At 36.6% G+C, this 281,491-nt stretch overlaps 11 protein-coding genes, 1 long non-coding RNA gene and 1 pseudogene across 14 annotated transcripts; 8 read left to right on the top strand and 5 right to left on the bottom strand.

Moving 5' to 3' along the window:
• Positions 1–3,194: 3,194 nt before the first annotated feature.
• Positions 3,195–4,560, top strand: LOC140151824 (histamine H3 receptor-like). Its single transcript, XM_072174149.1, has one exon. The coding sequence runs from the start codon at positions 3,332–3,334 to the stop codon at positions 4,529–4,531; it is 1,200 nt and encodes a 399-aa protein (XP_072030250.1). The 5' UTR covers positions 3,195–3,331; the 3' UTR covers positions 4,532–4,560.
• Positions 4,561–13,510: 8,950 nt separating this feature from the next.
• On the top strand, positions 13,511–14,551 carry LOC140152061 (neuropeptide Y receptor type 1-like). The gene has a single exon (XM_072174360.1). It carries the CDS (start codon positions 13,511–13,513, stop codon positions 14,549–14,551), a length of 1,041 nt encoding a protein of 346 aa, XP_072030461.1.
• Positions 14,552–29,754: 15,203 nt separating this feature from the next.
• On the bottom strand, positions 29,755–30,126 carry LOC140152060 (uncharacterized). Its single transcript, XM_072174359.1, has one exon. The coding sequence runs from the start codon at positions 30,124–30,126 to the stop codon at positions 29,755–29,757; it is 372 nt and encodes a 123-aa protein (XP_072030460.1).
• Positions 30,127–30,457: 331 nt separating this feature from the next.
• On the bottom strand, positions 30,458–31,255 carry LOC140152059 (craniofacial development protein 2 pseudogene; annotated as a pseudogene).
• Positions 31,256–75,764: 44,509 nt separating this feature from the next.
• Positions 75,765–81,360, top strand: LOC140152786 (uncharacterized). Its single transcript, XM_072175278.1, has 3 exons — positions 75,765–75,855; positions 78,554–78,751; positions 79,404–81,360. The coding sequence occupies exons 2-3, from the start codon at positions 78,557–78,559 to the stop codon at positions 79,740–79,742; spliced, it is 534 nt and encodes a 177-aa protein (XP_072031379.1). The 5' UTR covers positions 75,765–75,855; positions 78,554–78,556; the 3' UTR covers positions 79,743–81,360.
• Positions 81,361–90,853: 9,493 nt separating this feature from the next.
• LOC140152058 (cation channel sperm-associated protein subunit gamma 1-like) lies at positions 90,854–98,381 on the top strand. The gene is made up of 10 exons (XM_072174358.1): positions 90,854–91,089; positions 91,777–92,123; positions 93,064–93,307; positions 94,195–94,519; positions 95,296–95,367; positions 95,665–95,796; positions 96,149–96,229; positions 96,844–96,982; positions 97,650–97,764; positions 98,367–98,381. The coding sequence occupies exons 1-10, from the start codon at positions 90,916–90,918 to the stop codon at positions 98,379–98,381; spliced, it is 1,644 nt and encodes a 547-aa protein (XP_072030459.1). The 5' UTR covers positions 90,854–90,915.
• A 1,577-nt stretch (positions 98,382–99,958) lies between these two features.
• Positions 99,959–103,961, top strand: LOC140152057 (cation channel sperm-associated protein subunit gamma 1-like). Its single transcript, XM_072174357.1, has 6 exons — positions 99,959–99,963; positions 100,356–100,560; positions 100,977–101,111; positions 101,776–101,893; positions 102,596–102,702; positions 103,773–103,961. The coding sequence occupies exons 1-6, from the start codon at positions 99,959–99,961 to the stop codon at positions 103,959–103,961; spliced, it is 759 nt and encodes a 252-aa protein (XP_072030458.1).
• A 563-nt stretch (positions 103,962–104,524) lies between these two features.
• LOC140151823 (cation channel sperm-associated auxiliary subunit gamma-like) lies at positions 104,525–112,066 on the top strand. The gene is made up of 7 exons (XM_072174147.1): positions 104,525–104,681; positions 105,081–105,240; positions 105,799–105,990; positions 108,095–108,197; positions 108,614–108,839; positions 110,300–110,374; positions 111,410–112,066. The coding sequence occupies exons 1-7, from the start codon at positions 104,531–104,533 to the stop codon at positions 111,538–111,540; spliced, it is 1,038 nt and encodes a 345-aa protein (XP_072030248.1). The 5' UTR covers positions 104,525–104,530; the 3' UTR covers positions 111,541–112,066.
• A 1,062-nt stretch (positions 112,067–113,128) lies between these two features.
• LOC140152056 (uncharacterized) lies at positions 113,129–118,666 on the bottom strand. The gene is made up of 2 exons (XM_072174355.1): positions 118,650–118,666; positions 113,129–113,879 (listed from the first exon to the last, which is right to left on the bottom strand). The coding sequence occupies exons 1-2, from the start codon at positions 118,664–118,666 to the stop codon at positions 113,129–113,131; spliced, it is 768 nt and encodes a 255-aa protein (XP_072030456.1).
• Positions 118,667–120,817: 2,151 nt separating this feature from the next.
• LOC140152785 (ubiquitin carboxyl-terminal hydrolase 34-like) lies at positions 120,818–222,206 on the bottom strand. The gene is given in 74 exon segments (XM_072175277.1): positions 120,818–122,347; positions 123,672–123,933; positions 124,442–124,576; positions 125,313–125,450; positions 125,976–126,055; positions 127,161–127,284; positions 128,663–128,784; positions 129,628–129,732; positions 130,364–130,471; positions 135,355–135,481; positions 136,044–136,122; positions 136,701–136,858; positions 137,387–137,564; positions 138,111–138,301; positions 139,727–139,812; positions 140,803–140,884; positions 141,030–141,127; positions 141,632–141,779; positions 143,074–143,223; positions 143,669–143,773; positions 144,230–144,427; positions 145,012–145,086; positions 146,417–146,503; positions 147,198–147,279; positions 149,131–149,213; positions 152,094–152,174; positions 152,659–152,772; positions 153,057–153,197; positions 153,932–154,090; positions 155,239–155,462; positions 155,965–156,131; positions 156,566–156,660; positions 157,046–157,123; positions 157,450–157,506; positions 158,032–158,166; positions 158,168–158,245; positions 159,193–159,356; positions 160,010–160,193; positions 160,892–161,012; positions 161,341–161,537; positions 162,008–162,148; positions 162,370–162,600; positions 163,391–163,576; positions 164,016–164,102; positions 164,437–164,514; positions 164,840–164,908; positions 165,398–165,622; positions 166,180–166,308; positions 168,292–168,477; positions 171,311–171,595; positions 172,190–172,316; positions 172,605–172,767; positions 173,349–173,448; positions 173,931–174,044; positions 174,717–174,871; positions 175,406–175,488; positions 175,661–175,759; positions 176,147–176,236; positions 176,697–176,824; positions 177,297–177,415; positions 177,862–178,112; positions 178,765–179,621; positions 180,154–180,275; positions 180,716–180,869; positions 181,558–181,776; positions 182,135–182,213; positions 183,008–183,066; positions 184,146–184,338; positions 184,599–184,666; positions 185,305–185,454; positions 188,446–188,496; positions 189,372–189,981; positions 195,307–195,397; positions 222,016–222,206. Coding segments are annotated over 74 exon segments (11,259 nt in total). The 5' UTR covers positions 222,065–222,206; the 3' UTR covers positions 120,818–121,832.
• A 4,732-nt stretch (positions 222,207–226,938) lies between these two features.
• On the top strand, positions 226,939–227,376 carry LOC140152055 (uncharacterized). The gene has a single exon (XM_072174354.1). It carries the CDS (start codon positions 226,939–226,941, stop codon positions 227,374–227,376), a length of 438 nt encoding a protein of 145 aa, XP_072030455.1.
• Positions 227,377–231,950: 4,574 nt separating this feature from the next.
• On the bottom strand, positions 231,951–267,081 carry LOC140152782 (exportin-5-like). Of its 3 annotated transcripts, none has more exons than XM_072175274.1 (28): positions 266,892–267,081; positions 259,124–259,245; positions 257,909–257,981; positions 257,015–257,152; positions 256,683–256,868; positions 256,387–256,407; positions 255,975–256,160; positions 255,551–255,627; positions 254,810–254,909; positions 253,608–253,820; positions 253,177–253,267; positions 252,253–252,378; positions 251,060–251,226; positions 250,560–250,655; positions 250,047–250,088; positions 248,042–248,131; positions 246,349–246,548; positions 245,147–245,306; positions 244,851–244,966; positions 240,472–240,572; positions 239,684–239,786; positions 236,863–236,998; positions 235,864–236,009; positions 234,888–235,158; positions 234,202–234,306; positions 233,779–233,919; positions 232,865–233,035; positions 231,951–232,691 (listed from the first exon to the last, which is right to left on the bottom strand). In XM_072175274.1, exons 1-28 carry the CDS (start codon positions 266,988–266,990, stop codon positions 232,551–232,553), a joined length of 3,618 nt encoding a protein of 1,205 aa, XP_072031375.1. In that variant the 5' UTR covers positions 266,991–267,081; the 3' UTR covers positions 231,951–232,550. The 3 variants fall into 3 exon arrangements, with proteins under 3 accessions (XP_072031375.1, XP_072031376.1, XP_072031377.1); XM_072175275.1 differs by having other exon boundaries at positions 248,042–248,128; XM_072175276.1 differs by having other exon boundaries at positions 252,253–252,375.
• A 336-nt stretch (positions 267,082–267,417) lies between these two features.
• LOC140152784 (uncharacterized) lies at positions 267,418–270,054 on the top strand. The gene is made up of 3 exons (XR_011859048.1): positions 267,418–267,671; positions 268,559–268,677; positions 269,763–270,054. It is a non-coding gene; the product is annotated as an uncharacterized lncRNA (long non-coding RNA).
• The last annotated feature ends 11,437 nt before the right edge of the window (positions 270,055–281,491 follow it).

The following is a 281,491-nucleotide window of genomic DNA, read 5'->3' as shown; positions in this document are numbered from 1 at the left end:
GTGCGATGGGATCACCCGTGTCCCCAATTGTCGCAAACCTTTACATGGAACGCTTTGAACAGACTGCACTAGACTCTTACAGTGGTATTTCACCGTCGCATTGGTTCCGATATGTCGATGACACTCTCGTTAAGATCAAAAGAGCGAACTAGATCCGTTTTTGACCACATTAACTCTGTTGACAGCAACATCAAGTTCACCCAAGAAGGTGCGGACAATAACCAGTTACCCTTTTTGGATTGTTTGGTCAAAATTCAGTCAGACGGCACTCTCACAACATCAGTATATAGGAAAGCCACACATACGGACCAATACTTACAGTTTGATTCCCATCATCCACTTATCCACAAACTCGGTGTGATCAAAACGCTCTTTCACCGCGCGGAGACCATCCCGTCAACGGACGAAGCTAAAGCTGGTGAACGCGAACATCTGAAGTCGGCCCTAGGTACCTGTGGGTACAAGGACTGGACGTTCCAAAAGCTTTGAAACCGCAAAAGGACCAGACATCGTCCAAACAATCTTCCACCACCGCTTCGAGCACCCGCAAGTTCGGGATTACTATCCCTTATGTCTCAGATGTTTCTGAGAAGTTAAAGAGGATCTTCGGACAGCACCAGATCCCGGTCTCATTAAAACCCTGTAACACTCTGAGACAAAAGTTAGTCCATCCGAAGGATAAGATTCCGCAACGCAAACAGAGCAATATTGTTTATGCGATTAACTGCCAGGATTCGGACTGTGAGAACTACTACATAGGGGAGACAAAACAACCTCTCCACAAGCGTATGTATCAACATCGTCGCCCTAGTTCAACAGGACTTAACGACTCTGCGGTATACACGCACCTCAAAGCAGCCAAACACAACTTTGAGGACAAGGACGTTATTGTGCTTGATAAAGAACACAGGTGGTATGAAAGAGGGGTGAAAGAAGCGATATATGTTCGTAGGGAGGAGCCAACCTTGAATCGCGGAGGGGACTACGCCACAACTTGTCCAAGAGTTACGAACCGACCATCAGGAAGATCCTCGACGACTCTCGTGTGACGTCACTTCTACCATCGTGACGTCACAGGTCAAGAATACAGAGCCAATTCAAGATCACTCGGCCTGATGATGCGTCATGGATATGACGTGATACCGTAGCCATCATAAATAGTAAGTCCAGTTGAATAGAATTATAATTTAATCAACTATAAAACAAAACAAGGCTTCTAGTATTTCAGTTTTAATATTGAATGCATAGATTTTGAGTCATTGCCTTGTAATAAATGGAGGTAATAATTGTTTTGGGATGTACTTAGCTACCGGCCATTAATTTCTAGCGATTTCTTCAACACTTTGAAAGTCACAGGTGTTTAAATTATTTCTCCCGCAAGCATACGGTAAACATGGAGGTTTGTTAACATTAAATGTCAATTAATTCAAGTGCCAAATATTTATACAATACAAGTCAATTTATTGATATCAACACAAAAGTCGTAAACCCTACGTACTGTTATTAATTCATTGAATGTCATTGCAGAATTGTTTCCATGAAAATCAATAACGGTAAACGGAGCCAACATGGGTGATCCAACATGTCGAAATTGTTGCTTTTAAATACAGCTGTTATCTTTCCTCGTTCAGTTTTTTTAGTGTTTGGTTTGTATATTGTTCAGAAACGAACAATGACGATAGTATTGATAACCAATATAAACAAGTAGAATACCGTATGAAGATCTGACTATTTTAGTTGGACATCAGATTTTATTCCACTTCAAGGGCAGCGGTGTTTTATTTGAAACGATTCCGAATGGTTTAAGGCTAACTTCTAGTTCTACGTTTCCTAGATGTTTTCATTTGGTCGCAATATACGCAGCGGTAATATATTTTCTACATTTGTCTAAGGCCTCTGAATTATTTCTATAAATAGTTCTACTTTGAGTTCAGGTATACTGTCTTTTTGTCTTAACATTACTTTCACCTGCACCCTGTGAAATACATTGTTCCCAAATGAAGTTATATACTAATCAATTCGATTTTCCTGGCTTGCCCCCGGCAGTAATTGCTATGACGTATAGAACTCGGTATTGTCTCAAAATGTTTTACATTTACAGTCATTATTCATTGCTATCTTCGTGTTGCATTGAGCTTATATTAACACATTTCTTGCATCTCGAAATGTGTTCCTGTTGGATCCTACACTTGGTTTCGTGCGTGAGGGTCGCTATTATTTTTGTCTTAAGTATTAGTATTAAACTTTATGAAGGAAAAATAACTAGTTACATTTGTAGCAAATGAGACTTTATGTCACCAGATTTCCATTGTAAATAACCAGGTTTTATATCGTCACCCTCAAAATCAAAGTGCCTAAGTCATTATTACATGTTTCTCATTTACAATTTTGATTTTCTGAGTAATAAACCCATAATTAATCAAATTTCCAGCCGCATTCTTCATTAACTTGTGGAATTCATCTCTTTTGATGTATTCCACAAAAAATGAAGAATGCAGCTGGAAATTTTATTAATTATGGGTTTATTACTCAGAAAATCAAAGTTGCAAATGAGAAACATGTAATAATGACTTAGGCACTTTGGTTATGAGGGTGACGATATGCTCTTCATATTGTACGAGCAACCCATGAACAGAATGGGATATAGTGTTGCTATAAATGTCAAATATCTTTCTATTTATGATATGTCTGCCAGACCAGGTTCAACAGGAGATCGACAACAACCGGGATGGATAACAACCCTATATAGTCGGCAATAGTTTGCGGTAAATAACTATTAGTACTATCTCTTTACGAGTGACAATTCGTGTAATCAACAGATGGTGCACTCTGAATGGCAAATACATCTTAATTTAGGATGTTTTACTACGACAAGTTCAACAGGGGATCGACGGTAAATTTAATCAAATTCACGGTTTCAGTATAATTTTTCCAATATTATATTGTTTATGAACATGCTGAAATATGATCGCTAGGTTACATTTTGCCTCATCAACTTACAATGGAAAGGCAATATTCGTAGAGATTGATGTGACCGTTTGTACTGCAGCAAACTGGTGTACTTATTAGAAATAACAGTCTTGTAACCACGGCATACGCATATGTACATGGCCACATCGACCGATGTTGTTGGAATGATATAAATTTACATGTCATGCTACAATATATAAGCTTATATAGTTGATAGAGATTCCGACACAAAACATGATTTTGTCTTATCTTCATGACTATCGTGACTGTGGAATCTTAATGGCACTCTTCCTGTGATACCTCATCGGAATAAAGTGTGCGTACGACATTCAATCACTTTCGACCTTTACGCAACAACCTAATGCACAATGCAATGAATGGTACTACGTCCTTCATTCACAACTTCAATGATGCCTTTGGAGAGAAAACAGCCGAATCTGCAAATATTTACGTGTTATTGTTCATTCTGTGGCCATTGGCAATTTTCACCGTCCTTGGTAATGCTCTTGCTATATGGGCGTTTGTTACTGATAGCAGAATACAAAGCAATGTTACAAATCGGTACATATTTTGCCTCTCAATTTCTGATTTAATCGTTGGATGTGTCTCATTACCACTTAACAATGTATGGCTACACTTTGGACGGTGGCCTATGGGTGAAATAGTATGCAAGACATGGTTGGTGATTGACTATGCTGCTTGTTATCTTTCTGTAATGGTTATTTTGCTACTAAGCTATGATAGATTCTTATGGGTTTCATGGCCTTTGAAATACAGACAATCACAAACGGCGAAAACGGCTACCGTTAAGATTCTAGTAACAACTGCTTTTGTATTTACATTTTTCACCATACCGATTTTATTTTGGGATATTTGGGCAGGAGAAAAGCATATCGATTATCGTATGGATTGCGAACCAGAAAACAGTGGAAACTTTATTTACGGACTTGTGTTTGTTATCTTTGAAACGATATTGCCAGCAATCGGAATAGGCGTTTTAAATACCCTCGTTTATTTGCGGATACGTAAGACATGTAGTTTACGTGAAAGATCGTTTAGAAATATTCAAAATACAAAGGAGACGGGAAAGAAATGTGAAATAGATGCAAAAGAAACGAAATATGAAAATCACGAATTACAGCCTAAAACATGTGGCAGTCCACATCTACATGGTAAACAATATATCCATTCTAATGAACACCTGGAGACGGATGTTAAAGAATGCGTTAGTCTCCGACCACACTACGAGAGTGTGCAACCACCCAAAAGTTATGTCAATGGATATCGCAAAGCCGGTAGAAGACTAGCAACGATGGTTGGTGTGTTCCTATTTTGCTGGATTCCGTTTAACGTTTGTCTCTTACATAATGCTGTATGTAATGATTGTATTAACAATGCAACATGGGAGACTGTGAACTATCTTCTATGGGGAAACTCTGCTCTGAACCCTGTCCTGTATGTTTTGACAAATGAAGGGTATAAAAGGAGAATGATAAGTATAATAACTTGGAAGAAACCGATGTTACACTCTAGAGAATCGGTTGATTTGGATTTGCAGTAAGCATATCTTTATTTGTCCTAAGCAAGCTGACATGAAGATACGGACTTGTGCACTTGAATTTATATAATTAATTCATCTTGACGTTAAAGGAGTATTTCCTGATCCTAGCATCCAATTTTATGACATTTTTCAGTAGATATCCACGAAAAAAACCTTCGAAACCTGATGTTTTGCGTTTGCGAGTTATGCATGATTATGTGTATTACACTGCTCCATAATCAATGTGTTGTAATTTCGTTCTGGTATACCAGAACGAAATTCAAATGTCACGATATCTTTGCTAAACGAATTAATCTGCGAGATTTTTTTTGTACACAAACATTATGTAGCCAGAGGTTTCCAGCGATATAAAATATAAAAATCTCAACTTTTTTTGAGAAAAGTGGGGGATGATGCTGTGGATCATGAAATGCCCTTTTAAAAGGAATCAGGTCAATTATACTCAATGTGTACATTGGAGTAGTGTGAAACAAAACTATTTCATTGGAGGCATGCATTATAAACACGATAAATGAGTATTGATGCACATGTGTTGAGACCATCTTGATTAATTGAATATAAACAAATTGATACAGCACTGCGGTTTAGGTATTTCAGGGATGCCCAATGTGCATGACAACCAAACGGATTTTGTAAAGGTCATATCATAAAATAAATGGATTCTTGCGGATAATTACGTGCTACACTTATCCTCGCACAATTGTGAAATATTATATTTCATATACAAATAGCATAGATAAACTCCAAGTAAGTAAAAATTCATATGAAAATATCCTACCGCTCATCGGATTCACAATTTTAAAACACTAAACTGGGCAAAAAGGAAATTTATAATTTTTTACAAGGTCATATCTTAAAATCCTGTCCATCAATATGAACCAAAATTACACAGGATTACTTCAATACTCTACTATAAACACATGTAATTAACCAAGCAGTTGCCCAACTGACACAACAGCAAAAACCCAGTTCCACTGACATAGAACAGCTTCCTGGACCACATGTCACGGCCCATTTGTTTTGCTGTACATGTAAAGCAATTGTAACAACGGTGTGTCTCAATAACATTCATACCCAAAGAACATAAACAGACCCCGATATGGGCGAACATAGACGCAAACGCCCCCGTGTGCCCCAACACTCTCTCACGAATACCTTCATTTGTTTTGACTCATTCACATGCCTTAAACTCTATGTCGCCGAAATTTCCAGGCTGTGGCATGTGATACAGCAAGCGGTTCCATGCCAGTGCATTTTTCAGTTGTGTCCGGAAGGTAACCGTTTGGATATTGACATATCATTAGAGTAGAATATTGAAGTAATCCTGTGTGCAATCTTGGTTCATTTTGATGGACAGATTTTCAAGATATGACCATGTGAAAAATTACCAAGTTTCTATTTGAGCCCAGTTTATATAATAATTATTCTGTGAAGTCAGCCGGGCCCAATCTCGGGACCCGATGCATCCAGCTGTTAATAATAATAATACTCATAATAATATTGCACCTATGAGAGCGTGTTACAAACGGAAGTGTTTTTCAATGCCCTTTTCAAACCAATATTTAATACACAAAAAATAAACATGTTAAAACCAAACCAAATCAAACAAGTAAAAATTACAAATCAACTTTAAATTTGAATGAATAAAACCCCTGAAATAATGTCTTGATTAAAGAGGTGAGTTTTCAACAGACACTATTAAGTGGTGTTTTGGCATTCCGAAGAGATAGCGGCAAGCTGTTTCAAAGCTTTGGTGCTGCAATGAAAAAAAGCACGATCCTTTAAGGAGTACTTTGGAACTACAAGCAGATGTTGTGAGCTAGGCCGTATGTTGACCCAAGTATACAAGGTACAGGTAGATCACGTAATCTGAGCAGTGTTGAAATTTAGATTCTGTATCGGAAGCCAATGTAATTCTCTCAATTTCGAACAGCCTCAGTCGGCTTGATGTCACTTGATTTTAATACTTCCACGAGGTCGAAGAGGAGTATAAACTACAGTTTTAGTTTGTTCTGTAACGTATATTCCAAGTTCTATTGTCTTCTACATCTACATAAATACTCAACAAAATTGCATGAAAGCAATATCTAGTTGATAAGTTTCCAGACAAGCTTCCAGACAAGTTTCTAACTTTCGAATGGCGTCAAATCGTTCAGCAAGGTGATAATACATTTGCTTATTATCAGCGAGACTTGTACTTTACATTGTTGATGACACGCATGTTGATAACTTCCTTACAATGCTGGCACATGCGATTTCCAGGCCACGTCACTGCATTCTGTGACCTCAGTTAAACTTTCCTTAACCCTAACCCCCTCGGGGCTTTTTCGCGACGGGAAGGGAAAGAAGAAAGGAATAAAGAGAGAAAGAAGTTGTTTGCTCTGGGTGGGATTCGAACCCGAGACCACTGGGTCGGCGACATCTAGCCACGGGTCTTGGGCTTCGCTAGCCAGCGAAACCGTGCCTATATATCACTTAGGGCGATTGCGTCATCACACCACGTGGGATGCGCGCACGAACACCGCATATATCAAGTAGTATTTTGTAGTACTTGGTCCTGTTAGGGTTAAAGTTGTTTCATTAGTGCTTTACTCATATAATAGTCAATATTGTGTGATTTTCTTTACCTACTTATAAAATCAATACTTCATGCCGGGAGCCAAGTACCATTAGTTGACCGCTATCGAAAGTCAATAGGCTTAACTAACCCTAACACTACCAGGTACTAAAAATACTACTTGATATATGCACGGACGAAATCACCCTAAGTGATAGGTACGCTTTCGTTGGTCAGACCAGAGGAAGACCCGTGGCTAAGTGTCGCCGACCTAGCGCTTGGCGTACGAGGGGTCTCGGGTTCGAATCCCACCCAGAGCAAACAGCCGTCGAAAAGGCATTAGGGCGTTTAGGATTGTGTCTGAATTGGTGTAGATTGATAAATTGTTACACGTGGACACGAAACCAAACACACAGACAAATACGGCGCCATGATGGAAGGTCACATCAGGTTTCGAAGGTTTTCGTGACTTCAAATACTTCTTTTATTTCGTATATTTGTTACGCATTTCCTTCGTATTATTGACACATGACAGTAAGTCCTAATTTCGACATTACTATATCAAAAAATCATTCCCGTATCAAATTAGATTTTCTTGGAATAACAAAGTATTGCTGCCTGATGGGATCATAGTAGTTGACCCATTTCCAGAGAGCGTGACCTGGCTAGAGGGTTTATTTTTTTAAGTCTCTTCAACAGGTACGATTCACTTAACTTACGATACCGTTCTGTGGTCTCTTCAATACACAGATACATGCGAGTTATTCATAACCGATCGATACCTTGCCTCACTTTGTTGGAGCAAACAAACAAAATTCGTCATAGAAAAAACATGAATTTAGTGGCAAGCCCCTGATAGATGATCCCATAACTGACCATTGCTTGGGATACGTACCAAGGTCCAAAGGGCGATTGCGAGAGATGTGGAAATCAACAGTAACTGCTTGTTTACGATCATTATATAATAGGATTGAAAACACTGAAGCGCAAATTCTCTAATGCCCAATCTACTTTGAAAACATTGCCAGGGCGGCCAGTGTCCCCCACTTTTTCGACCGGAGACTGGCCCTCCCATGATTCTACAGCGATTGCCGTATGCGGTTTACAACTACACAGTACACATCAACATAGGTTGGAAGTTGGAATACCATGTGCCATGTGCAATTTCTCTAATCCTGTTTGGGCAATGGAAATCGCCATAAGAGCTGCAGAAAAAGCAGGACCAGGTGCAGAATTGGAAGGTGCAGAAGAACTAACCACGCAACACAGTCAATGGAGGTCTTGAAGTCATCTATCAGTGCGCCTTGCCCGGAAAGTTGAAATTGTTGTGCTTGTAATATGGTCTCATGCAATACATAATATGGCCACTCACAGTCTATGAGGTAGCAATAACCCATGCACAGGCAATGGAGCTGAAGATCAACACCTTTGTCAAGAATTGGCTTGAAGCTACACGCAGCTTAGCAAACTAAGTTGACTTTTCCAGTGCGTTCTCTTGTTGAAAAGTTCAAGGTGGCCAGGGCAAGATCATTCATGACCCTTACAGACTCAAAGGACCCAGTAATCAAGAACACTCAGCCAGATGTTAGGTCAATGTGAAAGTGGACAGCCAACTTGGCAGCTGAGGAATCAAAGTCAAGACTGAAGCACGAGGAAATGGTTGGTGCTACCCAGCTATGCCGTCAAGGGCTTGGTTGTATCAAAATGATTGATACTCATCAGTATTGTTGGTTATTGGAAAGCACGCGTCTACCAAATGCAACATAGTGCCTTCTTGAAATGACCATTTTTTATAGTTATGACTGTTTATCACATTAATTAACAAATTATGTGGATCCTATGGTGCATTTTGATGTAACAGTCATGTCCATATCACTGGAAACTAATGGGTACCAATCATTTTTATACAGCCTGTACGCACAAATGGTGGTCGTGGTTAGCAGGCAGCATCAGAGGCTGCAGAATCTGGGTCGTCGTATGTGTGATCCAAGTACATTCAGAAGAGTAGATAATATGATAATGAAGTACATCATCAGTATCCTCAGAAAGGTCAGCTAGCCTTATCTTTTACTTGTTCTCGTTCCTTCATATTAACTCCAGTTAACTAGGGGTAAGTGATTCCAGCTGCATGTTAGGGGCGCCAGATCCCATCTGCTTACTACAGTTTGGTCTTCCGGGGGTACATACACACAGATTCCCCGTTTGACGGTGATGGCGTATCCACATATAGACAAAGCGTCTTACTTTATCAAGCTGACATAGTATGGGTACTAACTGGTACTTGATCTCTTCCTTTGGTTGGCTGGCCTTTGTCTGATACATTTTCTGAGAAGCAAATTATTTACTTAGCAGATGCTACGAGGGGCGGTACTAGCCAAACTCGTTGTATCTCACTCTTGAACATGGTCACTGCTTAGCTTAATGCACCCGTTGCGATTCTTCATGACACCTTGTATGTCAACAAAATGGAAGTCTTCTGATTGCTCCGTGAGCCACTCTTCAGTGAAGGCTCACCAGCATTGATCACCAGTAAATCTGATATTATAAAGGTATTAGACTTAAAATTATTGTCTACCTGTCTTGTTACTTAGTATATTGAGCAGAGGATGATTTAAGCACTTCCCAACATTCCACTATGTTACTTGCGGTTAGCATAGCTGTGTGAGCGAACATGACACCACTACTCGCCCACTGCATGTAGACGTACTGCACGTGCATGGTTTAATTTGAATTTGTACAGTTATATTTACATAAAAAAAACGCTGTGAAGATGCTGGTCGATTTCACATTTTATGTTATCTACAGAAGGTGTGAATTATCCTTTAAACACACATCACTTTTGTTCTGAATCGACCAAGTAATAATGACACACGCACAATTCTAAAACAACATCTTTTGCACAGAGTTCAATGGGATTTGAAAAGTAAAGTGGCAGTTGAAACTCTAGTGATAACACTTTTGCAGTGCATATGGGGCTTCCTCAAATCATCCTCTGTATATTGAGTATGGCATTCTTGTATTTTCTGCGTCGCAGATTGAAGAGAAATAGACACGTTGAACATACATGGCCAAGCACGACAACGACTCAGGCTAATAACCTTGAAGATGAAGGTCAACAGCAAGGTGCTCGAGTTAGCAATGCCATTCCTGCCCATATACGAAGATGCAAAAATCAAACACATTTTTGCAGTATTGTTTTGAAAGACCAAACTTTCAAATGAGACCAAATTCATTACCGTGCGATAAAGTAACATACCTTGTCCTACGAACTTTTTGACCTCCCTTGGTAGAATTACAGTTTTGATTTTATTAGTAGCTCACCAGCGGGAGTGGTGTTTTGCACTGGTGGCCCACACCTTGAGGGGGTCTTAATTATAAGAGGGCGGAAACTCCCCAAGACAGATGATCCAGCTGGTGAAAGCACAAGACAAATTGTATGTAGTCTTTGTGTATATTTAACCTAACTGCTTGTCCTCGTGCGAAAAACAAATATCAATCTGCACTTTTCAGATATAAAGGAACTTGCCTCCAGTATGTATTATTGATTTTGAATATAGGGTACCTGCAGGTAATATGGGACCATTAAGGACGTTTAGCTTATTTGCATAAAAACTAAAGAAGATATGCCCACAAGAGATTGTTATGATGAACAACCTGTCCTTTAAGATTAATAAAACAGGCAATGTTACCTTGTTTTTATGTTTGTTTGACGCTATGACGTCAAAATGACGTCATCGTCAAGTGTCCCATATTACCTGCATGTGCAGGTAATATGGGACACTGTGTTATCTCTATGGTGAAAATCAAAAAGTTCAGAAAATCACTATTTTGTTCTAAAAACATTTTTGTTACATGATTTTGAATGTTAAATGCAAATTTCTACAAGAAAATTCAATTTTCTAAATAGTTTTGCTTTTCGCATTGACAATGCACACAATTTCCTACGTGTCCCATATTACCTGCACCCATTCAGTTGAAAATCAGAGAAAATAATCATTTATAAAAGGAAAGTGCCACTTGTCAGTGGAATTTTACCTGCTGATAAGCTTAACCCATCACCTAAAGATCATAAAAATGACAAATGCCCCTCAGTACCAGAGTTTTTGGATACACAATCATAAAATGTGACGTCATTGATTTTATATCAGGCCAAAAAAACGACATAATTTTTTTGGGCAATTTCACTCTTTTTGGCATAGATTTCCAAGAGTTTGATACACAGACTCCAAAACTGCATTTCTAGAAGCACAATTGATGTCTCTAAACACTTAACAAATCAACTTAAAGTGTTTACCTTCTCTAAGCTACTTTTTGTTAAAATGAAAACAGGTGTCCCATATTACCTGCTGTCCCATATTACCTGCACTATCAACTATGGTGTCACAGTAATGCAACGATGACTCCAAAAATCGGTAATGTCTGACAGGTCACATGCTCGGTAAATCACGTGGGCTAGCATTTTAAGATTGAAGAATGATTTATACAGGATCGTCTCCTTTTTTATACTCGATTATTTATTGCTGCATTACTGTGATACCGTAGTCAATATCCGTAGTCAATATTGTGTGCATTTCTTTACCTACATGTAAAATCAAAGATACTGCCGGGAACCAAGTACCATTATATCTGATTTGTGCAGATAATACTTTCACACGAAGACACGAATACAAACACACAGACGAATTAGGCGCTATGATGGAAGGCCGGGTGACGTGTCAGAGGTTTTGGTGACTTCAAATACTACTTGTATTTCATATCTGATACCAGTCACGCATTTCCTTCGTATTATTAACAGTAAGTCCTGATTCCAATATTCCTATTACAAAAAGTCATTCCCATATCAAATTAGTAGACTTTCTTTAAAAAAATAATTCACTGCTGCCTGATAGGATGATAGTAGTTATCCCGTTTCCAGTATCCCGTGACTTTACTAGAGGGCGTTTTTACTCGCTTCAAAATGTAAGACAAGATTCGCTATAATAACGACACCTTTTAGTCGTGACCTTAATACAAGGGCCGAGTGAAATATTCACAGTTGCGGCGGAAGCATTACATTTTAGGCAGGGAGGGTGAGAGCGCTAAAATTTCAAGTTCAGATTATTTTAGTTCCAAATGAAGGTATGTCTTGCTATTTGATGTGCCAGTGCGCGCAAAACGCGCAAAATTGCACGGTTATTTGGGTCCAAAACACGGTGTTTTTTGTGCTTAAAAAATTATTTTAGGGGAGACGTGTACCCCCTCCCGCTTATGATTATTCATTAATTACCACAAACAAACGTAATTCGTCATAGGTTTCCGTTGCTAAAAGAACAAAAAGTACGTACTCCTTGGTAAATGTTTAATGGAAAAAAAATTCATGACTCGGTTTTTTTATTTATTTGTGACAAAACAGTCACCTAAGTGCAGTTGTACTGTGTTGCATGCAGAATTGTACAGATAAAAATATCTGCCATGCTACACGGGTAATTCAATATTCACTGGATTCGCATTGTCAGCGTAGAAGACTTGATTTATCAAAATTTCAAAAACAACGTTTTTTAATCCATACTAATCATAATGGAAAATATCGTATGCATACTGAAAGGACTTAAAAGAACATACTGAAAAGAACTGACGCTAAATTTACCAATAACGTTCTTTATCTAATCATTTTATTGCGTCAGTGTCAAAATTATGTTTGTTAATATCTTTTGCTTGCTATATCTTGTATGACGCGCGCTCGTTAATTCAGTGAACATATAACTGCGGACAAAAACACGAGGGAGGCGACGTTAGACCACCAAAGCATTTCTTTCTTGCTTTCTTGTTTCTTTGACTTGTTTGTTTGCTTGCTTGTTTTCTAGCTTTATTGTTTGCTTGTTTAGAGTTCAATTATTTAAAAACAACAACCGTGACAACAAAACATGACATGCTTTGCGGTAAATTACTTATATGCTAACGCTAGATGTCATTAGTAATTCATTTTATTATAATAAACGCCCTCCAACACTACACATTATTTCACATTTATACGCCCTCAAATCAAATTGCCCTTAGCATGTCAAGGAAAACGAATGATTATATTCACGACCACTGTTAAGATATTAACAGTTTTGTGTCGCGACACTTCAGATACGGCAAAAAACTAAAGACGATCACTGTAGCATTATTACAACAACCTGTTTTATATTAAATCTAATAACATTACTGCCATAGCATTGAAATTTATCATTTCCGAATTCAAAACATGATATGCATTCCAAGCATCTCCGTCGCCTAGTAACTTTCCGTTTGTAACCCAAATACGGCGTACATATGCATGGTACACAGGTTTTTTCATCAGTTTTTAATCATATTGAGTACTTCGACGTGGATCTTCTTAAAGAAACTTACAGGAGTCACACAGTCCTATTTGGCTAACGGAAGAAAATTTACAATCAGAAATGGAATCGTCTTTAAACATCACCGATGGAGGGGAGATGCCACTGGAAGTGAACATATTCTACGCAGTTTTTATACCCGTCTTGATTCTGCTCACAGTTACAGGAAATATCGCTATTCTTGTTGCTTTCTGGAAAATGCCAAGTTTGCGTGAAAAACCAAGTGAGTTATTAATTTTAAATCTCTCATGCGTTGACTTGAGCACCGGTTTAATAGTTTTACCATACTGGTCACCAGTATATATCACACCTGGAACATGGCCGTTTGGAGAGGTTGGCTGTAGAATTCTAGCGACATTTAACAATACTACTGTTCACGCAAGCCTCTTTGCCATTAGCGCTATCAGCGTTGATAGATTCCTTCTAGTTATGAAAGAGTACCCGCAGTATCTTAGGATCCAATCTCGCAAACGGGTCTACATCACCATCATAGCCTGTTGGATCTTCGCTCTGGCCACTGTCATTCCACAACAAGGAATGTGGCTAAGGGCAAAGGTCATCGACGAAACTGCAAGAGAGATTAACTTTGAAAACCTTTGTCTGTTTCCACCACGAAGAGTGAGACTATATTCTTCTACTATGTTTGTAGCTCTCTATTGTCTACCTGTCTTGTTACTTTGTATATTGAGTATGGCATTCTTGTATTTTCTGCGTCGCAGATTGAAGAGAAATAGACAGGTTGAACATACATGGCCAAGCACGACAACGACTCAAGCTAATCTTGAAGATGAAGGTCAACAGCAAGGTGGTCGAGTTAGCGATGCCATCCCTACAGTTCCTACAGTCCGACAGCCCAACACCAGTCGCTACATCAAACCAGCAGTTAGTTTAATTTCTATTGTTTCAGCTATGGCCATTTGTATGTTACCCTATTGTTTATATGTGATTATAATCGAATTGTTCTGTCAACGATGCAATGAACCAAAAGTGTTATATGATTTACTACTTCTTCAATTCTGCAATGCATGTCTGGATCCCTTCTTTTACGGTGCAACCCAGAAGAAAATCAGACGATTTTATAGATCATGTATGACTATTAAGTAAGCCTGAAAAGTAAGATAGATACGAAAATGTATTGTATTTAGTATTTAAAAGCTGCTTGGTCAATAAACTTTGATATATACAGCGGCAACCAGCTTTTAAATCTGTTGCTTACATTATGTCAGTAACACATCTTCAAGCTACAGGGTGTCCCAGAATGATTTATACCGGGAAAGTTGTATTTTTTTAGGTATGAAGGGCATAACTATTGGTAGTATTGTTTAAAATGCTAAAATCTACATGTATTTAGCTTTCTGAGGAATTTTAGATTCTAGAAATTGGTCGCTTCAAAATAGGTAGTTATTTGGAAAATGTTATGCAGTATGTTTATTGTGTCCTGTTCTTACTTCTGCTAAATAGTCGATATATATCGATTAATAATGATATTACGAAGCAATCCTTGTATGGAATAAAGGATTTCTTACGCACGTTACGCATGACTGACCTTAAACTATTCTTTCTTTGACGGCAGTTTTGAAGACAATAATTGAGGTGTGTGAGTTTCATCATTTGAAATGCCGGCAGAGATGGATCGTAAAGAGAAGGTTCGTCCTTAGCATGCTTAGTGTCACAGCCACAGTATATCGGCAAAACCACAGCTACGTAACGGAGACGATAAAAATTTACTGCGGAGGATCCTTAAGGAAGTAATAATGACATTTGTGGGTAGAAATTGTGGTAAAAATCACATAAAAAGTACGTTTTTCAACCTAAATATCTGAAGTCATATTGAAAATTTTCACTTAATCCCATATCAAGAGTTATTTAGCGTTCTACATCTGTGCCAAATTTGGTGTATTTCCTATAAAAGATGTATGATTTCTTCAATATATTGCACAGTGCGGCTGGACGATGGTGATAAAGGATCCATGTGTTACGAAGCCTTTGCGCTGTAAATTACACACATGCAGTTTTCGTCTATTTTCAGTAATAGCAACGTCACACCCAAACGAATCAAGCTATTTCCATGAAAGTCACAGAATAAGTAGCAGACATATGTGTCATTGTATTGCACTTATTAAGATTAGATACACTGTTGACTATATATTTTTGACATTTTTTTTCAAACACGGTATAAATCATTCTGGGACACCCTGTATCGTTAACAAACGATTAGAGTTCAATGATGAAATAGTTTTCCAAAATATGACTTCAAGCATAAACCCGGCTGTAAGCTAAGTTTGCGCTTTTCTTTATACATACCGTATTCGCACCTGGCCGATAAACATGATAAAACCTCAATAAATACTACATCGTTTAGATATCGTTTGCAGAATATCGGAGCTCATTGATGAACAAGTTTTGAAGATAAGATTTAAAAAATAATATAAATCTTGATGAGGTTTGCGATTTTTCGGTTAATTCAAGACGCGCTGATTGATTGCACTCCCTTACAATGCATTACTCAGCATAGAAAATGCTCTTAACGCACTTACATTCCTGTTAATATTCTATGTATGCATAAAAATAATATATTTTGATTGCTCAAAAATCACATTACTAATAACTGTATCTAATTATTATAGTGACGTTGAATATTGAACATAAAAATTAAGATAATGTTTTCATAGGTTGAGGATTTTAATTACATTTTGTAAAACGTTTTATGTTTCCATTTTTGAGAAAAGATACTTATTTTTGTCTCTAACACGTTTTGTCATAGTTGGGCAGATGCTCCTTCAACGTGTTAACGCCATTGTAGGTAGGAAAGAGCTTTACGTGGACATTAAATTCAGATACATGTCCTATAATACACACTAAAATAAAGACGAATGTTTGCCTTAAGTATTGAGAATGTGCATGAAAGATGACAGGCTTTTGTATTTCGTTAAAGACTTATTTTCCATGGCATCTTTTGAGATTCGAAGGCTGCCACTCATCAAGGTTTATCAACGAAGTCCAACTACATAGACGAAAACGCGCAAAATTGGTATCGCAGCAAAATTTATGTTTGAAATCATATATTGAAAATTATTTCATCAATTGGTATGCCGTTCTTTGTCAACGATTACTACAAGATAAAATGACACGTGTAAACAACAGATCTTTGTATATTTTTAGATATCACGATATTCGTTGAGACCTGCTTCGTTGGTACACTGTGCACATAAAAAGCGCAGGAATTATTTGCCTCATTTTAAGCGTTGAAATATCTCTTTAACAAAGTTAGCATTAACTTACAATATCTCTTTAAAATGAAAGTAACAGACGATTTATTCTACACAAAGAACCGAATGAGATGCAGACGCCAGTTTTGACGTACTACAATGAGGTTAGCCAAAGTTACAGGGAAAAGGATAACAAGCTCTCTATTGACTTGAGTCTACCATAGTATAGTTCCAACATTGACTTGAATTGACCAAGACATTTGTATAAACACTCACTAACCTGGTGCATGCACTTTTTACATTATTGCTGGCTGCAAGAGGATCATGTTAGCACGGATTTGATATGCTTTTATCCCATACAATGGTATGTGATTAGTGGAAGCTGTCGGATCGGAATTTTTGCGCAATGTTTATAACTTCAAAAAAAATGACTCTAATGTCGACTTTCCTGTCTAGGATTTCCATGCAAAAATATTGTCATAAGCGAAATTTAATATAGTTGTCGATTCTACTCGAATTAACACAACAACCCCCTTCCACAAAAACACCTTACACGAATTAATTGTTTTTACCTTGGTGTACACTTTTGCACTACAATTTGAAGTGAAGTCTCAGAACAATCGTAGGGCACTTACGTTCAACATAGGCTTAGATATAAAGCCTAAGGACTTCAACACACACACACCATGCACACAATAACGATGGATTTCAGTGTTTTTGTTTCTTTTTGAACAGTCTCTTTACTCTCTTGTGTATTTGCTATGATGTACACTAAATGACTTGTTACTTAACACACATTAAAGAAAAAATAAAGAAAAGCGACAACTGGTCATGTAAAAGTCTTGTTCATCATTTCTTGAAAACACTCTTCTCGTTTTTTGCCCATTTACGCCCGTGTGAAGCATTGTAACCGCAATCCAAAGTAGTCCACTTGGGACTGAACATATCAGATGTGGAAATCAATAAATTATACATAATTTGGCTTATTCAGGCCTCATTGGCCTTCCGGTCAACTCCTCCATATTGTCTTTTTTGTTTGCTGTTTGTTTTGATGTACAATTTCTATATATGTATATGGAAATAAATAAATTTGAATTGAATTGAATTGAATACAAATCGTTGTTGCATGTAAATGTTATTAGTCAAAGTATGCACAATTACAAATGGGCAAGTTGACTATGAAGAAGACTAGGTGTCCTTGAATGGACTATACGGGGAAGGTTGATTTTTTTTATGTATGAATAGCATTGCTATTAGTCGTAAAGTATATAAAAAAGATTTATATAATGTTGGAACTTTCTTAGAAAATTTAGATTTTGAAATAGACGTTGCATAATATTGTGTAAAAATAGTGAATTTCAAGTCTTGAGAAAACAATCCATTTTGAAAATCTATGAAATTAATCGTTTAGCACAAAGTTATTTGAAAAAAGCTATGCAGATATTTTTGTTGTGTCCTGTTCTTACTGCTGCTAAATAGTGATGTTACGAAGCAATCGTTGAGTCTTTTTATCTTTTCAGTTTGTTTCCGTATTCGTTTCCGTTTTTGTATGTCATTGTTATTAAGTGTTAGCCTCACAGGTGTGACCAATCTTTGATTCTAATCTTTTGTCACTTACTAATAACTTGAAGCAAGTGAATATTCGTATTAGTTTTCGTAAGTTATGTAAATTTCTGACTCCACACTCATAGAAATGACTAGTTCGCCTTGTTGGCGCAATTCAAAAGGAGTAAGTTTGGACAACTCTAAAATAGTGTAAAAGTTGCCAAAACAAAATTCATTTTAGTTATCCGAACTTAAAATATGCTGAAAAAGCTCAAAAAGTTCCGTCAACTAATCAACTTTGTTGGCATTACTTAAAAATTTGATGTAAGTCGTTGCGTCAACTTTTTAAGTAATGCCAACTTCTGAATTCAAGTTCAGGGAACTTAGACAAATAAACAAGGTTCAAAGAACCAATTAGTTGAGTTATTGTAACTCAACATGTAAGTTGATGTAACTCGTTCATATTAAGTTACTGGTACTTATTGTTTTGAGTTATTCCAATTTGGTACTTTGTTACTTAATTCACGTAATTGGATCATTTTCTGCACAATTAGCAGTATTCAAATATTTATTTTTGTAATCAGTGCAAAATTTTGTATACTATAGCACACCTCTAGAAAATTATGCTAACCTAGGCTAGTTTCATTTTCTGAGTTGTAACAACTCAATAAAGTAAGTGCAAATGAGTGCGTCCAACATAATGATATCGAGTCAGCGTTACTCAAAATTGTACGCGTTGGCATTACTCGGAAAGTTGACGCAACGACTTACATCAACTTACTGAGTAATGCCAACGAACAATTTCTATGAGTGCAGGTAAGTGGGTATGTGTTCATTTAGAAGTATCTACTTTTTACGGTCCAAAATTCACGAGAAATTACACGGCTTCATTTACTTGTGTGTATTTACGCTTAGGCGTGACTTGCTTGCAAAAATAGTCTAGCATCGAAATATATGCTAATCAGTGTTGCCATGAAGTATTGGGTAGTTTTAGGCATGTAGGTATACTTGTTCGTGCAATCGCGCAAAAATCGGTCATATTATGTAGAGATGAAACGGGGAATTATTTTTGTCCCAAATACACCTTAAAATTTGCGTGATATGCAACCCTGATAATAGGTTGGGCCTACATGCGAGACCCAAGTTAATTTTAAATGTTTATTTTTGCGGAACTGATTTTTTGATCAAAATGATCAATTTTGCAAAGAGGCCGGGGAGATACTTGAGACTGATAAACTGAACAAGTGGGAGTGGGAGGGGGTGAGGGAGAAAGAAATGAGTGGGAGAGACGGAAAGACTGGAGAGAGAAGAACACGAGAGGAAAGAGAAGGGACAGGAGAGGGAGAGAGGAGACTGATTCGGAGGATAGTGGGGAGGAGGAAACGAAATAGGGAAATAAGCTAATTGGTACTTCAAACTTAACAATTAATTCAAGTTACAGATCAACTCACTTAATCCTTTGCGTTTTCTTTTCTGAACAACAGACTTACGAAAACTGAAAAGATAAAAAGACCCTTTGTATGGAATAACGGATTTGTTACGCTTGATTGAGTTACTTATATTATTCTTTATTTGGCGGCAGTTTTGAAGATAATTATTGCGTTGAGTTTGATTTCATCATCTGAAATGCCGGCAGAGAGTGATTTGTCATGAAAAAAGTGGAAAATCCAGTGCTACGTAAAGATGAAAATTACATGTGCAGTATGGTTTCCTAAAGCAAATTCTCTCCTCTGTAATTATGACATATTGGAGGAGAGGAAATTGTGGTAAAAATTACATAAATGTACGTTTTCAATCGAAATATTCGAACTGAAAATTTCACTCAACCAATATCAAGAATTAATTAGAGTTTTAATCTCAACATCTGGGACAAATTTGGTGCATTTCCTATAAAACAGTTTGTGAGCCCCATCTGAAAGGTGAGACCAAAATTCGTTTTGAATAAAAACTATTTAAATGGAAGTAACAGAATAAGTTGGTGACATTTGTGTCATTGTGTTTCGCGTATTATGTATTATTGTTTTTCTCATATAATTAGAGTAGACACTGTTGATTTTGTAAATTAAAACACGGTATAGATCATTCTGGGACACCCATGTAAGTAAATTAAATAATACAGGGTGTATCAGGGATATGTGACATATCAAAAATATAGAATTGCTAATTAATATACATGTAGTTTTTGTACCATAAATAGAAAGAGGCATATGTTAACTTATTGATCTAATTATCTGAAGATAATAGATCAATTCATCTGAGAGCTTTTTTCATTTAAACGAAGATCGACATAATCATGGTTTTACTTCTACAACACAAGATGAATAGGTTCACTGCTTGAACTATTTATTACATACATGATCTCAATCAATATCTCACATCAGACTACATTACATGAAATTGTTTTACACGTAGTTTTAGAAAGCTAGTTCCTGAAGTCTCTGCATAACGACTCTAGCAGTGTGTGATGAACTTAACACCTGTGATGGATCCATTATGTAACTGCCCATAGCAGTTATATACTGCGCCAAAAAGTATCCTTACACTTGGAATGATCACAATTTCAAAACTGAACCATATTGGAGTAAATTTGTTTTTTAACAGATGCGCTATCTAATCCGGTACATTATGACACCCCAATGAATCCAATGTGCCTTCAAGAAGCAAAGTTACAAGCATTTGACTAAATAAAGTTCCCGTTTTAAAAGTGACAAACTGACCTATTCAAAACTTCACGGACTAGACATCTGGTTTGAGAGTGGTGAGTGGCTAATTTGTGCGTGCCTTTAATTTAAAACAAAAGAAAACTGAAACAAAAGAGCTGGCAAATAAAAAGAATGTTATGAAAAGTACAGAGAAGTAAAAAACTGAAATAAAAACTGCTTAAAATAAAGCTTCATTGACGAAACTGTATTGTCTCTTTGTTGCGCTTGTTGGAATCTTTTTACACCTGTTATATATATGCCTGTTTGTCACTTTTAAAACTGGACCTTCGTCTATTCAATTGTTTGTAACTTTATTTCTTTAGGTGACTTTTGATTCACTGTGGTGTCATAATGTGCAGGATTAGATAGTGCATCTATTAAAAAAACAAATTTACCCCAATATGGTTCAGTTTTGAAATTGTGATTATTTTTTCAACTGTAAGGATACTTTTTGGCGCAGTATAGCATGTTTGCATGGGATACTGTTCTTGCTCTTGGAAACTGTGTTCTTAAACTTCTCTGCCCTTCTCCATAGCTTCGTATGAACAATTAACTCTTCACTATGAAAACACGCTGAAGTGTTGAATACTGTGGAACCATTCCAATAACTCTTGCCAGGTCTAACCTAACAGACACTGTCTAACATTTCAAAGATTTCAACATTCTCAATTAAAAGGTATTTGTAGTAAAATAGAGTTCAGTTTTTGAAAATGGTGAGCTACTGATCATGCGTTACTATGAACGGAATGTGCTATCTTTCTGATCTAAAACTACTATAATTTCATTATATACACAATTAACCCCAAACTGATACAAAAATAGTAAATAAAATTCTGCAAAAATGAGAAGTTGTCGGTACCAATCATTTTGATACACCCTATAAACTTTTAACATTGACAGTGTGAAATATTAATTAGGGTTGTAAATATTTCTGTTTAATTTATAAACCAAGGGCTTTCTATAACATATTTTGGCTTTTAAATATAAAACTGGAAATAATCTCTTCCTAACGAAATGAATAATATTAAAATACCGACACAATAGATATAGAGGCATCAACAACGAGCATAGAAACACGTTTTAAAATTGAACTTTATTGACGTAATGGCTGCAATATTGATGTTATTGTCAGGAAAAGAATGTGGTTTGTGGGTATTTCCGATCAGTGCTTATAAACTTTATTAAATGAATTACTGTAGGTATGCTACAAACAGCTTCAAATTATATTAACTTCGTTCACTATAGACGCGGAATTCCTTTGACAAAGAAATATAAGAAATTTAGCAAAGAAGAGGAGATGCAATCAGATTTTTGATAAATAAAAATATGTTATTAATCATGATGAAACTCGAAATCTCGCACCTGTAAGATAAGTATCTTTGAAAAGAGTGGTATTGTATTCCATCTATGTTTGCTGACATACACAGGTGATTAGTGCAATCTGCTTGTATTGCAGGGCGGTTTATTCAAAATTGTATTCATCTATTGCTATGGTAGTTAATCCGATTATGACGTCACTTCTACGGCGTATACTGCAACTTTCAAATGGGTGTACTGCAACGAACACAGCTAATGTAATAACATGTTGTTAATTGCAGATTTGATTCATTTACTCAAATGGAACCAATGTATACAGAAATAAATTTGTTTCAATCCCAATTGCGGTTCATCGACAACCTCCGAGGTGTTTGAAAGATACACGTCATAAAAATGTTAGACATCTCAATGAAAATTAATTTTTAGTGTCTTTGAATATGACGACAATACACAAGTATTTTGAGGGCTGATTGATTCCTTATACCTTACCTATTTAATGTTGCAAGTAAAGCGATATCAAGTATAAGGATTAATCACCACATACCCAATTTGAATTTTGATAATCTGGGAAATAGTGATTTGTTAAAATTGTTTTGATTTTATGATTGGATCCAATCAATTATGTCAAATCATTAAAATAACTTTTATGTGTGTAATTATACAAAAGATTATACGAAAACAAAAACATATTAAATGAAATAATCATTTCAAAATTAATATACTTTTGCCTTGTGTTCATAATTCTAGTTGTGTGTATAGTACTAGATGTTTAATCATAATCCCACGTACGGGTGTGACACTCTATAGATTTGGAAAAAAAATGTTAAAGGACATAGATAAGACGTTTGTCCAAAGGGTTGAAACTATGGAAGCACGATGTTCTTGAATCAATCTGAATCAATCTGAGTGGATAAATTATACTGTGTTTATTTTCACAGTCATGAATGGAACAGTCAAAAATGGAACAACCAATACCATGGTGATTAGTTGTTTGGGTTTTTTTTTTTAAAAACCTCCTTCACCCAGTGGAATTTGGGGAGCTGCACAGATGATTTGGTAGATGTTATAATCTATAATCTAAGTGCGGATAGGTCTGCGCCAGATTCGGCTGCAACTGGCCTAGTTGATGCGATCTGATTGTGATGATTCACCATGGCAGCGAAATTACAGCGCTTTGAATGCTTCAAAATTGAAATTTATTTTATTGTGAACAATGTTTTGAAATAAAATACGTATTCTCTTTTAAGGAAAATAAGAGATTTTTCAATATTACAAGTCGGCCACTCTCAGGAGGTTTTATGTCCGAAGTCCGAAGGTCAAACACGTATTTAAATTAACAAAATTATATTAAAATGAGAAAATAGAAATATAAACAGAAAATTACAATAAATTTGTTTATCATTGCAGTTCAATGTGTCGACCATGACTTTTAATGAAACAATATGCTTTGGACAACAAACCTTGACAAAAGACAAGAAACCAATAACCGTCTATAGATTGAAAGCGACAAGATAGATATATTAAGGCTTGGCTGAATCAACCCCTCTCCACAAGCTTCCACAAGCACAGCTATGACAGAGAAATATTGGCCTGTTTTGTTATAACAACACGTTTTATTTGTGTTAGGACACTTTCAACGTAATTTCTTTCTCGATTAACTTCTTTTTCTTTGAATAGAAAGAAGAGCAGAACTCCAATTTTATCATTAAAATTGATCGATGTTTTTATCACTTTTTTAGGATGTGTAGGACAAAGTCAAAGCAAAACATTTGAACCCTGTGATCGTGAATGAAGTGTTTTGAGTATTAATTTTTATTATAGCAAATAGAAGAAACCAATTTCATAACATCTATATCTATATGTACTGTACATCTACAAAAATACTTGGTGAACTTGCCATAAAAGCAATATCTGACTAATATCTGACGTCAATAGTCAGGGCTCATAAAAGACAATTAAACAAAAAAAATGCAATACAGAGTCCTGCTTTGTAGATCCGGAAGTTAGTGCAAACAATAATGAAGGTGGCAAAGTATATTGAGGCAGACTGTAACACATGGATGCTGCTGTAAAGAAGAATGTCTTGTCAACGGCTGGTTTGAGAGTTTTGCTACTTATCTTTGGTAGTTCTTGACTTACTTGACTTAAAGCCGTCCTCCTGAGGTAGGTCTCGGAGATGGCTTCCCAACTAGTTTGAGTCTCCACAGCTGTCTGTTTGTGGCCAGATGTCCTGCCGCTGCAATTGATGGTATTCCTGTCTCTGAACAGAAGTGCTTGATATCCTCGAGCCACTTTTTTCCCGGTCTTCCTCTGGGTCTGTTGCCTTCTATGTGACCTTCGAGCAGGATTTTTGGATAACGGGTGTTGTTCATTCTTTTCACATGACCAAAATATTTGAGTTTTTGTTTTTTTTAGTTGTAGTCAGTTCTTTGTAGTAATGTAGCTGCTCCCTAATGCTAGTATTTCTGATACTGTCTCTTCGTGTGACTCCTAATATTTTCCTCAAGCACGCCATTTCAAATACTTGCAGTCTCTGTTCATCTGATTTCTTGAGTGTCCAGGTTTCGGCAATATATGTGATGATGGATAGGACCAGTACTCGGTATAATTCAAGTTTGGTTGAATTTTTGATGTCTCTCGACTTCCAAATGGGGTTCAGCTTCTGCATGGATCCCATAGCAAGACCAATCCTACGTTTGATATCGTTTTCATTGCTGGGGGTTTCTGATATTACAGGTATACGAAATCCTCCACCTGCTTGAGGGGTTCCCCGCCAATCAGAATATCAAGTTGCACTTTTTCTCTGTTGATGACTTGGACTTCAGTTTTGCTGATATTAATAGTAAGTCCAAACTTCTTGCTGAAAGTATCAACTCTTGTAACCAGAAACTGTAGGTCTTCTTTTGTTTCAGCCAGGAGGATAATATCGTCTGCGAAGCAGAGGTTGTTGATGTACTGCCCTTGCACTTTTGCACCTATCTGTTCGTCTTGGATAGCCAACCTTAACACTAGTTCCAGCAGAATGTTGAAAAGTTGTGGAGACAGTATGCATCCTTGACGAACTCCTGTCCTAGTGGTAAACCAAGGTGTAAGCTCTCCATTGACTCTTACAGTGCTTTGAGATGTTCCATAGAGTGCTCTTAGAAGATCGACAGTCTTTGACGGGTAGCCCAGGTAACTACAGTAATGCATCTGATTTGACGTGTTGACATGGTGGTAGGGTGGAAGTGCGGCCAACTCAGACATTGGGCTGTATTGGCTCAATGCGCCACCTTTTAACAACTATAGCCACCGTGTAACATGTTTTTAAGTATTATTTTGATGTATTTTTACCATTCGACATAAGTTAAATTGTCTTCAAATATTGTTCAGCTGATGTGCAAATCAGGTAGGAGAATTCTACAGTATTGACAAGGATTTGTGTAGTACTAGTAGTATTGATAACAACTACTAGGCCCATGCATGGTTGATTTCAATCAATTTTCCAATAATCATCTTCAATAAGAGCTATCAAGGAACTTCTACTTTTAAGCAATTTGAAGTGGTACTTGACTTGGCAACAATGAATTTCTACCAGCTTGCTGTGTTGCTGTTTTTGTGTTTAGGTGCAGATAGCAATCAATTAACCTGTGCCAAACCATGTAAAACTGACTGTATTAAAACAACCAAATGTACTCTTTCTCGTCCAATTTGCTATTATAGTAACTCGGTTTCCACCTTTCGAGTTAACTTATTAGACTGTGGGGACATAGAACCCCACCCTGGTCCAAACGAGCAGCCCTCTAATAATGGTAATAGCAAAACAAAAGTTACAGAATCCTTACGCAAACATAAGGATGGTTAAAGGGCTGAAGATCATCTCGCTCAATATATGTTCTTTATATGCAAAATTAGAGGAACTACGCCTGTTAGTTATTGAGTGTAAGCCTGACCTCATTGCTCTAATGGAGACTAAGCTCAATTATACTATCTGCTCATCAGAGCTGGACATTCCAAATTTCAATCTTCACCGAAGGACAGGACCCGAAATGGAGGGGTGTAGCCATTTATGTCAACAGCCAACTTCCTTATACACTACTTGAGCCTATTCTACCGGAAACATCAGAAATGTTATGGATTCAGCTTTCATTACCAAAAACTCGCCCAATTCTTCTTGGAGCAGTTTATAGATCAGAGATAGAAACAAACTTTTGTGAGACTTTTGAAATTGCTTTACATGATATATTAGAACCAATAAATAAACGTAAAATTTCATGTGAAATAGTGTGTGTGGGAGATTTTAACTTCAACCAATTTGAAACAAATACTTCTCAATGGAGAAATTTTGAAAAAACAATGGGTATTTTTAAACTTCAACAAATCATAACAAAAGCAACTCGTATAACTAAGAACACTAAAAGTTGCATTGACCATATCTGGACTAACAGGCCACACATGTACTCAAGTAGAGATGTAAATACCTGTACACTTAGTGACCATTCACTTATTTATACTGGAAGAAAAAATATCACCATCAAACGTCAGTCCAAAATTATTGAGGCTCGATCTTACCGCCATTTTAATGAGGCCAAATTTGCAGCTGATCTTCAAGATATCAACTGGGATCCTGTTGGCACGGCTGATAGCCCAGACCAAGGTTGGGACAAGTTTGTTGACTTATTTCTTCCAGTATGTAATAAGCATGCTCCTATAAAGAGGATCAAAGTATCTGACCAACAGCCCACATGGATCACTAATGATTATCTAAATTTGAGACGGCAGAGTCAAAAAGCTCGTGAAATTGCTGAGAAATCCAAATCCTCAGCAGATTGGGAGAAGGCAAAATTTCTCAGAAACAAAGTTAATAATTTGCGCAATAAATTGAAATCCAAGGATCTTCAGCAAAAACTTAATGAAACAAAAAGTGATCCACGTGGACTTTGGAAAACACTTAAAACCGTGTTACCTGGTAAAACCAAGAGTGATATCCCTGCTGTTAAAACGCAAGATGGAATTGTTAATGACAAACAACAAGTAGCTGATGCTATGAACAATTTCTTTTCTTCTGTTGGTGAAAAATTGGCAGAAAAGTTTGACAATGTTGATGATAAATATTCTAAGCAAATGTCTACTTTTAAGGGTAATCATTTTAAATTTTCCCCCATAACTGAGAAGCAGGTTTTTAAGTGTCTCAAGTCTCTAGATACAAAGAAAGCAACTGGTTTAGATGGTATTAACAGTCGGCTTCTCAAAGCAGGGGCTGGTCCCCTTACTACTCCTTTGACTAAGTTATTCAACAACAGCTTATCTAGTGGGCAGGTCCCTCAAAATTGGAAATTATGCAGAGTCACTCCCTTATTCAAAGAGGGGTCCAGAGACGATGTCAACAACTACCGTCCAATTTCTGTTATTCCTGTTGTAATGAAAACTTTTGAACGCCTAATTCATAATCAGTTGTATGCCTTTTTAAGTCAACATAATCTGCTCTCTTCACATCGATCCGGATTCAGACCCAAACATTCCACACTTACCACTTTGATCGATGTTTCAGAATACATCCTCCAGAACATTGATGCTGGCCATTTTGTTGGAGGGTCTTTATTGACCTAAAAAGGCATTCGATACGGTCAATCATGCCATTCTTATTCAAAAGCTTACATCTTTTGGAATTTTGGGTCTGGAGCTGGATTGGTTTAAATCTTATCTTAGTGATAGAGAGCAGGCAACTAAGATTGGTAATACTATTTCTGCATTCAAATGTGTCAGCTTTGGTGTGCCTCAAGGTACAATTTTGGGCCCACTTCTATTCACGATGTATATCAATGATCTGCCTCTAACTGTGTCCAGTGATACCAAAATCACGCTTTATGCTGACGACACTGCCGTTTTTCGCTCATCAAAAGACATAAATGAGATCAATGTGCATCTTAATGATGATCTTAAACGAATTACATCGTGGATGGAAGTGAACAAATTGACCTTAAATGCTAAAAAAACAAAAGCCAAGCTTTTTTGTTCAAGTTATTTTAATGCAAGGGTTGATGAGCTAAGTCTTTACATGAATAGGGAACAACTTGAAAATGTCAATCAATGTAAATACCTGGGAGTCATTCTCGACCAAAATCTAAAATGGGAAGCACAAATTAATCAAACTTGTTTGACAGTTTCGAAATACATTGGTATGTTGTACAGAATCAGGGAATGGCTATCTGCTAACCACATGAATACAATTTATAAAGCTCTTATTCTTATAAGATTGACTTACTGTGATACCGTATGGGGAAATTGCAATAACACTCTTCTGAATAGGATTGAGCGTCTCCAGAACAGGGCTGGGAGGGCCATTCTTAAAGTTCCAGTCAGAACACCATCTTCTTTGATCAGGGAAAAACTTAAATGGAAGCCTCTGAGCAACCTTAGACAAGACCATCTGTGTCTTTTAACTTATAAATGTATTGCTGGTTTTGTTCCAAAGTATATGCAAACAATTTTTACCTCTGTGAAAACCAGTCATCGTCACAATACACGTGGTAGCGCTCATGGCAATATTGCACTTAATTTCAAACCCAGAATTGAAGCTGGTAGACGCTCATTCTTATTCAGAGGGGCTAAAGCCTGGAACTCACTTGATCCTAAACTGAAATCACCTCTCCCAATTAGCACAGCAACTTTCAAAACAATACACAACTCTCAATTTTATGATTCTTAAATTGTAGTCTTTAAATTTATTTCATATTTTGGCTTCATTCGTTTATTTTGCAAGATTTGTTTGAGTTGTATTTATACTATCATGCTAGGCCTTACTACTATTTTGTGCAATCAGTTTCCATATTGCATTATTTGTATTTGACATTAAATGAATTATTTAGTTTGTATTTGGTGCAATTGATTGTTTTGAATAACATTATAATTATTATTGTTTTATAGCTATGCTGGTTCATAGGTTGATTTTTGTAGTGTTTTATCTTTTAAGTAGTTTTAATGTTTATATGATCCTTTATTCTATATGCTTTGCCTATGTATGTAATATTAATAGTATTTTAAACATGTTGTAAAGTTACATTGTAATTTGATTTATTTTGTAAGCATTGTATTTATCAAAATTTGCAATATTATCGTGTATTTGAATGTATGTAGTATTTTTAAAACCTTAATAATTATGTTATGTAAATGTTGTATTGATCCCTGGGCCTCAAGGAAGAACAGATGATTAATTGTGTTTTCAACTGATTGAGTGTCCCAGGTTAAAGAAGAAATAAAACAAAACAAAACAAAAGGTGTCGCATGGCTTGCCACAGACCCTCTTGCCATACAGTGTCGAAGGCCTTCTGGTAGTCTATATAGCAGCAGTACAATGGTTTCCGTTTTTCGTTATACTTTTCAGCCAGTTGTCTTAGGGTGAAGAGTTGGTCTATGGTGCTCCTTCCCGGTCGGAAGCCTGCTTGGGATTCAGCAAGTATTTCCTCTGTTCGGGTTTGCATTCTTTTATGGAGTATGCTACAGAATACTTTTCCTGCAAGGCTAAGGAGGCTGATCCCCCTGTAATTGGAGCAGTCTAACTTGTCCTTTTCTTATAAATTGGAACAATAACAGCTCTTCCCCAGTCTTCTGGAATTTCACCTGTGTCCCATATTCTGTTGCACAGTTTGTGTATGATCCTGACACCTGGTTCTCCTGTAGCTTTCAGTTCCTCTGCTGAGATCCCATCAAAAACAGGGGATTTGCCTGTTTTGAGATGGCTGATGGCTGCTCGAACTTCGTCTATCAGGATGTTTGCTTCCTCCCCTTCTTCAGGAATGGTTAGAATTGTTTGGAGGATGGAGGTGTCATCAGGACTGTCTTTATTGAATAATTCTTCAAAACTTTCTTTCCATCTATCCTTGACTTCAGTTAGAACTTTGCCATTTTTGTCTTTGACACTTGACATTGATGTTGAGCGAGTCCCTGTGATTGTTTTTATGGTGGCATAGATCTGCTTGGTTTTCTTTGCTTCATGCGCATCATCCACTTCTTTGCACAGGTCACGCAGCCAGTTGTCTTTACACTCTTTCGACTTCCGTTTTATTTCCCTATTTAGAAAGTTGTACTTGGGTTTCAGAGTAGGGTCCTCCAAGCGCTGCAGTTTCACTTTACTTCTCTGTCTGCTTAACTCTAGGACCTCAGTACTTATTCACGGCTTCTGTTGTTGTGTTTTTTTCTTTCCAAGAAGTTTATCAGAAGTTCTATTGATTGTATTTCTGATGTCATTCCATAGGTCTTCAATCCCGACATGCAGTATCTGGGATGTTTAATAGGGGTTTGAATCTACCACCTATTGTCACTTCATATGACTCTCTAGTCTCTTCTGATTTGAGTTTTGTAACCTCGTAGCGAGGAAGTCTGTTTGCCTTTGGTTTCACTTTCAGCTTGAGTTTTAGATCAGCAAGGACCATCTGATGGTCTGATCCAATATCGGCGCTAGGGTAGGTCCGTGAGTTTGATATGCTGCTATTCCATTTTTGTTGAATAAGAATGAAGTCAATTTTGTTTCTTGTTGTACCATCTGGGGATTCCCAGGTCCACTCACGGCTAAACTTTGATTGTTTGAATTTGATGTTTGATATGCAGAGGTTGTTGGTGGCGCAAAAGTTTAGGAGTTTTTCTCCTCTTTGATTTCTTTCACCACAGCCACATTTTCCAAGTATACCATTCCATGGTTCCCAATCCTTGCCTACTTTGGAATTGAAGTCTCCCATCACTATCAACATGTCTTGGGATGGGGCTTCATTTATAGTTCGTTGTAGATCTTCATAGAACTCATCCATTTCTTCTTCAGTGTTGCTGGTATTTGGAGCATAGACCTGGATAATTGTTGCTGCTCCTACTTGGGTGCGCAGCCTTGCTGAGATTATTCTCTGAGATATTGGATTATATCCTAAAAGTGACTTCTGTGCATTTTTGTTTAGCACCAAAGCCACTCCTTTTCTGTGGAAATCTTCATTGCTTGAGCAAAGAAATTGGAGTCCATCTTGTTTGAATTCTCCTTGTATTGTGAAATGGGTTTCGGCGATACCCATCACTTCCCAGTCATAATTATCAAGTTCACTTATAAGCAATTCTAGATTGCCAGTTTGATGCAGTGTGCGCACATTCCATGTGCCAATCCCAATTGATTGCTTTGCATTTTAAAAAGCCCTCTTTCCTTCAGGGTTATCAGCAGCAGCCCGTCGAATTGGGGATCGGTACGGTGTTCCCCCTGATGAAGGAAGATCATCATCCCTTCCAATACGCTTTGAGGTTGATGCGTCATCATGCTCTTGGCTTTCCAGGCCCTGGGGAAATTGTGACTGGTTAATATCAGGGGCTTTAACCCTGGTGCTGTAAATTCGACTCATCATGTTGTTGGGTTTAGTGGTCTTTTTATACCAAAGCGGGGCGAAGGACCTTGACTTCTCTCCCTGCAGGTCACTACCAGATGGAAATCAGTAGGTTGATGTAAACTCCTCTTTGTTGCTCAATTATACTAGACACTGAGACTCAATATGTCTAGCCACCCTGGTCTGTCCGTCCCCATTGAATTAAATCAAAGGGTTAACAACCCCTGCCACTTGAAGGTAGACCAGGACGCTTACCCGTTATCTCACAAGTCGGTTGTCCACCTAACTCTACGTGCTATACTACGTGCTGATACTACTCTATCTACACTAGCACTCGTTACCGGGGACGTCTCCTCCTTGTATGATCCATCACACAAGTGTATTAGGATAAGTATGGTCCATCCTACACAAGTGAGGTAAGAGACTACAGGTTTAGGGAGGTCAATGCGAGTTAATGAGCAAAAGAGTACAAAGTCAGGAGGGATGACAAATACTGGAGCAATGCCACTGATGACCCTAAACACACACAGCAAGATCTTAAAAGCTGTCCGCTCCTTGACTGGCAGCCGATGAAATTGCTGGAGAAAAAGGGTGCATGTTTATATATGCTGTCGCGAAAGATCAGTTTAGCAGACCAGTTTAGGTCTGGCAATATCGACTTGTCTTGCTTCCAAACAAAGAGCATTGCCAAAATTGAGGCGTGATAGAACTAGAGCGTGAATTTACTATCTCGTATTATAGTGCATTTGACATGTCTGTTTACCCTAACTGCTCAGAGCATCAAACATGTCAAACGCACTATCCGAATGTCTGGGGTTCAAATCTCCGTGCTGGAAGGTATGGCCAGAGGTTTTTTTCTGCCTTATATGCCTATATCTGATATAATCTAGGAGCTAAATCTCATACGGGCCTTATGATTATGTTTTTCGCTAGAGGTCACGAAAGGTCACAAAGGGAGAATCTTTTTGAAAGATAATATCAAATTACTCGCCTGATGACAAGGATTATAAAATGTATAGTTTGTGCTATCTACGGCCTATCGTTATTGAGTTATCCTACAGAAACCTCATTTTGAGACAAAATGATATGTTTTTGTTGTACAGGAGTCAAAATTCCAACGTTCTCCGATTTGAGCCAACATAATTCACGCTCTAGTTCTATCACGCCTCAATTTTGGCAATGCTCTTTGTTTGGGAGCAAGACAAGTCGATATTGCCAGACTTTAACTGGTCTGCTAAACTGATCTTTCGCGCCAGCAAATATACTGAACATGCACCATGATGCAGTCATGTCTACAGTAGAATTCATCTCGACCTTTGCAGGACTTAAACCCCATTAAAAGCTATTAAACCTAGATAACACTCATTGAAGCAGCTCAACTGATTAAATCAGATCTTCTCTGGTTGTGCACAAGTGTCTGTTTTACATGTGCGACATCGCAATAAAGCTGGTATTATAGCTTCAGTTGGGTAACCGATTATAAAGGAAACGAAAGGAAACAATGGTATGTGTACCTTTGTTCACGAAATGAGACAATGACCTGCTTTTTGTTAACCAGCATTCTTCAAAATGAGCAACATAATGATTGTTGACTTAACACGGTTTGAAATAATTTCTTCATATTTTTGGTGTTATCTGTCGTTTACATATCCTTCCTAAAACACAAAAGTGCGACCCTCTCCAAACATCTAAATTAGCTAAAAATTTAGGACATGTTACAAAACAATATTTTCTAGAACCTATTTAGAATAGTTTAAATGTAGCTTGTACCGTTTTTTTTGTGGCATCCTTCAGAACGGAGCGGTCCGTTACCAATATAGCTCAATATTTTCGGTCAAATCTCCATTCAATTAACACGGGGAGTTGGCTAGCTATGAGCTAGCTATGCTTTGCCCTCACTCATATTCTACGAAAGTGCGACCCCTTCTGAACATCTAACCTAGCTGTAATTTTAGGTCATGTTAGAGAAATATATTTGCTAGAAGTTTGGAGAATAGTTAAAATATTGGCCGGTTATTTTTCACACAGTGATGTTAACTAGGCAATGCCCATATACCTATAACATACACTGTTTGTAGAGGTCACGCGTCAATGGTGAGAGCACTGTGTATTGTGTATAGGAAAACGGACAGTAACTACAGTATGCCCCTTTTCTCCAGTAACTTCATCGAAATCGAATGAAATGACAAGATAATGCTACGGCTTGGCTCTACCAACCCTCTCCACACAACATGACAGGTAAATGTCTTTTTTCTAGGAATAGAATGGTTTGCGGTATTCCAATTTTATCAAATTGATCGGCGTTTTTATCACTATTTTTAGAATAATACTGGACAAAGCAGAATATCATGTGAAATGTTTTTAATATTAATTTTATACATGCAGCAAATAGAAGAATCAATTTCATACGATGTCTGTGTACGATGAAATAAAATTTTACGATCATATTGAACGTCTTTAAATGGAGGCAAAATGTTTTTGGTTTTAGTGTATACCTCCCGTTATCAAACATTTTCCATGATTTTATTTAAAAAAAATATTTGTGATTAAAAAGAATGTAATGGGGAGTCATCAATCACTAATAGGGTTTTTAACCCTAACCCTTCGGAAGACGAGTCTGATGCTCGATTACAGCTAACAGTGATTATGGACAAGACTCGCTGTAACATAAGCATAAGGGCTAACTTCGTAGATTACTGTTATAAAAGGGTAAAGTAGGTAGTGTGCTGTATCCAAAGGACAAGGTACAAATCACACCAAGTTTCAAAAGAGGATACAAGAGGATACCTAGAATAATATAAAAACAGATTGATTTGAGCCAGATATACCAACTTTCTATAAGACCAAGCACAACATTCGCGACAATCCCTCGTTTCAAGTTATGCGTTTTCGGTTCTCTTTTGTTCAGAAACCAAAAATCAGGGAATTAAAAAGAGGGGTATAATTTGTCTGCAATCACAACATCGACATCGCTGATCGACAGCTATTGGTTCGTCCCTTTGAGGTAAAGCGATTTTTGTTGCGTTGGGAAAAGCGTCACTTTAGTGTAGAAAGGACACACACTTATGTATAGTATCATAAGTAGCCTATATAATAGTCTATTGTCATGATTGTGTTAAGGCTACATGCTCTTTTTGGTCGAAATTTTTGGCGGGAAATAATCCCGCCAAAACATTGAAGTAATCTTTCCCACAACTAAATATCATAGTCAGGAAATTAATGATGCATCTAGTAGCTTAGATCATAACTTTCACTATACTTAGTTGCAATTATCCCAGAAAATACTTGATTTGTTTTTACAGAGTCTTGAATTGTCGATGTTTTTGATCAGAAAACATCACTCGGTGTATTTTGAAACTCGAGGCATTAACTCTTCTTAAATTAGCCCCAAATCATAATTTATTATATGCACGTGTAGCAAACACCAATGGGAATAATTGGACGTTGTTTGTGGAGCCTAAATTTGGTTTGATTTTATTTCACAATAATTCTAAGGTGAGAATTTTGACCTGACATTTCCTTTTTGGATTTCCAATTTAAATTCATTGATATGTGATATTTTGAATAAATAAAGAGTACGCTTACCTTTCTGCAACACTTCCCGGTATCATTAAGCATCTGCTGATAACCAACATTTTAGCTGAAAACAGTCCCTTCCTATCATTTTTGAACAAAATATGGTTCAAAAGTGCGTACCGTACGCGTATATAATAGCACAGCGAGGTAATGAAGAGAGCTATTTACGGTGGGGTATCTATTGTAAGCTATTAGGGTAGGCCTATAGTATATCTTCCCGCAAGTGACAAGATGTGTCGAGCAGGTGCATACATAAGAGCGCTATATTCAAACGGTATTGTCTGGATCATTGAGTATCGATTGCGCACGTATACAGTAACACGGATGTGTGTGGTCCTCCCCAGGTTTTGACATGAATTACAAATGACGTCGTGAGTGACCCAGCGTTTTCATTTTATTATTACAAAATTAATCGTCGTTTATCGCGAGTCCTAAGAGTCGTACCAGTTCAATTCATCAAAATTAATTTGTATTAAATGAAAAACAAACTGTGATATGCCCTGAGTAATTTAATTTAATTTAATTATTTAACTTTGTTTACAAGCTGAAAGTATGTCATGAGATGGGAAACCCCCTTGTACGTGCAAGATAATGGTGTGGAAAGTCATTTTGGAATTCCCCCAAATTATTGTAAACAAAGTCAGATTTATGTTTGGAGCTTGGAAATCCCCAGTTCATTATTGCACCATCAGGAAAAAAACCCAGGAAGTGATGTAATGTGAAAGGTGAATGTGTATAATTAATCTTGAGAAATCCCAAGATTGCAGTAATGTTGTGAAAATGTGATTGAAGTAATGGTTTATTAATAGATGATGGGTTTTTTGCATGAGTACTGATATGAAAAGCTGGAGGCTTGAGTTTTGACTTTACAGAATGCCATGGGAGATTGAGAAACTCCACATGTGTGTGATGGTCTTCGTGCTTCAAAAAAGAAGTAGTTTATATAGCCAATAATTGAGCTATTTTAATACAGCAACGAAGGAGATAGCGAGCAAACAAATGTGCTCTTCCTCATCAAAGGATTAAAGTTCTTCGGTCGAATTGCTGGAGTTTGCTGGGTTTGTGAAGGCCACGCATCTGTCAAAAACAGCGGAGGTGTGTTAAAGAAACCTGTTCCCTGGGAAAAGAGTGATTGGTGAAGGAAACACCATTATTGGAGAAAGCAGCGCAAGGAGACATATTGTGGAGAAAGCAGCGCAAGCAGAGAAGTAATAGGAGCAAGTAGCATCATTTTCGTGTGAGGATTTCATACGCAAGGATATTCATAAACGCAAGTGTACACTGGACTTCACTGATTTTCGCAGGACAAGTGAACAAGGATATATTACATCAGTCGTCCAGAACATTGCAAGAACTCTAGAATCACCAACAAGAAGACCGCTGGTTAAGTACCGATAGAATAAAACTGATTGTGTGATTTTATTGTAATTGTTGTTATATGTACCAAGCATACTTTGTTTTCAATTAAAGACTTAGATTATGTTAGCTTAATCAAACAGTGTATTTGTGTTGTGCATTCGTGTGAGTTCGGGTAAAAGGTGATTTTGGCCTTGAGTCAGTACGACTCGTAACAAAACAGACAAGTAGAGTCATATGTCTTTCTATGACTGTATTCCTACCAAAATCTGATTTTCAATACACTAGAAACGTGTTGATATGTATATCTTTGAAAATCGCCGAATATTAACCACAGTCACCGTGGCACAGTAGGCATCTTTAGCATTCATAGTGCAATTGGCAGTGGTTCGAACCCTGGTGAAAATTTTAGTATTTTTATTCTTTTTACTAATGCGCTGTGCCGTTTTTCAAACACGCCCCTGAATGAAATTGATGGGCAAGTACCCTTAAGCATATATCGGATACATATCCACCTTTGTGCTTATTGAATGTAGAATTGAATTGTAGATCAATCACGCATCAGGTCTTAAATTCCAGAATTTCGAAAGACGAGTCAGATGCTCAAATTCCAGAGGATCTCTCAGAAATTCAATAATGGACTTTCAAGTCGGTCTTCAGCTGAGCGTACAGCGTGCATCATGCAAAGGATTAATCAGTTCCGACATTTAGTAAAAATAGCAAAATTCGTGTTGTTTCTTCAATCTTCTTGTTCGTTGTCGCTAAATGTTGATACTGATCTACTGCACGTACCCCTGCGGGGCTCATGAAAAATAGACGCATCAACATATAAGCGCCCGTTTATTAATTTGTCACATTTCCCTTTGTAACTTAATAATTAATCTAAATACTTCTTATTTTGGAAACATCTTTCACTTCCTGTCGTTTGAAAAGAAAATAATGTCTGCACATAGTCCGAAATAATCGTTGCTATTGTAGAAATAAAGTATATTAATAAACGTTTAAGAACGATGTGAAACGGCACATCAGAATATGAATGAAAAATGGTTGTTACCTATGTAGTGTTGTAGTGTGTTGCCCGCATTAAATAAGAACGCACAAATAATAATGTTTATAATGATTAGAAAATAACCTTTAAATGTACATCAACTTTGTTTTTGTACCATGTACTCGTATATACTTTTGCAGATATAGTAAAATATCTTCAAAATGGGGATTGTTTAATCAGTGCCTTACTGTTGACTTAAATCGGAATTGTAAGGCATCACAATAGAGGAAAGACATTGCTGAATTGAACCGAATTGGCGCTAAATATTCTTTCACAAATAACACCGTATCTTTTATACCACTTTGTTCTTGCTATATTTGAAAGTAATGTTAATTTCGAGGATATAAGGTTTAGCCAAAGGGTTGAAACTATGAAAGCAATGTGGAAAATAAAGGTTTTCACGTAACTCTGGAAAGACGCGAATCAATCTGAATCTGAACCACTTTATGCACCCTTTAGAATTGGATAAATATTATGCAATTTTTGTCTTCACAGTCATGAATGACCTGCAACAATGAAACAACCATTAGCATGCACTCAAACTTTGAACAATGTTTTGAAGCAAAATACATAACCTCCTCATAATGAAAATAAGAATTCTCAATATTACAGATTCTGTCACTCATACAGGTTTGTGTCCAAATGTTCAAACACAAATGAAGAAAATAGATACACAGAAAATTACAGTAAATACGTTAGGTGTTTATATAGCATTGTTTATGTTCAAAATGCAATAAGGTGTCCGACTGTGCAGTCTAATGAAATTTATGCTTTGGACAACAAACCTTGACAAAAGACAAGAAACCAATAACTGTCTAGAGAATGAAAGGGACAAGATATAAGAAGACCTGGATGTACCAACCCACTCCACACACGCAGGACTGACAGAAAAATATTGGTTATAATAACACTTTTTATTTACGTCAGAACACTTTCAAAGTAATTTCTTTCTCGATGAACTTCTTTTTATTTTCAATAGTTTGCAGTGCTCCAATTTTATCAATAATTAATTGATCGGTGTTTTGGTCACATATCTCAGAATCTGTAGGACAAAGTAAAGCAACACATTTGTGTCCTGTGATCGTCACAGTGATATTAGTAGACAATGCCGACAATAGGTAAAATTAATTTCATGAGATGCCCATTTTTGAGCAAAATGGTTTTATATGGTGTAGTATTAATTGTTTACAGAGATTTAAGTGTCCTGAAGTAACAGTGATTTTGCGGGAAAATGCAGTGAAAAGGCTATAAAGGGCTATAAAGCTTCAAAATGGGCTGAAATTAAATAAAAGTGCAGAAATTTGGAGTAATAAAATGCCTGAAATCAGGCAAATGCCTGATCTGATTGTACGTAAATACCCTACACCATAACCCCGTACCCATCCATGTATCGTAATTCATGTCTTCAAAAAAAAAAAAAAGGCAATTGTTTTTCTTTCTTTCTTTCTTTCTTTTTTGCACGCAGTTACATTCGGTACGCCTTTCAGTTGGTGATCTTTTATTCAACGTTTTTAACCATATTTTCACTGCTTTGAGGCCAATTCTTGAACGTTTTCAACCAAATATAGTGCTTTTCGACATTAACTGATAACAATGTTAATTGAAATAGCAAAAGGCTTGTTGTTTATTCTTGTTCATTATCGATGCTGGTCTAATGCACTGATCCCTTTCATGCATTACATGCATCAACATCTCAGCACGCCTTCCATTTCCCCCTTCCCTTTTTAACAAGAAATACGAAGTTCTTAACTTTGTAATTAATTTTTACTTATCTAAACACATTTTCTTTTCAAAACATATTTCACTTCGTGAAGCATTTTATCCAAATGGAATGTCGTTTGCTAAGGAAAGTAATGTTTATGAAAATAATATTTTCCATGTCTCCACATGATCTGAACTAATAATAGTGAAAATATTATTTGATGTGAAAATTATTTTTGTTCGTAGAAATAATGTTATGTGTATTGAAGCAGTTTTAGTTAACAGAAGAAATCATTTGTTTGCTAATGGAAAATGAAAAATGCATATGTTTTCATAATTAAAACGGTACATTTAGGACATTAATGAAAGTTTGCATTGCATAATTCGTTGCGCAACGGAAGGTCAAACTTGACATTATAATAACTTTCATAAAACACGAAAGTGATCTAGTCTCACGAAACTTTTGTACAGGCCCGATTAAAATATTTTATACTCATTGTCATTATATACCAGAGAGCGTTTCCTAGGTCTGATCTTTGCCTCAGCTTCATAACCAAATCTTAATACGTCGATCAAAATATGAAACAATTAAAGTCAATAATAGACAATCATTTCAAATAAATATCGTTAATTGTTTTTCAAACCCAATTTCTATTTGTATAGGTTTTACATGTCCAACTTACACTTACCGTAATTGTACTAATTGTGTTTGTCTGAAAACAGAGCAATTTTGAATTATTATCGTAATAACGATAATGAAACACGGTTAATGGGTCAACATAATAAGTGGTGATTTTTGTGTGGGGGTGGGGAGTGAATCTGTGTGTTTCATTTCACCTAATTTGGTAATAATCATTATTTTAACTGGAAAACGTTTCTGACCATCATGACACTTATTTATGATGAACGAAAAACAGCGAACGTTTAGTAATTCAGCGCCAACATTTTATGGAGTGAAATTCTGAGCCAAAATTGTTAATAAATGCAATTGCTTTGATTTTATATTAAATTCTTTCACAAATCACTTTCAATATAACTCTTTGTTAGTATTTTGATGACGAAGTAAACATGTTTATCATCTCGTTTTGTTACAAAGACCAAATCGGTAGTCCATGCCCTTCACGCAAGCCATGATATTGTATTTTGTCACATTTATGCCTTTATAAACTTTCATTTACTGAAATAAAACTGATCAAATTACGAGCTTTTATCTGATATGTTCTAAACAAACCGACATACTTAGTCATGAGCATAAACAACCTTGAATTTCGAAAAGATACCTCAACAATGAAAGACGTCGATGTATAAGGTATAGAGTGAAACAAAACCGACTATTTTTACAGATTCCTAAGAGGAGCAAATGGGCTTTCTACTGCTCTACTCAGACCGGTGAAGCGACATTTTATATTTCAATATTTATTTATTACAGTTCAGTATAGATCATAATATAAGAAATTAACACTCAATAAGATGATTGAACATATTTAAGACATATTTCTATGGATAGAAATGCATTCTGCACATTTAAATGATACCTGAACATGGAGGAGCCATGTATCTGACCAGTCCTTGAGTTGGTTGAGATCATCCTGTATAGCATCACTTCCTTCAGAGCTGTCTTTCTTGACCCTGTTGTACAGCTTGGTGTCGTCAGCAAACATTTTAGTTGTTGACGTAACTACCTCTGGCAAATCATTGACGTACAATACAAAGAGTATTGGCCCTAACACTGACCCTTGCGGTACGCCACTCATGACATCGGTCCAGTCTGACAATTCTTTTCTCACTCCAACCTGTTGTTTCCTATCCTGACGGAAATCCTTGATCCAGTCTAAGATCTTGCCAGAAATCCCATAAGCTCTCAGTTTGGAGATAAACCGTTTATGAGGAACTGTGTCGAAGGCCTTTGCGTAGTCAAGATATATGACATCTACTCCAAATCCTTCATCCAAGCTTCCTGTGATGTCTTCTAGAGTGGTGAGTAGGTTGGTCATGCATGATCTTCCACTTCTGAACCCTTGCTGATCTTCTGAGAGCAGATTGTGTTGGTTGACATGGTTGAGAATGGCATCTCTCAGTAGTGACTCCATGATTTTGCAAGGAACGCTGGTAAGGCTGACTGGTCTGTAGTTGCAAGCCTGGTGTTTTGACCCTTTCTTGAATATTGGTGAAACTCTTGCCAGTTTCCAGTCGTCTGGGATACAGCCTTCCTCAAGCGATTTCTTAAAGATTCTGAACAGGGGACAGCCATTTCATTCTTGCATTCTTTGAGAACGTTAGCATGTACTTGATCTATACCTGGTGACTTATCTTGCTTCAACTTATCCAGCTTCTTCACTACATCATCAAGAGTAAACTCTGCTCCACACGCAAAGGATTAATGTCGGAAAGCGCAAACTGGTTAAAACCAGTTTGCGCTTTCCGACATTTAGTGAAAATAGCAAAAATCGTGTTGTTTCTTCAATCTCCTTGTTCGTTGTCGCTAAATGTTGATACTGATCTACTGCACGTACCCCTGCGGGGCTCATGAAAAATAGACGCATCAACATAAGCGCCCGTTTATTAATTTGTCACATTTCCCTTTGTAACTTAATAATTAATCTAAATACTTCTTATTTTGGAAACATCTTTCACATCCTGGCTTATTTTATCCAAATAGAAATGTCGTTTGAAAAGAAAATAATGTCTGCACATAGTCCGAAATAATCGTTGCTATTGTAGAAATAAAGCATAGAGAGTTCCCGTGTTTTCAAGCGGAACGGACTACAATAGTGTGTATAACGTGATTCGCACCGCCGTATTCCTCATTCCTTTGATTTGGTCAATGACCCTATTGGTGCTACATTCTACAAAATAACATTTGCTAATTATTGCGCGAGTGTTGGTATTCTGAAAATTGTAAACGGAGTTTAGGTTTCCCTCCAAGATGGCGGGTAACCCAAAACACGGGAACTCTCTATCTATCTACTATACTAAAATAACCAGCGAAGTGTGTGTGTCTGTCTGTCTGTCTGTCCGGCTATGCGTTTCGCCGCGCTAAGACGCATCGATCCGATATTTCGGATATGGATAGGTATCGGAAAAAGCATGTTGACCGCATGGTTTTCGAGGTCATCGGAGGTCAAGGTCAAAGGTCAAAAATTCAAACTTTGTCCGATCGGGCTCAAACTTGGTGAGTGGAATCCTTGATACGAGGGGAATATATGCGCGAAATAAAATCCGAGGTCACCCGAGGTCAAAGGTCATTACGGAGGTTTCAAATTTCAAACTTTGTCCGATCGGGCTCAAACTTGGTGGGTGGAATCCTTGATACCAGGGAATATATGCGCGAAATAAAATGTGAGGTCAACCGAGGTCAAATGTCATTACGGAGGGTTCAAATTTCAAACTTTGTCCGATCTGGCTCAAACTTGGTGGGTGGAATCCTTGATACCAGGGGAATATATGCGTGAAATAAAATCAGAGGTCAACCGAGGTCAAAGGTCATTACGGGGGGTTCAAATTTCAAACTTTGTCCGATCGGGCTCAAACTTGGTGGGTGGAATCCTTGATATGAGGGGAACACGTAAAAATATAATCGAGGTCATCCGAGGTCACAGGTCATCCAGGGGCTGCATTTTAAACTTCGCCTGATTTCGGGTAAAACTTGGTGAAAGTAATTCTCCATATCACGGGAGCATGAACAAAATCAAACCGAGGTCACTCGAGGGCAAAGGTCATATGGGGTCAGTATGCCCAACTGGGAAGTGGTAGAAAGAATCCTCGATATGAGGAGAATGTGTCAAAAAGTCTTCAGGGGTCAAATAGCATTGCCATCAGTTACTCTCACAGCAACGGGTGAACTAGTACTACTAAAATAATAGCCGTTAGTTGTCTGTCTGTCTGTCTATCTGTCTGTCCGTCTGTCCGGCTATGCGTTCCGCCGCGCTTCGACGCATCGCTCCGATATTTCACACATAGATGGGTATCGGGCGTGCGCTGTTTACCGGGTAGTTTCGAAGGTCATCGGAGGTCAAGGTCAAAGGTCAAAATTTCAAACTTTGTCCGATCGGGCCCAAACTTGGTGGGTGCCATCCTTGATATGAGGGGAATATAATGCGCGAAATAAAATCGAGATCGACCGGGGTCAAAGGTCATTACGGAGGGGTCAAATTTCAAACTTTGTCCGATCGGGCTCAAACTTGGTGGGTCCAAACCTTCGTATGAGGGGAGCATGAAAAACATTATATGGAGGTCATCCGAGGTCAAAGGTCATGGATTTCAAACTTTGTCCTATCGGGCTCAAGCTTCGTGGGTCAAAACCTTCGTATGAGGGGATCATGAAAAACATTATATGGAGGTCATCCGAGGTCAAAGGTCATGGATTTCAAACTTTGTCCTATCGGGCTCAAACTTCATGGGTGGAATCCTTGATACGAGGGGAATATATGCGCAAAACAAAATTAAGGTCAACCGAGGTCAAAGGTCATGTAGGGGCTAAATTTAAACTTTGCCCTATTGGGCTTAAACTTGATAGGTGGAATCCTTGGTATGAGGGGAGCATGAAAAAAGGTCATCTGGGGTCAAACAGTATCGCTATCATGCCAGTGCTCTCACAGCATCAGGGCTCTCACAGCTGCAGGTGCACTAGTATTAATAAACGTTTAAGAACGATGTGAAACGGCACATCATGTCAGAATATTAATGAAAAATGATTGTTACCTATGTAGTGTTGTAGTGTGTTGCCCGCATTAAATAAGAACGCACAAATAATAATGTGAGGGTTTTGTAAAGATTAGAAAATAACCTTTAAATTTACATCAACTTTGTTTTTGTACCATGTACTCGTATATACTTTTGAAGATATGGTGAAATATCTTCAAAAGGAGGATTGTTTAATCAGGGCCTAACTGTTGACTTAAATCCGAATTGTAAGGCAGCACAATAGAGGAAAGACGTTACTGAATTGAACTGAATTGGCGCTAAATATCCAACGAATCCTTCACAAATTACTGCATATCTTTTACACCACTTTGTTCTTGTTATATTTGAAAATGATGTTAATTTCGAGGATATAAACATGATAAAAGAGGTTTTAGCAAAGGGTTGAAACTATGGAAGCAAAGTTTAACCAAAGGGTTGAAACTATGAAAGCAATGTTGAAAATAAAGGTTTTCACGTAACTCTGGTAAGACGTGAATTAATCTGAATCTGAACCAGTTCATGCACCCTTTAGAATTGGATCAATATTATGCAATTTTTGTGTTCACAGTCATGAATGACCTGCAACAATGAAACAACCATTAGCATGCACTCAAACTTTGAACAATGTTTTTAAGCAAAATACATAACCTACTCATAATGAACATAAGAATTCTCAATATTAAAGTTTCTGTCACTCATATATACAGGTTTGTGTCCAAATGTTCAAGGTCAAACACAAATGAAGAAAATAGATACACAAAAAAAACAGTAAATACGTTAGGTGTTTATATAGCATTGTTTATGTTCAAAATGCAATAAGGTGTCCGACTGTGCAGTCTAATGAAATTTATGCTTTGGACAACAAACCTTGACAAAAGACAAGAAACCATTAACTGTCTAGAGAATGAAAGGGACAAGATATAAGAAGACCTGGATGTATCAACCCACTCCACACACGCTGGCCTGACAGAATAATATTGGTTATAATAACACTTTTTATTTACGTTAGAACACTTTCAAAGTAATTCCTTTCTCGATGAACTTCTTTTTATTTCAATAATTTGCAGTGCTCCAATTTTATCATTAATTAATTGATCGGTGTTTTGGTCACATATCTCAGAATCTGTAGGACAAAGTAAAGCAACACATTTGTCATTTGTGTCCTGTGATCGTCAAAGTGATATTAGTAGACAATGCCGACAATGGGTAAAATTAATTTCATGAGATGTCCGTTACGTTGCAATTTGACTGGAAGCAAAATGGTTTTATATAGTATAGTATTAATTGTTTACAGAGATATAAGTGTCCTGAAGTAACGGTGATTTTGCAGCGGAGCGTACTGCGTGCATCATGCAAAGGATTAATCAGTTCCGACATTTAGTAAAAATAGCAAAAATCGTGTTGTTTCTTCAATCTTCTTGTTCGTTGTCGCTAAATGTTGATACTGATCTACTGCACGTACCCCTGCGGGGCTCATGAAAAATAGACGCATCAACATAAGCGCCCGCTTATTAATTTGTCACATTTCCCTTGTAAGTTAATAATTAATCTAAATACTTCTTATTTTGGAAACATCTTTCACTTCCTGACATATTTTATCCTAATAGAAATGTCGTTTGAAAAGAAAATAATGTCTGCACATAGTCCGAAATAATCGTTGCTATTGTAGAAATAAAGTATATTAATAAACGTTTAAGAACGATGTGAAACGGCACATCAGAATATTAATGAAAAATGATTGTTACCTATGTAGTGTTGTAGTGTGTTGCCCGCATTAAATAAGAACGCACAAATAATAATGTGAGGGTTTTGTAAAGATTAGAAAATAACCTTTAAATTTACATCAAGTTTGTTTTTGTACCATGTACTCGTATATACCTTTGAAGATATGGTGAAATATCTTCAAAAGGAGGATTGTTTAATCAGGGCCTAACTGTTGACTTAAATCCGAATTGTAAGGCAGCACAATAGAGGAAAGGCGTTACTGAATTGAACTGAATTGGCGCAAAATAGCTAACGAACCCTTCACAAATTACACCATATCTTTTACACCACTTTGTTCTTGCTATATTTGAAAGTAATGTTAATTTCGAGGATATAAACATGATAAAAGAGGTTTTAGCAAAGGGTTGAAACTATGGAAGCAAAGTTTAACCAAAGGGTTGAAACTATGAAAGCAATGTTGAAAATAAAGGTTTTCACGTAACTCTGGTAAGACGTGAATCAATCTGAATCTGAACCAGTTCATGCACCCTTTAGAATTGGATCAATATTATGCAATTTTTGTGTTCACATTCATGAATGACCTGCAACAATGAAACAACCATTAGCATGCACTCAAACTTTGAACAATGTTTTGAAGCAAAATACATAACCTGCTCATAATGAAAATAAGAATTCTCAATGATACAGTTTCTGTCACTCATACAGGTTTTGTGTCCAAATGTTCAAGGTCAAATACAAATGAAGAAAATAGATACACAGACAATTGCAGTTAGGTGCTTATATAGCATTGTTTATGATCAAAATGCAATAAGGTGTCCGACCACGATGTTTAATGAAATTTGTGCTTTGGACAACAAACCTTGACAAAAGACAAGAAACCAATAACTGTCTAGAGAATGAAAGGGGCAAGATATAAGAAGACCTGGATGTATCAACCCACTCCACACACGCAGGACTGACAGAAAAATATTGGTTATAATAACACTTTTTATTTACGTTAGAACACTTTCAAAGTAATTCCTTTCTCGATGAACTTCTTTTTATTTTCAATAGTTTGCAGTGCTCCAATTTTATCATTAATTAATTCATTGATCGGTGTTTTGGTCACATATCTCAGAATCTGAAGGACCACAGCTAAGTCTAGTTCTTTCTCTTTTTCACTATTTCTTTATTCTTTCTTGTTCCTTTCTTTTTAGTTTTATTTGTAGGCCTGCTAAGTCTGTCTTGTTGATTTTCTTCCCAAATTCGATTTGCAAATAGGCCTAATTGCTTTTTGATATTGTTGTTGATGTTATTGTTGTACCCTATTACATTGTAATCAGGGGAATAGCAGCATTGATTTCATCAAAGATATCACGGCTATAAATTCAAAATCAACACATTTTCCAGGGCGTAGCTTGACAAAGTGCCCCCAATCAATTTTAATTTATAAAATCCTTATGAAAATTGCCGAAAACGGCTTGTGCCACCCCCTGCATCCGACCCGAGCTCCGGGCACGAGCTAAGCCAAGTTTCAAAGCCTTTTCATGTCTTGACCGTGGATCGATATTCTATTGTTAGTAGGCCTACGTCCCGGTACGCTTGTTCATTTTCTGCATGGCTGTTTCTGTTATGAACTTACGCCCCTCTGAAATCAAGCGCATGAAAAACTCTCGGCTAACCTTAAACAAGAAAGTGATCTAGTCTCACGAAACTTTTGAAATACACAGTCCCGGTTAATGTGTTATACTCATTGTCATTATATACCAGATAGCTTTTTATGTCTAATCTTTACCTCAGCTGAATAGCAAAATCACAATATAGAGCAATTAAAGTCAATCATATACAATCATTATAAATAAATGTCGTTAATTGTTTTTCAAATCCAATTTCTAACATATTTGTATAGGTTTTACATGTTCCAACTTACACTTAATTGTACTAATTGTGTTTGTCTGAAAAAGCATGATCGACTCAAGAAACCGTTTTCTCAATTTTGAATAATTATTATCGTAATAACGACAATGAAACACGGTTAATGGGTCAACATAATAAGTGGTGATTTTTGTGTGGGGGTGGGGAGTGTGTATGTGTGTTTCATTTTACCTAATTTGGTAATAATCATTATTTTAACTGGAAAACATTTCTGACAATCAAAACAGAGAACGTTTAGTAATTCAGCGCCAACATTTTATGGAGTTAAATTCTGAGCCAAAATTGTTAATAAATGCAATTGCTTTGATTTTATATTAAATTCTTTCACAAATCACTTTCAAAATAACTCTTTGTTAGTATTTTGCTGACGAAGTAAGCATGTTTATCATCTCGTTTTGTTACAAAGACCAAATCGGTAGTCCATGCCCTTCACGCAAGCCATGATATTATATTTTGTCACATTTATGCCTCTATAAACTTTCATTTACTGAAATAAAACTGATCAAATTACGAGCTTTTATCTGATATGTTCTAAAGAAACCGACATACTTAGTCATGAGCATGAACAACCTTGAATTTTGAAAAGATACCTCAACAATGAAAGACGTCGATGTAGAGTGAAACAAAACCGACTATTTTTACAGATTCCTAAGAGGAGCAAATGGGCTTTCTACTGCTCTACTTAGACCGGTAGAGCGACATTTTATATTTGAATATTTATTCTTAAAATTCTATCACAGTTCAGTATAGATCATATTATAAGAAATTAATACTCAATAAGATGATTGAACATATTTAAGACATCTATGGATAGAAATACATTCTACACATTTTAAATGATACCTTAACTTGTCATGATGTGATTCAATTCTTTCAAATAGTATTTAAAATCTGCTAATTCTGCCAAATCTGATTAGCAACATGTGACCATCTTTAGTGTAATCAGGGGTAGGGGCGATATCCCCCGATTGGAACTCTTTCCACACCTCTCCTACGCTTGGCTCCCCCAGTGATTGTACCGTTTGCAATAGCACAGACCCTGCTTCTAGGGGAATTTCGACAGCCACCTCACCCACAACCCTTGGTGGCATATTTCCCCCTGCCCGTCGATTGCGAAAGCAACACCACTGGGCCCGTCATCCCTAGTTTTTCCGAAAATCAATTCTGAGTAAAATCTGAGATATTATATATGGTCGAATCCAACCAAAAGTGTCCACGGGCCAAAAATAAAAGTCCGAAATAAAAATGTCTCCACAATTTTTTTCCTTTTGCCCATTGATTGATGACATATTGGCCTTATAGGAACCAAAAGTGCCATTACTAATCTTGAAAAATAAATCCAGGACGTGTGATAGTAAATGTGATATCAAAACCCAATGTTACCTACGAATACCACTAGGATGCTTTCACTATCGCAATACTAATCAACCTAAAACAAATGGAATATTCCCATTAACGCTTTTTTCGTGTAATGTAGACCACAGGGTGTCAGGAAAATGCTAGCTCAACCAGAAAATATTTGTTTTATTTTTATAACGCGATCAATATGATCTTAGTCAATTTATGCTAGTTTATTTTTGAAAATGAAGTTTAGGTCAGTTTATGTATTTTATTTATCAAATGAGTATGAATCAATTTACATTGTATAAGAACGAGTAGGATATATGTTTTCAAGAATATTAGGAATTATAAGCATACACCTAACGCTTTATACAATGAAAAGGTGAACACACCCGGGTATTCGTAGGTAACATGAGCGATTTAACAATATCTATATTGAGTTTAGAGGTTTAAAGTTTGCTATTATGGTAATGAATTAATAAAATGGTAGTTTTTAGATCTCTTTCAGATGGTACGTCCAAATGAATAAATGCTATTACCTTAGATCAAATTTTTTTGATGCTTTTAGCAAGATTTTGACCATTTCATTTTGATATACAAGTAGTTAATCAGCAATTTTACATAATAAATAATTGTTGAATGAATCCGTATATGGGTAATAATAGTGTCCTGGGGTACCGCTTAAAGTTTTTGACAATTAATTTCCATTGGTAGCGACACTTCATTACACATGTCATGTATTATGCTGTATTCGTAAGTAACATTTCAGTATTTGTAGGTAAGAATTAGACTTTTGGTGGATATCCCAATCAAAACTTCATTTTATAAAGCACTTTGAATGTATCATTTTCTTTATGTGCGTTTATTGATACTTTAGACCCTATCATGTATTAATAATGTCGGTTCACAGCGGTTGAAAGAGTATTGAAGTAAGAAACAAAGGCACTAAAGTGACTTTAATTTGCTTAATTGCACACAACTCGCTTAAAACCGTTATTGCAGACTTGTGAAGTCCATCTTGGAGTCAGTTACGTCTTGTGGCCTCTCGTTTGAGGGCAACTACAATTATCTTTATACCAGGGTCCATCATTATGTTGTCTAGATCATGAGACAATGAGAACAGTCGTTTTTTCCATGGTATTCGTAGGTAACCTTAGCGAAAACGTCAAAAGTTACCTTCGAATAAATCAATTTGGACACAAATTACTCAGACACCAGAAGGTCGGTAAACATTTAAAATGAAGCACACATGACAGTTGACAAATCCAAGTATTTATCCCCTTCTAATCTTCTTTGAATCTGATTTTTCTTTCAAATGAGCAGACCGTCGTCTATTTCAGTACATATTTTTCCACAATTAAGCCGTATTCAGTTTTGCATGGTGTGCATGTGTGTGAATTCGCAACTTTCATTGACATATGATTTGATAGCAAACATACAGGCCTTCGTTATGTACCAATATGGGCATTGGCATGAATGGCTGTGTTTCACAATACTGTCATGATGTCAAATTGTATTCGTAGGTAACATTCGGTTACCGAAATTTACCTACGAATACTTGCTTTTATTGTTGACATCTCAGAAATATTTAAACGCAGGCTATTGAAACTTGGTAGAAATAAAGAGTGTATTACCCTGCACCTATTGCTTAACTATTGTTTACTATTCTCTCACTTTGTGGAAATGACACAGCTTTTAACATGTATTCGGAGGTAATGCATATTTTTTACCAAACCTACCTTTGTGCCATTTAGAATTTCTGGCAGCTAAACACAATAATAAAGATGCCTGAATGCAATGCATTTCAGTATTGGACATATCAAAGCTTGTATCAATTGCGCATTTATTAGTGATTTCCATTTTTAAAGATATATCTAGTGCTATGAAAAATTGTATTCGTAGGTAATGTAAAAAATACCACTCAAAAATGATCACAAAAAATTCATAATTATGTACAAATATGTGAAAAATTGAACAGGCAATCTTTGAATACACGCCTTTCAGGAAATCAATTTAGATTCAATCCAATGACTTCTTTTCATAACTGATTTAGACGTTTTTAAAAATACTTTAAGAAATATTTTGAAAAAATGGGTAAAAATAGCATGTTTTGGGGTCTCTGTGTCTAAGTTTTTCACAGAAGGGGGTCTTATTATATATGGCGCGAAGCGTATGATCAAGGCGAATAAACACAATACAAAAACGAATGCCAATTGATTAATACTTTTAAGTTATGGCCCTGAACATGCCGTGTACACTTTTCGTTGGATTCGACCATATACTCTCATGGATTTTAGTCATAATACATAGCGTCAGCCTGCTACGGTAATTGCCTAAGTCATTTTTGGTAATTTTGAGAACAAAGAACAAAATGTGGTTGAAGCATGCATCTAATTATTTCGGATTATTCCCTTTCATTTGTATCATTATCATTTGTTCCTGTACAAAGATTGGTGAATAAAATATGTTTGAATGCGTGCTTGAACCATATTTTGGTTGACGATATTAAATCCTTCCTCTTTCTATATTTCCTAATATTCGTCGTAGAGTACAAGTGATGTAATAATCGGATTTACTACCATAGTAATTCGCTGGTGACGTGACGTAATAATCAGATTAACTACCATAGCAATAGGTGAAAACAATTTTTGAATATATCCCGCTGCACTACAAGCAGATTGTACTCATCACCTGTGTATGTCTGCAATCATAGATTGAATACAATACCGCTCTTTTCAAAGATACTAATCGTACAGGTGCAAGTTATCAGCATGATATTGTTCGATGCCGAGGTACCATGTGAACGTACTAGTGTAGCGCGGTATAATCAAAAATTGTTTTCATCTATTGATGTGGTAGTTAATCCGATTATTCCGTCACTTCGCCAGTGAATATAAAAATAGTATCTTTGAAAAGAGCGATATTGTATTCAATCTATGATTGCAAACATACATGTACACAGGCGATGAATACAACCTGCTTGTAGTGCAGCGTGATATATTCATAAATTGTTTTACCCTTTTGCTATGGTAGTTAATCCGAATCACTTCAACATCAAATTATAACAAATGTACAAAAATAAAATAATCAATTCCATTTCTAAGTTAAAATGCATAATATACTTAAGGTCAAGGTTACCAAGTAGGAACGGTTCTTTCTGTTGCGTTCTGTTATACGAAAGCGATGATCCGTTTCAAATAACCTTCCCATGTCATTGGTTGTCTCTTGCTACTGGTATTACTTGTTTGGAATGTTTGATGTTAGAAGGAAATGATATTTTTCGGAAAACAACATTGACTGCTTTACATTTCCACCTGTAGCTTATTCCAACATGAATCGCACACATTACGAATCTTGCGACTTCGTTGAAAATTTGACAGATGAAGCCACGGCAGATAAATGGATCCAGGACGGTTGGAATCCCCACATGTTTTTGATTGGTCTTCCAACGTTATCAGCCATTGGTTTGGTGAACAATTTAGCGTTCCTTTATACTATATTCAAGATACGTCGTTTGAGGACCAGTTTAAATGCCTATCTAGCAAGTCTGTCCGTGGCTGATTGTAGTTTTTTGATCTTTATCACCTGCTTATATGTGCCTCTTTATAGAAGGAGTATTTCGCGAATAGATTTACCTGTGTCTTCCCCAATCGGTTGTGCTCTTTACGATATGATCATTTACGTGTGGTACTTTTCATCTATCGCTCTATTGACTCTTATATCATGGGAACGATATTTAGCTGTTTGTAAACCTATGCGTCATTTAAAGGCGAAATCTAAAGGAAAATCTCGCACAGTTAAACTGATTGTTTGGGCCTGGATTGCTGGACTGATACTCCTTCTCATCAATACGCCATTTTTTATCGTCAAATACAACAACTTTTGCTTAATGTGGCCGACGGGACAGAAATATAAGTCATTACCAAAGTCCTACCATGTATGCAGGTCAAATAGTCCACCGTTTGTCCCCGGAAAAGAAGAGCCTCTTTTGATATACTCAGAGCTAACATTTATGATTATTTTCGTCATAGTTTTTGTCGTGAACATGACGTTGTATTTCTTAATTGTAAGAGCCGTGAGGAAGGGATCGAAGATACTCAGACGCGAGTCTTCTACGACCAGTTCTAATAAAACTAACCGCATTAACAAGCAGTTAACAATTACCTTAGTTGCAAACGGGCTCATATTTTTCATCTGCCAAGGGCCAGCTAGATACAACTCTTTGCACATTTTGGTTCTACACTTCACAAATGGAGCCGTTTCCATTTGGCCAGATATCGGTTACTCTGAATATACATTAGGTGGGATAGCCACTGCTGGATTAGTATTCAATTCAGCAATTAACCCATGGGTTTATGCGATTGGAAGTTCATATTACAGACAAGCTTTTATAGAAGCACTTGGATTTATTTCGTGTTGCACACAAGCAAGATGTAAGTCATATAGAAGAAAGAAATCCACATCAAATGTTAGCCTGGAAGAGTCAACGGAGCGATTTCCAACAAATAGTGTGACTACGCTTACGGCACTTTGAAAGATCCTAACTGCTCTCATCGGATACGGAAATGAAAATGTATAACTATCACTATCGAAAATGAGGCATATCTGATATATGCTATATTTGTTACGGTTCGTATTAACATCGTTAAGTTGAATTGTTAAGTTACTATTGCGCGGTTCAAGTTTTGTGGTAATTTGCCTCATTAAACAACACAACTTAACGTATTTCATTCCGTATTTCAATAAGGGTTAAGAAGCCAATCCCAGTCCAGATATTAAACTTAGGCGTAATTGAGATGTTTCACCCCAGTGTTTAAAAAAATTCATCAGGATTGCATTGTCCATAATACATTATTTACAAAAGTTCTGGTGTACAAATCCAGATGTTAAACATACCTCAATGACGTTTCGTACTACATCGTTTCTCAAATTGACTGATCAACTCTCACACTCCTAGTCTGTTTCCTGTTGGAACTCGACGTTGGTGGCGTTTTGGAGTGGAGTAATTGTTCGTAAATGTGGGGTAGGAAGTGGTTGCCCTCGTCTCGGTTGAATGTGTTGGCCCCCTTTTCCCGGATCAAGATGGCTTCCTTAATGTGTCTTCGTTTTCGGTTTTGCTCGCTGTCTCTGATTTTTGCGTCTCCCTTCCTATGACATGGTTTTCCTCCTCTACGTGGTCCATTACATGGCCGATTTATTTACCTCTCCTGCTTGATCCGGCAAAAGGGGCCAACACATTCAACCGAGACGAGGGCAACCACTTCCTACCCCACATTTACGACCAATTACTCCACTCCAAAATGCCACCAACGTCGAGTTCCAACAGGAAACAGACTAGGAGTGTGAGAGTTGATCAGTCAATTTGAGAAAGTACTACGATGTACGAAACGTCATTGAGGTATGTTTAACATCTTTATACCGAAATACTTTTGGATTTGTAAACCAGAACTTTTGTAAATAATTAACGGGAACTTGTTTAGCAAGTCTGGAACCTGACACTTAGAATGGCAAACTATGTTACTCTTGCAATATAAAAGAATTTAACCGAACCAAGGAAAATGAAGAAAAAGAATGGTCCGATTCAGAAGTTTCGTAATTCCGCTCATTATAGTGACCAAGCATTTTGTAATTTATTCCCTGTTCCCTATAATACTGGAGTGTCCATCACATTTGAGCTCATGATAACATGACCTGCTAGATAGAGCCAATTGAAGTGCTTGCTTGGAGCAGCTTAATGTGAACATTTGGCATTTGGGGATAAGCACAGTAGCAAATTAAGAAAACTAGCGGGAGACCCGCGCTTCGCGCGGGTCCCCGCTAGTTGAGTAAACGGGAGCGGTTAGTAAACGGGATTGGTTAGTAAACGGGACTGGTTAGTAAACATGGTAAACGGTGATTATAATTATGCTCTCTTGGTGTAGATTATTCATCCAGTAATAATCAGATGTTGATAATCATGTTAGCCCACATGTTAGCTCCTGTCATGTAGCCTATAGAAGCTAAACGTTTATTTAAATGAATATCCAGATCTGTGCATGATAATGTTGTTACTCACTCAATCCCCGTCACATTTATTTTGCAAATTCTGTCACCCAATGACCCCTTTTTTTCACCAGCTTACACCTAATTACCCCCTTTTTTAATAGAAATTTACACCAAATCTGCAAAAAGGCAAATTTTCACAAAACGTTGCTCAGAAAGTTATATTTTACGGTTAATGACACTTTTAGCGTTCTCACACATTTTCTTGGAGCCCCACTGAATGACCCCATTTTTGACCATAATCGCCTTCGATAGACCCCTAGGTCCGTATGCACAAAAGAGTTAGACCGGGTCTAAAGGTTGACCTGGTCTAAGTGGAATTTAGTACCATGAGAAAGGACATTTTCCTTTACATTTGCTTAAGTTATTTTGTATTATTTTTGAACGTTGCATTAAAATCTTTAGAATGTGCTAGCTACTCTAGGAAGGAATAAGAGTAAAGGACCATTCCTGGTGGAACTTAATTCCGGTTAGACCTGGTCTAACTTTAGACCCTGTCTCGCTCTTTTGTGCATACGGACCCTAGTGTCATACTCCGGTAGTTACAGGTACGATACTTTCATATTCGAGTGCCCTCCCCCCGGGTGCACCCTCCATCAGACACCCTCCCACGGTTGTTTGATGGGACCATTTATTAGTTTTTCAAACAAAACATCATGTACAACCAAATTTTAGGCTTAAACAGCTAAAAGTGATATCAAGCTAATGTATACAGATGCTTTTGAGTCATTTTCAACTTTAATTTCCCCTTGTTTACAACATTATTCACTTTCACAGCATGTTTTAAAGCTTTTTCAGATATAAAATGTATCTATTTATGACAAGATTGGTGGCGCTATTTAGATACTGGAAATTACTCTTTCAGGCTTTTAATACAAATAATTCATTTTATTTATTGATGAAATATGTTTATAAAATTTATTTGGTGCTTGTTTCACCTATTCCACCTGTTTTAATGGCAGTATTGATTACATACCCTTTGCAAATTAAGAAATATGATTTATGATAAATAGCGCCACCTATAGTTTGTATTTTCTTAATAATGAAGCCAATTCTATATACATCAAACAGCCGTCCCTCCGCGTATAGATAAGAAGTGCCACTTTGGGACATCCGATAACAATAATCAAACTCGCGAAATGGCTTCAATTGGGTCTTTATTTTGAATTCTTTAGAGTGCCTACTAAGGGGGCCACATCCCACTCCCCCCTCAGATACACTTACGTTTTAAACGATGATAACAACATTAGTGTCAAAATGGTACTTCAATTGAGCCTTTATTTTGATTTTCTTTTCAAATACTCAGCCCCCCCAGACAACCACTGCGTATGGATAAAGAGGTGTCCGTTTTGGCTTCTGTTTTGGACACCTGTACACTTTAAAGCAATGATAACAACAAAAACGGCCCCCGAAATGGCTTCAATTAGGCCTATGCCTTTATTTTGATCAAGTGTCCAATTCTGAGTGGACACAACCCCCCCCTCGGACAACCATCTGCAGCGAGCGACCTATCTACGGCGAGCGACCTATAAACCTAGACGCAAAACGTGTCAGGGTGTGTGACACGCCACTAATCACGCGCGTGCATTTGACGCGTTTTTGGTCATGACCTGAGCCGTAAGGTTATTGACCTCAACGGCCTAGCAACCTACCATTTTTTTTGTTATTTCCATAGTGATTGAATAGTTTTGCAAAAATGAACGTCAGATGGTTTAATGGCAATATGTACCCGATCAATGTACGAAAAAATCAGAGCTGAAAGTGAAAGCATCTCGGAGCCTGCTTCTGGACAAGATTTAGCGACTTCCTTTTATTTATATAGATACTGTACTGGGTAGTGGGATATTTTTTGTTTTTGTTTTTTTGTTGTTGTTTTTTTCCATTTTTATTCACCTGTACTTGGGCCTGGTGGAAAGGAAAATAGAACATACAGGGATGCTCCACCAGACCCCATCTTAATTACGGTAACCAAGATAGATACAAAGATACAATCAGAGTATGACAATGAGATTTTTAAAATACTGCCCCACTGGGTAGTGGGATCTGCTATGTTATTGCTTGTGATGTGAAGTTTGATGACATTTTCGATATCATTAAAATGATGAAAGGGGTTTTCTTTGGGAATTAAAATATAAAAAAGAGAATACACAGAAACTTGATTTTGCATTTTTTAGTATCTTTTGCAGTGTAAACTTGTGTGTGTGAATGCGTCCTCATTTTAACAATGAGCTAATTAATTATTCATGAGGTATCTTCAATGGGAACTTTGCATGAGAAATTAAGATGGGTGGATTTATTGTACAAACAAGATGGAAACATGAATTAATTGATAAGAATTTATGAAATAATATTTGTATGTTTGCACATGGTCTGAAATAATTGTTACTAATGGAAATAATATTTAATGTGATAATGATTTTTTGTTCGTAAAAATAATGTTATTTTTAGCTAATAGAATAAATCATTATTGCTAATGGAAAATGAAAGTTAATGTTTTCGGAACGATGTAAAACTTCACATCGCGGACATTAATGAAAGTTTTTCATTTACATATTTTTGAACAACTCAAGTTCAAACTTTACATCATTATAATATACATAAAACACAGATGTGATCCAATCTTAAGAAACTTTTGAAATAGTTATGGTTCATTTTGTTGTACTCTATCAATGGTAATTATGTATAACAGAAAGCATTGGTCGTGGTTCAAAAACAAAAGCTCCTTTATCAATCACAATACAGAACACAGCCGACATAATAAGACGATCTTTTATAATCAATTTCGGTAATTGTTTTTAAACCTGCTTTCTTTCATATTTGTATAGAGTTTATGTTCCAACACACGCCCAATGGGTTCATTGTGTTTGTTTGTAGGGACACAGAGAAATTATGCAATTATAATAAAACTCCCGGTTAAACGGTCAAGATAGGGTAGTAGGCCTAAGTGTGTTTGTCTTCCATTTTACCTCACTGTAATAATCATTATTTCAAAAGGAAAACCTTCCTGACATGTGAAAAATGTTTAAAACAAGTCTTCAGCACTCACTTTTTTGTTCCGTATATTTTGGAGAAACCCGTCTCTGTCATCAGCGGGTGGTACATTTGTAGCTGAACGTTGAATGGTTGATTCTCTGCCCGTTGTCCTAGGTATTTCCAGTAGAGAATCGTAAATTCTTGAGAATCCATAGCCCTCGCCCCTATTTGGAGCTATTTGGTTGGTTGGTCTCCTTCTGTATGTAAATAGCCTCCCTCACTTTGCGCTGAACATACTTGTCTTGCAGATGACAGTGACACCTCCTAGGTCATGTCAGTGTCCTGTATATCTGATGTGTTCTGCAATAGCTGAGGTGCTACTCATTGTTTTGGCGGTATGTTCTTTGAGTCTCTCACCAAAGATCCTTTAGGATCTTTGCTCTCACCCAGGGTCCTTTTGGTTTCACACACGTAAACTTTATTATACTCACCGCAAGGGATGCGATCATTACACCAGACTGATCTTCTATTTGAGTCTTATCTTTTGGTGCAACACGGTGGAGATTCCGTAACTGCCAAAAACTCTAATTCTTTTGGTAATCCTTGGACATCTGGGATACCAACAAAAGATTTACTCGTTGTTGTTTTTTGTTTTGTTTTTGTTTTTGTTTTTGTTTTTGTTTTTGTTTTTGTTTTTGTTTTTGTTTTTGTTTTTGTTGTTTTGAGTTTTGTTGAGTCTCATAATGCAGATCTTGTTGGAATCTTGACGTTTTCTCGTCGCTCAACAAATCATTATCTTCGCTTTCATATGTATCAGTGTCCAAGACAACGGTAATTTTTACTTTGTAGGCAGGAAGGATAATAATTAGTAACCAGAGTTCGTAGTATCTGATTCAAGAAAATGCACTTACTGTGTACGTTTCAACAACCACTGTTGTCTTTGTCAACACTTGATGAGGAGTGACTGCAATCTACTGACAACCAACGCTAGAGGGATTTCCAGCGTGATTTTTTGGGTTGCCAGTTGGTTTTCCTTTTGAGGATTTTTTAGATCCCTGTTGCAGGAACTCATCAAAAATGTGAGTAAGCTGGTACTGCCCCTCGTCTCTGTTCATAGTTGTACGCCCCTCTTTCTAATTTCCACAGCTTCTTTGATCCAGCGCTTATATCTATCTTGCTCTGTGCCAATGACCTCAGCTTCCCCCCACCCAATTACACTCCTCATCAAGTGTTGACAAAGACAACAGTGGTTGTTGAAACGTACACAGTAAGTGCATTTTCTTGGATCAGATACTACGAACTCTGGTCACTAGTTTACTCTACCGATCCTGATGAATTTGTTCAATCAAGGATAATAATGTTTTGATCTTTCTTTAAGGAAAAGCGCTTGTCTTTCTTTGTATGTAACATTGCTATTGGGGGATTGAGTTCCTTAAAATGGAGATCACTTTAGATCTTAATTTCTATTCCTATATGATTCTCTACTCGAAATACCTAGGACTCCAAAAAGTCCAGATTGGGTAGAGGATAAGCCAGTCAACAGTCAGCTACCACCTGATGACGAAGAAGGGTTTCTCCGAAAAATAATACAGAACAAAAAAGTCATACTGCAGTTACTGTCCGTTTTCCTATACACAATACACAGTGCTCTTACCATTGACGCGTGACCTCTACAAATAGCGTACGTTAGAAGTATGGGGATTTGCCTAGTTAACGTCGCTGTGTGAAAAATAACCGGCCAATATTAAAAGTATTCTTCTAAAATTCTAGAAAATATAGTTTTGTAACATGTCCTAAATTTTTAGCTAATTTAGATGTTTGGAAATATTCGTACTTTGGTGTTTTAGTGTATGTTATAGGTAATAGTACATTGCCTAGTTAACGTCGCTGTGTGAAAAATAACCGGCCAATATTAAAAGTACTCTTCTAAAATTCTAGAAAATATAGTTTTGTAACATGTCCTAAATTTTTAGCTAATTTAGATGTTTGGAAATATTCGTACTTTGGTGTTTTAGGAAGGATATGTAAACGACAGATAACATCAAAAAATATGAAGAAATTATTTCCAAACCGTGTTAAGTCAACAATCATTATGTTGCTCATTTTCAAGAATATTGGTTAACAAAAAGCAGACCATTGTCTCATTTCGTGAACAAAGGTCTACATACCATTGTTTCCTTGCGTTTCCTTTATAATCGGTTACCCAACTGAAGCTATAATACCAGCTCATTGCGATACCGCACATATAAAACAGACACATGTGCACAACCAGAGAAGATCTGATTTAATCAGTTGAGCTGTTTTCAATGAGTGTTATCTTGGTTTAATAGCTTTTAATGGGGTTAAGTCCTGCAAAGGTCGTGGTGAATTCTACTGTAGACATGACTGCATCATGTGAGTGTTTTAGACTTATTTTAACCATTTTACATAATGTCTTCTACCAGCACATGTCAAACATTCATTCCAGACTTCCTGCCATATATTATTTATAACGAAAGAATAACCAAATTAATTTATTTTGATGGCAGCGTGAACATGATTATCTCACTTTGTCACGTTTGTTGCACAGACCAAATTGGTAGTCCATATCTAAACCATACACTGTCAGAACAGTCGGGTAAATCTACTTATTCTCGACTTCAGTTTACCCACAGACTGGTTTACCCAAAAATAGCCTAACATTTTTTATATTACCCAACATAAGAGTAATATTTTGTTATTATATTTTGTCACATTTGTGCCTTTAAAAGCTTTCATTTACAGAAATAAAATTGATAAAATTATATGCTTTTATCTGAAATTATTTAATAAAGAAACCTGCATTCACGAACTTAGTCGATCATGAAAACCTTGAATTTAGATTAGATACAACAATATTGAAATAAATCGAAGTATAATTGGTGCGGAGTAAAAAAGAAGCGACTATTTTTTTACAGATTCACGTGTGAAAATAAGGAGCTAATGGATATTCCACCGTTCTATCCAGACGAGCGGCGTGACTTTTTCGTATTTTAACACCTTTTCTTATTATTCCACGTGTATCACATCATAGATCAACGGCGGACAGAGAGTAATAAATAGACCATTTTGAGAAGAATGTAACATTCAATAAGATAATTAAAGAGTTTGTGGGTAGATATTTATTATGCAGATTCTGATTGATACCTGTAGCTTGTCATGAGACAATCCCTTCAATTTGTATCCATTTTTAAAATTAAGAAGGTAGAGTTTCAAAAATGACACTGACATGGCTTTTCTTTCCGTGCAACACAGCAGATATAATGTTTTTCTTTCTTTCTTTCTTTTTCTTTCTTTTCCTCGCACTTCTTTTCTTTGTTTCCTTGCTTGCTTTCTTTCGTTTCCCCTTTTTTTTCGTTCATTCAATCAATTATTTGTTTTATTCTTTCCTTTTTGGTTATTTCCTTTATTTCCTAAAATTCAAGTGAAAATCCCGCCTAATAAGGAAATATAACGAATTAAATAATAAATTCCGTTTACTACAGTTACGCTCGTATATAATTCGTCATGTGCGTACAAGGAAGTCGTAAGTGCAATAGTTGCCTTTTGCCGTTTATAATATGTAGCCTTAAGGGTAGAGACTATAGAAATTTTTACCAAAGGAACATATTCTTGTTTATACCATGATATTGTTGTATCTCAATACTATCACAACTTCAGCTGTGTAACTTACCTAAAAAGTGGTTCTTTTAATTAAAAATGCAATAAATAAAGTCACTCTGCGCTTTTAGTACTGACCAGACTATAATAATATTTTTAAATCACTCTGCGATTTTAGTACTGACCAGACTATAGTAATAATATTATGCAATACTAGCAGCTATTAATCATGCTTCAGTGGGCAAGTACTTCTAACTTTAAATGTTATTGAAATTTGTCTTGTCCGGGGGGACTTCCATATAGCTCAGTGGCGTTATTTTCTATAGGGTCTATGGTGAATATGACTGATGCGTAGTAGGCCTACATGTATGTAGGGTTGTAAAAAGCCTGTTCAGTGATTTCATCCGGAGAATGTAGAAATCCATGAATCAGCAAAATTTAGATTTTAGCACCTTGTCCAGTATCTTTGTTAGTTTCGATGTGCAAACCTTAAGCCCTGTATTAAAGACAAAGTAGGTTATTTTACATGAATCTGTAATTTCTCTACTTAGTAGAGAAATCAGCTATTATTATTATTTAATATCGGTATTTTATTTTACACATATCGTGGCCAAACGGCCAAATTACATGTAAAATTACAATTTGAACATACAGATAAATATTAAACACTTTAAGAAAACTTTTAAAAGACATCAAAAATTGCATCTATAGGGAAAAAAGTATTAGATCAGAAAAGCACTCGGTCATATTATTGCACGCAAAATATTAATTTAACCAAAATACTATTGCACTATGAAAAACATCAAAATATACTCAAATCCAAAAAAATCATGCATATGCGTAGATCCTGGGGGATGGGGGATTTATCCCCCCCTAATATTTTGCCAGGGATGGTCCATACATACATCCCCCCATGTCGATGCCTGATAATGGGTTTCTGATCAAATTAACCTCATATTTGCCCATTTTAGCCCCAAAAGTGCAAATTTTCACGCGCTTCGCGCGCATTTATTCTACTTTTACACCATATTTCATCAGTTTAGCTTCAAAATAACAAACTTTTTCGAGCACTTAGCGCGCAATTGTACCATAATTGCCATATATTGTCGCTCGATTGACTATACTTCAATTTTTTCCAACTCCATTCCCCCATGTCAAAAAGAAATCTACGCCACTGATTAAATATGTCAAACATAATATAACAGTTGTACCAGACTATAAAAAGCAATCATGGCATTGGCAATAATGAAGAACAATCCCAAGAGGAGATTTAAAAGATTAAAAAAATATGGAACGGGGCTATAATTTTATCAATATTATACTGCTTTCCTCGGTTCTTGACAAAACGTTTTAAAATATCTAATGACAATTTTAATGATTTATCCTTCACTTAGGCATTTTATATAGAATTTAAATTTGTTTTACCATTTTATACTTTCTCTGGGATCAATGAATAGCCCTTAAATTAAGACCCCCCTTTCGCTATCACCCAGCACATGGTTTGTCAGTCTCCCCCCCCCTACACACACACACACACACACTTGTTTCCCATTGGATCTATCGTCATCATGATTTAGACGCTTTTATTGTTTCATTGACAACTTTTATTATATTTATCACTGATAATGTTGCCAAAAAGTCTTTTGAAATTAGTACGCGTCATTAGTAGATCTCATATAATATAATGAAGTGCTCCCCCGATAGCAAAATAATGACAGGCGTGTGCTTAGTTTTGACATGTAAGAATACAAAATGATTTCCTGAGTTATTAATGGGGAGTTATAAGCTCCATTGCAAAGTGAAAGCAGAGCGAGGTGTGTGGATGTGGGGGGGCATGTGTTGTGTTTATGGCCCGGGGTTTATATTATTAGGGCAAGCATCGAAATAAGCAGATCTGGACCAGGAACCACACATTTGGAAAAAGCGGTTCCTGGTCCTGTGATTATCTAGTGAACCAGGAGGCATTTTTAAAGAGCTATGAGTCATTTAATTTTTAATTGTACATGTTACATACAAAACCGATTTAACTAACAGGCTCTACTTGAAGAAAAAAAGAGGAGCCTGGTTTTAGTGTGGACCAGGAGCCAAAATGTTATGACCATTGGCTCCTGGGTGCCTGCTTATTTCGAGGCTTGGGGAGGGGTGGGTTAGGCAATTAACAGCTGCCTGATATCATTCAACATTTCTGATACTGTTACGGCTTGAAATTTAAAGGCAGCGGGACTTTCGGATGCTCTCAGGAACAACTTTTACCACCTGATGAACAATCTCAAATGCTCTAATTTGCACCAACATGACAGTATAGATTAGGCCCATGAAAGTCAATTCCGAGTTTATCGTTACTTTTTTCAGGTTGGTGAGGTGACTTTTTTTCTTTTTCATTTTTCATTATTTCATCAGAGTTCATTATTGACCTAAAATGCGTGTTGATTTGAAGCCAAACTCATACATGTGATTTATAAACATGTTTTTTTTTTTTTTATATGGGTAAGGACTAGAAAAATTAGAAAAGAGCCTGGTTTCATGCTTCCAAGTTATGAATATATGTTTTACAAACAAAAATATATGTTTCCAATTGCTAAAACTGGTGAAAACACTGATACTTTGAAAATAATGAATTATTTTGGCATTTTTGAAAATTTGATGCGGGTATTTTTGGTTTCCAAAAAGTGACACGGGCGGGGGACGATAAACTCGGAATCGACTTTCACGCGCCTTATAGGAAATATATTCTATCAGTTAATGGTTTTATATAAAAACAGGGAAAATCTGTTCCAACTGACCAGCGGGGAACCAAAGGATGGATCCAAAAGGATACAGCAGTGTCACACTAGCAATGGATAAAATTAAAACAGGGAAAATATGACACAACATCCAATGGGGGAGTAACATAAGACATATAAACAAAGTTAAAAACCCGACGTTTCGAAAAGACAACACTTTTCTTTCTCAAGGGATATAGTTTATTATTTCGGTTTACCAAAAATAAAGAAATAATATCAGCAATAACTGTAAAAAATGGTTTATGTCCATCTGAAGCCAAAATAATAGGATGAATTAAAAAATAAAACGCACTATACTAATATACTATATCTTGGAGCTGTGCATAGCGATAAACTAAACCAACAAATATAATAGAAAACAACAAGAAATAATACAGTTATATAGAAAACAGTCCCAGTACATAACTCACCGATAAATTACTCTCTTATTCATTTCACATTCATTTATCTAATGTGAATTACAATGTGACGCTTATTATACGCAAGACTGAGTCCAGCTGTTACAAATTTGATAACTCAATTCAAAACTTCTGAACACAGTACATTAGGATCAAGGGCGTTGGTTCGAATCAATTGTTTGAAATCAATCAATGTGAGAAAGAATTGGGATTCCAATGCGCTCAATGCAGAGTGACTTGTATTCTGTCAGAACTGTCAACGCAAGCTATATAGTGCTGTGGTATTTTAAAGTGACTTGGAGGTGTTGTTCTGTAATAGGAATATTTTCGCCATTTTATGGAGGAGAAAAGTGCAAAAGACATTGCAAATAACGACGATCAAGGATTCTAATATATACATAGCCGAACCGGAATAGGTATGTAAACTACATACGACGTTTGAAGTAAATTCTTAATGTTCTTCATAGCAAGAACATATAAAACATTGTAAAAAAATGCAACTTCTTACAAAAACGCTATATTCTCCGATAGTCCATATTTGCATGACTTCGGCGAACACTTTTGGTTCTCGTTTAAATTCTACCAATAGCACAGTCGATCTAATGTTATCTGCGGTTAGAGGACAGTTTAGAGAACTCTTTTTGCTGGTTGTTTGGTTTAAAATCCTGATATTTTTTTAAATATCGGGATTCAAGCAGGCGATCCGTATGGTATGAAAAAGACGTTGCAAATTGAAAATGAAAGAGCTTATAAATTAAAATCACGGACATTTAGCTCAACAATAGGCATCTACATTCCAAGCGGAAACGCTTTTCAGAAACATACCCCACTTTTTTCAGCAATCGCTGAAACCTAAATATGCAATTCCAGGCGATTTGTAAAAAATAGCGTCAGCATATTTTACTATGAATTTGGGACACCGAAACAAATGCTTGCATTGGTGCCAGACCTATTATAATGATACGATAATTAGGCCCCCAATAATGGCTTTCATTTTAACCGTTATTTATTAAACTGAGATTTTTACTTTTTGAGAAATTAATGAATTTATCGAAAAACCTTTCGGAGAACGCTACTTTAATGAACCCATCCCTTAAGGTGTCCTTTCTGGAGGTAGTGGGACATGAGATGCTCGCGAGACCAACTTTGATCATGTGGCGATGTGCTCTGAGTGATTTAATTTTATTATTTATCTTTGTTTACAAATTTAGTGTTATTTCAAGAGTGATGGAATTTTGGGAATTCCCTGTCATTCATCAAGTTGATCATAAACAAATTGAATCACTTCTAATTTTGTATATTTGGGATTTCTATTCTAGCATTGTGTTGCACAATTGGGGAAATCCCAAAGATTGTAAAGTGAATATGACATCATGTTGGGAAAAACCAACAGGAAGTGATGTAATGTGAAAGATTAATGTTTATAAATATTCTTGGGAATTTCCCAGATTACATCATATGTTGTGAAGATGTGAATGAAGTAATTGGCTGTGAATGGAATAGGATTTTAAAATGCTTGGTAGGTAAGAAACATGTTAACACAATTCGACATAGTTCAGTGTTGTTGTGGACTAGCTAGCGTGCGTACAGTCCATTTCCTTCAAAGAAAGAAAATTGCGAATCAGAAATATTTTATGTAGTCAATGTACTACTATTTAGCCAGTGATATCGGAGAAGATCTAGAGCACGTCAAAGTGCGTACCTCTTCCAAGAAAGGAATATGTTCTTCTGTCGACTTGCCGAAGTCTGGTTTATGAAACAACACATCTATCAATGTAAGTGGAAACACGGACAACAGCAATGTAATGTAGGCCTGTTTTCCATTAAAAATTGTTTGAAAGGAGAAAATAGCACCATTTTGGAGATAGCCAACTATGCGGGGATTTTATGCAAAGGATATTAAAAAAAAGTGGACTTCGCTGTCAAGGACAAGTGAATTAGGATATACATCAAGAACATTGAGAAATTGAACTTTACAATCAAACAAGAAGAAGTAACTTTGCTATTTAGATTATATTTATATGTATGATTGATTGTATGTGTTTGTTGGCTCACTAAAGTATTGTTAAACCATACTTTTCTTTTGTTTAAAAGACTCAGATATTGTTAACTTAATTAAACGGTGTGTTTTGGTGCATTCTGAAGTGAATTTGGGAAAAGGGTGTTCTTTGCCTTCAGTCATTAACGACTCGTAACAATGTGGTGAACAATGTCAAACTCAATGCGGTAATGAGATTAATATTTTTGTCAAGTTTTTGGATTCCTCTGCAAATGTAATTTCAAAATTTAACATGATACAACTTTCTTGCATTCCCACGACGACTTATAATGTCAAGGTTACTAAGTAGGAACTGTTATTTTTGTTGCCATTGTCTTATACAAAATCGATGATCCATTTAAAATACACCTTATATATCATTATGTGACCATCCACCATCCATGACGAACCCTGAATGTAAGAAGAAAATGAAAGTCGGAAAAATATTGGCTGCTTTTCAAATTTACCTGAATTCACTATTCCAACATTGATCTCGCATCAAATGAGTCTGTGACGGATGAAGGTACGGCAGACAAATGTATCCAGGATGGTTGGAATCCACACCTCTTCTCTTCTTGATTGGTCTTCCAACAGTATCAGGCTATCAGCCTTTGATTTAATGAATAATCTGGCATTCCTGAATACTATTTTCACAGTGCGTCGTAGGAGGAACGATTTAAAATGTCTATCTAGCAAGTCTGTCCGTGGCTGATAGTGGGTTTCTTCTTATTGTAACCTGCTTATACTTGTCTCTTTGAGAATGGAGTATTGTAACTTGTCCAATCGAATGTGCTCTTAATCGTATGTGTGGTACGCTGCGATTACCTGTCTATTGATTATTACTTCATGGGAACGATATTTAGCTGTTTGTAAACCACTGCGTCATTTAAAGGCGAAAGCAAAAGGAAAAATCTCGTACAGTTAAACTGATTGTTAGTGCCTGGATTACTGGAGTGATGACATGATTCTTCTAATGCCTTTTTGTATCGTCAAATACAACATGCATGTTCTGCTTACTTTGTCCAACGGGACAAAAATATAGGTCATTACCAAAATCCTACCAATTAAGTATCCCGGTCAAATCATAGATTCAGTTCACTATCTATGGTCAAATAGAATAAATATACAGTAACAAATCGTTTAGCTAAATTCCTAATTTCCAATTGAAGCTTGATGGGCCTGTGGTGGAAAACAGAACAAATTTTGAACAAAGCTTTTAATAACTAGGTTCATGGAATAAAACGATGGCTTGACCACTGATCTGGCTACTGTGTGCTGCAGACGTAATGATTTGAGAAGCGTTCTGCAACAATGTAAGGCACTCTTAATAGCCTTGACTTGGTTTTTTGGGCTGATAACTTAATTGCACATTTTTTCGAATCATTGTTACAAACACGAGTTGGTTTGACTTTTGTTGTTTAAATTTCGTGCTCCATTTGGTGGGAATAACCGATTTAGAAAGTCTACATATGAACGTGATGTTGGCATGGTTAATATAAAAATCTACACTGGTTGGAAAACAATCATAATGTAGCCACAAGATACTGGCTGTAATTAAGAGGCTGGATGCTGACATCCAAACTGGTTCATCAGTATGAACTCCTGTAGGCCTACTTGTGTACTTCCCAGGGGCGCGGCAAGCGGGTGGACAGGGTGGACGAAGTACATGGGCCCCGAGGGTTCAGGAGCCCCGAGCAAAAGCACAAATGAAATAAGGGGTTCAGCTTGAGGTTCGAAAGGGTTCGGAAAGCAGAACCTTCATGACTGAAATTGTAACACTTACCATACTTTCACTTTATTATAATTATGTAAGTGCAACACTAAAGCGGTGGGTGGTTTGTCCTATTGTAAGATCTTGATGGGCCTCTGTAAGATTCGCCATACTGAGGCAGTTTAATAAAATTATGTACGCCAAAATGGTACTCTTCAAATTTAACATTTCCACAATATTAGTAGCATTAGTACTATAGTAGCATGAGGCCCCTAGTGTGTCGGGAAATCATGATTGTGTTGCCATGTTCAAAATAATTAAAGAAAAAACGATTTAATAAATTGCCCTATCAGGTGTGGGTTGAGCATAAAAATCTATGAAAGTGTGGGTTGTGCATAAAAATGGTGGAAATGGTCCATTTTTGGCCAAATGACCAAAATCACTAAAAACGTGCATTTTAGGCCTAGGGGCCCTACCTGTGAACAGGGCTGGAAAAAAAAATTTCCCTGGAAGATGATCAAAATTTCCCTTCAAAAAAACAAATTTCCCTCCAAATTCTTATGCAGGGTCTATTTCTTTATTTAAGGACCTTAATCTCCAAACTTCCAAATTTCCCAGGAAGGAGCTTCCCACTTTCCACATTTTTTCCAGGCCTGCCTGTGAATTCCAAAAGTTAATAGGCCTACTCATATAGGTCAAAAACCATAGGTCACAGAAAAATGTTGTGATTGACTTTATGATCCAGACATCCATCTTAAAGGCCCATTCAGTGATTTGCTCATCCGGATGATAGTAAAAATCATCCAAATTCAGATTTTGGTACCTTTGTCATTGTCATGATAGATGTGCTAACTAGCCTGCGAATGGTTCAGCCGAAAGCCGTGTTTTTTTTTAATATTTAAGAAAAAATAAGACATTTTACACGAATCTGTAATTTACATACTGACAGTATCTAAATTAGCTAGGCCTGTATTTGAATGGGGCTTCAACTTCGTCAGTACTGCCGTTTTCTTCGTGTTTTGCCAAATTTGTCATTTCAAAAATAGCCTACCAAATGACAATTTGATTGTCTTATCCTTCACTTTTAAAATATTGTAATGATTTACTCAGGGTGTGGTATATGGATGATGCGTGATTTCCTGATAAATAACTCAGAGAACTGAAAACATGGAGCAAAACGACAATGGAAGTACAATCATAAAATAACACGATTTATTAATAAAACACGAATCCTAACCATACAGAGACTGCCGCTTATATTGAAAGTCATGTCTCTAAACAAATGGTCAAGCCGTCTTTGCACAGAAACAAATGCACGTGTTAACTCAACAAGCTCCAAATCATAAGTGAAGGTGCATCGGATGACTGGCCCATGCGCACGCTCATGGCACGCTCCTCTCACATGCCAGTCGACCCAGCAACAGCACCAACCAATCAGGGAACGGCGACGTAAAAGTGCACGTAAAGAGTGGACGCAAAAGTGCGTCGCAAAAAGGGTGAATGTAAAAGTGCGTCTACTTACATCGCCTCATCTCTACGTCCTCATTGCAGAAATGCGTCTACCTTCCGCTGCATTAAATGCATACCACAAATGCAAACGCATCCACAATGACGAGGAAGAGAAGTGATGGGACAATTAACATGCAATTAGCGTCAATTAATTAATAAAAGGAATAATTTGGGTTTCATTTATGAAAGTCCGAAAATACGCAAACAATCAGGAATGTGCGCCTTGTGCAAATACAGCAAGTAAACAAGTCAACAAACTCACCTGGGTCAATGTCCGTTCGTCAGTCGATGGCGATGCAAAATTGCATCGCCCAAGTCATTACATTTGATGAAAGTTTCATACACAAGAAAAAGGTAAAGCCTGAAAAAGATAGGGAGACACCCGTAGGCTCAGGGCATTTCACTCTCCCCACCTATAAAAAAAGATTTGTACTCAAATCTTGTACAATAAATCGAATTTCAAAGATGCATTTAAAAATTAATTTTTCCACAGAAACAAGTATAAATAAATTTACATTAAAAGCATTAATTTTGGTAGCTCACACAGTGGCCAAATGTAATTTAACATTTTATTTCATTTTAATCAAAAATACAGCGGCGGCAAAGCCCCGCAAATTTTCGTCTACTGATGCTAAATTTGTTACTGTCATTCAATTCAACATGTTCAAAGAAAGTGCATATCAAAACAACATAATGCTGAAAACATTGCAAGGAAACGGGCCTAAATTTGGGGTGCCTACAAATTTGGAATTTTCAATTAAAAATCTTAAAATTACGCCCTAAACTCAACCTAAAGGCCTAACGTTGAGTTGTGTCAAGTCAGCGGTGCCTAAAGATTTGGATAGGTGTAACTCGCTAGCTGTTGTTCACAGAAAAACAGATGAGACTTTGGATACAATTTCACGAACATGACAAAATTTTACGTGGACGCATAAATGCGTCTACTCGGGGAATGAAAACAACAACAGCCGGGCCTAAGGGGGAAAATACAACAATAATTAATTCAAAAGGGGAGCGAGTTACACTTACCCTACATACAACTTACACTACACGTCATAATTAATTTCAATCTAGTAAAATCCAGTCCGAAGAGTTCAAAAACATATAATAATCGGTGATCGTTGTCGTTGAACGTGGCATGCATGGCGATGCTAGCCTAGGGCTTCGACAGTCATGACAGTCAATGTTCGTTGCATGCATCGTGCATGCATGCAAATTCCCAACTTCAAGTTCATCGGTAGAAATACAAATCATTGTCCAAAGACGGTGAAAGATAGTTCAGCTTCAGGAGATTATATACAAATTCCACGGCACTTCGTCGATATATCATAGAGAAACAGCAAGCTACAAACAAGCTCACACCAGTAAGCTTGTAATTTAAAAAAAATCAGTTCCAAGTCATGCAAGTTCAATGGCAATTCTGCGTGTCCATTCATGTCCATGTATAAATAATGAATAGCAAATGTTCAAAATCCAATTCAAGTCGCAGAAACCATCATCACAGCAGCGTCAGCATTTACCACAGTCATTCAGGGTCTTGTAGCCTCGGTGCCCGCACTTTTGCGTCGACATTTGCGTCGACTTCTTCATCAAAAGTTGTTGTTTTCACGGCGACATGCAGCTGTTTCCATCAGATGTTGCAAACTCGCTCTGTGTCGCCAAATTTGGCGGTGCACGAGCTGTTCGCTTCCGGGTTGACATTACTGAAAATGCGTAATTTCGCATGTAGACAGCTTTTGGTGCCATTTTCTATAAACTTCATAGAAAACTTCAAAACTTCTTGTGCGTTTTGTTTATGCATGTAGGTTATTAAAACATCTTGATTTGGCTTCAACTTTTTAATTTCAAATTCACATCTCCTCGCTTGAATATACAACCAAACTTGCATTATCAATCAATTAAGTTCTCTTATAAAACTCGACCAGCAAGTTCAGAACTTTTTTAATCAATTAATTATACTGCATGATGCATGATGAGCATAACTGCATGACATAAAGAACATTTTTGGCCATTCGTCCTAGATGTCAATTTCAGCAAGTACCTGCGCAGGCTTTCTAAGTTCATCATAACAATCATATAGGCCACAACCCATATCAATACAAGTTTGTTGTCATCTTCAATCGTTTTCATTCAATCAAGCAACTTTGTGCGTTAAAGCCATCATCAATTTTCATATACATGCATAGGCACATCCACGCACATGAAGGGTCTTCAAAGACTTCAATTAAAACCCACAAAATGAATGGAGACATTTTATCTCCATTCTTCATGTTCTACAGCTGTCTTTCTTTATTTCTCACGGGAGGCCTATTTTTAGGCCTGTCAAACCCGGTTTCTTGTAATTTTCATGAGATCGACTTTTTTGGAGATCAATTTATTGTTTGTGCCATAACAATCTTTGTATATCATTGTATATAGGCCTACTTTTGTAACTTGCAGGCTACTGTGTAACGACACTATTTTTGCTAATTCAAATGCGACAGCTTCCTCTTCCTGCTCTGGAAGGGAGTGGTCCAGGATGGATCCATTTTGGATACAGTGTCGCAATTAGGCAAAAATGGCATAATGGCATCAATTATAAATTGACGTTCAAGCGGTAGTTCATCATTGTGATATCTACTTTTTGTGGGTTTTCTGGCATTTAACTCGCACTTTTTACTAATGCGTTTCACATCTGCAAGCCATTTCACCCACCAATACCGCTTGCCAATAATTTTCATTATTTTCTGGGTAGGCCTACCTTCAGAGTGTTCTTGGTGTTTATTTGTATCTTCAAACACCTTCATACGCAAATGCTGTGGAACTACAAGTTTCATTGAAACTTTGTCTCCACAGTCTGAGTCGCAGCGTTTGTAAAGAACACCATTGGCAATTTCCAATTGGTCCCAAAATGACCAATATGTTTTCAGAGTCAGGTTTTCTTGTGAAATGTCTTCCCATTTCGGGCGATCACAACCTGATTCTTTCCAAGACATAAATTGTTTCAGGACTTGGTCTTCCATTTGTTCTTTCCTCTGGTCTTTATCAGACCATAGATAGAACTCTTTACTGGTATCTTTGTCCTGGTCTTGACAATTTTGACTGTTGCACATGGATTCATCATGTTTCACATGATTTACATCAATGGATTTATCAGTGTCATCCATTTCTTTTGGTTCCTCTGCACTTGTCAGTTCATCAAGGCCATTGCAACTGAACTGCCAAAAATCTATAAGATTTTCAGGATCATTTTCACTCAGTTCTACTCGTTGCTTAGTCCCGTGAACATCGTGCATCAAGTTGTCATCATGACTGTATTGTAGGCCTACAGTCTTCATTTCTTCCACGTCCGTGTTTTCCTTGACCACGTTATTTTTAGGTATCACCATTTTCACGTTTGACACTCGTTTTGAGTTGTCATCACGATCATGTTCATCGGACGTGTTTGACAAAGTTGGAGATGTCGAGTTTATAGGCCTACTCATTTTGCAGTGTCTTTGGAAATGACCAACTTCTCCACATTTAAAACAGATCAGATCTTTTCTGTGTCTTTTGTTGTCATAGTTACCATGGTTACGGTGTTGGTTTTCGTAACTTTGGTCTTTACTTTGCACAGACTCGATCTTCTGGAGAATTACCCTGAGAATTTCCAGCAGGGATTTTAAGACTATTTGGTCCTTCGACATGAGCGAGTCAACTTGTTCAGATGACTCCAAAATGTCCGACTGTAGGTCTAGGCCTACTTCAAGATTGCTCACAGATCTGACGTATTGACATGACCTCTGATTTTCGGCCAATTTGAAGGCCTCACACTCGATAGCAACATCAAGTGCTTCATCCAGGGTCTTAGGCCTGGTTTGAAATATGCTCCATCTCATATCAGAGTCTAATGCGTCTAAGAATTGATCTTTAGCCAGAATGTCTTGCATACTCCTGGGTGCATTTGGGTATGCATATTTGGTTAATCTACGCAGATTTTGTGCCAGCTCTGGAAGTGACTCGCCCTTTTCACGGGTTCTGTTCTTTAATAGCGTCTTATTCAACTCTGCTTTATTTTCAGAGTTGAAACGCCTGTCCAGTGCGTTTATCAACGCTGGATAGTGATACCTGGAATGTTCTTCCAAATCACTCAGAACCGCAAGAGCAGCCCCTCTAAGGCTGGTAGCCAAAAATGCCGACATCATCAGGCCAAGCATTTAATTCACACACAATTTCAAAGTGTGCCAAATAATCCTGTAGCGGTGTTGAGCCGTCATATTCTGATGGCTTCATCAATGGTTTTGTCATTGATGTGCACCTCGTCTCATCAGGACTTACAGGCAACATCGTACATGTTTTGTACGGGTACGGCCTCCTCGTTTTACACAAGGGACTTTGTTGTGTGCTCCCTTCTGAATCAGAGAGGGGCGGCAGTTTCGCCGGTTCACTTTCAGACTCAAAGTCAAAATCAAAATCAGCTGTCCCTGTAGGTCTAGTAGGCCTACTACCACAAGCGTAGTCGCTCGTATACGAGACACTGTTACGGCTTTTTAATTCTTGCAGCCGGACTTTGGTCTGTTCCAGAAAATCACGCATATTTAATTCATCCTTACCTTGCCCTCTGGTTATACCAGTGGGTTCACTAACGATTTCAGAAGTCATATCGAAATCGCACCGCTGCTCACCAATGTAATGATTTACTCAGGGTGTGGTATATGGATGATGCGTGATTTCCTGATAAATAACTCAGAGAACTGAAAACATGGAGCAAAACGACAATGGAAGTACAATCATAAAATAACACGATTTATTAATAAAACACGAATCCTAACCATACAGAGACTGCCGCTTATATTGAAAGTCATGTCTCTAAACAAATGGTCAAGCCGTCTTTGCACAGAAACAAATGCACGTGTTAACTCAACAAGCTCCAAATCATAAGTGAAGGTGCATCGGATGACTGGCCCATGCGCACGCTCATGGCACGCTCCTCTCACATGCCAGTCGACCCAGCAACAGCACCAACCAATCAGGGAACGGCGACGTAAAAGTGCACGTAAAGAGTGGACGCAAAAGTGCGTCGCAAAAAGGGTGAATGTAAAAGTGCGTCTACTTACATCGCCTCATCTCTACGTCCTCATTGCAGAAATGCGTCTACCTTCCGCTGCATTAAATGCATACCACAAATGCAAACGCATCCACAATGACGAGGAAGAGAAGTGATGGGACAATTAACATGCAATTAGCGTCAATTAATTAATAAAAGGAATAATTTGGGTTTCATTTATGAAAGTCCGAAAATACGCAAACAATCAGGAATGTGCGCCTTGTGCAAATACAGCAAGTAAACAAGTCAACAAACTCTCCTGGGTCAATGTCCGTTCGTCAGTCGATGGCGATGCAAAATTGCATCGCCCAAGTCATTACATTTGATGAAAGTTTCATACACAAGAAAAAGGTAAAGCCTGAAAAAGATAGGGAGACACCCGTAGGCTCAGGGCATTTCAATATAAACAATTTTAATTTTTTTACACTTGCACTGGGATCACTGAATGCATGGGACTTTAATAAATCGATACACTTTCCAAGACCTATATGTAATTTTTCAAAAAAGTTCCCATGTAAAAATAATATTTTTTGGTGAAAACTGAAAAATCACCAAAGAATGGCATTTTTACCCAAAAATTAAATTTGTCCATTTGAAACAATCTGTCCTACGAAATCGCTAAACAGAGCACCAGCCAGGCACCAGCTAACACTGGTCGTGCGTGATCACAGAGAGGCGCTGTTTAATGTTTACGGAAGTAGAAAGCAGGTAGAAAGTGTGTGTGAAAAATCACATGATGAACTGCGAAAGAAAATACGATGTAATTAAAACTGCCGAACACGTTGCATAAAACGTCTAATTAATATTGTGGACTTGGTGGTAAGTATCTAAAATAACTGAGCTTTCGCCAACATGAAAAGGCGACATACGATCAGGGGGCACTTAACACTTTCACTGAGCTGAGCTAATCATGGAAATGTAATGTCACAGCTACTGTAAGCTTTAATAACAGTAAAGTCTTCAGAATTCGACGTACAAAAGACTTCCAGCAAGGGGTAAGGCAGGCACGATCTAAAAAGCCGGTCAGTGTTACCTATATCTAAAGAATAGGTGCATAATACTCTACGAAGGCAATACAGGTGCGCATTCATGCATGCATGAGATGATAATTTCTAAGTCTATTCTGCCCGGTGTTGTCACGTCACTGCCTATTCAAAGGCGTACCACATGATCGTTCCCGAAGTCAAAAATACCCCCCTATTTTGCACGGTTTCAAAAACATTTTCAGCATTTGTTACCCCTATTTTGCACAAAAACAGGTACAAATTCGTCGGCTGTATTCCATAGTGGCGTATGGTGATTTTTGGTCATTTTTTTGAAAATTGGCACATATGTGACATGATCAAGGGGAATGAGTCGCATGTCGGCCCTGGTCGAAAATGAGTTTTACACATGTTTCTTAAGAGGACATTTAGAGCTTTTAGAAACTGAAAACTCCAAGTTGATACGACTTTTCATTGCGAAGTTACGTCAATTTATCAATAGCTGAAAACAATATAAAACAAAAGAATTTTAACACTTTCTTTGCCAATATCTCAAAGTCAATATTAGCGACATCCGACTCATTTCCCTTGATCGTGTCACATATGTTTTTAATGATGTTCTCTTTCATTTTTTTTATTTTTTATTAGTCATAATTAGCTAATTAATTAGTAATTAATTAATTAAATGTATGATATAGTTACAAAGTGACATTTTTGTATTCCATAGTGGCGATCGACCATACCCCACTTTTTATACACATTTTATAATTATGAAATATCGGCAAAAATGAAAAACATCGTATATCATAGTGGCGTACACGTATCGGACCTATACGCCACTATCAGGCCCGTGACGCAGGATTTTTTTGGGGGTGCTGATTTTGAAAAAGTGGACCTTTTTTCCAGGGGGGGCAATTTTGAGAAAAGTCGACTTTCTTCCCCAAATTTGGACCTTTTTTGACCAAAAAAGCGTAAAAAAACTGATTTTTTTTGCTCGCTACCCTCGCAAATTCTGCAATTTTGGGACTTTTTGTATACTTTTGCAAATTTGGGGAGGTGCGGTCTGAGTGAGTTGCTGAATATTAGGAAGGCACAAAAGTTTCACAAAAGTGAAAAAAAATAGGGTATATTTTTGTGAATCCTGAGCTCAGGATTCACAAAAATATACCCTATTTTTTTAATTTTGAGTACACCGTCGTCAAAAACAACCCTATTTTTTTAAATATCACGAACATAAAATGTTTCACAAACACAGTTTAAAAATAACACCTTTTTTCACGGAATTGGGAACGATCATGCGTACACATAGTCGATGTTCAGTGATAACACCTGGCTATTCTGTTAATTTCTACATGCACGCAGCTATTATTTAATTCTCTCTCACTTCAATGGACATGGTGAAAAGAAATGATGGCCATGGAGGTCGCCTCACTGGGTAAATGTTTAAAAAAAAATTAAACACCTTTCTACCAATAGCACCCTAGCTGAAATACAGACTCTTAAGTTAAGATAATAAATGTAAACCTGTACTTAAAGTCCCATTCAGTTATCCCATTGAAAGTGTTAAAATCAGTATATATCTGGGGGGGTGGTCCATACAATCACCCCCCCATGTTAATGCCGGAATATGTGAATATTCTGACCAAATTAGCCTCACATTTGCCCATTTTAGTCCCCAAAGTGCAAATTTTTGATTTTGCATCATACCGTAAAACTTCGTCTACAAGCATATAGTGTGTTTTTGATGATAGCTAAATTAATACGAGACAGCCGGAAATATGCCAATACAATAGCCAAAACAAAGCCCTCCAAACAGCCCAAATCAAAGCCCTCCAATTTCCCGCAATGACCTCAAAATAGATGATGCACAGTTATTATTGTCCTCTACATATGGATGGATCTTGCGATAATACAACTGATCATTTATTTGTCAATAACAAATATGTTGAGTCACCATCTGTCTGAATACTCTCGGAATCACCATGCGCATATTTTGGAGGTGGCTTTGCGTCCCCAGAAAAAAGCATGGGGCGGCGGAAGATGAAGGGGTGGCATGAAAAAGCACAGACAATTTAAAAACTAATATAACTATACCTTTTTAGTCGCCACCAAGGCCACAGCTTGAGACGGTTGGGGTTATGGGGGTATAACAACTTTATTTTTAATTAAAAATGTTTGCTCTAAGGAAAGCTAAAAATCGCTCTCCTATATCTGATTTAAGGAGAGAAGTAGAGAGTGATTGCTTTCACTCTCCTCAAAAGGCATTCCTTGTTTACAAATTTAGCATATTATTCCTTACACACAGAAACTTACTAGTACAGGGTCAGAATTTCGTTTCGCAGTGCGAGAATCAATCTTGATTCTATCAGAATAATTTTGCAGGAATCATTTGATTCTCGCAAATCAACTTAGAACTGTGTAACTACAAAAGTTTGAGGGAATCAACTTTTTTTTTGATTCACGCAAATCTGACCCTGTAGTACCTGTTTCTAAATCTTAATATTAATCCTTGTCTTTATTAATTTACCTCTAAGATTATGGAAGAACAGCTTGCGGCATACAGGGCTCGTAAAGCAAAAGAGCAGGCCCATCAAAACTCAGGCAAATCATCGTGGTTTGGTTCCAAATCGGTACCACAACCAAACATGCAAAATGACGAGATGTTGCGAGGAGAAGATACAGGTGCAGTGATAAGCTCCAGCAGCGAACCAGGCAGTGAGTCTTCAAGACAGGTATGGGATCAGTTTCAAACTGATAGAGGGAAATAGGATTCTTGATCAAAATTTGATCAAAACTAGTTGATGGTAAATGATGGGAGACAGTGTGGGGTAGCTCCTGTGGGGGAGGTTGTTCTTAGTGGAAAGATATGGGCATGTCCAGTATTTTCGGGGTGTATTTTCAGGCTCTTAGTCTTAGATATTAGTAAATTTATAAAACAAATTGGTTCAAAGAAGAGGGTACCTGTCTCAAAGAATGTTTTTCAAAAAGTGTTTATGTTTTTTAACATTTATTCTGATTCATCTGATTTGGGGTGGCACCAAAGCTGGTTGAGAGGGCTCCGACTGAGTTTGATCATGGGTACATAGGGGCATGTGAAAATGTTGATAAACATACAACAGATAGGAAATGTATCTGCTATAATTGTTTCAGTAAGACACAAAGACATTATGTTCTTTCGTTGTATTTATATTAAATATGCAGGTTTTGGGTGGCAACTTTTTCCCATGATGCACTGCATATTTTGGTGTCTCCCAGGTGCATTGTGTGGTAAATCGACCAAATTGAATTTAATGAGTACTTGCAATATCCAACTCATGTTTCATGATCATATGTCATAAAAAATAAAATGTGTTTTCTTTTTCTTCTTTTTCACCCAACTTGCAGGATTGTGGATACTTGAGGATACCAGCTAGCATCACCAATAGTCGCCTCGCTAATTTTATACGAAAGGACACATCATTACTCACCAACACCCTATTTCTCAAGATCATTCTATGGGTTGCACTCCTTGTATTCTTTGTCATAATTGAATTTGCTGCAGTATATATAGTTTTTACACTTTTCTATGTCATGTATGCCAATATGAGGAGTGGGAGGGAGACAAAAAGACCTGGAGAACTTAGTGCCTATTCCGTTTTCAATCCAAACTGTGAACGAATAGATGGAACACTAACTGCTGAACAATTTGAAAAAGAACTCCGACATGGGATTGGATCAACGTGATGCTTGGAAGAATAGAGATTATTGCCTTATTTATTTTTAGATAGACATGGGTATGGTATAAAACTTTTCAAGTTTTCTGAAGTTTGTTATGGATGACCCCGTTTACAATTCCGGGTCATCGACGTTAACGCAAATGCAGCTATTACGTCTGAACACAAATCTACATGAAAGACACGGTCAAGCGTTGGGTATGGCTTGTGCAAGAGATTGATATTTATATTGCGAAGACCACACGAAGACCAATTCAAATGTGCTGCAGATGACAAACATTTGCATTTTTCTTTCTTTTACTGTCATATTGTGAAGTGCCAAATAGTGGAAGCGTTAGTTTAATACCTTTAGAAAATATCTCTCTTCGATGACGATGACTCATGTTGATTTTGGCTAAATACCTTGTATTTTCACTCAAAAGGTATGTGATTCCGCTTGATTCATTGTGCACCAATTTGACCCCCCCCCCAGCTTACTAAATAAATACTGCGGTTTTCTGATCTTTTCCTATATTGATTTGAAAAGGTCTATTGTGGGTGTACTGGTTGAGACAGGGAACAGTCTTGTGAAAGGATGCTGTAATATGTTGACCATACTCACTGCTCACTTCACCCAGTGGCAATGGGGATCTGATAAGAGATCGTTAAAGTTGAGAGATTGCTGTACAAGATTGGAGACCTTGTGAAATCTAAATTATAATTTAACGGCAATATTTTGTTGGATAAAGGAGCTGTATAGTCACTTGAATTTAAAATGAAATAATGTTTAATAATTTTAATTTGTATACCTTGTAGGAGTTGCCACATTAAGAGTTGTTTTCATAATCACATTAATTGTGGTACAATCAGTTTAGTAATAAAGGTAATTTTATAAGCAATGGGCTATTCCAGTTGAAATCCATACACCTGTATGCAAAACATGACCTTAATCTTCCACACAGGGAGTGTTAATTTCAAATATTGTTAACTGAATGGGTGACTCCATTTGAAATCTACACTTTCTGTGTGGGAGAAGGATGTATCTTCCATAGGGGTGAATGGATTTCAGCTGGAAGAGCAAAATTGCATTGCTTATTTTAAAACAAAATTCTAGTCAATTTACAGACTATAATCTTTTCAAAATGCCATTCATTCCAATAAATGCAAGTCATCAAACACATCTTTTGATTAAATCTTTAAATCATGTTTAGTGGCTAACAATTTGCCATAGAAGTGATATAATAATCAGATTAACTACCATAGCAATAGGTTTAAACAATATTTGAATATTTTGTGCTGCACTTCAACCAGGTTGCACTCATCACCTGTGTATGTCTGCAATTATAGATTGAATACAATACTGCTCTATTCAAAGATACTAATCTGACAGGTGCAAGTGACCAGCATGATATGGTGCAATGCAGATGTGAAGTACTAGTGAAGTGAGATATATTCAAAAATTGTTTTAACCTATTGCTATGGTAGTTTATCTGATTAATTACATCACTTCTATGGTGAATGCAAGATTAGATTTAGGAGAGTTGGGACTCCATAATGTTGGATTGATGGTATACACAACCAAGCAAACACAAAAATGTTTTTAAAATGTTATAAACATGTTTGGGTTTTGTTCAAAACATTTTAAATATAAATATTGGGTTATATATTAAGGTGATGAACACATTTTAAAATGTTTTATATGGAAAAAACACTACAACAACATTTTTAAAATGTTGTCAAAATGTTATTGTAAATAATTTTTGCAAACATTTTTGCAATAATTATTTTGGTCAACACATAGATAACATTATGTTAGAATGTTTTGAAACAAGTTACCAAAATGTTTTATAAAATTATTAAAACGTTGTATACCCTGTATATAACGTTTTCTGCAAAATATTTTGCGTTTTCTAGGGAGGACCAAAATGGTGTCCCAGCTAGCAGTGTTTTGGGAAAAGGGGCTAGAGTTTCATACATGTAGGTTTGTCACAACTATGCAAATGAAGTCATATATATATATTGTCATGCATGAAATATGATGCTCTTTATTCCGTCTATAACAACGAATGACCTCTTTTGCAAGGTTGTGACAAACCCATGAAACGATAGCCGGAAAAGGCCTGAAATCAAAGATAATTAGTGTCTTAAAAATGAGCTCAAAAGGTTTGCGCATACAAAAAAGGGGAACCTATAATAGTGTGCATAGTTGATGTCCACATCACAAATATGTACATAATGACAGGTGCATGGGGAAATAATCCAGCAGTACACTATTTTACTCTGTAACACTAAACATGATGGACTATGGACTCTCCTATAGTAGAATGGAATGAACACAGCTGCTAAACAGTGTAAAAAATGTCTGCGTACACTGTAATGTATGCCACGCATGTGCGTAACCCAAAAGAAAGTAAATCCAAGTTATCCAACCATGCCAATCACTCGTGATTGATTAGTATTCTCATTATTGTATCCAAGGTCATGTGTTCATGTTGTATTATATGTGACATACGAGCACGGCCGGAATGCGTACAGCTGTTACAGTGTTGGCAGCCGTGTTCATTCAAATGAAATTTGTACCATAATCTAACCTCTTTGCCAGTGGCATGCCTCCCAACAAAAATGGCCATTTGTGAGCCCACCTGCAGACTGAGCGACTAGTCGTTGGGATTCTGTAAACTTACCGTGAAAATTATACCAAATGGATAAAAAGCAACCAAAAATAAACTTAATTTTATGGACTTTGAAATGAGTTCTGTTGAAAATCTAGCAAAATATGCCACATTTCTGGGGCCAACCTGTTGAGAGATTGGTCCTGAAGAATGTGAGGGAAAATTGTAAAAAGTTACACAATAGAGGCTTTCAATAATTTACTTGATTATTTGGTTTTCAAAAGAAAAAAGGGTCAATTGTCCCTAGGTGAGTGACAAAAGTGTATATTATACTATATCCATTATCATAAAATTTTATCTGCCAGTGTACAGGTAAATAGGAAGATATGTTGACTTTATGATAAGAGCTGTTTAAGTGCCAATTAAATGCTATCATTATAGTGATGTTCATCCTAGTGAACTGATAATGTAATTCCAGCGTTTTCTGTTGAAAATGTATAGGGCCTATTCCCATTTACCATAAATTCAGAGGTTCGATGTGATTCTGATAAATGGGCTAAATTTACCCAGAAAATTACATCATATATTCCATATATATGTGACATGATCTGGTCCATGAGGGCTAAAGGAGGCATTTTTAAAAATTAAGTTACTGTAATTATTACATTATACATACAATAGGCTATCATTTACTGAAAACACCAAAGGTCTAGCATACTTCTAAAGTTATGAAGTTTTTTGATGCCTCTATATAAATTCCCTTTCTTCCAATTTTATAAATTACCAGGAAAACATGGTGATTTATAAAAGTGGAAGAAAGGGAACTTATATATGAGTTATATAAAACAAATATTGAATGTTTTTATTCGTTCAATGGAAAGAATATTTCCATTTGGTGAACTATGAACTGTTCCATTCAACTCTGCAAAGCCTCGATGAATGGAACAGTCCATATTTCACCTCATTGAAATATTCTTACCATTGAACTCATAAACATTCAATATTTGTACATGTATACTAGATGTAAATCAATTGGTCAAGGGATCTATGGAGAGGGAGAGTGCACTCGCCTCAAAGGTAAAGACCAATATTAGTTGAAACTATCTATCTAAACTAACCATCATCCTGTCATCAATATCATCATCATGATTATTGTCATCATCATTTTCTTCCCTTTTTCAATGACACTGGATAATTTTCAGAATTATACCAGTCCAACAACAAAATTAGCGTCACAGACATACTGATCATAAATTATTATCTACCAAATGAATAATACATGACTTTACCCACCCACTACAGGTATATGCCTGTTTTTTGGATACCCTTGCTACTTGTTCTTGGTAGCGTAGATAGGGGTGGTGGCATCCGGGGGGATGAGGATACAGAACAGAATGGTGCCCTCTCCCTAATTGCTGAAACAAATGCACACTGTGCACAAAAGTTTGCACAAATACTAGTAAGATGACACTCAGGGCAAGTGCCCTCCTTGCCCCGTTATAGCTATGCTGCTCTTTAGGATTCTTATCAACTCCAAGCAATCATTCAATAGATAAAAGGGTCAATTAAGAATGCTATTCCTTCAAATTTGCTGAAATTCCATGCAAAACTTTTAAAATACTTTTAGAAGTCATTTTAGAGGGAAATATCATGTAATCAAAGTATTAAAAACTTGTGAATTTCCTACATCGAGCAACATTGGAATAATCTAATAAACCATCAACCAGTGAAACCAAATAGTTCTGTATGTTTGTTTTATTGCATGGTACTAGACTAAAATGCTATAGATTTTCATTTAAAGTGCAAAATTGAGTCATTGTTAACTGCTTGTTACGTATACAATCAGAACCAGAACAATACAGTGCTCCTGGAGCACAGCAAGAGTGCTCCTGGAACAAAAGAACACAGTGCTCCTGGAGCACAAGGGTTAACTTTCCTGGAGAAGTCCTCCAGGAGCTTTATGATCATTGGGGTTTAAAATGGAAAATTAAGATCAACACACACTTCTCCTGGAGCACATCAACGCACCGCGCCGTGCTCCTGTGGAGCACAAGAACACACCCTGCTCCTGGAGCATATAAGGGTTATTGCTCCACCCTCCGGGAGCTTTGTAAATGAATCCCTTGTTTTTTCACCTTCTCCCGTATGAATGTGGCGACATGTGGATCGAAACTGACGGAGCCTTTCTGGACAGTAGGCCTATGGCGCAAAACGGCAATACGAATTGACCGCGCGCTTAGAAAAAAATCGGCAATAGGCTGAATGCACAGATATAAAGAAATGTTAAAATGACCAAAATTTAAAATGGCATTTATAAAGCAGATATTATCAGGAACAAGAAGCTGAAAAAATAAAGAATTGAAAAACAAACAAAACATGGCCTGGCTGGTATAAAAAAATTTAAAAAACCCCCCAAAAAAAAAAAAATTGATGATTCAGTACGGCAAAAATTATCTTTTGTCTTATATAAACCAGCCGTAATTGCTATCTTCAGTAGATAGTCAAAATAATGATTATTGAAAAAATCGTTTAAGATAAAGAAAAATATACCGGTATATATACGAAAAGATGTCTTTAGCAGGTTCCACTGGACATTTTAATTATTTTCTTCGTAGGCACTAAATGCTATCTTCGGAAGATAGCAAGCAAAAAACATGAAAAATAATAATATTCCAAAAAACATTGCCTGACACGCGTTGTAGATGATGATTCAGTACGGCGAAAAACGTCAATACGAATTGACCGCGCGCTTAGAAATTAAATCGGCAATAGGCCGAATGCAAAGCTATAGGCCTAAAGAAATGTTAAAATGACGAACCTGACCAAAATTTTAAACGGCACAGTGATTTTCAGGAATGTGAAGGGGGAAAAATAAGAAACAAAAATGCATGGTTGGTATTTAAAAAACAACCAAAAAAAAAACAATGATGAATCAGTACGCAAGAAATTACCTTACATTGTCTTACATAAACCCGCCGTAATTGCTATCTTCAGTAGATAGTCAAAATAATAATCAAAAAAAAAATCATTAAAGATAAAGAAAAAAATATGTAGCCTATACGAAAAGATGTTTTAACAGATTCCGCTGGAGTTATGAATTATTTTTGTCGTTGGCCCTAAATGCTATCTTCAGAAGATAGCAAGCAATAAATATAAAAAATAATAATGTTCCAAAAAACATTGCCTAACACGCGTTGTAGATGATGATTCATCTGCAGTACGGCGCAAAACGGCAATACGAATTGACCGTGCGCTTAGAAAAAAATCGGCAATAGGCCGAATGCAAAGCTATGAAGAAATAATAAAATGACGAAGCTGACCATAATTTAAAACGGCACTTATTTAGCAGAGGTTTTCAGGAGGCCCATTCAGTGATTTGCTCATCCGGACGATCGTAAAAATCATCAAAATTCAGATTTTGGTACTTTTGTCATTGTCAAAGATGTGCTAACATAGCTGCGAGTGGTTCAGCCGAAAGCTGTGTATTTAAGACAAAATAAGACATTTTACACGAATCTGTCATTTAGCCTAGATAGGCTTACTGGCAGTAGGCCTACCGGTAGCCTATCTAATACCCTGTTTACATTGGGCAAAAGTCGTAATCGACTTAAGCCGTATTTTGAATTACGACCGCAAATTATTTCGTTTAGTGGGTGTTTACACTGCATCGGCTTAATTCGATTTCAAATTCGCATTCACGAATATCGAATTCGTTTGTTACCAATGGTAACGGCAGATAGGGCCTAAATACGAATTCAACAACGTGTTCGTTTACATTAGCAAAAAGTCGTAATTAATGACGACTTATTCGAATTCACTTGAAATGAATGATGATACAAATCATCATTGGAATTACGACTTTTGAATTACGATTAATTACGACTGTACCTGTTTACACGTATGATACGAATTAAGTCGATTACGACTTTAGTGAATTCGATTACGACTTTCGCCCAATGTAAACGGGGTATAGATTAGCTATTAGGCCTAGGCTACATGTAGGCCCTATTTGAATCGGGCTTCAACTTCGTCAGTAGTCTACTGCTGTTTTCTTCGTTTTTTGCCAAATTTGTCATTTCAAAAATACCAAATGACAATTTGAATGACTTTTTTTAGGCCTATCCTTCACTTTTAAGCAATTTATAAACAATTTTAATTTTTTACACTTGCGCTGAGATCACTGAATAGGTCTTTAAGGGGAAAATATAAATTGCTACCTTCAGTAGAATTGCTAGGCCCTATCTTCAGTAGATAGGCCTATTCAAAATAATAATCACAGAATAGGCCTAAGATAAAGAAAAATATATATACGAAAAGATCTTTTTAACAGATTCCGCTGGAGGTAGGCCCCCTAGGCCTATTTAATTATTTTCTTCGTAGGCCCTAAATGCTATCTTCAGAAGATAGCAAGCAAAAAACATTAAAAGTAATAAGGCCGTGTAAAATTAATAATTGGGTTCTCTTCCCTGCACTCCTCAATTTCTGGGATTTGTCAGATTTTTTTTTTTTTTTTTAGATTTTTCAATTTTTTAGACTTTGGAATGATTTATGAAATCTTCATACATAATAAATAAGTTTATTAGAGGACAAGCATCACTTCCAAGTCTTTTTTTTTTTTTTTAGTGGGTTTATCCCTCAGAATCTCACATTTTAAAAAAAAAAAAAATGGCTTACTCATCGTTTTCCTCGAGCACTGTTGGAGAAGACCGAAAACTACTGACAATGCTAATTTTACATTGAAAAAAAAAAAACAAAAAACACCTCCCTCCTCATCAATTCATGAAAATCCTCTGGACGAGAACCAAAACATTAATTTTATACGGCCTAATGTTCCAAAAACATTGCCTAACACGCGTTGTAGACGACACACGATGATTCAGTGCGGCGCAAAACGGCAATAAATGTTAAAATGACGAAGCTGACCAAAAACGGCACTTAGGCCTATAATAGCAGAGATTATCAGGAACATGAAGGAAAAAATGAGAAACAAAAATGCAAAACATGGCTGGTGATGAAGCGTCATCATGCCGCTTGCTTTTTTGCCACTGTAATATTAATCTTGAATCTACAGATTATTCTTGTATAGCAAGCCTTTATGGCCACGAATGAATCGTAGGTATCGTAGGTGCGGCAGATATCAAAATATATTGTTTCGGGATATTATTATCCCGTTTAGATAATAAGCCTTGTTTTGATCATTTACCGCATCAAGTATCAAATATCGCCCAACCCGACTTTGCCAGCATCCAAAAATCGCCGACTTGCTCGATTTTGAACTTGAAGTGAAAACAAGCCAGGCATGCACATGTTGAAAGCTTACTATATTATATAAAAAAGGTAAGCACTGATTTAGAATTGAAACTTATTAATTATTGCTGGCAGTGTTCGAAATAAGCACTTATCCTCTTGTTAACAGAGATGTACGGACCACTGCTATAATAGCACAGAGTACATTGGAGTATATCATGCTATACAATAAGGCCAAGTAAAAAATAAAACATGTTTCACGTCTGGGTTTTCGAAAAAAAGGAGGAAGAGGGGACTTTTTATTTTCTATTTTTATCGCAAAATTGGTGTAAATACCCATACTTAGAGCTGTTTTAGCGTATACAATAATGTCTGGAAAAAGGAGGAGGCCCTTTTTTATTTGTTGTTCTGAGAGTTTACCCCTCTAATGATCACAAAACCTTCTGAAAATGTTTCTTGTATCTTAACAAAGCTATAGAAAGCATTCCAACTTCCTAGACATATTTTTGAAAAGTTATAACTGAATTTCGAAAAATAAAAATAAATTTGAGGAAACCTCAAAAAAGGAAGTGGGAGGGGACGTGAAACATGTTTATTTTTTTATTTGGCCTAATAATAACATGATAATGCTGTGCTCTCCACTTGTTCAGCATGTCAACAAAGTTTCTGAATATTTTCCATCAACCATTTCACTTTGACTTTGTAGTGTCACCAGTTTAATCATCGTCATCTTCCCTGGCTTGATTGACAAAGATTATTTTGATTTACATTTTCAGAAAGGAAATGATGCAAGAAATCCAACTACCAACAGATTTCTGCAAAAAATATTTTAAAGAAAATCTTAAAATTTGATTTGAAGGTATAATACTGTATGCATGTATGTAGCCAGTTACTATCCCGGGTTACTGTAGTGTAGGGGTTCTTATTAAAAGTAAAGTTAATTTTTTTATTACTTCCGTGGTCCGCGCCGAAGACCAATGGGTCAACCGGCTTGTTGTCAAGTGCGTTGATCAGCCAATCAGTGTGATTGTTTATTGCTTCTGTGACTGTGTACGCTTGTCTACGCTTGGCGCACAGCTCGGACCACGGAAGTAATAAAAAATTAACTTCAGGTGCCACTAGGCAGGGGTAGCGCTAGGTTTTCATACAAGGGGTCAAAAATTTGAAATTTTGTGAAACAATGGATCCAAAACAATAGAAATAAAGGGTTCAAATGACCCCTTAGCAACCTCTGAATGATAATTTTGTGCGCCAAAAGCCACAAGAATGCGCCTATGACCCCATGGCGCAAGTTAGCGCTATTCATACATTTTAGGGCCTAATCACCTTTTTTTTCATTCTAAAGTAACAAGCATGACAAGACTGGACTATGTCATAGCTATCGGCCTATTGCACCTTTTGTAAGGCCTATTTTGAAAGCCTTTGTTAAACATACACCTTTTTGCAAAAAATTTTCACACTGCCCAATTTTGTGCAGTTTATGGTGTAAACATGATCCATGAAGTCTGTTTCTGATCATGCTGATTACTAGCTACATCATTGATGTTGCATAGTTGTGTACCTGACAATTGAATTACGTCATCAACACAACAGCACATCCATTGCCAAACAAAGTGCGTATAGCATCGCGTGACGCAGGTTTGAATAGCCTAGGTTCTTTTTACATGATTGGTGATCGGTCGGCTAGTGTGAAAGGTCTAAGTTGCAAAATGAATTATGCTGGTTTCATACTACCATGCAGCGTGCCGCTGAGCTGTGTGGCGCGCACGCATTGTAGGCAAACCTGCGCAATGTTGACAAGCATGATAAGGGCTAAGGTGCTTGTGAAGCATTTTGTGTGTTAGACTTTAGGTGTCATTGCCGGGGGCACTTCAATATGGAATGGATATAGGTGTAGGGCTGGCACTCTCGCACTAAGGGGCATTCGGTGAGAGCAAAATGTAAAAAATATGGGGTCATTGGGTGAGAACATGACTTTTTTTTAATGGAATCTTTGGGTGAGAGCCAAAAAAGCGCCACAAAAACCTCGAAAATCAAATTTCTAGTTCAAAATCGCTTCAAATTTCATTGTTTTTTCAAAATAAGTAACAAAATCAGTGATAAATGAAAGTTGCTGTTCAAATTGAACTTGTAAGGGTCTTTGGGTGACAGATCAAATGGAAAAATAGGGGGTCTTTGGGTGACAGAGCATGTGTTAAGTAAAAAATATGGGGTCTTTGGGTGACAGCGATGCTGAAAAAGGGGTCTTAACAGCCCTACATACGCGTCACCTCCAAAGTTGGAGTGCCCCCGGACGCATTGCCATTGATAATTCCGCCAGTGACCGCCACTATCGTACGCTTCGTGAGTTTCGCCTTGTCAACATTGTGGAGGTATGCTCTCTAGTTTAATTTGAACTTAAAGGTTTATATTTACTGGCAAACTATACTACTTTACTTGGCATTTCAATTGAATGAACAAAGCCTGACACGTAACAGTAATTGTGTACACTGAGCAATGTACGGCAGCGTATGCTACTGCGTACATAATGAGGAAGTGATTCCAACCATACCAACTCACTTGTGAATTGTGATTGGTAAGTATTTTAATTATTGTATTCAATGTTGTGCATTCACATTGTAGTTTGAAATACCCGATGATCACGGTTGGAGCGCATACATCTGTTTGTTTGTTTGTTCAATCGAAATTTCTAGTATACCGGTAGTAGCTTTGATTTTGGGTTTATTGTTTTAATTCCATAAATCGCATACTACCGTATAATAAATCGCAAGAGTGGAGTACCAGTATGTGAAGATCAGTCAAATAATTGACAAAATTGCCTGCTAGACCATCACCCAGATTTGATACTGTGTGGTACTGAATCATGGAATAGGCCTACTCCCGATTCCAGAAAAATACAGCACTAATTTTTTGGATTAAAAAAATATTATTCTGTTTTGTCGAATGAAACCGGTACCGGTAGCTAAATGAATCCTAATCATTTGATTAGTAATAAAGTCAAATTTGAATATTTGGTTAATTTTTGGAATTAATGTCCAAAAACATGCAATTTTAGGGGATTTTTTGTATGCTGTGACGCAAGTGACAATCATGGCAATCAAGCTCAAAGACTAATTCCGTGTGCATGTGTACGCCAGTGCCTTAAAAGCAATACAGGCATGATTGATTGATACCTTACATCTCTTTCCAATTAAAACAATTTCAGCTGAAATGATTCAATTTCAAAATTTTATGAATAATGCCTAATATGAACGCATCCATTTGTCCATGTTTCAGAAAATGAAGCAATCACTGGGTTGTATAGCTACAAAGTTTTATGTACTGGCAACAGTCATAAACAGTATAATGGTGTCATCAGCAGCCAACAATCACTTTGATCCATGTATATGGAAGGTCTCAGTTATATCCAGTAGCAGTATTGATTTGACTGAAGTTCCTTTACAGAATGACAGAAACCTTGTGTCACTTCAGAAAACACTGGAAAGATTGCAATTGAATAATCTGTCACCAGAAAAACAGGTGAGACAGTTTGTTGTTTTGGTAATTGTTAATTCAACTTTTGTTAACTTGGTGATTTTGTTTTGGTAATTGTTAATTCAACTTTTGTTAACTTGGTGATTTTGTTTTCTAAAATTAAAAACTAATTTAAGGCAATAAGAGACCAAAACAAATGTTTGTAATCTGCTGCAACCAACCCCAGTCTCACAAAACAGAAACAGTTGAAAGATTCCCAATCTTAAAAGTTCCCTAAAAGTTGGAAAATATCTCAATTTAGAGAATCTGATACACAAAATAAAGATTGCCTTCAGATCAGTCTAGTCTTCTATCAAGGCAGCACATAAACCACTTCTAGGGTCTGTGGTCAGCAGCATGAAACATTTTTGAAAAGTGTGGGGAGCAGTTAGCCTGAATGGCCAAAAAGAGGGTGAAAAGACAAAAACGTGGTTCATTTTGCTAAAGAGTTGGGGTGCCCCCATTCCCCAGGATTGACACCAATGATCAAAGTGTTGGTTGTTTTCCTGGGCCTCAAAGAAGAACAGATGATTAATTGGGTTTTTTTTTCCAACTGATTGAGTGTCCCAGGTTAAAGAAGAAATAAAACAAAATAATACAGTTTTCTTTCCCTGGATAAAATATGTGCTCTCTCACAGAATCCTTGTTTGTTGATAGTTTATATTGTTACAGTTTGACTTTTTGTATTTCCAGACCACATACTATTCTTACCCTTACTTCATCCACCTGAATATTCTCTGCAAAGACAAAATATCATCTCAGATGGCTCGCACACTGGTTGCCATGGGAGCACATCCACAAGTAACAATCACCCATAGACCTCTACACATTGATGGATGCCACAATGGAGGCAAGACCAAGTATACCATGATAGGAGCATTGGTTGATCTAAACAAAGACCAACACAGTCAGGAGGCATGCGATGGGATCTCATTGTGTCGTCCGTCGTGGGTGATACCATTAGTTATGGATGAGTGTTCAGTAATGATGCAGGTGAATGTGGATAGTGGATCTGTAAATCGACTTGTCTTGCCAACCAGGTATGGTAAAACTAATATCACACATGTATGTACATAATTGAACAAGGGAAAGTGAGAGTTCCTGGACCTGACCATCTCTAAGGGTACTCAATACCGGGACTCAATATGACACAGTATGTATGGGCAGGAACACCATTGAACCAGTCAGAGTGGGAATTCCTGGGCGTGACTCTCTCTTGGGAAGGTACACCATTGAAACAGAGAGAGTGGGACTTCCTGGGCCTGACTCTCTCTTGGGCAGGTACACCATTGAAACAGAGAGAGTGGGAATTACTGGGCCTGACTCTCTCTTGGGAAGGTACACCATTGAAACAGAGAGAGTGGGAATTTCTGGGTCTGACTCTCTCCTGGGCATGCAGAACACCATTGAAACCAGGGAGAGTGGGACTTCCTAGGCCTGACTCTCTTTTGGGAAGGTACACCATTGAAACAGAGAGAGGGTGAATTTCCGGGCCAGACTCTCTCTTTGGCAAGTACACCACTAAACCAGGGAGAGTGGGACTTCCTGGGCCAGAAGCTGTCAGAATATCTCGTGGGCAAGTGCACCATTGAACCAGAGAGATTGCTACTTCCTGGGACTGACTCTCTCTAGGGCAAGTACACCATATAAACAGATTACTCCAAGAGTATTTGATAAGGAGGGTCTGAAGTTATCTAATTTTAACAAATTGCCTTTTAGTTATACTTCTATAATAAATGAAAAGTATAAATTGTGAACTTCAAAAGTATTTATCATATTGATTTATTTTTGCCTTGGATATCTTTAAACATAGAACAAAATGCTGAAAATGTCCATTAATCATATGGTTTCTGAGACACAAAAGAAATTGATAATGTCTTATAATGTACCACATCTCACTGTTTAAAGGAGAAACAGTTAACTTTGCTGAAATTGGCCATTTTCTAGGTATTGTATATTGTATTTTTCCCTCCCATCTAGACATCTCCTAAATGCTGATGGATACAAAACAGCAATACCAAAGGAAAGCGGTACTAAATTTGGCAGCATATTAGGAACCCGTCTAGATGTAGCAGACTTGAATACATCTACCTTGCTGAATGACAAACCACACAGGATTATATGTATTCCTTCTGCTACTCCCACACTTGTTATTGGAGGAATTGGGCAAACTAACAAAGTCATTGTAACTGCTAAAGAATTTGAGGAGTTTGAAATTATCCAGGTATGTACTAGAATAAGAAGTCTATTTCAGACAGAGGCAACAGAACTCTATTCAACCAAACACAACATAGCACTGACTATATTAGCACAAGTAGTCAAATATAACAGAGAGAAAGAGACTGGGGGAGTTTGAGCCCCCCTCCCCCTCAGTCAGGACCCAAGCTCCCTTTGAGCCCCACCTCATCAGTGTTTACCCTCTCTGAAAATTGGGTGTGCCAAATGAAGCATTTCCCCCCAAATTGGCCCATTTATACAACGTTGCAAATTTGTGTTCGCCAAAAACAATTTTTGCTGGGCCAATTGCGACATACATCCGTTAAATAGACACTGCCCTCATGTGACAGTTAATACATGCAAGTGTCTAAGGTGAAGGTCCTGTTCACCCCTACAGAGTTCGGACACTTGTTACCCCTCAATCATGTCATTTAAAGTCATGCCGCTGCCCAGTGCCACCAAATGATTAAAACCCGGGGCTGGAAAAACTATGAACAGATAATGGTGATGGAGCTGGGAAGTGGTATCTGGTAATATAATAATTTGAAAAGGGGAAATTTCCTAGTGACCCTCATCATTTTTAGAATTTTAGATTTTTTTTAGTCCTGGATACGCTCCTATTAAAGTCCTGCACACTTCAAAGATGCACTAGAACAAAGCAAATTTAGGTGCTATAATGCAGCCTCACGTTAACCTCAAACCTGGTCACCAGGTGATGAAACTATAGGTGTTGAGTTGGGGGTTTACTTTCAAACTTCTTTTAGATGATTATTGATTACATGACTATTCAATCTGCAAAACAGCAAAATATTAGTTGTATTGTAAGTACCTACCAGACATTCAGAGTAGCTGATATCATTGCTTATCAAAATGTTTACTTATGTTTCTTTTCAGATGACCATACCTGCTACAACGATTACCTGCCAAAACTCGGACACCACAGTGACCACACAGCACATCAGGCGGGTAATCTCTCTTCCTGATCGCATCATCTTCAGCACATCTGCAGGTCTCTTTGAAATCTTTGGTTTCTATGGCTTTCTCAAAGATACCAGTGGTGCCTCATCACCAATTTATAGCACTCTTACACCAGTCCTTCCAGGTTACTGCATTCAAGAGGTTGTACTTACAACTCACACCTATACTGAGCATGTTGTTATATTAGCAATAGAGAGTCGGGCTGATAAAGAGGTGGTTTTGACAGCCACAATTCAAACAGGTAAGATAGGAGCATATCCAGAACTAAAAAAAATCTAATATTACCTGGGTCTGAGAGGCTGTCATTAGCTGTCAGCACCCAGAAATAAGCTAATTTTACATTATTTTTTATTTTGATGAGGGTCTAGTACCCCTGGATCGGCCTCAGTAAGGGTGTCCTTCCCTAAATCAGGAATATCTGAGTCACAATATATTTGACATGGTGTAGTGAATGAAAGAACCAAATTAAGTCCTGACACAATTGTAATACTAAAGTGGAAACATAAAGGAGGAAGCATCTGCTACTTTTGTTGTTGCACTTAGTATGATGAGCTAATTTGTTTAGGGATACTACACCCCTGTGGTAAATTTGTGACTATTTTGCATTTTCTCATAAAATGATAACACACTGGTAACAAAAGTTATGTATATTATTGGGGCAAGGAAAGCAATTACTACACTGAAATTTCAGTGACTCAAGACAAGCGGTTCAGTATATATGATAGGAAATAAGGTACATTCTAGCGGTACCTCATTTCGTATCATAAATAACGAACGCTTGTCTTGGGTCACTGAAATTCCAGTGTAGTAATTGGATTCCTTGCCCCTATAATATACATAACTTTTGTTACCACTGTGTTATTAGTTTTTGAAAAAATGCAAAATAGACACAAATTTAACGAGGGGTGTAGTACCCCCTTAAAACATGGTAATACTGTTTAAAGATTATTTCAATATTGGGAAAAATCACATTTTATGATGCTGTCACATTTGTTTTCATTCTTTGCCATGTTATAGGAAAACCATTGGTATTGAAAGAAGTATTGGACGGAAACCAAGACACATTGTGTGAAGCCATTACACAACCAGGTGGGTGCAACTAACATCCCTGCAAACATAAAATGTTTTTAAAACTCGATAAACATGTTTTGGTCAAAATGTTTTTATAATATTTAACCTAACATTTAAAAACACGTTTGGTGATATAAAGACCATGAAAATGTTTTTAAAATTTGATAAAGTCGAAGTTGGTAAAAGATCTAAAAAATGGACTTGAACCAGACTGAATCAAACATAAGTTGACTATTTTTACCTTCAAAATTGCCTACTTGTAAAGTTTTGTATAATTTTTAGTTACATTTGAGTTAATTATATTTTAAAAAATAGGATCTTCATGCAGCATATTGACAGGTGGAATATATGGAGTACACAAAAGCACTCAAAAAGGGACATTTGTCTTACTTGTGCTTGTCAAAGACACAGATGAGAAGACCACATATTATCTTGTCTCTATAGAGGGTGAGTAAAATAAAACGACATGCTTCCCACAAATTTGCATCAATAGATATATGTTAGGAGGGTCACACATGTGTGCACTGTAAAACTTGATTGCCCACCCTAGCAGCCTCCATGGATATACGGCTATGTTTCACTGGTCTGTGGCTATAGTGGGGTTAGAAATTGATGTGTCTTTCTTTGTTGTCACTGGACAGTACATAATTTTCTGAAAATGTTGGTACCAATATCTAATTTTTGCCAAAGTTGGAGATGAGGAAGCGTTGCCCTGAGTCTTTGAAATGCTCAAATACATTCTTTATAAAAATATCTCTATTTTAATCTTTATCAATATTTTGTTTTCTTTAATAAATAGACACATCTGATGGTGAAGTGACTAGCTTTGGTGACTGGACTAAGTTAGCATCCTTCCCTGCAACACAAATTCCTACTGGTGGTAAGGAAAATATTAAGCTAATTGCATAGAGTGAAATTTGATTACTTTTGTCTTTAAAAAGTATGATTTAAAGAAATGAATGAGAGACATGTTAGATAGTGAAATTATGTGCTCATGAAGACATAGTTGAAGGTTCCAATCTTAGTGCAGTGTCCATGATATCATGCTTGTGTAAAGGTCCGTTCATACTACCACTGCATTGCAATATCGCAATGAAGTTAAATACATTTTAACTTGGAAATGCGACGAGTTGCGTTGACTTGCGGCAAAAAGTAATCAATATATCGGCATCGCAAATCAACGCATCGCAAATGGGGTGGTAGTATGAACGGACCTTTAGACAGTTCATGCTTTAAGTCACCTTATTCAATTGCTTCATATTAATGTAAGATGTATCACTGTTATGCATTACTTTCTGTTTATTCATTCATTTATTTCATTCAGTCAGGTGTCAATCAAATAATCACTCACTAACCTGTACTTCCACCACCACTCACTCACTCACTCACACCCCCATCCACCCACCCACTCACTCACCACTCACTCCCTAACCCTCCCTAACCCTCCCACTCACTCACTCACTCACTCACTCACTCACTTGTTTATTGTCACAGACTTAGGACATCCCATCCAGCTTGCTCCTCTTGAAGAAACCATGTCACTTACAGATGCCAACTTGAATATAACTGGTCTGACTTTCATAGGTCTTGTATCACAACATTTGTTCATGTGGGGAAATTATTTACTCTACAGGTAATCTTCAAAATACATGTAATAGTGGTCAATTATTTTCAAAGCAATTTTGTAAGAGAATAAATAGATACATTGGCTCAAAATTAGAAAGAATCAAAAGTGCAGTCATGATGCACTAGAAGCATTTTTTTTTTTCAAATTTGATCCTTGAAATGGTGCCTTTGACTCCCTTACTCATTGTTGGAATGCTTCTCGGATGTTCAAAACGTTAATTATTATGCATCACTTGGACTTGCCTCATCTCACATTGTATTATTCTTTTTATTTTGTAGATACCAGAGTATTTTTAAGACTCCAATCGCGCATCAGTGAGAATTCCGCGAAAGCTATCGGATGTAGAATACCAAAGTCTGCTCACAGTGACCAAAACTAGGGTTTTGCACAAATTGATTTTGCTCTACTGTCTTTGTCACACAATTTTGATGGCGGTCCATCCATATGTGTACAACCCGAACCCGTTCGAGCCGCTTCTTTTTGTCGGGCTTTTTGTTACCATTTTCTAATTTGATCCTTGGAAAAAAAAGTAATATCATCTAAATTGGAATGACACCCCTGCCAAGATCATTATGGTGGCAAATCACAGATTAATTTCATACTTATTCCTTGTCTCATTTTCAATAATTATCTATGCATAATTGACTCGTGGTAATCATTTTGTCATTTTCAGTTCAGATGGTGGTGTTTCCATATTTCTACTGACACAATATACATCATCATCTCAGATTCTTAGCCTCTCTGTGTCACACACCAATGCATTTGCTTTCATCAATGACTTTCAAGAGGTAAGCAGCTGGCTAGTCAGATTTACCTCCTCCGTATCCAGGTCTAGTCATTAGCTTCATGCTCCAACGTAGGTCTAATCATGAAGCTAGTATATGGTCTTACATAGAAATTAAAGCCATATTATAACATTTGCTGAGGAGGATGCCCTCAGTATTTTTCAAAATTCTGTTTTTTACATGATTGTTATGTACTTTAGTAAACTGCAATACCCTGCAAAAATCAAGACTTGATGCTGTAGTTTTGTTAAAAGCCAAGATTTTATTATTACGACGGAAATATTAGTCAAACGCATACACAATGTGCATAACACAGTACGTACATGGCGTGCGGGCAGTCGTGACATATCAAAAGAACCGACATGACTCGCGTTGAATGAGTGGCTCGCATTGGCGACATATGCGCTGGTATTAAATAACCATTTTCTTTGTATTGCCTCGTCTGTTTGGGCCCAAATTAAAAGAGGACATATCTGACAGTGAAAACATACATTTTATACCCCCAAAAATACAATTCTATTCCTTATGGAAATGTCATAATATGGCTTTAAGGTTCACCCTATTATTTGAACAATAGTCGTCCAAATTTTACAATCATTATCCAGGCCGCAGCAGAGTAGGTTCCTTCATTTTGTGATTTTTGAATAGGTAAGATGCTGCTTGATACAATTATATCATATGATATCTCTACAACCTGATTATTCTTGAACCCCCCCCTTAACAAATACTGAAGATCACAGCATTGTTTTACTATCTACTGAAGACAGCACATACAAGATTTGACAGTTTCTTTTGGAAAGTAGATGTACTAAGTTGATACTAAATATAATCAGTTAACTGAAAATTTAGATTTATGTCTCTATTTGCATATCTGATGTATTTATTGTAATGCTAATATCATAGATAAGCACCTCATTAAGACTTTCACAAATCCAAATAATTCCTTTCCCATCAGCTATGGTATGGCATCGTAGGTGACACAGTAGAATTGCACAGACTAAGGCCATCAGCAGGATGGACATTACAATTCTCTACCATAGGCTTGAGACCATCAGACAAGGTTGAATATGGACGTGAGGAGCACACACTGACTTTATTCTTTGACCATAGTGACCAGCTTTTTGAAGTAAGTCTGTAAAACACAGCATGTGCAGTTTTATGTTTTTTCTACAAAAATGACTTATAACATGCGCCAAAAAGTGCACTTTTCACCTGTCAATTATACTCTGTGGGTTCATTTTAATCTGATTTCAATTTTTTGATACAAAAATTCTTTCTGAAGTTTTTTTTGGCATTAATGACTTTATTCCAACCAACTGATTAACACAACATCAATAATTGTTTAAGTCAGGGGTTCTTAATAGGCAGCCCGCAGGCCAAATGCAACCCACCGACAGCTCTGAAATATTTACAGCTCTAAAATGTACAGTCAACAGCAAAACAAGGTGCATTTTGGTCCTCTGTGGCCTGTGAGCAAATATCATTTAGAACCCCTGCCTAGTGTAAGTAGTTCCTTCTCACTGCAACAATAGATATAACTTTTTATTAATCAATCTTTTCTCATTTACTTAATTCTAGTTGATAGCAACCAAAAATGAAAGCAGCGGTAGAGTAGATGTGTTCCGGAGAGCAGCACCCATCAGTGATATATTGGCATATGATAATTACATCAATGCACAAGATAGTGATACAAAGGAATTGAACTTCAGCTCAAGGTGAACAGTTTTGTTTCATATTTCAATTTCAGTCAACAGTAACTTCCAAATTAAACATGTTAAATTTGGTCCGCTTCAATTGATGGCCAGAGTAGAAATTTTGAGAAACAATAAAAGGAATATTTTTTCAGTGCATTATAATCCAATGTCAGCATCAATTTGTTTCTTAAGTGGTTGAATGCCCTATAAGTATCTAAAACAGATCAGCAGCTATATTAGAAGTTATAAGATTTTTTTATTGACACCATTTCAAATGTTATCATAATCCAAGTAATTTTTATGTTGTATGGAAATTTTATATAGCAAAACCTAGTGAAGTTCAGAGTATGTATAGCAATTATGTCATTTTACATAGAAAAGACTGAAAAAGTGCATGTAGCATTTTACCTAAAAAGCAGTTTGCTATGCAATACCAGTCATGTTATGCCCTGGTTGAGACACAGTGTATTTTATATTCCCCCCTCACCTTATACAAAGTAGACATGTTGTATGCTGTATAGAGTGGAAGTTTGTTGTACAAATGTCTTGCCCAACATACACTGAAGGAGACAGATAGGGGACAAGTACAAGTACACACACAGTGTTCAACAATGAAACACACTATTTCCCAAATTCCCATCTTATCTATATTGAACATGAATTGGGCCTGAAAAAGTTAGAGTCCCAATGAATTCTAGGCAGGATTTTGTAAGTTAGTCATGCATTGGTCAAGTTGTTAGTAAATTATATCTCAGTTACCTGTGTAGAAGTCACTTGGCTTACAGCAGTGAAAATTATACCCTTATACCTGCATCTATCTTGGAAGTTTCTTAAGATGTAAATTTCACTGTTTTCACCTCATAATGCCAATTATCAATAATATTCTTTCACATGGGTCAGGAGCAGTTCTTCCAGCAGTTCTTGTCCATTTCTCACCATATTCTTTGAGACCAGCATCAACCAGTTCAATGAAAGAATCCAGCAGTTTGTATTCAGCAAACCACGTTTAGCTGATCCTGTGCAGCTTCATACAGTGGACTCCTTGATGGTGTATCAAGGCGTAGTACATCAAGCCATTTTAGAAAGTTTGAATGATAAACCCAAAGTAAGTTAAACCAAGGCAATTTTGCACATTGAGCATGTTGAGTATTGCATTTTTTTGCCATACCAAGGTCTGGACAAATTTGAAAAGTAACACATTATTCTGTTGTACAGGTTAATAGTATTTAATAATACAAGCATGCTTGTATTTGTGTTGGTAAAAAATGACTATAGTAATTTTTTTATTCTTCCGTATTGCGGGTATCAGCGATCACATAGAAGAGGCAAGGTATCATCCTTCTATACGCCAATAATCAATGGGTCAACCGTGTTGTTATGATCGTTGATCAGCCAGTCAGCGTGATTTTTTATCATTGTGTTCATGAGTATGGTTACTCTGAAATGTCTACAACAAAACTTGGCAAGTGCTGAAGACTTAGGAATCTTATCTTGTATTATTTTTTTTTTATTTCTGCACAGGGTATTTCTGGATTGTATGATCCAGTAGCCAGGTGGAAAGCCTCTAAGTCAGTATTAAAAGACTATTATGAGTGGCTGTACAGGACACAACTTGTCAAATCTGGAATGTATGTACCAATTGAAGATTATGGCAAGGTATGTTGGTATGAAGGCAGCGAAAATCTCATGCAAACAAACAGATGAACCACCTGAACATTTTTTAATCTTTTCTAGGTTTTGCAGAATACTTTGTGTAAAAAATTCACATTCTGCATTTACAATCTGCGGACACTTGTTATTTTTTTGTCTTTGGTTTTAATTATAAATTGTTCCTTTCTCTTGTTATATATCGTTATGAATTCGGCAGACGGCCGAATCTGGATTCGGCTTTTGGTAAATTCATTTTACGCATGCATTACTTTTGAATTTGAGAACAAGGGATCAATGCTGTACATAATAGAGGGCAGCATATCAATTTTTTAACGGAGATCAGATGATAACAGCATAGTAAGTACTCAAAAGAGGGCGGCATACAGGGTTAGCTAACGGTGCATCGCAGTACGGTCAACAACGATATCCGTTAAAAATTCGATATGCTGCCCTCTATAGGTAAAGCATTGATCCCTTGTTCTCAAATTCAAAAGTGATGCATGCGTAAAATGAATTTACCAAAAGTCAATCCGGATTCGCCGTCTGCCAATTCATAACGATATGTATTCAGTTTCCTCTTGTATTATAAATTGTTCCTCAATTGTTTGTTCTGGTTCACAGTGCATAACACTATTTCCTACTTTTATAATGACATACTTTATTGTTTTAGTTTTATGAGGATAATGATCATGTAGATAGGGATCTTCCATCTGTGGTGTACCTAGACCGTGGAGGTGTCTTTAATTTCACTGTGTATCTATCACTTGATCTACCAGATGTACACAATGGTGAGTTCAAACTGGATACAATTAGCAATATTAGATTAACCAACAGGTGTGGAATCAGAATCAAATGTTCACTGAGAGGTGGTTGTATGATATAACCCTAAATTCAAATTGTTCAGGACTATTTTACAAAATCCAGCCTATGAATTTCTATACAAAATATTTGTCACAAAATGTGGATCATAATGCCGCAGTCTTACTATAGTCCATTTGGCTTCCTTTAGACAGTGATGTCAGTGGGCACATGTAATCATGTGCATTTTCTCAAAGAGCTAGTGTGTTTACATGGTGCGATCAAAGGTCTTTCATAGCTGTGCATGGACTATAGACTACTTTGCAGTCCCTTTTCTATCGACAATTCTCCATGTTCACCCCAGCTGTGTCCTTAGTTTTACACATATCCAGTGACCGCTCTGCGTAGAGAAATGGGGCATTGCTGATGGCAGCGGTTATCGTTCTGATTTCATTATGAAATGAGTTCATAATAGAATATGAATTCCAAAAGGGGCTACAAGGAGATAACAATCTGTGGATTTGGAGCAATTGTGAGGTATTTCATACCAAAATATCCAAATATCCAGAGTATATCTAGACTATTTCATAGTTGATGTTTAAGAAATAAAATATGTATTATTAATCATGCAGTGAGTGCATTGTAATGCATGTAATGTTAATATTTACATCTTCACCTCAATTGTTCTACAGCACCATTAGATAGCTTGTGGATGACAATAGATGTATCTGATGTGGCACTCATAGAAGTCTTGGTGACTAGAATAGTCAATTATTTGACTAACCATGTTATATATCAGGTACGTCACTTGCTGAAGCCTTGATGACTAGGCTACAGTTGCCGGCAGAGATTGACTTGGAATGTTGCGTCTGATGTCACCTGTCACTCGAATGCTCAAAGTAGAAACATGCTATGATTGGCTGTCTTGCCAACTGACCTAATACATTACTGGATCTGGGTCACCATTATGTATAGCATCCTTTGAGGGCAGAAACTTGCCATTAAATGCATAGTTATACATCATTCACTTATCCGGATTGTTCACTTATCCAGCCTAGCCCCATTGTGGCTGAATAAAGTACCCAGCAAACACAAAAACGTTTTAAAAATGTTTTAAATAAGTTATATTTTGGCTTTTGGTTTAGGTAAAAACGTTTTAATAACATTAAAATGTCGGGTTATATAAAGGTCATGATAACGTTTTAAAACGTTTTGTATGAAAACACACTACAACAATATTTTTAAATGTTTTCAAAAAATGTTATTGTAAACTATTTTTGCAAACATTTTTGCCAAATATTGTGTCAATACTTAAATAACATTATGTTAAAATATTTGAACCCAGCAAGCACAGAAATGTTCTTAAAATGTTTTTTCAAAACCTATTAATAACATTTAAATGTCGGGTTATATAAAGGTCATGAAAACGTTTTTAAAACGTTATTGAAAATATTTTGGGCAAATATATTTCGCAAAATATTTTTTCAACCCCAAAATAACATTCTGTTCAGAATGTTTTGTATCAAGTTTTCAAGAATGTTTTTGGAATGTTATTAAAACGTTTTTATACCCTTTATATAACCCGACATTTAAACGTTTTCTGTAAAACGTTTTTGTTTGCTGAGCATTAGATTATCAAAAAATGTTTCTTAAGGTTATGAAAACGTTTTATACTCTTAATATACCATTTATATAACCCGACATTTAAACGTGTTCTGACAACCTTTTATAACCTTTTGCGAATGATGTCGAAAACGTTTTGTGTTTGCTGGGTATGCTGTAGTATAGTTTATTTTAACATATCAGTATTTTATTTCAATTTGACTTCTGTATTGATGATGTTCATGCCTACTCATTTTAATGTGAAAGGTGCAAATTCAAGATAAGGGCATGTTTCAACAGCAAGTACTACCTGGACTAAGGCTGCACCCAGCATCAGTATTACTTCAAGCTTGGAATTCAGCCTTTAAATGCACTCAATATACCGATATGAATGAAGAGGAATTACAGGTAGGTCATGTCATCATTATTGAAGACAAGAATAACAAGATGAAATAAAGGAGATAAAGTCAAATTATTTTGACTTTTGACTTTGACTTTGACTCTCCAATAGTGAATGGGTGCCCATCTTTTGGCTGCTCTTTTGGGCTCTGTGTATGAGAGAGCATAGAGTCAGTGCTATGTTTTCCTAAACACTCTTTCAAGATAATTATTTTATAATGATACCATTGTGTCTTTCATTGTAACGATATGGAGAAAAACAAGTGAATTTTCTTATTATTATCTTTGCATTTTGTCCATTTTAATTACCTATCTCAGAACTAGTCTGACCGACTAAAGGTACCTTTTGTAGGTTGCATATTCCATACAAAAAATTCCTGATAGTCTCTTTTAATCTGTTTAATAGCTTAATCCTAATACTGTCACACGATTTTGGACCGTTTTGCCACTAAAGGTTCAGACTCAGATCTAGTCTGACCGACTAAAGGTACCCTTTGCAGGTTACATATTCCGTACAACAAATTTTTAATAATGCTTTTTAATAGCTTAATCCTAATACTGTCACACAATTTTGGACCATTTTGTCACTTGCGGATCATTCATTTTCTTAACAGGGTAGTTATAGTATGAATGTGCTTCTAGGCTGTGCTCCAGGAACAAGACTCATATTTGATCTGAATTCAACTTTGGAATACACTACAAAAGAGTTTGGCGTTATCTATGATTGCCCTGCAGTACGAACCAACCCAGATATGCCATGCTTTTATTACAAACAAGGTAAGCAGGTACAATGTCAACCTTGTCCTTAGTTGTCCTTTTTGTTTGTTTGGTTTTTATATCCTTTATTGTGTTGTTTTGGTGAGGATCTCAAGTTAAGTTAAAGATTACTTCAGGCTTAAATTTTTTTAGCATAAGATAAGGACATGTTTGACAATATCTAAAACCAAAGAAGATGCATTTATAATAATATATGTTCAAATGAATACATACATACAAACTTCCCAATACAAACTATAAGATGACTTGATTACATCAAATAATATGGTAGCATTACATCAAAGTGAACAGTGACCGAGTGAAAAATGGAAGATTAATGGAATAGTGAAATAGGTAAAGACTACTAGATCATGTAGGCATGAGAAGTGATGTGATTTATATTGCTTCTCTTTGTTTCAGCCTTTCATCCTTTCTTTCAAGTACTGGATCTTGTGACAGGCAGAGCAGAGTTATTCACTGGCAACTACACATTTCGTGTAATTGGAGGCAGTCAAGAGGAACTCACAGATATCAGATACTATGACCAGAAAGAGCAAGAGTTGTACAATCTACAAGATCAGTATGTATTAATCAAAATATAAAAATGAGAGACATGTTGCAAAATTGCAAATTTGAATTTAGATAACATCTTTTTATTCTTAAGGAAACAAATTAAACTTGAAACAAACAAAAAACAACATGTAGTTCGGTGAATGAAAATTATTTTGTTTCTCGTGCATCCTCCTTCAGATGCCTCTCAAAATAACTAAAACCTGATGAAATATGCAAAATGTTGAGAATTGTTGCTAAAGTCTATAACACAATGAAATGCATTTTTACACTATATTTTTACTTGTAAATAATGGAGTCAATCACAAAATGACACCAATTTGAAGGGAATAAAAAAGGCTTTGTGTCAATAACCTCAATTTATTTAAAAGTGTTTTCAAATCTACAACACAGGCTTTGGTACCCTACATTTTGGAGGGTGACAGCCGGGGGATGATATTACACAGTCCCAACTCAAAATACAATTTCTACAAATTTGCTAATCCATGCGATGTTTTTGTCTGCCTTTTCTTAGAGGTCTTACACAAAATGACACCTTTTGAATATACATCTTCTTGTTTCTTATCAGTGGTAAAGATGAGACCTTAATCTGGATTCCAATTGAAGAAGAGATCCCACATACCAATGATTCTACAGTGATATTCAATCATGAACATAGTGGAGTAATATTGAATTGTCAGCAGTACTCGGCCTGTGCAGATGTACCACTGCAGGTCCCATACGCACCAGAGTATTATTTTCTGATTGAAGTATCTAATAGGTGAGAGTCTTAGAAACAAGTTCAGAAGCCACCATTACTACAATTTAGACAAGTTATTTGTCATATGAACCGAGCATAATGTGTGTGCTCATGATCATATAATTTTGGACTGGTGATACATCATGCTGCGGGCATACATTATTGATCACAGTCCATACCAGAACTCTTTTAAACAATTTTAATAAGCGGTACATGTAAGTGATCTTGAATGTTTATTAGGGTGCATCTATAGCCCCCCTATTTTCAAAATGTTAACCCTGATTTTTGTCCATATCATAAATGTGTTCCACTATCAAAATAAATACCTCACACAAAATTTCATCGAAATCGGACCTCGTCCTATGGGGCCACCGGCCATCAGAACACTTATGATAAGCTATACCACAATTTCATAAGGCAGCTATTTTGATTCATATACTTTGTGTGCTTTATTATAGCTGCTGTTTTCTCAAAAGCCAAGTGCATCAATTTAAAGATATTTTAGACCATTTCCAAAGCATTTTCATATTTTTTTGTAAATGGCAGCTATGTTTGCAGTCTTGATTGCTGTATCAAGTAATAGCTGCCTTACATTTATAAAAGAGTTTCACAATCCTAAAATGCTATTTTCAGCACTCGCTATTACATTCATTAAGAAGTTCAGTGCTTCTTGAGGAGTCTGGTTTTAATCATCAGTGTTAGATTTGCGCTTTCCGAGATTTGGTTCATTCTTGTGGCTTAGTTCAAGAACTTGTAGTGCATTTTGGTAGTGCTTTTCCGTTCTTGCTGCATCCAACCAAGAAGTCCGTGCTAAGCTGTGTACTGCGTTCTGCACAGTGCAGTGCACAGTCGTTGATAACATATTGATGGCTCCAATGTTGGCAAAGGATTCTTGATATGCTGAAGAATTTGACCATGTATCTTCAGTGAGAAAGTCAGTGTTTATTTGAAGGATGTGGATAGTGAATCATGAGTCTTCATTGACCAAGTCTCCAAGAGATGTTGCAGCGGTGATGTTGGTTGGAAACTCAGGCTTTCCAAAGGTTTAAAATCCAATCCGCTTCTTAGGTGCTAAGATATCTACTGCAGGTTTACCTGCAAGGAGTTTATCAGCGAGTGCACATCGCTCATCTGTGGGCTCTATATCACTAAACAGTGCAAGGGGCACCATCTCTCAAGTACCATACCATACTAACATTCTGTCAAGTACCATAGGTGACGCTTCAAAGCTTTAATTGCACTTGAAGAAATGACTGGATTCACAGCCTCATACCCCGGGCCTCATACATGAGCAACTTGTGGAACAGATTGAGGTCATGCCATGGGGCATCAGCAGCTGAAGTGCAGGTCAACCACCACAAACTGTAGATCAGCAGAGTGGTGAAGATAACAAATTCTCTCAATTTGGGCACTTGATGGGTGGCTGTTATGATACCTTGTGGCAGCCGTGAAATATGGGCTTCAAGCAAACAGATCTTTACTGAGTAAAGTAGCTTTGCCATCCACCTGGCTTTGTGGAGAGCTCCAGGTTGCTTGAATTTAGCTGACAATTACTGCATCATTGCTTCCTAAGGTGTGGAACCCTTGATCAAAATCTTATTCAAAGGACTGATAAAAAGAAGACCAATAATTTACACATCATGCAGTATTACTTTGCTCTGATTGTTATTTATGTTTATTGTTGACCTTTGACCTTGTTTGGTTGACATTTGACCTTTGTTGACATTGAACTCTGTTGACCTTTGACCCTCATCTGAATATCCAAGAAACAAATCCCACAGCAGAGTATTAAAGTTAAGTTTGATATGGCCCTCTTCTTTCCATTACATGCATTATATAGGATATTAGTGTGTTTTTAGAGTGCAAAGTTCAATTTACTACATGTTTCAATGGACAAGCCCATTTTCGGATTTCAAGCCTGTGGTGGCCCCATAAGACTAACTCCGAATTCAATAAAATTTGGTAGGGATTAGTTTTGGGACAAGTGGAACATGTTAAGGCTATGGACAAAAATAATGCAAACTATGGGGGCTATAGATGCACCCTAATGTTTATATTTTCACCAGTCTTTGTGACAGCAATATAGGTCCTTTTTGAACAAAAACCTTTTTCTTTGTAATTTCAGATATGTGGATGCCAGTAGAACCTATTGCAACTATACACTACAGTTTATAATCAGGGTGCATGGTTTCCCAATAAGTCCCATGCGTTCTATTAGGATTGTACTGGTAAGAACAGGTTTTAATGTTTCAATCTTGGTCAGGATTCAGGAATACAATAAAAATGACATGGGTAGTGGTGTACTGACCAGGGGTACTTTAGTTTAGAATACAGAAAAATCAACTGAAAATAGTGTTGTCCATCTTCATATGGCATGTTTAGGTCATATACCAATTGATATGACTTTGACATCACCTCACAGTCATCATAGTTTAGCTTCCAGTTGAGCTCTTAGAATTAAGCCACCGAGTACCAAGATATGAGGCCAAAATGTAGAAATTAATTTTTATGATCTTTTTCATACTTGCAAATATGGAAAATGTCATTCTTCAAAAGTGAGGATCTCTTCAAAGGGGAGAAAAATTATGGGGCAAATTCTCATAATACAATACTGTGCAATATTTGCTTTCTCATTATTTTGCAGTGGACATTTTTCATAATATGCTCATCACTGTTAATTTTTGTGGTGTGGAATCACAACAAACAGCATCCATTTGTTAAGCCAGCATTCCTGAAAAGACGCAAACCCAAGATAATCCCAGCGGTGGTCGTACAAGACGGAGATGGTAGCTATAAAAGAAAGAAGAGAGGAAAGAATTATCAGTCATGCAAACAAGAGCAAACTCTTTCAGTTCCTGCAATATCTGTTGGTAAGTTGCTCCAACACTCCTCAACCTAAAGCCCCTATTGTCAGCTGATACTAGTGGAATTTTTCACCCTTCTGCACTGTAGGGCATAACTATAATCAGAGACAGAATTAAACAGACTAGTATGCATCTGATGTCACTGTAAATTAAACTCCCCACAACCCTTTATTGATTAGTATTGCATAAAGGGAAGATTGATTCATCTGGAAAAACTGAATCACAGAAAATGGCGAAAAATTATGGTACTTTCACAAGGCAAAAAGCAACTTTTCTAGGCATTGTTGACATGGTGCCTTCAAGAAAGAAAGTTTCCTATTGCTGAGAACTAACTTTTGAGATGGTTTGTATGTTTGAAGGTGCAAAATTAATCATAAGGCATGCTGTTTTAACCACCGCATTCAGAAACTCAAACATTCGTAAACAAACTGTGACCGAGTTGATTAACAGATGACATCAGATGCAAGCTAGTATTTTTTGTCTTTGATTATAGCAGGTAACAGACAGCAACAGCCTCCATGTAAAAATATTTGTGGGTAACATCGAGACCAAAAGAATGAAAATTACCTTTAAATCAGCCCTTATTGGGTCCTGTTTATGAAAAAAAAAAACCAGAGCAAAGTTCTCAACAACCTGGCTTTTGCTCTATCAAAACATACAGGTTAGTTACGAGCCTGAACCAGGACACATGGTGATGGCAGGTAGATCTTTCCATAGCCAGGTTTATGATCTTTCAATCTGAAGCACGCCTGTGTCATGATCAACTGAATCAGTATTTTTCTATACTTTTGATCTTCAAATCAGTGCAATCAGTTTGTCAGAAGCTATGATGGTTTGATATCTTTCAAAGAACATCATGGATCACTACAAAACATTGTAGGTTGTATTTTAATCGGGATTTTAATGATAAGAGTCACTTGTTGTTTATTGTTTTTGTATTAGTTTTGTTCAGGTTTGACAACCCTGGATAACCAAAGAAAAGGCTCTTATGAAGCTTATTTCTGTTGGGCCCATTTGAACACCAGGACGGGCTGGAACAGTCAAGGGTTAACACCTTACTATCTTCTCAAAACTGACTGTGAGCCAGAGGTACAATGGCTCTTCTGTACACAGGCCGATGGCTTAACATCCCCTCTAAAGGACAGAAATCTCTCAAAGTTCATATACCCAAATCTAAATGTACAATGAGGAGAGAGGAAGACTGAATTGAATCCACAGATATTGCCAATTAAATTCAGACAGTGTATTTTTCCATGTCAATACCCCAGCGAGTTTCTACCACCAAGGATCAAACCCAGGACCTCATGCACCAGAAGCAAGAATTATAACCACAGAGCCATACTCTCCCTACTAAGCTCTACTATGTTCAAAATCTAGCTTCAAGATAGAGAGAAGATGTATCAAGCATGATGTTGATTTATTTATGTACTTCAATATTTCATATAATATTATTGTATAATCCACAGCATCTTCTGAACAAGTTCTTGATGTATATTCAATGGAATCAGCCGTATTCAGAAAACTGAAACGAGAACAAGACTGTGAGTACTGCAGGTTGTTGAAATATTATAATACATATTAAACATCTTTATCAGATACAGATAATGCTGAGGAGATTAAGCACGGTTTGCACCATCTTGCATTTGGGGGTCCAGGTCATCCAATTTTGACTATTTGGATTCCCTCCAAAAAAAAAATTGAATTGGCTATTTAGAGTTTGCGGACCCCCAAGTTTTTAATGCTTATACCTCTGACTAAAAGTCCAAATTGGAGTATCATCAAACTGTTTTATAGTTTTATCAACCCTTTTACTGAGCCACATAAGGTTTTCTCTCTAAAAAGTAGCTGTCCTTGTATGTATCTTCCTTACATGTTATTATTTCTTTGTGTAGGGAGTACTAGGTTCCTTTTATAAAATTCTATCATTATTGTAGTTGTTTGGAGTACATTATTAACAGGATATATGCGTAATGAATTATTTGAGGGCTCAGCGCAAGAATGCCTCATCTCCATTCAGATTCAAAGAATTCTGGCCTCAGTGGCATTGGTATATGATGCAAGTCTGTTTCACTGGTGTGTGGCTTTATTTTGGTGTGGATAGAATGCACATTATAATGAAAGACAGAGATAAAAAAGACTGGTTCGCATCTGACGTCAAGGCAAAGACGCGCCGTGATTGGTTGCCGACCTGGGCAGTACGGCATTTTCTGTCTAGTCGTCAGAATTTCAGACGCGAACTAGTCTTTTTATCTCTGTCTTTGAATCTCATTTTTGCCATGGAAATAAGACTGTGTTGCTCAGAGCCCTTAAATTTGGCATTTTGCCAAACCTCAGATCTAACCTGTAATTTAATATATCCAGATCAGTACCTTGGAAGTAAAGTTTTGAGCATTAGTCGGTCAAAGGAGCTAGAGCCAATTATGTCAAGGTTGACAGAAGAAAGAAAGAAGAAGAAACTGCCCGAATGAAAGAGTCCAGCCGTTGCTCAGCTGGACTAAGAAAAGGGAATAGTGTAAGGACAGCAATAACCTTTCATCCTGATCATATTGTGTTCTATTCTGTTCTCTTCTATGCAGCCATTTACAGCATGACAGAAGCATCTACAAGCGATGCCAGAGTACCTGGTGGTGATGCTGTCCCATTAAGACCATCCACCATGGCAACATCTCCTATACCAGAGGAACCATCTATGGAATCTAATCTATGAGAGATTCTAAAAAGAACCTGCTCAGCTGACTAAATGACGCATAGCCTTAATGGCTATAATCGAAGAACAAATTAAAAAGACTACTTTGCGTCTGACGTCACTGTCAATCACACTTCTCACAACCCTTGATTGGTCAGCAATGTGTAAAAGGAAGATGGTACTTTTACTTTTACAAGGCAAATGCAACTTCCTAGGCATTGTTAACATGATGCCTTTAGGAAAAAAGTTTCCTATTACTAAGACCTAACTTTTGAGACGGTTTGTATATTTGAAAGTGCAAAATTTTAACCATAAGGCACGCTGTTTTACCACTGCCTTCAGAAACTCAATCATCACGACACTCGTAACAAACAGTGCGTGAGTTTGATTGACAGATGACGTCAGACGTAAACTAGTCTTTTTAATTATGTCTCCGATTGTAATTATTATAACATACAACATGTTTCTACTGAATTGATGGGTGATGTCAGGTAATACACTGTAACAGTCACCGTGGAAACAGATCAGGTGCAGAGTTTGAGGTTATTTGGAGGGCATTGTGAAAAATCTAAACATTTTGCTTTGGACCTCGGAATATCCCGAGGGGCGTATTGTTACCGATGCAAAGTTATTAACCTCATTCATAACCGTCACTTTAATCTCTTCACCTTACAAAAAAACACAAAATTTTGCTCAAAAGTTTATAAAAATAGATGATCTTTACATCCTCCCTTTCCAAAAAGCGATCAGGCTAAAACAGGCCGACCAATAACAAAAGTGCGTATCACAATCTGTGCAAATATGCTAGCGCGCAATCCAAATATGGCAGCCAGCGCGCGCGTAGTTTGTTTGACGCACAACACGCAAACGCCTGTCAATTGTGTGCGACATTGGAACAGTTACGCATTTTGCGGGCAATTGTGAGATATTAATGCCCTCGATTTGCGTTTGCGTTTTCACAAATAACTAAATGTGATTGGATCGTACGCATCGCGTTTATTAATGAGGCTTTGAATGATCCATAGTAACCTCACCTCAACTCGTTAAATTGGTCCACATTTGTGTGACGGTGTATAGTGCTCAGTTGAACATGCTCTACATTCCTATGGTAAGGGTTGGTAACTCTGCATTACAAACGGATCCAAAATAGCCAAAAAATCCCAGCAAACACAATTTAAGTGTTTTTAAAATGTTATAAACATGTTTATTTGTCAAAACCTTTTAATAATATTTAAATGTTGGTTTATGTAAAAGTCCTGAAAACATTTTTAAAATGTTTCATGAGGAAAACACAACAACATGTTGTCAAAATATTATTGCAAAATATTTTGGAAAACGTTTTGGCAAAATATTTTGTCAACTCATAAATAACATTATGTTAGAATGTTTTGCATAAAGTTTTCAAAAATGTTTTTTGAATGTTGTTACAATGTTTTATATCCTTTATATAACACGAAAATAAGACGTTTTGTGTAAAATGTTTTATTTACTGGGAAGATAGTACATCTGACTGTAAGAATGAGATTCAAATACCAATGAAAACCAAAAGGTTTTTAAAATAAAATGTAAGTCTTCACTTTGCACATTTATATACTTTACTTTTTGGTGGTTAAGATGACACTACTTTGCTTTTCTCACTTTCAAATTTATACTTCATTTTGTCAATAGCAATTAATACCTTATCAGCAGGAATTTGTGGGAAATATTTGGCATAAAAACTGGCAAGTTCTTCTTTAGATGCAATTTTAGTCTTCTCAATTTTCCCTTCATCATTTTCACACAGTAGAGATGTGGCAAGGATAGCTAACAACTTCTGGTTAGGGTAGATGATGGCACGCATCAATTTTAGCATAGTGGCTCCGGGCATAGGAGGGTTCTGTGTCACATAGTGCTTGATTATATGATCTCTGAAGTACTCAACTACTCTTGGCTCCAATGTGAAAGTCATATACTTCTTCCAACCATCAATTATGATGGGTAATGTTGAATATGAATTATTGACCTTCTGCCACCAACATATCTCATCTCCTTCCTTGGTAAACTTATAGACCTGGAAACCACATTTGTACACTGCAGATTCTTTGACAAAGTCCAGAGGGATGGCTTTGAAGAATGGATCACCTGAGCCGAAATCAATGTGGTACTTGTCTCCAGGTTTGACAAGGTTTTGAACGAGAACAGACATGTGACCATGAATACCATCCATTTGTATGTCGCATGCGATAAGAGAAACCTGAAAACCCAGAGCTTCAAGCAAGTGCTTCATGAAGATATTGTGCTCATAACAAAGACCACCTTGAGTGCTGAGAATTTGAGTTTTGATTTCATCCAATGTAGAAATATGCTGATATTTTCCAGACCTGGATATATATAACAGTAGTAGATTGGTATGGAATCTTCTGTTGGTAGAGATTGACTATTTCATCTAGAAGGGCAGCTTTGTTATTGATCAGCTTTCGTTGATGGATTTTATCTTCAAAATATCTTCAAGAAACTGAATGGCTTCTGTTTGTGATATCATTGTCATCTTCAGCAACTAGATCTGCATGTGGAAAATCACAAGCATTAATGTTATTGAATAGATGTGATTTGTGCATGGAAGGGGCAGTCTACAGTAGGGAGTGTGAGGTAGGGGTTTAGCCTGCATTTAGTTTCAACTCAAGTATATTTATGGATACGTATTTATAAATAATCATGCATAACTTGCCAATGCAAAATCGGAATCAACTGACATTTTTGGAATAAGCTTTTTTCGTTGATATCTACCGAAATATATCATAAAAAGGGGATGCTAGGATCACAAAATGCTCCTTTAAATGGATTCACATTTTGAATGAAAACCTACCCTTCTAAATAAATCCCAAATTATTTCTCTTCTGGTTAACATTTTACAGAGATGGTAGGTACTCATGTGCATGGCATAGTGTGTACATATTGTTGTATTCCGATTAACATTTTATTATTTCGACATTAGTGATCAGGTGTCTGGTACTTTCATCGAGCTGAAACAATACCGTTGTATTTCACATTTAATAATGAACCAGCTGTGTGCACTTTGTTAGGTTAGATATTCGAGGGGAACCCCACCCAAGTGCCCACATGCAGCCTGCTAGGGTATTGAGTGGGACATTAAAGGAAGGTGACCCGATATATTTGGAAAATAGAATTCTTTAAAACTTATGTATAACATTTAGACTTTTGGTATATCAAAATATGGGTCCAATATTTATGGGTCCACTTTTAAATTCTCAGCGGCACACCCCTACCAAAACCACACTTGAGTACCCCCTCCGCGAGGACAGGTTGGGGTTTTTTGTGATGCTGGGACTTTTCAAGCTCAGTCCCCCCAATAATTTCAGATGAAGTAAAAAAAATATAACCAGATACCGGGAAAAATGAAAAATTGATGTCTTTGACCTGTTTTTTGCAAAATTTCCTGACACCCAGGGGGAACCCCCCTCAAATACCCCCCCCCCCAGGATGGATCACCAAAAATCTTTGTTTTGCCAGCCCCACCCCCATGCACCCTAATGTTGAAAATTTTCCTATAGCCAGATTCTTGCTCCACATCGCAGCATGATGCGATGCTATAAAAACTGAAATCTGAGCCAGGTTTTTACGAGCTCGGCGGTGAAAATTCTCATCGCGTGGTGGAAATTTCGGTCCGCAATGGAGTTGGATTTTGTTCCACTTTATAGCATCCCGCTGCGATATCGCAGCTGTGCATGCTTGTGATTGGCTGCTGGAAAATCAAGGTCGGCAGAATGACCAACAACATCGCGCGTTTAAAAGCATCGCATCACGCTGCCATATGAAGTAAGAATCGGACTTAAGCTAATGTGCCGGATATATGACATGTGATTTGGGTTTTTTCACAGGTCTTTCTACTTGGATTTTTTAAGACAATGTCCACGTAATGAAGTTTTTGGCATGCAGCGAAGGGCCACATCAAAATTTTACCTTTAATGAAATAAGAAATATAAACTTACCTCGTAGACTGTAATTGTCTATGGTTGAATCCAGCCGAGTTTGCAGAACTACTATAGCACCCAAGCTCCTATAATTTTATAACAAAATGTACTTTTATTGCACACTCGCTGGTTTTTTTTCATTACAACATGTGATGTTCATAACCATATTAGGGACTGTGTAATAATTATGAGCCCTAGGGGAGGGTAAACTTGGGGGGGGGGACTTTTTTGCAGCTGGGAAGGGGGCAATTAAAGGCAAGTAATTTTTGTCAGGCTGGGGGTAAGTGATTTTAGCACACATTTACGGGACACCTTTTAATTTAATAATACACTCTAAAAAGGCTTATGAATACTACAGAAATGTTCAAATAAAATATTACCTGCTCACTACTTCTCACAATTATCTCCGAATTGGGATTGATTCAGACAAGCTAACTTACATACTTATAAATTGTAACTATGTTTGAAGACAAAATGTGCAGATGTTAAAAATGTGATTTATGGTTGTTATTGTTGGTTTAAGTGAATACAGATATGGTACGTCGGAAACGATCTGAAAAGAAAGGCTAATTTTGATTAAAAAGGTCACCAACAATTTGGAAATCATTACAGATTTATTTCTGAAAATGATTAAATTGCTTTACTTTTGTTAAAATAATTTAATCAATATCCAATGCTTGCAGATAGTACAGTTTTACTGGGTATCGCGAGTTTTGCACAACAAAACCAATACATGTTCAGAATAGCCCATGAATTGAGCCTTTTCCATAGGTTGTTGACTTCAAACAGGTCAGCACTTGTTGGTTCAAGTCATATTACGAGGGGCAGTCAGTATGTAATAAGAGTTGACTTGTGACGTCATATGTAGATTGTTTTCATGGCATTTCTCAATGGTTACATAAACACTGTACCTTTGTCTTTCAAACAACACATGTAAAAATTATATCACACAAATGATTACGTAACAGCATTAGCATAAAATCAATGGTGTAGAGTCCCCTGCTGAAATTGAGTCGTTTTTGTTAAGGGAAATAAAGAGGCTGAAATGAGGTATTGTTGTATTTTTTTATATTTTCTCAGGAATTAAAATATGGAGAATGCTGCCTTTTGGAACAGTAATAGAACACAAACTACCCGTTCATTGAACTATGTTTGTTGGGCTGTAAAGGTTTTAATTTATTTAAAATGCGTGGTCAAATATGTCTTACTTTTAATTTTGATGCGCAAATCCTCCAATATCAGAGGTTTTGCGACCGCCGCAGAACCTCCGATTTTTTAGTTTTTGCGCACGGTGTGGTGGTTTATTAATTATAATATTAGTTATTGTCATCCATGCGCAAATCCTCCAAAAACAGGAGTTTCTGCGCATGTTATACACAGAACCTCCGGTTTTGGAGGTTTTGCGCTCGGGCGCAGAACCTCCGGAAATGGAGTAACTTCATAACTCAGAATTAAGACAGTCAGTAAAAAGCACACAATATGAGCCATTTTAAGACATGGTTTCATTTTATGAACACATTATGGATACAAGCAAATTATAAAATGGTTTTTGTAGGTATCACATTATAAAGTATTCTTTAACATTTATACAAAGGCAACCAGAACGGCAATATCTTGGAACACATAAAATACAAACAAAAGTGAAACACAAACATGGGAAAAATAAACCATACTATTTGATCAAAATAATTGTTTTTCCAGATACTCTTCATAAATGTTTCATTTCATAGAACCGTCTACTATGTAAACACATCATTAAGTACTTTTTTGATACATCATTCACCATACATTTCATTTTCGCATACAATATTCCATATCCAATCATTTAATAATACATTTTCCTTACCAAGTAGGCCTAAATAAAAATACATTTAATAAATCTCTTTATGTATCATAACACAAACTTTACACATTACATCTACACCTGCCACCCACAGCAGAACCATTACCATTTTCCATCATATCTTCTGAAACCGAATTTAAAAAACTGTTTTTGTAACCCCAATGGTTAATCCTTGTTAACGCCTCATGAGTAGGCTCCACATTATGCAGAACTTGCACACAAGCATAGATATGTATGCAAGGAGTATACTAAAGAAACTACTGTAAAAACTTAGATAGTTAGCATATGTGCTTACTATCAAGCGCTTTTGAAAACATGAAATTGTACACAAGTTTACGACACACATTTGCAGGTTTACTTGTTCGTATAACTATGTGTATCGATGATTTGCTCATAACCCTGGCTCTTCATGTTTGCATGTTTTAAAAGCGCTCAATAGTAAGCACATATGCTAACTATTGAGTTTTTTACAGTATGCAATTTCATTGGATCCTGGCTAAGTTATATAATGAGACCATTACATGCATGGCTACAATGTGCATGCTGACACGATGCTCATTATGAACTGCACAAATCAATCGCATACGCACAATGCTTGATTGATTCAAAGTTTGGGTAATTTCCATGAGCTAAATGATTTCCTTTGACCTTTTTATACATATTAACATCCTTATTCAGATAAAGTGTCACAAAATGAAAATAAAGTTAATTTATTTTAGCCTCTGTCATGCCTCCATTATTTCATTTACAATGCAATATTTATATGAGATGATAGATGCACACATTGGACTGTCAAGCAGGAGGATTGAGCAGTGTACCTACAGAATGTCTGCGAAGGCCCGGAATTGAATAATTGGCATCATACAGCATGACTGATACGCTTAACCATGCATGAGCAATGCATTACACACCTATCTCAAAGAGGAACATATTGATATCTTGAGCTCATGATAAAATTATGCAGAAGGTACACTACACAGACCTTTTCAAATCATGGTTTTCTGAAGACAAGAGGTCAGATTATGATGTCATCACACAGTTGTTGGGAGCAGCATTGCACTAGTTGCCATGGTTGCACTTTGCATGTCACAGGCAAGTGCTTACGTGAATTTATGTGAGCGTCTTATGACACATATACACCTGGTGCACATGACCTGGATATTGGATTTGAAGAGGTCTATTCCCCGCTATGAAGAACACACACACATGGCAGTATTAATAGTCTCTTCTAGTGCTGCATCTCAACATGATCATCCTATTCACATTACTATATTGTTTGATAAACTTACTCTCAAAGGCTATCACATATCTTTTACATCACTGGTATCGCCATCTTCGAACACTTGAGAGATGGCGACTTCTTACACCAACACTGAATTCTATGTGTACATCAGTTAATCAATTCAAAATCACTCTATGTCATTTATTTCAAATGATTTTCCTGGTGTACACATAGAAATAAGCACTGGCATAAGAAATGGCCTCTCCAATAACTACTTTACATCTTTGCTGCTTTTAACCACTGGTTAACTTCATTAAATTATTTTATATGGCTATGGACTGTACATAGTATAATAACCTTTCTTGCATAATATCAAATAAATAAGCGAAGTTTTAAAAACAAAATGACAGAATACAAATTGAAACAGGATGGCCATTGTGTGGCAAGATTGCAATTGTTGTAATCTTGGTCAAATATGGAGATAAAGGGTTAAGTTTTAATACACTTTAATATCATTAATTTGTAGGTGGCACAACCAATATGGTCTAGGGAATTTAGCAAGGGATGAGAATATTGGCAAAATAAACAGGTTATTGCACTTGCTTACTTGAGAAGAACCAAATAAGTTAACAAGTAGAATATACACAAGATAGCATTCTATTCAGTGTTGCTTCGTATAAATCCATGCTTAATACTGCTGTTTCTCTGATGCAAAAAATCATATTGTATCACAAAAAAGAATGTATTACTATATTAATTTGCTTTATAAAATCATTTTCATTTTATACACACTTGTGTTAACATGAAGGAAATGTGATTAATTACATATAGGTCTGTCCGGATATGTATCCAGTGTTATAAACAAGGCAGGTACTCAATTTTCTCTGGCTTTTGGCTCCAGACTCCGCCTTCAAATAGCCCTTGAACCATTTGGTTTATTTCCAACACTGGCCGATAATTGACAGTTAAACATGAGTATGTGTCAATTTCAGTTCCGACTTAGATGAAATAGATGAGAGCCTGTTGATTTCCAGACAAAACAGCCCGATTAGCCTTTGGTTTATTTCCTACCTTGTAAAATACATGAATCATAATTTGTTGCCTTTGCTACATGCATGTGAACCAAACTCATTCCAATATGTGCCCGGGTTTGAAGTGCCAAGATATCAAAACCTCTCCAGACGGAAGTACATTGATGCAACTATGTCACCCTCCACCCACAAGTCCAAAAGCAAAGGAGTTGAATGGAAAACTCCCAAATATAAGCACCCACCCAATATGATTAATTTAAGCATCCTGGGCACTTACTGAAACAAATCAGGAATTTGGCAAACAAAACCAATTACAAGATGTAGAAGCAACAAACATATGACAATGTATATGATAATGCATGGGTTTTTAGTGTATCACTGTATATGAAAAGATTTACTACCTGTTTCATGACAATAGATCATTCATGATGCCAATTTTCCATCATTTCCATCTTACACGTTTATGACTGTTTTTCCTCTTTTAACACTTTCCATAACATGATTAGAGATTTACAAATCTCTTTTCTTAATTCAAATTACATAAAGGACATTAACATTACACATTGGCTGGACTGTTATTATAACAACACTAACATTTTAAGAGTTCACAAAAACCATGAATAAATTGCATTGCTTTTTATCATCTAATAAATACCAATTGAATACTGGCAGTATGTTAAGCTGTTGCTTTGTACAAAGCAGTTATGTCACTATATGGGGCAATTTTATGTTACGGACTTACAACATACAAATGTCAAAACATTTTGATTATAGCACCAAACATAGATTATGATGTTTTCACCATGCAGTGAATATTATAATATATAATTTGGACAGATGCTCTCAGTTTGTGAAAAGATGATTCCACATTGATACCATTTTATGTTTAAATATTTCATGTTGGTTCAATGTTGACAGTTTTGCAAGTGCTGCCAAACTTGTTCACCTCCAAATCACAGTAAATTAAATGACACTCCACAGCAAGGACGAGTTGAGTACCAAAACACTTTCTGTTATTGCAACTTTTAGAACCAAGAGGAATGAAAATATCCTATTGGACAAAAACTTACCAAATATTTCATCCTGCAAATTACACTACAGGCATGTTTCAATAAAACAAACAATTTACTAAAAATGTTTGGATCAACCAAACTAGAGCAGTTGTTGCTCAGACTTGGCAGTAACTAAAAGTAGACAAAATTTTGACAGAACCAAGCAGAATTTCTTATTTTGCCAATGCAAAGCAGAACAATTGAGGGATACTGGTATAATTGTTGGCATCCCTGTACAAGACGCTCTCACAACCAGGCAATCTCACCATATACCACCTGAGATGGGTAAGCTTACAGAATACAGTTATGATACAGTGCAGTTTGATGTCCCTGATGGTACAAGATAAGATTGCCCACAACTGTTACATGTGGACTCAGCATTGAATAAAGAGATAACATCGCAACAGCTTTGTACCATATACAGATAGCACCATGAAATATCGCATACACTTATATTATGTTTAGAAAAACAAGCCTTTGTTTTAATAATGATACATTTCTAAAGGATATCCGTAGTATTTTACTTCATAAATGATTTCAATTGATCAATCAACCATGCTGTACTTCGGTGTGGATTTTGTCATGCAACTACAAAAAAGTTGTATCAAATATATCTGCTCCAGGCCTAAACAAATTGATTGTTCAGGGTTTGAAATTGTACAGTGCCTTGATTCTCCCAAATTGTTTACTTTGTTGATTGTATAACCTTTACGCAAATCAAATTGTGATGATTTGAAAGAATCAATATGGGGATTTTCTTCAAACCTCTAACCTACTATGTCAAGAACCACTGCCCCATGATGAATAGATATTTGACACATATATTTCCGGATTTCCATCATATCAACAAATGTCAGCTATTCTTGATATAACTTTGTTGCACTCGTGAGGACCACATTACCCCAGATTTCCCACCCTTCATATCTATGGTGTCACCTGGTGACTAACCACACTATGAATCTTGAGTACAGGCTTTATTTTCATTGTGAATTAAAACTTCAAATTTATTCTAAAAAAATATGGGTTTTCAACTTAAAATAAAACCTCCATTACATATATTTGATAAATAATACATCTCTCATTTAAGGTTTAATAGTTTTTAAGCGTAGTAAAAATGGTAGTAGCATGTCTGCAACATCTGCATCATTTCATTCATAAGCTTTTCTTAGGCTACAGAATTAAAATCTCCCAGGGTTATGTTTCTTCTGTGCCTTTCAACTGCTGTTTAAAAAACACCATCAAAGTGTCTATACTCTTAATGAGAACATCCACACTATCCTGTTGCCTTGCTTGCTGCTTTCCACCAACCTTTTTACCAGGCGGCCCTGCGCTAGTGGATGGTACATCTGGAGTTGAGTCTGTTCCTTTTGTTTCTCCTGCAGAAGCACCACTTGCCTCTGTTTTATCTTTGGTTGATGATGTTGATGGTCCATTTTCTGGTTTTGTTTTTGGTGAATGAGGAACTATGTCCTCATCAGACACTGATTGTTTGTCCTTGTCTTTAGAAGAGTCTTCAGAGGCATCCTTGTCTGATTTTGAGTCTTCATTGGAAGGGCTATTGCCAACCTTCAATGATGGCATATCAGCTGACTTGTTAGATTCTCCTGACTTAGGTGATGAGGAGTTAGATGATGATGCTGAAGATGCAGTAGCATCAGCTTTCTCCTCTGTCATCTTCATCTTCTTTCTTGGTACTTCTGCATCTGCCTCTGTAACAAGATCAAAGATCAACATAAAATAGGGTTAAATAGAAGAGAATTTATACTATTGCTCAAAGCTGTCATTTTGTTCATCTTGAAAGCTTTCACATGGCAAATGTGTCTTTGTTCACTCATATGATGGATTGATATGTACGAGAGTCACAGGACTGCCTCTGGAATAAGAGTCACAGGACTGCCTCTGGAATAAGAGTCACAGGACTGCCTCTGGAATAAGAGTCACAGGACTGCCTCTGGAATAATAGTAAGTTGCATGCTCCACAAAGTTTGTAAATGATTATTGTCTACTGTCTTGTTAACACTGGAGGTGGCCTGTGTGTTTTCTGCTCTCCTGCAGCTGAAGGGGAGACACTCAGCCTGTGGTAATTTGTGGTATTTACTGGTGTTAGGGTTAAATGTCCTTGTTTCGAGTGACTTGCACTGACTTCACTACTCCATTATTGAGAATACATTGTCTAAGATAAGAATGTACTTAAACACAAAATCCACAGTATATTATCACCATACATTTTAATTCCTTGGCTGTCAACTTCACATTTGTTTGTTTTTATTATTCATTAAGAGTGGTCATTAATAAAAATTAAAATTAAGTTATGACAACTAAAGGCCCCATTAATTTGAAAGTTCCTCTGATGTTCAAAATATGATGTGGATTTTTATTTTAGATAACTGATTTACAACTGATGGGAACCCGGTTTCCTTGCAATATTACACATAATGCTACACAAAATTAATCACAGATACAAAATGTTTGATTGTGTCTTGTGTTTTTATCTTATGCTGTTGGGACGTACAAATCACCTATTTGGCAGATTTTAACCTTATAATATTCTGAAATTGTATTTGTCGACTGCAAATCACAACCTTCTTTCAAGTTCTTAGTTTAAGAATAAAAAGTAAAATTAAAATTATTTTTAACAATTGAGTCATGACTAATGTGCAACAATTTTCTAATGCGTGCATGAGCTTTGAGACAAATGTCAAATTAAAGGAACCTAAAGTGATCATTTGATTGATTTTTCTTGTCTTTGAGTCATAAATCTGATCAGAATATCTGCCCTCCCAGGAAAAACTATGTTCTTCGACCTTTCTGCTCAAATCATCAGCTTTAGATTGGGGCTTTCTGTAACTAAAAATACTGGAGCAAAATTAATGCAGAGTTTCTTGCAACAGCAAAACACTGAAAAGACAATATTCATTTTAGGCATAGTCCTCACCTAGTACACTCATGATATCAAGCGTGTGTCATCTGACAGGCTGGAATTTATGCATTTTAGTTACAAACTGGCCCTAAACTTGCATCACCTATCCTTACCTTTCTCTGTAACTTTGACCTTTCCTGTACTTTTACTACCAGCTGCTGTCTTCTCTTCACTTGCTTCTTGTTTGCTTGCTGCTGTTGCTGCTGCTGCTACTGCTGCAGCAGCCGCTGCTGCCAATCGTCTTTCCTGTGCTGCTGCTTTAGCCTGACGATGCCTATGACATGCCTTCTGGATGGCGTGTAAAGCTGGTAATAGGTTGGCGCTCAGCTGTCTGGGAGGCACTACCGAAAACATAAGTAATAGAGCTCGCAGGTCCTGCATGAGGCATAAATGTTGCAAAGAAAGCAGGTTGAGAATCAAGCTGAATCATTTAATACTGGTAGTGCGGAGTCAAATCAAATTTATACCAAGACAAAGCCCACATATGTAAAGAAATGGACACACCCCTACACATACACCCCAGATTGATAAAGGCAGAGATAGATTTCAATTCAGCAAGTCCAATCCTATCTGATGAAGGCCAATGGTTCAGTACATGTAAGTGCACAAGATAAAAAACTGTGATGTGTCCTCCCTCACCCATGAATATGCCAGGAATGTTAAAAAAAACTTATTTAGCACCTAATATCCAAAGACAAAATCAATGTTCAGTGGCGCTTATTAGAGTAAAGACAGAGAATTAGGGAAGACAGCTACATACAAAATATAGGGACTGGGTAATTGCAATCTTGACCTTTATTAATCTGACACACTGTAACACACAAGGGTTCACATTAAAACTTGCTAAACAAACACTAAAGTAACCAAATTACATTACACCTACCCCATTGAGCTTGACGGCAGCCATGTTGAGTTGTTCAGATATGTAAGTATCTATATCAGCACTCTCTGAGATGACTGTATTCACTACTGTGTTCACTACTTGGTCCCAATTTGAATTAAGTACATGCTTGTATACCTATGGGTGACAAGTGATAACAAAACAAAACTAGAGTCAATACATACCATCAGTATATCTGTGAGCACTGTTCTATTTCTTAGTCAAAATTTAGCTATACATTTTTTCACCTCAAGTTTGGAAATTACATCAGTGCTATTACGTGGTTGCACCACAATTGGCCAACAAACCGTCATTGTACCAAGGTGAATATGCTCTGCAGGATTAAATTAGCACCCAATTTGATACTGCAATCAGCAAAACATGCACCTATGTACCCAACTCTAGGTGAAATAAAGTATAGCTATTTATTATTAAAACTTTTTTGAATATAAAGCAACCTCTGTTATCTGGCCATGATGGGGGCGTTAAAAACCCAGATAAGAGAATCATGTGTAATGTTGCATTAATTGTTGAAAATTCAAAATTGTGACAACTAGAGAGTACAGTAAAATGACATAACATGATTATCTTTCAAGCAAAATGTTTTCTTTGCAAAAATCAATTTTACCCCTGCATGCCAAAATGGCCCCATTTTTACTGCACAGAAGAGGTATCTCTAAAATATACTACTTATGCTTTAAATAGTGCTGCAGTCCCACACTGGCACAGGCAAGGCAGTGGAGACGATCATTTCTTGTGATCATGCCTCTGTAAGGGTGAAAGCCAAAAATGTGACAAATTATATAGGTTTGATATTAATCAGGATACTACAAATGCATCTATTTCACATTCCATGTATATTTGAAGTACTAACCTTGGGGAAAAACATACAGAAGAATGAATTGATATTTGGGTTGTTGAAGGCTGTTCTCTCATCTATTAATGTCCCCTCGATGTAGTCATGGAATGACTGCATACTACATAGTAATTGCACACCACTCTTCTCACTTCCCTGGAAAACAACAACAAAATCAACATCAATCAAACATCATTCACACTCTACTAAGTGAAAGACAGTATGCATGGGACCTTTGGGCTGCCAAGGTGGTATATAAGTGGTCAAATGGCCATGCGGTGGCTGAGATATGATGACCAGCCAGTATGTGAGCCAAGTCTCATCCTGCTTCTATGACTAAATCAAGATAAAATTAAGAATGTGGTGATGGGCTGAGCGAGCTCAAATGCATGTACTCTGGTCAAAGAAAGCTCTGCTTGTAACAACAGGCTGTGTTGTCTCAAATGTGCATAGTGTGAAAGGGCGCCATTTTGGGCCAACAAGGTGGTTGTAACAGTCAGGTTTTGTTGGTTGAGAAGGATTATGTTTATCTATGGCATATATTTCTTCTTTTTGTGAAGTGCTTTATTTACTCTTGTAATAACATAATAAATGTGCACCTCATTTGCTTGCAATACAAAAACCAATTAAACAAATTGCATACAGTGTAACCATTCATATGGATGACTTGCACCTACATACCTCAGACTTGTATATTGTTTTCCATAATTTAGCAAACCAGTCAAATTGAAGAGGCACTCCTTCAACGGCTACAAGCACACCTGATATGAAAAACAAGACATTTCTTACAATTAATGTAGTAATTTCAAGTATTTGTTTTACAAAAGGTTACAAAATTAATTATGTAGTTCAATGTGGCAATATACAACATCCAGCCCTGGTTAATAATTAAAACTTTTAATAATTAATAATGGGAGAGCGAGTTGGCGCAGCGGTAGATTCCTCGCCTTGCACTACCAAGGTCCTGGGTTCAAGCCCCGGTCGTGCCCAAGGACTGTATGTGCATTTGGTTTATCCCGATTCCATGCTCGCTCTCGCAGGTTTTCTCCGGGCTCTCCGGTTTCCTCCTGCTTTCGAAAAATCGGTGATTAGTTGTTTGCTCATCAAAACTTCCTTCACCCAATGGAATTTGCACAGAAAATTGGTGGATGTTACTGATTGTCACACTCTAAGTGCGGATAGGCCTGCGTCTGGTTCGGCTGCAACTGGCCTAGTTGATGCGATCTGATTGTGATTATTCACAATGGCAGCAAAATTTCAGCGCTTTGAATCTTTCAAGATCTGGAAAAAGGCACTATATAAATCCAAAATTTATTATTTATTTATTATTACTGTAGGTCTAAAGAATACATGATAAACTAAAATCTTCACCTCTCAGCACAATAGCGTAAAGTTGGAAAACAAAATCTAAAAATGTTTAGGATTTTCTATTTTATTAGGACCCTGATCATGTCAAATAAGGCCCTTCGCACTTGATTATTAGTTTCCTGTTTACCGCTCGCGTCCAAAATTGAAAATCTCAAAATAATTAGTTATTTTATTTTTATTTCCAATTTTCTCCTTTAAAATAACTTTCAACTACTTCTACTTGACATTTTCTGACTTTAATAATATCAACAATAATGATGAATGAACAAAGAGTACAACTCCACCTTCACTTATTTATAAAATCAAATATTGTTGTGAAATAATTAAATGCCCGCCCTTGTCAAAACGAGTCGATAGTTGCTTGTAATAGTTCAAACCAAATAAAGAAAATAAAAGATAATTAATAATTAATAATTAAAAGTCACCTTGTCACTTTTTCAAAATCTTAAACAAGAAACTAATAATCAAGTGCGAAGGGCCTAAAGCAAAGTGACTTACTAAGACTGACGGTCTCCTCTGTAAACATGCCATGTGTTAGAGCTGTATGACACAGTGTCTCTATTAGATGATGATATGGGTGGAAGAACTCTCTCAGAGCTTTGTCATAATCAGAATCAGTACCCTGTAGAATATAACATAATAAGGATCAGCACCCTAAAGATTACAGTATGAAATGAACATTTTATTTTGGAAAAGTAGGAAACATGTAGACTGCTGCCCTCATTCGTCAACCTTCTGGATTTACGACTGAGAAAACTACATGGAAAAAAAGTGGCGGACTTTTGCAACCAGATTCTGGTTGCACATGAATATTAAGTAGGTTGCAAACTTTCATGGAGATTGCGCAGTTGTGTCCAAGACCGAGTTTGTTGTTTTTAGAACTTCAGAGCGTGATCTTGTCACAACGGCGCAGTACACACGGCGCGGTACACGGGCGCCGCTAGTCAGTCGCGCTATGGCGCATTAACCAAAGTCGCAAGCATGGGTCCGCCACAATTTGAACTGGAAGATAATCAGTCGTCACTACGAAGCATAACAGAGTACATGCGCAGTGTAGACGGCTGGTGGAATAAGTCTAGGAAACATGCCCCTGGGGTCCAAGTCACACTGGGCTATTCCAGTTGAAATCCATACACCCAAAGGCATTTTTGACAATTGAGTTATTATAATTGAATACCTGAGCAGAAGAAGGGCCCAACTCCATCAACACTTTTGTTGAGTTATTAACAAAAAACACAATATTTGGCAAAGTTTTAAGAGACAGACTGTTTTCATCTTGACGGGACCTTTAGTACCGGTACATGAACATACATTATAACATACATGTGAAATGATATATGTTGCAATGGCAACGGTACAGGTCTTTTAAGATATGATAAACTCATTTTTGTAAAATTGAGTTGGGCCCTTCTTCCACTCAAGTATTCAATTATTACCATATACAAACATATACTGAAAACACCAAAGGTCTAGCATATTTGATTCTAAAGTTTTGTGATGTCTATTTTCTTATTTTCTCGGGTTTTTTTTTACTCCATATTTTTGCCTCAATTTCAAATTTGTCGCATTTTGCCTCCATGGACCATAACGTGTCACATATATTTGTTTGTTTTCTTCTCACATACAGCATATAATAACATGCACACATATAATTTAAGGGAAATGGCCTTATCCCCCATGTTTCTTCATAAAACTAATATTTTGATATCAGAACAAAGCTTATATTTTTCTCATTACTGCAGTCAAATTTAATGCCAGAGAGATGTTTCGATTAGATGGTGTGAACAAAATGTAGTGAATTGTGGTAACCACAACCAGAAGTATGTACTATCCTATGGGCATTGATATACACGTTCTTGCTTCTCATACCAAAACCACTGTAACAATATAACTCAAAATTTAATGATAGGCCTCAATGTAAGATAAAAACACAGAACATGAACAAATCAGACCACACCCCCTAGCTTATTAGTTACTTTGTTTGTTTACTGTATTCTTACATGTGATGTTTCTAGTTGGTTAGCATGAAGGAACATTTGTAGCTCTGGTCTAGGTGGTCTTATTCCTGACTTGCTGGGAGCAGGTTTTGGCATCCTTCTTGGAAAGAAAGGCCCACAGGTTACTGCAAATACAACATGATATTGTTATTAAAATTATTATTCTATAATAATCTAATAGAGTAGCAAATTTCCTTCTACCAAATATTGAATTTCTGTTGAAAGTAATGTTCTGATATGAACTGAGATTATTGTGGTAACAAGATCTATTACCGTATGCACACACTGATGGCCACTAGTATCTTGTCACAATATTATATTTATAGTTTCATCAGCTCGTAATCGGCAGGCCTTGTACCATCGCGGATTAACATTTATATGTTGTATGTTGTAACACGCACAATATAGACCAGACAGGTAAACTATATCACTCTTAACATGGGTCTACTGTTCGGCGTAGTGGTAAAAGCCTAACAATTCCCGTCGATTACGAGCTGATCAAACTAAAACCAAATATTTGTGACCCAATCAAGCAATGTCACCAATGTTGCTTTTGAGTTATAAGTTGGTTTACCATTCTAATCCTTCTGTAATACCCAATGGTTTCAGGTATAACTTGGCTTTCTTAATTCAAATCTATATGGTATTTTCATCAAATTAAAGCCAATTAATAATTCTCTATAATGATGCAAACAGTCTGAAAATTGGATTGTCACTATAGTCCTCATTAAGTTTGATCACATCATATTTTTACCACAGGTACCTTATCAGCCCCGTAAATCCATGTATTTCTGTACCGATGTGCTCTTACCTCCTTTTCATTAAAGACCAAAATTATTAATTTCAAAAATGTTATGGCTGCTGCATGAATTACGATGTACTAATATTTTTTTTTTAAAGTGAGTCTTTTATCTCCCTCTCTACCAACCTATGGTCTATACAAATACAGGCTACAAATTCTTACATACCTGGAATGTTGGATTGCAGAAATTGGTGGTGAGCATGAGTAATAAGAGGAACTAGTCTTTGCACACACTCTTTTGGATACAGATTCACTAACTCATGTAATAATGCTGTAAGGGGAAAAACACAAAACCCAATTTTATACAGTAATGTTGGCAGTTTTTAAACTGTTTACTTTCCAATTCTAAAAACTTGAAGCAGAGATGTAATGTGGCTTTCAGGTGATATGCTTGAAATTAGTCAAAACCGGTGTGTCATACAATACTTGTGCCAGGAGACACTTACAGAAAATTACCAGAAACATTGTTAGTCTGCCGGAGCTCCTGCTGGTGCAGGAAACTCTATACCCATGTATATAGGGCCTACATAAAAGGTATATCCCTACTAAATACAACCTCATTATTGTCATTGGCCTTTTAGCTTGAAAGAGAAAATGTCTGGTCTATAAACCCCTCCTCAATTGATTTTAATCTCTTCTTCCACCTCAGCCAAAAATTCAATATAGGATTTTTTTTAGTTTTGTTAATACCATTAAGCCAAGTAGCACAACTATACATCCCTTTCCATATACCAAGTAAAATGATTTATGTGAATTTCACAATGTCTCTGAAATCTACTTCTTTTACATTTGAACAATTTAGCACCTACCAATAACTCTGTACTATATACTGCTTAATTGGTTAAGCCTATATATCTACTCATTGCTGACCTCATTCATATCTAACATTCACCAAGACTTACCTAAACTTTCTGTTCTGACTAGGTCTGGTGTAAATGAATTGAGTAATGTGAGTAGTTTGTGAGCAAACTCCATCCTCTCCTGCCACTGAAGGAGTGACTGCTTCACTTCTATACACACAAAAATATAAGAAAGATACATACATAACATGACACCAGTATTATCAATTATGTTTTTCTTTTGTAGATAATACTACAAAAGTTCAGTATATACTAAGTAATTACATCTTATGGTTGTTATTATACAAATATTAACTGTCTATGAGTGTGATGGTCGAAATATAATCACGAGGTGAAAGATGGATTGTTCCATTCCACGAGCCTGAACGGCGTGTGGAATGGAACAATACATCTTTCACCGAGTGATTATATTTCGACCATGAAACAAATTTAAGACAGTTAATATTTGTTTTAGATCACTCATACATAAGTTCTATTACTAAAATACTATTTAAGGTAGGAAATATATTTTTTCATCAACATTTGCCGTAATATACTTCACATTTTGGGGTCCACCCCATAACTAAATCGGCGAGTCTAAGAGTCAGCGCACGGCTTGGCGCAGGCGCACTACAGCGCAGCACTATCACACAGAGAGGCTGATGGTAAAAATGATAAATTTTTTATATTATTATTATTTTTTCTCCGGCAAATCAAATTTTCATTTCTTAAACATATTACATATCTTACTCTACCGGGTTTTTAATACAACACAAAACAACAACAATACAAAACAAATAGACAGAACAATTTATCACAGCACAATTCTCAAATATAATAGTGTAGACAAAAATCATCGCATGCATTAATTAAATAGGCCCCTCCAAACCTGCCATTTACGTTGATAAATTTGGTAATTTAAGTCTTTTAAATAAATAAATCTTTCCATAATGTGATAATTTTCAATTTCTTTTTGAAGAGGTAAAAAGGAGAGCGGCAATTTTGACATCTTCTTCTATAAATATAAAATTTGGTTAAAATAATAATCAAATTTACAGCATGATTACTCTTTTTTATGTCTGTTCCAAAAAAGAATATGGTTTTGATTTAAGGTAACAGGAATACCAACTTTTGTAAAAACCAGGTTTGTAGCTGAACCCAAATTGGTTTCACCTTTTTACATTCTGTGAAGATGTGCTTAATTGTTTCAGATTCCTCATTACAAAATGTGCACAAATTGTTATTTCTTTGGTTGATTTTATACATAAAGGTATTGGTGGTTAAGATTCTATTTAGAATTCTATACTGAAACCACCGCAATTTTACGTCTATTGTGCATTTAAAAGGTATCAAACAGTGCATCTTCCATTCATCATCTTGAAAAGGGAAGCCCAATTTTAGCCCCTAATTTTGTTTTGCTTTTGAAACCTTTATATTCATTAGTTGATTACAAAGTGATTTGCAACCTTTTTATCCTGAAGGATCAGACTCAAATGAAAAGGAATAAAAGGTTTTGGGATTGGGTACATTTGAATATTTGCCTGGAATATATGCTTAAAATTGCTTTTAATTGCACGAAGTACACCATTATATTCTAAAGGATTCATTTTCAAATCATACCTAGCTTCAATTTCATTCAAGAAAAGAAAACGATTACTATCGGCATGAACCAGATCTGAAATGAAACAAATTCCCGATGTGCGCCATTTCTTGTAATTAATTTCTTTTCCACCAATTTTGAATAGCTCGTTGTCCCACAAACACCAAGTTTTTTGAGGAGTATGATTCTTTTTTATATGGGACCACGATAAAAGAACCTCTTTCCAGAAAATATTTTGTATCCTTTTCGCAACTGTTAAAGTATGATTTGCTCCTTTTTCCAGATCATCAATGTTCATGCCGGTAAGCTTATTAAAAACATCAATCCTTTTTCATCAATATTACCATTTGCAATTGCGTCTGATCCAAGTACTTTTAAGTGCTTCAAAAAACAAATCTACTTTTACCAATCTTAAACCACCATCAGAGTAATCATTTGACAATTGATCTCTACTTATTTTATCTCTCTATCCCCTCCAAAGAAAATCATAAAATTGCTTTTGCAGGGCCTTAATAAATTCTTTAGATGGATTTGGAATAGAAAGAACAAGGTGGTTAAACTTTGGCATCAAAATAGATTTAACAACAGTTATTCTTCCCAATACAGTTATATTTCTTTTAGACCAGTGTTTTATTAAACCTGTCACCGACTCCATAATTTTTTCGTAGTTAATCTCTGGCATGTCCATTAAATTTGTTGAAAAATCAACACCTAGAACAGAAAATTTACCATTTTTCACCCAATTCAATTTTTTGTTTGTTAGTTTGGGGTTTGGATTTTTACCTCGAAGTGAACCGATGTACACAACATTGGTTTTGTCTTCATTTATTTTCAAACCAGATAATCTCTCAAACAAATCCAAAGTATTCAATGCTTGTACCAAACTCTCATCGCTTCCATTTAAAATAACTGTGGAATCATCAGCATATTGAGAAATTTTACAATGAATATTTTCGACTTCAATACCAGTAATATAATTATTTTTTCTTATAAGGCAGCCCAAAATCTCCGAACAGATTAAAAAGATGTACGGGGATAAAGGTCACCCTGTCTACAGCCTCGACCCAAATTAAATTGTTTTGAAGCGTTGCCATTTACCAGAACTGAAGATTGACTATTGTTGTAGAAGAGTTTAATCCATTTTTTAAAAGAAGTTCCAAAATTGAGAAAATCTAATGTTTTAAATATAAATTTGTGAGAAAGCGGAATCAAAAGCCTTTTCAAAATCTATTAAGAGTAACATACCTGGCTTGTCGTGTAACTCGGTATACAGAATTAAATCATAAAGTAACCTTATATTTTCCCCAATATACCGCCCTTCATAAAGCCTTTTTGGTCATCATTTATTAAATTGGGTAGGATATGTTTCAATCTTTCAGCAATACGAAGAAGCTAATTTATAAGTTATATTTAAGAGACTAATTGAAGGCGCCAATTTTTTAAAAACTGTTTTGCTTTATTTCCTTTTGGAAGGAGTGTAATAATTCCCAATCTCTGTGTCACTGACAGCTCCCCTGATTCATAAGCGTAATTAAGAGAGCGTAATAGAAACTCACCTAGATCTTGAAAAAGAACTTCCAAAATTCAGAAGTGAATCCATCGGAACCAGGACTTTTGGTATTTGGCATTTTTTTAATAGCAGATAATAGCTCTTGATAAGTCAGGCGCCCCTCAAGTTTTTGGAGCTGATCATCAGTTAACAGCGGAAAATCTGATCTAGATAAATGTTGTTCAAATTCCTCCAAATTTAAATCATTTTCTTTAGATGCATATAATGTTGAATAAAACTTCAGAATTTCTTCCATTATTTGTTCTTGATTATTTATATTATCACCGTGTGGGTTTTGTAAGTGGGCGATTGCCTTATTAACATGATTTCTTTTTTCTAAGTTCAGAAAATACTTTGACGGTTTTTCTCCGTGTTCTACCCATCTTGCTTTTGATCTCATCATAACTCCCTCCATTTTTTCCTTTCTCATTTCTTCTAACTCCAACTTTTTGGTATCAATATTTTCAAGAACAACAGGATCATTTGACCTAGCTTGAGCTCTTCTTCTAACTTGTTTATATCATTTTCTAGTAAATTTTCCTTGCTTTTTTTTTTTTTTTTCCTTTCTGAAGCATATTTAATCGTTTCCCCCCTAATTTCCATAAGTAATACTTCCATAAATAATTGATCACTTATAGTCAGCTCAAGTTCACTTGGGGAATTTGACTTATACTATTTAAGTTATACGGTGAAGCAGCATATTGAATTTTAACTTCCTTAATTTTTTTTTTTACCCTAGCCGTAAACTCGAGATCCCTTAACAGTAAATTGTTAAATTTCCAAAATCCTTTTCCATATTTGATAGGTGACATGTCAAGCGAAAGACTAGTAAGAGAGTGATCTGTTCGATATCCAGGTTCAATCTCTGAATTTAAATAATAAGTTGTAAGCTCTTCTGATATAAGAAAAAAGTCCAGTCTGGATTGTTTTAAAGGGGTTGGCTGGCGCCAGGTGTATCTACGAATATTTTGATTGTGAAGTCTCCATGGATCTATCAGTCCAAAATGATCTTTCAAATCCAAAACTACTTTTCTCGCTTTGGGTTATTTATTCGAATATAATTTGAGGTATCCAGTTTTGGATCCTGAACCAAATTCAATCTCCACACAAAATACAGTGTGCATTATTTATTTCTTCTACATGTCTTTTGATTTCATTATAAAAATCCGGTTTATCTTCATTTGGACCATAAATCGAAAAGAGTGTCACACGAATATCATTAATAGATATATCTACAGCTAACCAATTTCCTTCTTCGTCTGCACGAGTGTTGTGAACTTTATAATCTAATTTATTGCTAAGAAAAATGGCTACTCCTCTTGCATTTGAGGTAAAAGAGCTAAAAAAGCTTCACCACCCCATTCAGCTTTTACCATACATTCAATATTTTTATCAAAGTGAGCGTCTTGCAAACAAACAATTGAAGCGGATTTACTATTATATAATGTAAAACATCCCTCCTTTTTGTTTACCATTTAAACCCCGACAATTCATTGATATAATCTTAACATCATTAACCGTACCCATATTTACTAATTATCAATGGTATTAATATTGTTTGCAGACTACGAATATAATGTAAAACATCCTTCCTCTTTTGTATACCATTTAAACCGCTACAGTTCATTGACAAAATCTTAACATCATTAACCGTATACCCATAATTACAAATTATCATATTCAAACTCATATTTAATACTATTTGTACAGTCTTATCTCTAAGCATGCAAAGATATATCATGAAAATGTGACACCTATCAAAACAGAATATGATAAATGGTAATCAACCAATGAACTGTCTAGAATTTATGTATGAGTGATATAAAACTTGTTATTCTTTTGTTTTGATCAAGTATTTGCATATGGGTTGTAGCCTAAAGTAGTTGGTACATGTGTCTTATTTACCTTTGCAGTCCTTGTGTTTGGATGCACACCGTAGTACTAGCAATGTGATTGACAGTAGTTCTACCAAGTCCCCAGTGACATGACATGCAGTAGCCTCATGGTACATCATGTGTAATGTATTGAAGGCCTGAAAAAAAAAGTACATCAGACACTTATAGTATATTTCTAGTAATCAGACACTTATTGTATATTTCTAGTAATCAGACACTTATAGTATATTTCTAGTAATCAGACACTTATAGTATATTTCTAGTAATCAGACACTTATAGTATATTTCTAGTAATCAGACACTTATAGTATATTTCTAGTAATCAGACACTTATTGTATATTTCTAGTAATCATACACTTATTGTATATTTCTAGTAATCAGACACTTATAGTATATTTCTAGTAATCAGACACTTATTGTATATTTCTAGTAATCATACACTTACTGTATGTTTCTAGTAATCACACACTTACAATGTTTCTAATTATCATCCATTTACAGTATGTTTCTAGTTATCATATACACTTACAATGTTTCTAATTATCATCCATTTAAAGTATGTTTCTAGTAAACAAACACAGCATATTTCTAGTAATCAAGACTCATATGGTATGTTTCTAGTTCAGGTTCATTCAAGTAATCAGACACTTAAGTATGTTTCTAGTGTGCCTTTTATCAAGTCTTTTACAAATACTCACATCAGCTAGTCTGCTCAGGCCATGATTGCACACTACTACCAGTCTATCAGCATCATCTTCTAATAAAATACGAAAGGCACTGCAAAATATAATCATTTCACCCAAATTAACCAATTGTAACATCAAAATGTAATAATTAATGTTTCTTTGCTAATCTAGGCACTAAACGTATGAAGTAAACACTCCCAAAACAGGCCATTCTTAAACATTTCCTATTAAATTTCTGGCTGTTAATCACCTTAACCATTTGATCTGATATCCAATCTTGTCTTTACCAGATTGCTCTCACCTTTGGCCATTTGTTTGTTTCAATAGCACATCTAAGCACATGAATTTTAGAGTGCTCTGGTTCAACAAGTCGCAAAATAGGCCTTCATAAATGGACAGCCAGGATGCACCTGCCAGCTTAAGCACTACACAGCCTGAATTGATGAAATTGAAAGGAATTCCAGATCTGCTCTCAATTCTAACTTTTGATTTTAAATTGTTCTTTTTTCACATGAGCGGTGGAATTTATGTGGAAGGAACAGCCCAATGCTGCCTTGATTTAATACAACTGATGATCTCCTTTACAACACACAAGAATGACAATGTAAGTGCCAAAAAAGCAGAGAGACTGAGGTTGTCAGGGCTGGGTGTGGATGGATGCTTTCCTACCTGATGAGGGTTGTCCAACAAGAGCTTCTCTCTAGACATTCCAAGTAGCAATGTAATGTAATTCTCTTGAATTCCTGTATATGTGTCATCTCATCTGATGAGATATCAGGTACTCTCATTACAAACAGCTTCATCATTCGGAATAACTCGTCTACAACCTGTAATTTCAAGAAATCAAGAAAACAAATAATATGCTACAACTGTGTATACAACAATTCATTTCACACAATGTTTTTTTCCTTCAGATTAATCCTTTTCAGGTCCAGATTCACTATTCTCTCTCTTCCCCCTCACCTCTTTCTCCCTCCCCTCTTTTTTCTCCAGTTCTCCTTTGTGTGCATTCTCACCCTATCATTTCCTCCCTCCATCTCCTCTGTCCCACTCCACTCTCCCACTTCTCTCTAGCACTTTCTCTTTTCTTCTTTCATAAATCATCATAAATCAAAATTCAGTCATTGAATATTATGTTACAACTTATTCCTTGAAGGTTCGAATTCTGCCTCACCCCCTCTCTCTCTTGTTTGAAATGAAATGAAATGAATGTTCTCTCTCTAGATTTACCTTCCCTTCTCTCGCACTCTTTTTTCTCTTTCATATTTTGCTAAAAACTACCCCCCCCCAAAAAAAACAAATCAAAAAAGTCAACCAAAATTGAGACTTAGGCTCTGCATAGAGTTTGTCCTTACCATTGGATACTGGCTAGCATGTGGTGTGAGATACCTGAATGCCCACTGCATATTCTGATGGGTAGCGAGTTGTCTAGCAAATTGAGTAGACTGTTGACAACATAACCTAAGTAAGCCATAGTAGGCTGGCAACATGACACGGTTGAACATCACCACCTCCTGGTCATCATGATCAGCCCTAGTAGAAAGAAAACATTTTATTAGCTATTAGAGTTTGACTCAATACATAGTCTACAATAAAAATGTTACTATTATGTGTTTAATTAATCATTAATCAAGAACATTTTAATTGTTCAATTGAAAACTACCTATATATATACATACAACCATGGCAGTTGGTGCCCAAAATTGTGGAACTTTATTAATAACTTGAATTGACTGGAATTCAAAATCTAGAAATCTTCCCACTTTTTTTTACACAGTATCTTAGTACAAGGCATTTTAATGTGTTACTATGTGGACTACTGGTAAAAATATTCTGACCTTCGCTGGGATTTTCCACACATAGAATTGGCATAGTTAGTGGCATTGATTTTCTTCTCAATCTGGAGGATTTGAACCTATGACCTCAAGCTATCTTGCAATTATGAGTCAAAGTCTTAGACCCCTTCGCCAGCATGCCCTATAGACTGAACCTAACTTTTGTAGCCAATTTTGCTACCTCTATTTCTGTCACAAAGAAACAACAGTTGTATAAATACTAAAACAAAATGCAACAACTTACAATATATAGTTGTATGGTATATGCTTAGCCACCGTAGGATTACTGACAATAAGCTCTATGTTATCCGGATAGTCTACGCATGCGTTGTACCAGAACTGTAGCAATGCTTGCTTGTTGTGATTGCAAGCTATAGGGGGCTCTGACAGCTTGGGTTGATACAGATTCCATAAATCCATGAAGAAATGTGTAAACTGTGGGAAAAATGATAACAGAACAAAATTATTAGGTGAAAGTTATGCTTGTCTGGTTGTTAAATCACGACAGTGCAACTTCTGAATCATGTCAGAATTGGCTGATAAGTCAACAACCATTTAATCAAACTACACAGAATATCACGCTACATGTGCACATATTTATCGAGGAGCCACTACAGTTCATAATGTTCGAAGTTTAGCCAAGAATTACTTAAGAGGTACTACACCCCTCGATAAATTTGTGTCTATTTTTGCATTTTTTCTCAAAAACTAATAACACAGTGGTAACAAAAGTTATGTATATTATAGGGGCAAGGAATCCAATTACTACACTGGAATTTCAGTGACTCAAGACAAGCGGTTTGTTATTTATGATAAGAAAAGAGGTACCGCTAGGATGTACCTCATTTCCTATCATATATACTGAACCGTTTGTCTTGAGCCACTGAAATTTCAGTGTAGTAATTATATTCCTTGCCCCAATAATATACATAAATTTTGTTACCGTGTGTTATTATTTTTGAGAAAAATGCAAAAATAGTCACAATTTACCACAGGGTGTAGTACCCCTTAACTCACCTCTAACATTAAAATCACTAGAAAATGTTTGACTGTTTTAACCATGTTATTTTTATTGTGTTAATCTCATCCAAGTTTTGATTTGCAATTGGTCAAGGTGGGTAACTCCTTAGATTATTAATACACAGATTGGAATTTTCCATGCCTGTGCCCTCTAAGCGTACTCGAATTCAGCTGATGCCGGTACAGCTTACAGGCCTAGCGACATCGCCTATCTTACGCGCAAAGTTTCTTTTGTGGACGCTCGTGCTATTTGCGCTATTTTCGAGTTTGATCACGCGGTACCTGACTTAGCGTCGATCCCCTGAGGCAACATGCCATGTTTTCACGGTAAGGGTAACTCACTGACTCATCTCCCTAAAGGACATGGCTACACAATTGACCTTTTCAGTAAATCCCATAAGCCTTTGAGGGCTCTCTGAGATCTCATCATTTGATGTCATGCCAATGTGCACATCATTTAGCGAACATCATCACTGCGCATTTCTGAAGTGGGCAGTAACAATGTGTGCACACAAGATCACACAGGTCTACCCACAAAGGCTTATTGGATTTAGCAAAAATGTCAATAGAATACTGTAAAAACATTTCCATTAAGGGTGACATGCAGATTTACACAATTAAAATCTCTCCAATATTATGATTAACAATGATCAGCCAACACAATTTACAGTAGTTTTAATGATGCAGTATGTTTGACAATTCTTGACAAATATTGACACAAAAATTTCTTTTACATTATATCTGATCTAAATTGGATACTGACTAAGCTTTTTTTTAAACTTGGGGATTGTAAGCAAGAATTCACGCCCAACTTTGATTACAGTTGAAATAATCTCTTACCATTCTCTTCTCTTGTCTTGATATGAGGCAATGACTTAGCACAGAAAAGAAGGCAACTAACTTGGTTGTACCATGGGCAGAAGCATCTAGTACAAAATAAAAACAGTAGTCAATCAATCAATGCAATAATCAATTGAATACCTGAGTGGAAGAAGGGCCCAACTCCAATTTTTTACAAAAATGAGTTAGACCCAGCATTTTATTGCCAGCAGACTGATCTTCCTTGTGTGTGAAGGATGAGCCAAAATCCACTCTCCAAATAGTCTTCCACGTACACTTAATCATGGTTTTCATGGAAGAAAGGCCCAACTCCATGGAGTTGGGCCCTTCTTCCACAAATATAGTGTTAAAGAGGAATTTTGTTCATCCATGAAATCTGCTTTTCACTACAATAAATTTTCTTGCCAACCTATTACATGAGTTCTACTTGTGCAATTATTGGTGATTATCTAATTTCTGTAGCTATATATAACACAGAACTGGTACTTTTGGTATATTAGTGGAAGAAGGGCCCAACTCCAGCTCGTATTAAGACCTGTACCGTTGCCATGGAAACATCATATATAATTTCGAATGTATGTACTATTGTATGTTCATGTATTAAAGGTCTCCTGAAGATAAAAACGTTCTGCCTATAAAACTTTTCCAATTATTATGTTTTTTCTTAATATCTCAAAAACAGTTTTGATGGAGTTGGGCCCTTCTTCCACTCAGGTATTCAATTTGATGATCAACGGTTGATAGATCAATCAATCAATCACAGGGTAGGTTTCAAATCTGAAGTATATATATGATAAACAATCTCTCTAAAACAAGAAAATGAATATAAGAAAGAACCATGACAAAGGGGCAATAACAAATGGCAATACATCTGAATGTAACATGAACATTCTCACTTCCAACTTGTAATACAGTAATATGTATAGGAAAACAATTTGGAATCATGCACAGGGACAATGCATAGCAGTAACACCATTTTGCTCCTATCGCAACTGGTGCTTCAAGATGGATTTTAAGTCCTGACAATTTTAATACATCTTTTAAATGTTCTTTCACTGTGTAACCATACTACTTACCTACATATGGTTTAGCCCTTGCTAATAATCTCAGTAGGAGTGCATAAATCTGCTGCAGAATCAAGATGGATTCTTGACTTAACTGTCAAAACAAGAGAAAACAAACAACTTTGTCAATTTAAAGATGCTGTAAGTTTTGCTGTAAGACATTTTTGTGATTTGGGTAAAGTAATGTATGGATAACATTAATGTAAGCTTCTACACTTTTAAATCTTACGACTACTCACCCTAAGTTCCTTTTGAGGACTATGTACTGATCGTGCTGATCTGAAAGACTGTCTGAAATGGCCATCTGGTACTAGTGAGATGAGAAGGAATGCAGCAGCTAGGGGATGAAATAAACAAATGTGATAATGTGATAAAAAACAGTACATTTCAAATCATATTTGAAGGGTAGGAACTAGACCAGAGTCATTTTCAATAACAATTTGAGGTTGTAAACTCTTTCAAAAAGGCTTACATTAAATCTAACAAAATTTGATACGCCAGAAACTAGCCCACATTAGAATATGCTGACAGGATGGCCATACTATTCTGGTTAGAGTTCTGCAGGACTAGGAAATACACCCTCAATCATGGATTTCCTCATTCATTATCAGGTGTTTTCAATTATAGAGAATGAACATCACATAGAGGGAGTTAAAGGCATTTATCGGAATTACCAGGCGACATCCCCTTTTTAAACATTGTAATACAAAACAACATACACACAAAATTTTTACAAAGCAGATATATTTTCACCCATTTCCCTGGAACTGGAACACACAATCATGCACATTATCATTCAATTATTCCAATGAATATAAAAGCAAATAAATGTAGAACTTACCATTTCTGACTCTGACATTATGGTGCATTAGTAGGAAGTGTTCCACCCATGTCTCCACACCTTGTAACACCCAGTGATGTACTAGTTTATTCCTAGGGGTCTGTGTGGCTAACCAATCTAATACCTGCTGGGGATTGTACTCTGATACCTGCAAGAAGTAACATCAAGTGGTCATTGTTAATAATCAACATATATTAAAAATGTAATGCAGTGTAGAAGATGTAAGACTTAACTTCACTTCAAACAATAAAGGCCTGTTGGGCAATTTGCTTACTCAGAAAAACTTACGATCATCAAATTTCAGGTTTTTTTTGCACCTTTGTAGCATAGACATACTTGTACTAATATAGCCTGCTAGTAGTTGAGCTGAAAGCCGTATATTAAAGACAAAATAAGACATTTTACATGAAGCTGTAATAATCTCTCTACTTAAAGCCATATTATAACATTTCTTTAAAAATAGATTAGTATTAATTTTCAATAAAATATTAGCATTTACTGTCAGATATGTCCCTTTTAATTTTGAGCGAACAAGTGAGGTAAAGCAAAAGAAAATCGGAATTACGACTAGCGCCAATGCATGTCACGCCGGCAGTTGTAATATGGTACGACCCTCTGGCGTGTGTGTGTGTGTCCCGCACGCCGTGTACGTAGTACTGTGTTGACATTGCATACACGTTCGACTAATATTTCTATCGTAATAATAAAATGCTGATTCAGGCGGTTTATTCACAAAACTACAGCACCTAAAGTCTTGATTTTTGCAGAGAATCTTTGTTTACTAAAGTACATTACAATCGTGTAAAAACCTGAATTTAAAATTTTTTGAGGGCGTCCTCCTCAGCAAATGTTATAATATGGCTTTAAGGAGATATTATGCCTTGAGATTAAAAGCAGCTTTCAATTGATTTCCAATATTTTGAAGAGCACCATCGCACGTCATGACTTGTATCTTTGATATACATTGACCTCTAGTCATTAAAAACTTTTCCTTATTGATTGGTGGCACACTGTGAAGATATCTCTATTTTGGAGACTCAAACCAGAAAACCCATCTAATAAATAAATACTTCATTTTTATACTATTTTGTTGATTTATCCTGTGAAAAAGTTCTTTTAAATGTAATTCTTTAGATATCCTTTAATAACAAGCTACTCTAATAATTTTTTTTATGTTCTTGTAGAATCACTGAAAATCCCTTTATTCCTTAAAAGTTCTACAAACTGACCATACAAATGATCAGAAACAGTTGGTTAAAGGGACATGCAATATGGAAGGTGTGGTAAACCCTCACAGCATATTATATCTGACCCCACACTTCAAAAAAGAGCTTGGCAATGAGCATGAACCTTTCACTCGTATCTAAAATTGTCACATACTTTTACTACTGCGTTCATCTCATTGACCTTCATCCATTGTGCACTATTAGCCAATAACCTACCTCCCATATTCTCTGGAGTATGATTGGAGTGAAGCCAGGTAATCCTGGAGGGCCACCTACTATATCCACTAGCATAGACAGTACCTTGAAGAATGGCTGACCAGCTTCTGGGCTTAGCTTAGCAATGGCATTGAATATCATAGCTATAATCTGAAAAGAAAAACACACCAAGGGTTTTAGTGTAACAGCATGAAAGTATAGTGGTTAAATGATCACCACCAGCAGGTGCATTCCACCGTAGCTTATTGTAACATCTCAAAGATGATATGCATGATAGTCCTAATTCTTAAATGGTGTCTCCTCTTCACCGTGCCATCTGAAGTCTTGAATTCTTTTACTTTACTATAATAGAAACCCTTTCTACTTTCGCAACATAAAAAGAAAAGTTTACTAATGACTGGAAATCTGTAAGAACTTAGTAAAGCCTTGCTTTTTACTCTTTATGCTAAACAACTGATGTATTTCACTTTGATTTGAAATTATATTGACAATCTTGAATAATATTTTTTTTACAGACACAGTAACATAATCACAGATTTAATAGGTATACTACCAAAACAGTTTATTTATGCGAGCAAGAAATAATTTGTGTTACCTGTTCAGCAAGCCTTGAATTGAATCTAGTGAGACTAAAGATGAGATTACGAGTCTGCTGCAGGTTGATGCTGTCTCGGATTTGTTGAAATAAGAAGGGAAAGCCCTGAAATGAAGAAAATCACATCACAACAGCTTTGAAAACATGGAAGAATTTCAATTTATCAAATGACTTTTATTTAACAAAAAAATGAAACCACACAAAAAGAAGACACATTGTGATACGATTCATTGAAAATTAATATTATTCAAATTTTGAATGTGTTACCACTCATACATACCACTACACAATGTATCTACTTGTGCATTTTTAAACAAATTTCTGTACATTTTTATCAAATCTGGGTTTAAACAGGTTAACCAGAGGTAACAGACAAATGTCCTTTTTATTTCACTCGTTAACAGGATTGGCAGTTATATGTCAGTTCTACACAGTCTTTTAGGACTTGAGCAATGAACTATGAGTATTCAACATTTGGAGAATTTAAAATTGTCAGGAAAAAGGAACCTGGAAATCACTGTCATACAGAGTTACCAGGTAACATTTCTCAGATATCAGTACCTTTCCTGCCACTAGCACTGCATAATCATTTTGTGATAACATCAGCTGCCGTTCTGTTCTAGATGACTCAACTAGATACGCTATTAATTGGATCATTTTCTCCAATGATGTAGGACGGTATTTCTCTTCTGTTAATGAGATGATGTCATCTTCATCATCATCATCTTCATTATCATCATCAGACACATCTGCTGTCTGCTGAAAAGGGAAAGTAATATGATAAAATGAGTGAATATGATTCAAACAGAAAGTCCTTTACTTTTGAAAATAATATTTATTCAAATCAAGGATACATTCAAAGTCTGCGATATCTACACCTTTGTTTCACCTTCAGTTTGGTAGCGACTAAAAAACTTAAATGTGGTTGCCCCGCAAACGTGCCAACATGCCACCCTTGTATGCACATGTATGCTCTGTGGGATTAGGTTGGGGTGTGTAATTCAATACTGAAACTATGGAAATATGCACCTACATCACTACCAAACTCTATGTGAAACACCGTATAGAGGGCAAAATATATTTCTGTTCCTGTAAGTAGTTCTATTGTTGGTACAATTCTTCTGATTCTGATAAAAAAATATCTTTTCTTGTTAAATTTTTTATTTACAGTTTTTTCACAAGAGGGAGGAATGAAATGCTATTTACACTTCAAACAATAAAGAATCAGTACTTTTTAAATAACATACTTCTCAAAGCTATACAATAATAATGAGTGGGTTTTTCCTTTCATCTTCACATATCACCTTTTTCAAGAAAAAGGCAAATGATCAGCATTAACTTACATAGTCAGCTGCTTTGGTTCCCAAGTAGAAATTGGCCATAATAGATATAGCTTCCACTGATGTCAAAAACTGGGCCTGTATGAGGAGAAACACCAAGTTACTTCTGTGTTACCCTTGTCTACCATTCTAGGAGAGCTTCTACTTAGGAATATAACTAAATGTCGACAAGAGGATGATTGCTTAATCACTGGTATGATTTCAAGTAATTAGACACATTGAGACTATATAATTATGTGCTGATGCTGTTCATTTCCCATAATGGTGTACAATCATCTTGCTATACAACAATTGTAAACAGTATCACATATAACCAATACTACATTTGCACTGATTTATTAATGGACCAGTAGGATATTGAATTAAACATAAAACTGATCAACTGGACTCACATTTATTTGACCAGTAGGATGCTAATTGTGGATCATAATGAACAGCCTTTTAAGATAAAAATCTCACTAATATCTGAACATAGTCACAGCTATTCATTAAATATCATACACATATTACTTTAATTATAATTATTATGGCAGGTCCTTTTCACAATATTCACATGTTTATAAACCCAAATAAATGAATACATAAACTAAACTTGAATCATGAGCAGTTTGGAATATTTAACTAAGTACCTTAGTATTACTGATTCTTCAACGTTTTATCATGTAGTTCAAGTATATTGTACCCTGTATCCTAATTAGGCTTAATCAGGCCTTTTATTAATTGAATGCAAACCAGGCACCATAAATCTGAAATAAATGGCACCACCGGATCCTATGATTTTGAGCTGAACCCAAGTTTGTGCCAATTTTGTCTGAACAGATGGATTTACAAGGAATTCAAAGGGTTCAAAATCAAATTGCTTCAATATGAGTTTTACCATGTTGATTTTTCATGATTGATATTTGCACCAGGAGCCAAAAACAAATTGTTATCTTGTGCCTGCTCCTGTAATATCTGTAAGAACCAGACCCCAAAGAACCCCCTTGTTGATACAACACACTCATCTTTTTGCCTCTCCTGTATGAAATGACTGGTGCCATGATGCATAATGGGCTATTCAAAATGAAATCCATACACCCCCTATGGAAGACATGACAATAATTTCCCACACAGGAAGTGTGAATTACAAATGGGACTACCTGAATGGCTGCCTTTACTTGAAATCTACAAGGGAGATTAAGGCCAGGTCTTCCATAGGGGGTGAATGGATTTCAACATTGTCAACTTCGCTAACTTTGTCTCTGATTTAAGAAAATTGTGCCCAACTCCTGAGCAAATTTGTGAACATGTGCACAATAGTATACACCAACACAAAGCCCTGTAGTATTTGTCCTTCTTCAGTAGCTCATGATAAAACGTTGATCATACAAAAGTTTACTCTAGGACCTACCGCTGGGCATATGCATACCTCATCATCCCCAATTTTGGCAAAGTCAATGAGCACAGAGAAATACTCGGTCAAATGCTTACACTGTGGTCGCACACCATGCTCAAGCTGAAAGAAACACAAGCAACAGCAGGTTATGATGAAATTTAATTAATAATGTACAGACCATTCAATAACTGGTAAAGTCTCATCTGTTAATGAGGGCCATTCGATCCAAAGAGTGTGAAATACCAAACTGTTACGCACATACCACATATTTTTATGGCCTTTCACATAAACGTGAAGATACATGACGCTCTATTGCGTAACACAAACACTGGCGTGATTTGTAAGACATGTACCCTACGAATGATCTGCCCTCATGAATATGCGAGAATTCTCAGCATACAAAGCACAGGATTTGCCTGATGGTGATTGGTCTGTATCTCTTTAGTCTATGGGTATAATAATGACAACGATTACAAAAACATAATAACAACTGAATATACTAACCAAGCAGTCTACTAATGGGCATATGAAGGGTCTCATCAACACCTTTGCGACTAAGTTTCTGAATCAAGAGTAATCCTTGTAGTTAACTGCCCTCTTTATTTTGAGTGTCATTAAAGACAAATCTTACTTCATTGTATGACTAATATCTCCCTAAACTACTCATTTAACCTGTTTTACACAAAAATACAGTGTTTTAGGCTGTGTAATATATGGGGGGGGGTTAGAACACTGCATTAGAAGTTTTTTTCTGACAGAATGGTTTGCTCAATGAGTGATAATATACTCAAGAGAAAAATCACATGAAACTTACAACTGTTAAGAGTTTCTTGATAAACCTTGTGACACATGAAAAATCGCCAATCTCTTCTGATGGAAGATCTTCTACCTCCTCCCTGTAATACCATAGTAAAATAGATCAATTGAAAAAGTTAGGCGTGGTTGATCAGCAATCTTAGCTAATAACTGTAAAATGGGCAATTTTGATGAACTACCATTTTTAGAAGGAAGAAATGACTTAGGAGAAAAAACAGTGAAATTTTGCCTAGATAAGCGAGTATTTTGTAATGAGTCCTTGCACTCTGTAGAGAGAGAACTAATTAGTGCATCAATGTTATAAACCTGATTTAGCTGTTAGGTTCATCTCTTTGTTCACCATCACAATACCCAATTACCAGGCTCATTAACGACTCATAACAATGAAATATGATTGCAGTATTCCTTGCACATTTCTGGGTATGCTATTGCTAAGCTAATTGCTGTTTGTTCATTTTCAATAACGTAAGTAGCACATTTGAATCCATACCCAACATACAGCTACTTCCAATTCTTGGGACCTTGTTATGATGAACAAAAGAATAGGCGTCCAGCCTTAGGCCATAGGTCAACTGTGCCAAAATCGGCAGTCACACAAGATTTTGTATTCATTTTTACATAAAAGCAGCCCTTAAAAAATGCACTTTATCATACCAATTTTATGAATATGACAGTAATCACCTACTATAAGAGAAGAAAAAAAGTGAAATAATTTCATCATCAAAGTTTTAATATGTGCTCGCAAAATGAGTAATTTTTATGTGTGTTTGCAATGGACGGTAGCAACTTTGTTACAGATCATGTTCTCTACAATGCAATTATCTTGCATCTCCAATATCAATTATTGGCTATGGAGCTGTGCAATAATTATGAGTCCTGGGGAGGGTAAAATTTGAAGGCCAAAAATGATTTGGCAAGTCAAAGGAGGGGGGGGGGCAAATTTTTGGCACACATTAACAGGGCACCTTTTAAATCACATGCAATATTTCCTGCTTGCTAAGTTTGTATTATACATCAAGACCATTTAATTTTTGCAAACTGCGGATCCAAAATTTGGCATGTGCAAATGGGCACGATTTTCTGGCAGGCCAAGAGGGGGTCAAGCAATTTTGGCAGGCTGAGGGGGGAGCAGCAATTTTTGGCACATTTGAAAATTCTCCCAGGCTAATAACTATTACACATCCCCTTAATTAACTACTTTATAGTGTGCAGTTAATGAACTCAAAAAGGTACAAGTTACTGCAAATCAAAGTAAATCAAATAATAATCCAGTCAGTCTATCTAAAAAGAAATGGGAAAAATCCACTAATTGATAATAGCCCCTCCTGGCCAGATTCACAACTGGGTATAATCCCTGGCATGTGCCTGTGTAAATCAAATATCACCAATCCCCCTCTCACTGGTCAGTTGCGTTGTATGCCAAGAGGGCTGTTAATTAGTCAATGTCTTAAGGGGGTACTACACCCCTGGTCAATTTTGTGCCTATTTTTGCATTTTCTCAAAAATTATAGCGCATTGGTGACAAGTAAGATATGTATATTATAGGGCAAGGACTACAACTACTGCACTGAAAATTCAGCAACTCAAGGCAAGTAGTTATTGATTTATTGATCAAATATTGGTTTTCCCTCATTTTTGACTATAACTCCACAACTGTTGTCTGTGCTGAAATAAAATTGCCTGTGCAGTAGTTGTAGTCCTTGCCCCTATAACTATATGTCTTACTTGTCACCAATGCACTATAATATTTGAGAAAAATGCAAAATAGGCACAAAATTGGCCAGGGGTGTAGTACCCCCTTAAAGGGGATTTATGGTAAGCCATATCACAGTAGTATTAATACCTCAGTAATTAGGCAGAATTTTGTTAGTGTTTAGATAGACTGACTAAACTATACAATGTACACATCATTGAGAGAATCTGTTACTTACCCATCAACTATAGGGTGCAGATAGAGTGGAGCATGTTTTTCTCTTAACTGTCTGATAACATGTACACATAGTCTTTGAAATAACTGCAGAAAATGAAAATGAACCAAATTAATCCAAGGTTAGGCTACAGTTCAGTTGTAATCAGGATGCAATTATATTAATTGATATACACTGGCATTGTGTATTCTCAAGGTCATTAATTAGGTTTTAGCTTTTCCTGTTTCAAAAGACGTCAATGTGATTGAAATCAAACAACACTGATGGCTAATTAACTATTGTGTTCCTCAGTGAAGTTAATGCGGTCAATTATCCTTTTAATTAATTTAATTAATCAACACAACCTTATATTTTATCCAGAAATTACTAATCAACACAACCTTCATGTTAATTACCCATTGCTTGTTATTGGCCCACACATTCATATCAACTCAAGATGTTATTCAAGTGTGTCATTTTGAATGATCAGATCCACATGACAACACGGTCTTCAACAATGGCTTCTTTCAATAACTCATCGACACTGACGGATAATGCATACTACCTCACTACTGCTTACAATCCTGCTATTCTCACTTGGTATATTGTGATTGACATAATTGGACTAATTGGAAATACTCTTGTTCTTGTGGTGCTTTGGGGCAAAACTAAGATGAAACCATTTCAAATCATCATATTCTGGTTCGCCATAGCTGACATTTTAGGCTGCATTAACTTGCCTCTCAGATTCTTCTATTTTCATCAACCCTTAAAAGTTTCCCCAATTCTATGCAAATTAGCACGTATCGTAAATGCAACTGTCATATACCTTGGGGTGTATATGATTGGTCTGACAGCCATAGAACGATATAGAGCTTTGAAAGCAGCCAATACTGAGCATATGAGCAGAGCAACAACTTTCAAGGCCATCCTTTTTTGTTACATAGGAGCAGTGGCCACTGCTAGTGTTCAAGGTGCAGTGCCTGAAACGTATGATGCTGAAGATCACTTGTGCTTGGGTCCTACACCTGATGTGCTTAATAACACCTCCTTGTTATTAGTTGTATGCCCTGTTATAGGCATGATTTCACGAGTTTCAACCTTCTTGTATGTGAGGATCATGTTTATTCTTGCCAGTCGTATAGGACCAGATAACCAAGCACCTGCAAACCAATCTCAAAATAAACTTCCAGGTGAAGAAGCTAACCAGAGTAATCAGAACACTATCAAAATGCATAGAGAAGATTCTCAGTCCAAATTACATTTACAGCAAGTCAGAGATGTTGAAGATTTTGATGACATTAATTGGATCCACTCGCAATTGGAAAACAGTTCTCCCATGCCTTTTGAAACTGAAATGGTAGCACCCTCCAAAGATTTTGGATTGAATTTGGAAACCATAGCTCATGCTGCTGATAACACATCTCGCCAAGGAGACCATAAAGTTGCAGATAACTCTGAAGAAAACCAGTACACACTTCCAGGCATGGTTATAGAAGACAAAGACGTCAACGTCCAACCACCAAGATTAAGAACAATATCACTCAGCCTGGAAACTAATAATGCAATCTCATCTCTGGACAGAGTCCACGAAAGTATGCAACGAGCAAACCGGACATGGCTGTACCGGAAAGTCACCATTATGTTATTCATTGTTAGTGCCATCAATATTTTAACATTTGCTATGATGGCACTGTCTCTGATCCTTCCAACGAACAAACTGTTTTTCTTCTGTAGAGAGCTGATTATTATTAATTATGGAATTAATCCATTTATATACAATCTTGTTGACAAGAGCTTTAGGAAGGACTGTCATATTTTCTTAGGAAAAGCGAGTCGAGGTCTTAGGGCTGTTTTCACAAGATGAGAATGTTTTAATTTGGCCTATAGCCACATAACACCATTTTGGACATGATCGAATCAAAAATTAATTTTTGATGTAAGCAAAGATATGGAGCAAAAATATGTGACATGATCTGCTCCATGGGGGCCAAAGGCGGCAAATTTGAAACTGAGATAAAGGCAAAAATATGGAGTAAAAAACAATAAAATACATAAGAAAATACACATCACAAAACCTCAAACCTCAAGAACCAAGTATACTAGACCTTTGATGTTTTCAGTATATGATAGCCTAATGTTACTACAAGGTAATAATTATAGTTACTCAATTTTCAAAAATGCCTCCTTTGGCCCCCATGGAGCAGATCGTGTCACAAATATTACAGACGGAAGATAACAATTATTAGTTTGTCCACTCTGAAGTACAAAGTGACAACGTGTGCGTATACAGCGTGTTAACAGTGCGTAGTGCTGCGTCTCTGCTGCAGGTATGTCGGCACAATGTGTGCGTCCGCGTCGGTACTTTGTACTTCAGAGTAGACTGACTGTAGTCAGTATCACAAGTTGTTTCTAACACTAGAATGAGAACAGCTCCAAAACGAGTGTGTAAACTCATCGTAGAATTGTACAGTACTCACAGAGAGGTTTGTCTTACCTGTCTAATAGTCTGGATGGGACATTTAATGAGGATTTGACTCATCCTAGAATTGTACAGTACTCACAAAAAGGTTTGTCTTACCTGTCTGATAGTCTGGATGGGACATTTAATGAGGATTTGACTCATCCTAGAATTGTACAGTACTCACAAAAAGGTTTGTCTTACCTGTCTGATAGTCTGGATGGGACATTTAATGAGGATTTGACTCATCCTAGAATTGTACAGTACTCACAAAAAGGTTTGTCTTACCTGTCTAATAGTCTGGATGGGACATTTAACGAGGATTTGACTCATCCTAGAATTGTACAGTACTCACAAAAAGGTTTGTCTTACCTGTCTGATAGTCTGGATGGGACATTTAATGAGGATTTGACTCATCCTAGAATTGTACAGTACTCACAGAAACTCTAATAGTCTGGATGGGACATTTGATGAGGATTTGACTTATCATAGAATTGTACAGTACTCACAGAAAGGTTTGTCTTACCTGTCTAATAGTCTGGATGGGACATTTAATGAGGATTTGTTGTGGCCACCAATCATCCTTTGACATGTAATCCAAAAACCACTGCAATTAAACAAAATCATATTGTAAATGGTAAATAAATGTATATAGCACTATGTAAAAATGGAAGAAACTATCAACTTAATTAAACAGTTTGTCTTTAAATTAATATACTACTATTGTCTTGTTTTTATTAAAATCAAACTAGAAACATTTCATGAGACTTTACTCAATTATTTACAAGGGCATCCATTGATGTTGATAATTATTGCTTTTTGAAATTAATTTCTGCAAGTTTATGATGATCAAGAAAAGTAAATTAATTAGCGAAAGAATATATCCAGTCGGTCGCGGGTTGACTTGCAAAATTAGTGAACTCTTGCAAAAGCAATTGTCAATAACTGAAAATAGAAGTAAAGAAAGAGCAACTTCTGCAAATCAAGCTTAACTGACAAATTTGCAACATATGTTTTACTTCCAATATTTTCCCCCAAGTTTCAGACAAGTTCTGACCCTTTGAACACATGAATAACCGATGATTACTTACCTCACACGCTGCTTGACAAGTGCGGAATTGTTTGGTCATAAGTTCCATCCATTGAAGCATAGTGGGTTTCTCTCTAGCATGGATAAGTGTCTCCAACACAAAAGATGTTGTTAACTGAATAAAAAAATGTGTCGTAAGTATTGATAAATGTCATAAGTTAATTGTTTGAGATATGAATCAATTTATTTCAAGTAAGAAAAAAATACAACAGAAAATGTCTGAATTAATAGCGATCTTTATAAAGATTTGATAGCTTTAAGGTGTTGCGCATTCAATTTACATTATTTTTTCAGCTGACTATTTCTGACCGGTATTTGCCATATTACTCACTTTACAAGCAATACTCATCAGGGGACAAGCTACCCCCACGTCTTATGATGTAAATGTAATGTACTTACCTTTGAAGCATGCAGTTGTACTTGGGGTGGTTCTGGAAGCGTGGACGGCAAATAACTACACACCTGCCACATGAAATGCATGTAGTTGTGATCAAAGATGTAGCGGTCTCGTAGATAGTGCATGTTGTCACACCATATCCACTACAAAGGATAGAAATCAATTCACAGTAATATTAAATATTTCAAAATTTACATATCATTTGATCAATCCAAAGAGAATGTGTGAAAAACAGCAAGTTATAAACTAGTATTAACAACTTTCTTTCTTTCCACTGGCAATTAATTGCTCCAAGACTGGCAAGAAGGTTTCAATCCAACGGCACACCTGTTATTACCTATTTTTTATCTTTCCTGGAAGTCGTTTTATGGCATGATATTGCAAATTAGCATGATTTCTTATCATTTGACATTACTACTAACCCTTGCCGAAACTTTAAGCTTGACAATCAAAGCAAAACTACGACAGCAGCCACACAATTGGGATACTCCAGTTGAAATTCATACACCCCCTGTGGAAGACATGACCTTACAGAGGGTATAGATTTCAGATAGATTCACTCATTCAGGTAACTCCATTTGAAATTCACACTGTGTGGAAGACTATGGTCATGTCTCTAAGGTCATGTCTTCCATAGGAGGTGTATAATGGGTTTCAACTGGAACAGCCAATTCTGCCTACAAAATGACAGATCAGGTGATTACAGTCATCATCACTCATGGCTAACTCTCATCACCTTATGCATGTACATATTGAGATTTCTAATGTACATGTACAACCGTGTTGTGCATCAAGCTCAGGTCACTTAGTCATGATAGCCAGCAATTTAATATAACGTGTATAGGATTGTGATCTGTAAGACAAGCAAGCACCTTACCTCAGCAAGTTCTTTAGACAATTCCACAGTTTGTTCTTGAGGTACTTTTGGTTTAGTATCCCCTGGTTCACATCTCTGATAGAATAGCATGTATGCACTGTGGGTTTTCTCAAAGGAAAAGTCCATATACTTGTCTGTGACAGAGTCATACGTCTTAGTCTGGAAAAAATATGTAAACCATTGTACTTGTAATCACATTTTCAACATTAACCATACACTAATAAACACACAATCCACCAAGTGGCAAAGTCCAGCAACATCTGCTGATGAGGGAAAAAATAATCTTTTGAAGTGTACGCAAAGGTATGCAACACTGTGCGAGAATTGTCAGACATATGCAATAGAACGACTGGCCTGGCCCTCATGTAAATGCAGAGTTCTCATTGCATACAAAGCATAAGGACGTTGGCTGTTGGTGTGTTATCTGTACCTCTTTTATCTATGTCATTAACCTAAATAGACTACTCATCATTCAAACTGCATTGAGAAATCAAGAGAATGAAGCCATCCACAACTAAAGAGATTCTCATGTTCAAACATTATTTAATTTTACTAACTCCCATGAAACATTTTGATAGACCTGATTTTGAGATGAAGACCTTTAACAGATACATAACATAAATTAATTTAAATTTCATATTTCTGGAAAAAAAAAGATCATTCAATCAATATTTCCCGCTTAAAGTATGTCTCCAGCAATCACAACATTATGCCTTATATGTTAGAAAATTAATTATCAATCACGAATCACATGGTTTTACTTAAAACAAACTCATATTGACCATAAAAACGAATTAATACAGCCGTCTCACAACACGCGATATTCATAATTCCCGGGTGCCGAAATCGTCCAGTGCAATGATGTCCCAGTAATGCAATGAAGGCTGGCAACAGTTGAGCACAAATAACCATGATGTCATTGCACTAGACAATTTTGGTTCAAGAATTTTAAATTTCACATTTTTTATTTGTTTTTATGGTCAACATGAGTTTGTTTTAAATAAAACCATGTGATTCGTGCTTGATAATTATTTTTCTAATTGCCGGAGACATCCTTTAACTAATCTTAATTCCCATTTGGTGCTATGTAATTACAGAAATCAATTGTTTAATTTCCCATACTCGCATTTACAATAACTTCCAAAGAAACTAATTGTATCAAATATTCAGAAGTATAGATGATGCAAAACAATTGATATAATTATGTCTGAAGAATTATAAACATTTCAAAAATTAATTCCCTCGTTTAATTGTTTGTTTTATGTTGTTTTGTTTATTGTTTTTTATATCAACCTGTCCCCACTTACTGTCATTTCCCCACCAAAGCACTCAGCAGCCAGTTGTGCTGAATCAAATGGTTTGACCTCAGCATCATTGAACATGTACCACCTGTTCTGGTCTTCACTGCTATGTGTGCGATCTTTGATGAAGCTGTAGTAATGACCCCCATCAGCTGTGCCTGTGTGCACGGTCACTCCTATCAGATCATAGAGATATTGACTTTGGTCTTCCGATTTTGATGATGTCGCCTCTGTAATGAAAACAAGAGGATATGTTTGGTTACACATGTGTGCCAGAATTCTGGGAATAAAGATGACATCAAAGCCTGAGATATGGTATGAATTGGGATATTTCAGCATTATATCACTTCAAATCAGCCTCAGGTTTTAAACCAGTTTAGAAGTGAGGAAAAACTGTTTTTAAAACAAAACACTTTTATTATAATCTAAAACATAAAAATTTGGAACGGAAAACAAGTCTTAAATTTTTTAAATTAGAATCGCTATTCTTTAATACAGTAAAAACTTGTTTCACTGCATTCAAAACTTGGTGTGGGCGGTCAAGGAAACCTATTATCTACACTTGCATAGTCCATCGTTGAATGTGAGTGTGTATTCTTTAACCTGTGTTACTCATTCAGTCGATAATTATCATAATACAAGTAATCCTCTGTTCTTCCACAAAGCCATGGGAAAAACAGAGGGTGCATGGGGTGCGCTTGTGTATATGAATCAAGTATACATGTAACCCACCAGCATGTGTATCTCCCATGAGAGCCTCCTCCGTGTACCCAGACATGTCTAGTTGAACAGGGAATGAGAAGTGTGTGTTAACCTTCTCCTTCATCATGGTCACCATATTGAATGTATACCTCATTGTGTTGAATGACAAGATCTCTGGTAGCGTCTTAAAACAAGCTCTGTAGTCAACAAACAAGTTACAAAAAAACATGTCATAAGTGAGTTCAATTATCAAGAAATGTAAATCAGGGTTTTCTATTTGGTAAAAAAATCATTTGCTAGCTTGCTCAGGTTTGGTTTGGCTTGTGATGTTAAATCACATTTAAGAAATCAGCATCTATCGATCTGATGGGGAAAGAAAGGTGTCATCACTGCAAGCATTTGTTATCAAACCAACTCAGTTTACCTTCCACTGAGGTTTGATTTATTAATTTATTTAAATTTCGACTATACACATAAACTACATACAGGTAATGTAGCCCATCTAGCTGAGTTGTTACAAGGGTCATCCCTTAAAACAAGTCAATGAATCCAAATATCTGAAATTGTCAGTCATGTTTATAGCAGACATAACTTTTCCACACACAATAAACTTTGGGTGTTGAGCACTAACCTTTTCTCTGCTCTGACCTTCTTGCCACATTGTGAGCATGTATACATATTATCACCCTCAAGTGTATCCTTCACTGTCACTTCATCTAATGATTCCTGTAGGAGAAAATAAAAGACATGGTATTAGCACAATATATTTCCCAAGGAGTGCTGTGGTCTTATGGAGCTATGACAAATGCCACAGAGCCAGGGATCTGTGTTGCTTTTTAAAATTTCACAGAGAGATGACCCGAGAATTACCCCTACTCTTTTCCCAAACTAGGGTCAATAATATGTCCAGGTTTGACTCTACCATAACACATATACTGTTTTTTTCATTCTGGAGAAAACTCACGCATTTGAAAGGGAATATTTTTATCCACAACATAGAAAGCATACAAAAATGATGGAACTGGTTCATATTTTGTTGCAAAGAACACTTACAGAGTATATAACAAAATATTCTAATGAAAATGCAATCTGTAAACTGTAACATACTTACATACAGATTTTTCATGTCAGCTACTTGACATCTCACAGTGAAGAATTCCTCTGTTGTCTGACTCACATGGGGACAATCCTATACAAATAGAAATAAATACATCAATAAATGAATTTAAAAAAAAGTAAATAGCAAATTAACAAATACAACTTGAATTTAATTTCTTTGTAAAGTATGTTAAACAAAATTAAATGTTTAAATTGTGTTACATTTTTTATAGGTTTGGGCAATAATCTATTTAACTTATGAGAGTGCACTGAATTATGTCACATTGTTTTTTTCTCTACTAAACATGGCCAGAAAACATTCATATTATTTTGATACCCCTTACCTCGTTAAATTTGAAGTAAATAACCCTAACAGCTCATACAACCCAATCATATTACCAATGTGTCTCTACTCACCAATGACACAACATTGTTAGTCAGTTCTCCTTTGAATAAACTGCTCACTACATCTCTCTGTGGAATAACAGTAAATACACAAGTCTTTACAAGCAATTCAAGTAATACAAGTATTACAAATGTACATATTGAGTGATGTTATTAAAAAATGGTAATCTGAGATATGACAATGGGTTTACTGCCATACTGCATGTTTTCTGCTGTAAAACAAAGAGTCAAAATAGCACCAAAATCATTTAAATGCCTGAAACAGTACAGCTCGTTTTCATTTCTCCATCTCCTTAAAGTCAATGAGTTTGATGTACCAGCGTAACAAGACAGTTTGCATTATCCAGCCATGTCATAGGAATATTACTGTGAAGAAATGACAGGTGAATATGAACATGGAGGAATTATATTCCTCATAAATCACACACCTTGACACTTACTACAGCCTATGACAGCCCTCTTGGATGTGCAGAGGAGGTTCATTTCAAAAATTACAATTTTGCGCAAACTAACAAATATTGCGTGTTACATGTAGGACGTGTTAAACATGCAGGAACATTTTAGCATCAGTCTTGCAAAGTATCAATATCTTACCAATTCTGGTGTCATCTCTTCCATCTTACTAATGAGATCTGTGAAGAACTCTGTCATATCTTTCTGTTCTCCTGTGTTCAATGGCTGCTTGTCCATGGTGTACACCTTACAGAAGCTGCGAGGATTGTACGCTTTTACGCTCACTTTCTTGTAAGAAGGCAAACATGCGCTGCATTTCAGTTAGAATATTGTTGTATTTGATAGTTTCATCAACCTGTTGGAAACAAATAATATACCATTATAAGTGATTTTTGCAGAAAAAATTTCAATTTCCGACATATACATGTATCAATAAGTTTATTTCCCCATTAAACAACTTCAACATACATAAAGCAAAATCATGTAGTTTGGATTGTATTGGCTTTGCCATTTTACAGACATATCACTACATGTCTTTCAAATAATCTGTGGCCATCATGGATCATACATATTCCAAAATGTAACATTTGCTATAATGCACAAGCAATTTATATATACAATAACCTTTAGGACAGCACAATTCCAGGAAATAACCATAGCACTTACAATTCAAAAGATTACAAATAAAACTAGTTGTAACATTGTTATTAACGACTACACATTGTGACCTAATTAAGCTAATGAGCACAACTATGTAATTAAGCTAATGAGCACAACTATGTTAGCTGAATATGCCAGTTTAAGATTCAAATACTAATATTTTTCATTGCTCTAAATGCCATAATTTTTCACTTTTTAAGGATATTGCCCCCAGAGCCCCTGTCTGTTAACTATGCCGCTAGGCAAAGCCGTAACAGGTGGTCCGCGATTGACATGCAATCTTCGAGAACGTGGGGGTTGGTAACTACAGAGAGGCGATTAGGAACAGGAGGACTGATGGAATTGCCTCCTGCGTCTACAACCTTAAGTATAGTAAGAATAGCAAATCAAAGTAAAGCAAAGGGTAAAGCAGCATGCGGGATAAAGACAAGGGCATGCAGGGAGAAAGAGGGGTTAGGTAAGGAGAGCAAAGCAAAGGTTGGAAGTGCGCATCATGCAGCCACTTTTTCCTGCCCAATAAAAATCATATTTTGATGGGAATAATTAAGGTTTTCTTCCATAGTTCCAAAATTATGAATATTCAAATGTCCATGACTTAAAATTTACACATTAAGAATGCAAATCTGACAGTGTTCTACGTACCTTAGCATTAAGTATAGGCACTCTAGCTTCAGGCATCATATAGAGTTGCTGCATACAAGAAGCCATATAACAAGTAGCACCAAGATTGGTCAGCCCAACATAACCACAACATGATCTACCATCATCTTGTGGCCAATACTGCCATGGGTAGGCTTGGTGGGTTCCTATATCAACAAAACATACAAGAATTTAATCAATCAGGGATATGTGCAGAGAAGATTTGTCCTATTGCGGATGAGGAGAGCTACGTATGGCAAAATTCAAATGTACAAATGAGATGCAAATCAAACCTAACCACATTGAGTCCATGTTCTTCAGATGTTTATTATTTCAAAAGTTTACTTCAACTTGACATTGTCCTAATATCTTTTCACATTAGACGGGTTGGTGTAGTGCTCAATGTATGCCCTTCACTCCCACCACTCTAATCTGGGTTTGCTGTCGATAGCAAGCACAATCTCCGATCAACAATCACCCTTGCACATTTTTCTCAGAGAGACTGCTTCCTTTATTCATGTCCCGTTTTATCTGGTTCTCTTCATTGTGTTAAAGTTGCATTAAATTGAAAACAGCACTTCCAGATCTATTGGATAATAAGTTGCACCATTTTTCATATATCTGCCTAGCTAAATATATTAATTTATGCTTTTCAAATACAAGTCTAGCACCAAAATTATGTCAAACCTGCATTGCATAACCTTAGGCAATAGCCAGTCATGAGTCATTTTGTTCTTATTCAATTTATGCACCACATATTAACAGCATGCTTATTATACCAAAGAAGTTCTTGAACAAATTTTCACAAAGTGGCACCTACCAGGTAAATGTTGTTCCAGCATGAGTGTGTGTAATCTGATATAGTTGTCAAGACATCCTCTAGCCAGCTCAATGAGCAAATCAAAGGCTGCTATCCGACTGCTCTTTGACTTACACATGGGAAGAGTTCGTTGGTCTATACTAGGTACTGCAAACAAACATTCAAACACTTTGGACAAGAAAACCTGTCAACAAGAAAAGGATAAGGAAAATCATATTTAATCAAACTCTTTCACTGTTTCTGTTAACAAATATTAGCAATCCTTATGGACTTGCTCAGATTTGGTTTGGCTTATATGGCAACTTTGCCACAAATGTTTTCAGCATCTATCGATAAGACGGGGAAAGAAATAGCATCATTGCAAGTATCCTGTTTCTTATTACCACCATTAGGCAAAACACCATACCACTATTATCTATTCCGGCTCCAGCGACACCTCATTCATTTCCAAGACCTTTGGATGCATTGATAGGTGCAAGCATTTATAATATATCAATATAACAGGGCTATATTGTTAGTTGTCATGCCCCTCCAGTGAACACTGACCTAATCCAATATGCATGAGGTGTCACTGGAGTTGAAACAGATAATGTGTTACAAGTATTTATATTGTATGTATTTTTAGATTTATATCGTTCATGTACTTGAGATACATTTATTTTCTTTCACACTTATTTTTGATGTTTTTGTATAAATTACTAACTATCATGTTATTTTGTAAATATTCTGTAAAAATGTTGTAAATATCATTGTATGAGGGCCTGCTTGGAAAGCAGTGCTTGCCACTGAAGTAGTTTAAATCCCTCAATAAAGATTTCACAAATCAAAAAATTCAACTCTAAACGCTATACAGTAATCACACTATCGGTGAACTATGCCTACCTGTCCATCTTTACTAAACTTATACGGTGGGTTATGCTTCATCACAGCAGTACACAGTTTAAGCAAACCAGACAATGCCATATCTTCAACAGTGTTATGCCTCTTCTCAAATACAGATCGGCTGGAAAAAGTGAACAAGAAGAAATGTTATACAAATAAATATAATCACAGCTGAATACAGACTGAGCAAATCAGTTAAAGCCACGACAGCCCCATCCCCCACCCCCACTTTACCCTATCAAAATGCAGATGTTGGTACCAGGTGAAAGCTCATGTTTCTCAATGCCAGTGAAAATTTAGGCCTGAAATATGTTTCATTTATGAGATATGAACAAAAACATGTTTGCATGTTTGGTAGTACACTACCCAGGAAATCACACACAGATGTATGGATCACTGTGATGCACATTTTAATAAGATATGAATAAGATATGAATATTTGCACACACCTTTTGATGCATTCCGCTAGGTGTTTAGCAATAGAGTTCATGTTGACTACTTTCTTTTCTATTTGCATTACTGGTATAGAAGCCCCGTCAGCTTGTAGCTCCCTATGTCTTCCAATGTTGTCCACAATGGAGCAGAGTAGTAAGAAATAGTTACGACATCCAGGACCATTGTCATCACATCCTCTATCATAGTCCTGCTGCATAGTGAAATATTGAATAAGTGTAAGTAAATGTTGGAGAGTCAGCAAGCAAAGATACTTGAATGTTTGGTGGCATCATTACACATTACATTTCACTCTTTATACAAAAGCTCAAATGCACTCGAAAACAAGTTGTTCTATCCACTTAAAATCAGGTTTCAAAGAAGACAAGGGTGGTGGGATGATTCACCCCACTTCTAAAGTAGCCCTCGTAACATGAGCAACTCAATGGACAGGGGCAATTTTTCTAAAGAAAATTGATAAAATAGCCTCCTCCATCAGTCTGCTTACAAAGGTATTTTGGTCATGTTAGCTAGCTCAGATTTGGTTTGGCTTTGTTAAGCATTAATGCAAGGATTATCAGCACCTGTGACAGTCATGAAAACAAAACCCTTGAAAAAACAAACACCAATTTGAGCATCATCTGGCAATGATTTACAAATAAGATAACTAATTGGCTAACTTACCTTCTTTGGAACAATACTGTGAGCTACTGAGAGAAAACTAAGCAGACTGGACAGTAAGGCCCAAGAAAACCGTTGACAAGATAAACTACTGCCCTCACACATCCTGAATAATCCTTCACAAACCTCACGCCGGATGAATAACTGAGTGGTATAAGAAAAGAATGTTTGCAGTGATTAAATTTCCTTTGCTTGTACTCATCAGGACTTTTCATAGCATTACATGGGATGCTTTTCATCCCGATGCTTTAATATTTGTTAAGCATCATGTCTGAAAATATTCAGGGTGTCTGATCACTAGATTGTTCAGTATATAAAAATCAATCTTCCTGAGTCGGACATAAAACACCAACATTGCTACTTACCTCACTAGTCTTCAATACAAGCCTCTGCAACCACTTGTCAAATATCTTGCTTTGGCACAATTGGATTTTGACATCAGCATCACTAAATGCCCATGATGTCAGCAGTTGCATCCCATAGTGTACTACCCAATACCCAGCTTGCATGTGTGTAGTATCCCCGAGCAGCAGCCTCGAGAGTACACTCATCAATCTTTGAAGGACGCCATCTTGAGATAACAATTCAAGTAATGTCTGTTGGCATTGAAGAGAATGGAGAATATTTTGTAAACAAATTGTAAAATTTAGTAATTAACAAAAATCTTTTTTTTTTCAAACTACCTGTAGCAGTGTTGAAATGCCATAGCTGTTGAAGTAAATGCAAACATATATTGGGAAATCCCCATTGTTTCTTTTGAAGTAAAAATTAACTCTTGCCACTTCACAGCCCATACTGATAACACACAAGAGTTAATTATTGTAGTAGTATAGATGTTAACGCACAAGTTCACATAGGGAGTTGAAAGAAAAAACCTCAAGTCCTACAGGTACCAAAACAGACCTTCTGGGATCTTAACATCCATCATTCTCGGTTTATTATGGAAAAATTGTTTTCGGAATAAAAAAGGCTTATACGATATATGTGATGTGATCAAGCAAAATCAGTCTGATATCAACTCAAATTAAATCAACATTTTTATATTTCTAATATTAGGATTTTGTTAGCTTGCTTTCACTGAAAATCCCATGTTTGTATCATCTATTGTTAGAAACTTATTCAAATTTAAGTCATCACAAAAACAAAGTAATTACATAACAAATACTGACACATTTCCCCCCATATCTCCAAACTAGAATTTCCGACTTCCTACTGTTTGATCATGATCACATCACATATAGTTTGACATGAACAAACAGAAAGGGGATAAAAGAAACAAGAGAAAGTGATAAGGCTGACAGCAACAGAAAAATACAACTATTTGAGGGACACTAGTCACAGGACAAGGACGAATACATGAATGAGAGATCAAGATGTATGACCTACCTTTGATAACCTAGTCACAGAAGCTTCCCCGCTACTTCTTCTTGCCTTGCGTGGCTTTTTGCTGGGTACACCATCCGATGTACTCTGCTCATCAAACACATCGTCTTGACCCATCTCAAGCTGGGCTTGCTCCAAGGCAAATTCATTGATAAGCTTAAGGATACAGGCTAAGCTATCCTGCTGCCACTGTAGAGTAAAACAAACAAAAACTTATACAAGTGGATATTCTTAAACAAGCGTTGCCCGACTACTGGACAAAAACACATATTGAAATGTGGGGAAATTTGGCACATGACGATACAAAATTTCACTGTAAACCTTAAGGCTAAAAACATTTCTTGTCAAATCAGTTGCAAAGCAGATTAAATTTGAACATAAAACTATTATGTGCACTTTTCTTAAACATTTTATGTGTGAAAATCTTTTTCTGGATATCTCACATAAAGAAAAGAAAATGCATTAAATTGTTCAAAAAATAAATGTGTATGCCCTAAGAGAAACTACCTTGATTTTTGATTAGCCAGATATAAATGATAAAATTGTGAAAATATCATAAATGACAAAAAAAGAAAATTAATGACAGAACAGGCAATATCACATTGGATACAAACAAACCACAACTTACCACACTCCACTGATGTCCTGGGTTGGCTTCTAGATTTCCAGACATGAATATGTTGACTAGGTGCTTCAAACCACCGCTGTTAATAAACTGTTGACATCAACAACAAAGATAGAAAAAACAGATTCTGTGCATGAGGGATTTAATTACAATACTTTTTACAGTTCTTGTGCATTACCCAATTTGGTGAATATTGATTCTAAACCCCAACTGATAGTTGGAAACAGCCCAGCTACTGGACAAAGCCTAGGTCATTTATCTCCCAATACACATTCAGCAATCTGTCAATCCCAAACTACACTATTTCCCCAAACATATCATTTTCTTTCAAGTATCCCTATGTGGTATAAACACTCAGGAATTGACAGAAATCCTTAGGGAGTTGGATGTTGATTTAAACCAATAAATTAGATGATCAACTCACCATAATATTCCATGATTCCTGAGCTGCCTCATCAGATGCTGTACTGAATAAACATGAATCACTTTTGCTGGGTATGCTCTGAAGAAGAAAAACAATTAAAATGTTTAATTAAAATTCCTATACTAGCGCCTGTATAATAAATTAACATCTCCATTTTCTTCATATATTATCAGAGGCCTATAATACTGTATAATTTTTGCCTATCATTGATCAGCACGCAATAGGCTGGACTCATAACATTGTAGATTGATCAAGGATAGTGTACAAACAGTTTAGTGCAACATCCATGCGAACCGCGCTTTGCGTATTGCTTGACTGATGCATGCTTTTGTGAATCCACTCTCAGTAGAGACATCCTATTAATAAATACACAATAATACAAACAATTCTTTATTTGACTTACCTTCAAATCTATGACACCAAATTCTGAATTAGTAATGGACGGACTTCTATCTAACCCACTCACACATGCCTGTAAAAAACAAAGTTACATAATTTTAAAAATTGTTATGTTTACCTCATCTCACATGGTAACAAACTAAGAGAGGTTAAATCAAACACTTTACTTGGATAAACTTTTGTTCCATGGCTTTCAAATATATTGACAAGTTTAAAAAAATATTACTCCTAACATCACATATAAAACAACTCTCTTGCAAGATACCAGATACTTTGAGCAATTTCCAGATATACCTTCAGAAATTTTGAAGTGTGCCCTTTCCTATTTCTGAACAAGAGCACAATTTTGAGGAAAAAAAGCCAGCCCTGTAATAAACTAATATTATCTAAAATTTCACTTTACAAAAGAATAAAACAATATTTTCAGAGCAGGAGAAATTCCTTTCTCACTTCCATATATCAATTGACCACACAAGATTTTATCTTAAATAATTTTACAATAAACTGAAAATTGAAATACAAGAACTTCTCCATTTGAATGTGCACATAAACTAAATCTTACCAGAGACTTAGTACGTCTCTTCTTAGATGGCTGCCCTAAAGCTTCTACAATCTGTAAGGAGTATAGCAACTTGTTGGTTTGTTTCTCATCAAGTAGATTGGCCCAATCAACTCTGGGAGGATCTGGAAGCTCTGTTGCTACGAGTGATTTCTTGGAAGATGACTCGCCTTCATCTGACGTTTTATTCTCACCAGCATCCTTTTTGTCAGACGTTTCCATGGGCTCCTGTAAGCAAGAAAATTTTAGATAAAGATGAAGTTTGTCTCAAAAAAACCCTTCTCTGTCTTAAAATTGGCTCTCTCTTGAGCTTTTGACATGTCCGTTGAAAATACTTTGTGTTGTAACTACTTTGTGTTGTAAAAAAAAAATTTGTGTTGATTTCATCAAACTTACAAACAAAAGATTTTCAATTTCAATGTTTTTTCTATAATTTTTAGCTGAGTCATAGTCTGTAATTTAAATCTACATTATACTTTTTCCTAATATCTTATTATTTTTTTGCAAGAGATTCAAGAATATGAATAATATTTTGGGTTTGCCTCACATTGTTTTGACCAACATGATTTATTCAAACCTACAAATGCACCTATTTCATAAGAAATTTTCTTGTGAATTATCATATCCTTTTACTTTTCTATTTCATCATTGTCTACTAAAGGAATGTCTTCTATTGAGAACAAAGAAATGGGTTGGAATTGGCGTTGACTGATAGATGCATGCAAGCCATGCACGTACGCACACACACCCCATATATGTTTGCAAATGATGACAACTCTACTCACCTGTGACGGTGTTAGTGCTTTGAATTTCTTGAGTAGATCTGAATTGGTTGGCAGCAACATAAGGAGATCCCACACATTACGTGACAGCATCTGAGCACGACTCTGTAATTCTAACCTTGCCTCGTCATCCTGAAATAATAACATGATAAATAAATCACTGCTCAAGATTTGTGTGAGAATTATAAAAGATTGGATTGCCCAAGGTGATATCAAAAGACGTTACCTTCAAGTCACTTCAAAGATTCTGGTATATATGATATCTCAATCACCAAAATAAGCAAAAGCAGTATATAATCTAATAATACACCAAGCCAAAAAAGAAACTTATAATTTTTCACCAGACCATATCTTAAAATCCTGTCCATCAAAATTAACCAAAATTACACACAGGATTGCCTCAACACTCTACTCTAAACACATGTCAGTAACCAATCAGTTGACCAACTGACACAACAGCAAAATGCAGTGATATGGGACAACTTCCTGGACCACATTCACAGCCCTATTGGCACCCAGCAAAAGAAATCTGTGAGAATGGCATCTTGAATCACAGGTCACAGCAACCAATTTTAACAACATTAAGTTAAAAACATTAAAGAGAGTCAAAACAAACTTACCAGGATCATTATGTCACATGTCCAAACAAATAATGAAGTCCTTTAGTAACGAGAAGCATGGGGCAATCTCCCCTGGATATCATCAGGAACTTGGTTGGAAGCATGAGAAGCAGGTGCACAGCATGCGTGCAAGCGCACGGTGGACATACCGTTACTAATGGACTTCATTATTTTGTTTGGACATTTGACATGATGATCCTGGTGATTCAAGATGCCGTTCTCACAGATTTCGTTTGTTGGGTGCCAATAGGGCTGTGAATGTGGTCCAGGAAGCTGTTCCATATCAGTGCATTTTGCTATTGTGTCAGTTGGACAACTGCTTGATTAATGACATGTGTTTAGGTAGAGTATTGAGGCAATACTGTGTGTAATTTTGGTTAATTTTGATGGACAGGATTTTAAGATACGACCTTGTGAAAAATTATAAGTTTCTTTTTTGGCTTAGTGTATATACAACTAAGAACCTACACTAGCAACTCTTGATCTTCTTTTATTTTTTTCCATTAAGTGCAATGTGGCAACATACCACATGAAGTTTTTCGGTGCGAAGTATAGAATCAAATCACAAACTTTGTCAAGTTGATACAACATGTTATCTATGATGTAAGGAACAAAACCCTAAATTGAATCTTAAATATCTTTATATATATTGTTCTTGGGTTTGGTTTCTATTGCTCGGTCCTATAGAATGAGGCGGTTCTGTCAGAGCGCCCGCTGTCAACTGACCAATCCCTTATTATCTACTGACAAGAAGCAGTGAAAAATTGCAATATCATCAAAGCAATTATCATAAAATATATCCAACAAAAATTGCTCTCAACAGAAAGTGGCAGATGCAAAAAGCAGCATCCTATTCAATTGAATATATGAATACAAAAGCCACCTAAGTCCATACTTTGGCCAAATTGAGTAAAAGCATGGGAAATTGTTGCTATACATAGGCCTGTCATATGCATGAAAGAACAACTCAAATTCATTCTCTGTGTCTATTGGGCATGTGAAAAATAGCATGTATGAAAGAATCACCCAATTCCATGATTTGAGTCTTGTAACACATTGATTGAAATCCAGTATGTATAAAAGTCCACTTGTAACACATTCATTGCTAGAGAATGACTTTTGAACAAAAAATGGGTTTAATAAAGGAAAGTGTGTGGTTTATATTACATGGCAGAATGCTTATCAACATTATACATACCTGTGTGCTTTATTTTGTATTATCTTACTAGTGGTAATCTCATTCTAACATTGTTGTCTTTGTATATGATTCAAAAAACCACCTAAGTCCAAAATTTAAAATGAACCCCACGAAGTCCCTGAAATGCTAATCGTCATACCTAATACAGGTTAATCCACTCATTTGCAAGTAAAACTTACCATATTGACCAGGTAAATCTAACTGAAGGAATTAAAATGATACACGGGTTTTTCTCTCAAAATAACTTCGCATGGACTTAGGTGGCTTTTGTATTCATGTATTCAATTGTTAACTTACCATATTATCACTCTTGATATCATAGAGTTGTTGTAACAGGTTGAAAAGACAATTAAAGTGTGGTTCCTGCAGCAGTAACATCATGGGTAGTTTGTCTTGGGGTGGGGCTGGTAGACAAGAGGCAGGCTGATCCATACCATCTCTTTTCCTGTCTCTTCTCAGTGCTCCAAATGATACAAACACAAGCTATATGATTGGATGAGGTAAAGAGTTTGTTGTATTACTGTAAAATCCTACATTTTGTTAGATACTACAAAATAAAAATAGATACAACACTTATTGCTGCCTAAATCAGTCCAAAGTTTGGCATAATTGCACCATCAATTTGGGCATTTGGTTTTGGTCTATGGTCATTCAAAGCAGAGTAAAAGCAAAGTGTACTTTCATGTCCACAAAAGTTGACAGGTGACCAAAATTAGAGTCATGCGGTAGCATGACCAGCAAGTTTTAAAAAAAAACGACTGATAAAGAAGAATAAACAGATGCACCGCAAGACTATATTTACACGGAACAAAACGCTATTGTTCTATGATATTTTTCGCTGGGTACAAAATATATCTAAAACCATGCTAAATCTTATTTACTGTCCAAATTGTCATATTTTAATAACTCATTATTTCAAAAAGTTACACCAATCTTACAGTCAATGCGATTGTTTGATAATAAACAAACATTCTTGCTTTATTTCACGCGGTATTTCATAGCCAAAATTAGTGGCAAATCATAGCTAATCATACTGATATCCACAATCTTTCGTCACTGCTACAGCCATACATGGCTGTCACTGTCGCACCACTTTTTCAGATTCACTTTCAAATATACCCTAGCATTTTCCTGGATACCTTACATACAAATTCTGGATCCCATTCGCCAAAAAATCACGTTTTTCACAATTCTTTTATTCTTTCCGGACCACAGCATACATTCATATTAATAAATACTCCACTTTCACACCTCGTTATAACAGGGACGTCCCTGTGGCGAAGCAGTTAAGGCCATGGACTTCTAATCCATTTATGAATTTTTGCTCAAGTTGAAACTTCTCACCACTTTTTTTTAATGTTTTATTAACCAATTTATTGTCATAAATCAAGAATAACACCATTTTGAACATCCATTGCTATTGTGATATTATATTTTTTCATCAAACAAACATGTTTGATTTTTTATTCACATTTAGGCCTAGGCCTAGGGCCTACTTTCACCATCCAGATGCTTTCACCATGCCTGACTATCATGACATCTTCGTCATTTAAAACCCATTTATCAGTGTCTCTGTTCACAGCTCAGACTGAAATTATATTTGGAATAAATATTATAAATTGTCACAAATTAATAATCACAAACCGCGAAACATCGCAAACAACTGCCGCTGAATATTGATATTGAGAACCACAAACCGCGAAATTTGGATATCCAACTAGATTGCCCCGTAAGGGTACAAAGAATCACACACCACGGAATATGGATATCCAACAAGCTTAAATTATAAATTAAGCTCCCGATAGAGGGCAGGGCTTGAAGGAAAATTAAAATCACAAACCGCGGAAGATCGCCGACAACCGCCGCTTAATAGGGATATCCAACTAGATTGCCCCGCATGGCTACAAAGAACCACAAACCGCAAAATTTGGATATCCAACCAGATTTCCATGAGGCCTATCGATTATAAAGAACCACAAACGCGAAATATGGATATCTAACAAATTAAGACTTCAAATCGCGAAAGATCGGCAACAACTGCCTCTCAATATTGATATCCAACTATATTGCCCCGCAGGGCTATAAAGAACCACAAATCGCGAAATTTGGATATGTAACTATTACCCCACAGGGCTTCAAAGAACCACAAACCACGAAATATGGATATCCAACAAGCTTAAACTATAAATTAGCTCCCGATAGAGGGCAAGGCTTGATGAGGGAAATTAAAACCGCAAACCACGAAAGATCGCCGATAACCGCCGCTTAATAGGGATATTCAACTAGATTGCCCCGCAGGGCTATAAAGAACCACAAACCGCAAAATTTGGATCTGCAACAAGATTTCCCCACAGGGCTACAAAGAACCACAAACCAAGAAATATGGATATCCAACAAGCTTAAACTATAAATTAGCTCCTGATAGATGGCAAGGCTTGATGAAAACCACAAACCACGAAAGATCGCCGACAACCGCCACGTAATAGGAATATCCAACTAGGTTGCCCCGAAGGGCTACAAAGAACCAAAAACCGCGAAATTCGGATAGCCAAGTATATTGCCCCGCAGGGCTACAAAGAACCACAAACGCTTGGTTTGGAGCTGCTTGGCTACATTCATAAAAAGAAAAGAATCTACCAAAAAACGTTGACAACGTAAAAGAAATCAGCAAGTTTAAAAAACCCACCTCGGCTCACTTTTTGAAACTTGGTCCCATTTTGAATACCAACAGCAAATCAGTGTTTTTATTTTAATTCAACAGAATACAGCGTTTCCAACAAAATTACAAGCCTACTTGTTATTCGTTTAATTCAATCATTAATCATGATTATTATAAAACAAAACACAATAGGATATTGGCTTACCTTGCAAGAACAAGATAATAACCTTTCAGGTCGTTCCAGAAAGCTTACAAATTAATATCGCATCTGCACATTAAAGATACATAACACTTCTGGAAATGTTTTAGATTTATATAAATATGATAAAGTTTAAATCAGTACCTTTTACAAATGGGACCAAGTTTTCAAAAAGTGAGCAGAGGTGGGTTTTTTTAAACTTGCTGATTTCTTTACGTTGTCAACGTTTTTTTGGTAGATAATATATATACACAATTACACATATTAGAGTACTTCATGTACACATATAGGGACAACTCACAAAAGTAAGAGATGATTTACAAAAATTTAATGTCATTTCGGTGGTGTATTCTTCAGGGAATGCTCATTTGGAGCTCAATGCAATTTTCTATGAGTACTTTTCTTGAAATTCACATAAATATAAGCCAAATATATTTCTTTTAACTATAGCCATATACCTGTAGGTCACTAAATCCCATCTCCTTGAGTGTCTTCTCATCAAGGTCAGGGGTCAACTCATGACCAGCGGATATCATCCTCACCGGACCCTGGCTACATCCGGCTAACACTGCTATGTTAGGCAACACAGACTTGAAGGGAATATTGCCAGGAGATTTGGGTTGCTGTTGTTGCCCTTGATCGTGTGAATCCTGGATTTGTTGTTGCTGGAAGCGTTCACTGAAATGTGTGACCTCTGCCCTAAGGTCAGCGATAAGATCACTGGTGCTCAGCTCAAGAGTGAACTGTTGAGGAATAAATACAAGATAAAATGCATAGTGTTTCATTCTGATAAAAACATCTGCAACTCTAAACTCAAATAACAAGATGGTAAACAATCACTTTTCCTTTTAATACAGCTTCAATGACAAAGAGGGTTTCAATTTCACCTTGACAACGAATAATTCTTTATGAAGTGGGAAAACCTTCCATCACAATTTGAGAAACATCCATGATGATCCTGTTACTAAAACTATAACAACCTGTCAACCTAAACATCAATTAACCTTTTTTATAAATCCCTAAAGCCTTTGCAATTTACCCCAACACACACCACACCAATGCGCACATCATTAGCGGACATTATTACCACCCAGTGAACTGTGCAGTAACAATGTGCGCATCGGTGTGATGTATGTAGGGGTAAATAGCAGAGGCTTTCAGGATTTACCAAAAACGTCAAAATATAGTTGGACATTTTTATCATTTTGTATGCTTTGGCCCCAATGCATCCTACATACTTCATTTTACAGTCAATAAGAAGTAGAATGTAGTATGCATTTTATATGAACTAATGGCAAATCTCCCCTTATATAATAGCCCTAAGGGCCCTTACATACCTTGTCTGACATGCCAGCCAGCTGGCATACAACCCTGATCACCTGAGCATGACCCTCAATAGTATGTTTCTGGTGGCTTGTTATACCTTTGCCTTCTAGCTGCCATTGACGTAAATGATATGCATATCTGTCGGCAAAAAAGAAACAAAATCCCAACATTACCATGAAAAACTGTCAATCTCATACAATAACATTTACTTGAGAATGTAAGATGCAATGTGCATGTACGAAGCAACAACCTTAAAATACAAATATACAGCTTGAAGAGAGTATTGTAAAGAGTTTAATTTAATTAATTCACATAACCCTTACTGATCCCGTGGTGCTACCATTAAATATTGACAACATTTTTGTGTTTTAAAAACATGTATGTGTTTGCTGGGATAACACAAAGTTTGACTTTAACAGGACTCACCTTTTCCTAAAAGCCTCTAGATGTGTTTTCAATAAGATCAAGCCCCTCTGTAGTACCAGCATACTTGAGTCTTGTGATGTGTCCAAACTCTCTGACGCTAGCGATAAACTTGACATACATCTACTGATGAATTCCTCTTCTTTCTCTAATGACCCATTCCCTGCTGTTAAAGGTAAAGACATTTTATGGCACACCGAAATTAAGTACACTACAACTTTGCGACCAAGAAACTGAAGATCAAGGACATGAGGCAATGAATATGTGAAGTCAGTACAGTACCTATCTACCAACTATGAAAATATGACACTGGTTAAAGGTCAAGGAGATGTGGGATCTCTGACTGCCAAGTGAGTACTGTACCTATTTATTAACTTTGAAAAAAATGTTAAAAAGGTCTGGAACAGCATGGTAGCTGAAACCACATACACTTATGGAAACTGGGAGCAGAGGCTACAAAGAGTTTTACATATGTTTCATGTATAACAGTAATTTACACCCCGTACATTGGTAGTGTCAACAGTCATATGGAGGTCGACGGTTATTGTAGTACAATTTGTAAAATCACCGAAAGTGCAAAATCTATCAAGCAGTTCAAATACATGCAAATTCATCTTCACTTGACCTCCAAGCATAAAATCTTACAGTTTAACTTTACTTTTTCCTTACATTTCAAATTCTATGCAATTAGAAGTATGTTAAATATGCATAATTGCAACAACAAGTGTTTATATGGAGAAAACTTACCATTGACATAATATGAGTTGATGTACTGGATAGCAGACAAACTAACATCTGTATTCCTAGCTCTAAGTGCAATCTTCCATAAATGATCTATTCCAGGCATCTAGATATGGATAAGCATAACATTAATAATAATTTTCTAGTGTACAACAAATGACACAAAAACAACCAATGACGTTTTTGTTTGTTCTCCATATGCGCTTCTTCTTTCTATATATGTATGTGCTTACCTCAAACAACTAAGTATTACACACAGGATTTACATGCACAGTAATTTACTAAGCAGGATCCTGGAACCTTGGATTGGGGGTTGAGCTGATAACAGACTCGCCATGATATCAGACTTTTTCAAAGGAGTCTGTGACCTTTTACGTTTTTACAGTTCACCAACCCAAAGTGTTACAATTAAACAAGACAACATATACACACAAATCCCGACCGGTACACAACCCAACTTGTCACAAAATAGTAAGGGAATGTGCCGGCATGGGATTCGAACCCACGACATATTGGAAGGTTGTGGGTTCGAATCATATGTTGGCCCCAGATTATGGCAAAAAATGAATACAAAGACATAATATTTACCTCTATTGGTGGGCTATCATATGATGAGCTACTAGCTAGCCTTGCCAGACTACACAGCTGCTGGAAGAGGTTTAGACCAGTCATGCTGATCTTCTCTGGCTCTAATTGGGGCATCTGCAACAAAGACAAAATAAAAATCAAGCCTATTTATACACATCAAAATAGCATTTTATTTGCAGTGTAGGAAAAGAATCCTTTGTGAAGTACCTCTGTACTATTAATTGACGGCAATTCTAACACACTAGACCCAAAGTGTACAGACTCAGAATTGCCCGGATGTAAAGCTGTACTAAATCCACCATTTAGGTTTGTAACACATGGAGACCAAAATAGTGTACCTCTGGCATATGAACAACCATTTGCATCTTTAAGCTTAAACTTGATTAAGGTTTGCATGTGTAGTACTTAGTATGTGTTAACGGCACAACACAATATAAACAAGTTTACCGGTCACATGGCAAAATAATCCGAGGTACACTATTTTGCCCTCCATGAGTGACATACCAATATGGCAGAGTTGGTCATCTTTGGGTCTAATCTCTTTGTGGTGATTACACTTTGGAGTGTCTTTTGCAGGTGGTAATACTGCTGACTGAATAACAAACTAAAAAAAACACAGGAAACTGTCTTACAGACAGATAGGTCAGCAAAATAGCTCATGCAAAGAAAAAGTAACATGTTTCACTATTTCATTCACTGATCTTATTTTCAAGGCTTGTCAATTGATCCTGCCTGTATTATATATAATTGATTAAAAAATCAATCTTACATCTGGTGACTACTTACCTTGTTGAAGAATATATGCTTGAATGTTTCCAATCCAAGTGCATGCTGGTCTTTATTGCCGGCCTGATTGAGAAACCAGCTGAGGGCATCGTCTGAACATTCTGCATCTTTGGCTAAACATGCCCATAGAGTATCTACTTGGTCTAGACTAAGTCCTGAAAGAAGTAACAAAAATCATCAATGCAGATTTTCTTTATGACACTTGCAGACATCAGCAATTAGATTAGGTTTCTATTTAAAGGAATCCAAACAATTATGAAAAACTTATAACAATCCATAAAAATATGTTGCTGTTGGAATATGATGTAGTTATAACTCATTTGAGAATATATAATTTTTTGTCAATTTGATTCAAAAAAGAGTTTACAACTGAAAAAAATAAATAAATAACTGAGAATTACAAAAGAAGTCTTCAAATAAACATGCAATCGGTTTCTTATTTACAAAGATTCATTGATGAGCAGCCCAGCTACCAATGGACAGACTGCCATGAACTTCTACAAGCTAAATCAACTATTTATAAAAACCCAAGACCCATGTTCAGAAGTAGGGAGTATTTGTTACTGAATATCTACACAAAATTATAGGCCAAATCAAACTCTAATATTGCATAAAATACCAAAACTCCATGGTCGAAGTAGAATATAAAATGTAATTTTATAATGAATTGCATCATCTATTTAACTTACTGAAGTGATCAGGAGATCCCAGTGTTGAGAAGACACATGTCAGAAACTGTAGTCTGGCTTGAACTTCTGTAGTATGAGTATATCTACAGGAGTAATAACAGATTCATAACATCAAGATTAGTAATACATCATTAGAAATAGTACAGAGCAAAATCATTTTAATGGCATAAAGAAATGTATTCCAAAACTAAAATAAAATCATCTACATAACCTCAATGCACATACATGGGCAGAACAAGTTCTTATGATACTTACAAGCCTTTATCCAGCTTTTCCCCACTAGCTATAAGATTTGTGTAATGTACAAGGTTGTTAAAGAAACATTCCATCATGTGTAACTCTTCCTCAGCCCACCTGTAAATGAAAACAGTTCAGAACATTTACACATCACAAAGTTAATGGGAATGAGCAGCTCTGGAGGCACCCTTACATTATACATCAGAGCGTGCAGATTTACAACTTACTCTTAAATCTGTTTTAAAAAATTCAAGAACAATTCAACTAAGGAGCACAAACCCTAAATCGCAATTGACCTTAACAGCCAGGATCAGCTCCCCAAGTTTTCTATGGAAACAACTGTCAATTAGCAGTAAAGACAATCAAGCTTGATCAGTTTTCCCAAAAGAGCAAAAACAACACCACCAATGGGGCTTACATTTTTACCATCACACACCAGAGTCTATTATTGATACCACATTATTTATTTCAACTAAACATGATGACTTAAGAGTGCATACTTACATGGTAATCCAATGTGTATTGTAGTTATTCCTATACTGCTGGAATGACCCAAACAATTTTGGTAATAACCTCAATGATACCACTATGGACCTAAAAAAGAATTAAGCAACATCTTATTATTAGCCTCCAATGTAGTCATTTACATACTTTTACAAATTTTAAAATGTGAATACATGTTTACAAGATGTAAAGAAATTTTTAAAAATTATGTAGGCAACCACTCTAACAGACCAAGGAAGTGGTCAAATGATACCAGTATTTCAGTCGGTAGTCTAATCTTGCAGCCATTTATCTGTTTAAGACACAACATATTATTATGTTGGTCAAAATTCTAGAATTCCGTATCTTTTTAGGGGTGACCATACTACCGTATTTTTCACATTTTACCGTACTAAATACAGTGAAACCGTATTAGTTGGCATGTCTGCTTATGTTCTCCATGAATAACAATGGCGGCAAGTCAGGATTCTTCTTCTCTATTGTTGTGGTTGCAATACAAAATGTTGACAGTTTGTTAGAGGTTATGCAACTTCAATCATTTACCACTTACCTATGATGTTTGAGATTTTCAAGGCACCCTTCAACAAATTTCATTCGGATTTCTCTCTCAGGAAACCAACACACAAGACTACATAGAAGTTTCTCAGCCTCAGCAGTCAAACCCTCCCCTAAATGTACCTGTATCACAATACACAAAAGGAATGATTGAAGGACATAATAATGAGAGAGAAAACAAAATTAAAATTCTGGCATTCCACTGAGTTTTTAATACTCTACTGTAAATAATTTAACAACACATGCAAGTTAAAATTATACACAAGGAATAAAACTATAACTACAAGTTTGTCAGCCATACCTTTCAAATATTGCAGCTGTTTCATCTTCTTAAGAATCTAAGGTCTCAAAAATCCTATATTTCAATGCCCAAACTTACACAATACAATTTGCCATTTTTAATTATCAATAGCAAGCTTCAAAGTTGAACCACATTAGCAGCACTAAACATGATAAGAACTAATCAATTCACAACATTTTCTATACTAACAACATATATAAGGTTTATTGCTGATACTTGCATAAAAAAGCAAGCATATTACACATAACTACTAAATTTATAGATTAGCAAAATAACATTCAAACATCATCTTACAGCATTTTCATCTTGCACTAGATCCCATAGTAGTGTTCTATTCTTTCTGCAGACATCTTCAAATCTAAAATCTCTAAAATGGGAAGTTTGATCATCCTTGTCTCCATGAGAACAAGAACCTGAAATAAGAAGAAACAATTGAAAAATAACATTTAGCAAAGGTTAGTCAGGAGTAGTTAATTCACAGTGACATTTCTCCTCATGTGGATCTACTAGCACATGTAACTAATCTAATGTGCAACTAAAGTAAGTGCTGCGCCCAATTGCGTGCATACCATTCTATATCAATACACTATGTTACGAGTCTTAATTTTTTTCGGCCATTATAAACCGAACATACTTTAGAGTCGGAACTACTGGCCTTTAATGCAACATTGTGCCATTTCTGAAATTTGTCAATTTCTCACTTTGCAAGTTACAATAAGCTGGCATGTTTGCCAACAGACCTTTCCAGGGACTTTGATGAAAAACACCAATCATAAACGACCATCAAACAGTATTCAACAAATCAATGTTAGTCTGCCAAAAAAAATTGAATGTACAAAGAGAAAATCCCAATACTTACTTGACAGCCTATTACGATACACAGAGGTGATATCAGAGAGATGAGGATGTGCTCTTGTGTGATGATGGTGATGATGACGATGCTGATGTAACTGACTTAGATGAGCACTGAGTTGAGCCAGTTCATCCTCACAGCCACTCTCATCCTCCTCCTCCCCATCAAAGTCAGCCATGTTCTTCTCTGACTTGGCACTAGCTTGGGAACTACTGCATGAAGCCTCCTCTGCACTTAACAGATCATCCATCACATTCCTTCAAACAACAAAAGTTTAAACAGCTTTCTTTCACTCACTCATATTGCATATTGCAAATGTATCATGGTGGTATAAGATGTTTGCAATGAATTAGTGAAATTATTCTTCATAGAATAGACAAGGAGCAAACTCTAATCTTACTCTTCCTACCCACATATGTTTTCCTGTCACCAAAAGCAAACATGGTGCAAAATGTGATTGCAAAACTGCTATTTTCTTTTATTTTCCTATTGTTTCAGGAGCACTATAAATATTCATATTTCAGAATCAACCTCATTTTAGAATGTGTAATTTAATAATGTACAAAAACCAAACTGAATAAGGTCCACAAATAACTCATTCTGTTACAAACTATTCCTTCTTTCCAGTTGGCCATGGTAAGACCCATCTTTGACAGGGATTTGAACCTGAGACCTATGGTATGGAGTTCAGTACTAGCACACTTATCAACAAAACCCCCAAGAATGCTTGTGGCATAATTCTACAGCTCCTGTATCTATCAAGAAGCATTAAGAAGAACTACTATAGATGAGTTCCAGCAATTTCCAGCCAATTTGCTTCATTATCAAGTTGTTATAAGACAATTATTATTAAAGTGATATCATTAGCTTTTTAAATATAATATCCCAATGACACATCACTCAACTTACCCTCCAAGACCATGTGGATGAGGCAGAAATCTCCTGCAGTCATAGATTTCCGTTTCCATGCTGCTCTCCCCAAGGAAAAAGTCATCTGAGCGGTGGGCTTCCTGTGATGACAAGTGATCTGAAGCAGGTGATGATGGAAGTCTATCCAACATGACTTCATCAGTTCTCACTACCTCAACTGCTGCTTTGGGTTTCTCCATAGGAGAAGTAAGAGCAGCGGCGCCCTCGTCCTCATCAATACGAGGCAGTGGCTCCTTGCGCAATTCACCTTTATGAGGATCACACACTTGCTTTAATGCCTGTCGTTTAAGACGTTTCACAGGGGAGAGTTTAGGTTTTCTAACAAATCTCTCCTCAAAAGATTCGTCTCTTGAGGAGCTCTCATCGCCTTCTGACGGCCGCCTTCTGTGTCTCACCGGTCTTCTTGGTGCATTTTGAAACATGTCTTCTGTATCCTCTTCTTCTTCTTCCTCCTCCTCCTCATGATCGCTAGGCATTTCCACATCACTCTCCTCTTCACTCACATCCTCATACTCGCTTCCAAGCTGAGCGATTCGCTCTTCTTCGCTATCTTCCGACTCATCACTACCACTGTCCGTATTATCAGGGCTTGTGACTAAGCCTTCATTTTCAGAGTCCCATTTATCAGAGTCATCTTCTGAAGAGCTCTCAGTGCCATCTGGGGTATCATGGCGTCTTCTACGGAGACGTCTTCTGGCTTTTCGGCGGGCAGACGGTGAACTGTCTTCACTAGGGGTTTCATAGTGAGGGCCACAATGATCATGTTTTGGCCTAATTGTCCTTATATGTGCACCTTCAGACCCTGAACCTACTGCTACTACATCTATAGCTTCATCCTGCAAGTTTAATAAATACACAACGGAATAAGTGAGATATGGAAAATAATCACCAATGCCTACAAACAAGGCCTAGAAAGACTTTTAATGGAGGTAAATTTTATCCTGAAGTTTAATTTTCAGATTTTTAAAACAATATACAATATGGCCCACAATTTAGGCCAAAACAATGAAACAACAAATTGGCTGTCATTTTATATCATTTAAAGTTTATATAGCACCTTCCACATTTCAAAGAGTTTGGGTAACTACTGCAGCTAGTTTTGGCACAATTAGATAATGACTTTACAGATAAGTACCCCTCAAAGAAGGAGATAAGAAGAAAAAGGAGGACATAAAAACAGTGAAGGTAAAAGATGAAAGAATGTGAGAAATGAAGATAGGAAAAGAAAATAAGAAAGAAATATAGATGAATGAATACAATGTAGATGGATAGATGTAGTAGAGTGAGCTTACAAAAGTCTTCTAGGTTTACCTAATGTAAACAATGTGTGCAAACTATCATGACTTGGGAATAAGTGAGATGGCTTACCTCATGTGAACAATGTGCACAGTCTCCCATCATGACTGGTGGATGCTGACCAGCAGCACCTTTTTCTAACTCATATAACTCTATGGCACGACTGTTGTTAGTGTTGGCTAACGCATAACCACCTGCACAGGAAAACAAAAATCATTACTATCAAGAAATATTTAGTAACAAGTATTTTCACAAAAATGCTTTTAAAAACTTCTTTAACGCTCATTTAATGTAATTCCTGCATGTCTGGTCTAGCATTGAGACATTACTTACAAAGGATTCTTCACCTGTTTTAACAACATGACACCATTTGATTTATTGGAAGTCAACACACTCGCAATCTTGGTTAAGCTCAAAACTCCAAGATACAAGCTTGTGATCCACTGGTTGGGATCCGTTGTATGTACATTTTGGTTCATTATAATTGAAATATATTTATTGCACCAAAATTGTAGTACACTTTTAACAAAAGCTTCAAACTTCATACTTCACTTCAGTTATGTAGAATTATCTAGTTGTGACTAAGTCTATTTAATCATACTTTGATATATCCCAGGTTAATTTCAGGTCTTACTTTTATCTGCAGTGCCTTCCAGATTGCTTCTCAGCAAGGGGAATTCTTGCGGCTGTGGATGTACCGGTCTCTTGTGTGTAGTAGCGCTTACAGCACTGGTTGACAAGGCATTAGTCCAAATACATTTTGTGATCACTTGGGACAAGTAGAGCGACTGAAACAAAATATGACAATAATTCTTTATCTCTAAACAAAATCTGGATCAATCAATTGACAAAATTGAAATCACAATTGACAAAATTTAAGTCACATAAGGCCAATAAAAAAAAAATACAGACTCAAACATTGTTCATTTTCTTGATTGTTTTGGTTGTTAAAAAGATATAATAAAACAGATCGCCAGGATATGAAGATCTTTAATCCATTCTCTGCCCTTTTTTGGTGGCTCATGGGTAAAAATAAAACTCATTATAATGAGACTTGGGGCATCATGTATTGAACCCATACTTTCCCTATGGGTGTGGGTTTTATTATTCTCAATATTTGAGCACAAACACCGCTAGCTCAGACAAAGCCCTCCGACTCACCGGAAGTAAATAAGAACATACTTTCAAATTTTGATTTTTCAAATCTATGCACGCTTGTTTCTGACAACAGACCTTTTAAGATTCTTGGTCTTATACTCATACTAAATGCAAAAATCTATCTAGTAGTTTGCCTACTCTTTCAAATCTACTGTGTGAACATAGAGGATTTGATAGCTAAGTCATGATAATTTTACTGTACTTGGCAGCCTCTGCTAGGATGGGCTTTTTTTTCTTGTCAGAGCATTGCCCATGGCATAATATCATTTTATAGAGGACAACTAAATCACATCACCTTAATTTGTTTGCTATGCTCACCTGTTCAGTATGTTCTGAAGGATGCAGTCTAGATACCAGCTTCAACAAATGGAAAAGGAGTTCAGCCTCAAGGTGTTTGATAAGATGAGGAAACAGATCATGCACATAGCGACCAGAGTGTTTTAATTTAGCCGCAGCCCATATGCTATCCACATGCATCGGGGTTAGAGCACCCTCAGCTGCTAAGAAGTTGAGAATGATTTGACACTGCTTTATGATCTGTAGAGGATAAGAACACAATGTATCAAAGTTCATCAATACCATCTCTCTTTCTAAATGAGCTATATTTTCTTTTGGCTGACATTGGAAAAGGTTGGATATCTTCTTGCTTGATTTTGTACATTTGTCCTTTATTGGTCTTCTCGTCGCTTTCTTTGCTCTGTTGTGGTTTGTTATTTTGTCTTTGATTCTTTATCTTTTTGTCTGACAACTTTAAATACTTTAAGGTTATGGCTGAGAGTACTTGACAATGAGAGACGAAACCCTGATTGCTGAGCCAAACTGCATACGTGAATGTGATCCTTTATATAAGCTATGATGTGGCTGTACAATTTCCTACACTTTCATTCTTACTTACCTCAATATGAATATTAGGCCCAAACATATGCTCTACAATTTCCTTATCTAGCAACCATGTTGTCAGTTGAGTACCAACACTGCAGAGAAAATGCAACAGAAAACATTCATCACAATCAATGTACATATAGTAATCTGTAAATCATGCATTAATGGACATGTTTGCAAGGTTTTTTATTTACAAAATAATTAAATTTCAAAACCTGGAATACAAAAGCTCACAAAGCAATTTTCCCCACACAATTTAATGTATCGCTATCTGAAACTGGGAATAAATAAGAACTGGGAATATAAGAAAAATATGAGCTTTTTCCAGATGCCAGAGTTTCAATTTTGAGATTTAAAGGGAGTGTGAGGCTGTTAGTCAGGCCAGCCACCTTCAAATGGAAAATGATCCTGATGAGATGAAGTACACAGAAGAGTGCACCACAACCATTTTATAGTACTGTAAAAAGTAGAAATATTTGTGGAACATTAAATTTAGCATTTTTTGCCCTGGATGAAACCACCATATAAAAAAAACACAATTGTATGTATAGGTCTATGTACAAAAACTCAATATTGCAAATTAAAAAATAAGCGCAGTAGTCCATAATCAGCAAAGTGTGAAATATTACACACGCTGAAATTTCTACTTTAACAGTGACATGTATCTTTCTCCAATTACCAGAAACAAGATATCTTGCATGCTAATTAAATTAATGAAACGGGCAACTTCAGTATCCCTTGATACAGATTGGACATTTGTTTTCATTTAATTCCTTTTTCTTTTTAATAGCACTTGGTGTAAAGAGCAAGTAAACACTAGTTGAAGAAGTATGGATCATATAGAAAACAAAATGCAAATTAACCCATCCTTGACTATCATACGTACTTGTCTATGTCTGCTACAGATTCGTTGTTGTAAACTTCGTTGAACATGTGAATTTGACTCTGAAATATACAAAAAATACAGCAAAATTTAAAGTAAGTACAATTTACATGGGGTTGTAAAACACATAAAAATTGTAATCCAATTTCCCTGTTATATAGATGGATTAAATGTACATATGTCAAACTTCCAACTTTGTAATCATAATTTTGAGGTGACAATGAACGATGCTGATTATCTAACACTAAGCCAGGGATTTTCGGGCGGGCTCGCGGGTACCCGCCCAAAATTACATTACCCGGTCAACCATGAATGATTTTTTTTGGGGGCAATTTGGCACGCTGAGTTACCCGCTCGAAAAATGCGCCGGTACCGGGCACAAAATTACCCGAAAATCACACCCCTATCTAACACCAATGTATGTTTTTTACAACTTGGCTGCAATTAAATCAATAACATATTCATATACTATTGATATCATATTCATATACTATTGATATCATTTTCATATAATATTGATATCATATTGTTATTTTCATTTGCTATTCATATAATATTCATATTATATTCATATAATGTTCATATCATTTTCATATCATTTATATCAATATATTTGTGGCCTTTTTCACATACTATCAATGTTTCTCAAGTTAATTAATCATTAACTCCAAAATCACCACCCTTCATTATTTAAAGTCATATGCAAATCAGATTTAGATTGACTGTTGGCATTCAGTCAAGGAGCATACCACTTGTGTTGAGCTTCACCTGTTGGAATGTCCTGTCAGCTGAACCAGATAATATATAATTGGCTATGAGAGTTGTCATTGACATTACTATTTTAACACAAGTTTAACCTAACTCCACAAAAAAAGACAAAATACCACACCCTGGGTTTTATTTCCTGGGGAGAAATGTCAAATTTCTTTTAGAGAAGCAAAAACTCCCTCCAGATGTCATCATTTCCCTGGAAGGAGATTCCTGATTTCCACATTGTTCCTAGGCCTGCCCTGGGTGTTTCCCTAGGGTGGGGTGGGCAGGCAACACATAGGGCATCACCACCCTTGGCATAATTGGCAGTGTTAGCATCGAGAACACCACATATTACACATTACATGTACAAGAATATAAAACAACTTACAGTGATCTGACTGAGCCCAGTTAGCCTCATGGTTAGTGTGGAAGAGACAAAATACTTGTACGCTAACTCTAGACTATCCTTATCAAAACTAAGTGGTGCTTCCATTGGTTCTTTGATAGCACTCCACATCATCTCTGCCATGTCTCGAGCACTGGTTCTCCTTAGCTCTTTGTCTGATAGCTTACATAGGTACCTGCACAATCAAAATAGTAAATTAAATCCTTAATTAGTGAGTTGTTAAGATGGTCAATGTGCTTTTAAACCTGAACAAGGAACATGTATTCTATTTTAGAAGGATTTTCCCTTAGCTCCCTGCAAGCATTTCTTCCACCAAAAATTACTATTTTTTACAATACTTTCTGACTTATTGGGAGGGGGAAGGGGTTAACATTGCACCCACCAGGCATCACAACCCTAACTACATAATCCAAGTAAATCACACCTATACCTTACCTTATAACATGCGACCTTAATGGAGCAACATACTGCATGACTGCATGAAGGTGCAACCACAGGCGAAGCTGAAACACAATAAATACAAAAACAACATTGGCTTTGGAAATTAAGACAGGAATTATTTCAAGACAGGGGACATGATATCACCCAGATCTAGAGTAGCTTTGAGCTATAATGTTTTGTTAACATTAATGGATGTAATTACAGAAGTGTGTCATTATGCATGTATTTGTTTGCATTAGATCAGTATCATTCGACTCAACATATTTTTGTCTATGTTACACCATTACCATCTTTCTCTCACGCTTGCTCTTATTTTCTTGCTGTCTCTTTACAATTTCAATTTTACAACATTACCAGTTTCAATCATTCAATACCGTACCTGTAATATGGAATATACATGTAGGCATTTTTGAAACAAATGTATCTATTTTTTATACCTTATGAATGAAAATTGATATCAATCCTTATCTCTTGATGCATGCATTGGGCTATTCCAGTTTAAATCCATACTACCCCACCCCCCTGGAAAGACATGACTTTAATCTCCCACAAGTGGGAGGAGTAGAATTCAAATGGAGTCACCTATTCAGGTAACCTCATTTGAAATTCACACTCCCTGTGTGGGAGATAAAGGTCATGTTTTCCATAGGGGGGGGGTGTATGGATTTCAACTGGAATAGCACATTACTGGTTAACTTACATTTGCCACGATAGCTATCATAGCATGGGCCAGAGCAAATGGAAGTTTGTCTGGGTCACAATTCTCAAAGCACTGTCTCATTACTGCTAAACCATTGCTATCACAGAAGAAACATACATTCCTTAGAAGGTACATGGGCACATCCAGATCCTGGAGGAAAAACAAACAAAAATAAAACAAATATAACTAACTAATAATACAATCTTTCCAAAAAAAACTCATTGACTTAAAATGTTGTTAAAATACATTTCATATGTTTCCCCTTCCATTTTTCCTGGTTTTTAATCAAAGTATACCCAAGCATCAACAATGTAGTTCTAGTAGTTATGTTATTTTTATCATCAACACCATCAACATTAACACCGGAACTTATCCTCCATCAAATCTGATGTAAACAGCTGATAAAACTGCTTCATTTTCTTGAACTTGTTGTAATTGTCATCATCAATACCATTAACATCATCATCAGCACTTATCCGCTATCAAATCTGATGTAAATAGCTGATAAAACTGCTTCATTTTCTTGAACTTGTTGTAGTTGTCATCATCAATACCATCATTATCATCACCAGCACTTATCCACTATCAAATCTGATGTAAATCGCTGATAAAACTGCTTCATTTTCTTGAACTTGTTGTAGTTGTCATCATCAATACCATTAACATCATCACCAGCACTTAATCTTCATCAAATCTGATGTAAACAGCTGATAAAACTGCTTCATTTTCTTGAACTTCCCAACACATTATGCACAATTTATGATGAACCTGAGGCATAAATATGGTTCATCGGAATGGGAGCACTGAGCATTGAGAGAACATCAGTTTTTCAACAATTTCTCCACTGAATTTGTCAAATGTTCTCCCTCACTGCCCTATGTAACTGAAAACTATATTGCAAGTTGTGCATGATTTCAGGCCAGTTATCATGAATGTTCTTTATTTATATAAACAATGTTAACAACAACAATAACAAAAATATTCAACAGCAACAACAAAATCAAATAGTTTATAGAGTGAGAGTAAAAGAAGTGAAATGTCATAAATATGTTATAACACTAGTCTCCACCATATAGACATGATTATGATAATTATGACAACTTAGTATCTGGAAGTCAAAAGATCAAAATAACCTATTTCCCAACTTGCATAAATAAACACATTGAGATCCAGTCAGAAGAATAAATGCTGCAAGCATTACAGAAACACACAAACACCAAATACTGTTGAATCTGCTCCATCATAAGTAACAGATGTAATACAATTTGTTGTGTACTAAATTGTGCTGCAATTAATAGTTTTTGAGGACAAATTAGATGGTCGGTTTTAGTTATCACCCAGTCATAATCAAAAGTCAGGACTATCGGTAGTAGTTGCGACTAAAATAGTTAAATTAGTCGTACAACCCTACTTGCAGACAAAACAGATAATTATGTCACGAAGCAGCAGCTTATCCACAGATAAATCAAAACCAGCTGTCATTAAACACAAAACATTTCAAACATCACTTTAAAATAACCGTCTTCTTGAGTTGCACTTGAAACCAAAAAATATGTAACCATCAATAATGCCCTTTTTCCAAAACAGGAAGTTACAGAAGTAAAATACATTTTGACTTTTCTTTCTCTTGCAAGAAAAAAGTAAATTATAGTACTAAGAGATACTTTATTCATGAGTGTATTAAATTTCAATAAGCCGTGGGAGTCAGAGAGTTGCCACATCCGCTTGCTGTGACTAAGAGAAAGAAAAGAGTTGAGGATGGAAATGCTAATGCATGCATCCAACCAGGGACTACAGACTGCTGGTCTGACTGGAAACAGTACGTCTATCACACAAGTAAATATGAACAAAATACTATAGGCACTTTGATATTGGGGGAATGCTACTTATTAACAACAATTTTAATTTTATAGATCAATTTGCAGAAAACTGTCAAAATTGCTTCCACATTAGAGCTTTTGTATTTTATATACACCTGATTCTAAAAGTAAATAACCTCTGATCTTTCTATTTACATATTTTATTTCATACAATCCCCACCCACAGAAAAAAGAACACCACAATTCCATCTCAAATTTTGGACAATTTTAAACATTGGCAGAATGTTTTAACAATTTTGTGCATAAATTCCTAATTTTGACTTAAATGCCCTTAAAAATGACTGAAACACCCAGGGCACTAATTAGGTCAAATACAAGGTGTCCCATAAAAAGGTTATATATAAAAAAAAAAATGAACTGCATTTTGTAATGGTACAACAAAACAATGTCATCTTTTCAAATATTACATATATTTATATGTATTTATTCAACCTAGATTATTTCAAAAATCTACATGTAACCTTTTTTTTGGGCCTACCGGTATGGTGGTAGTTATACTTGAGACATTGATTTTAAGTAACATAATTACATCATCTAACTTACCTACACACATGGGCATTCCATAATGTGTTAATCACATTCAACATTTTGAACATCAACGAAAGGTCACAATGCAACCTTAAAGGCTGGAGTAAAAACTTTTGGACAGTATTTTTTGTGGGACATGAGAGCACATCAGACATATCAAACTGCACTCTGTGTGTTTCTAATGAGGACCAAATTCTGTGCCGTGCCGGGTCATGGCAGGTAACAATACGCGAAATTATACACATTTTATGAAAAATGATTAAAAATTGATATTTGTGATATTGAACAGTCCTTGAAGTAAACCTTTTTTTTTCGATACGAAAGGTCAAAATTTTCAATTGATTGTCGGCTTTTCATCCCAGCTACATACATACACTTTTTAAAGTACATACCATTAGATTTTAGAAAGTTTACTTTGAGGAATGTTAAATATCAAAAGTTTAAAAAAATATCAAATTTAATAATTTGTCATAAAATTTGTTTTATATCACAAATTTCAAAAATCTAAAATTATTTGATATCAGAAGGACATTCCTCATATTCAGAATTCAATTTGATATGTCTGATGTGCTCTCATATCGCACAAAAAATACTGTCGAAACGTTCATACCAGAGCCCTTAAGACAAGCAAGTATATTATCAGGTCATGTGTGTAGTCTATACTACCATCATGATCAGGTATGACATTCTATAATTAGCTGAGCTAAGCTGATTTAGCTAGCTTTATACTTACATTCATGTCACAATAGTTGCCCAAAGCTTCAGTCTCCTGGGAGGACATTTCCTGCAACAAACAAGCAATGACAGCTGAGTGAATTGTCAATTACTTCATTTTCCTGGACACTAATGTCACATTGGCAAAGCTTACTGTTACACAGCCAACAAAATGAAAATCAAATCTCACTGTTCTTTAAAGACTGTATAGGTTAATATCAATTCATTAAAGTTCCTCCTAAGACTTTTTAAAATAAATTGAAAAGTTTTATACGAAATTTAAAAAGTTATTGGTAAATGTATTCTGTTTTACATACCTGGTCCAATTAACATTGAGCATTGGCTCATTATGTAAGACAAAATGCGGTTTTGAAAGTTGCACCTTGATCCATTCAACTCTCACAAGGCATGCAAATGGTCATAACTATTGCATTTTTGCGAGTTTAATGAACCAAAGTGCAACTTTCAAAACTGCATCTTTTCTTACATAACAAACCATTGTGACTGAACCCAACAATGTGTGACGTTGTAAATTGGACCAGGTGTGTCAAACAAAATGTGCTGCCAGTTACATTTTTAATTTTGTAAAAACTGTAAGATTTATTCTAAAAGTCTTATGGAGAACTTGTGATTGTGAACCCTTTAGAACACAATATTATACTAGAAATTTCATTGGAATAAATACAGCTTTCAACAGCTGTACCCAATAACCGTGATCGTATTTTATATTTCAAACTACAACGTAAACCCATGACCTTGGACACAATAATTAAAATACTAACCAATCACGAGTGTGTTGGCATGGTTGCAATCACTTCCGTGTTACGCACAGTCGCACACCCAGTTGCACATGCTGGCGTACATCGTACAATGTACGCAGAATCCTTTAAAATGTTCATTCAATTGAAATAAGACACAAGATTTGAATATCCTAAACATGCTTACCTCTGTTACTCCATGGTAAAATTGCTTGTGAGCAGCATACAATGGAAAATTGAGTTGAAACGCCTTGGCAACCAGATGCAGCAATTTTTCCTCCTCATCTGTTGTCCACCTCAAGCCACCCTCTTCATCCTCAACTTTCTCCTTTTCTTTGCTACTCTCTTTGATATCTTCTTTACTGTCATCTGTTTTCTTCTCTTGTTCACTATCATCTTCAGGTTTTTGCTTTGAGTTACTGTTCTCATCTTGTGCAGACTTGTCTTTGGTATCTTTACTGTCATCTTCTGCCACCGGTTCCTTGTTCTCTTTGTCTTCTTTATCCTCATCTTTTTTCTCATCTGGTTCTACTTTTGCATCATTTTTTACGTTTTCGTTTTGGTGGCTATCATCCTCTCCATCTAGTTTCTTATCTTTTGCCTTATCATCACTTTCTGAATCCTCGTTAGGTGATTTATCTCCTGATGTTGATGCTGTGTCACTAGGAGCTGTCGGTGGTGCCGCTACATCAGGTCTGGGGCTACCAATCACATCAATTGCCACTCGCAGGATGAGCTGGACCAGGCTGTTCAGTCGTTCAAAGTTTTTGTAGTCTTTGAAGATACAGCTACACTGACTGCATTAAAAAACAGAAAAATATTGCCAATTGTAAGGGTAGAATCTGATTTTAAAAAACAAATTTGACCAAAACAACAGATTTGGTCAAATGTTAGGAAAATCAAACTTGATTCACACAAACCCACACACATTGAGTAACATATCTACATGCATTGTAATGCTCAAATACTGCACATGATTATAGAAATATTCTTACTTTTTTCAAGTAACATATCCCAAGTTCCCAACAGTACATGGAAAGTTTCCTAACATTTCATCATGACTACAAAATGTATATCTTTGATTAGATGTATATATACATGTAGAGTAACTTGTTCCCGATACCACACCATGATCTAATATTACTTACATCGTGGCATTATGCCCTTGAAGCACTATCTGAAATCCTTTTGAAAAAATTTATGAGATTTGGAAGCTAACATTGTAAAATGGACCATGAACCTTAGCAAGCCCAAGCTGCATGTGAAGTTTACATAGTGGAAAATGCTAATATACAGCCAAGATTTTTTGAAACTAAATAATTTTCAGTATTTGTAACCATCATACACAAACTGTTATCATACAATGTACTTCACAGAGCTCTTAGCAGCTAGCCCAATTTCCTAAATGGTGCAATTAACTAGCAATGAGCAGAGATAATTACCAATTACTGATCACTTAATTACCTCATCCAATCCCAATTAATATAATATGGCAAGACAGTGCAGAATCTCCCATTGACCATTCCAATAGTACAAACTTAAAACTTTTAGATTCAAAACTATTAAGGCTCAAATTATACCAATTCAGAAACTGAAGACTTTTCTTTTCTGTAAAATATCAAAACAACACATACACAATGTAAACATAGCACTTCATGCATCTTGATCTACATGTATGTAAGAAGTGTTCTATTTATAAACTTCTTCCCATGCAGTAGATATTCTTTCACGTCTCTTACTTCCATGCATCTATCAACAACTGTTTGTCTATTTGGAGATACTCATCAGATTAAAGTGCTGAGTTCTTCTAGTAGTTTGAAAACAGAACAGACAGGTTCACCAAGATACATTGGGACTTGGGAGCACAAAATGATTGGTACACAGCGTGTATCAAAATGATTACCCATCAGTTTCTAGTGATGTGGACAAGACTGCCATATCAAAATATTAGTTCCACTTAATTATGGTAAATAAAAGGTCATAAACTGCACTTCTGCCAAAATTTGTGCCTATTTTTGCATTTTTCTTAAAAATTATTGCGCATTGGGGACAAGTAAGATATGTATATTATAGAGGCAAGGACTACAACTACTGCACTGTAAATTTTATTTTAGCACAGACAACAGTTGTGGGGTTACAGTCAAAAATGAGGGAAAACCAATATTTGATCAATAAATCAATAACTACTTGCTTTGAGTTGCTGAATTTTCAGTACAGTAGTTGTAGTTCTTGCCCCTATAATATAAACTGAGCTCAAAAAGAAACTTATAATTTTTCACAAGGTCATATCTTGAAATCCTGTCCATCAAATTGAACCAAAATTACACACAGGTTTACTTCAATACTCTACTCTTAACACATGTCAGTAACCAAGCAGTTATCCAACTGACACAACAGCAAAATGAACTGACATGGAACAGCTTCCTGGACCACATTCACAGCCCAGCCCTGTTTCATGAAAAAAGTGTATGAAAAGCAAAAAGCAGCACCGTTTTATCATCTGTGCAAGGATCTTGTGTACATTCTCACAGATTTTTTGTGCTGTGTGTCAAATGTTGGGCAGTGAAAGTGGAGGAAGTCCAGGAAGCTGTCCCATGACAGTGCATTTTGCTGTTGTGTCAGTTGGACAACTGCTTGGTTACTGACATGTGTTTTGAGTAGAGTATTAAAGTAATCCTGTGTGTAATTTTGGTTCATTTTGATTGACAGTATTTTAAGATATGACCTTGTGATTCACAAGTTAAAAAAAATATAAGTTTCTTTTTGAGCTCAGTTTACATATCTTACTTGTCACCAATGTGCTATAATTTTTGAGAAAAATGCAATTTAGGCATAAAATTGGCCAGGGGTGTAGTACCCCCTTCAACCTCTGTTTGGATATTCCAAGAGGATCCTATGTTGCATTTAGATGTAGCAGACTAGCAGACTCGCAACTTTTCAGCAGACATTAAAACTGTTGAATACCAATCATAATCATTTACTTATTTAGATAAAAAAAACACACAGATTGTAGAATTCACACTCAATTTTCTTCAAAATGCTCAAAATTTCTTCAAACTCTCTTCAATTTCAAATGGTAGTTACAAATACACTGGTTACCAGTTACCACTACACTAGTTACAACTCATACTTATTTTTGACATGTTCAAATTTGTACATAATTGTATTCTTTCACAATTATTTAAAATAATAACAGATGTATTTTTTGTGTGTAATATTTCACAAGTTCAAAAAATATTTTTCACACTATGTTAAATTTCACATTTAAAGCTGGTGCTGAATGTATTTGCATTACTCTACGAAAAAATGAAATTTACAGCAAAATTAAAAACAAACAAATATCTTTGAAATTGTTGTAATGCTTAATAATTGTATTGAACTGACCATTTTTTTACTGGCCTTACAAAATGTAAATATGGACGATTTGAAAATTAGAATTATAAATATCGTTTGTATTACGGTATGTCAAAACAGGCAAACGCTGTCCACCAAATGTATTATTAAATGTGACAGCTAGCTTAGGAGTTGGAAAGCATGAAATATGCTGCTGCAAGGCACAAATATTTAATGGATGATAATGAAACACAATGTATACATGTATGCACACACATGAGGAAAAAATTAGAGCATTATAAATGAGCTGAAATTCATGTCTGATGACATCTTGGGACAGAACACGTCAAATCTTCCAAGAATAATTCTGACATTTATATTAGCGTCACTGTAGTGGTTAAGGGGATAAGTGCAACATTGCTGTAGTTTTCTAATATTCTCCCTCTGAAACCTCAACTATGTATTTATAATCTCATGATAAATTGAAGAAAACAAAATAAATGTTCATGGCCGATTTACAATAAGTATTTGATGTGACTTGAGACAACAAATATCAATGTGTGTGTATGTGCTAGAGTGGAAGATGGGGGCGGGGGGTGAGGGGTGTGTATGCAAGGGTTGGACCTGTTTGTCATCAATCGTACTGTGTAGTATGTACCTAATAATATGTAAGTTTATAGATCATTTAAACTGAAAACAACTTCAACATGTTTTTGGAAGTTAATGTATCCCTCATCAACCTACTCACCATGTTAACGGCATGTTTCCCATTTCTATTACATCTGACAGTCAACAACAATGTGATTTGTAAAATGCTAGATAGAAAGTCCCACCTGATTAAAGTTTGCTATGTGTAAGTCTGAAGGAATATGTACCTTTTACCCTTCAACCAGCAGCTGAAGATTTTTGCATTGATCAATCTAGTATGTTGATGTAAAAAGTTGCATTTTTCATCTCCAGTGCTCTGTAGCTTTCAATAAAACACAGAATATGAAGAATAATCTTCATGATTTGCATCTATCATAAAAAATTTTTGAAGTGCAGTTATTCATAAAGCCATCAACCCATAAGCCTCAGCACACATTGCAAGAATTTGCTGACCACTGTGGCCCACTGTGGCAACAATCGGGGACTTGCAGCTGCGAAGCACACACCCTTTAGGCAATTAGGCTTACATGTACCACAATAAACCATCACAGCCAGAATCAGCTCCCCGACCTGGGCTCCCTGAGTTCTCATACAGGTACATTGTGTCACCAAGACAATAAGCAGTTAGTTCCTTGCCCAGGGGAATTTAAAGGTACCTCAATTATTAAGTTAGCTCAAATAACTTCAAGTTAGTCAATTTTATCTCAAATATAATCCTAAATAAGGATGACATCAATTATCACTTTCACCTTTGACCTTTCCATGTTCTGCAAATTAAAGGTCCCCATTTATACAATACTTACAGCACAAGCCTATTGCGAGCTGAGCATGTGGAATGCATTGAGGCTTCTAGGTTAAGTTAGGATGGAACCAAGCATTCGTCACTTTCCTGTTGTGATTGACAGGAAATTAACCTGCCTTGTCTCTACACTCATCTACTCAACTATAACTCAATGTGATAGATGGACTACTTACTCTTATACATATTAATATGTACATACTATGCAAGACATTAGTGTTTCAACTCTTGATGCTTTAGATCAAATGCGTGTAACTTCAAAAACTTTTTTATAACATGTTATTTCCCCAGGGTTAATTTCAATGCTAAAGAATCAAGTACCGAATTTGACCTAATTAGCACCCCTCCCCTAACAACTGCTCCTGTAGGAATTTTCAAGGGACAACTGTCCAAGATCCCCCCGTACAACTAAATTCAGTCAAATGTTGAAATAAAAATTACAATCTTGACTTTCCAACATAGATTATGAAATTGCCTTCTGATGCACTATATATTTTCATCGATATTTAAACTGTCATATAACAAAATTGGCTTGCATTTTATCATTATACTAAGTCCTCTGCCCCTGCCCATCTACCAGCTACATGTTGTAATCAACCCAATGTGATTGGCACAGTTCAATAACCTAACCTCAATTCAACAATCATCTCTCAAATTTGACATCAAGTTCAACAGGCATGAGCTTTTCCTACATTTGTATAAGACCTTCCCTGGTTACCTATCCACGGGGGGGGGGGGGCAGACCAAAATCTTCAAAAAGTTTCAGCACATATTTATATTATATACCTTATGTAGCAACATAACGTAAACATGCAAATTAGATTGGGACAACATGTACTTTGTTTTTTCACATGCAGTTCACACAAAATTATTATCTATTGTTGACCCAAATTTTATTTCATCAAGGCCCGCCGGCTGTCGTGTACCAAAAAACCAAAATATGACAGTCATGATGAGCTGGGGGACACAACTATGCCACTGTTTTTGTTGTACAACCCATCCCACCACCCCCGGCTACGCCATTGTACAATACCACTAGCCAACTGATTAACTTACCACCTTTGTTAAATGTTGGATATGTGGATTATTCCAAAGTTTTAATTGGTGCGCATATGCATGCATAATAAAGATTGTAGCCACTGTGCAAATGAGAGTCACACCAATACAGTACAAATACCTGCTTTGTATTAAATATGGGTTCAATTCCAAACAAGCTCCCAAAATAACCTACTTCACAGAGCCAATGAAAACTTTACAATAATTTCATTTTTTTCCAATAAAATATGGGGGCGATGAAGAGTAAGCAATTCTATACTCGACACTGCAAATAAAACACACTTACCGTTGTGACCATGCATTAGTAAACTCTAACAGAGTCCAAACATCTTCTTTTTGTACTTCATATCTTCTGGTGGATTCAAGACCTTCAATGTCTGTAGAAAATATATAAGATAGAGTAAAACAGTTAATGACTTCAGAAAAGATGCAAATCCTGTTTGTTTGTACATCTTGTGAACAATGAAAGCTTTATCACTTTAAGTTGTATTATTATTTCAGAAAAACACCATAACTCTCAGCAACAGCATTGCATTTAATTATAATGATTAAACATGTTATTACATATTAAGTTATTATTTGTGACTTAATGCACACACTAAACAAATCAACAATAGAGGTTATCCACTTCACTCATGTGTGACTTCTAACAAAAGGCACTGGTTCCCGTAGTATTCCTCTCATTCAAACTAATTCAATGCACGACCTCGGAGTTACCTGCATGACTTTGGCGGGCTATTTTGAAACAGTCATGGTTGCACATGCAGGTACTTCTTTAGAATGTCCTAAACAAGGTATAGCAGTCGTTGATAGGATATGCAGCTAATAGAACATGGATAACCTATATTCATTCAGTTGTTCAAAAAGCATTGTTCGTCACTAGCCAGTAGCCACTGCTATTTTGGTTATTTTGATATGTGACTTGAAGAAGGAAAATGAATAAATTCTGCCGAATTTAATATGGTAAAAAAGTGTCTCAGTTGGCTCCCATCATCATATATCATCATGTAAACAAACAAACAGAAAGTATCAAACAGAAAACAATGGAAAAAACAACAACAACAAAGTACGACATTATTCAAAGTAATCACAATTGTCTACATCATAATCTATGACTACAAAAAAGTAGTTACACATCCAAGACACTTTTGTTACAATGCATATAACTAAGCACCTTGTAGCCTTGCATTATTCACATTTATATTGCCAGCTTTTATCAAATATCAAGGGTCATCAACGATGCATGTAATTTCTCTAGCACATTTTAAAGGAAATGCTGGCAAGATCCTCACACCGTGGTCAACTTAAATTTAATCACACATCAGTTCATATTACAGATCTGTTCAGATGTGGCAGTGATAAATGCTATTGCTTATTACAGTAAATAAATATCCATTCTTACTTATGGCTAAACTACTTATAAAAGTGCACCTGGGAAACTCATCGTGCATCTGTTGTATTTGAATTAATTTTTTGTCTATCTACTATTTTTCAAGGTCTATAATGAGTCTACTAACACAAACATAAATATAATTACAGAAGTTACCCTTTTACTTGCTATACAATGACAAAAATCTATGCACTTGTCCTTTATTTTTTCCCATCACAATGCAGCCCCATCCCCCTTTCTGGTCATGCATTTTTCTGGTGAATAAGTAAAGGGGCGGCACGTGCACTGATTGTTGTCATTTGCACTACAACAAAATCATATTCAGTCATTAACCTCTAATCTGTACCAAGCATAAGCTCTTGCACTTGACCAGTAATAATATAACATTTTCTTTTATTTCATTTTGAAGATAATTAATGTCATTCGTATATTTTTGAATTTTTCACATAAATTTGTGTTATGTTGCTTCCCTTCAAGTCCAGAGTTGTTGAAGTTAAAAGACGTCCTGTTTATACCCAAGTTTAAAGGCATGCCTCCGATTTTACCAGACAGCCTCAGATGCCGGACCTAATGTTTCTTGATGCCCCAAACTAAACTTATTTACCATAGGTTCTCTGTTCTCTGACTTTTTATACGACATGGTTTCAGATTTGAAGCAGGTTTGACTGCCAAAAATGGCAAAATATAAAGTTTCAAAAAATATTGTTTTAAATATGTTTTCTGAAATTTTGTGCAGAATTCATTTCTGAAGTCAGAAATGCAAAATCTGTCATTGTTTTCCTGATATGAGCATTACAGTAGAGGCATATGCTTTTGACGGAAATATGAGATCCATAAGTGACAACACCATCACAACATATTTGAACTCTATTGGCACACTTATGACACGGTTTCAGATTTGAAGCAGGTTTGACTGCCAAAAATGGCAAAATATAAAGTTTCAAAAAATATTGTTTTAAATATGTTTTCTAGACTGAAATTTTGTGCAGAATTCATTTCTGAAGTCAGAAATGCACAATCTGTCATTGTTTTCCTGATATGAGCATTACAGTAGAAGCATATGCTTTTGACGGAAATAAAAATATGAGATCCATAAGTGACAACATCATCACAACATATTTGAACTCTATTGGCACACTTATAAAGGCTCTGCAAGGTTCACATCATGTTGTAGTGCAAGTCTGACATCTGATTGGTGCACATACATTGAATATAGGTCACATGATTGCGCAATATTACAGGTACTAATTGGTCACGATTTTGCTGAAAAATGGGGTGGCGAGTCAATTTGATAAAAAAATTAGAACTCAAAAAATATGCATTTTAGCACAAGTTTGATACTATATCCCTGTAGTACTGTATCATAGGAATAACTGATTAGTTTTTCTGAAGTCAGAAATGCAAAATCTGTCATTGTTTTCCTGATATGAGCATTACAGTAGAGGCATATGCTTTTGACGGAAATAAAAATATGAGATCCATAAGTGACAACATCATCACAACATATTTGAACTATATTGGCACACTTATAAAGGCTCTGCAAGGCTCACATCATGTTGTAGTGCAAGTCTGACATCTGATTGGTGCACACACATTGAATATAGGTCACATGATTGCGCAATATTACAGGTACTAATTGTTCCCAATTTTGCTCAAAAATGGGGTGGCGAGTCAATTTGATAAAAAAATTAGAACTCAAAAAATTTGCATTTTAGCACAAGTTTGGTACTATATCCCTGTAGTACTGTATCATGGGAATAACTGATTAGTTTTTAAACATGTCGCCTCATATTTTTTTTTTTTTTTTTTTTTGAAATGCCAAATTTTACGTAATTTACAGATGTCACAAATTGATAAAAAAATTAGAAAAGAAAATTGAGAAGGAATGGAAAGATATTAATGTTATACCCAAGTAGGAACTTATACTGTGCATAACTGATTAGTTTTTCAAGCCTATAGCTCTTGTAGTTTTCTTGTAATCCCGATTTTTATAAATGGCGGGAATTTTTACACACATCAAAATTTTAAGGGGTAGGGGAAACATTTTTACATTTTGCAAGTCTTTCCCTTATTTAATATGAACAAAGTTAGGTATCAAATGAAAGCCCATTCAATACTGCATAGACTAGTAGGTCAACCATCACTGTAGCACCTTCCTATCAAGAGTTATGATTTTTCAAATCAATTTTTTTGCCGAAAACGGCTTATTTTGGCATGTCAATTGTCACGAGGCATGTCATATTTGAATGATTCTGGCGCAAATGATTAAGTCAATCACAAAACAAATACCTGAATCCATCAAATAGTACCCTCAGCTGATATGTTAACATTTTAAAGGGCCATATCTATGTATATTGTAGACTCTATGAGTATACAAAGTTGGCATGTGAAAATTTTTGTCACCCAAAAAGTGCATTTTTTTTTTTTTTTCGCCACAAATCAACATTTTGTAGCAAAACGATGTACGATGCACGCGTTTTGACAAAAAAATCATGTTCTACAAACAATTTTACCCTAGAAAAGACACCTTAGAAATTAAACATAGCTATTTTCACTCTGGGGTGAATTTTTACACACTTTGGCAGTGAAACCTGCTTCAAATCTGAGACCATGTCTTATAAAGGCTCTGCAAGGCTCACATCATGTTGTAGTGCAAGTCTGACATCTGATTGGTGCACACACAATGAATATAGGTCACATGATATACAGGTACTAATTGTTCCCGATTTTGCTCAAAAATGGGGTGGCGAGTCAATTTGATAAAAAAATTAGAACTCAAAAAATATGCATTTTAGCACAAGTTTGATACTATATCCCTGTAGTACTGTATCATGGGAATAACTGATTAGTTTTTCTGGAGTTAGAAATGCAAAATCTGTCATTGTTTTCCTGATATGAGCATTACAGTAGAGGCATATGCTTTTGACGGAAATAAAAATATGAGATCCATAAGTGACAACATCATCACAACATATTTGAACTCTATTGGCACACTTATTAAGGCTCTGCAAGGCTCACATCATGTTGTAGTGCAAGTCTGACATCTGATTGGTATAAAATGTTCAAAAATATTTCAAAAAGTCACACTAAAATTTGAATTTTGTACCCGTATCCTGTACGCTAGGCAAAAATGACTATTTTTGAAAGCATCAACTTAATGTCAAAACACAAAAATTACAAAACAAATCTTATGTTCCTAGTAACGTTAGACTGCATTCTTTCAGATGCAAAAGACTAGAAATTCATATCTGGTGTACACCTAAAGTTATTAGGGGTCAAAATTTGCCGATTTTTAGGCGCCATTTGTGGCTGAACCACTTTAAGGGGGCCTAAAATTCTGTAGGGGGTCTAGAATTTCACTTCTTTTGTATTGCTCATAGACATTGGCACATGGTTAATCCATTCTGAATATAATTCGTGATCAAAAATAGAAAAAAGGGCATATTAAAATTGGCATTTTGTCCCCGTAACATGTAATTAAGTCAGTCAAAAATTGGCATTTTTGAAAGTGTCAACTTAGTATCAAAACACAAAAAATACAAAACAAATCTTATGTTCCTATTAACGTTAGACTGCATTCTTTCAGATGCAAAAGACTAGAAACTCATATCTGGTGTACACCTAAAGTTATTAGGGGTCAAAATTTGCTGATTTTAAGCGCCATTTGTGGCTGAACCACTCTAGGGGGCCCTACAATTCTGTAGGGGACTAGGGGTCTAGAAACATTTCTTTTTTTGAATTTCTCATAGACATTGGTACATGGTTAATCCATTCTGAACATAATTAGGACCTATAAGTGCACTGTGACATTATCATGGGTCCTTCAAAATCAAATATAATTTGATTGAACAGAACTAAGTGCTGATTTTGACCCCCCTGAAATCCCAACGAAATTCAAAAATCAATATTTTTTGGCATTGGGCATTTCAGACACAGCCAGTGAGTGACCACATTCAACAAGAGGGTCACAACTGATTCAATTAAGAAGAAAATGTCCATCAAAGAGAGCACTTTGTCATTTAGCCCACTTAAATTCCCAATTTTGGTCAAGATCGCCAAACTTTGACGGCCTGCCATTCGCAAACGAAATGGAATTTGAATTTTTTTCTTGTGACCTCACCTAGGGATCCATGAAAGGTACCCCTGAGCCAAAGGAGAGCAAAATCCAAGAGGGTGGGTGTACACTCAGTCTGTTTCGGCATGGACTGACCCTATTATTAGAATTTGGTAAATAAAGAAAAACAGAATTGTTACAATTCTTTTATAAGACTCTTAAGATAGATGGGGGAAATGTTTTCTTTATTATGATTAAAGATTTATTATATGAATAGACCTGATTGATTTGACACAGCAGCCATTTTCCTGCAAGGGTGTTGTATCCAAGGCGGTGAGGCAGCTACAGGGTGTCCCAGAATGAAATACTGTGTTTGAACAAAATATTAACTAGAGCGATAACCGCACCATAGCTGAACCATGTGACTTTGGCAGTATATTGTGGTAGGCCTATACCACTGTCACCCGGAGTCTGTAATGGACATAATCTCGAAATGCTACTGAAGGTATGACCACCAGTGGTGTTAATGAAAGAGGAAAAGTAAAGAATATAACATAAACTAGAGCAACTGTGCCCTATGCAAGGGCACGAGGTAAGTTAGGCAGATGACTGTGACGATCTGATCAAGCAGCAATACTGTGCAGGATAGTATTAATTTTAATAAGACTGTTTCATTAATTGCCGTTTTAATATACCTTGATCGTGAGAAGCTGGCATTTTGAAAACTTGACTTTTGACCTCTGTATGACCCCGGTTAATGACCTTAAATGAATTTTAAAATATTTAAAACATGTTAAGAATGTCATAAGGATCATTGCATTTAAATTTCAGGTCAATTGAAGCATTTTGAAAACTTGACCTTTGACCCCTTTATTGCCCCTTAATGACCTTAAATGAATTTTAAAATATTTTCAACATGTTTAGAATGTCATAAGGATCATTGCGTTTAAATTTCAGCTCAATCAGAGCATTTTGGAAAAGTTGACCTTTGACCCCTTTATGACCCCTTAATGACTTTAAATGAATCTTAAAATATTTTTTAAATGTTTAGAATGTCATAAGGATCATTGCATTTAAATTTCAGCTCAATTGGAGCATTTTGAGAACCTTGACCTTTGACCCCTTTATGACCCCTTAATGACCTTAAATAAATTTTTAAATGTTTGAAACATGTTTAGAATGTCACGAGGATCATTGCATTTAAATTTAAGCTCAATCGGAGCATTTTCAGTTAAAATGACCTTTTTTGACCCCTGTGACCCCTGGATGACCTCCGACGTTTGGAAATATTTTTATAATATTCTTTATGTTTTCCTCTTTCATATGACACCACTCATGGGGTCATACCTTTGTGGCATTTAGAGATATGTCCATTTCAGACCAAATGGTTAGTCAGTTAGTAAGCTAGTAACTTAGTAAGCTAGTAAGTAAGCTAGTAACATTCACTCTTATAGGCTGATACCATTTCATGGTTCAGCAAAAATATATAGTCAACAGTGTATCTAATTTTAATATGTGCAATACAATGCACACTGTGCAATATATCGCTCATTCTACAAAATCCGGTGCCAATAGCCTTTTTTCCATTCTTTGGTCCACAAAAACTTTGTCGAGCATTTAGGGCATCAAATATGTTGTTTTTCTGGTAGAACTCAACGAGATCTACACGGACATATATAGTTTTCCATACTTTAAATGCTTTCTTCAGCCTGATTAACCCTTGCAAAGGCTCAAAAATCGCTAAAAATGCGTTTCCACAGCTCAAGTATCACATCTAACCCTAAATATTTTCTTTGAATAAATGCGATTTTTTTACATATTTGTTGTTTTTTAATTAGATAACGCACCATCATATTGTTTATCAACATTATTTTTTAGTGATTAAAATGTCTTTGTGTAATTCTAAAATAAATTGCACTTTCCACCAAAACGCTGTGAGCTACGTTACCCCTTTTTAACACACGTTATTGGAAAGAAGTAAAACAGAGGTATCAATGTAATTTGCGGTTTTGAAAGGAAACACTCATAGGTTTTAAAAATCACAGTAAAAATCGTGATGCTGTAGCATTTTGGCATAGAAATGTTGTAAACATTGAAATTTCGACCGACCATGTTAAGATTGGTGAGCTACGTTACCAGAATTCTATAGTATGCACTTGTATTACATGTACTTCCTAATAATATGTGAAAGCTACCAGTGGTCGAACCCCATTTATATTAGAATTAACCGACATAACGTTCTAACGTTCGCAAATCACATTAAAAACATTAAAAACCAGTGAACTACGTTACTGTGAGCTACGTTACACACTCATTTATGCATCTTCAAAACTTCTTGCAATGATGCTATCAATAATAATATTAATGATTCAAAGAAATTATGGGGTACTATAAGGAAATTGATTCCTAAAAATAAGTCTTCTGCTACTAATGTTCAGACTAAGGATGGTTTTACTTGTAATGATGCTGAAACAGCCAATCAGTTTAATAGTTATTTTACTTCTATTGGTAATACATTGGCTGATAAGTTTAATAATGATGATTGTAATAATGTTTTGTCTAATACTGGGGATTACATGTATGAAGATTTTCAATTTGATATCATAACTCCAGATTTCATCTTTGATCAAATTTGTAACTTTGCAAACAATAAGTCTTCAGGTATTGATAACTTCAGTATTAAACTCTTGAAGATAGCTGCACCAGTAATTTGTCACCCCCTTGCATATATTTGTAACCTTTCCATGTTCACATCTACCTTCCCAAGTGAATGGAAGAAAGCAAAGGTTACTCCTATATTCAAGAGTGGTGATAAAAATGATGTCAGCAACTTTAGGCCCATTTCAGTTCTTCCCTGTATTTCAAAGATTTTGGAACGTGCTGTACATGATCAATTGTATAATTATCTCACATGTAATAATATTTTGAATCCATGTCAATCAGGTTTTAGGAAGAATCACAGTACTAATACTGCTCTTTTAGATGTAACAGATCATATTCTCAATAATATAAACAATGGTAAAGTTACAGGTTCAATTTTCTTAGATTTAAAGAAGGCATTTGACACGGTGAACCATGACCTTCTTATTTCTAAACTTAAATCATATGGTATTAAAGGAAATGCAATTAATTGGTTTCACTCAGTATCTTAGTGGTAGATCTCAGGCAGTAAATATAAACTCTACCCTTTCAGATTTTAAGGAAATTGGTATCGGTGTTCCTCAAGGTTCAATCTTGGGACCGTTATTATTCATTGTATTTGTTAACTCTCTGCCTGAGTCTGTAAATTCTAACTGTAAGTGTGTAATGTATGCTGATGATACAACTCTTTTACTTAGTTCATCTGATCCCAATATTCTGCAAAATGATCTTAATGCTAACCTGAATAACATTGCTGATTGGTTCCAGGCCAACAATTTAACTCTTAACATAAAGAAAACTAAACTGATGTTATTTGGAACAAGACAAGCTCTTCATAAGTTTAACAATGTTTCTCTTGTCTATGGAAATGAACAAATTGAAAGAGTGGAAAATTTTAAATATTTAGGAGTTACCTTTGATTCACATCTATCATGGAATAAACATGTAAATTATTTATCTTCTAACATATCCAAGCGTATAGGAGTTATTCGTAGAGTAAAGCAATACCTTCCATGGAAAACTGTCAAAATGCTTTCATAAGCCCTTGTCTTTCCTCATTTTGACTACTGCAGTTCTGTTTGGTCCAATTTCAGTGCCTGTCACAAGAATGAGCTCCAAATTTTGCATAATAGGCTAGCCCGAGTTTTGCTCTCTGCAGACATTAGAACTTCAGTAGACAATATGATGAGGGACCTAGACTGGGTTAAACTTGGCTGTAGATGGGAGCATCAATTACTTATTTTAACTTTTAAATGTCTCACACAAATTGCTCCTAATTATCTTTCATCTCATTTTACTTTCACTCATTCTACACATTCCAAATGTACAAGGGGTCAGTCTCAAAACAGTTTGGTTGTTCCAATATGGAAAACCTCTTCTGGAAAAAAACTTTCCTTTACAGATCTTCAGTTGCTTGGAACAATCTTCCTCCAAATCTTCGTATCAATTTTAATTCAATGAGTTTGGGTGGATTCAAAAATGCAATTGGTCTGCTGTAAGTTTTGTATTTATATTTTGAGCTCAACATTGCTGCATTTTGTTTTGTATCATGCATGTTTGGTTCTTTCATTTTGTATAATATATATATTTCTTATTTTGTTATTATCATGTTCATGTATTATGTATATATAATTTTAATCAGGTCTTCCAGGGAGACCAGTACATTTGTATTGATGGAATTTCCTGAATAAATAACGAATACATACATATGAAATGGTGAAATCTGTTTTACATTTCACTCAAGTGATCTTTAATTTGCTTTTTATGACCTTGGATTGAGTAAAAACAGCCCATTTTATAGTCGGTAACGTAGCTAACATTACATTGAGTTTTAATGTTAAAAAACATCATGACATCCTGAAAGAAAAATATGCAAGTGGTGTTGACAATTTTTTACATCTGAAAGTAGTGATACATTTACTTTTAAAAAACACAAAAAGCAGGTTTTTTTGAACAACTTTTATTTTTTCTATTTTTTTAGTGGATTGGCACCGGATTTTGTAGAATGAGCGGTATCGGAGAAATCCTACATTCTTTTATAGGAAATACACCAAATTTGGCACAGATGTAGAGCTTACAACGCTGAATAATTCTTGATATGGGATTAAGTGAAACATTTCAAAATGTGTCTTCAAAATGTTATTTGATGTTTTTATACTATTTAAATCAAATTGCAAAATTCATGTAATTCAGCCATTTGGCTGCAATGTGTTATTAATAAATATACTATTCTATTCTATAGTAGTTGAATTTAAAAATAAGAAAAATCTTCCCCATTTGTATATATATCAGTAATTTCTATCATCTTTGTCAATTTTTTTTTTTAATTTTTAACTGATATTTTTAAATAATTGTTCTTAAAGGGGGGATATATGGATTGTTTTTAAAATTACATATAATATCAAATATCGTCCCCTTTATGCAGCTTTGTAAAAAAACGAGAGCATTTTCAGCGTAAATGTGAATAAATAGCAAAATTTGCAATCCAATATCTTGGTATGCGTGAACTGCATTCTGGGCAGGCAAGCAATAACATGTGCCGTAATTCCCGTTCGTCATGTGCTGTGCGTGCGTGGTTGCACTGGCAACCAAGCTCCACCAGGTGCACGTTCCGATAGTGACATTTTCATATACCACTCCCCATATAAACCAGTGTTTTTATAGAATTTGTGTATAATTTATGGCCTAATGGCAATAGCCAATATTGAAAGCAAAACAGAAATGCCCAATGCTGCAAATGCCCGTATTGAACGGAAAATTTTTGTTTCTAAATCTTTTTCATACCGATTCAGAAAAAAAAGAAACAAAATATATTTCCCCTTGCAATATGTGTATTTCAAATGAATGTAAAAAAGTTTGGGTTAAAAATGAAGAAGAAAAAGAAACCTGCCACCCGAGTATTGAACCAGGTATCTCTTGCATAAGTTGCATAAAAACCAACTGCGCCAATCAGCCCGCTACCACCATCTTGGATTTTTTAGAACTTTATAGTACCGTCGTTGATCTGAAGTCTCTTCAGCAGTTAGTGTGGTTCGCTCTTTTCACACAATGTGAATGACGCGAAACCAAAGTAGCTATTGAGGAGACTATAAGGAGTGGTGCAATAATTATGTGTACCCCGGGTGGTGAATTATAGGGGGCAAAGAATTTTGGCAGGCCAAAAGGGGGCAAGCATTTTTGGCAGGTCGAAAGGGGGTCAAGCAATTTTGGCATGTCAAAAGGGGGCAAGCGATTTTTGGCACAGATATTTTGGGCACCGTTCTATTATGCCCTAAAAAGGTGTAGGAAAACGTTAGAAACACGTTCTAGCAAAATTTCCTGCTCGCTATGCTCGCATTATATGATAAGACAATTTAAAGTTTTAAATTCAGGTTCCCAAAAATCTTGCATGTGTAAGGGGGCCAAAGATTTTTGGCACACCAAAAGGGAGGGCAAAGGTTTTTGGCACATCAAAGGGGGGCAAAGATTTTTGGCATGGCCAAAGGGGGGCAAGTGATTTTTGGCAGACCATTTTGAGAATTCACTACCCCGGGGGTACACATAATTATTGCACCACCCCTAATTATCTACGATATTAAGCCTGTCCAAAGGAAGCTATTTTTGTGTGAATTTTCTGATTTCTCCGGAAATACGTCGACTTGGAGCGTCAAATTTCAGGATAGTACCGTAATGAGAAAAATACGATCTATTTTGTGATACCAAAAACTCATTCACAATGACAAAAATCGGGAGGATGATGTTGTCGACCTGTTCTTAAATGTGAAAGAAAAGCATTGATATGATTTTAAAACTTAGCCAAAATGACTACTGGGCTTATACCCGAGTGCACCCTTGTTCCCTGAATGGTTTGAAAAATAGGGGTGGGCTTATACCCAAGTGGTTACGGTAATAGGATTGAGAGCTAGGGTTCGGGTTAGGGTTGGGAATTAGGGTTAGGGTTAGGGATTTAGGGTAGGATTAGGGTTAGGATTAGAGTTAGGATTTGTTTGGTATTCTCTTACACGAAGGATACACCACAGATTGAATACAAAGAAGAATGACAAGATTTGTGGTAGCAACTCTCCAACATGTTGATATCCCTTGGGTGGGATAAACTGCAGCTTCAAAGGAAGGTCAACAGTCACACCAGAGCGAAAGTATCTTCAACAGGAGCAGTGAAATGCTTCACACGTACATAGTAATACCAAACACAAGACTACAAGAGCCTACCAAAGACCGTCTGAGAGAAAAGACTGTCATGACTGTTGGGCATAGTGTCGCTTTTTATTTTTATGGCACACTTTTTACAAAGGTCACCCATTTTTATTTACAAAAATACAAAGTCAGGACCCCCACCACTTTTAGCTTTTTCGGTAAATTCCATAAACGAGGACAGGATTTAAGTTGCTCGAGAAGTCTAGCCAAGAATTTGCTCACCAATACCTTCACATTCTAGGTTAGAGACCATTGCATTCAAAATCAAGTCAGATTCGCTGAAGCATGACACCGTGTAAAGCAATGGAAGTTGAAAAGTAAACACAGCCGATCAAGACAGGCAATCACATCAAAAATGTTGCTAAAATTACACCACTGTCCGACCGAGAACCCATAACAAAGCACTCTAGCATGGAATGCATAACTATTGTGTGCAAATTCTCGAGTAAGACTAAAGTCTAGCAAGTTGCACCCTATTCGGTAATCATACCAAATATTCTTAGAAATAATATTCAAAGGTAAAACAGCCTACATGAAATAATAGTTTTTCCTATGCATGTCCAAAGTCACCCCGGTTTATGGAACCCAAAATGAAAGAACATCTCCTCTTATCCAACAATCGGTTGTCAAGTCATCATTTATGTTTTTGGTCAAAATGAAGCAAAACAATAAAAATTAAACATCAACCGCGTAGTTGAGCTGGTAAAAGCGATACTAAATTGCCATAATCATGATAGCTAGCGGGGACCCGCGCGAAGCTATAATCAAATTAAGTATTTTTTGGCCAAACTGGAACATATGCATGCGCGTTGCGTCCATGCAGTGTACTAAGCGTGTACGGCACTGTACGCAGTGTAAGGCACGTGTATACTTTCTTCTGTACCGCACTACATTTGTGTGTGTTTATCACGGAGCTACTAGCATTCACAGTGTTCCAGTTTGGCCAAGAAATACTTAATTTGATATTTATAGTATTATTTGGCAGAATTTGCAAATGGGGATATTTAATTGCACGATTGAAACTCACAGCTCCGACCGGGAGTTCAAAGAAGTGCTGTGTCCTCGCGGTTTAATGTAGTGCTGTAATCGATAAGCTTTCTGGGTATCGATATGTCGGGAGGCAAACATCCGACATGTCGATACTATTATCGATACTCACGCAGTTTGAAACACGGATTTGAGTTTACCAATTTTATTATCAGTAAGTTCCAGAAACAAGTTAACAACAAGTGTATTGAAGCCTAACAGCTAAAACTACATGGATCATGCATCAAACAAACGAAAGTGGTATTGCAAATCCGCAATTTTACATGACTTTGGCAACTGAAAATCTAAAGAATTTAGAATTAACGAGTGATTTGAGATAATCTAAGCATGTGTGCCATGTCGTTTGTGTATCGATACTGACATTGAGTGTTTCGACATGTCGGAAGTCTATGTATTTTCCGACTATCGATACTTACGACAATCGATTACAGCACTAGTTTAATGTGCATTCACATCTGTAAAGAAAATAGCCATCGGAACATGGAACAGAGATATCTTTGCTCATCTAGTTCCAATAATTGGAACTCTATGTGTATGTGTCACCGCGTCCCTGCGATTTCATTCACATACATGCATGTGGTCATGTTTTTTGAGGTGGGACCCAATTGCGTCACATCTTGCAATTTGCCAAAAATCAACTCCTTTTTTGTATAAATGATTATATTTCAAAAAGTTTTCACCCAAACTATGTAAAATTATACATTTTTAGAAAGCATATATTGTCAGGATTGCAAATCTGTAAAGTTTGAGTGGATATACAGGGTGTGCCAAAAAATATACAGGGTGATTCCACTGAAAAATACATAAAAAATTACATTTCTTTACCACTCCAATATTTCTACATGGTATATTAAATTTGAAAATAAACTTGATATTTGGAATGAACACAATTAGTGTTTTCATTAAATATAAAGTTTGCACTATATTTGTTAAGCCCATTGTGTAATACAGGGTGTGAAAAAAGTTAAATTTTAAATTGTTTAATTTAATGAAAAATTTCACTAAGTGCCATTAATTTGGAAAATACATTGAAAATAGTTTAAAGAATTGCTATAATATCACATAAATATCCAATTCCCATATAGGGTGTTCCAAAAATCAATATACAGTGAATAATTTGTAACAATGGTACATGTACAATAGGCATATACATGCACAATTAGCCTACATCAATAAACTATTTAACAATAGCCAGAGATCAATATGTCATCAGATTAAATCCTTGACTGTAATAATCTCCTTTGAGAAGATTTATTTTATAGATATTTCAAAGATAAAACAATTTTAAAAGATCTATTTATGACAGATGAAATGCATGCAAAATTTAAAGCCCATTATATTGCATGACACACATTCCACTGCATTAATTAAAAGCTTGTTAAATCCTTAATTACTAAATTTATTAAGATTAACTAGCTAATTATAGAAATAGAAAGTTAAATAATAAAATTAACATCATGCAAATGCATTTTTACTCCTACTGAGGCAACAAAGTGCATAAATTTTAAAATGAACACCAACTTCCCATTGGAATTACACAGAGCTCCTCCGCTTCCGGCTCCACCCCTGACTAATTAACTTAATTAAGCTGTTGAAATTAATTAATTGATTTGTTCAACTGTATTTGTTATTATTTCATTTAATTAATAATTTATCTTCAAAATAAGACCAAAACCATTTCTTCATGATGGATTTTAGCAAAAATATAAGAATAACTAGGCAAATGGTGGTCATAGACCACAAACCTAGCTGGGGCATGTATGTTGGTGTTGTGGAGGTATCTGACCCCTGCAAAATGTTCCAAAAATGTTCCCCTGTCATGAGGTTTGTTGTCACCGAGTTTTGAGTCCTGTACTCCTCACAGATGTCCAGAAAATGCAATTCTAAGATTTGACCCAGATGACCTTTGACCAGACCCCTGCAAGATGTTCCATAATTCACCCCTGGTCATGAGTTGTCACCGAGTTTGAGCCCTGTACCTCTTACAGATGTCCAGATAACGCAATTCTAAGATGTGGCCCCAGAATGATGTCTTTTGAGCTGACCCGTGCAAAATGTTCCAATATGTTCCCCAGGTCATGAGGTTGTCACCGAGATTGAGCCCCGTCCCCCTTACAGATGTCCAGATATTGAAATTCAAGATTTGACCCCAGCTGACCTTTGACCTGCCCCCTGCAAAATGTTCCAACATGTTCCCCTGGTCATGAGGTTGTCGCCGAGATTGAGCCCGTACCCTTACAGATGTCCAGATATTGAAATTCAAGATTTGACCCCAGCTGACCTTTGACCTGATCCATGCAAAATATTCCAAAATGTTACTCTTCTCATCAAGTTTATTGTCACTGAGTTTGAGCTCCGTACCCCTACATATTGCCAGAAAATGCAGCAATTCTAAGATTTGACATGACCCCTGCAAAATGTTCCCCTGGTTGTGAGGTTTGTTGTCACTGAGTTTGAGCCCCATAAATACCCCTTAGGGGGCTATCATTTTCTTTGGAAGGAGGATCCCAAATATACAGGGGTCATAAATTTTCGGAAAGAAAAATAAGGGGGGGGCATAATACTTTTGATGACCAAAATGGAGGGAGTCACAAGATGACCACAGATAGTGTGTTTATTTTATTCAAAACTAGCGGGAGCTAGTAGAGTAAACAGGAGCAGTTAGTAAACGGGAGTGGTTAATAAAGATGTTGAACGGTGATGATAAACATTGTGTCTTGGACTAAAACATGAATAGGAATTATTATTATTACCCAGGTATAATTCTGGTTTACCCTGTGCACCCTGTGTTTTAGGGTTAGGGTTTGGTTAGGGGATGTCATTTTTCTTCGTCGGGGTCGGTGACCGGAGTAAAAATTTTTATGACCCTCCTATCGCGGGCACAATTTTTTTTAGACCCCCCTATCTTGGGTCGAACATTTTATGACCCCTCCCCCCCACCCACTTCCACCTACACAGACTCAAGACAAATTATTCATTGCGGAACAAAGGCGAGGAGCGCATCAAAACTTTAGAGCAAAGAAATTGTGTGGAGTGTGTTAAAATTTAATTGTGTGTGTAAAGAAGGCGCTATATGCATAAAATATTTGCATTATATAATGAAAGATTGTGTGCAAGAATACATGCACAGCGCCTGTGAAAAGTTTGAGTCACCAGCCCTTAATAATTCTATACCCCCTATTTTGGGTGTTGAAAAATTATAACCCCTATAATTGGTCTAAAATTCTATGACCCCCACTCCCCAGTATATTCATGACCCCCTTCCAAAGAAAATGACAACCCCTTATAATTTTAATTTAAATTAGGGTTAGGATTAGGGTTAGGTTTATAAACGGTGAGGATTAGGGTTAGGGTTATAATTGGGGTTGCTTAATTAGGGTTAGGGTTATACTTGTGCGCAGGGTCTACCAGAATTATTCCAATACCCATGAATAGTCCTTGTAACTATCACTAAATAGAATTAAATTAATTAAACTATGATCAGTCTTACCTTGTTAGTACTAGCTAGTATTTCTCATTCAAGATCACCAGATTACAGAAAACAGCAAATGGGTGATAACCATGATAACAATAAAATGTACTGGTACCATTAACTGTACACATTTTATAAACATTTATCATACCACGATGCACTGACCAATTCATCTAACACTGAAACCTTTTGGAAATGCAGTTTTAACTTGTTGTAGGGCATAAGGTTGTGCAATAGAAATGATTTACAATATTACTTGTATACCCTGACCAATTGACCCCTTAAACAGCTCAAATGTTACAGTCCATGACATATATACTACATCAAATGTAATGTGGCACCACATTAGTTCTGCCAAGACGCACAGTATAATACCCAGTGGACTCGGAGGTTCCTGCACTTCTTTTACAGTTTCCAATCTAGACTTTTAAAGGCTTTTATACTATTTTCCCCAACTTCATAAACAAAAACAAAAAGGTAGGGAAAACAAATGAATTCATGTCCCGCATTCATGTAGGCCTCCCGGGGGGGGGCACTCGAATTTGTTTTTGGTAGGGGTGTGCCACCGCCAGTTTCGAACTTGAGGTCTAAGGAACTGATCGGCCAGCCAAAAAGGAGGTCTAGGGAACTGATTGGCCGGTCAAAAGGGGGGGTCTTGGGAACTGATTGACTGGCCAAAAGGGGGTCTTGGGAACTGATCGGCCGCCAAAATCTGAAAAATCTCGGAAACTAAACCCAGGCCAAACCAGGGTTCAATTTTGTTGCGTTTTTGCCACAGATTTTTGAAGGAATCGATTTCACTTTGAATTGTGCATTAAATTATTAATCAGGAAAATCATTAATGCAAAATAGGTCTGGTTTGGCCCATTACGATGGAAACCTCAACAAAGCAAAACAGCATTCAAATCAAAATTACTAGACCCTGTAGACCTACAATCTATGCTATTAGCCTACTGATAATTATAGCAGCATTACAAAAGCCCACCATAAAAACAAACCCACAACAATTATTTTTTTCAGTGCCGAATAGAAAAACATTTAGACTACACTGAACTGTCATGCTTATACCATGAGATGATTGAGTGAAGTGTGCAGAATTTGACAGCCATTCCACTCCCGATTTTACTAGACCAGTAGATCGTAAATTACCTTTTAATTCATTGTTTATGGAGAGCTGCAAGGATGTGTACATAATTATTAAGGTACTTTTCCTCATATTTGGCAATTTTATTCCAAAAAGAGATTTCAAAATCATTTATTTCTAGCTAAATGTTCACCAGCTGGACTCTCGCGATCGGCATTGCTGCAATGTTTATTTATTATCAGTCAACCAGTGTTGCCACTACTAAAGGAGCCCAAAATCCCACCCAAAGTTCACCTTATTCCTTACAATGTGTTTCAATGGGGAAGAAATTAATGGAAAATTCCCTTTGAAGTTTTTGGGCTCGCAAAAGTAGCTTTTGGGTCTGCTTTTGGGCTTGAAATAGTAGGACAGAAAACATGTCTCTCAAGATGCCGATGAGAGCGGAAATTGATGATCTGAGGGTCTATGGAACGGCTAGAAAAATTTTGGGGCTTCAGAGCGGGCAAACAATGAATTCAGAGGGTCTAAGGAACGGCCAGTGGCTCTGAAAAAGGGGGGCGTCGCCGCGGCACATACCCGTATAGCTGGGAAATGTGAGTGCCCCCCCCCCCCCGGGGTAGGCCTATTCCATTTGCAAGCTATTTTTGTGTTATGCATAATCTTAAACCATGTTTAATTTCCTGTAAAATACAAGAACACCAATTGTTAATGTTTTAAACCACACAAATTAGGAACTGGGATTCAAATATAAAACTTAATGCAAGATGTTTTAATCAAACAAAATAAGATACATACTCTAAGATATAAGTATAAAACAAAAACCCTAACATCAGAAGACAAGAAAATCCTCAACAATCATTTACTTAAACAAAACATAGAGCCTGTAAACAAATGCTAGTTAGAGTTTGATATTAACTGCCATGATAATGGCACTGAAAGAATTAAAGTTCCTACTGCAAAGGAAACACATCTGATAGTTTCATATACCGGTACTAACATTGGAATTACTAATCAAGCCAAAAACACATTCATTACAAAGAAAGAGGCCAGAGAACACTTTCATTAATACAAAGAAAGAGGTCGGACATAACCATACAGAAATAAATGCTAAACATTTTAAAGCCTGGCTCATTAATCCCCTGTTTCCAAACATACCACCAAAGTCTGTAAAATACGAGTGCAAAATCAAAATCAAAAGATAAGCCAGAGCCTAATACTAGTACTTTTAATAGTAAACATAATATTAAACCCATAAATTTATACTACAATTACTGTTAAGGAGTGCCTTTAACACACCTGCATGGTTCATATCAAAAATCAAATTTCTATTAAAAAAACCTATATAAATATGCCATTACTGCTTCTCATATTCTGTCAGTTTCAATACATATTGAACCAACAAACTCTGTGCAGTATCCATACCTTCAGCATCACTCACAGGGGATGAGATTTCAAACCCCAGTAACTAAATTTCCACTGAATCTACCCATGCTCTTCCACACTCAAATCAACCCATGTCACAAAAACGAGGCTACAACCACAAACTACAACAATACTAAAATTGAAACACATATCACCAACTAGGTAATTAGCTCGCAAAACTCTTGTCACCATGTCAATCCCTCAATAATACTATAGTAAACACCTATCACAATCACCAACATGCTGCAACAACCTTTCAATTCCAACTAACTGCATCCAAAATCATATTAGCCATCAATCCTCCCACACATACATTCCCTGGGCTTGCAGAAACAACAGGTCATTAATTACTTTTTCAACTAATTAAGTGCCTTAGGTTAAATAACAAATTACAGTAACAAACTAACAAACACATTCATTCCTTAAGAAAAACAATGATTCAAAAAGGCCAAACCATAGAGCTTCACTAGTCAAATAATTCTTACATAGCATCAAGTCAGGGTTTCATACTCAAAGGGTAACAAAAAAACATGTGCAATTTCACTTAGTTGCCAGCGGAAGAAAACGGGAAGATTACAGTGGTTTGTTGCCAGCGGAAGAACCCGAACGATTACAATACCTAGCTGGGGGGTGTAACCCCCCCAGCTAGGTAAGAAGAGAAAATATTTTGGAAAATGTGACAGCTCCACCTTTTTTGGGTGCCCACCTCAAAAAACATGACCATGTACATATTATAAATGATTTCATTTGAACAAAACCAAAATGTAACTCACGATTGACGGTTTCGCCTATCATGGTCGGTAGGCATCATCAGAATGATGGTTGTTGATCCTTACTTCCGGTTGGACGAATCCCAGCCGACGAGGGTGTTTTATCAGCCAGGAGAGGATCATACACGTGACTAAGGAAGTGGGCCCCCTCGTCTCTGTTCATAACGTTCGGGCCTCTTCTCCTGATCCAAATGGATTCTTTGATTCTTCTTGTATTTGCATCGCACTCTTTGCACAAGATCTTAGCATTGTCCCAATTGATGACATGGTTTTGCTGCACCGCATGGTCCGCAATGGCGGACTTAGACTGTTCACTCGCTGATTGCTTGCGTGATTGTCGGGTATAGTTGGTTTTTGTTTTTGACACCCTAGCCGTTTCTTTTTGGTGCTCATTCAGTCTAGTTTCAAATTTGCGGCCCGTCTCCCCCACGTAGGAGTGTTTACAGTTAGTGCATGGGATCTCATATACGCAGTCGGTGGTACTGAGTGGGTCAACTTTGTCTTTAGGATGCACTAGCATTTCACGGAGAGTGGTGTTCGGTTTCATGGCTGTCGCTATACCATGCTTTCTGAAGATTCGATTGGCTTTCTCTGCGAGTCCCTCTACGTACGGGATCACGACATTTGTCTGATTTGCACTGTCTTTCTTGGTGTTAGACTTGCTCTGACTCTGTTTTTTCACCATTTTATCTTTGACTTGTTTGAAAGTCCAACCAGGGTAGCCACAGCGCCCGAGCGCCTGCTTGATCTTATCTTCTTCCTGCTTCTTATCCTCCTCTTCCGTAACTATGCTATTCATTCTATCAAGGAGCGTGCAGACAACACCCAGTTTATGATGGATGGGGTGGTGGGACTCAAAGTTAAGGTACTGGTCGGTGTGGGTGACCTTCCTGTATACTAACAACTTAACCGAGCCATCCGCTTTCCGAACAATTAAAGTGTCCAAAAATGGAATTGTGCCTTCATGTTCTTTCTCATAAGTGAACTTTATGCTTCCTGTGGGGTCGCTTTGATTGAGGTGGTCGGTGAGATTGTCTACCTCGTCTTTTTTAACAATCTCTAATATGTCATCAACATATCTCTTCCAAAGGGTAGGTCTATAATCCAATGGCGCCGATGCCAGTGCTTGTTGCTCAAGAAATTCTAAATAAAGGTTAGCCACCACATAGCTGCACCGAACCGCTGTTTGTATATCTTTCCGCGGAACAAGAAATATGTCGTGATGAGCACAAAGCGTAATAATTCTATCACATCGGTAGCCGTAAGCAGAGTTCTATTTTTGAGAGTCTTATCATCCTCAAGCCGAGATTTAATCCCTTCCAGCGATTTATCTATGAGTGTGTTCGTAAATAACGAGACAACATCATGGGAGTTAAAAATCTCCCCCTCTTCGATAAACACTTCCGCCATACTTTCCGCTACATGGATCGAATCCATGGGTTCCTACAGTCACCCATGGAAAACAGGGTACTGAAAAGTAGTACACCATGTCCATATGGGCAAAGGGATGGTTTGTTTACATGGCAATCATTCCTTCAGAATAGGCAATACAGCTATACAGATTCCAAACATATAAAACTTACCTCATATCAGTTTTAGTTGCCCCTAATAACTCCAAATTGACATGACAATTAATTCTATTTGCTCAATTTCATACCAAAATCAAGGAAAACATGGTTTTGTTATTGCAAAATAACAAGAAAATCAGAAAGGTTATATCTGGTCATTTGCAGTAGGCCACTTCAGGTAATCAATATTGGTACTTGAATTGCATAACTCAGTAACTATCTGCTCATTGTAAGAGTGATAGTGTTGTAAACTTGATTGCATAACATTAAGATTGCCAACTGACATCCTTTGTATTTGAGTTGTCTGTTGATGGTATTAGAACTGCCATGGATGTAAACATTACACAAAATGTCAACAAAACATGCTACTGCAGAACTCTATGCCTGTATGTGTGTGTCTGAGGGCCGATCTGAGGGCTGATGACACACATTCGATGGGTTTAACTTTCCGCAAGGTGCTTAATAGAATTACGAACATGGTGTTCTGTACCTCCTACAAGGGGACCTAAAATGTCTGCTAGTGCTCGAGATGTCTGGTAACCTATAGTGCCAGTGTAATGTAATCCACGATCGGACGGACCTTATTGCCTGGCTTATGAATTTTCGGGTTCCGTAAATTCTAGGTGCGTTTTTCAGCTGTCGGATAGAGGAGCTCATATTGTGATCTTGTAATTTTTTCCTCTTTCTTTAGGGGCCCACTTCCTTAGTCACGTGTATGATCCTCTCCTGGCTGATAAAACACCCTCGTCGGCCGGGATTCGTCCAACCGGAAGTAAGGATCAACAACCATCATTCTGATGATGCCTACCGACCATGATAGGCGTAAACCGTCAATCGTGAGTTACATTTTGGTTTTGTTCAAATGAAATCATTTATAATGTTTACCAACAAACCTGATGAATCTATTTAGTGATGCATGTACATAGTCGTGGAGTGGACTTTTCGCTGCTCATATCGCTCAAAAATCATCTTTTTAAATATTTCTTTGGACAAAAGCTGATGCATAGAATAGCAATCACAGATGACATACATTGTACATCAGTGACACAGGTTTCGAAAGTCAGTATTTTACCAGATATACTAATGCAAACTTGCCAAAATAAAACCCTGGAGGCACCCTACGGGAGTACCTACAACTTGAGAACAACTTGTGACGTCAGCCCGACCAAGAAAATATCTCTACAAACATGATAGTTCGCAACACAAACTTAAATAACTGGCAAAACAGACACATCATTTATCGGTATGACATTTTCGTATTGGTGCTGCCCTATCTAAGTTTGCACTGAAGTGCCATCTCAGTTTTGGTGCGCCGATGTGGATCATGTGTTAATGAATTTTTATTTATTCTGGATAAATAATGGGGTATTAATTACAATTACAAGCATAAGAGTTTAGACAAGACATGAAGAAGTAGGCCTACTAGAAGCTGTGTAATTAATATTATGACAAACATGCAACTATTTTAGCTACATGAGCCTTGTATTTTTTAGTGCAACGTTGCACTAGCTTTTTGTATACACTTCATCCCATACCGTTGATGCAGAGGTTACATCTTGCTCTTGTGCAGTGCTGGTGGTGTTTATGCCAGCTCTGGATTTTTCATTCATTAATTCACCTCACAGTTTTCCATTATAGTATTCAACTTTACTACCTGGATCCTCAAGTTTCCTTCCACCCTTGAGGAAATATTTTCATCCTTCCAGCATCCAACTTTGGCAGTTTTTTGGCTCGATCTTTGCCAGAAAATTTTATCAGACCAAGATGGCCGCATGACTTCAGAATTCTGCACCCATTACCTATGGTTGTACACAGCTACCACAATGGTCATGCCACGCCCATTGCATGGACAAGAAATTGGACTTCATGTTCTCTCATGCTATGTTGTATTTCATCTCTTCAAAACATGGTGAGATTGTTCCTATTGTTCTGCATCAATTCTGCCTTCAATTTGCAAATAATTCTATAAGCTTAACTATCCGACTTTGGCTGCTTACTTGCTGGTACTAGTGGTAGTACTACTGTTACTGAACAATGCAGTCATACCAGTTCACCCTCTACTTAGTTATAATAACTCTGAGTGTTCTTCAAATCTCCCACAGGCCGATCAATTTGACCAATGGCCGCACAGATGATATTAGTGCTTCAATCAATCACAAAGTACTACGGAGGCAAGCTGACCTTCCCAACATATTTGTGTTCTGGTTGGAGATCCACATCCAGCATCAGAAGCCGTTAATTCTGGGCTCCTTTTATCGTCCACCAAAATCTCCTGTTTCCAATCTTGAACAACTTGCAAACTCTCTGTCCGATATCCAATCTAAATTCAAGGACTTAATCATCGTGTTGCTGGTGACATAAATTTAGCCGATATCGATTGGATCGACCGAGTGGTAAAACCTTATGCCATAGAACCTTCAAAATGTGCTTTTCTCCTTGATATGTGCAATGAATTTTTTATGGACCAAATGGTAAAGGAACCAACACGCATTTCGTGTGCCACCAAAAACATCCTTGATCTCGTTCTCACCACCCATCCCGCATTCATTGAGCAGTGTAAGGTGTATTCCGGGATCAGTGACCATGAGTTAGTCTGTTTCACATTGAACACTAAGCCAAAGCTGAACAGGAAAATTCCCGCAAAGTGTTCATGTTTGATAAAGCCGACATTAACAACCTGAAAGCTGACATGCTTAATTTTCAGCAAGTGTTCCTATCTAGCGACCCTAACTCAAGATCCGTGGAGTCAAATTGGGACATGTTTACTTCCAAAATTCTTGAGCTTATGGAGAATCATATCCCATCCAAGATGTCTGCTACCCGTCATACAAACCCTTGGATCACTAAAGGGGGTGCGGAAGATGAGCAGAAAAAACAGCGCCTCTACAATAAGGCTATAATGACTCAAAAACAATCTGATTGGGAAGCATACAAGGATTACAGGAAGTTGACCCAAAAGAAAGTCCGTCAGAACTATTGGTCCTTCCAAAATAACATGCTCAATAATCCAGAGGATAAATCTAACAAGGCTTTCTGGAGATTTATCAAGTCCAAGAAGCAAGATTCTACTGGCGTTTCTTCTCTCAAGCAAGGCTCCAAGGTCATATTCGACAGCAAGGGAAAGCAAACACCTTCAACAACCAGTTCAGGTCAGTTTTTACAACTGAGGAAACATCTAACTTGCCTAAGATGACTGGCTCTGCTTACCCATCTATCAACAACATTGTCGTCTCAACCGAAGGGGTGTTAAAGCTGCTCAAGTCCTTACAGGTCAAGAAAGCGACTGGGCCTGATCTTATCCCTGCCCGTGTTTTGAAGGAATTGGCTGTTGAAACTGCTCCAGTATTAACTGCTATATTCCAACAGTCATTAGACACTGGTACTGTACCCAATGCTTGGAGAATAGCCAACATATCTCCCATATACAAGAAAGGGGACAGGAGTACAGCTTCTAACTACCGCCCTGTTTCAATCACGAGCATATGTAGCAAGCTAATTGAACACATTATCTTCAGTCAGGTGATGGACCACTATGACACCTTCAACATCCTTACAGACGCCCAGCACGGGTTCCGCCCAGGCCGCTCCTGTGAGTCCCAGCTTCTGATAACCACACACGATCTAGCCAGTGCCCTCAACAATAAAGGCCAAGTTGACGCCATTGTGTTGGATTTTTCCAATGCGTTCGACCGCGTTCCCCACCAGCGCCTCCTCCTGAAACTACAACATTACGGAGTTCGAGGTTCATTACTCGCTTGGGTAGACAACTTCTTAACACAACGCACATAGCGAGTCGTCATCGATGGCCAGGCATCGGAATGGGTCCCGTCACCTCAGGAGTGCCCCAGGGCACAGTGCTTGGTCCTCTGCTGTTCTTATCATTCATAAATGACCTTCCATCAGGCATTACTTCAAATATCCGACTCTTCGCAGACGACTGCCTCTTGTACAGACCTATCAACAATTCAGAAGACACACTAGCATTGCAAAAAGATCTTGACATGCTTCACCAGTGGACATCTATTTGGCAAATGAAATTTAACACTGACAAATGTCATTCTATGAGATTCACCCTACGTCGCAATATTATTGACGGCCGATATCATTTAGGGAATAGTGCTCTGACATCTGTTGACGACTATCCATATCTTGGCTTGACATTCACCTCCAATCTGTCATGGTCCAAACACATCAGCGGTGTGACAGCTCGTGCAAATAAAATCCTGGGGCTCATCCAAGAGAAATCTGAGAGGTTGCTCTCGCAAGTTGAAGGAACAAGCCTACATGTCGCTGGTCCGACCACATCTTGAATACACATGTCCAGTCTGGTCTCCATACCATCAAAAAGACATCAATAAAATTGAAAACATACAGAGGCAGGCTGCAAGATTCGTCCTCCACCGATACAGGCGGCAAGACAGTGTTTCATCAATGCTTCAAGAATTACAATGGGTCTCCCTCGAGCAAAGGCGAAAAACATCCAGTCTCATCCTCATGTACAAGATATGTAACAACCTTGTGGCAGTCAACCCAGTTCTCTACATGACTCCAATGCTTCCATCCTCTACAAGAGCCTACCATCCCAGTAAATTCAATCCACTACCAGCCCGTATCCAGCTCTTCAAAGCTTCGTTTTTCCCGCGTACAGTCGCCTGGTGGAATTCTCTACCCGTGCGCACCTTGTCTTCTCCAACTTACGAGGTGTTCAGGGGAGCAGTTACTGGTTCAATGTAATTCCAGGTCCATTTTTACTCGCACTTTGTATATATCGGCACCTTCATTACCTGCACTGCACGGGAGCACCAAGTTTTCTTCCTTGGCACTACATCCAAACTTATGGACCTTGCCAAGTATTTACGTAGAGGTAGAGGTAGAGGGGAGCTACTACGGTATGGGTTCCTCGTACTACAAACATGACAAATGCAAATTTGCACATTTGTCATGTTTGTAATCATTCATGCATTTTTCACAACAAAATATAATATGAAAACACAGGTAAGCAATGGATGAATATATAGATAGGTCAAACAGGATGTCAATTTATTGTCAATATCAATATTTTGCATGCATACAATTACTACTGCATGCAGTTTATACAACTACAAGTTACAAGTCCGAGACCTCGCTTCATTGTTGGGAATGGGAGTATCGGATACAGAACCAGAACCCGAAATGAAAGAACGTCTTAACCAACAATCGGTTGTCAAGTTATCAAACTATAAGGTATGTTATCAGTAAGCTTATAGCAGTCTACTATATGTTTTGCATAGTAAACATTAATTCATAAATGGCAAGTGAGTCGCATTGCATGCATGCATGTTTTGTAAAAAGATCGTGTTTACTCGTGTACTTACAAGACGATAATAACAAGGAAACTCCGCGACATGTCTCACAGCCCTCCATATCCGACTTACTAACAATACAAAGTATCGAGGAGCTTTCAAATTATGACAAATTATCCATCATTACACAAAGAGAATGACGGCTAGTCCAAAGACGAAGTTCCGGAGTCTGCACAGATTTCCATACATACCCCGCCATTTTGTTTTCCTCAGCAGAAATGGCGCAGGAATTGTGGGAAATTCACACGCCGACACTTTCAATAGAGGGCGCGAGCATACTTTTTTTTTCTTGCCAGCTGCTTGCCAGTTGCCAGTCATACTGGGTATTTAGGCCTACTTTTTTATATTTCGGTGTTTCACACAAAAACTTGATTTTGAACTATTTGGTTTCCCAGGCGGCTCCTTCCTCCCTCTCTCTCTCTCTCTCTCTCTCTCTCAGTATCGCTCTCAAGCTGAACTCCAGTTGAAAAACACAGGGCAACTAGGATTTGACTGACAAGTGCCCCATACTAAAAGTCCAGTCATTTGACTACCTGTCCAAAATGACCTCAGACCTGGCCCTCCAGCTCCATGCACTCATTAGCCCCTCTGGGCCAGGTGGCAGTTCAAATAGCTATTGTCCCGGGAAGGCACTTAACAGCTAACATAAATGACCATACAGGTCAGACCCCAGAAAGACCCCCGGGGAAAGACGTACCTTACTATAGGCCTACGCCGCTCCGAAAGACCTGAATTTTAAAAAAACCTTGATTTTTGATATTCATAACTAAAAGACTGGGCCGATAATTTAGGTATTATCTTCTCAGAAAAGATCCCTAAGCTCAAGGCCTCATATTTCAGAAAAATTTCCAGTATCTTCAGCTTCCAAAGACTGCCCAAAATGGATGATAGGCCTATTTGTGTCTGCCATGTTCACCCTCTCAAAAGTGATACACCCTAGCCCTGCAGTAGGGCCTAACTTAAATATTTTAAAATTACCATGTGGATAAGTTTGACCTCCACTACGTATGAAAAACATGAAGAAACATGAAATAATATAACACAACTGACCTGTCAGTTGATCACCACCAGTTCACCACATTATCAGATGAATTATTTATGCCATTGTCACCCACACTGGCACGAATATGACAGTTTGTATTCATTTGGTATTCATCAGTATGTGGAATTCAGAAATCACAGGGCAATCAAAGTTGATGTTGAGGAATGAGTTTCCCGTCGTCACCCACATGCGTTACGCTTTACATGCCGCATCAGAATATCATTTTCCAGAAATAATTCATATTTTACCATTTTATTTATACGAATTTGGAATATTTCAGTCTTTTTTCTACATTTGACATCTCATCTCCTGTTGAGGTCAATATTCTAAATAAGCTATAGAGTATAACTGACCTTTTTTTTTTTTTTTTTTTTTTTTTTTTTTTTTTTTTTTTTATTATATCTGGTGTGCACCTGTTAGGTTGCCCCAAACACTCTCTCTGCAATATACACTTGATTTGCTAGCTTTTAGCTTATCAACCATTTTGGGCTGTATAGGGATCTTCAAAGCTAACATCAGTGACGCTACTGGACAATTTTGGAAGGATTCTGAACACTCTGTGAAAGCAGGGAAGTGATTTTATATTTTTCAGTATTATTTCATTTTGGTCCATGGCATCCATAAGTATAGCAGTCTTGATCACTCTAGTGTGGATAATTGGATTCACATCAACGATTGTGTTTTCAACACCTCCAGCTATTGATGTGCAAATCAGTTATCTCTCAACAATGGGATACAATAGAGCTGAACTCTTGAGCTACAATGATGGGACTGGTAGACTTTCCCAAGACATTTGGAAAACAGTACTGTCACTTGGCATAAACGCTAAGACACCTACACATAGGGGTAGTAAAGGAACTAAAAGGAAAAGCATTAAACCACCACCACTAGCTCGAGATACTCTAGCTAAAATACAGGTTTACATTTACTATCTTCCATTATCTTGCTGTATTTCAGCTAGAGCTCCAAACGACAAGCTTCCGGGTATTTTTGGAGAACAATACTGTTACGTAAGATGAAGAAGAAACCCGCCTCGGAGCCCGCCCTACTCATTATTTCATTGTACTTATTGCAATTTGCCTGCACACATTACGTAATCAACACAAAGCTTTTGTGAGGATTAGTGAGTGGATAAGAAATTGACAGTGGAGGATACTGAAGGACACGCCGATTGTTAGTTGTCAATCATGAATTGCCATAGCGTATTAATATTTTACTGCATGGCATTCCCCAAACACCAAGACAAATTATGCCGTATTTTTCCAAAGATCACCTCATATAAAGTAAGCTGAATGCGATCTGTACTTTTGTAACATTCCGATCGCTTTTGATCACCTATTATCGGCGAATTTGCTTGAAAACACGTGAGTTCATGTTGTGTAAACATAATTAGCATAGACACAAATGAAATTACGATGCAATACAATGCAATTTGAATGCGCAGCAGATCTATAGAAATAACGTTGCCCGGTTTTATGCAGAATTAGACCCTGTCTGACCACCACAGACTGTGAACACTGGTTTACCTTCATCTGAGTCTAATATCAACTTCTCATTTGAATGCTCAATCTATAAGGAACAAAGTTTCTAGGTGTACTGATTATGTGCTTGAGAAAGACATTGATTGCCTTGCTATCACAGAGACTTGGTTATGTATTTCAGATCCAGTGGTCATTGCAGACCTCACATTACCGGGTTACAATTTCATTAGTGTACCCCGTGGTAGTGTTACATATGGTGGAGGTAGGCATCCTCTTCAAAGAAGATTTGAATCTCCATTTGGTAGACACTGGCCTTAATTACAAAACATTTGAGCATGCATGTTTCACAAATATATGCAAAGGCGTTTACTACTATGTAATCTACAGACCGTATCCCTCAAAAGAAAATGGATTAAAAACATCTGAATTTCTTATAGAATTTGACAGCTTCTGCGATTTCATCAACACACTTGGAAGAAATACTGTGCTGGTTGGTGATTTCAATGTCCATTGTGAGATCCCCTCCCATAGTGATGTATCCCACTTCTTATCAACCTTGGACTGTGTTGGTTTCTATCAACATGTCGTGGGCCCCACTCATATACACGGTGGTACCTTAGACTTAATTATCTCCGCTTAGATGACAATCTTGTCACAAATTGTCAAACTGGTCCACGTCTCTCGGATCATAACATTATTCAGTGCAACATAAAGCAACAGAAACCAAAACTTCAGAAAGTGACAATCTCTTCACGTAAACTTCATAATGTGAATCAAGTATCATTTCAAGATGATATGACTGTAGCTTTTGAACCTTTATCCAAATGTGACAATGTAAATGATGTTGTTAATATGTATGATAAGGTTATTCAATGTACTTTAGATAAACATGCTCCAGTTAAGATATCAATGCGTAAGGTTCGACCACGACAACCATGGTATAACAATGATATTCACTCTGCCCGCCGTATTCGCCGTAAGCACGAGCGAAAGTGGCGCATAAAACAAGGCTTGAAACTGACCATGAGGTGTATGTTGAACAAAGAAAGGTTGTCAATGATATGATTGAAAAATCAAAACAAGAGTATTACAGAAACGAATTTCAATCCGCTGATACTAAAGGTGTTTTCAAAATGGTAAATTAGGCGATGATTTTGCAGACTTTTTCAATGATAAGGTCAAAAAGATCTACCAGTCTTGAAAAGAAACAAGTGAGTGTTGATAGGGAAAGTAAAACATATAAAACATCCCAGTGTATCCTCACTGAGTTTGATCTTGTAAGTGAGGAAGAGATCCTCAAATGCGTTACTAAGTCACCTGCTAAGTCCTGTCTCCTGGACCCTGTACCAGCATGGTTCTTAAAGCAAAATGTTCAAGTGTTCATACCTGTAATAACGGATATTGTCAACAAGTCATTAAGTACTGGTACCTTTCCTGACCCATTGAAACATGCAATCATTTCACCCATAATTAAGAAGCAGTCTCTCAAGGCTGATGAATTAAAGAACTATAGACCTGTCTCTAACATTCCATATATCTCAAAGGTTGTTGAAAAGTGTGCCATTGATAACATTAACAGGCACATTGACAATAATGGTCTTGGTGAGGTTTTACAGTCAGCCTATAAACCAATTCACAGTACGGAGACAGCTTTGTACAAAGTGAAAGATGACATCATGAAATGTATGTGTCAACATCAGGGTGTCTTTCTGGTTCTGCTGGATCTCAGCAGTGCCTTTGATACGGTTAACCATAAAGTGCTGCTTAAGAGACTGGCTGACGAAATTGGGGTTCGTGGTAGAGTATTAAGATGGGTCCAGTCATATTTGTCCTGTAGAACAACTAGGGTGTGCATAAATGGTGTGCTATCTGACCCTCATGACATTGAGTTTGGTTTACCTCAGGGGTCCATTGTAGGACCTTCAATGTTCACAATTTATACTCTTCCTATAGGTAGTATTGTAAGACAGTTTGATGTATTGTATCATATGTATGCCGATGACATACAACTTTATGTTGGCTTTAACCCAAAAGATCATGTTTCCACAGCTTCTTCGCTTCACCGGCTCTCTGAATGCATCAAGTCCATAAAGAACTGGATGAATAACAACATGCTCAAGCTAAACGATGACAAGACAGAGTTTATGGTTATAACATCACCACATCTCAAACACCACATGTATCCTATTTCTTTGCTAGTTGAGGACGTTACAATATCTCCTAGTGACAGTGTTACGCAATCTTGGTGTCATCTTTGACTCACAAATGTCCATGTCTTCACATGTAAAATCTCTCTGCACAAACTTAAACTTCCAACTCCGCAATATTTCAGCGTATCGTAGGTTCCTGGACTATGACACCTGCCATCTCGTCACGCGCGTGCCATTATTCTCTCCAGACTGGATTATTGCAATGGACTCCTTCTTGGATCAGCCAAAACTGACATCCAGAAGTTACAGAGGATCCAGAACTGGGGCGAAAGTTATCTGCCAAGCGTTGAAGCGAGATCATGCCACGCCTTATTTACACCAACTACATTGGCTGCCCGTTGAGGATAGAGTTACCTTCAAGATCTTGGTGCTTGTGTTCAAATGCCTCAATGGGACGGCACCGGACTACTTATCGCAATGTCTTTCTCTTCACATTCCAACCCGTCAAGGTCTCCGTTCAGCAGCAGACACAACTCGCCTCTCTGAACAAAACTCAACTAAGACACTAATATCTTTTGAAAAAAGGACATTCTCTTACACAGCTCCTCCCATCTGGAACAGTCTACCTGTCATCATCAGAGAGTCTACCACATTACCTGCTTTTAAGAAATCATTGAAAACACATTTGTTTCCTGCTTAACTGACTTTGTTTGTCTTATATACATGCCTGTAGTTTCTCATATTTGTAGTTTTATTATGGTTCTTCTTGTTCAGCGCTGCGTTCTTTATGTAGCAGCGCTATATAAGCATTCTGTATGTATGTATCTATGTATGTTTAACATTGGCTTATTATTATAATTATACTTAGTAGTGCTATAGAAAGCCTGATGTATTAAATAATGATTGGTAAAAAAAATGAATGAGTCGCCTCATCATTCGGCAAACAATATGCGATTTGAACTTTCATTATACAATGTTAACATGGTTCATTTTTGGTGACACAAGCATATGCATCGGCCTAGCACGGTAGCACCTTGTCACCTTTATGCCCCAAGCCAGTGGCGTTGTGAGGGGGGAGGGGAGCATGTGCCCTGGGCTCTGCCTTTTACAGGTATGAGACTGCACTTTCCTTTAAAAAAAACGAAATGTGTGTGAAATTGGGCAAAAAGTACCAAAAACAGGCTGAAATTAAATAAAGTTGCGGAAATTTTGACTTAAAAAAAACTGAATTCAGTTTTAAAACCGAAAATTCTCATGCCTGCTTTTAGGGATGCCGAATCACCTCTGGTTAAAAAATGTGTGGGTCAACCATTCAAAATGTTTTATGTAACGATATAATGTGTTGCCATAATTTGCAAATTGCTTCATCCTCTCTTGTCTGTTTACATAATAATTAACCAAATATGGTAGTAAATATAATATAATTTTTATGTGTGTGTCAAAAATTTGTTTGATCTCTTTATTTACATTTAGGCCCCCAAGTTGATCAAGACTCCTAGACAGGGGGTAGCAAGCCAAGCGGGTGGACAGGGTGGACTAAGTCCAGGGACACAAGCAAAAGCGGGTTAGATATAGTGCTGATAAAGGAGATGTTAAAAGGGCCCACACTACTCCTTGTCCATGCCCAGGCTCTTACTATGCCGACATTGCTCAATCACAAGAGAAAGACAAGTAATACAATAGTAATAGCATTGGTTTAATATTGTTGCATATTAAACAATATTTATTTCAGAAAAATATATGTACTTGACTCTAAATTAAGATTCATAATGTTGTCTGCCTTTTTACAACCTCCAAGTTTACTTCTGTACCATACACTTTGTAATTTTGCTCTGAACAAAATATTTCAATCAGTATATGTGATGCGATCAAGCAAAATCAGTCGGAAGTCAGAAATATTAAATTTTCAGTTTCTTATGGGATAGTAAAAAACATTTACAAAGCTGCATTTTACCGAAAACCCCATTGAAATTGAACAACCAGTTCCAAAGACATGAGCGATTTAATTGTTTCCAAAACAAGAACAAAAGGAAATATTTTCTCTGTTTGGCTATATTTCAAAATCAATATTTCCGAGTTCCGACTGATTATGCTTGATCGCATCACATATGTGACCATCCACCACGAAATGCTCGTAAAGTCGGCTCCCTGTCAATTTTGTTTTATTTTGTATTTAGAAAATATATATCATTAGCTTTAAAATGATATATCATTTGACTTCAAACAATATCCAGAACCGGAGATATGGTTTGTTGAACTTTGCTCCTTCAGGAAAAGTGTACCTTATTTAGGTGCTATATTATGTCTCTTTTACCACATTGCTGGTAATAAATATCAAATGATCATAACTGGCGGTCACTTCAAATCATCCTCAAGTCAACAATGTTCAGGAATGTCCTCTCATTGTTAATTGTTGCTTAACCCACCACTTGAACAGGATTTAGACAAAGCAAACAAAGACTAGAGCTAGTTATGAATTCTATATATAGGTAGAAGCTTATTTATCATCGTCAACAATAGGACTAATGACTGGTTTAAAAGGTGTTTGGCTGGCACTAACAAAATGAGAAACATGTAGCACCAACTCGAGCAGTTTGTGGTGGACGGTCACATATTGTCGACAGCCAGTTTATAATGACTTTGGATAACAAGATCATCATCAATCACAAGTATATTTTTTAAATGTTTTCACAACACTTTTCAAACATTGTAATAACATTTTAAACATTTCAAAGATCATTTAACATCTAGTGTTGGGTTACAAAATAATCACTTAGGCTAAATGTTTGGAAACATTTTGTATGAAAACAAATTACCAAAATGTTTCAACATGTTGACAAAATGTTACTGTAAAATATTTTTGGCAACATTTCAACTTGATAGTTGCAAACGTTTCAACATTTGACACTATCAGTATTTAACATTTTCTGAACTTTATAAAACCTGACATTTAAACATTTCCTGACAGTCTTTGCATATCCATTTGAAAATATTATGAAAGCTTTTGAAGTTTGTTGGGTCATGATTCAACAATTTCTTATATGCACCATTTAGTGTACTCTTGTCATATACATAATCTTAACATTAGCATATTATGTGATGCATTTCAGATTCTTTTACATAGTCTGATAACACTATATTTTGTCCTGATAACATGAAGTGAACAGGAAGTTTCCAAGTTTCCAAGTACACAAAAATTCCTAACTACATGCTTGTTTTCACAATACTACCTCAAAATTGTTTTTCACAACATTTAACACATTTGGTTCTCACTGGTTGCACATTGAGATGTATGTTGTTTTTGCACTTTTACAAGTAAACCTATGAGCACTATCGTCCAAATTACTGGTTAAGAACTATTTTGATTGGATACAAAGAGGTGAATATCATGAAGATATGGTAAGAATGGTTAGACACCTGGGGGGGGTTAAGGTTAAAAGTGCCAAGAGACCTAAAAGCTCCATTTTCATTGGTACCTAAGATGATTATATCATGTCGTTATGAATTCGGCAGACGGCCGAATCAAGATTCGGCTTTTGGTAAATTCATTTTACGCATGCATTATTTTTGAATTAGAGAACAAGGGATCTATGCTTTACCTATAGAGGGCAGCATATCGATTTTTTAACGGTTATCGCCGTTGATCGCACTGCGATGCACCGTTAGCTAACCCTGTATCTCGCCCTCTTTTGATTACTTATTATGCTGTTATCATCTGATCTCCGTTAAAAAAATTGATATGCTGCCCTCTATTATGTACATCATTGATCCCTTGTTCTCTAATTCAAATGTTATGCATGCGTAAAATGAATTTACCAAAAGCCGAATCCGGATTTGGCCGTCTGCCGAATTCATAACAATGTCATTAACCAATTAGAAGCACTGTAAGTAGTTCTCATGGGATTGAACAATTAAGAACTTTAGTTACAAGTTAAAAGTTGATGTTTTATCATGTGCAGAGCACAATTGCCATATTCGGTTTATGAGAAAATTGATTAGTGGAACAATATTGTGTTACGTCATGCTCACGGTGTATCCGCATTTAAAATGAAAATGCCTAACATTTTTTTAAAACATTAATTTATCATAATTGTATGTTTCTGTGACCCAAGCATACCTTCACTGGTTGCTATGAAATGAACTAATTTTGGCAGTGCATCTTGATTTCCCCCAGCCTGCTTTTCGACTCTACTCTGTTACATGTTTAACATGCTTACCAATCAAAACCAAAAGCAAGTAGCCTAGACCCCAATACCAAACTTAGCCAGTCCCTACCTGACAATAGATATCTCAAATCAATCTACTAGTCCATTTGGCTTTCTAAAGACTGTAGCGTCCATGTGTGATACACACGATCAAAGGTGTGCATTTGTAGAGAGCGATGCAGCATGAAGTGACTGCCCCCTACATATACATCACCTTTGATCTTCTCTGCTCTGACCTTGTCAGAGATGCACAGCTTTGTGCCTTTTACATTACATTGTAATTCCTATTACATTACATTTTAATTCCTATTACATTACATTGTAATTCTGGTTGAATTACATTAAAATTTCTATTACATATTACAAAGCAAGACAGAAAATCTGAAGACTGAAAAGCCATATCATTAATCCAATTTAATCTGGAATTTATACAAACCGACTCCTAAAGTTTGTTCGGCTTATAATAGGCAATAAAAATGAGACTCATAACATTGTGTATTGATACAGAATGACATGCATGCTGTTGGGTGCAGGCACTTATGCTAGGTGCATATCAGGCCGTTGCAACTCGTATACCAGCGCAATGCAAAAAGGTGGCGACACCGTCGGCTTCCCCGATGTATTACCGCCAGCGCCATTGACAAGTCACGGCCGCTGCCATTAATATTGAATATTGCTACAATTCATTTGTTTATGTTTCTTATATTCTTTCTTTTATAACTATGACCATTTATACGTGTACTTTAAATATTACCTGTCATGACTGTATCCGTTTGTTTGGTAAATTTTCATGAAATATTGATAAATTGAAGAATTTGTAATTAAACCCTGGGCGCCGCCATTTTAGAAAAGTGAAGAAAAATGCTGCTGCCACCACGACAGTACTAAAAGCGACCTAAAAAATATGCGTAGTGCTGTAGAGACTTACGTTAACATGGCGTCACGAATATGCTAATTAAAGAAAAATGCTGCTGCCATCTCGTCCACATGTTGCAAGCGTGCGATCGCTGACCTCACATCGAAGATTGGAGTTGCAATTCCATCGCACTACGTGCTCTATTCTTTATTCCATGTGCATATTGCATAATGCATGACTGGTACGCCTTTGTGGGAATTTACGCAAGCGTATGTTCAGACTTTCTTGACTCGCGCAATAACAAAAACCAAGTAATTTTTGCCTATCATAAGCTAAACAAACTTTGAGAGTTGGGTAGCTACCAGCCATTCATATTATCTGGTTGGCAGTAAGTTCAAAAGTCTTAATTAATCGCTCTCATAATCAAGCAAAAAAAGGTCATGTGGCTCTGAAACTGATGGGACTTCCAGCCTGATTCCATCCCAGAGGATGGTTTGCAAGTGTCCCAACAGGCAACATGGATCTGCACCTCATCTCGCAGCATTCAGCAAGCATGGGTCAACCATGGCTTCCATTGGTTTGTGGGGAAGAAATTGCAATTCTTTTCCAAAACCATGCCATGAAAATACTACAAAAATGTGATACTTTCTCTTTAAATCACACTATTTTGTGGCAATAGAATAGAAATAAAGGGTGTACCATTATCCTTTACACCCAAATAATGTGTCCTCCGCAGTACAAATGTTTAAATAATTATTTAGGTTTTTACTACCTCGGACACATTATTTGAGTGTAACGGATACTGCATTTTAATCATGAAGTTGAGAACAAGTCAGCAAGGCCTGTATCCCTGGGTTCATCATCGAGAACAGAAGGTTTTGGCTTTGACAGTTTGATAATCGGTGGTAAGTCCCTGATGTGTACTTCTCGTCTGAACTCCTGCCCAATGTGTTTCTGCAAAAATAAAGATCAGAAAATTGATATGAATCTAAGGTGACATTAATCTGTGACAGCTATCTAATGATACATATCAACATAATACCAAAGCCAGTAAAAAGGCCACAGCTGTGTGGCTTATTTGAAATAATGTTGTCATAAATGAAATAAAAATCTGACTTTGTACTTACTCCTACAACTCCAGCTACAAGTTTCTTGTAAGCCTCTCTCCTCTTCTTCTCTGACATTGGTTTGTTGGGATCTACATGGAGTATGAATTTCTCATCAAATTGATCTAGTGACTTCTTGTCGCAATTTGGGATCTGAAGCATAATTTGAGCCAAGTCTTGATAATGCGGTCTCTGTAATAAAGAAATGATAATAGTACCACAAACATCAGTATTATTCTCATCTTTGTATACATACTTTTCCTGGAGCCAAAAACAATTATTTCAATTGACTACACCAATCAATATGACATATGCATCTCTAATAAGCTAGCAAGTGGTTTGTGTAAATTCAGGTTTGAGGGCCATTCATTGGTCTGTGGTCCAGAGAAGAAAGATATCTTCATATGTTTTAAATGACAACATGGTTTGCAATTCAGACTTCGGTTGTAAGCCTGCTGATGAACAACTCTACAGCATTTTTCTGGACAAAAATTGACAGGGCGATACAGAGTTGCACCAAAGTATAAACACAAAAGTATACACACACAGCACACAGCCAAGAGAATGGGCCAGATATCAGCAGAACACCTGCCCGGTGTTTAAATTACACGCCTGTAGACAAGCTATTACAGATTGTTTTAATCTGAAGGTACACTACACAAAGCCATTGAAGGATAAGACTTATTCATTAGCATTTTTCAAAAACAGCATTATCATTGTAAGTCAGATGAATGTCATTTCATTCAGTAATATTCAGGCAACAGAACACACTGAAGTCCCATGACACTGAAAAATACTTTGGTCTGAATGTAGTGATTCCTAAGATTTTTCATATATACGAGGGGTATCAAAAACTTTTTGATACCCCCTCAGATAGCAAACCATTACTTCCAGACTTATGAGCCAAAGCAAGTTATTGCTAACCAGGTACTCACCAAAATTTCATAGTGGTGTAAACCTTTGATGACCAATGCAGACTGGATAGCATCGTGTTGACCATGTAACTCTAGACCTCGTAGTATTGCTGTGTAAAGGACTTTGGCTGCTTCACACGATAACCCTGATGAATTGTATAGCTACAGGTGAAAAGAAATTGTTCTGTTTGAGATTTTCAAGGCATTTAATTCTATTGATGCAACAACTTTCATCATAAATCACCATTTGCAGCATTCAATTTTGTTGACCAGCCTGTAACCATCCTAGTAGTACCAAGGGGGCAAACGCCTGTTAATTTATCAGTTGAGGGATCCCAGTTGGGGGTAAGGCTGAATTAGCATTAATTAGGAAGATTCTTTTTGCTCGTGTGTGGAGCGACACATTACCAATTGGACACCAAGTCTCTTCTCTTTTCAACTTACATGATTGAATAATGGTTGACAAAGATTGGCTGCTTTTAGACACGTAGCTGAATCCATCCATGACATGGCTGTATATACACACACTACAATGCTTTGGCACAATGACTGTATGGAGGAGACAAAACAACAAGAATTATGTCACATTTCTAAATAATTTATGGCTCAAACATACATGTTGTCCTATCTGAATTAGCCTAGTACATTTTTAAGATGATACTTTCACTTTTAAAGATGTTACATGTCTACAGTGTTTCAAGTAGCCATGTGACTTCATGAAAATGTGTCATTAGAACTCTTAACTTTCTAAAAAGTTTGAACTGACTTACAGTACTACAAATTCAACAAACCTTGAATATTTTGATGTTTGACACACAGTCCTATGATATTGTGATGGACTTGAACTTTTGTTGACCTATAGCCACAACATCATGTCCGCTAACAAAGACATTTACCTGAACTCATACATACCATTAACTACATGTACCAGAGACTGGAATTCATTACCAGAACACTTCACTATCATACATAAGTATAACCTCGTTAACACAAGCACTAACCATCCACTACTCAAGAAGTTCATAATCACATTGTACACTAAAAACCTTATTACTTTACTCTTGCTTTTGGGACATTAGATAGTATCGATAAAAGACAAGACAATAACAAAATAAATCAAATCATTTTACCTCATTTTGCAAGATGCATCTTCCTAGTTCACTCAACTCCTCCCCTTCTGGTTTCTTGCTACCCCCTGCCTCTGCCATGACCACTTCACCATCACCCATCGCTTCATTTACATTGACCGCTGATAATGCAGCGCCCTCGTCTTTTGATGCACTGGGGACATATCGTTTCTTGCAGACAGCAGAGAGTAAGTCCAGATATTCCCGGGTGACCAGACGAATGAGCTGTTCTTCAAGGATCTCTTGGGTTTCTTGGTCCTCTTGAGAAAGATCACTGAATAAAATAATAATCAAGATGTGGCAATATAATAACAGAGTGATACAAGATTTGGTGAAGTTATTTTGAACTAATATGAATCGAGTAATAGCTAATTATTTGTTTAGTGATACTACATTATAAGTGTGTTCAACAGTTGTAAACACATTCTGAGAGCCACTCAACTTCAGATCTTTGGACTCTTACGAAATCTGTAAATTAGAGTTGTCACAGGGCAGAAATTGCATGTTGCTTCACTCACACAAGTTGTAAAATTCAGTTACCACATAACTGGAAGCAATTTAGACTTCTATGATACCGAATAACTATTTACTCACTGGGAGTGCTTTAAGCAGACCTGAATGTAGTCAGCTATTGCTCTGACTCAATATCCCAAGTCAGCTTGCTGTGTCCTGATGTCACATAACTAGAGGAAATAGAGGCCGTCAGCGTGACGTCATATGCCGCCATCTTGTGGGTACACGCTGTGATGGTCGTTTGATCTCCATGCGTGAACAGCAAAATCACCGCATTGATGCGCGATAACAGCTGCGTGACAAGCTGCGCCCTGCGCGTAGTGTCCAGCGCATGAACACACAGATCATTTGTACCCATGAAAGACTGACGGCCTCTATTACCAACTTTGATTATGTAGCACAAAAGTGAAAATTGTTCTGATTTACAATTTACCACAATGTATGAATATTGTTTGTAAAAAGTTACCTTGTTTCCGCTCTCTTGTTGAGAGTTTCCCAACTGCTGCTGAGTCTGCCAAACATATAGGAACATAGTTCAGAGAGGATGGGTACTAGTACTGAGTTGTAATGCTCAACGGGGCAGTAATGCACAAGAGCTTTCATGAATACACGTATAACAGGTGGTTAAGGACAAAAACAATACAAGATGCATATACTTTGAGGCAACTACTGAATATAACCCTAACCCTGACCGTAACTAGAGGATATTACCGTAACCTTAACCCTAAGGTCAAAGGTTCAGTATGTATGCTGCACATTTACTTTGCAACAGATTTTTTAAGAAACATATTGTTTAAATCTGTAGTTCTGTGGCAACTAATTGTTGGAATGTTGTCTGTTTTCAATTCAATATATTTATTACTACAAAGGTTACGTGTAAGCCCTATGAGATACAAAAGCTTTCAATGTGAGATTTCGTCGCTGGGCGGGAAAAACCTCATATGTAATTCCAAAGGTCAAATGCAAAACCCATATGTAAAAAGTGGGCCCAATTACAAAACCTCATATGTGCAATTTTGCTCAAATTTTATTTTTGCATGTCAACTTAAAGAAAATGTCCCAACACAACTTCTGGTGCTTCCCTTTTAACTGTAAAGTGCATAAATGTCTGTAAATATCCAAAAGAGCAACACCATGTTCTATGTAAATCCTGTTAATTTTGAACCGTTTTTTGCGTCTCACGCAAAATAGCAAAATCGTTACATATGAGGTTTGTAATTGACCTATGGAATTACATATGAGGTTTTTCCCGCCCAGCGACGATTTGTTTGATTCAAGCTTATCCTAGAGTTTGATTTCTGCATGTCCTCCAGGGTTTTCATCCTTAAAGTGTATACATTAACAATTCATTTCATTGGAATTTCCCAACTTATAAAATACAATTCAGTAAGAAAACCTTTTTAAAATAATAAAAAACAACCTTTTCAAAATAATACTTGTCTGCTTATCTGATGAAAAGGATATGGATGATGGGTCGTAACCTAAATTCTGGCAAGTACTGAAGATTGACAAAGACGGAGCTGATGAGTTGAGCTGCCAATCCAGGTATGGCATAGAACTCATGACCTAAACTTTGACAGCAGCTGGCTAATATATGGTAGCTGAAAGAGAAAACAAAATACAATGAGTTATTTTCAAATTCCACTGAGATATCGATTCTACCCTGAATAATGTAACGGGACCGAGCTTGCCCCTAATACTTTTGTAAACGACTGATGGAGAAGACTAGCCTTATAAACATACAAGTGGTAGCGTAATATCAAAGACTAGAATTCTCCCCAAGATATGTGGAATCAGTGATGCATGAAAGGAGAAGTAACAGGTAAAAATGAGACTTGACAATTCTGTTTTATATTTGCTTCTTTTGTTATATCTTGTATTGTTATTTTGCTTTCATATTTGTCTTATCACATCACAATTCATAAATACAAGCTAATACACGTACACAATCTCTATTGACGATATTTCCTTATTTATCTTCTTTAAATCCAAATAAATTACTAATAAATGCTGCCGAAAAGTATATACTGTTTGAATAATCAAGAAGCATAAAAATACAATTTAATCAACAGAATCTCTCATCACATGACATAGCCATAGGCTAGGCCAAGGCCTAGTAGGCCTATACTACAGAGTATCCATGCCTGTACACCAAATACGAACTTGCTATGCAACAATGAATGCACACAAAATACAGTGCATAATTTCCATTGGACTTGTGCATGTGTGTGGCAAGTCACTTGCCCAAATTAGGCATAGGCGCTAAGCCAAATCACCGGAGTGCATAACCACCCTGGTGTTGCCACTATTGTGGTAGCCAAGCTGCCCCTAGCTCAATTTGAGCTCCAGAGTAGAGGCGATGTTGCTTTGGTTGGCAGTGCTTACCTTCAAAACCCGTAGGCTGAAGGTTTGGGTGGACTATTGTCCACCAAGCAATCTGATTAATTTGCGTCGTGCACGGCCTTTATATACTCTCCTGAACGCGTTCATGGAACCTTTTGGCGGCTGCGTTCAAAGCGTAAGCTCCGTTACTATGGATATCGCGCAGTCACTCCGCGTCAGGCGCTCACTTTCGAAATTCAGCAATCTAATAACTAGAACAACTGTCATGACTGTTAAGTGTTTTTAAATCAGAAATTAAACTGATGACCCCCTTTTTGACCATGTAAAACATTAAAATACTCAAAAATATCTTAAAATTCTACATCCTTAAACAATTACATCTTAAATAATCCAAAGTTTGATCAACAAAAGTCGTTTTTAAGGAAATTTACAATTTTTAGGAAAACTTGTTTACGTACGCAGACGACTGATGGCCGGGGAATTTCAAAATGACAAATCCAAAATTCTGTAAACACACAAGAAAAGCCTGAATTTTGTCCTAAATATTTACTCATAGACGGTATGTAATGCCTTATTGTTTTCCTGACAAAATTATTTACACAATATTATAAGATCTGGGCCTCAAGGAAGAACAGATGATTAATTGTGTTTTCAACTGATTGAGTGTCCCAGGTTAAAGAAGAAATAAAACAAAACAAACAAAACAAACAAAAAGATCTCTGTACAATATAAGCTAATTATAGCGGAAATAGTGAAATTTGAGGCCAATTTCGCTCGCACTTCGTGACAAATTTTCTCTGCCGTATTTTCAACACTCGACATCTCGGACGACCGGACTGGTCATCAAATACAAATATTTACAAAAATATACCTTGTGCAGAGCCATGCAATCATTTTTAAATGCATAATAACAATCAAAAACTACCACGAACACGTGAGCATCGTGACTTTTCTCTAAATATGAATTTGACAAGAGCTGAATTTTCGTATCTCTGCAACAGACAAACACACAGGAGGTAAGCTTAAAAACAGGCAAAAAATCTGAAATCGCATTTTGGCTCTCCGTTTCAATAAGAAGAAAATCACTATTCGTAGAATTTTACACACAAGTACAAACACCCCCCCCCCTGTATAACCCCAAGTGTGGAGGGTGTTTGTGTGAGTTTCCAACCATAGAGTCACACACATATTCTAACTGTAGAGTTTTTCACACACACCCTCTCTTGTAAATGCCGCCAAGTGTGGAGGTGTGTGTATATTCCAACTGGGGAGATTCACACACCCACATTCAAACTGGGGAGATTTTTTTACACAAATCTCACAGCAACCGCCATACTGTGGAGGTTGCTCTAATCAGAAAATGACAGGTGGTATACCCCCCTCTATGGCTCAAAAACCCCATTTTGAGCTTATCTTCAACTGTGGAGCTCCACGGTTGTTAGCAGACTCCACAGTGTGAATGTGACAAAACACACACACCTCCACAGTTGGAGGCATTTACAAACGCACCCTTACACAATCCACAAAATGGGTGTTTTATACCCACTCTATGGCTCAATAACAACAATCTCCAACTGGCGTGCTCCACAGTCATGGTAAGGCTCCACAATTGGTATTAGTGTGGATAATGACAAATGCATTATGCGACAAACACAAGCAAATTAAGTCAAACCAATTTCATTGTTTCATTTGGTTTTCTTACCCATCTGACACGTTACTAAATGCTGAAAAATGGGAATTGGAAATGGAGGTATATTTTCTTTTGCAGACAACAGTTTGATGTCTGACACTTCTATCAGATATTTCTCAAAAACTGATTTGAGCAAATAAACAACATATCTCACCTTAATGCATCATGTATGTATTACTACATAAGCACATGAATGTGCAACCCTGCACACATATAAATACAAAAGAAAATAACGCACACAGAAGCCACCTACCAGTTGTCATGTATAGCAACAAGAAACCCTTGTATCTTCTCTGCCTGTGATTTACTAGCTTGCACATCAAAAGGCTCTGGGGCAGGGGAAGCTATTGTTATACCTGCAACAATGCAAACATGTTAAAATCATCATTATTACATGCCACTGCATGTTCCCTCACAGTCGTACAATATAGAATGGTAAGGTAGATTGTAAATTTACTCTAAGCATGTAGAATTGTTCTGACTGAACAAGTTATGTTCTAATATTGGATTGAGTAATATTAAACATTTATGGGGAAATGTGACATAAAATAAGTGTAAAGTTACAATTTGGGAGTTTCAAGATGTTCCACCTGTTGACTTGCTGTTTTTTGTTTGCAAACAACTGTATTGGCAGTGGTACATCCTTTGTGAATGGGAGCAAAATATGCTGTACTCTGTATTCAATTCTGTCCCCATTTACAAAGGACATACCACTGCCAGATGTCTTCAAACAAAGAACAGGAACTCAATGATAAAATTAAATGAGGGGCCATTCACCTAATTTACTTACTACTGTAGAATAACAACAATTTCTGCTTCATAATACAGATTTTATAGTTATTACAGACAGAAGGATAGCATAGATCATGCATTTTAAATGCACACCTTTCATTTTGTTGTACTTCAAACTCTACTGACCTGTTGTTAACTCATAACACTCACATCTACAATGATTCTGGTATTATTTGTATCAGACTTACCACAGCAGTAAATTCAGGTTTGTTAAGCACAATACCTCATTCAAAGTTCAAATTGACTCACCTAATATCTGGTTCTTGTCAACCTCCTGCATATCATACACTTTGTTATTCTCTGCAGGGATTGCATTCCGAATTTCTGGTGACCACATGTTGTTAAATGTCCTGATAAACCGAGATGTAAAAACTCAAGTTTAATTATTTTCTTTATGTTACTCTGCTTCTACAGTTTGTTCATATTAATTCATAAATAAGCAATTGATAAAGTAAATAATGCATACAATCTACTTTTAATTCCATACAAAGATTCCACATTCTACTTAGCTTACTTTTTTGGTTCTTACAGAAGCCTACCACCACAATTCACAATTTCTAACAATTCTTGTGATTAAGTAAAAATAGTCCTGATGTTGCCTCCCATCAAATTCACCACCTTTTATCTACATCTTATTCAAACTTTAGTCATCACAAAAACAAAGGGATTACATAGAAAATATGAACACATTTCTCCTCATATGTGCAAATTAGAATTTCTGACTTCTAAATCATTGTGCTTGAACACACCACATATAATATGCCAGGAATTAAGACTATATACGTAGCGTTAAGCCTAATGGCGCTTTTGGATTCTTAGAAATGTGAGGCGCCATCCTTGTAAAATCTCAACAGCATTAAGGATACGTGTATGTTAAATTGAGCAACCTGGACATAACGCCTCAGAAAAAAATATCGTGACATGACCCAATACTTTAGGTCACTAGGTTAGTTGCTAGAGCAGCAAATGTTTTGAGGTTTCTTCAGGTATTCTTTCTCAAAGTGCCATTGGACTTAATTTGTAAATCGATTCATACGTTATACCTTTTTATATATCTTTTTATAACATCGTAATTTCTTCATATTTTTTAATATTCTTCAGTTCAAAATTACACCCTTCTATTGTCTGACCCGTTAGCTCAGTCGGTAGAGGGTGCGCCTTGAATGGTGAATGGTACTTGTTCGAATCTTGATTTCTTCCCCACTTTTATGTGAAGAAGGGTCAAGAAATGTTTTTGGATTTTGTCCCCATTTTCTAAAGCGAATATTGTGAATTTTTTAATTTAATTTTAATTTGCTTATTTTTTTAGTAGGCACCAAAAACCGCTGACAAAATTTGCTCCACCTGCTACCTATCAATGCGTGATATATTCCACTACATTTAACAGTTAAATGACCTTTGAATTGTGTAACTACATTACTTTATTCATTTATGCATTATAAATGATCAGCTATTTTTTTTTTTCTTAAAAGGATCGAACCCAAGTAGATCAGACCATTGATCATATAACTATCAGACCACGAAGTAGTTACGTAACTCCGTAATGGTATCGGAACCAAGCACTGTTTGTATCAGTCATTACGATCACGCTATTTTGGTATGCCTTTTTGTGTACTGACTGTTTCGATCGTGGTTCATTACTTAGCGCGTGATCCGTTGACATAGTAACATTGCGTAACTTCGACACCGGGCTTCGATACTGAATAGTTGTTGAGTGCACATAATATGGAAAGCCATTGGGGTATTGTGTGCCTTCCAAAGCGCCTTATAACATGTTCTCATTTGTGTTGTGGAATCCTAGCCAGTATTCAATGATAGCTATAGAGACCTTGCGTTTATCGATTGGCTCCAAACAAAGGATTTGAACCGGTTTCTTCCCCGTAATTATGGCGCAGTGCAGTACATTCAATCAAATGTTGTCATCAACCTATTTGATCGTACATGTAGTGCATTTTGTTATGTGTGTGAGACGAACTGTTATGTCGCGGTAGATGCAATCATGCTTTTGTTGAATGCATTTAAGTAGTCCGCCATATTTACGGGATGATACGTCATATGCACAACCTCTATTCAGTTGGTCGTTTTATGATTTTGTTCGTTCACTCATTCAAATTTTATTTATATCATTTGCAGACTGGGTGGAACATCCTCCGTGGAACAGTTTCAAACAAATATAGCTAGGGATTATTGGGGCAGAGGTTATCTTTTGAATTCTCTTAGAGGGCTATAATTTTTTTTTTTTTTTTTTTTTTTTTTCGGAAGGGGGGTCCCAAATTTACAAAAGGCCTGCGTCAATAAAATTGCGCACCCCCTATTTCGGCAACAAAAATTTTATGATCCCAAACCCCAAAATTGTATTGAAATCAGTATTTTTGAATAAAATAACACACTTTCTGTGGTCATCGTGTGACTCCCTACATTTTGTCATAAAACATTTTATGACCCCTCCTATTATTCTTTCCAAGACTTTATGACCCCGTATATTTGGGACCCCCCCCCTTTAAAATAAAATGATATACCTCTTATGACCACTGATGCATAGGCAAGGACCCCCGTATATTTGGGACCCCCCTTCGAATAAAATGATATACCTCTTATGACCACTGATGCATAGGCAAGGACACTGCATGAATTGAAAGACTTGTCGACGCGACAGTTCGTCTCACACACATAGCAAATGCCTATACAATCAAATAGACACATACAAGATAAAATAATAAAATTATATAAACAATGTTAAAGATAAAATCAAGAAAATAGAGAATAAAATTTCCTCAAATCAGAAAAATAAACATTGACAGACATCATAATCTGTCAGAAATTACTGCATGAGATTCGAACCATCAATCCTCTCCTCAAGTTCTGTTTATCCTCGCACTATAGTCTAATGCTCTGCTCACTGGGCCTAGCGTATCAGGTGAATGATTACCGCATTATCATGAACAAGTTTGTTCGATCTTGTTCATAATTGTATGTGTCGATAGGTTTTACTCTTTAACTACACGTACCCTTAATGATCAGTGATAACAGTCGGCTTTTACAGGGATGGCGCTCTCTCATTTCCATGAACTCCTTAGCGCCATTAGGCGAACGTTTACGGTATCACTATGTTTATATAGTAATTCCACATTTCATAGAAGCTTGTAAAACTTACTGAATAGCCCACATAGTCAAATATACTAAATAATATTGACTGAAAAGCAATGCAAATGTTTAACTTAGAGTATCAAACCACTATAGGGTCAAAACCGATAAATCGGCAGTATAATTGAAAAATCGGCAAAAATAAAGTATCTTTAAACTACTCCTTTTTAATCATAAATTAAAGGCGGTCCTTTCAAGTTTCATTCTGGAAAATATGACGATCAAATCTTGTGAACTTTTATTTTTACACCAATTTCAATCATGCCCGTGTGTTTTCTATGGGAAACTTACGTTACTAAGTGAACCGTACGTTACCATTAGATTGAAAGGAGTACTGCAAGCTCTTTTGTTGACAATGCAAAAACTAATTGGTTTGGCATAAAACAATGCAATGTCGCCTTTTAGTTCAAAAAAGAAACTTTTGGTAAAGGGAATTGATTGCCTCAAAAAGAGTTGAAAAAGAATTGAAAATTTAGATGAAACTTACAATTAGGATACTTTCATTGAGCCTTTTTTCTGTAATTTTCTTTCCTAAGTACTTACAATGCATGGTAGCGTTATAAGAAAACAATACACGGGTAACCGGGCGCAGTTTTAGTACATTTTAATAGGGTTTTAAAATTAATGGTAACGTATGTTTCTGTCACGTAGGTTACATTTTAACTTCAAAATGCCCGACAAATATGTTGGAAATGCGTGAATGAAATAATATTTATAAAGTTTATCAAGTGCATCTGGGACTACAATATGCTCAACAGTTTATAGTCACTTTTTTGTTTTAATCCTGCACTTTATGGTAACCTATGTTTCATTTCTTAAAAATACGGTCTGATTTTACGAACTTCCAAGGAGTTCTTTCTCAAATGCATAAATCATGTGGACCTGAAAACATTACTATCCTATCTTGTATGATAAACAGTATATTTACGGACACTTTGGTTCAATTTCAGTGTTTGCAACGACTAAGGTACGTGTTAACATATCGGGGTAACGTAGGTTTCACAAAACCTTGCGACATATTTCGATGGTATTTCTAAAATCTAAAAGTAGACCATGGCATTTAAATTTTCGTTGCTTTGTATCAGAAAAGATTGTCACTTCAAATACGAGCCATGTACCAACTGAATGCACGTCTGGTTAAGAATGAGCAACATTAAATATCAAAAATATTTCACCTGCGACACAGTGTTTTGACCACAAATCCCTCAAACAACCTGCCGTGGTTTATAAAAGGAATTAATGCGAGATTAAAAAACATTAACATTTTTCTGAGTGTAGTCTGGTTGTTTGATCATACGAAAGAAAATAACAATGGAAGTTAAAGCATTCGTGAAAATTATAATTCAATGTGTGCGACACAATTTTTTCCAAGTACTGCCGATTTATCGGTTTTGACCCTATAGCTTAACTTATAATAACAATATTGCAATTGACAGAAATTCCTTTGGGACTAAAAATGTTTAACAACAAACAAAATGTCTCACCTGGTAATGATCAGTACATTTTCTAGAAGGGGTAACACATGAGGAAGGCTAGGATTTTTGTAGATAGGATTGCCATTTGCAAGATGGCTGCTGATGAACCCACCTGCTTCAGCTTCCTGTGTATATAAAACACATATGAAAACTTTAACTACAATTATAAAATTGATGTAAACCTGCTGCATTTTGTTTAATTGGTTTTCAACGACTAGTTATGATGCTTTAATAGTGCTTGTTTTGCATGCAACTTCTGGACCATACAGATTCAAGAGTATAACTGTTCAAAAAATAGAACCTACCTTTGGGTCATTAGGCCATTCAGCTCTTTTGAGAGAAGCTGTTATACTAGTAATACAGAATAAGAGTACAACACGGTTTGAACCCATCGACTCATTGTCCTCCAGTAAAACATGGTTTAACCCTATATAGCCAACAAAGGACTCTGCACATGAAATAGCTCTGCAAAACAACAATAAAGTATTAAATCAGATCAATTTATCAAAACATTAGAACAATTGTTAGTCACTTGAAATCCACACTTCCCCTGAGGAAGATTTAGCTGAAGTCTTCCACAGAGGGAGTATGGGGTTCAAATAGAATAGACAATAGAATAACGTCCATAAATACTCAATCCAGTTGCGGAATATAAAGGTAAAGCCATATATAGGGGGAATACGGATTTCAAAACAATTTAACAAATAATCCTAGTCAATTCCATTTGAAAACCATCAACGGAATATGGAAAGCCAAAACCAAACCAAAAGACCTTTAAATGACACTGAACTAAAACAACTAGCACACACTGCTGGGAAGACAATTGAAGGGTCCCTCATTTATATTTGTTTGAGCTATAAGTGACCTGTTCGGTCATACTACCTCTACCTCTATTCCTGAATCTGTGTAATTACGTTCTTTTGTTTGCTTTAGCAATCTGAATTTTGAGCCTTGTACAGGCTTTGACAAGCTTTTCCTGCCAAAAGCTCACTTGGTACTTTGTACCTTGTTATACCACAGGTTATCAAGCTAATCTGCTTACAGAACCTCTTAGCACCCCCATCAAATTGGTACGGCAACCTGTACCTACAGTTTGATCAGCTCGTAATCTGCGGGAATTGTTAGGCTTTTATGCCGAAAAGTAGACAGACGTTAAGAGTGATATGGTTGACTTGTTTGGTATAAGTTTAGGACTTGAATTGATAATAAATTATGCTTCTGGCAAGATGTCACAGGACAATTCTCAAAATAAAATATATTGATATTAATCCGCGCGGTGATAAGGCCTGCCGATTACAAGCTGATCAAACTATAGCTAATCTAACTTGGGAAGCAGGACTGAACTGGAAACCTATTGGTTCCACATGGTATTCCACATCTATACTTTTTCTAGTTTTTGGAAACCAGCGAAAATAGAATCAAATCCTGAAGGTCCTGCTAGAGGTTTTTTGCTGGTTACTGCTAGTTTAGCAAGAAGTTGATATCGATACTTATGTGCAAAACTTACTCTTTAAAATTGTCTGCTGTCCACAGTTCCCTGACTGGCTGCAAGATCTCACCAATGAGGGCGCTCTGTCTTACAAAGTTTTTGAATTTGTTACTGATAAGTATCAGAGCCTCGTTAAGGGTGACTCGTTCCAGCTGGGTTAACTGGTCTGGATCTGCTGATAATCTCCTTATTTGGGCATAGATCTTCTCAAATGCTGGCTGTTGAGTTGTACAATGATGGGACATGTTACTTCAGAAAATATATCAGTGCATTAACTTTTCTAGATTTCTAAATTTATTTGATAAAATTTAAAAACTCATTCATGATTTACAACCCACTCATCTAGTCTATTTTGCTTCCTCGAGAGACTGACGTCAGTACTTTGAGTTTGGGTTACATTGCATGTGTACACCAGCAAACACAAAAACGTTTTAAAAGCGTTTTAAATAAGTTATATTTTGGCTTTTGGTTTAGGTAAAAGCGTTTTAATAACATTAAAATGTCGGGTTATATAAAGGTCATGATAACGTTTAAAAGCGTTTTGTATGAAAAACACACTACAACAATATTTTTAATGTTTTCAAGAAATGTTATTGTAAACTATTTTTACAAACATTTTTGTCAAATATTGTGTCAATACTTAAATAACAATATGTTAAAATGTTTGAACCCAGAAATCACAGAAATGTTCTTAAAATGTTTTTTTCAAAACCTTTTAATAACATTTAAATGTCGAGTTATACAAAGGTCATGAAAAGCGTTTTAAAAGCGTTATTGAAAATATTTTGGGCAAACATTTTTCGCAAAAATATTTTTCAACCCAAAATAACATTCTGTTTAGAATGATTTTGGAATTTTATTAAAGCGTTTTTATACCCTTTATATAACCCGACATTGTAACGTTTTCTGTAAAACATTTTTGTTTGCTGAGCAGTAAATTATCAAAAATGTTTTTTAAGGTTACTGAAAAACGTTTTATACTCTTCATATACCCTTTATATAACCCGACATTTAAACGTTTTCTGACAACCTTTTATAACCTTTTGCGAATGATGTCGAAAACGTTTTGTGTTTGCTGGGCAGATCTTTCACCTTTGATTGCGCATGTAAATATGCCAGTTCTTTGAGTCAATGCGAGCGATTTAATACTACACACATTGGAGCATGCACTGAGAATGTGAAATGGACTATATAAGGAAAATACTATAAATGTGACATCTGATCAAAAGGTTGACATGTTGAACATTAAGATATAATCATCATTCCCCATAAATCAAGCTATGAACTTCCATACCAATTTTCCCCAATTTTGTCCATATCTCAAATTCATAATTGCTAAATTGGATCAGATTGCATCACAAATGCCCACGTTTTGCGATTCTAGACCTTAATGAAATGCTTGTACAACAATTGAAATGAGGTGGAAACAAGTGCAACAACTACATCACTATAGAAAAATTATTAAATTTGTGTACATCGTGGAACATTCAACTACGCTTGTTACTCCGCGACTAATCATGCTATATACACAAGTGTACAACGCTACTCTATGCATCCATATTAGCGAGGTTATCTGTGTACAACAGCTTACTACGCACAGCCACGCAAAGAGTATGTTCCACGATGTACACAAATTTAATAATTTTTCTATAGTACACACCACTAGGAATGGGTTTTTCAAATTTACAGGAGGTACACAACCTACACTTACCATCATAAGATCAGGGTGGTCCTTGCACATCCTGACAAGAGCCGAGCAAGCATGACGTCTAAGATTTTGGACGGGTCGCGTCCTCGTCTTCTGAGAATACAGGTGAAAGAAATTCACACATTACAAGTAAGAGATTCAATCGCAATAAAATATCTTCCTTCCATTTTTATCAGTGGACACAACACGCACACAAATTAGGAATCTTTTAACATACAGCACTGACAAAATTAAAAGACTACATATTTTCAACAACATAAAATATCATTATCATATAGACCTTGACAGTGGTGCTCAAGTCAAATATTTCTAAACATGTACATGGGAGTGACCTTCTTTTCCTTGTTCTTTATCTGCAATTCTGTTTCTCTCCATGTATGCCATCATGCTTATATAGTAGGGCTGTTGTCGGCAAGGCTGTTGTCGGCAAGGCTGTTGTCGACAACATTGTCGACAAAGCAATTTTTCCCATTTGTCAACAAGCATGGACCAATTGTTGACAAAACACTAGTCATTAAAAATATTTGAGGTTAGTTCTTAATTAATCCTGTGTTGAATGACTGCTTAAACTTTACTAGCTATTAGAAATAAGTTTAACAACATCACCATTATTTACTATGAAATAACTGCATTAGTTTTCTATTTTCATTCACAAGTGGTGCACATTATCTTTCCATTACAATCCCAATATTCTGATGCTGCGTATATGGGGTAGTAATATTTTGATGTAAATAAACGACGTATAACATGGTCTCGGAATCTGAGAAAGGTTTTTTTAACACAAGTCTCCACATACATAAATGACAGCCAGTGAAAAAATTTCACTGACCATCCAGGATTTGAACCTGGGACCTTCGGATCACCGGCCCGATGCTCTGCCAACTGAGCTAATGAGTCAGATGGAGAAGAGCAGTGATGTTATTATCTATAGGCCTTCAGTTCAATACCCGCCCTCTATCATCTTCTCATCCAAGAAGCTTTAAGAAAGAGGTTTGCAAATCATTCCGAAATCATAGTAGAGACGGAGAAATAAAGTTTAACCATGTGGGAAATTAAATCTGAGAAAGGTTTTTTTAACACAAGTCTCCACATACATAAATGACAACCAGTGAAAAATGGTCTCGTAACTTAATATCTTGACTTCATTGATGTATTGCTTTGTCTACAACTTGTCGACGTCGGATCTTGAGATTTGACGATTGTCAACAATGAAAGTACTACTTGACAACAGCCCCTATTATATAGAGCACTTTGCTTGAGCCTTATCCCATCAGGGCACAAGTGTGTCTCCGCACAGTGACTGTTTTACTTGTGATTTACCAAGATTGCCTTGTTAGGGGTCTCCTTACATTTTTGCCCCATCAAAAATGAAAATACAACTGGTTAATGTTAACTTTAATCATAGAACTGAATAGAAGTTATGACTTCCTATATAACAAAATAGTACAATTTGAAACAATTCCTGATGTATGCTAGCCTAGTCATACTTCTCAAAAAATTCATAATCACTTTCACCAACTGCACACCACATCAAGTTATGTTCAATTTTAAATCACATAAATTATTCTTCATGAGCTACAACCTACGAAACTGACAAATGAGGTAAAAATTGTGCACAAAATCATGCAGCATGGATTTCGACCAGAGGCGTTACTAGAGTTTCTAAATGGAGGAGGCAGCCAAAGTAAAATCTGGCAACAGGGTGGGGGGATACAGATCCTCCATTGAAGCATGTACAAAAGGTCAACTCATTTGGAAGCAAGAGGGCAGGGTGGACAAAATTTCCGATCAGGGAGCTCCACTGCTGGTTACGCCACTGGTTTGAACAAGGAGCGACTTCATTTGAAAAACTGACATAACATTAGCATTATGGTAGATGTTACACAATAACAAAACAAACTGCACTATCATTGCAAACAGTGAAAAACTCCAACAATTAATCCAACTGGACAAGAACTACACAACAGAATAGTGCAAGTGTGCAACAGTGATGAATACTCCCTTTTACCTTTGTTTGGCCAGGTAGTGAGAAAACAGCAGCAGAAAACAACTGTGGAAACAAGAAAACACCATTAAGTGTTAAAAAAACTTTTTGCGAAGTTACATCAATTTATCAATCACTGAAACCATTATAAAACAAAAGAATTTTAACACTTTCTTTGCCAATATCTCAAAATCAATATTAGTGGCATCTGACTCGTTTCCCTTGATCGTGTCACATATGCGCAAACCTTTGTAATGCCCTCAAATTAGCACCTATCCACTGGACAAGCTGTAAAAACACTAAGTTGGTGCACATGCATGAAATCCTGTTTTTGAGTCCTTACTTGCCTAATCTAATCTCTTTGGTGAGAAGAGATCTGAAAGTTGTCTGATTTGTGGATGGTTTTGAAGTACGACTGTAAACATTATGTAACAATTTAAGCCTAGAGCAATTCATGTTGAAAACACATGACCACTTCTTAAATTTGAGTCCTGACAACAAATTTATCAGTTTACAATGATTGTCCAATCCACTTACCTTATCTAGCATAGGGTCAAGCAGTTCAGGGGCATACTTGATGATTGGATGTGAAGCTGACACACACGTTAATACAAAGGAAAGAATACATGGATCCTATGGCAAGAGAAAATATTTTAAACAGTAATTAATGAGTATACAAGGTTCTGAAATATTGTCCAAGTTTTTCCATTTGTACATAATTTCATTTTACCTGTGATAAGCAGGCTTCGCAGAATGTTAAAATCCACCTGCTTGGCTATATATTTCATTTGCCATGTTCTTTGCATACATTTATTCACCTTAAACCATATGCCATATTGTCATCACCAGGCAAGGCGTAGCATACAATGATGGGCGACTTATACATGTAGAACATGTTTGCTGGTGTATGTCTGTTATCTTCATTCAAAAGAAATTCTTACTGTTTATGTCAGTCACTCAGTCAGAGCTATACAGAAAGAAAAAGAAAAAAGAAAAGCAAAATAATAATAATAATAACACAAAAAACCACCAATTACCTCTATTTGTAGACAAAGTATTTCTTTCAGGAGCTTAATAATTCCTTGTACTGGTATTGGGGGAGGGTTTTCAACTTTAAACAGCCCCCACATGGTGCTATCCATAAAGCATGATAGTGCATCCCACTGCAGATATGATGGACTATATGGTGTACACTTATCTTTCCCTGTATGGAGAAAACAAATCAGACAAGCACTTGTTAAAGTGATTATCAATAATTCATAACCTCATTAATAAACGCGATGCATGCGATCCAATCATATTTTATCATTTGTGAAAAGCGAACGCATAAATCGAGGTCATTAATATCTCACAATTGACCGCAAAATGCGTATTTGTTCCATTATCGCACACAATTGACCGGCGTTTGCGTGTTGTTGTGCGTCGAACAAACTGCGTCTTGGCGCTGGCTGCCGTATTTGGATTGCGGCGCTACCATATTTAACGGATTGTGATACGCACTTTTGTTATTGGTCGTCCTGTTTTAGCCTGATCGATTTTTGGAAAGGGAAGATGTAAAAATCATCTATTTTTATAAATTTTTGAGCAAATTTTTGCGTTATTTTGTAAGGTGAAGAGATTAAAGTAACGGTTATGAATGAGGTTAATAACTTTGCATCGGTAATATGTCGGGCATTGTGAAAAATCTAAACATTTTGCTTTGGACCTCGGAATATCCCTCTCGGGATATTCCTCGGTTCCAAAGGCAAAATGTTTAGATTTTTCACAATGCCCTCCAAATGACCGATGCGCAGTTATTAACCTCTAAGCAGAACACCCGAAAAAGACACAATTCAGTTCTTTGCATTTTCGGAACAAGCATAGATTAGATGTGCTATAATTCAAGACCAAATTAAAAAGACTAGACCTAAAATGCTGTGCTGCACAGGTCAGGACCAATCACACCTTTGCCCTGACATCAGATGCAAACTAGTCTTTTTAATTTGATTATAATGAAGCTTACAAATGACATCAAAATGAAAATGAAAATTGAGTTATTTATACTGTTACTTGCTCAGAACTTAGGCTTACCCTTTATCCCTGCCATATACTTGGTTACAAATTTATGAACTTTATATTTCTTATGCTTTTTTTTATTATTCTTGCTCCTTATTTCTGCCTATATCTCAATTTCCTTATTGCAGACTTGTTTCAGATTGGTCCACAAGCAATATTCTGCATACATACATACCTTGTTCCCATTGTAATGGTGTGACTATGACATGATTAAACCACTCACACGCCACTTGGAATGTCTCTTCTGTATAGACCTGAGTTGCCAACCGGATTAGATCCATTTGTTGGGCACGGTGTACTGCTAAGAATTAGAAATAACATTTTATCTCCAGCAGTCATTTATAATTTATTTATGACACAAGTACATTATGTGAAAGGATAGACAATAAATTTGGTACTGCGTTTTTGATAATACATTCCAGTTTTGACTTTCGAAACATCAAATACTTCAAAAATCTCCGTCATCTGCAAATGTGCCACAATAATGTGGGTTCAAGCTCAGTCAGGGCCAACATGTTGTGTCCTTGGGCAAGATACTTTATCTCGCTTATCCCATTACACCCAGGTGTAAAATGGGGAGCGGTTATGGGGTAGACATACTGTGCTCTTGTTCAAAGGCAGTCATGTAATATCAGAATAAATATAAAGCACTTTAATGATATCTGTTCTAAAGATCCTACTAAAAGTGCTGTATAAATGCCTGCATTTTACATTCACTCAGTCACTACATGCCTCGCATTTCATTCCTCTTTGTGTTTGGTGCACTCGCAGACCTCATAAGTTTTTAACACCAAAGTGATGCCATATATTAAAATGTTCTGAGCACATTTTGTCACTTTTCACAACAATTAATACTACTAAACCCTTCCCTATCATTTCTTTACCAGTCGAGAGGTGACCGTATTTGCCGGAATGGGAACGGGTTAGGGTTAGGGTTAGGGCTTCCGGTAAATACGGCCATCGTCACTCTCTTACGATCTTTGCTAAGATTTATTTAACTTTTCATTTGCATCTTTTGCACTGATACGGCAAGATGACCTACAAATGGTTGATGGAAATAATGACTATTTTAATAGTTAGACTTAATTTAGTGACATACCAGAGAAGAAGTAGTTGAATTCATCATCACTATCAAAATCCAGCCTTGAGTATTCACAGCTTGGGGAATCATCCCTTGATGGAAAACCAACCTACAGGTAAGATTTATAAAGGTTTGATCAACAATTTCATCCCAACTTCTTTTCTGTCAAAATTAAGATTTTGAATGCCCATAGTTTTTTCATTGACTGTTGCTAGCATGCCCTATCATCAAATTGCAAGGCAGCTTTCTATTAACATCGCTACTGAATACTGGTAGCATTTCACTACATGTATTTGATCACCAACTATGCTACGATTGCTATAATGATATGGCCATTAATGCTTGATGATTGAAATCAAAAACTGATACATTGTTCAAATAAAAAGAATTTACAATAGGTGATAATACCACTGCTTTTGTAATAATGAAGTTTGTGAAGGATTATTTACCCTTTGTAGTTTTTCAGTGAACAGCTTCAAGATCTGTGGTATAATTTCCTTCAGCACAGGGTCCTCTGAGATATGTTCGTGTCTCAGGAATGCTAGATATGTTGCCATAGTCATATTGGAAACATGGATGCTTGGGTGCTGTGTGAAAGACAATAAGGCCTCCAGGTATGACTTGAAATTGGGTGGACGCGAAAAATCCTTCAAATCTGGAGACTGACAATACAAAAGCAACAAACAAATACAGTGGATGAGCTAGATAGGTAGCCAGTTCAGATGAGCGAGGTATACTCTTTCAAGTCCACAACACAAAAATCCCAACAGTTAACCCCTAACCCTGGACGATCACCATCGTTTCCTTTTGTTGCCCCAATTGTAAAATGACCGTCCAGTGATCCCCTACACTTCCCAGCTGACTGGACAGTCATCAATACTGTAATAAGGTTCACAACCAGTTTATTTATGGATAGTGGCAGAGACTTGCAGTCCATGCATGGATGTAAGTATGCACTGAGGCTATTATGCAACTCTGCAGTTTAGTATACTATTAAGGTAGAGTACTAAGACCTTTCCGACTTTCAAATGCTTGACACCAATTTAAATTTGTAATATCATAACCTATCTTTGTTTTATTGGCAAATAAGATCTATATTGGAAGCGTGTTTGTTTACAACATACCAACCAACACACCATTAGTTATTCTTAAACACTTGAGAACGTTCCTGCAATCTCATTGGTTCTTACCTGTGTGATATGACACGATATCACACGGGTCGGCGATGCATGCATCAACGCGACACGGCGTGCTCGCTATTTGAACCAATCGGAGGCGCATAGCAACAACGGGACTGATCGATTTTAAGCCCCAGGTAGTTTCTTGTATAATGTCGGATTTAATTTGATTAAAATTACTTACGATATTTCTATTTGAATTGAAGTGTTTAAGAATGAGAATAAAGGTATTGTGTTTAGCCGCTGTCGTGCATCTATCGTCTCCTGTAACAGGCGACATCATTATTTTGGCGTAAAACAACTCAAAGCCGCCTCGTTGTTTTACTTAAAATAATGATGTCGCCCGTTATATGAGACGATAGATGCACTCAACTAAAACCAATACCTTTATTCTCTAAGTGTGACAATTATCTAGAATGAAATTTTCTTCACAAATATCTATCTATCAATCATGTTTAAATAATTGAGCTTACATATAAGGCACACAACTGCACTCCCAGTCCTGTCAGCACTTGACATAACTTCTTAAGAAAGATGTAGTTTTCTTCATCTACTCCGACACTGCAAGCCAGTCTGTTAAAAAATACAACGTAAAAATTAAAGATCTTAGTTTGAAAATATAGGTTTATACCATGCTGCATGCTGAAGCAGTGAATTTCAGCTGACATAATTCAATTATGTTCCTCCATCATAGACAGAACTTCTAAACACACAACAATGTTGACAAATTTTGGTCTCTTCATAATTAAAAAGCAAAATAATTTGATATTAATATAACCCTAATGTTTTACAGAAACTCACTTTGGGATACATATTTAGCAACTAGAATAATACACTGGTGAAATACTAGTGCCACATGGAATGCAGTGACGTGATATTCAATGCTGTTCACATAATGGTTTTGAAGTTATTCAACTTGAAATGTTATCATTTTTTAAAAAGGAATCTCATTGATCAATGTTAAAAGTTTGCTCAAACTGTTTCTTTACTTCATGCCATTTATACAATTTTTCCCCCTAATGTGGCAGTGACGTCAGTGCGCATTTCATTGAGCGCAGCCTAAAATCGCTAGCATTTGCTCAAAGTGCTTGCCAACACACACACAGGCTCAAAGACGCCACATAGATATACGATAGACACAGCTGCCTTAACATATTAATGTCACTGCCACATCAGGGTGAAAAATGGTATAGATATGTTGTTTTGTAACTCACCTTGCTGCATTTAAAATAGTGCACATTGCATCCTCACTGAACAACACCAACAGAGGTCTTCTATCTTCCACCTTGCCCTGTATAAAGAATAAAAATATATCATGCAATACCAGAGATAAAATAATACTTCAGTCTGTTCAGCAGTAGGTAAAGCTATACAAGCCACCATCACACTACAGTCGCGTAATTGGTACACAGAGTTATGTACGTTGCGTTCTGTATATGGTGCTGATCACATAGTGTGATACACTGATCGCGTAGATGATGCTTATCCAGTACCCAGCCAGCACCGGCATAAGTGTGTCATATTTGTTATTCGCAGCATTTTATTTTTTATTCATTCATTCCTTATTGCCTCTATTTCTCCTAAGATAGCATACAAGATCACTCTTCCCTCTCTTCCCTGAAATCTGTATTTGCATACCTTTCTTGTGACAATGAGATGTAGGCATTCAGCAGCCAGAAGTTTGAGGTTTGAATCGCCTAACAAGTTATACAACATCTTCAATAAGGCAAGGTCCTCTGCAAAGACATGCTGGCAGTTAACCCAGTCCACATATCCACTCAATGTTAGTAATACTGCCTGGGCTACTCGACAAGATAATGCAGCCTATAAAGGGAGAAATGCATAAAGAATTGAATGCAACATCTTTTGAATGTCAGTTCAATTAAATGTACTAGGATTATTATCCTCTTTAAAATCTAAATCACTTGAAATATAAAACTCATTTTCCGAACCTATTGTTTCAAAAAGCAACAAGCTAAAGTTTGAGTACCGCAACCAACATGAACCAAAAGCAAAAACAACAATAGCAACAACTACAACTACACCTTACCTGCTGCTCTTGACTGGATTGCTAGAAACAAAAACACACAAAACAAAGAAAAGTCAAATTAAAAACAGACATTAATGAACTTCAAGTGGAAATGCAATTTATAATATTTTTTTGTGTAACAAGAGGCAAAAATTTATTGGAAGCCAAAGTGTACAGCATGTCAATAACTACTGAAATTATTGGAGAAAAATGGTAGCCATCAGCGCAGTAAACAAACAAGGATGTTATAAGAATCATATTTTTGTGCGATTACACGTAAATGATAGTAAGTTACTCAGCCTTATACATGTACTTACAAGAAATTGCTTATATCTTTCTGTATGCTGCTGTAATAGCTGTAAAAGAAATTTCATGATTTCTCCCATATTGGCGGTCAATGCTTGTAGTAAATCTCTTCTTCTTTGAGAGGGTAAATTTTGGAATGCTACTACATCTTCCACCAGCCGCAGTAAGATGAACAAAACTAGCTCTGTTTGTAATTCCTGGAAAATAAAGAAAAAACAAGACAAGATGTCCAGAAAATGAGCCTGCCCTAGTTACTTCTTGATGTACATATTTCAATGTAATCTCGCCATTATCACATCATTCTTCAATTTTGTCATTACAAATTATATGATGCATTACTTACCCCACACTGACACAGTTGATCTAGTTCAGCCAGTAATGTAGGCCACTGCTGAGGCCATTCCCTTTTGATCATTTCAACTACTATTCTTGACAAGCCATCCTTTATATAAGCCTGTTCCTCTACTAGACTAAGGGTACCCTGTAAATAATAACAAACAATAGCAAACAGGCTAAAACTCAATTGGAGAGAAAATCATACCAATGATGATGCAGCAAATTTCTTGAAAAAAGTGCACACAACAAATTTGAGAATTTGTTCCCACTTGCAGCTGGAAAACTTAGTTACACAAAACATTCCAGCAAAAGAGGGTTCATCTCTGTCTAACAGAATTCCATTTTTGTTTTTTTGCTCTTTTCCAAATATAGACCTGATATTTTGATTCTTTTATTATTATACATTTTTTTGGAGCAACCTTGACTTTTTAGGTATATGTGAAATAATTCTTTAAAATAATAAGTTAACTCAATTTGATTTATCATTGCATGGTGAGGTACATGATGTAGGCCTATGCCTATATGTCAACATATTTGATTTTAAACCGAAATTATAGTTGACTGTACGAACATTCAAACAACATAATTTTATTCTAGAGCCTTTTTCTTTTAGTTTCATGGCAAGTTTCGTTGAGATCATGAGAAGCTAATAAAAATTTGATAATAATCTTAACAGGCATGAAAACTGCCTGAAAAATTATGTGAATTTGGCCTTAAAAGGCCCAAAACAGGCTGAAAAAATAAAAATGCGTAAATTTGGACAATAAAACTGCCTGAATTTTGGCAAAAGCCTAAAAATGCTCATGCTTGTCTTAATGACCAGCTGTCTCTATTTGGAACAATGGTCAAGGTCCAATGCACCTTTACTTTTAGAATTATTAAAACAGGAAAAAATACTTACGTTCTTTAATAATTCAATAATTGTGTCTTTAAAAATAACCTTCTCCTGTCCACCCATGTTGTTCCATCTGAATCTGTAAAAAAATCATCAAATGTTTATTTGAAGCTAGTAATTGCTACAAAGTTAAGGTGGATGTACATTTTCTGAAATTAGGAAATGCTCTTTTAAGACAGATCAAATATTTTCTTCTATGCCTGCTCCTTGTGTCATTTAAGCGTATCTGACTTTCCTAATGTAGATACCTTATAATCTTTGGATGTTACAACCACCTATTGATTTGATGAAAGTCCAAATAATGTTGTAATTTTGTGGAGGGCATCTACATTAATTTGCTTTTCATCTCTTGTCAAATGTATGAGACCTGTTCCCACAACATGAGAGGAAACTTGCAAATTTTAATTTTGAGCTACATGTATGCCCCAATGATTCATATTCTCTGACTCATTGAAGCTTTAAAACAGCATTAACTTTTCAGGGTTGCTCCCTCACATGGTCAAAACTTCAATGAAGAATTCTTTTGTTTTCTATTGTTTTCTGATATTGAATAATCAATATCTCTTTTTCTTATCTGGTGACGACCATGACATTCCACTCATTTTGTGAGAACAGGTCTCATATGCTTGTAGAAGATGTAATTCCACAGTATTTGATTCACTACATACATTCCTACTCCAGTCCTACTCCTACATTCTGAAGTCGATACGAACTCAGGTCAGTGCATATGGCCAATTCCACCGTTACGGACGTTACAGATATATGCAACTAGCAACTTTTAAGTGAATAGCACACATGTTTGCTGTTAGGATAACACTTTATTTCTTAATATGCTATTAGTATACACTATAATGTTCAATATAATGAAGCAATTTTGTTTTGGCTTTCTTAGTTAATTAGCTACAGAAATTAGAAACGAGCGTTACGGACGTTACGCGAAAGTGCCTGCCTTTTTGACAGATGGTACATATCCTTAAATCTCCATTCAGTTCTGTGACATCAATCTATGGAGGCATCATTAGCAAATTTGAAATAAATGCTCCTGTTTTGAGCAATAATGTTCCAAAATTTTGTTACGGACGTTACAAAAGGCACTTTTGGCATGGAATTGGCCATATGCAGTAATTTACCATTTTTGTCTAGTAAGACTTAAGAATCACTTGCATTAATTTACTAACATGTGGACTATGAAATTATCCTCAATTGACATCAGTAAATTACCTTGCACAATGTTCCAGCAGCTGTAAGCCAAAGTGGCGAATAACAGGGGGATACTTCACATTGGACATCTCTACACCGCAGGCAACACAATGAGGCGATGTCTCCTTGAACTTCTCACAGAGCTACATGGATAAGGGAAAATCACAAAATGCACAGTTAAATCTATTTTCATGACCTTGACACTCGATAAGAAATAATTTCAATCCACAACAAAACAATTCAATGACATCAATGCAAGAGGGGAAAAAAGCGTAACTTTTTAGGTGACCGTACAGATTCCTTTTTGTCATGCATTTTTTTAGGTTCCTATGCTACCTCTCCACTTTGCGGTATACATGATGTGTGCCTGAATATGAGGAATGTCCTGGTGATATCAAATAATTTTGATATTTTTGAAAATGGTGATATACCATACTGGCCGAGTATAGTCCCACCTTCGAGTAAAGTCCCACCCCCAAATTTTCGAAAAATTTCAGAAATTAAAAAAAATATTTTTAATAAGTTTTTAATAAGTTTTTCGGCTTTGGAGTGTCCCTGGACCTAGACCTAAATGCTAGGATCATTCATGGTTGATTTTTTTAAAGGTGAACCTCATTGAAAATAAAGTTATATATCAATGGAAAGCTTATGATGTCAGGAAGCAGAAAAGAATATTTTTTATTTGCATAGCATACCAGGCTAGACATAATCTCCATGCAAAGATTGGATTTTGGCACCCCCTAAATTACAAAAGCGAAATCGTTCAAATTGGGCGCTTTCGTTGATGACGTCAGCCCAGGGACACACAGTTACTTCCGGGTTTGATTGTAAACACAATGTCCGTGTATTACTGTGGCATGCATTGGGCCAATGCACGAATTCAGTCATTGTCAACTTACTTTACATGAAAAATATCTTCAATAAAATAAGAATAATATGAAGGAAATATCATGATCAAATTAAGAATGAAGTTCCTGAATAAAGTGTGTGGATTTAAAAATGGGAAAAATGCTGGCCGGGGTGATTTGGGATAGGCCAAGCCATCCACGATATGCATAGGGAATATTACAGTAAAGCACGAAGAGCGAAGATTAGCGAAGAACCGGAATGAAAACAGATTACAAAAAATAACTGCTAGTGCTACCAGTTCAGATCGTCACACCAAGTTGAGACGAACTTATCACAATGAGAAAATGAAGGAATAGAATAAGGTACATGTACAGGATTTTTTAATTATTTCTTAGCTTTACAACCGGTCATGTATGATAGGCGAACTCGTATATAGATACATACGGGATGAGCTCAGTGACTGACTGAGTCTCACTACGCCGAGTGTTCAGTATCCGCGACTGTACTGTACTTGCAGACAAAATGACCAATTTGATATTCACATTCTGATATTTCCAACTTATTGCTACTTCATCAGCAAAATTTATTCCTGTAAATGTTCCAAATATAAGGAACGATTGATCAAATTTGCTGAAACACCCCATGAAACACAGAGCACGAAGCCCCGAAGCGAGTCGCTGTTTGTGCATATCCGTCCCTGCACTTCAACAGCAATTTACGCATCGTGTTCGGTAATCCATAAAACATGAATGTTTCACTTTTTCAGTACCGTACACCGATTGTACTATCATTAAAGAATCATGACACAAGTGACAATATTTTAATTTTATTCAGATTTCAGAATTCCATCAAATAACGGTCTACTAAGCCTAAATTGTATTTATTTTATAATAAAGTATCTGCCCAGTATCTGTTTCTTTCAATCGCGATTGTGTGGAAAGAATGTATTACCATAATACGCTAAATATGAAAACCTTTATATGGGCTGGATTTGATGAAATCGGCGGTTTTTATTAATTTTTGGATTACTGCAAGGCGATATTTTTAATCAGACATTTTACAATGAATCAAGAATATATAGGGAATGTCACAAACAAGTATTTAATTTGTTATTCGATCATGTTTATTCAGTCCATGACATCGGTAGCAGCAAGCATTTGCGCATGGGATTGATCCCAGCGCGAAATTCAAACTCAATTACCCAGTTATACCCAGCCAGTTATGACTTATTTTGTCAAAAATTTACGGAAAATTTATGTGTTGACAATAATTCTATTATTTCTAATATATATAGAAGGAACCAGCAACTTGAAGATTCCTCTAATTTCAAGCTTTATTGTGAAAATCAGACTTGCCGGGCAGCTTGCAAAGTACAGGAAGCAAGTCCTGTTTATACGTTTCCGAGTAAGATCACGTGACTGCGAATCCTGAGCTCACGTCCACGAGCATTCCCAAGGTCATAGGCGATTGATTTGGGTGCTTTTGGGCGCCTTGAAAAAGACCAAAAATTCAATCATTTTTTTAATTTTTCAGCTTTATTGGCCATCAAAAAAATCGGAAAAAATAATTTTTAATATCCTGACATCATAAGCTTTCCATTGATATATAACTTTATTTTCAATGAGGTTCACCTTTAAAAAGAAAGAAAAAAAAATATTGTAGGGCTATGTGTTTTGAATAAATTTGTACTCATGTCATACTTGTCATGTCATTAACATTAATTGGTTAACAGCTAATATAACACCCATATACAAAAAAGGTAACAAAACAACACCAGCTAATTATAGACCATTCTTAGTCAGTGGGAGTGGTCTAGTTCGTATACACATTTCTGATTGGATAATCGCATGATTTCGGGTGCCGTCTATCAGGCCGTAGACGACCCCACGTCATCATGCGTCTTGATAATGCGTAACATGCGTGTAGAGGTGCGGCGTATGTATCGCGCTGGATGCGTGAGACTAGTGCGGAATCGTGAGCAGCGCTAGCAATACGCGCAACAGAATACGTGAAGTTGTAAACAAGTTTCGTTCATTTTATAATGAGGGAGTTCTTATGTCGGTAACTTAGTTTTTGCTTAAAAATTTGTTTACAGTTATTAAAATAATATTTAACTGACTAAGAATGAGAATAAGCGATAGGAATTTTTATTTTGCCTATCCTCTGCCTATGATAGACGACAGGCAGGTTCAATATTTTTATCGTAGTGGATACGCTGCGCCGGCATCCACTACTCAAAATATTGGACCTGCCTGTCGTCTATCACACGGTAGAGGATAGGCAAAATAAAATTCCTATTGTTTATTCTCTAAGTGTCAATCACATCAATACCATGCAAAATCTTAGAACACATCATCCACAGCAACACAATGAAACATTGCTGGTACGTCTGTAATCACTGAACACGAATCTTGCTCACAAGATTCGTGTTCAGTGATTACAGACGTACCAGCAGCGTTACCACCATGCTGAAGAAACTAGACTGAAACCACTCCACCTGCGGAGGAAAGTCGCATGTGTATCGATGTTCCATAAGATTGTCAACAATCAGGTAGCCATCCCGGCACACGAATTCGTGCAGCCGGTCCAAACGCGCAAATCTTCACGCCTTAGCCATAATCAATCGTACAGCAGACTAACAGTAATAAACTTTCATAGGCACAGCCGTTGCATCATGCAATTTTTGTTTTTTAGCGAGACTACATACAATGTGTACATATCTTCGAGCTTCCCAAAAAGCCTTTGTTGGCCCAGGATGATGTGCACGTGTAGCCCCCAAAAAATCTTTAAATTTAAATGATGGGAATGAAAATGGCTTTATTGTGACAATGTGCACTTGCAGCGCCCAAAATTTTTGTATTTTACACTATTTTGGTTTTGGCCCATGATCAGGGTGAATTTTGAAAAGAAAAGGGGCTTTTGCCCTTTTCATTTGCTTTGCCCTCCAGATTTTCTCTTTAATTTTAGGGCAGAGGGCACTTTTTCTTTCATTTCTTGTCAGGGAGCAGTCTGCCCCCCCCCAGGCCTGCGTCTGATAAACTACTACAACTATAATATTTTTCAAGGTTCCTTTGACAGCGTTAACCATCCCGTATGTGGGTGTTTATATAAATATGGAGGCCAGTAGTAAAACATGGGCCTTGTTTTGCATTTCTCAAGATTGTAGAAAAAATGTAAAAGCCTGCTAATTTTTTTTCATTGCATTTAACTAATATATATTTATACAATAAATCAAGACTTTTTTTTTTTTTACTTCTGTTGACATAGTAGAATTTTACAATGTAAACAAGAAGCTACAAGATATGTCACTTGCAGAAAACAGCAAAATTAAGTTTATTAACCACCTGAATGATTCAGTTCTACTTTGAATAATATCTTGAGTAACATGATGCTGTAACATTTTAACTTCTCTAAATGTCTTTCAACTTTGACGCATCAAGCCAACCCTCACTAAATTTAAGGCTTGGTGTCAGTGTTACATGCGAAATGATAAGTAACCATACAATAGTTAAAATTATGTATAATGTTGCTCAGTCAGAAAATAGTCTTGTGAAAATAATTCCGCCCTGATGTGGTTACGCATTTCCTTGCATTCTGTGGTACTACATTGTACTTTAATGTCAGCGGTACTACTTTGGTGTCAGCGTTACAGGTGTGATTAAAGATAACACAAGATGTAATAGCTTGGCTTGCTGAGAGGAACCATAGTCAAACTGAGCAAAATAACTACATTTATTAATGAGGAAAATAAATCTTTGTGAAGTATTCAACTATTCTGAAATTTAATCAAAGTTAAATAGTACAATGTACATCGATCTGTAGAATAAATATTTGGAAACTAGAATAAATATTTGGAAACTTATATCATCCCCAGGTAGAAGTTCTGGCCACTTTGTTTGTATTTTACATTATTGAGCATGTTAACTAATATAATATTGTTTAGTTACACATTTCTCACATAATATTACTTAGTTTTGGACTTGCTATTATAATAGGTAGTGTAGATAGATAGCTTTTGTAGTTCATGATGTCACTCTGTAACAGTGACACCAGTGTCAGCGTTACAGGTGTTAATGTTTTTTAACATTGAGCATTGGATATATTTATGACATTGTAGTAGTATTTTTGAATCTTGCCAATCACTAATGAATGCATCCTTGATTTTTAAACTTCTTTTCAAAGCAAGGATAATACTTTGGTATACATTACAGTAATTTTGAAACATAATTGCCCGAATCGGTCGTAATTTGACAAAATATTGGGACATTAAGTTCTTATTTTTCACCAGTATTGTCAAAGGATTAAGGATCTTTTTTTTTTCCAAAGTAAAGATGTCGATAACATTTGTTAAAAACCAGCAAATCATTATCATACCTCAACTATACATTTGTTACAGCTCCAAGACAAATAAACAATTTGGTGTCATTGTTACAGGTGTTAATTTGTGTCTTATGTCTCACTTTATTGTGTTGCTGTCCAAATAGGGATTATGTTTCATTAAAGCGGAATATTTTTGTGTGAAATATGGGTCTCGGGGTGTAAAATAATGAAAACAAAATTCTCATTAACCCAATTTGAAAATTTAGTCCCAATGTCACACTCTGGCCTCCATATTTATATAAACACCCATGTATGCGCGACGTCAAGCGTGTGTATTGGACCTTGTGCAAAATAATTAGTCCGAATAATCAGACCCAGAACAAATTATTAATTTCTGACATTATCGTGTTCTGGGTCTGAACTGTTTTCATTCGAAATCTTGATGGCAAATTGGACAAAGGAAGCACATGGTCCTACTTCACAGTTTTTTAATCCCTAGATTCATGTTATAGGTATGCTAGGTGAATTCAAATTTGCCATCAAACTGCATCATTTTATATATCAAATTAAAGCCCTTGAGTAAACAAAGCCAACACTGAAAACTTTTTTTTCATAGCACTTTCCGTAGCAAAGTTACATCTGGTCGCATGTCACGAGGTGGTCCATTTTGTGTTACATGGTCAAAATGGTCAAAAAAAATTATTTTTTAATATGTTATAGATATTGTAAAACTGCAACATCTCATACCATTTTTACCTCAAAAATGTTTATCGTTTTGGCGTAATTGCCTAATTAATAACTAATTAGCCCATAGGCGCAATGTAAATCAAAATTTTCAAATCGTTTTTCTCAAATTGGACCTTATTCATATAAAATACCCCACAACAAATATCTGAAGTTGGATTTTGTCCAATGTGCTAGGATATGTTCACAACATAGTGATGCATCAGTCTCACCCTTCAAAAAAACATTATGTAATCGCATTCACGATATACAGGGTGTGCCAAAAAAAATTGATATTTTTAAATTAAAATTTAATTAATCATTCATATTTTCCCAACACTACTTCCTACCATTTTTATAATGCAAAAATTAGTTTCCTTGTGCAATTTCCTTTCAGAAAATACATACATTTATCATGATAGAGTGAATATTAAAGGAGATATGGACCTTTGCAGTTTTTGCACGTGATTGCATTGACTTCTGTGCATTTAGAGGCAACCCGTGGTACAAAATGTAATGAGAAACTAATATGGAATATGAAATTGATCAATTTTGAAGTCAATCTTGTTTCTTTGAGTAATTGGCTCTAAAATGAGACATTAAAAAGCTCAATATGACAAGGAGTTATGAAGATACAATAATTTATTCAAACCAACACTATGGAAATCTTACATTTTCCTATGCTAATACATTACTCCTGACCCACCTGCTCCTGACCCACCTGCTCCTCCACCCCGTCAATTTTCAATTCCAGCTGATGCCATTTATTTAGTTTGACTCACTTTTCAGTACTAGTTTACACAGTTTTAGCCCTGTTCTTTAGCTTTAAAATGAGACCCAAAGTAGCTCAATAGGACAAGGGGTTGGTTCACTATGACATTTTTCATTCGCCTACATTGAAAAATTGTAACACCTCCACCTTTTTTTGGGGTACCAACTTGTGACATGCGACCATCTTGTCAAAGATTGACTTTCATCAAAAAGATTCAGCTAGCAAAATTCCCCAAAACGGCATTTCGGGGGTGTTTCTAGATCTTAGTCTCATTATGATAGCAGCTTTTTTTAATGGAACTGCTATCAAAATCCTCTAAAATTCCATGTGCGATTGTCTTATCACCATAAAAATCATATATTTGGGTCAAGTGAAGTATAGAAAACATATTTATGTAGGTTTCCTTCTTCGCCAGTTGTTTTAAATTTCTATGTAAATATGCATTGACATTGTCGGCGAATTTGGTTGACTAGCAAATGTGTTAAGTTAACTAAGGTTTGCCTGGGCATACCTACATGTTGCGTGAATCACTCTATTGTGGACCATCCTTTTGATACTCGAGTATTTGGACAAGCGGAACAGTTTTGACAGGCCCTTTGTCTACCTCTCTGTTTGTAAACAAACGAGGAGGTCGAAATCGTCCTCCTCGCCGAATACGAAAGTCAGCGACAGCGTAATAGTACGGCACTGCAAAATAATAAGCTTAAAAGGAAATCTGAAAAATTTTATAGGCCGGGCCATGATGTTTCAGGCTACATTATACATACTATCACTGCAAGGTGGTCATCGATTGCATATAACAGAAAAGGGCAGAGACTTACTTCTATATGATTACCATATACCTCGCCGAATACGAAAGTCAGCGACAGCGTAATAGTACGGCACTGCAAAATAATAAGCTTAAAAGGAAATCTGAAAAATTTTATAGGCCGGGCCATGATGTTTCAGGCTACATTATACATACTATCACTGCAAGGTGGTCATCGATTGCATATAACAGAAAAGGGCAGAGACTTACTTCTATATGATTACCAGAATTAAGAAATTCATTTTGCTGAAAAGCATCAATGCTTCCGAATTTGGCAGATTCATCATTCAACAATTAAATTTCAATTTTAAGCTTACCTCGTAGGCTTCCATCCGTTTCTGTTGTGCAACCGCTGGATCCATAGCAGCGTTGACCGCTTCAGAAAGTTGCAGTACATACTCGGCTGTCTCCCCCATTTTTCTGATTTTCAAAAAACACAGGAAATAAGGAGTAAAACTCCAATTTTAAAGCGGCCCATTCACACACGCTTTCGGTTTTTCCAGCAGACTCGACTAATGACCTCACCACACCACCTCAATGCCTTCGGCAAAATATTTCCCTAAGTTCAGGTGTGCCATTTGCGCATGCGCGAAAGTAGTTTGATTGACAGATTTCACCTCTGACCTCGATCAGCTGTTTTGCGACAGTCATAACACTGACAGAAGTATCCAGTTGCGAAAATCGAATTATTTGCCTCATTTTAGCGACGTGCTTGGACTAGTTTGCAATAGTAATATTAGTATTCAATTCACTGAATATTTAGAGAAGCAAATGACATGATGGATAAGGACAGTTTAAGGCCACGGACATCGACTATACCACGAAAACTAGCTCGTTCACGTAGCGTTTTCGTTGTCCCACTGGCCTACTGCACGTAGATTGCCTGGCGATCGGAGTGTTATCGTCAGAGCACCTCGGACTACACGAAAACATGACGAGATTTGTCCCATTCACCACTGCATCACACAGATCTGTTGTTCATGCACTGTCATGACTGTACATTCATGATCATTGCAATACAGTGTATGTCGTGTATGTGTATACCGTTCTCCTGGCTGAGTATGTTGGGTGTGTTGTTTGTACCTCGACTCTGCAAGGTGAGTTTCTTTTTATAACTCATTAATTTTTTTAATGCACAAGTAAAACTAAACGACACAACATTAATTTTAACTGGCAGTGAGGATTCGCTATAGTATAGACGAATCCAACGAGCCAAGTCATGCCATGGTCAGGATTTGGTCGGCCATTAGGCCAAGTAAAATAAAAAACATGTTTCACGTCCGGGTTTTCGAAAAAAAGGAGGAAGTTACACCCCCTCAAATGATCACAAAACCTTCCTAACGTGTTTCTTGTATCTTAACAAGGCTATAGAAAGCATCCTAACTTCCTAGACATATATTTTGAAAAGTTATAACCGAATTTCAAAAAATAAAAATATATTTGAAGAAACCAAAAAAAGGAAGCGGGGGGACGTGAAACATGTTTATTTTTTTATTTGGCCTTATTAGGGTCCCTGCATGCACCAAACAGGTGTTGTGAGTGCCCAATTGGGTGGATTAAACCCGCTTAAAATTTGATGTGAGATTCTTTTGTGTTGTAAACTGTCATCATTCTTTTGTCTGCGTGTAACACGGGTGGTAGAATGCAGTTTAAAATATCCTTCAAGGGCGCATCATTTCACATTTTAGGTGAGATAGTTTGGTCCCCGTCGCGGCTATGGCCGCCATTAAGGTGCAGGAATGCGTGAAATTTGATTCGTCTATAGGATAATATGATTTTGACTTCATCTTCAGTCTCAATCCCAACCCACAGCAAGTGAGCAAACATAAAGTCTTGATTTTTGCAGAGTATGTAGGCCTACTAAGTACTATATGTTTACAAAGCAATCGTGTAAAAACAGAATTTTGAAAAATATTCAGGGCTTTCCCCTTAGCAAATGTTACAATGGCTTTAATTACAATGTCATACTGTATTGTCTTTCCAGAAACTGGCACACGAAAGGTCCATTCAGCAAGGCATATCTTCCAAAAATCTGAACTATAAACACACGCTGAAGCAAAGCACCTGCAACCGAACAGCACAGCTTTCCTTATTGAGGAGGATGTAAGTAATTTCATTTACAAAGTTGTAGCCAAGGGGGGTGCAGCACACCACACAAAATGCCAATACCTTATTCCTATGTGTTCCTATATTTAATTCTCAGGCACGTCAGGTATATATGAAATGAAAGTGACCCACTGACAAAAAATAAAAGAGAAAATCAGAAGGGCAAAAGAAAAGAAAAGGGACAAGGAACCCTTTTCACCGAAATTAACCTGATCATGACCGAAAATAGTGTAAAATACGAAATTTTTGCGTGCTACGTCCCAATAAAGCCTTTTTAGAAGCTCAAAGACATACAACCTCTCTATGTATAATTGTATGATGCAACTTTTTTTGCAATGCAGAGTTTTTTTTTTGTGTACCACCTAAGTTTTATTTTGCCCTCCTTACTAAAAAAGATGGCTATGCCCATGAAACTATGCACGACTAGTAGACTTAGTAAATTACAGATTAGTGCTTTAAATCTGTCTCCGCTCTCACAGTTCATAAAAAAAATTAAAATTGCAAAATGATTGCAAGTGACTACTTTTGACTTTATGACCTTTGACCTCACACCTATTGAAATAGCATATCATGACTCTGCTACAATAATTTATCATTTTGGAAGGAAAATCTAGAAATTTAAAAAGATAGTACATTAAGGCTTTAAGGAGTACTACACCCTGGCCAATTTTGTGCTTATTTTTTGCATTTTTCATAAAAATTATAGCACATTGGTGACAAGTAAGATATGTATAGGGCAAGGACTCCCAACTACTGTACTGAAAATTCAGCAACTCAAAGCAAGTAGTTATTGATTTTTGATCAAATATTGGTTTTCCCTCATTTTTGACTGTAACTCCACAACTGTTGTCTGTGCTGATATAAAATTTCCAGTGCAGTAGTTGTAGTCCTTGCCCCTATAATATACATATCTTACTTGTCCCCAATGCCCTATAATTTTTGAGAAAAATGCACAAATAGGCACAAAATTGGGCAGGGTGTAGTACCCGTTAAGGCACACAAACAGCCTAGATACCATAATCCTGATAATAATGTGTAATAATTAATCATTGGCTATTATTTCATTTTATTCCAATTTCCAGGTGCAGCAGTACTACATGGATACTGGTTTCGTGAAAGACAAAGAGGATGATGGTTTGGAAGTCAACAGCTGGCATCTGTTATCTGTCGCATCACTCGCTAGCCGTACTATAGGGCTTTTTAAACACACTATATCCGAGAACTGCTAAAACCCACTAACCGCTCCACCCAAAGGGGGAATTAGCAGTCTGGGTTTAGCAGTTCTCTGGATATAGCCAGGTTTTACGATATAGCATGGTTTTGGACCACCACAGTCAAAAGGCCGTAGTAGGGCTATCACTGCATGCATTGAAAACTTTCCCAACATTATGTCAACAATTAAATTTTTGAAGAAAATCTTTTCTGGAGGGTGAACATTTGATGAGAACTTAAATACTTGCATAGTAATTTATGTGGTGCATAAACTAACTAGTAAATGTTTGCTCCAATTATTAAAATAATAAGGACCTCAACAAATGACTCTGACATCATGTGATGTAATCGTAATGCATAGTTCCTTACAGGCTGTAAAAGTTGCATGGAATTATTGGAAATGTTCTAGGCACTTTTCTTTGGTTTGCCTCAAATTCAGCAGTGACGTCAATGTCTTTTCATGGCTGCGCCACACGAACCACCCTTTTTTGCTACACAATTAACTATACGCACACGATTCAATACGGCGCCCACTAAAATATGCACCTACGTCACTACTGAACTTGAGGGGAACCAATGTATAGCCAAGGTTCCCTAGTCCAAAAATACGGATCGCTAGTCCGAAAAAAATAGGAAATGGTTCACAAGTCCAAAATAAATAAGGTTTACAAGACCTTAGCAATGGAAAATCTGCAGCCATTAGGACTAGCGACCATTTTTTTTTTTTTTTTTTTACATTTATGACTAGCGCACCTTAGGATTAGCGGATGCAGGATAGAGTAATTGTAGACCAAATTGTTTAGTAGCTGCTACTGGTTTACCTTCATCCCGTAAATATGATGAGTATCCAGTCCACTAATCAAGGGTTTAGGACCAGAAGGCCTAACTGCAATAGCTGCCCCATAGACATTTTGATAATTTATCTAAAATATGACACTTGGCAGCTATTGCAGATAAGGCCTCGTTAATGTCTGTTATTTATTAAATAAATAAAAGAAGACCCTACATGTAAACCCTTAACATAAAACTAAAATAAAAGAAGGTCCTACATGTAAACCCTTGACTTATAAATGCTTTTAAAGGAGTGTAAGTGTTCATAGTTTATTATTGGCAGACACTGTTTCTTTCATGAAAGCTGTGACTGTGCATCAATGCATTCACACCCAAAGCCTTCAGGAAAGACTAGCCGATGTCAGTCAATGCTACAATGTAGTCTTTTGTGAAGGCACCATATTAACACACAAGCTGGACTCGAATTTCAGTCAGGGCCATTGCCTGCAGTTTTTCAGTTTTGGCCTTTGTGCCCCTGATCTTTGTTAACTTCAAGGTGTTCTTCATTCCTCTTGACAAGTGGTGCCAAATGGCCTTGACAAAGGGTCCCCCCCCCCCCAAATGAAGGTCTGAACAAAAGCCTTCTCAAAAGACTAGTGGCTGCCAATAGACTGTAAATAAATGGTCTTTTTGCACTCATTATCTCATACTTCATTACTAAATGTATTTTTACACCTATTTCTCTGGTACATAATTATTAGAAAGACAAGAGTTCATGAAATAAACAAAAATGCATGGTGAATATGTAGCTTTGATCATTGTTTTAATTTATTTTGAGATCTGTAAGGAAGTGAAAAAATAAAAGCACTATTTTTTCATTAAAAAGTATGAAGAAGGAAGTCCAACAAACCAAAACAGTTGAACACACCTACTTAATAGATAATAAATGATGGGGATTTTTTACTACATGTATCCTCTATTGTGTGATGGAAGATATCCAATAAAAGTCTGCACAAAAAGTAACACAGCTGAAATATGCCTATAAGTTCAGAACTAGTAATCGTTTCCACAATATTTCTACATAGAAAGAAGGATGATTTATTTACGCTCGTTTGATACCCCATTTGTGAAATGTCGTTCAATACTGATAACACAGTACATAGTGCTTTTAAAGAAAAACCACAAATTTAAAAGTTGCCATTTACAGCAATCAATGGTTTCAATCAATGACTTCATATCAATACAAATAACCGCAACTTTCAATTCGGGTATTTTTCTTTAAAAACACTGCTGTGTTGTTATTATTGAACGAGATTGGACTAATGGGGTATCAAAATGCGCGTAAATAAATCATCCTTCTTTCTATGTTGAAATATTGTGAACACAATTATTAGTTCAAATGCTACAGGCATGTTTATAACAGCTGCGTTACTTTTTGTGCAGTCTTTATTTTTATAATACAATTCAGCATATTCCCTCTAAGTGATTGTGATCTGGGACAAATCCAAAATTGGATCTAATCTATTAGAAATATTCAATCTAGAATTCAATCTTATTTGATTTTTAATCTAAAAAACATTTGGATGGATTTTTAAAAATCTAATTTGAATACATCTAATTTGATTTTAATCTAAGGGGTTAAAAATCAATCTAAGCAATTTTAATCCCATATATTAAAATTGAATTAGATTGAATTCTAATCTATTGGATTGAATATTTCTAATAGATCTTAATAAATTTTCACACATTCTGTTACACCTAATTTATGAGTCCCGACTTTCAACACAAGTATTGTTCTTCAATTAGTGAGATTGAAGTGCGTTTTGAATCCGGTCATTATTTCAGTCCTTTTTAATATTTCATTTGTTCCATGACTTCCATCTGCCTCCGCTGCAAAATGTGACATGAAATGGCTCACAGTGGCATTGGTTAATGGTGTCTGGCAGTTGGTTGTTACTTGTACAGTGTAGCTCTGACCTTTTAGTAGGCCTGAAAAAGAAAAAGAGGATTTTAGAAAATTTGTCAGGGTAAAGCTGGGACAGTGGCACAATCCCCGCATGGGGCTGTTACAGCGGCTTGGTTTGAAATCCTTGCCCACCCACTTCCCCCAAATGAGCACATGCATCTGTATTCCCCAGCCCCCCCCCTTGGCGGTGGTGGCAGATTTACCCCAGCTAGCTGTTCCCTTGATTGCAATGAAAGTGTAGTTTTGCCACTGGTGCCCCAATTCCCCCCTCCACCATCGGGTTGCACACCACAGGGTTCATTTATGTGCCATATTAGGGCTGTGCAATAATTATCGGGGTAATAAAATGTCCGAACGACCCACCAAAATAGCTTGCCCCCTCTCAGCCTGCAAAATAATCGCTTTCCGCCCTCTTTTGGCCTGCCAAAAATCTTTGCCCCCAACACATGCCAAATTTTTGGGATCCCAATTTGCAAACCTTAAAAGGTCTAGATATGTTATGAGCACAGCGAGCATGAAAATTTGCATATTTCAGCGTTTCCATACTGTTTTCCTAAGCCTTTTTAGAGCATTTTATTTAAAAGGCACCCCATGAATGTGTGCCAAAAATTGCTTGCCCCCCCCCCTCGGATCGCTTGCTTGCCCCCCAATTTTACCCTCCTTCCAGGGCTCATAATTATTGACAGCTGAGCCCCTTATAGGTATAAGGGGCTATCATTTTCTTCAGAAGGGGGGTCATGAATATACTGGGGGGTCATAGAATTTTAAGACCAAAAATAGGGGGTTATAATTTTGTAGCAATCAAAATAGGGGGGTTATAGAATTATTAAGGGCTGGCGACTGGTGTAACTTTTCTTACACTTTTTTTGAACAAAATGTGCACACAATCTTTATACAATGCCAGATTTTTGCGCTCTCCGTGCGCCGTCTTTACGCTTATGGTCAAAAATTTTAACGCGTTTCGTGTACTCCGCTCTAAAATTTTGACAGAAGGGGGTCCTAAAATTTTTGACCCACGATAGGGGGTCGTAAAATTTTAGCCCGCGATCCGCTGATGGAGGGGGTCATAAAAATTGACTTCAGTCACCGACATATTCATGACCCCCTGTCAAGAAAATTACATCCCCTGAAAGGTGAATTCAGTCAAATTTTGCCATCAAACACTGCATCATTTTATATCAAATTAAACTCCTTGATTATAAAGAAAGCCAAAACTGAAAATCGTTTTGTCATAGCACTTTCCGTAGCAAAATTACATCTTGTCACAGATTGACTTTCATGATATCATCAAAAACATTCAGCCAACATTAGAAGCTACAATTGGCAAAACAAATCAGGATCTAGGCTCATGATGGAATTTCCGGCTCATGACAGAGCAGCTTTTCTACGGTGCGGAACTGCTATCAAAATCCTCTAAAATTCCATGTGCGATTCTCTCATTACAAAAATAAATCATATATTTGGGTCAAGTGAAGTATTGACAACATATTCATATAGGTTTCCTTGACCGATCTTTTTTTTACGAGGAAAATTTACAAAATATTGTTGTATTTTAGCCTAGTCGTAAGAGATTCCCATTGAGTTTACATGTACGAACCTGTTATTCCCACCTAGACCATGCCAAAAACATGCCCACATTTCAACTCGATTATCTACCAAACTGGTCATAGATCTCCAACAATTTTTTGATATGACATAAATGAAAGTGTTACTTACCTAATGTATCCATTTTCAGTCGAGATCTATGACTGGAATTCCTGTAATTCGTTGGCAAATATTGGTATTTTCCTCATTTTGCACCACACAAACCAATGGAAAAAGTTACTTCCGGGTTGCCGAGAAGGCAGGGAAAGTAGGCGGGGCTTGTGAGAACAACTTCTAGAATCGTTTGAGTCGGGACGGTAGAAACACCGAGTGCATTAAAAGTAACGAACCCAATGTGGTGGTGTGTGACCTCACCTTGACATAACCTTCAAGGGCGCACACCACCAAATAAAATACTGGGCTTGAAAAATGTACTGTGAAATAATTTGAGGCATTTCCAAACGGCCAGTGGCAGCGCTACGGGGACCCCCCCCCCAAATATTTTTCTTTCCCCCCTTCCCCCACTTTTGAGGCAAAAACCCCAAATTACTTAAATATCCCCTTTTTGCGGCAAGATTGATTTTGCCCCAAATTCACTTTGCCCTTCCCCATGCCCGCTCCCTCGAAAAAAATCCCTTACTGCCACAAACGGTGTGCTAAAAATTTTCCCCCTCACCTACCTCCCCGCCCCCTTTGTCCCAAATTGCAATGATTTGCAAACCTATGGTGCTAGCGCAGCGAGCATGCAGAGAGCAAAAAAGCCAAGTTTCCCTCTGCCTTTTATTATTGTTTGCCCCTCCCCTTTAGCCAGCGCCAAAAAATTTCCACCCCCTCCAGTTTTACCCTCCCCAGCGTGTGCAAGCAAATTTTGGCACATTTATGGGGCTAATCAATGGCATGCGCAAACGGGGGGCAGGGGGCCACGCCCCACCCCCACTTTTGTTGGTCAATCGGGGGAAATCAGTCATTCCACCCGAAATTACTGATTTCGCACGCACCTTACACTCCTAATCAGACTCCATTCGGGGGAACTGAACAACCTGGCCCCCCCCCCCACTTTCAATGTGCTATGCACTCCACTGGGGCTCATGAGAAAAACACTACAGGAAATTACGTTCAAATATGCAAAATGTCATCATATCTAGACCATGCGCATTTTGTGGGCTTTTTAGGGCACAAGCCCCTGGGGTAAAGCAGGGGGGCAAAAAAGAAGGGCAGCTGAAGAAGAAGGGGCGGCAAAGAGAAGTGTTAAAGAAAAGAGGGCCGAAAAAATTATGAAAAAGGTTTAAAAAATTGTGAAACCAATGGAATTATACATCTAAATATTTTGCTTTTAGGCTAGGTCACTAGCACCTATAATCCTTTTTTTTTTTTTGCTCTTCGCTTTTTCAAACCATTGAAAAAAAATGGGTCAACCTTTTCGGGCTGTTGATGTGCAAAGGGGGAGCAAAGATTTTTTGGCAGGCTGAGAAAGGGGGGAGCATTTTTTGTCAGGCCTAGGGGCCCGGGGGTAAAGCAATTTTTAGCATGCCATTTGAAAATTTTACTCATAATTATTGCACAACCCCTTAGGTACCAATGACTCTTTCTATCATACCCTGCCCGGTGACATAATAAATTGTATCAAGATGATAATCAACATCTGCATTGTGTTATTATTTTTCATTTAAAGACCCATTCAGTGATCCCAGCGCAATAGTAAAAAAGTTGAAATTAGTTATAAATTGCTTAAAAGTGAATAATAAGTCAGGGGTGGTGCAATAATTATGTGTACCCCCGGGGTGGTGAATTCTCAAAATGGTCTGCCAAAAATCGCTAAATTTAGCATATTTGAACGTGTTCCTAACGTTTTCCTACCCCTTTTTAGGGCGTAATATAGAAACAGTGCCCAAAATATCTGTGCCCAAAATTGCTTGCTCCCCCCCTTCGACCTGCCAAAAATGCTTGCCCCCCCCTTTGGCCTGCCAAAAACCTTTGCCCCCCCCCTATAATTCACCACCGGGGTACACATAATTATTGCACCAACCCTCATTCAAATTGTCATTTGGTATTTTTGAAATGAAAAATTTGGCAAAAACCCAAAGAAAACAGCAGTATTGATGATGTGGAAGCCACATTCAAATACATGTAGCCAATTTATCTACTTTACGGTCAGTATTATAATTACAGATTAATATAAATGCCTTATTTTGTCTATATAATTATACACAGCTTTTGGCTGAACAAGTAGCAGGCTATGTTAGCACATCTATGACAATGACAAAGGTACCAAAATCTGAATTTTGATGATTTTTACGATCATCCGGATGTGCAAATCACTGAATGGGCCTTTAAATAAAAACAAGTTCTATTGTACCCTGACCAAATGTTCAGGGTACAATAGAAAGAGCCATCATGTCAGGGCACCAATAGCACTATAGGACCAAGTTAGACCTTGTGCTTGAGGGATTTTTTTGACAGGCACTACTGTGGTTCATGCCATCGGATGTGATATCATACTCCTAGAGTTGTCCTCCCACAAACCATACCCAAGAAACAATCACCCCAATAATGTTTTTAAGTTTTTCCAGTAATGTTTTAAGTTCTAACAAAAGTTTGATGACGTAAAATTGATATGTTACGTAGAATATATGGTAGAAATATATTATCGATTTCATGTCATCAAACATTTCTTAGTAAAATGAAAACATTACTGGAAACAGAATGGGAATAGATTTAATGTTTAAATATTGGTGGTTTTTAATTATGTTAACTTATTGGTATATGCGGCCGACTGAAGATGATGATGATTTATGGATAATATTAAAAGGCGAGTCTGACAGCCCCCATCTTTACCTTATAGGCTCATAATAATTCATTGCCTTCAGTTTTGATGGTCAACTTGTTTGGGTGGGGGGGGGAGGCACATTTGTGACATATGTACCAACCACCCTGACTACTCATGAACCCCGCCCTGGGAGTGGCTCGGGTGATTTTCTGTTGTGGAACTACTTATCTTTTAAAACATTTAACCCCTTAAAAGTATATTAAGTCACTTTCATATGAGTGCATCTTCCTCTTCCCCCTGTTGAGTGGGTGGAAAGGTGGCTTTCTTGGTGAAGTTGGTTGAAGTGGATAATTGACTTTTTTGGTAAATCCCATAAGCCTTTGTAAGTACACCTGAGAACTCGTCATATTTGAAGTCACGCCGATCTACGCCGATGCGCACATTGTTTCTTGAACATCGTTACTGAGCATTGCAAGTCGGTGTGACGTCAAATGACAAAAAGATCAATTGTTTAGTACCAAAGACATGGGGAATAACAAAGGCATGCCCCCACCCCAACCAGGGGTACACAGCAGACAACAAACACATAACCCAAAAGTTAGCACATTGCCTCCTCCTCCCCCCTCTGTCCCTGGGTCAGCTCTCTGTGGCCCCAGACTCTTTGGTGGGCGAGTTGAAGCATGGTTCAGTTTGGTTGGTTACATTATAAAAAAAATTTCAATTCTCCAAGTTGAACTACACTTACTGTGAATAACATTTGGGCTATAACATTTTCATATAAACAAATCATTTGAAACACAAGCACAGAACCAGTATCTAACCATGCCATTTCAGAATTTTATTCAATTGTTGCCTTACACAGGTTATCAAATAGGGTGAAATTGACTAGAAATAGTATTTAAAATTTATTATTGCTTGAAATAATAGATCCTTTCATGCAACTAATGCATTATTAAATATTTAGGGATAGTGTTATAAAAGAAGGGGCTGATCCAGGTTTTTAAAAGGGCTCGCTCATGAACAATTTTGTGGCTCGCTTTGCTTGCCCAAATTTTAAGTGTCTCTCTAGGCCTATTTCACTCTATAGGCCATTTTGGGGTAGCCTTGCAAAAATTGGTATCAAAATCTTAATTTGTTTTCTTTTTTTTTATAGAGGGGAGCAGGTACTCCCCTGTATCCATATCGTCAGCCTGCTACGCTAATTGCCTAAGTCATTGTTACATGTTTCTCATTTGCGATTTTGATTTTCTGAGTAATAAACCCATAATTAATCAAATTTCCAGCCGCATTTTTCATTAACTTGTGGAATACATCTCTATTCTCTTTTGATGTATTCCACAAGTTAATGAAGAATGTGGTTGGAAATTTGATTAATTATGGGTTTATTACTCAGAAAATCAAAATTGCAAATGAGAAACATGTAACAATGACTTAGGCAATTAGCGTAGCAGGTTGACGATATATGTGATGTGATCAAGGAAAATGAGTTGGATGTCGGGAATATTGATTTTCAAATATAACCAATAATAGTTTTCAACTTCATTTGTATTTTATTGTTCTGAGCAACACTAAAATGGCCAAAACTCTGGAACCTTAAGTCTAATATGATGGGGTTTTAGCAAAATAAAGCTCTCATAATAGCTCATGTAATAAGATTGAAAACTGAATTTTGATTTTGATCGACATCAGACTCATTTTGCTTGATCGCATCACATATAACTATATTCAAGTGTCTTACTGGGAAAGCTCCTGACTATCTTTGTTCTAGATTCAGCTTTACCCATTCTATTCATAGTTATAGTACAAGAGAAATTCTTATAATTCACTTCTTCTTCCTCATTACAAGTAGTGAGGGAGAGAGAGCTCTGGGAAGGCTGTCTGCTGGAATTAATTCCTCAATCGACAATTTTTGTACTGGTAGACGTGGCTGCAATTATTCTATCACATATCCAAAATCGACCAAAATCCACCCTGGGCAAAAAAATCTACAGGCATTTGAAAATCACTATTTTACAGCAAAAATACACAAATCACTTAACGTTTTCCGACTTTTGAGCCGCATTTATAAACATGGTTAACGCGTCTCACGCTTACTGTTTTGTAATTGCGTTCGCGCAACAAGTGAGCGTGTTGGCTTGCATACTCGCGTAAACCAGAGCGCCACGAACACATCACGCCAAGTCGGTGTCTAATTGATCGCCACCTTGTGCAATAAGTTGTCGCTAGGATGAAATGGTGGTGTATCACAAAATGGCCATTTTGAGATAGGCCCTAATCGCGTTTGAAGTTCTTGCAACTTTTACCTGTTCGTCATACATGAATTCAGATGTCCCCATTTGTTGAATAGATATGAAAAAATAAATATTTAGGCCCTAAGTAATACATTTGATGTATAAAATACATTGATGTCGTTCACCAATTAATTATAGTCATTAAACCTAGGCCTAATTGGTATATAGGCCAGACTATATCAGACATTGCAAGAAGCCTACAACGGAAATTAATAGTTATCTAGACCTGTACAATAATTATGAGCCCTGGAGGAGGGTGAAATTGGGGGGGCAAGATCATAGAAGGTTTGCCAATTGGGATCCCAAAATTTTGGCATGTGCAAGGGGCTGGGGGGCAAAGGTTTTTTTGGCGGGCGAGAGGGATGCAAGCGATTTTTGACAGGCCGAGAGGGGGAGAGTAAGCGATTTTTGGCGGCCGTTCGGAAATTTTACCACCGGGGGGGGGAGGCTCATTCAATTGGTCTAATAACCCATAACCCATTTGGTCTACAAACTATTTGGTCTACAAACAGTGGCGTAGCCAGGAGTTTGGAAAGGGGGGGGGGGCGGGCATAACTTGTAAAATGTACCGACGGAAGTTGTTATTTGTTGACCCAAAAATTTTTGCATGGTTTGAAAAAGTGAAGAGCAAAAAAAAAAAAAAATAAATAAAAGGATAATAAAAAGGATAATAGGCGGTATTCTCCCCTTTTTTCTGTCACTCTGGGTAAAAATAATCTATTGTTAACCCAGTTTTTTTCACCAACGCCTTCCGTCTACCGACGGCCTTACATCATGAACCGACGGCCATGACGAACTTGGCGGAGGCAGGGGGGCACACTAGAACGCCACTGTCTACAAACCATTTGGTCCGATGATTTAGTCTGCTAACAGATTGGTTTAGGCCTATAACTGGTTGGTATAAAAGCCTATTAGGCTGCGTTCACATAGAAGTATACTATTCGGGTATACGGTGCACGTTTTACAGGTGCACGCGTATATAGTTCAATCGAGCAAGGCAATTTCATAGTACCGGGGCACATAAGGCTACGATCGCATAGAAGTATACAATTTGGGTATACGATGCACGTTTTGCAGGTGCACGCAGATAGATTAAATCGAGCAAGGTAATGTCATAGTACCGGGTCACATAAGAGCTATTCGAAAAGGCCGTATACCTGCGTATAGTATAGTATAGTGGGAATCGCGCGTGTTCGATTTTAGTGCAACGTATACCGTCCAAAATGTTAAAAACCTAAACCATATGTGGGCAAATTCATTTTTTTAATAGATGCACTATCTAATTCTGCACATTATGACACCTCATTGAATGCAATGTGACCTCAAGAAGTAAAGTTACAAGCATTTGTTAAGACGAAGAAAATGGGTAAACTGACATACTTGCTATCCGCTATACGAAATACGCTCATTCGATTAGGCTGAGTTCACATAGCATACTCCTATATGAACTCAGCCTGATCGAATGAGCGATTTCAGTATAGCTAATACCGTGATACCGTATACTTCTATGTGAACTCAGCCTTATGCAATTATTTTGCTATTGCAGTATAGATTTATTGTGTTTTTATTTTCCTAATGTATAATGTAACTGACGGCCTAATAATATAGGACTATAGGCCTACGTCATTGCATAACTGCTGGCACACGCTTTTACACATGTGATATCGCGGGAGCCTGTTAGGCCCTATTATATAGATTTGATTGAAATGTTATCGCTCCATTTGAGTCACTGACAATCGATGGCGGATTATCGTTAAAACAACCTTGCTCAAACATTATTTTATTTCTAAGCGAAAGTAGACGGAACTTAGTTTAACCTAGGCTATATAGCTTTAATAGATTTTTTTCTACAAGATTGAAGTAAAAAACGTTTAGATTCTTATGATTGACAAATCCATTTTCTACTCTAGGCCTACTTCTCCTAGACTTTCATCATCTTGGCACTTCATGCTTCACGAGGGAAAATGTGGTAAATCGGGACACACCGTACCGGTACTACACGCTACCCTGGACCACGTAGGCCTATGTAGGGCCTATAGGTATTATAGGCCTACGCCCGGGGGCCTACGATCCACTTAAAAGAACCAAACATCTCAGAACAACAAAAATAACTAAGCCCTTGTCTTTTTTCCTAGACATTATAGATTATTATATACGCTAAAACAGCCCTAAGTTTATTTGTATTTGCACCAATTTTGCGATCATTCATAAGAAATAAAA

Source organism: Amphiura filiformis, chromosome 5 (assembly GCF_039555335.1).
Source record: "Amphiura filiformis chromosome 5, Afil_fr2py, whole genome shotgun sequence".
Taxonomy (NCBI): domain Eukaryota; kingdom Metazoa; phylum Echinodermata; class Ophiuroidea; order Amphilepidida; family Amphiuridae; genus Amphiura; species Amphiura filiformis.
This window is presented reverse-complemented; position numbering and strand designations above follow the sequence as displayed.

Bases quoted from the DNA above. Each gene is read 5' to 3' on its own strand.
- LOC140152061 (XM_072174360.1), top strand. From the start codon at position 13,511: ATGGAATCGTCTTTAAACATCACCGATGGAGGGGAGATGCCACTGGAA.
- LOC140152060 (XM_072174359.1), bottom strand. From the start codon at position 30,126: ATGTCAAGTGTCAAAGACAAAAATGGCAAAGTTCTAACTGAAGTCAAG.
- LOC140152057 (XM_072174357.1), top strand. The intron at 101,112-101,775 runs GTATGTTGGTAT...TTATTGTTTTAG, and splicing joins CAATTGAAGATTATGGCAAG to TTTTATGAGGATAATGATCA. The intron at 101,894-102,595 runs GTGAGTTCAAAC...ATTGTTCTACAG, and splicing joins TCTACCAGATGTACACAATG to CACCATTAGATAGCTTGTGG.
- LOC140151824 (XM_072174149.1), top strand. From the start codon at position 3,332: ATGCACAATGCAATGAATGGTACTACGTCCTTCATTCACAACTTCAAT.
- LOC140152058 (XM_072174358.1), top strand. From the start codon at position 90,916: ATGGTGTCATCAGCAGCCAACAATCACTTTGATCCATGTATATGGAAG. The intron at 95,368-95,664 runs GTGGGTGCAACT...TTTAAAAAATAG, and splicing joins TGAAGCCATTACACAACCAG to GATCTTCATGCAGCATATTG. The intron at 96,230-96,843 runs GTAAGGAAAATA...TTATTGTCACAG, and splicing joins AACACAAATTCCTACTGGTG to ACTTAGGACATCCCATCCAG.
- LOC140152782 (XM_072175274.1), bottom strand. From the start codon at position 266,990: ATGGGGGAGACAGCCGAGTATGTACTGCAACTTTCTGAAGCGGTCAAC. The intron at 255,628-255,974 runs GTATGCAAATAC...TTCTTTATACAG, and splicing joins ATCTCATTGTCACAAGAAAG to GGCAAGGTGGAAGATAGAAG. The intron at 252,379-253,176 runs GTATGTCACTAA...TCTAATTCTTAG, and splicing joins ATTCAACTACTTCTTCTCTG to CAGTACACCGTGCCCAACAA.
- LOC140152786 (XM_072175278.1), top strand. From the start codon at position 78,557: ATGGAAGAACAGCTTGCGGCATACAGGGCTCGTAAAGCAAAAGAGCAG. The intron at 78,752-79,403 runs GTATGGGATCAG...CCCAACTTGCAG, and splicing joins GCAGTGAGTCTTCAAGACAG to GATTGTGGATACTTGAGGAT.
- LOC140152055 (XM_072174354.1), top strand. From the start codon at position 226,939: ATGGACTCCTTCTTGGATCAGCCAAAACTGACATCCAGAAGTTACAGA.
- LOC140151823 (XM_072174147.1), top strand. From the start codon at position 104,531: ATGAATGTGCTTCTAGGCTGTGCTCCAGGAACAAGACTCATATTTGAT. The intron at 105,241-105,798 runs GTATGTATTAAT...GTTTCTTATCAG, and splicing joins TTGTACAATCTACAAGATCA to TGGTAAAGATGAGACCTTAA. The intron at 108,198-108,613 runs GTAAGAACAGGT...ATTATTTTGCAG, and splicing joins GTTCTATTAGGATTGTACTG to TGGACATTTTTCATAATATG.